Source organism: Streptopelia decaocto, assembly GCF_964273445.1.
Source record: "Streptopelia decaocto genome assembly, chromosome: 20".
NCBI classification, from domain to species: Eukaryota; Metazoa; Chordata; class Aves; order Columbiformes; family Columbidae; genus Streptopelia; species Streptopelia decaocto.
In genome coordinates, this window is record NC_138675.1 from 4725642 (window position 1) to 5004324 (window position 278683).

The window sequence follows — 278683 nt, forward strand, 5'->3', positions numbered from 1 at the left end:
ACTTGCAGTGGTAAATTGTTTCTGTTCTGAGCATTCCTGTGTAACACACAAGTTGAATGCATCATGCCTGAATGTGTTTCTGTTGGTAGGTAGCATTCACAATATTAACATTTAGCTGATGTTTGGTTTTAGACCCTCTGTTTTAGGAAACTGACTCAGATTTACATGTGATGAGTGTTTCTGGTGATAAAGCTGTTAACTCAAAGCCACGTTACTGACTATTTGGGTGTGTTTAGTCGTACAAACAACTTGCCTGGCACAATATTTAAAAACAGACACTTGAACTGTGAACATGGAATGGCATTTGTGTGCATGTGCAGCTTGATTTAAAGTTGGGCGGGAGTTTGGAGAAGGATGGGTTAGGAAAAGTGTATCTTTCTGTGGTGGTCATTTCAAGAGGAATTCAGGGGTTGCAGCGGCGGTAGAGTGAGCATGGCCAGGCTAACAGAGCTGTCGCTTTGCCGCTGCCCTTGCATTGCTCCTTGGGTGCAAGGGTGGACGCTTGCTGCCTCGTTGGCTTCCCTCCCCATGCATGCAAGACAGCTGAACTCGACCCCTTTTCTTGCTGAGAACTCTGACAGCAAAAAGCCCAGTTTTCTTAAACTGCTTGACCAAAACGACACTTTCTCTCCATCTACGAACAGGTGGGGAAAATGTGGCGAGCTTCTCCCAGGTGGCCTGATGGAGACTCTTCCACCTGCAGCCCTTGCTGCAGCACCGTGACCTTGGGCAGAGCCCCTCGGTGGGGGGTTCTCTCCACTGGGACTCCAGGTTGGAGGAGGAGAGGGTCCCCTGTTCCCAGAACAAGGTGTCCCTTGCGCTGGGTCCCGGCAGAGGGAAGCAGCAGCACGCCGAGCTGCAGCTGCGCAGCCCTCAGCTGCGCGGGGCTTTCAGCTTCGGTGTCATTAAAAACAAACAAAAAACCTTCCCCGCAACGCCTTGCCAAGAAAAGAGGCATTGCTCTTGCTGCTTAATGATAAAGCCTTTGAGTAGCGGGGATTTGCTACCTGTAATTGCACCAGCTAATCCTACTAGCAAGCTTTGTCCTTCACCTTAGGTACTATTCTTAGTACAGTCCCTACTGGATTCTTGACAGAGCAAATGCTAAGGGTTGGTCTGTGCATTTGTAGAGATTAGTTAAATGAGTGAATTGGGAAGCATTTTCCCTCTCTTAAAGAGGCAAAACCATGCAAGAGATTGATGGAAACCCTGCTTTTCTGAGGGAGGTAAGTCAAATACTGATGGAAGTGCTGAGAAAGCGGTGAAAGTGCTGATGGCTGAAGCCGGTGAGCTGCCTGCCCGAGGGAGCGGGCTGAATGACTGAAGTTTCTTGTGACTCTTGGCTCTTGTGACCTTAGTACAAATTTCTGTCTTTTGTCTTCTTGCCTTTTCTATGTGAAGCTGGCTCTCCAGCTCGCTGCTCTTTGTTTGTTCCATCAACTAATACACGATCCTTGTGCCACCCAGATCCTGCTCTGGTGTATGTGACATCAGGGAGGAGTGACGCGGTCTGGGAGGGGATTAACGGCTGTTGGAAGAGGTGTCTGCTTCTTAGGGGGGGTAATGTTACTGCTGTGTGCACTGTAGCATTATTTGCCCCAAGGCTCCAGGGACAGGTTTTGCAGAAGAGAAGCAGAATATGGCAAAGTGCCTCAACTTTGGGCTTTTGGAGCCTCGTGTACTTCAGTGTGTCTCAGTCTGGTGGTGGTACAGGTCCTTTTCCAGTTGCAAACCGTGTCGATGTATGTGCACCTGGCAGTTATTGCTGGATTGCTCAGCACAGAGGTCTGGGGGGGTGTGTGTGTCCTTGCTTCAGGTTCTATCTGATCAGGAGGGAGAGAGAGTCTTACTAAGACAAAAATCCTGATCTTGCAACCGGTACATGTCTGAGCAAGGCCAGAGAGACTGTCAGAGTGGAAAAGGCACTTCAGTCCGAGCAGTCAGATGTTTCAGTCGTCACTGGAAACAGACTCAGTTGCCTGGAACGCCATCCCTTGCTCTGTGCTTGAACTAGTACGGTTCCTTACAATAATCACTCCGCTTCTGTTTCCTGTTTCTGCAAAAAGGGGAAATTTCACAGGCTGTTGTACCCACAAAATAGTTCAGGAGGAATCTGTCAGCGTTCTTGGAGCTCGGGGGCTTCTGGGAGATGATGCTTTTGGGCTGTTCAGACAGAGGCAGTGCAGGAAATTAAACGGGACCTGGGTTGCTGTGCGCTGGTGGGGAGGCTAATTAGCACGTGATGGGCAGGGGTAGGTTGTATATTAGACCATTACCTGTGAGGTGGTCTTTCCTTATATCTTAAGATATTTTGCCCCTCTTGCCTTGACAAATCCTCAGAAGTGTTTATTGATACAGAGTGAAGGAATGATACGCTTAGACTGATCATGTCATCGTGAGTTGCGTTGGTAGATGTCTTCATACTCGCAGGCTGTGGCACATGAGAAGTGGCTGATTCAGGCTTACGCTCCCTTGGCATGAGCCGATATTTGTTGCTTTGACTCCCGTTAACACGGGCTGTGCACTTTTACATACAGATGGTTAATCCAGCCCTGCCGAAGCGCAGCATTCCCTTTGCTAAGCTAAGGGAGCTTGTTCAAGCCCATGGCGCTGTGGTTCGGTGCCTTTCACATCCACTTGCTGCTGAGGTTTCCCGACGTAGATGCGACCCGAGGTATTTCCGCAGTGGAAGGTGTAGAACAGGTTATTGAGGTTTGTCAGGTTCGCATGAAGACCTTGGGCTGCGTCTCAGCCGTGTTTTACTTTGCCTCTGAGAAACGCTCATGGCACGAGGTAAAGGGACCTTTGAGTAGGACAGGCTATTTATACAATAAATACAGCCATGAACACAGTAACTTGTGTTGTATGTGCAATATTTCTGTTTCTCGTTAACAGGCCACTTTGCTGCAACTAAGGTAGCTGGATCCTCTGCTCGTTACAGGTAGATGGCTATAAAGTCCTCTACTTATCTGCCCTTGCAGATGTACATGTACTTTGGGGAAAGCCTGAATTTTTGTCCTGTTTACCAAGAATTTTGCCATCTAAATGTTAAAGTGATGGTTTTGAGGGGAGAGAAGTCCCACATTAGTGACTTGTGACTGACAGTTTGCATAAGTGTTCATTAATTTGCCTCCATAGTGCTACCGTTCAGGGTAAAGGGTTGGAATAGATAGGATGTAGTTTGGAACTTAAAGGAGATACTGAGATGTATCTGTACACAATACAAGTTTTTAACTGTGCATGGTGCTGTGGTTAAGGATAACTGTGAGGGTAAAATGTAAGTTAAAGGAAATTCACATTCAGATCATAGTTCCCTGGAGTGATAGTTCAGTTAGTGTACTTGATTGCTGGGCTGAAGCAGAATGTCAGAAAGGTGATTCACCTTGATTTGAAGATAAAATCATCTGCCATTTACGTAGGTACTGAGTTTCAGTCCCTAATGCAGTTTCTCTGCTTAGTTTAAGCTGAACCTCTGGAGTTGGCTTTTAGCCACCGGCTCCTCTGCCGCTGTGAAGAACAAGCAGCAGCATCCAGCATTTCTCCCTGCGAAGAGCCTCCTGTCCTGTGACCGGGTTGTGTCTGAAGGCAGTTTGGTTTAGCAGCAAGGGCACTATCAGTGAGACCAGCTCAAGTGCTCCCCAAGAGCCAGCAGAGCCCTAAACGCTCAGCGAGAGAACCAGCTGAGCTGAAACTGCAGCAGGAGCCGCTCAGCTGCTGTTCCTGCGCTCTGGAGAGCTCTCATCAGCCAGACCCGTCCTTAGCGAACCCGGGTGGACGGGATCGGGGGTTGGAAGTGGTGACAGCTCACGCAGGTTCGAGGCAGCTGTTTCCCGTTGTATGGCGGGGTGCCAGTCCTTCTGCCAAAAAACTGTTTAGTCATGGTGCCAGCGTGCCGGTGGGAAGCCTCGCATTGCCGGCTTCCAAATGCGCGCACTCAACAAGGTCATTCAGCTTAATCTTTCTCTTCAACTGTAAAGTGTCTCAGTTGTCTGAGAAATGACAAAAATCCCCTTTTTCCTGTTGTGGTCCTGCCCAACAATGAGTAGGAGCCATTAAATCTGCTTGGGGTCTGTCAGAATAATACCCACCCCTGCTTGGCACATCTCAAACATTTAGTTTCAACCCTGCTTTTCAAGGGAGCTTCCACGCAAACCCTAAGCTGTGGTGGTGCCATAAAGCCAACCCAAAGAACCCACAGAGCTGCCCGTGGTGCTGCAGAGCATCCCTAACCCAGCGGGCAGCAATGCGGCGTGTTGCAAGGATGCAGATCCGCTCTGGGCTGAACAGGCTGGGGGATCGCAAAGCCCAGAATGAATGAGGGAAGGAAGTGATTTCATGCACGCAAGAGCAGAAATTCATCCAAGCTGTCCTTATGCAGCCTGGTTCCTCCAGGCCACCTTTAATCTTTCTAGTTATTGTTCCCTTTTATATCATGTTGGGGGACACGTTCGTTTTATTCTGGCTTTTTCTGTTCGTCAGGGCCAGAGCTGCTGCTTTGTCTGCATGGCTTATCAAAACCAGCCCTGACCAACAGTGATGCTTTTACTGGGTGGGGGGCACTGACCTTTTGTGAAAACTTATGTGTTTGTAGCACTTCCTAAGTTAGGGATACATCAATTGCCATTTGTGGCCACCTCAGCAAGTAATCTCTTGTTATTTCTTATATAAACCATAGAAACTATTATTATTACTTGATTTAATTTTGTGCAGGTTTTTCTTATCATGGATGGATTTAATGGGTGAAATATTTGACTTTCTCAGGTTGGTAACAGCAGAGTCATCCAGCAAGGCAGCAGGGCTGCTCTGAGCTGGTGCTGCACTGAGTTGGAATCTGTCCCTGCAGCTTTATTAAGAAAAGTAAGTGTGAACACTCGCTGATACAAAAGGCGGGGAAAAATATCTGCATTGTGTGAGTGGCGAGGAGGCTGCTGCAGTTCTGTCTCTGTAGGGCTCGTTATTAATTAGCTGTGTGCACAGTAAGTGCTTCTCTGGAGAATGAATGAGGTGCCTCAGCCTCCCTCTGCAATCTTACCATTTGTCACAAAATTGGGGGGGAATGCATTTGGGATGGGTGGACTTAAGCCGCATGGGCTGGCATGAAGAAAGCCTCAGACCCTGCCGGATGGGTTTGATTGTGTGATTCCAACCTGGGGTCCTGCACCGATGGGTTTCTGATGTCCTTGCTGCAGTACGTGTCTGTTGCCAGTTCGCTTTTTTCCAATTACTGCACCCTCGGATGTGACTGCAAAGTTGTGGGTTACATTCCTCTGCCAGGAAAGAATCCTGCAGAAATCTTGTATTCTTCCTAAAGTGGGCTTCTTGCAGTGAAACAGATTAAATTCAGCCCTGGCACGAGGCTGCTGAAGTTGAAGTGCTCCCGTTCAGTGTATTTCAGCTTCGCTAAAATCAATGACGTTGCACAGGAAGGAATCAGGTCCTGTACTGTCACAAATTGCTGTGTCTCATCTCCCTGCAGTCTGACCAGGGGTGATGGTCGGTGGTGCCAAGCGCTGACATCCTGAGGGCTGGAATGGTCAGTGGTACCCACACTGACACCCGAGGGCTGGTGATGCTCAGTGGTACCCACACTGACACCCCAGGGCTGGTGATGGTCAGTGGTACCCACACTGACACCCCAGGGCTGGTGATGGTCGGTGGTACCCACTGACACCCGAGGGCTGGAATGGTCAGTGGTACCCACACTGACACCCCAGGGCTGGTGATGCTCAGTGGTACCCACACTGACACCCGAGGGCTGGTGATGGTCAGTGGTACCCACCAACACCCGAGGGCTGGAATGGTCAGTGGTTCCCAGCGCTGACATCCGAGGGCTGCAATGGTCAGTGGTACCCACACTGACACCCCAGGGCTGCAATGGTCAGTGGTACCCACACTGACACCCGAGGGCTGGAATGGTCAGTGGTACCCACACTGACACCCCAGGGCTGGTGATGGTCAGTGGTACCCACACTGACACCCCAGGGCTGGTGATGGTCGGTGGTACCCACTGACACCCGAGGGCTGGAATGGTCAGTGGTACCCACACTGACACCCCAGGGCTGCAATGGTCAGTGGTACCCACACTGACACCCCAGGGCTGCAATGGTCAGTGGTACCCACACTGACACCCCAGGGCTGGAATGGTCGGTTCCCAGCGCTGACATCCGAGGGCTGGCTTCCCCTGTTGCCGGGCAGGCACAGGAAGAGGCGTTATTTGGGCTTGTCTGGGCTTGTTCAGGCCTGAGCCTGCCTTTGTCTTTGCGATCACAGGGATCCCAGTGGATCAAAGAGGATCTGCCTCTGCAACCTGCAGCTGTTTTGCTCTCCCTGAGAGACCCCAGCAGTGAATCTACTAAACCAGAGCCTTTCTGACCACCTCTGTCTCTTCAGGTAAGTGCAGGCTGTGTGTTGTACTTGTGCTGTCTGTATCTGCCCATGTCACACTCCCTGCCAGCTTTTCTGCAGAGCTTTTCTTTCTTTTCTCTCTGTAGCCCCCTTTCTTCAAGCCCTTCATACACAAATGCACATTGAAGTTGGGGATACTGGTGAGTGCCTGGTTTTTGAGGGATCCAAGAAAGTAATAGCACCCAAAGCCGCAGCTCTGCGTGTGCTCATAGTGTCTGAATGTGCTCAGCTGCACCCGGGGAGCTGAGAATGCTGCTGAGCAGCTTGAGTGTAGTGAGCAGTAAGTGATTCGGTGAGTTAATTGTTTGGTTTCTACATCCAGGAGCCAAGGTAACTGAGTTAGTGTGGTATTAGGCACTCTGTGGTTCACTGCCATGCTCAGCATGACATAGGGGAACACAGAAGCTGGATGCTTAATCCTTTGCCAGGAGCCCGCAGCTGTCCCCCCCTCCTGCTCCACTCAGCACAAACTGTCCTCTCCATCCTATTTTCCATCCTACCTCCAGTGTTGTTACCTGGTTCAACGTGTTTCCTCCACGTTCCTTTTGTAACAGAAAGGATAAATAATACAGCTCTAATGCCGGTATCACCACACGGGGGACAGAGAGTCTGTTATGCTGTGTTTGGCTTTGTGTCCCCGCTGCTCCTGTTCAGCCGAACCCTCTGTACGTGCCCCAAGGATGCTGGGTACAGGCAGCTCTGGTGACAGTTGTCACCTTGTCACCTCACACTGAGTTTTGTCCCGCAAAGGAAAGTTAACTGACCTATTTTTGAGTAGCTTCAGAAAGCTGAGGCATGAAAAAATATTTGAGGAGCGATGTTGTCACAGTAACATGAGGCTGAAGTCACTGCTTGGGCAACTCCACTGGTTTTGGTGGAGCAGTGCGGGGGATGCTTGTTGCCCATCTAGGCTATAAAACCACAGGTTTTTGGACTGGCATGCTAAAGCAGACGTGGGGCTACTGATGTCTCTGACTCTGGGTTTGTGATCTGTGGCTGATGTTTGCGCGTTGCTTGGTTAATGAGTCACGGGTGCTGAGGTGCGGCGTACAGTCCTCGGCAATCTGCAGCGCAGGACTCTGCCCAGGCCTCTCCCAGGGCACTGAATCAGCAGAACCTGCAAATAGCCGGGTGTTCTTAGGTTGTACTGGGGAGTCAGGTCAGGAAAGGGGCAGCCTTGGCTGGGGCTGCACACCATGCTTCACTGCTTTGCAAATGCGCCGCTGGAAAGTACTTCTGTCTGTGGCATTCCTACCCAAAAACTGATGGCACTTATGTAGATGTAGCTCAACTGCTGCTCAGCTGCTCACAACTGTCAGCTGGTTGTGTAAGCTCCAAAAGTACAACTCCTTTAAGACCTTCTCTAAGATGCTGTATGGGGAGAACCAATGTTTATGGTATTTGACAACCCCACAACAGGTTGAATAAAACATTTTTTCTTCTCTTTAAACCTTTGGGTGATGAAGTTCACTCTGTGTTTTCTTTACATTAGATAAGATATGGGGAGGGAATTGTGTAAAGGGAAGGGAAGAGGTAATATGCAGTAAGGTCAATGTGTGATACATGACGGTGCGTATGCTTTGTTGGTGACAGTGAGACTGGACTACCTTGGAGAGCTTGCAGTCCAAATTAAGATGCTGCTGCCGGACGTCTCTGATCCCATCTGGGGGAGAAGAGCTGGCAAAAAGGTAATGAAAGCTCTGTTAAATATTTTAATTGCAAGGAGAAGAACAGAATTTACTAGAATGGAGTGAGCAGAGGGCTTTTTTTTCTTAATGTAAAAGGAAAAGTGCAATATGAAAGAAAGGAAGAAGTTGCACTGAATCTGGCAAAGAATGAATTGTTGAAGTCTTTGGAAGAAGGCGCAGGTCTGGTGTACTCTTGTGTGTGGGCATGTTTCTCACCGCACAGTATGGGGAGAAGTTCAATAAGTGATGTGTATATTAATTCCATGGCTTTATCTTGTTTTGATGTGGGGATTTAATATTGCTTAAGCCAGTCATATTAGCCAGGCCCAGGGAGATCCCAAAGAAGATTCACTTGGGTGAGATGTGGTAGATTTTAAATATGATGCCTTGTAAGGAATGGGAGGAGATGGTCGCTCTAGATTTTCTTCACAGTATCCTTAACTGTACCATGTTTTATGGAGTTTTTGTGTCAGTATTTCTTGGAGTAGCTGACTGAGTGACAGACACAGCTGTCCTGCAGATCTCAGTAACGTGACAACGTGAACTCCTTCCTGAATTTTCCCTGTTAGATCTGAGAGCTTTTGTGCTTCCTGCAGCGCAGGAAAGCTGGTGGAAAGAAGCTACTGAGAGCAGATCTGGCTTCCAGCTGCAACATGATCCCAGGGCTACAAAACTGCTGCTGCTTTTTCACTTGTCACCTGCAATAAGCCGAAAATAGCCCGTTACCCGAATGGCTGCGTCCCTCTGAGCTGGGTGACTAGCTGAAAATCAGTCGGGTTAGGAACACGGCTGTCCTACAGTTCAAAATGCTAACTGATCTCAAACTAGGACTCTAACTTTTTCCCTGTCATTGTCAACAAGTGGAGTTTTAAGCACGATTTTTACCTGTCTCATGGTGTTTTACAGAAACAAATTGCTTGCGCTATCTATTCTCTGGGTTGTGCTCATGACTCACTGCAGAGGTATTGTCCCGTTTCCTTATTAGCTGTGGGGCTGGCGGGACGTGGGGTGGAGTCGTAGCTGTATCGAGCAAGCCGGAACTGTCTGGGTTTGCAGCGAGTCTGAATCACCAAACAGGTGTCTGCACCGCTCCGGAGCCTCCGCTCACCGCGCTTGGGGTGCATCGGGTCCAGCAGCGAGAACTGGGGTCACCTGGGAGCCGAGGTGGACGCGGGTACCACTGCCAGCTGCATCATCTGCTACCACAGACCTGTAAGAAATGGCTAAATATCTTTCCTATCTGGGGTCATGGCAGTACATTTCATACGGAGAGTTTCTGACTAATAATAAAAGGTGAAGAGGAGCTGTTAAGCAGCTTGTCCTGTGTTTGGGGAATGAGGATGCTCTAGGGAAGAGAAGAAAGTGACGGGAGAAACATGATGATAACAATAAGCATTGCTAAGAGTCACAGCCTAGAGCCATTTTCTGGTTGACTTGGTAGCATATCGCAGGAGGTACAGTAGAAGATGGGATAATACAGCACAAGTCTGAACATTTTTGGAGAGACTAACCCAAACCCCAGGGTCCACAAATCATAGGAACTGTATCAAATCCAAGTCAGAATTTATGAAATGTATTCTTATCTTAAAAAGGGAAACCTGTCTGTAAGGTTATGAGTCAGGAAAACTGACTGTATTTGGAGAGGCAAGATGCTTTCTCTCCTACCTGAAGGTTCATAATAGGAAAGACTGACACCTTTGAGAGAAAGGAGAGGATTTGTTCTTGCTCTGCCACCACCACTGGAGCTTTGGTACAGCTTTAAGATGATTTTTCTCTAGGCCACCAGTTCGTCCTAGCAAGCATACTAGACTCAGCTAGACATTCCTTCTAATTCTGGGGTTTAGAAATAGGATTGACTAAAACAGCCTGTATAAAAGACATGGAGCGTCTCGATTTAGTTTTGAAGTTGAACTAGCTGATATCCAGGAGTCTCTTTGAACCTAAATCTTTCTGAAGTGTGAAAACTGTCATTTCATCTTTTTTTTTGGTCAAACTTTCTGCTGTTGCTGAGCTTCACCCACCAGTTTCACTATAATTCTTCAGGTACCAGCTCAAGGCTTGTGACTAAGTCGGCTTAAAACTCCACTTGTTGACAATAGGAGGATGACACAGTGCTGGCAATGAACTTGAAACCAATGTGCTTAATTAAACGAGGCTCATGGTATCACATATTTCAGCGATGACAAAATGATTGCTGCAGATCTTGCCTGGCAGGGCTTTTGACCGTTCTTGGAATGCCGTATTTCCGTAACAGGAGAGGATTCCCACCTTTCACACCCACCAGCTGGTTTTAGAGAAGAGATTTCTTTATCGGCTGATTCCTTGTGGACAATTCCCTGGAGCGGGATGTTTTCCCTGGATGCAGGTGAGCGGTGCTGATGTGGCATGTGGCACTCCCTCTTTTCTACTCTGGGTGTTGGGCATGGATTTTTTGGGGCTGCCCTTCCTGTGAGGCCTGAATACAAGGCTGGTTTTGCTGCTCCATGTTCCCCCGGAGTGTTTAACAGTTACCTCCTTTCCTAAAGCACTAGGTAGCAAACAGCAGAGCGGAGCTAAAATGATTTGAAATATTAAAAGTAGGATCACCATCCTGCTGCATAGATACGAGGTTGTTCCCCAAAACATCTTTTCCCTGGCCTTATCATGCTTAATTTTTAATGACTCAAAGGAGGGTTTTGCAGTTCCCAAAACAGCAATTCTGCAGTCCCGTGTGTCCCCAGAAGAGGATGAAAGATGAAGTATTATAGTATCTCCCTCTTCTGTACCAGATTGTTTTGCTCTCCTATAGTTGTGCTTGTCCCTGACCTGTTAATTGCCTTTGAGATAGTCTGGTTTGTTCTGATCCTGATGGGAAATGCTGGAGGGATGATTAGGTCATTGTTTAAACAAGACGGCTGGTTCCAGATTGGGTCACATTTTCAGGGCAAGAAGGTGGGTGCTGTTGTCAAGTCTTGACTTTTGATGTGTTGGAATTGTTTGCTTTTTTTTCCTCAGGTGAGAAGGTTACGGTCAAGAAGTGATTTGTTAATTAATTGGTGCTGTCTCCTGGGATGCAGGAATGGAACCTTGTTCTGTTATCGCTGTGCCTGGTGCGTATTGTTGTTCTCTGCTGTGCTGGTTTGGTCGATGTGCAGTTACAGCTCTTCACCTCCGTCAGTCTCCTTTGATATTATATAGAGGGCACGAGCTTTTCCCATCACCTGCACTGTCATCCTCTACAATAGAAACCACTGAACTTTATCTCATGGCTCCTGCAATAAACCAAACAGGTTTGTCTCGGGTTACTGTACGTCCTTTGAAAAAACATACGCACCCAATTTCTGGCCATTCTGGAGACTCTGTGATAGCCAGGAGGTTGGAATTTTAACCTCTGCTTTTCAGTTCAAAGTGTTTCAATTCTTTCATTTGGTGCTTGTGCCTTTCTTTGCAGAATGGCAGGTTTCTGATACTTATTGGATGATCAAAAATATAGTTTTAATGTGACCGAAACAGAGTGAGAGCAAGAAAAATGAGTCTTGGCTCTCTCTGTCTTGCTATCCAAACACTGAGTTTTCGAACTTGTAACCTGGTGCAATAGGAGGGGGGACAGAATATACAGATATAGTGTTACTAGGGGATCACTGAAAGAAGTTAGAGGCTGAAGAAAGCCAGTGAGCTTCTAGCCATGCAGCACGTTTTACCTTTACACACGTATGTTGCACAAGAGGCCACCTGAGTGATAAACCTGCTTGTGAGGCTGCGATGCAAGGGTTAAGGAATTGCTTTGCCCTGAAGGTTGTGTCTTACATGTTCATGTGTTTCCAGGAGCTGAGGATTGCAGGAGTGCCAGATAACACCCTGTCTTGTGTATCTCAGGCTATTCCCCCTGTAAAACTCAAATGGCTTTATTATAAGTAAGTATTGCTCCCTTTTTCATTTATTTTGCAGATGATTGTATTCCAAGTGAGTTCTCTTTCTAACATATCATATGTGTGACCTGAGAGCAGAGCTGTGCAGTCAAGTGAAACCCCCAGGAGCTGAAAGTTTTGTGTCTTAAACTGTTAAGCATCTGGAAACACTTTATTGTTCCACTGTCTTGCTTGAGTGCTGTTGTGTGAAACGTGGGAACTCACTGCGATAAATACGATTGCAGACAAGTAAGCTGGGTTTATCTTGTTAATATTTGTAATTCCTAGAGGCCTTAACTAAGACTGGGGGTAAGGGGCAATTTATGGTTTTGAGCCTTCTCTTGCTTGAAAGCTGTTTTCTTTAGAACTGCTGCTGTTGCTTCATGGAGTCTTTGTTTGTCCCCAGACTCTTGCCTTCAGTGAATGAGAAGAAAGGATGAGCTCGAACAACCTGTCCTAACCTCCCTCCTTGCGCGATGCCAGCTGTGAGTGTTTCTTTGGCAGTGTCTTAGCTGGTTGTTGTGAGCAATAGTCAAGGAAGCAATCAGCAAGTATACTGCCCTAGAAGTGCTGCACATTGTTGGGCCTGCCGCAGATCCCTGTGGCTCGAGAGGTGGATGGGGATGCAGGCGGGGATGCTGCCCAGCTGTGCGGTGCTGCCCTGGGGTGTCTGGTGGAGCACAGGGGTAACGTGAGAAACGCCACAGGACGCTTGATCGCTGCATCAGGGACGAGAGACCAAGGAAAGAGAAGATAAACATGTTGCAAGTTACTTTTTCTTTGTCCTTCCCACACACATCTTCCCGAGAGTAAGATATTGTTAGTAACGCTGCAATATTGCAACACTCGATATTGGGAGAAGGGGCTGTTTTTAGGAAGGATTCATCTGAGCTTCAACCTCAGGCTGATAATGACAAGTGAACTTGGCTTTGGGCCTAGTATGGGAGCAACTCGCCTGTAGTCACTATTTCTCACATATAGCCCATGTTAAACTCCTAATTTAAATTTGAAATGGAAAACTACCACAACACTTGGAGCACACTTTAATACATTGATTGTGCTGGCTTGATTCCAGTGGTGTAACTACATTCTGCCTGCAAAAAATTCTCATTGCTTGTGGCTTTTTTGAGAGCTCCTGGCTTGAGTTCTTGTGTGATCTATGCAGCCCGACTAGACATTTTTGGTGCTACTGGAAAACTGCCTAAAATGACGAGGCATCTCTCCTTGAAGAAAGCAAAGCTAAATGGATCCGGTACAGTGCTCTGGGGTGGGTGATGAGTGTTTTCTCTTTCAGCGGTTGTGTACACGTGCTCTGTGGTTCTGGTGCACTGGTGATGGGACACGGAAGGCTGCATAAATCCAGCAGGTTTTACACTGTCACACTTGCCTCAGGGCCGTTCTATCCCAATGCCAAGCCTGCCAACAGCTGGAAATTTGTTACTCTTAGTGGTTGCCTGTCATGTTGGTCTGGTTGAAGAAGATAAGGGGACCGCATATTTCAGTCTCCTAAGAATCATGAGGAGCCAGGTCGGAGGAGCAGCTCACATGCCAGGATTAGTCGTCAGATGCTGAAAGGAGCCCTGTCTGCATGGGGGGGGGCGTATTTCTGTGGGATGCTGAACAACAGAGGCAGGGGAAGCAGAACAAGGGTGCGTATTAATCTGGACGTGGCAGCAGCAGAGAAAGTCACAGTACTTGGTCTTGCATAATCAAAATAAAATAGGAATTCAGACAGCATTTGTTAATTCCAGAGGGCCTAGAATAGTCATAAAACTATGAAATTTTGCTTTGTACATATTCTTTATAGCTTCAAATTACTGTATTGGCTACTTCAATATATTTCAATTCTGCTTCTAGAAAGTCTGTTCTCCATGTGTAAAATGGTCCCACTGCACCAGACTTGCAGTGTGACCCTCACGTGTCAATGCCAGATTCCTCCTAGTTGACATGGCAGTACCTCGTTGTTCTCGTCACGCAGCTGTCTTGACCCCTGTGTTTGCCAAATAAACCCTTTCAAATCTCCGAAAAGTATTTTTCTGAGAAGAAAAGCCATGAGACTCAGCTACAGTGTCTGCACATATTTAACTGTCTTGTTGCCTAGTGTTCTTAGTAGACGCATAAGGAGTGTATTTTCTTGTGGATTTTTGCTCAGTTCTTCTAAATCTATTTGAAGAAGTTGTCGTCTGGAAGGGGCAGCTACCGAGAAATTGTTGTGAAGGTGATGATTTTGGATTTCTTGAGCAGCCCGAGATGTCTTTCATTAATGCTATATGGAAAGCTGTCTGTACTAGTGTCTATCCAAACCAGAATAGATGGGGTTAATGAAGTCAAGGATAAGGTCCTTAATCTGCACCAGGGCTGCTAGAAATGTAGATTTCTGTCACATGCTAGAAAAGGCAACAAAGGACAAACAGGATTTTTGCCTCTCTCAGGAGCCTCTGAACCGCGCTCCCCCGGCTGCCTTTCGGTGAACCCCGGGATCAGCTGCTGGCTTAGGAAATGGTCTGGTTCTCCTGGAAATGAAGAGCTGGGGTGCTGGTAAAGCTGCTCTCTGGCTTCTTCTATCGTGTTACAATTCCAGAGTTAGGTTTATGCTTCCAGAGAATCAGGTCTGTTACCTTTCGGCTGGATGTTCTCTTATACACGGTGTTTTGTATGGGAATAGCCAGGCTACGCAGATCTGCACCAGTGAAACGTTTTGCGCGATGTGTTTTAATTTTACATTCCTAGAGAAGGGGGTGGGAGTTGGGGTCTTATTGCCCCCAGGCTGAGCCCTGAGAAGCCAATGAGTTCAAGAAACAGTTGGACCGACTTTCTCGCAAGGAAATGTATGGTGATTTGAAAACTGAACCATTAAAGGGGTTTTGCCTAAGCTGAGACTCTAAAGGCTGATTTTTTTTTTTTTCTGGTTATTTAGTATTTCTGTACACATCTACTTTTTTTAAATGGGTTTGATGAAACTGGACTCTTAATTTTTTCCCAGGCTCCTACTTGAAACTGCCTCTATGTCAGCTGTGGGCATGAGGCAGGGGGGGCAAAAGGTGACCAAGGTCCGTCTGTGGGTGTCAGAACTATCTGCCTTCATCAGAGATGGAGATATGGTGGAGAAGCACCTGTTAGATCAGGACAAACATCACTGCCTGGAACAGCAGTGACCTCTTGTGAGGATGGCTGGTTATGCCAGCAGTGGAGCGAGATGATTCTGTTGTAATTATGTCTGTGGCCTCAAAGTGAATGCGGTAAAGGGAGCTCGGGTTCTCTTGGCTGGGTACCGGGAACAAGCAGCTATAAATGGTGCTGAGTCTTCTTTGCACGTATGTGCTCTGAAGCTGTGATGTGAAATAGGGCCCTGTGCTTTAAGAGCATCCAAAGGTGAAATTCTCAAAGGAGAATTTTAAGCTTGTATGTTGCTTTATGGTAAGCTAGTGGCTTAGATTTTTCCTTCTCTCTCCTCCGAGCTACACACACCTTTGAGTTGTCATGTATCTCTGCGCAGTTTTCACATATTTCTATTCTCCAGACAACTGCAGATTCCATAGGATCGAAGGTAGGAATGTGTGTCTGGGCAGAGACAGCTGCACCGTACCCTGCAGTTGGAAGGTAACTATATCAGGGTGACAGGAATGTCACTGGGATGCTGGGTGGGGGGTGTCTTGCACATGCAGATGTCAAGAAAATGAAAAGCAGTAAGAATTTTTAGTTACGGAGTGGCAATAGTGTAAAACTAGAGTTCATTCGAATACTAGTTACAACTGTACATAGTTGTAAAATTGTTTGTTCTAAATACAAGACTGATCAAAAGAAGTGATGTAAAATGTTGAGAAGAACCGCTTCTCGGTGTGGGAGGTGGGAGTGTGAAACTGAAAGGGCGCCATGCCTGGAAGTGATACGCAAACACTGAACAGTATGGGCTTTGAAAGATGTTTGTCAGGTGTGTTTTGTAGGGTGCGTTAAGACGGCTTCAGGGTGCTGAGAGCAGCTTGGATGGGGGATAAGGCACCTGGATGTACAGGGCAGAATAAACCTTGTTAACAACTGGGTTCAGCGGGGATCCCTCATGGCCAGGGAGCTGGGAAATGGTTAAACAGTGTAAAAGAACAAGACACTGAAACAGTAACAGTGTCCTTAGGAAACCCAGCACATCTCAATCCACGTCAAAGGTACAAGGAACCAGTTGTCTGTGCGGAAGCCGCTGAAGTATCGGGCAAGTTGGAGGCAAAGGAGGATAAGCTTTTGACTTGTAAATTCTTTGGAGGGAGAGGGGAAAGCACTTTCCTACCACATGATAGCAAATACTGGATTGTGTCTGCTCATCGTCTTCTGCTTCACAGGGACGCTGCAAGAGTTGATGCTGGCGTGTTTCAAAGTAAAGCACGTGGAAGGTAAAGATAGCGTGGGTGTCACCTGGGGAGGGTTTGCTGGCCGGGTAATCTGTGCTCCTGGGTGTCTGAGCCGCTCTGTGTCCTGGGAGCTCTGCGAACGGCGGTACACGCAGTTCTGGCCGGGGCAGGCTGGGAGCTGTGCCCTCTCCTCGGGGAAGGTGTCAGCTGTGCCTTTTGGGAGACAACAGTTAAAATAAACCAGCTTTTATTGCTGAATCGGCTCCTTCTGTCACGTTGCACCAGGTGATCACGGCGGGTTGGTTGGTTTGTTTCTAATGCACAGAAGTTGTTTCGGGGCGGTGGGGGACGCCGCAGGTTCCCTCCGAGCGCCCCGGCGGGAGCGGCTCCCAGCCCGGGCAGCCGCAGGGATCTCCTCCGGGGACCCGAGCCGGGGGGGCCGGGCTCACATGACGGGGCGGGCCGGGCCGGGCTCCCGTAGCCCCGCATTGCTCCGCCGGCTCCCGGGCTGTGCCCCGCCTCGCTCCTGCCCTGTCATCCCTTCCCTTCCCCGCAGCGGGTGTCTGTCTGTCCGCCCCCCGCCTGGCTCTCCCTCCCTCGCCGCTTCGCTGCCGGGACGGCCGCCGTGTCCTTGTCCCCGTCCGGCGGCATGCCGGGGCCTCTGCCCCCCACCCAGCTGTACGCCTCGGAGCGGGTGGTGGTGCTGGTGTCCTGCGTGCTTTCCTTCCTGGGTTCCAGCCTCCTGGTCTGCACCCATGCCCTGTGGCCGGAGCTGCGGACGCGTCCCCGCCAGCTCCTGCTCTACCTGTCGCTGGCGGATCTCCTCTCGGCCCTCTCTTACTTCTACGGGGTGCTGCAGGACTTCGACAGGACCTCGTGGGACTGCGTGCTGCAAGGCGCCCTGTCCACCTTCTCCAACACCAGCTCCTTCTTCTGGACCATGGCCATCGCCCTCTACCTCTACATCACCATTGTGAGGGGCTCGCCCACGGGCACAGGCTTGCTCTGGTGCTTCCACGCCGTGAGGTGGGTGCTGTCCCGTGTCCCCGCGAGAGCAGGAGGTCTGGACCCCATGGGTGCCCACCCTGCGCCAGGGGCCACCGTGTCCCGCTCCGTGGTGAAGCGCTTGGATGGTTGCTCGAGTCACCTGCTCTGTTCTTGAGGATAGCGTGTCCTTCTCAAGTTCCTTTTAAACGGGGATTTTGCTGTCGTTTAACTAACTAGCCCTGCTTGTGTTTCTCCCTCCTAAGAGAAGAAATGGAGACGTAGAAAACTTAAATTTTGCTTAAGGTCACATAGAAAAATCTCTGGCAAGAGATAGTGACTCTGAAAATCCTGGCTTCTGCTTTCCCTTCCCTCCTACAAATAACATCATGAAACTTGTGTTTGCAATACCTGTCTGCTGCTAAAACTCCTGTGTTTGGGATCTGCTTCCATGGGTTCCTGTTTTCCCCGTGTCAGCCTGCTCTGCAGATCCTTCCCCTCTGCCCAGGCAGGTTGCTGTAATTCAATACTCATAGAAGAATGTAGCCGACAAGTGAGGAGGCTGCTAGAAAAGCACTCTGAAGGTTGTTTTGGTGTGTTTGATTGAAAGCAAGACAAAACAGACCACAGTGTAGCTTTGTGCCTCAGTTCTGCTATTTAGCAAGCTGATTTTCCACATCATGTTTAGTAAAAGCTTTAATTATGCAATTTGAGCTTGTGGAATCATGTGCTGAGCAAAACAGTGATCCTTCAGTCCTCTGTGCTGCCAAGCTTTTGCAATAAATTATAAGAGGAATGATCTGCTTAAAACCAAGAAAAGTCAGGGCAAGTAGTGAGTTTTCTTTGGTTGCTTAATCAAATATTTGTCAATATTATTTGTCAATACATTTTCAAACAGCATAATCTGGGAGATGATTGAGCCAGAGTTGAGTCCAGGGAAAGGTGGGCCAGCAAAAGACATCAAGGCCAGGTGTGAATCAGAGGAACCTCAATTCCTGCCCTGCCTCTTCTAATTATTGCCTGACAGCCTGAGGAAGCCCCAGGTGCTGGTACAGTTAAAATAAGATGCAGTGAGACAGTGAAGTTTGGGTTATTTGGCTTCAAGTGGATAGAATTGCACTATAAGAATGATGGAGAGGATGGAGTGCCAGTGAACTACCACATGTTGCTTAAAGAACAGGAAAAAGGAGTCTGACTTCTTCATGGGCGTGCTGTCTGCATCAGGCTGCATCAACGACCTGATGCAAATCTGGCCTATTCTTCATGTTCCTGTCTGCTAATCACTGTTGTGTGATCTTTATCTGTAACTTCTCCATCTGGTTTCATGCTTCTCAGCCTCATCGGCTATGAAGTGTGGAAAGAAAGAGGCAGATTCACTGAAATAATGTTGGCTGTAATCTGTGCAGTCTTAAAACTGTAAAAATCCTTGAAGATTGCTCTGACCTTGCAGCAGAGGAAGAGGGTGTTCAGGCAGCTTCCTCTGGGTGGGTTTGCTGGGTTTATTGTCATCTCTTCATAGTCAAAATAAATGCCATGTACGGATACGGATTGGCTGCACTTGCTGTGTTTAAGGGCTAATATAGATGGCTTTCATCGAAGATCTATTGCCAGTTCCTGCGTTGTAAGTGACTCCTGTTCTGTGTTCAAACCTTCCTCCTGCTTTATGATCCGTATGAGAAGCCAGAAAACAAGAGAGGACCTGTTCTCTGCCCATCCCCTTGTGACACATCCTCTCCTTTCCTTCCCTGCGCTTTTATTGTTACCTGAGCACTCAATCATAAAATCACACCCAGGACATGGTGCTTGCAGATGGCTCCACCTCACGCTTCTCAGTGCTTTTCTGCAGCGCTCTTAGCCCGAAAATCCCTTCGTGCCATGTGGAGAGGAGCTGCTGCAACCCTTACCAAAAGATAAGAGTACAGAAGGCAGGTGGGGGAGGAGAGGGCAAAAGGAAAAATGGCAAAGGGTGGGTGATGCTTTAAGGATTTAAAGATAAGTTTCCAGCATTTTTCTCTAGGCAAGAACCTGGGATGTGTAGATATATATATTTTTTAATTTTTTAATTTTTTCCCCCCTCCTCGCTTTATATGTTGCTAATGCAGTCATTGAGTGACCATTCTGTGAAGTCATCCTGAGAGACACTTTTGGAAGGGATTCAAGGCAGGATGGAGTTTTTAATGCATGTTTCCTCTTCACAAGCAGTTACTCATGAGGGGCAAGTGTGGGTATAGATGAATGAATACTCCTTTAATGCTGAGTATTACCAGAGGCTGTTTGTTCTTTAGCTGAGTGGAGCTGTCTAAATATATGTTGGAAGTCAGTACCTGAAATTACTCTTTAGGGAAATGAGGATGTCACGCTGGATGTGAAACCTGTCAAACAGGCTCGTTCCTTGTTCATTCATGTGGTAACACATCCACCTCTTCTACTGCTCCACTAGAGAACTACAGGCTCTGGGTTTGGTTTGAACTTGTGTTGAGCTCAGACCAGCTTTGCAAGCAAGCTCACAGTTAGCTCTGAAAATATTTATGTAGTTGTAAGGTGCAAGTTCTGGCATCCAGAGTGTGAATTTCCAGGTTACCTCACTTGTTCTGGATTTCCAAATATCAAGTATCATTTACCGGGGTAATATCATCTTTGCTGTGAGAGTACTGGGTCCAAACTCAGGGTGAGGAATGGACCAGAACCCACCTTGGGATTGTTTCTTGCTTTGCTTTTGACAGCAATTGCTGTCAGCCTCTGAAGTATTCGCATTTCATGGTCAGGATATGCAGATGGTTAGAAGCATATATACACTTCAAAAAATATATATAAATATATATATATATATCTTATATATTGTGTTCATAACTATGCATATACATGTATATATGCACACATGTCCATGGAGTACTTGAGCACTTTGGCACTGCAAACTGTTTGCAAACTCTTCATTAGCTTGGATCCTTTTCTTTCTGGTCTTTACATATGCCTTGGTTGTATAATATTCTGATTCTTCTGTTCCTCCGTTCTTCTAGACGGATATGAAACATTTATATTTTCTAGTCCTTAGGAATCTGTTATTTTGGGGTTTCTTTAGAAAAACCAAATCACTGGTCTCAGTTCTCCTTTCCAGTTTACTGAACTGGAGATGAAGAAGTTCGCTGAAATGTCTGTTGACTATCCAGATTCTAACTTCATGCTGAGTTTGTAATCCTTTGTCCTTGGTGTTGGTTGTAATCAATCCAATACACTATTTCAGTGCAAATTCCTGCCTGATGTGTGGCAGTTTTCTTCCACATTCTTCCTTTTACTAGTTAGATATATGAAGATTTTTTTGAAGTCCCTTACCTACTCATCCGTTATTTCCTACTGTGGGCTCTCTCAGCGTGTCTGTACGTACTTACACTGTTCTATTTGATGTCTATACCTAGGAGTTTGATCTGGCTTTATCTTCTCATACAGATCTTTCAGTTTCAGGTCACTCTGGAGATCATTATTTAGGCAAATTAGTTTTTAATACAGTTCCTTTTTCTCGGTGCAGGACTCACTGGTGCTTGCGTCCCTCAACACGGTTTCGTTAAGGAAGTGCCAGTTCTCTTGAATTCTTCACCCTCGCATGGTCCGTTCTTCAAGTGTACAGAAACTCCAATCTCTTTGAATCCTCACCCTTGTTTCCACGCAAATCACCGTCTTTGCCACAATGAGCCTTGAGTTGTGTAGAAAATGTTATGGCAGTGGCAATGTTCGGAATGTTTTTAGAAAGCCTGCTCTGATAATAGCACGGGGAGGGCTTCCCAAAGCAGGACTGTCCTCAAATAACAGCACCGGCTTGGATTAGCACTGGCTGTTCTGAACCGAACATTGAAACATAATGTTTTGAACATGCTAAAAGGTTGACACTGATTTTTTTTTTTTTTTTTACAGCATTATATTGACTTTTGTGAGTAGGTGAACCCAGACATTAAGAGTAGAAAATGGAGTATTTTTGAGATCTCATATCATGGGATTATCTCCGATTTTTTTCAGCTGGGCTGTGGAATGTGGGATGATCTGGTCTGGGCAGCTGCTGGCTGCCCACAGAGACTGTTTTTAGGAGGAAGATCCTTCTCATGTTCCCTGCTCCAGGCTGTGGGTGACAGAGAAGCGTGAACCAGGGAGGTAACGAGAGCGATGTGGAGATGGTTTTGGTTTCTTTGCATCTGGAGGGACCAGCGGGGTTACGCTGGAAGCTCAGTCCGAGCTGTTTGTGCCATTTACTCAGTGTCCCTTGTCCCTGTTAAGGACCCACAGAACCCTTCTCTGAGGATGAATATGGGAAGGGCGGGTGATGCATTGGGTTGGATGCAGGGAGTGTTTCCATTGAGGAGTAACGAGTGAGTTGTACATCACAGGCTGGGCAGGCCTGTAAAGTCCTGGGTATTAACAGCTCCCGAGAAAGCACTGAGTATTTTTACATTTGGGCTCGTGGAATTTTTCAGTTCTTGCTCATGGCTTTTTTGTGGGCAGCCCAAGGTGCTGAGCGACTTAAGTCATGTGTGTCACCACAGTTATTTTTCTTCTAAATGCTTCCCTATATTTGTCTCTACTGCTGAGAGAGAAGCCAAAGCCAAAACACAGCTCCGAATTATGTGAATATGGCTCCAGTTTGCTCTCTTAGTTTTGTTGCTGTTACTGCCAGTGCTTTTCCTCAGGAAGAAACTTGCCTTTTGTCCTTCAGAAACTATCCTTTTGCTCCCAAAATATTGACTGCACCTCCATTTAAAAACAAAACCACTGATGGAACGAAATCGTGGATCCTTATGTGCCAAGTGCAACACAGGAATCAGACCGTGGGCTTCGGTTGCTCGTGTTCTGAAAGCTGGACTTAAACTGAGAATGTTCCTGGCTTAACCTTGCTCTTCGTGTTCTCCCCTCAGCTGGGGGGTCCCCCTTGGCATTACGGTGGCGGCGGTGGCCCTGAGGAAGATCGGCTACGACGCCTCCAACGTCTCCGTGGGCTGGTGTTGGGTCAACCTGGATGCAGAGGATCGGGTCTTGTGGATGTTGTTAGCGGGGAAGGTTTGGGAGATACTGGCCTATGTGACTCTGCCGGTGCTCTACATTCTCATCAAGAAGCACATTAATAGAGCGGTGAGTATTTTGCAGCTTTCAGCTCAGGTTGCAGAGTTCCTCTGTCCTTATACCCTCCTGTGCTCTGAGTTTTGCATGTTTAAGAGCGACACAGGCAGGAATTGCTTCATATCCCGCTGAAATGCACCCAGCCCTGGGAGAGGTGGGTACACCCGACTGAGCCGCCCGCGGCATCGGGACACGGTGACTTGGCATAAGGAGATTGTAAAAGCCTTTTGAAAACTTAAGGGGTTATGGGATGTACATGAGCGAAATGTAAACACTACAGTACAAATTTAAACAAGATGTGAAGGACAAAATTCAGCTTTTATCAGTCTTCCACAGTTCCGCTTGTACCAAGCCTGAGATTGGCATCTGGATTTATCTAACCTCAGTCACTTTATGATCTCTAATGATAGTTTGCTTATGAATACCTATTTTGCACTAGCAGCATGGAGCCCCATTTGGGAGTCTGGGCACTGCAGCATTAGGCACCAGACGCATACTGATGTTCAGCATCGTGTCCCAGCAGCTGCTCTGTGCTGTGTTGACCTGCTCCTCCCCATCCAGAAATCACAGTGCACCCAGTAGCTTCTGCCATAGGATGTCTCCAACCACCCTGATCCAGGGCACAGATCCCTGTTTTTGTCTATATGTGCTGGTACAGGGAGGTTTGCTGGCTTGTCTAAATCGATGGAAGCCGTTTGCTGACAGGATGTGGTAGAAATCAGGCAGCATTCTGCACAAACATACTGAAGAACTGGTTCATGTGGCTGTGAATTCCATGTGGAACTTGGTGGCTGTGGCCATGGTAGAAGCCAAAAGTTTGAATAGCTTGAGAACAATGAACCAGACTGCTCCAAACATGTATACATATATATATATATACATATATATATATAGGCCTTCCCAAGGCCAAACCCTTAGCTGCGTATTTACGAAGTGTTTTCCAGCAGCAATGGGGGCCAGGCCACGGGACCAGCAAAACTATTTACTGGAGCACCGTGGTTTTTTATATTGTTGCCACCTGGTTTCTCAGCAACTACGATGTTTGTTAATATAAAGCTTTAGTGGGACTCTGATAAGGCCCAGATATCTTTTATTTGCTATTCCTTGGCTTCAGGAATGTTTGCGTTAGCAAGGGCAGAATGGGGCTGAAGACTGGTGCTCATAACCGTGTCACTTTTAACTTCCCAGAAGATGCAAAAATGTAGTTTGCTTTGGAAAGAATCCCTGGAGCTCAATGTCCCGTGTGTGCAGTTTTTGTTCATGTTTTTGTCTCCCGCCATCCACGCAAGCACGCAGATCTCTCCGAGTATCGCCCCATCCTCTCAAGAGCACCTGCGTTGCAGCCCCGGACTTCGGTAGCAGATAAGAAGTTGATCCTCATCCCAATCATCTTTATCATCCTCCGCATCTGGAGCACCGTGCGGTTCGTTCTGACCCTCTGTAACTCCCCTGCAGTGCAAAACTCAGTCCTGGTTGTCCTGCATGTAAGTATTTGCCAGGAAATACATTAGAAGGAGGATGTGGGAGGGACATAAGGCTTTGTTACTCTTAATATCGCTTTTTTGTTGTAGGATAGAGCACGTACAGTTAAAAATGTGTGTTGCAAAACATCTGCTCCCTGTCTGGGATGCTCAGCAAGAGCTATTAATATTTCAGCAGCATCTAGCGGCTACAGAGAATAACTGCAATAAAAGTGATGGGCAATGCCGGCTGCTGGCAGGAAAAGCAGGCTCGGCCCAGCAGTGCTGGCTGGCTGTCCTTCTGCAGGCTCAGCCTGCTCCCCTACACCAGGCTACAGAAACAGCAACACACAACAGCCGTCTGGGCTGCTATTGGGTGCAAGGCTGATATTGCTGGAGCTATTTTTCTCGCTTAGGTGGACGCTGCTGGCTGTCGGGCAGTATTATAGCTGGTCTGACGCTGTTTGCTCTCCTCTGGGGGTGCCTGTAGGAACAGCACTGGTTAATTCTTCTTCTTGCCCTTGCAGGGAATCGGTAACACGTTCCAAGGAGGTGCCAACTGCATCATGTTCGTCCTCTGTACGCGGGTGGTCCGGACTCGGCTGTTTTCCTCCGTTTGCTGTTGCTGCTACGATGAGCTGGATTGGCCTTTGCAAAGATCAAACAGCTCCTGGCAGCGCCCAGAACCCCACAAAGACAAGGACGTGCCAGGTCCCGAACGGACGAAACCTCTGCTTGCCAGCACCTGAGCCGGGCTGTCGCATCTCGGTGTGGATTCCGTTCTCGGTAAAGGTGTAGCATGAGTTTTCCCTCCCGCCCTGCCTGTGCACAGTGGGTGGGAACAGCCGTCAGCAGCTCTCTCCATCATGCTCCTTTGGGTGAAACCGTTTATAGAACCATCCGCTCGCCTTCCCTGCGTGTCTGTTACTCAAACCTGTAAAATGAGGAAACAGACCCCGGTGCTGTCTGACCCACAAGGACAGGACCCCGGCGAAAGCTGAAGAAGAGGAATTAGTGGCTCCTTCTGATGTAAAACCCCATGCACACGTACATTTCCTCAGTATTGCACAGTTCAGATGTACTTAGCGCTCCAATTATTCCTCTGCCTTTGGAGCCAAAAAGAGGAAACAAAATTGTCACTGACTTGGCTTAAGGGGAAGCAAAACACCAAAAACACAGAAAAAACAACCACCCCCTCAAAAAAACATTATCAAAACACATCCTGTTCTCTGTGAAGATGACTCTGAATTCTTTCCTGCCAGGCATGGGCTGCAGGATTTTAGCTCAGATGTTTCGGAAGGTGGCTGAGGTTGGGGTACCTCGCTGTGCTTTAAGGAATGGGTCCATCGGGGCTGTTTGCAGCTGCCGCAAAGTGATGATGTCCCTGCCTGGAGCTGCACCAGCCTGTTCTCCTGGCTCAGGACCAAGCTGGCCGTGGGAAGATGGGCCAGTCCTGGATTTGAACTCTGCTTTGTTTTTAGCAGGTCCGGGATCATCCCAGAGGGACTCAGCCTGGGGAGAAGCACCACTGGAGTGGCTGAGCCAACAGAAGAGGTGCATGCAGATACCAGCTGCTTTGGTCTTGAACTTTGCCCGGGATCCTCTGGAAGACACTGTTTGGCTGTACTCAGACATTCTGGTCTTCCCTCCTTCCCCTCTCCCTCCACTCTACATCTTAATTGTTTGGGGTGTTGCTTTTCTGTCTGACAAGGCCAAATGTGTTGTGAGTTCTGGGATGATCAAATATCACGGTGACAGGAAAACTTTAGTAGCTGCTGAATAGGACTGTCCTGGGCATGGATTTCAGTCCTGGTGTGTGAGGCCTTCCAGGGAGCTCCAGACCGGCTCCTGTTCTTCACTTGAATGCGGAAAATAGTGTCCAAACACGCTGCTTTTGTGGTGCTGACGGAGGGTTCCTCTTGATGGTTTATTCCTCCTCCTTGGTGGTCAGGGGTCATCATCATCAGGGTTTGTGGTGCCGCATGTTTGTTGCCTCCTGGGGAAATCTGAACTCTGCAGACTCCAATGGTGCTCGGGGTCCCTGGATGTGCCACCCGGCGTCCCGCAAGGACATCCCGCCCCCGCAGCAGGAGGTGCCCGCACGTGTCTGAACGCCGCGAGTCCTCCGCTCAAGCACAGGCTGCACTCGGTTCTTGCTTTGGGCACATTGTATTGGAGCTGGGGAAGGGGTGGTTTTTTGTTTGCTCTTTGGAGGTTGTGTGTTACCTTATTTATAGCTCCTTATTTGCTTGGTTTTTAGACATTTTCTCCAACTTTTACCAAATAAAGTTTTATTCTTTACCAAGATGTTGTGCTGGCATGTCGTGGTGGGTCTCAGCACCTTGGAGAATTTGGATGAGAAACGGTTGCAAGATCTTCCTTCAGGTTTCTTTTGTGTCTACCTTAAAGACTAAGGCATGTACAGAGAGACAAATCCCTCCTACCTATTTGTAGATACGATCCTCTTCCTATCTTTTTTTATATGTATAGAAATGTAAACCTTCCATGAGTCTGAGCAACCTGTTCACCCATGTGCGTTGTTGTAGTTCACTTTTATTGGCCTATTGCTATGAACTGTGCACAGGGCTCTGAGAATTGCGTACACGGGTCTTGTTTCCCTCAGGCTCAGCTGACCTTGCGGGCTGTGGCTCTTGGCTATGTGAGATTACAGATGTTGTGTAATCATGAGATTACAAATTGCACTTTCTCCAGACAAGGCCAGGCTGTAAGGTAGGTGGGACTAATGTTGAGGAGAGCTGGTGCCATCCCAGGACTTGCCCATATAAAGAAAATCAAGTCATTGTGGGGGAAAAAGCCCTGCGGTGTGGGCAGGCTGAGCATTGCTCTGTAAGTTGTTGTGTGAATGGATTAACTTTCCTCAGAATAGATTGAAATGTTGGCTGTCTCACAGGGCTGGATGCAGCCAAGACCCCCTGTGCAATAAGTGGTGCTGGACTGTGGCTGTATTCCCAACTGAATAAGGGACAGGAGGGCTGCACGCTGCTTCCCATCTGGGATATCTGCTTTTATTCGCTGCAAACTTAACTAGCTGATGTGGGCAGGTGCTTTCCCCAGGCAGGAGTTGGTGAGAACTTGGTGAGTTCACCTCTAACGTACACACACTATCACCACTGCTACACTACTTACCAGTACTGCTGATTACTTACCAGTTACTTACCAGTACTGCTGGTTCTGATGTTGGTCATTGCAAAATCCTGTTCTCCTTCTTTCCTTTTTTGTCTTCTTGCCAAGCCTCGAGTCTGATTGTGCCAGATGATCCCTGGCTTCAGGAGTGACCCAAGGTTCTGCAGTACAGGAGTTGGACAATGTCTGTTTTACTTAAAACCTACAAAATTTGTGTTTTGTGAACCATCTATTTGCAAGAAAAGGATAAATCTTCTTGTTGCTAAAGCAGAGGAGCATCGTAAGTGATTTCTGGTTGTGCCACTACTATCTCATCATGAAGAACAGTTACAGAGATGACACCAAGAGTATGTACATACAGGCAAATAATTCATTACTTAAATTATTATTTCACCTCGAAGGCCCAGTTGTAGTTCAGGACTGTGTATGGTATTGAATTAGCCTTGACTGAACATGCAGTTCCTTCCCAAAATTGCAGGCAAAAAGGCTGCTAATGTCACTCTTTCAGATATATATATGCACATATATATGCTGTGGGATGTGTCCTGATAAACCTCCTTACGGCAAGCATTGCAATCAGCATTCTGCAGTGTGGCCGATTGCCAGCTCCTCGTCTGACCAGCGCTTTTCTATAGCTCACTGCTGATGTTCTCCAGCAGATTTATTTTCCTGGAAACTAAGCTTCTCCTCTTAATTATTTTTGCCGAAGATAGCGGGATTTCATAGGATCCAGCTTTGGGCTGGGTGGAGATAGTTCCCTGCACACGTGTGGGAGCTCTTACCATGGGGTGGACAAGTTTAATGTCCTCAGGCAAATGTCTCTGGGGTGAAGAGCAGATGTAAGAAGCTTAATATGTGCTGTAGCTAAAATTGAAAATGTGCTTGTAAAATTGTCTCTTTTTACTTGTTACTGGCTCAGTTCTTTGCCCAATTCCAGCAGGATTTCGACTGTTGAAGTTGTACCCCCACAGTTGCTTTGAAAGCCCAAGGAGAAGTTAATTCATCACACTCTCTCCTTTCATGGATTTTTTTCCAGTCCCAATTTCTACCTTACGAATGTTGTTACCAGGTTCTTGCTGTGACGGGCAAATATTCAAGCCGTTCAGCTGCCGTAAGCAAATATTTAATCTGATAAAGGATTTCTGATGGCAAACATACACGTCCTGTTTGATTTCTGTATGTGTCAAGATTATTTCTTCAAGTTCAGGGAAGAAGTTTAAAGACCACGGTAGAGAATTCCCCTTTCTTACCATTCCCGATTATCAGAGTGGCTGTCACTCTGCAAACAGCTCCCGGCAGAATTAGACCATCTTTAAAGAAAAATAACATATTGAGAGCTCCTTGTAGTTTCTCTACCCCTGGGGCAGGATGGCTTACTGTTTATTTTCCTTCTTCTGGCCAAAGATCTGTGAAAACGTGAACTAAACGAGTGGCTGAGCGAGCTGTGACCTGTTTGTTTTGGGGTGCTTTGAGCAATGTTTAAGGGCAGCACTGGAAAATCTGAGCTAGCTCGGTGTCTGCATTCTCTGAATGGGAATGCAGAGGAAGGGAGAGAAGGCGAAAACCATACTGTGGTTTGCACCTCTGGTCAGCTAAGACACCACATAACACGTGAGACCATGAGCAGGAGCAGCTCCTGAAAGCCACACGAGTGTCCTTGAGCCCTGATCCACTAAGATATCCTATAAAATTGCGTCCTTGAGGGTGTTAACTTATAACAAAAGGAATAAATCACAAATGACAAATCTAGGGGCTAAGTTCCAGTACCCTGGGAGCAACAGGGCTCTGTTCCCAGTCCTATTTTTAGAGCAGGATGCTTTCACTTGGAGGAAGGGACGCTGCGGCCACTCAAGGAATGCGTGCGAGACTCGTGAACAGCTCCTGTTGCTCAAGAGAAGGCTCTTTTTTTAAAGCTGACTGTTAAACTTAGATGGACTAATAACAGCACAGTCTGGTTCCAACTTCTCCAGCTGCTGGAGGTTATCTGTGAACTTTGCATTTTTGTAGAAATTATAGTCGACGATTAACCAAGTCTCGTACTGTTCAAAGTCTCAGCGTAAGAAGTTAATGCTAAGCCAGCAACGCGTGGTTTACCGTGTGCATAGAGGGAAAGGAACTTTGGTAAAACGGTGTGTTCCGTGCACTTTCAAAACCACAAATCTGAGAGGATAAACCTGTTCTCTGCGAATGACAAAAGCGCCCTGAGCAAAGTGGTCTGTGCAAGGTGGGACAAGGAGCGGTATTTCAGCCCAAGGGCAGATAGGCAGTTTGTGGCTGCGGGAGGGTTGATGCAGTGCAGTTTTATCGCTGTGGTCCATGGCAAAAGCCTTTTCACACAGGCTGCTCCCGCAGAATGCCTCATTTTCCCTGGAACCAGCAGTTGCCAGGCAGCCTCTCCAGCTGCCTGTGAAATGCAGGGTGAAGCAGCAGCAGCTCTATTGCTACAGACTCATCTTTCCCATGTACATATTGCTAGGGAAAAACAGCTCATTTAGCAACTTATGACAAGTCTGCCCCTTGTAGCTGGACATACGAGCCGGTTTCCCTTGCAGCTAAGCAACAATTCTGTTTGGAGCCAGGATCTGGCAAAAGAACATCTGACTTAGCGGCGACAGACTCGAGCAAGGAAAAGAAAGAGAAGCCACGAGGGAGGCACGCAGAGGAAGGGAATGATCAGATAACAACAACTCGCTTCAGCTGATAGAGTTTGGCATTGGTTGGGTGTTTGCTGGAAAGTCACAGAGAGGGATTTTCTGCGTAGGGCGTTTCCATCCCCTGCATCGTCTGTTTTGGCTATAAAAGCCTGTGCTCGGCGGCGGTGACTCAAATGCCAAAATGAAGCGTAAAGCAAAGAAGCAGGAGAGCTCTGGCTGCAATGAAGGTCCAAAGGGGGTGAGTATGCCAGACTATGCTTCCAATTTCAGCCTCCGCAGGGATGCACGCAAAGCTATTGGAGATCTGCAGACACTTTCAGAGCAAGGGGAAGACCAAGATCATTGGGGCTAACACATCCACAGCTGATCTCACGGGGAGAGCAGAGAAGTGCATGTTCTTGAGCCCAGTTTGTTTGCCTGCAGCGTAGCATTGGACTGATTTTTCTTTATCTGCAGCTGATGTATTATGTGACTTTCCCCTTCTGTGTGTGAGTTTTCAGCCCTGCTTCGTGATCGGTTTTAGGCTGCAGGTTCTTCTAGCAGGCGCCGCCTTTCGCGGCAGCAGCTTTTGGAATCTCGATGCTCACGTTATGCCAGAGTGCTGAATGCAGGCAGTTAACACCAGTGGCTCTTTCGAGCTCCTGGGATTTGTTTAACGAGAGCAAGGCAGCCTGCTTTTCATCACCAATGAGGGAATGTCAACAGTCTACTCCTAGAAAATGCAGCTGGAAGCCTCCTGATCCTTTCTCTGAGATTGACTTGAATTTTAAACTCCTGCAGTGCCTTAAAATCCGCAGATCTCTGCAGCTGAGCTGCTCGAGCTTCTGAGGAATACAAGGAATACAAGGAGTGCCAGGAGCTATTTGGACAAACGTTTGATTAGGGAAATGACAGGTCCTTCATGTGGGACCTGAGTGTTGCAACATAAAACCTTGTAGATATTAATGTTAACGGTGGTGACAGAGAACGATATGCATCCGAACGAAAAATACTGGTGTGGCAGCAATGAGAAATATTACTAAACTATTTAAAAAAGAAGCCCAAACCTCAGCTCAATCAACACAGTGGAGCCAGCCCAAGGACTGAATTGCAACTAAATTATTGCAAGTGAGTTGCTTGTGACACTGGGGACTGTGTACCACAAACACGCTTGGTGTTTGGTGCTGCTCCAGATGGCAATTCCACCCTTCTGTTTAACTGCAAAGTGCTGCTTTTATACCCCACAACCAAGCCCTCGCTGAGCTACTTGGATAAGTTCTAATTGGCTTCAGTGACAATCGGATTAGACCCATAAACAGCTTGATCCCGAAATGCAGGAGGCAGAACAAGCCACACGGGAAGCCAGAACAAATGAACAGGAAATGGATTTTGTCATTTCATGCAAAATCTCTTCTTTTTAAAGTTTTCCTGTGCCAATATCCTGTGTTATTTCACTATCCAATTTGCACATTGGAGAAAGAATAATTACATGCAACTTTTTTTGCCTTGCAGAGTGGTATTTTGAGCACGATAAAAATTATTCATCATCCAAATGATCCATCAATACCGGGAAAGAGTAGAGTTAACTACTGTAATGACTGTGTGCAGTAAATGCCATTTATGCCCAGAAGCCGAACCTGCTTCTAAGGTGTTGTTTGCGTGTTTTCTCTCCCCTCTGCAGAAAATGACGCTTTTGCTTGCGCTGGTAGCGCTGATATCTGCGTTTGGATCCTCTTTCCAGTACGGCTACAACGTGTCCGTCATAAACTCTCCAGCCCCGGTAGGTTGGACTGTGGAGTTGGACCATGACCTGGACGTGGGTTTCCAAAGAAAACAAGGCAGGAGCGTCACAGCAGATTGCGGGGGGTGTGGGCAGGTGGTTGCACTTCTGCACGCTTTGGAGCACCAGGGAACTGGGGAGAAGTGGTTTCCCTGGGAAGCAAATGGGTTGTTAAGGACTTTGTGCCCAGCAGCGGCACGAGGAATAGTGCCTTCCCTTCTGGGAAGCACGCACATCCTATAAGGCAGGATAACTTGTAATAAGTTATCTACCCCAGGCTTCTCCATCCCTCTCTTGCATTCATTTCCCAACTCAGCCATTCTGTTTCTTATCAAGAAAGCTGTGTAAAGCTTTATGGCATTTGTTGTTAACTGGCTTTTACAGCATGAAAATTTTGCTTGCTGTGCTAAACATGCTCTGTGTTTTGCTCCAGTTCATGCAAGAATTTTACAACAGAACCTACTTGGACAGGAATGGGGTGCCTATGGACAGCAGCTTCCAGACGCTGCTCTGGTCGCTCACAGTGTCCATGTTCCCTCTGGGTGGCTTCTTCGGGTCCCTCATGGTGTGGCCGATGGTCAACAGGTGTGGCCGGTAGGTGACAGAGCTGTTTGACATCCCCCACTTGCCTCACCGGTCTCTCCAGCTTGCCCAGCCCATGGGGACCATGGCTGTGTCACACAACGTGATTGCAATGCAAACGGGCTGACTCAGCAATACGTGTTGTCTCCCACACATACGAGCATTGATATGGTTTCAGAACGTTGAGATCCAGGCTGTGTGCTGGGCGCTGATCCACACACAGAGCAATGGTGAGAGTCCTGGGCTGGGCTCTGCGGTCAGGCCCAGCTTCTGCTGCTCCGCGTTCCTGAGAAACGTCGCTCTTGAATCCTTCATTCCCTGCAGGAAGAATGGGACAACTGCCATTTGTCTCTGATTAGTCTTTGGGATGGTGACTCATTCGAGTTTTGGACAGTATAACACCGAGGGGATCTATCTGCTATTGGAGCCTTAGGAGAAATGAACTGAACCCGTTTCCTTATCTATTACTTTGCAGAAAGGGCACTTTGCTGATAAATAACCTCTTCTCCATTGTTGCTGCAATCCTTATGGGAACCTCAGAGGTAGCAAAAACCTTTGAAGTCATCATCCTTTCTCGTATTATCATGGGAATATACGCTGGTAAGTGAGAGATTGGATGGTAAAGGGAGAACAATAAGTATTTTCTTGGCTATGTAAATGGGTTTTTTGTTCTGACAACAGATGGTGTCACAAGTAGCACATTTTAGCCATACATTTGCTTAACAGTGCTGTACTTGAAAAACAATCATCTGCATGTTGCAGAAGCACTAAAGATCTCTAGTAAACAATGGCAGCGAGACTGGCATTTGAGTGTACAGAGATGTGTGTATGTAGATGCAGTTATCCTCTGTAATAAGCACCTGCTGGGGACTGGAGCTCCAACAGCCAGGAAACCTGATGATAATAATCTGTTTTCTATAGCAGATAAGCTAGCTGTTTGTGTGGGGATTTGTTTGTTGTTTTTTAACTTAATCAGACACAGAACAACCCTTCTAATTCAAAGTCATTGGAGGCAATGCCATATTCAATAATCCAGTCCTGGAACTGACTGTTCTTCCTGCAAGAGAAAATAAATGTTGAAGGGAGAGTAAAGGTTCAGAGCCACCAGATTTACTGCAAAGAGAGTGGAAGCCAAGGAGAAGGGTGTATGTGAGTTTCTCCTGTAAGTGGCTGCATTAGAGCTACAGGAATAGGGGACAAACAGCAACCCAGACGGCTGCACCCGTGCAGTGCTGTGCTGAGCTTGTGCACAGCCACGTTGATAAGGGTCCTAATGGCATTTAGGCTCAATTAATTGGCTTTGGGCTGGTGAGACCGACATGCTCCATGGTTTATTAGTGAGTTGGAATATCCTGTAAAGATAAAACAAGAAAACAAGCAACTGGCATAGAAGAACAACTTGATCTGTAACATGCAGCAACTGCACTTGGTGAGCTAAGGTAGGAAATTTGTCTCATTGATTTGTTTTGACTTTTAACTCTCCCAAGCCTGGTTGCTGCTCTTAGCATTGCCCCAATTGTGTAGCATTGGTTCTCTGAATAAAAACGAAAGGACCTGTTAAGTGTGATCCCACTTTCCACTTATAACTGTCAAAAGAATCTGGACTGGCTGTCCCGACTCACCCGTCCCAGCCTGACCTCCCTTGAGCTGAGGAACAGTGCCTGGGGACACTGGGCGCTGGTGGGCCCCGGGTGTCCCTGTGACAGCCCCGTTGTGCCAGGGCTTGATCAGCACAGGGCTGAACACTTTGGCAGCGGCAGCGTGCTGTGACTTAAATGCAGTGGTCCAGGAGTCACTGCCAGCATGTTTTAATCCGTGCAATTAAAAGGCTGGTTATAGTGACTTAAACCACTACACCTCAGAAGTTTAGTTTTATAAAGTTTCCTAGCTGTTTTAATACTTGTTTTCAGGCCTTTTGGATAACAGCTGGGGCATCTTTGTAACTCCAAGTTCCTGAAGGCTGGGAACTTTACAAATGTAAGATAAGAGTCTCATGTGGTCATTTGACTCCAGGAGTTTGGGATTTAGAGCGTGAGCACGGGAGCTGGCAGCCTTCTGGGGTTACTGTGGGTAACCATGCAACGTTCCTCAAAATAACCCGTGTTCTTAGTGTCCTGTTAGAGTTGAAATATCTATTCCAGCAAGCTGCCTGTCAGAGATCTCGAAGCAGCAAAACCCTCTGAAATCTGAGCCATTAAAGGAGTAGTGAATTTTTAAAAGCCATCTCACATAGATATGGACTTCTTGTTTTAAAGGAGTAGAAATTCCTCCCTTATATTTTGAGTTTGTTTCCAAGCCTGAAGTAGTTCACAGTTCTTTGTGTGTATTGTGTTGAAATACTTGGTAGACCTTGCTGGAAGAAAGCTACTTTTAGGAAGATAGTGATAGATTTTGTATCCTTCTACCTATTGAGTGGAGCAATGCCATGGGTTTTTTTGCTTTTTGTCTTATGCTCCACTGAACAGTCAGGAAAACATACGCAGCATTCACTGGCCAGAAGATAACATTAAATCTAAAGCTGGACCTGATGAATTTGAGCATGAGGTTTCTTTATGTCCTGTGGTCCAGCTGGGATCACTTTGGTCTTACAGGGGAAAAAGGCATTTATTGAAGATGGTGAGTGGGCTGACATCAGGCAGCTGCATATCTAACATTGTTCTCTAACTACTAGGTCTGGCCTCCAATGTGGTTCCCATGTTCCTCGGAGAACTGTCCCCCAAAAACCTGAGAGGTGCGATTGGGGTCGTACCCCAGCTCTTCATCACCGTTGGGATCCTCGTAGCTCAGATCCTTGGTCTCAACAGCATCCTTGGGAATGCCACAGGTAAAGCCTTGGCTCAGGACTTTTCCATGGGCTCTGTTGGGGAAAGACTTGTCACAGTTGTCACCCTGTCTCGCCTGTTGCAGGCTGGCCCATCCTGCTGGGGATCACTGGGATCCCATCACTAATTCAGCTCGTCACATTGCCCTTTTTCCCTGAGAGCCCCAGATATCTGCTGCTACAAAAGGGCAATGAAGAGCAAGCACGACGAGGTCAGTATCATCTTTTAATGAAAGGGGAGGTGGAATAGGACATGGCTGACAGCAACCCACAGTGAAGCACATGAGGGTGAAATTCTTCACTGACACGTTGCTGGTGGATGGAATTCCTGCAGTATTGCTTATTTCTCTGCACATGTGAACCCCTGACTTCCCACCATGGAAGTGCTGCTGCCTGTGGTTTGCATGTCGTTCTGTCTTGATTTAAAGCAGGAGAGCTCACTGTAGACCTGCTCTTTGGGGTCCATAACTCACCTTTCTTCTCCCAACCAGCTCTGCAGAGGCTGAGAGGCTGGGATGATGTGGATGATGAGATAAAAGAAATGCTCCAAGAAGACCGTTCAGAAAAGGAAGAAGGACAGTTCACTGTTTTCAGCCTGTGCACTTTCAGAGGCTTGCGATGGCAGCTCATCTCTATCATCGTCATGATGATGGGCCAGCAGCTCTCTGGGATTAATGCGGTGAGTGGGAAGGATGTGGGAAAGGCCAGTGGGGTGACTGCTGAAGGACTTTGGAGGATGATGTGGGGCAGTGCATGACACAGGAGCTGGAACGTGGGACCCAGGAGTACCCCTTCACCAGGGACACTGCTGCTGTGTCACAATGTGGTGGGTCAACCCTGGCCAGTACCAAATAGACTACACACATGTACCAGATACAGAGTCAAGCCGTCCTGTTAGGGATAGTCTGAAGTTTTTAGAGGAAGGTACTTATGCCTGGATCCGAACACACAACATCTCCAGAAATGAAATAACCCAGTTCTCTGGCTTCTGTGCACCAGTTGGGGATGTAAAAGCAGATAAAATGGGATTCCTGTGTTCTGCCTCTGGCCACGTATACATACAGCTGTGCTTTTGCTGCAGGTCTTCTACTACGCAGACAGAATCTTCCAGTCGGCAGGTGTGGACAACAACAGTGTTCAGTATGTCACCGTGTCGATCGGTGCCATCAACGTCGTCATGACCCTGGTTGCTGTAAGTCTCTGTCAGGGCTCTTTGAGTTCCAGCTTGTCCAGTCTGTCCATCGCTGTTTAAATGGGGTTTTGTTGTCTACAGCTACTGTGAGCTGCTTTGCACAACAGATGCACGGTGTTATTGACACACCCAACTTTTTGCAGTTCCTGGATGATTTCATGCCCACAATCCATCAGCAAACGGTGGAAATTTCACTGAATTTCTTAAAAGATAAAGACTACCTTAGTAAATTTTGCTGGAATATGTGCTGCGCCCCAGGTGTCTAATGTCTCACCCTCTTATGTCTCTTCCAGGTTTTCATTGTGGAATCCCTGGGGAGGAGAATCCTTCTCCTTGCTGGCTTTGGGTTCTGCTGTGTGTCCTGTGCAGTGTTAACTTTGGCTCTCAATCTCCAGGTGTGTAGCTGAATGGCTCAGATGATCCTACACGTGCATTTCAGCCCTCTGGTTTATTTTTAAGTTGGTTCTACACCCTGGGAGGGTGGGGACAGTATGGAAGGTCTCAGAACATGTACATCTACCCAAAGTAAGCCCAGGAGAAGCTATGATCCTGCTTTTCTGAATGCTGCTTCCAGTATGTCATGTTCATAATACCTGTTATATCAATTTGCTGGAAGCAAGGATTATACCCAAGCCGTGACTTTTGTGGTGAGTTATGGGTATGGAGGCAATGGAGGGTGACACTGGCTTTAGAATGTCTTCAAATCTTGCTACTAATAGTGCCTTGAATGTTGAGACAGGCACCACATCTAACCTGTGATCGAATTCTTCACAGAACACGGTCCACTGGATGTCTTACCTCAGCATCGTGTGTGTCATCGTGTACATCATTGGACATGCTATTGGGGCCAGTAAGTACACATGGTTTAGTCCAGTCTCCTCCACAAGCCAAGTGCTATGCTGAACATTGCAAATCCAAAGCTTTGTGGGGCTAATCCAAGGAGATCTAATTTCTGCTCTGTGTGTCCATGCACCTTGTTAATTATCAGCTGGGTTATTTTACAGTTCACGTATATCAACCTTATTTTAGAAATTGTACAGGAGATGGGTTCATGGCTAAGGTGCAGCCATAGGACAGAACGGGTTGATTGCTGTGTGTGAGCTTAGGAAAGTCATTTAGTTGCTCTAGTCTTTTTATTCAATCCCTTATTTGATTTATTGGGTGTTAATAAACACTGGTAGTTTAGAATCTGTTCCCTGCCCACTGAAATGAACAGTGCAATCTAGGAATCCAGGGTGGGGAAATTGCCTTTGGGATTTCCAAATACGCAACTACCTTCCAGGTCCGATTCCCTTTGTGATGATCACCGAGATGTTCCTGCAGTCGTCCCGGCCCGCAGCGTTCATGGTGGGGGGGTCTGTGCACTGGCTGTCCAACTTCACCGTGGGGCTCGTGTTCCTCTACATGGAGGTAAGACGCGACCACACGAAGGGCAAGACTTAGCTTAAAATCAGCATCTGCACCCCTGTGTTCTCACAGGCAGCCTTTTTCATCCTGAGAGCAGTAAATGCCCGAGTTAGTTCGCAGTACCTGTATGCAGGATTATATATTAAAGGCTAGAAAGTGATTTAACATCAGCATTTTTAAATCACATCTGTCTGTCTGCACATGCTTTAAAAGAAAGCAGTTATTTTTCCAGGTGAATGTCTGATCCTGAATTCAGGAGCATGGAAAAGGTTGCAAATTCCCCATCTTACATTTTAGCCCATTTTAGCTTTACCCCATCTCTAGCTCACCAGTTCAAACTGATGATCCCAGCAGTAGAGACCCATAAATAGCTATATTTGCTGATTTTTAGCATGTGCAAAGGAAGCTGATGAGTTTAGTTTGATTTATGTAACAGGCCCTCACCCTCCTTTTCCAGTAAATCCATGGTGGCTTCCAGTACATCCATGGTGGTGGTATGAGAAGACAATCTAGAACCACCCCTAACTTCTAGACATTCAACTTAAACTATGTACACATCACTGTGGCTGCTTTTTTATAGCTATTACAGGGTTCGATGTGTCCAAATGATGTCATGTACACAACTAGAGTGTTCCTCTGATCCCTGCTCTGTCTTCTTTCATTGCCCAGGCTGGACTGGGGCCCTACAGCTTCCTCATCTTCTGTGCCATCTGCCTGGCCACGATGGTTTACATCTTCTTTATCGTTCCGGAGACGAAGAACAAAACCTTTATGGAAATCAACAGGATCATGGCCAAGAGGAACAAGGTGGAGATCCAGGAAGAGAAAGAAGAACTTGAGGATTTCCACACTGTCCCAGGCGGGCAGGTGGAGAAGAAAGAAATCTTCAGCAGTGGACTGTGACCCAGCCCAGTGTTTGGCCTGGCCCAGACATTTTTCAGGATCTGTTCAGCAGGAGAACAAATATATCGATTTATCATTTCACACCAATCTTCATTAGGACCTTCTACAAGCTTCCAACAGCTGGAGTTTCCAGTTAAGCCGTTGTTTCTTGAGAGTGTTGTCACTATGATTAGCAGGACCATTCTGTTCCATGGCATAGCCACTGCCAAGGCAAATTACCCATTCTTGGTATTTGTCACAGGGAAAGGGTAACATCCTCAGCCAAGCTCAGTAACATATGTTATCCTGTATGTCCCTGTATGTCCTGACTGAGACATCTCGGGTGACAGGAGCCACCACTTGGGCTGGTTTTGGTCAGCTGAGTGCCCTATATTCCTCTGAGGAACTGCCACTTATGTGTTCGAGGGTCCAGTGTGAGTGATGCCAGGACTTCAGTGATCTGGGCTGGAGAGAGTGTCAGTTGTTCTGAGATACTTCGTTAGATGGGCTGATAATGGCATTTATCCTGTCAGCCCTTGTCCTTCCTTTGTGTGCTTCAAAGAACAGCAAAACTGGAAATGCACATCACTACAATCTCACCCCCATGCAGCTCTCCCAACTCTCTCCTTCAAATCAAACCTGATCCTCAGCTGTTGCCGGTGAGTCCTTCCAAAGCCGTATTCTTGAGGTTAGGAGTCATCCATCTGGCTGATGCTGCTTCACAGCCAATTTGTTCCAGTGACACTTTAGTCTTTGAGCTCTTCAGCTCATTTCACTCCCTAGTGTTTACACTTCAGTTGCCAAAGACCAACAGTCCCTCTCTTAATCCTTCAATGACCCCCATAACCCTGCTCTGTACACGAGTCAGTTGAAGCTCATTCATCCCCTAGACATACGTGGTGTTGGACTTGGGAAGAACCTCCTTGCTGCTTTGCTGGAGTCAAATTCAGGTTGATTCCTGTGCAGGTGGCTGCAGGTTGGAGCCTGTGTTTGCAAACATATCCAAACTTGTCTTCAGCCTCTCACATTGAACTGCTTAAATTTATTTTTTGAAATAACTCAGCTCTCAGGTACTTGAAAACCCTTGAAAAAGTCTTCAAATGGTTTAGAGCTTGGTCTTTCTACTGGTTTCTGGCTGTGTCCCCCAAGGGCTAAATTGGTTGGAAAAGCCCTTTGTCTGAAGGACTCTCAGATAAAGTAAAGTGCACACTGATAAAAAAATGGAGGATTTTTGGAAGTATTTATTAGTTGAAGGGGCTTGGGGGTTAATTACAGCATAATTTAACATGGGGAAATTCAATTTAGTTAGCTGTTATGCAGGGCTGCTGCCCTCTGTTTTGAGAAGTGCAGAATTGTTGAAAAGCCTGGAATGGATTTTGTTGGTTTTGGAGATTATAGCCCTTCACGTAATTTACTTTAACCTTAGAAGATGAGTTTTATACCTGCCCTCAAACTTGCGATGTATATATGTTGAAAAAGAAGCTGTTTCCATGCTTGGTCTTTACATCCATTTACAGAAAAGAAGGTATGTCACTGATCGAAGCACAGGACCACGTTCTGTCCTGCGAGGGCTTTATGTCCCTTTTCCTATGCCAAACATCTGCGGGGCAAGGGGTGGTGGTTTGATGGTGAGAAATGGGAAGGGAGGACACATGATGGTGAGAAACTGAGACTGGGTGAAGGATGTGAGAGATTTGACTTGAGAAGTGGCTCCTTTGACCAAAGAGAGTAGCTCTTTGGCACGTAGAGAGATCTATGTATAGGAAGCCAAGTCACACTCCTGGGAGGGATGTGACATAAAAGGTGTTGGCCTGGGCTAAGTTCTGCTCTACTCTTTGCCTCTGTCCCACTGATGGAGCCTTTGCTCCTATGTACCTACTTGGAAAAATGACCTGGATCACCAGCAGGTGCATAGCATGCCTATACAAAGCATAAGGAGAAACAAGCAAATAATCTAAGTTTTCCTCAGTTTCCCCAGCCAAGCGGTTTTGATTCTTCTACTGCCTTAAAAAAACAAGTTGGGGTTACTGGCAGCTGGCGTCAGACTCCAGAACCACCCCCCCAAAGAGGGTCATGGGGGTTTCTCCCCATGCGATGATATCGCCCTTCAGTTGCCCTGGTTTGCACAGCACAAGTGCCCGAACATCTGCAGGACTGAGAACTTGGCTCCACAGGTTCACATGCGTCATCCACCCTGCAAAACCATTGGAGAAAGTCCCAAGAAGAGTGTCCCTGTCTTTCCCAAGGACAAGTGTCCCTCCAGCCTGGCTCACATACCCCTTCTGGATGCTCTTTGCTTCACCAGCTGCTCCATTGAGCCATAAATTTGCCATTCCAGACTGGGAGGCCCACGCCATGCAGTAATGCAGCCAAACTTGTGCCCCGTGGTACAGGGGGAAGCTGGTGAAATGTCCTCCTATCCACAGCCCCACCTCGGCGCCCACGGTCACCACCAGCTCGTTGTCCCTCTCCTGTGTGGAGTAGGACAGCACAGTCTGGCTGCCGGTGGGCTGCGCTTTGCTCCAGAAACACAAGGTGAAGGCCTGGAGAGACATGTCGTGGAGGGGATGAATGGCCACAAAACTCTCAATGTTTTCCGCAGGGAAGTAGAAAGCTGGAAAAGTGCTGGATTTGATACCTGAAATAACCAAAGAAACAGCTGTTACGTTTCCTGCCATGCTTATAAATCAGCCCAAATCATGAAGAATACACCCTCAGAAAGTGGCAGGGCTGTGGTGGTCAGGCTGTTGTGAGCTACCGGTGTGTGTTGTACCAGCAGTGAGGGGGCCTGAAATGATTAAAAGCTTCGCTACCTCACCCAACTGTTTGGGAAAATCACTTTATTTTTCCTTCCCCGTTCCTCTTTTCTCATCTTGTGTAAAATAGAGATTATAGTTATTTATCCTAGGGGAACTATGAGCTTAAATTCCTCACTGTTTACTCTTCATCCTTGGAAGGTAAACTGGACTCAGGAACAGGTGCGTGTTTCTTACCGATGTGGCTCATTCCTTTCAGCAGCTCACTCTTCACGTCTTGGAGCTGCGTCTGGATTTGTTCCAGTCTGAGGCCGAATTCTTCTGGATGGCATTGTTCTAGAGCAACCAGACAGCTGCATTTACAGAAGGGCAGGACCTGCACATGGTAGATTTTTTCTGCTTTCTCATTTGTAGAAGGTCTAGGGAACATTATTTGTTTTCATGTGGAGGTGAGACACCGCATTTTGTGCCTGGCTAACCCGCTGTTCCTACAATGGTTCATGTCCAGTATTGTGTGTGGTGCCACATAGCACCACTTGGGACACCTGTGCAACACCATTGTGGCCAAAACAAGCGGCTGGCACACACCCTGCAGCCACCGCCGCACCATGGAAGTGCTGGCAGGCAAAGAGGCACCTGGACCATCTCCACCAGCTGGGCATGGACGCTGCCCCTCTGAGAAAAGGGATCTCCAGCGTGCCTAAATAAAGTGATTTGCAACTTATCTCCTTCCACAGAGGTTTCTCGCCCTTCCTGGGGGAAAGCTGAGCCCTGCGTGCTGACTCGGTTACCTGGGCTGGGTTTGGCTGGGAAGGAGGACTCCACCGCCCGCCCGTTGAGGGGCTGAGCGCGCCGGTAGTCGTTGCGCAGCGTCCTGTTCTGCCAGTCCAGCAGGGTGTTCTCCAGGAGGCTGATCTGTGAGCAACGCAGGGTTACCGCGGAGCGCAAGGGGAACAGCAGCTCTGCCCAGAAGTGCAGGGCAGGTCCTGCAACTCAGGATTAAACCCAGCAACTTGTTGCAAAGGAACCCCCCGGGTCTCTTGTTGCATATTAGTAAGGGAAAGGAGCAGAACATGAGGGATCTTATCAGCTAATTCATCATAAAGATATTTTGCCTGAAGGAAGTTTTTAACACCTGTATGGATGGAGATTTTGATGCTATTCTGTAGCATACTGCTTTCTCCCCAGTGCCTACTGCCAAATGAGAACACACTGTGATCCTCCACTGTATCTTGTATTTCTCCTAGAAGAAAATGTTTCTGATGCTTCTTTTTCATCAAAGATGAAGCACTCTGTAAGACTCAGCAGTAAGCTTATCGGGAGCTGCCACTTGCCTGTGTATGGGACAGGACAATCGGAGAATGAAAGATGGTCCAGATGACACTCTCGGAGCAAGGTGGGGTTGTTAGTGAGCCCTGGTACCTGTAGAAGTGTGAGAGGTTTTCTGGCAGCATGGCTTGGACATCCAGAGAAATGAGCTTTGTGGATTGACCTCAAAAGGAAAGAGAAAGTTATTTTTTGGTGCTGCAGGGTGTTCTGGAGACCAACCAGGACTACGGTTATTGCTGCCTTGAGCATCTGCCTCGCCACCCTCCTGCGTGGGCAGGGATGCTGTGAAGCTGTGCATGGCTGACAATGCTCAGCAATGCAATTGCAAGCAAAGCAGCAGCAAAATGTCTGTCCCCAGACCAGTACATAGATACAGGTTTTGAGAATATCAACGATAGAGGAAGGCATTCCCAGCTCTTACCTGCAAACCTGATTTTTGCCAGTTTAGAAATGAATTCACTGTAGTAAGTATTCTCAAAGTGTCCATCCTAAACAAAGCATAGAAACTTGAACAAAGTGTTAGTGACCTGCCTGTTCTTCTACACCGCTAATCAGCTTGGGGGACTAACTGATGGATTTGGTGACAGATCTCTCAACAGGCTGGACAATCCTGGGCATGATAAGGTATGTACACATAGATCTTGGGTAGAACGGTGAACTATAAGGATCCTTTAAAGCCACACAAAATCAAGCGTTCCCATTTGCAAATCAGAGCAAGGCCTTGAGGAACATCAGGGAAAACCCAGCTGCCACACCTGAGAATCCAGCTTTACTTCTTATGGGGCAAATTCTTCTGGGGCTCCCATGTTCTGTTGGCTGATATTGTGTGAACCCAGATGGAATAAGGGAAGAATAGTCCTAGTATAGCTTGGCTTCCCCAAACTTGGGGCAGATATCGTCTCTTAGGATAGACCTGCAAACCTAGTACAGGCTGCTCCTGGCTAGGCTGTGGTTGGAGTATAAACCATGATCACAGCCCGGCCTTGCTCAGCAGCCTGGGCATCGAACCTACCGCGTACAGGAAGGCAAGCACAGCCAATCCATTTGGTTTGTCTTTGGCTTCTTCAAAGCTTGAGTAGGCAGCTGAGTTGTAATGGACAATGTGCAGCTGTCAGAAGAGAGACAGGGTTATTCAGCAAGAAGTGATAAATGGCTTCCTCGGTGCTTTAAATGACCCAATACAGACTGAAGGGAGAGTCACCGTCCCAATTCCTGCTGCTTGTGCCTCACAGCACAGCCAAACAGACCTTTAGTTCAATAGGTTTGTGGCAAATGTGGAGGAACAACTTCATCTTTGAGGGATATATGCTGTTGCAGTAGGGCTTTTTGTTTTAGAGCCTTCTGTGCCAGCACCATCAGGCTCAGCCCTTGCGTCGCACCCACCACCCCACATGGCTCTGCGGTTCTTCCACTGCCCAGTTCCCAGCCGTGCGGCGCTCCCTCCAGCCTGGCCCGTTCACACGTACCTCGGCAAAGTATCTCATCCCGTCTATGGTGTGTTCGGAGCCGCTGGTCTCCAGGTCCAGGCCACCCCAGTGCAGGTGCATCTGTACAGCTGTGTAGAGGCCCGGGAGCCCTCTGGAGATGTACATGGTGGGTGGCAAATCAATCTGAACTGAAACAAATAAAAGCCAGGATTGGAGACAGCAATAGGTGCAGCCAAGCCCATTCCTGTAGTTAAACTTAGAGCATCCAGAGCATTCTGCCAGTAACACCGTCTCTAACTCCAGTATGGAAGGAAAACCAGTGAAACTTAAACCTGTATGTACTTTAAATCTTTCCTGACCTCAGGCTCCTCATGCACCACACAGACCACACCATGTTAATACACAAACTTAGGAGTGAAAATGGAGAAATAAGTAAAAGGGTTGGGTTTTCAGGGCAGAGCTACTATAAAATGCATCTGCGTATCAAAAGCATAAGGCCTGTGTCACTGCTGGTGCCCTGTTCCTGCACTCTTGGCTGCCAGCATCACCCGTTGCCATGGAAACGGGGCAGGGATCCCTGCAGGTACCAGCCCTGGTTTGGGGGACAAACCGGGACTGAAGGGGACAGCACTTGCCTCCTTGTGCCTTAGGGCTTCTTTTGCTCACAGAAAGGTGACTGACAGCTTTAGAGCTGCTGCAGGATTAAACAAACCCATTGACCTGCATCCTCTGATCTCTGAGGCTGCTCCTTTGTCAGCTATGGTTCCTCTTTTTAGGCAGGTGATGAGAAGGATCCCCCTGGTCTTACCAGAATGACCATTGTTGGTCATTGTGAAATCCCCTTGCAAAGGCCCATCGTAACCACTCAGCTCCAGCTGCAGTAACTGGGGGTTATACGTCACTTTTTTCCTCTGGATGTCAATGGGAGATTGGTGCTTGCCAGCGCAGTCTGCAAAGTGCTTTCCCCAGTGCTCTTCATCCAGCTCTCCCTCTGTGGGCAGGAGAAGCAAAGCGGGTTATTAGGACATGGCAAGAGCTGCTGTTAGCTCAGGAGTCAGAAAACTCTCCTCGTTTGCCAGCAGGGCATGCCAATCTCGTTATTATAGCACCGGGAGCTACGGCAATAAAAGGTTTCTCTGCCCTCCCTAGAGTGAAAATACACATTATTCTGTCTGCAGGACAACTGTGCTGCAAAATAAGAAACCTGCATTGCAGTAATGGCTTATTGATCACTAGAGGCTGAAAGAGGAGCAGTGTTTATATAGAAATGGGGATTTCAATGTGTCTCCACTGCCAAAAATGTGGAATCGGGTTCTCCAGCAATGTGAGGGTGAATAGGAGCAGGGCAATAGGGGGAAAGTCTCTGCTTAGGATCAGGAACTGGCAGTAATTTTGCAATTTTTAACCTAGGGAGAGAGCTAACAAAAGAAGAATAGGGGTGAAATGGTTTAAATAAGCTGAACCTATTGTATACTTTCTGGGATAGGACTGGTCTGGGGTGGCTTTGATGTCCTGGGGGGTGTTTTTTTTCTTAACAAAACCCAACCCTCTGCTGAGCACAGTCCTGTGATCACCTATGGAGGAAAACAAATGCGTAGAGACCTGGCGTGCTGGGTTCTGTCCTTTTCCGATGGCTCTGAGCCTCTCAGCCCTAATTTTAATCTTCCCTGTGGAGGTCTGGGTGCTGCTGAGCTGTTAACAAATGCTTGAACCCTTCAGGGCTATTTGTCCTCTCTACAGTGCTATATTTAGGATTTTAAGGATGAGTAGAAATGTTGATTCTATCTCTGTCATGGTTGTGGCTGATAATCAGTACGGAAACCTTTTCTTCTTCACCCCAGAACCGCAATGTATTGATCGATGTCAGAGTCACGTCTGTCTGAGAGAAACGGAGCCAGAGCCAAGGAGTGATCACCGTGGGATTCCTGAACTCGCTGGCTCCAAATCCTGCAGAGGGGCTTTGGGGGAGAGTTCAGCCACACCTGGTGATTTGTTACTATTTGCCACTTCTTTTTATTTAATTTAAGCAATGTCAGTTTGCAGATATTTGTTTCTTGGCATGGATTAAATGTGGGGGGTTTAGGAGATGCAGACAGCCTGTCCAAAAGAAAATCCAGAGAGAACTGCTAAAAGCTCAGTGTCCTAATTGCAATATTGCATCTATTCAACAATATCCTTTGTTTTAGCTTGATTCCCAGATGGGTGAAGATCATTAAAAGACTGCCATTGACTTCAATGAGGTCTGCAAACACCACCATAAAACAAATTAAAATCAGATAAAATTTCACAAAATATACATAAGTAAGCACTTCTTAGCAGTCTGTACTACATGGGATTTGACAATAAAAGAATGAGCGGGCACTATTTAAAGCTTTTCCTTCCAGGATCATCCAAAGGGCAGCTTTTATTCTAACACATCGTAAAGATTTTCCCCATTGTTTGAACCTCATTGGTCTGCCAGCTCTGACAATGTGTCCTAACCACACAAAGGAGGAAAAAGGGGTGACATTGAAAAGAATCACTTTGAAGACACACAGGCATCAATAAAGTGGAATAAATTAGCCGCTCTTTGGAGATCTTTCACTAATGGAAAGAGAGTCAAGCTGGGTGTTGCTTCTGCAGTACAGAATGATGAGAGCATCTTTAGCAAGCCGGCAGGCAGCAGCAATCCCAAAACAGCCTTGTTTTTCATTACCTTTATTTTTCATTACCTTTGTACGTCCAATGCGGTAGGTGAGAGCAGCTCAGGTGCCCCAGGAGCAGCTGGAACCAGGCAGCTCTGATCCACATCCCTCTGTATCTGCAGCTGGAACCAAGGCGGGGAGTGCACGTCTTTAAAAATCCGCAGGAAGCGTAAACACCAATTTACTCCAGCGTCCATCCCACCCTTCTCACCCAGTCATGACAATAACAGCAAATGCCACAGAGATATTTCTTTCGGACAGTCAGCGTTAAATGGGAATGGAATCTTCACCTGGTATTGAGTTACAGCTTCCACCAGCTGTAATAGAACTTTGCTGCTGATCTTAGGTGATGGGCAGAAACATGAAACATTTGGCAAGAGGCTCCCATCAGTGAAATCTCAGTGCTTCTGTTTGCAACTGCCCTGCCACTTGCAATAATATTTGCGTTTATTATTTTCAGTAATAAGGTATGTAATAACAGCAATTCAGCAATAAGAGCCATAGGGGACTTACAGATTTCATGTGAACTTGGGTTTCTAGGATTAGACTGTGCTGAAGAACAGAAGTAGTTTTTTTATTCGAAGTCTTTTTCTTTGCAAGTGAATTGTTAATATTAAAAGGCCTTTCTGGTTTGTTGTTTTGTGCTGTGCATATTTAACCTTTGGGAACTGCTGCAATATCGACTCAATTAACCCAATGTGCATTTTTCCCTCTGTCTCCTAAAGAAGTCATTTATTCTGACAGTTGCACTGAGCTGTGCAAGGACTAAACTAATCAAACATGCCCTGCAATGCGCTTCGTAATCCTTGTGTATCCAGTTGGGTAAATAAGCTTTGAAATTAGCTGAGGGAAAAATGTGGGGGGTTTATAGCTGTTTACACTCCAGGATTCCACCCAGCAGCACATGAGGGTGTGAAGAAGAGTGAAGAACAGGAGGTCACCTCTGCAGCAACGCGTCCCTCCCGCCACCCTGCCCGCGCCAAGGGTGTTTAAATGGGTGTCACTTCGGGACAACCTGCTGCTCTTGCCGGTGCTTTATCGACCGGCTATCGGTCTGCACAAAGGGTTTAAAATGAAGCCCATTTGAGAATGTACTAGTGCCAGGAAACTGGAGATGACAGCAAATTAATTTTTAATGGAGCTTTTGCAATGTGCTAAAATTGTGACATTTCACTCGACAGTAGCAGGAGCTGTGGGTGCTCGGCACATCCAAACCCCACATCTGTTAGCTCAAGTCAGCTTCGTCCACACTAGTGGCTGTTTTGGAGTTATGACAGAACAATAATTTTAATTAAACTCTTTAAATGTATGTAGCTTCTAACTACATGCTGAATAGTATGAAATGAGTCTTTCTCCTCTATAGACTGCTGCACACACCAACAGTTGCTTATTGGTTCTTGGAGGTATCTCTTTTGTTAGTGTATATGGTATTAAAACTGGCTGGTTTGAGGTTTGTCTATCTTAGCCATCTGGTTTGCTACCTCAATATAATTGCTGGAGAGACGTATGGACATAGTGCCTGGGAACTCCAGATATCAGAGCAGGACTATGCTTGAAGTAAACCAGTGCTTTACAGGTGAAGAAGGTTGTGGTTCTAAAAGGAATCATCTCTGCACCTAAATTTAGCCAGGGGGGGAAATCTAATGTTGGGTATCTCTGCCATGATTTCTTGGCATGATTTCTCCCCAAGGCAGCTGCTTTCGCACAGATGTGGTTCCACAGACCTCAGCCCCCGCTTCCACCCTGCAGTAGGAAATAAGCCTTTTATCCCACATCGTTGGCTTCTGTGCACTTCGCTTTTATCTCCACGGTTTCCCCTGACTCTTTGCCATCTTTTAAATCCTGCTGCTCCCAGGCTATTTCCTCCGCCCTCGTTGGCCTAAAGCTCAGCTCAAGCCTGATTTCAGATCCATCTGAGCACTAGGTAGCCACATTAAAACCTCGCCATCACATTGAAGCCGCTGGCTCAAGACCTCAGTGCTCCTTTGACCCAGGGCTCGGAAGGGTTAACTCAGCAGGAATTCCATGGGTTATAGCTGCACCACTCCCGAGTCCAGCAAACTTTTGACCAGGAACAGGCTGTTTGATGCAAGACGGACAGATCGCCTTCAATCAGGGGATCGAAGGCTTTCCAAGCGAGTCTCAAACCTCTCCAAACAGAGCTCTCCCTGCTGAAGTCATGCTGGATGAATAAAAGTAGCCTGCGATACACAAGTTCAGATGCATTTGTTGATTCTACTGAAGCTTTGTGATAGAAACAGACTTTGAGGCAGTCAGAGAGGTTTACACCAGTGTTCCAACAAGCAGGATTTGCCCACTTTAAGGCAGAGAGGTTTCCTCTGCAAATTCCATTTCACGGTCTAACAGATCCCAGCATTAGCTACCTGCAGTTCATTGTCAACCTAAATGTTCTTTTGCTCAGTTTCAGCCAATTACTCTTAGTTACAGCTATAGCCCTTGGATTATCTTAAAACACTTTTCCGTCTTTAATGTTCCCATCACTTCTGGGGTGTTATCACCTCACCGCACCACGAGCAGCCTTTCCCTCGCCATTTCCCCAAGGTGGAGAAAAGGACAATGTGATGCTATAAAAAGAAGAGAACGCGGTCAAATAATCCCTCTTCATTTTCATGTCCAGGAAATGTAATTACAGTTTTAGTGATGTCTATATACGTCTGCTCCGCAGACTTTGCTGAAAGCGACTTCATGTTCTGCATGTCAAGACTTTAAAAAACATGAAGTGTGAAGGGAGGGTTGGCAAGGGGGAGGTCAATCTTCCCTCTGCATTTAGTGCAAAGTACACAGGAATGCGTGAGGATTGAAGAAGTACTGGCAAGAATTGGCCTGGGATAAATATTTCCATCATACTAAGGCTCTGTGCTGTGGACTGGGTGGTGATGCGATAAAGAAGGAGTAATTCGGTGACAAGACAACTTGCCAGCATGTGTAAATACCCGTCTACCTTCTCAGACACTGTTATTAGTATTTTATACAAATCTGCACCTCCTTCCGTATAAATATTCATTTTGCTCCTGATCTGCCAGTGCGATAACATGCAGAGGAAGCACAGTTGCTGCCCATTCTCTCTGAAAATCAATATTAGCAGCGCAGAAACACAGGAGAAGACCCCAAGTCCCTTAACAAAACAACACTCTTCACGGAACAAATAATGGCTCTGCAAATGTGGCTGTTGCCCGCTGCTGGGTAAGCACTTTTCCTTTCTGATTTCAGCTGCATTGTGTGTTGAGCAGCTGTGACATCCAGTGGCCAAACACAATACAGTTGGGTTTGGTACAGAACTCTTCATACCTGGCAACAATAACAGAGCCCTTCCATTGCGCTTCTCGTCTTCAAAGAGCTGAACAAACAGGGATTCATTAACCCCTGCACAGCCCAGGGGGACACATGAGTGTAGTGACCCTAAAAGTGGACGAATCAAAGAAATGTGGCTGCAATGAGACCTCATTTGGTTAACTTGGATTCCTGTTGTAACAGGTAAATTGGAAGATATAGAAGACAAATCAGTGAAAAAGAGGAGCTGGGTCTCACCCATGGAGCAGGGCATACCAGACTGATGCCAGCAAACATTTATTCCATAAAGAAAAAAGGAAAGAATTGGACCAAGAGATGGGTTTTCACAGTCCCATGTTAATGGAGAGAGTAGATATAAATCTCCGACAGAGGTTTAATCATAGTGTGTAGCGCATCTGCTGCATTTCTGACTTTGCTCCACATTTTGCTTGCTCTCGAGGTGCATGCTGGTGGGGCAGAGTATGTTTGCACAGCCCGGGAGAGTTAATTTTCAGTGTTATAGGGGCGATTACTCCATATCCCAGAGAGTGTAAGATCCAGGAAGGCATGTATAGGTATGTGTCTAGGTACAAGTTTGCCACTTTAAGCTTCCTCCCTAGCCCACGCAGAGAAACAGCCTCACACAGACACTGGGTGTTATACGGGTGTCTTTGAGGTCAATCCAGACATGCCCATCTTCTTTTGATCATAAAAGCAGACTTGCATGACTCAGAGATCCAAACTGCGGACAGATGCACCCGGTTTCAGAGATTAAGAACTCAGTCCCTGCTTTCCCCAAGTCGTCTGCGCCCCAGTGTTTTCTTACTCGGATCTGCAGTGTTATTTTTTTAGGGTTTTTGGGGTTGTTTTTCTGCAGGCGAGGTCCACGCAGGGACATTCAGCAAGAACAGCGCCCGCAGCCCCTCGTCACCTCTGTAATCTGCCCGTGCAAGAGGGGGACGGCGGTAGGAGCTAAAAGTGATTCCCATGAGAATGAGGTCGACTTTTAAGGCAGGAAGACAACATGAAGGGAATTTAAATCCTACCGTCTGTGCTGTACCTGTTCTGGGGCAAGAGAATCCTGCTTGATAACCCTTGTGCTTTGCATAAGTATTATGCACTCATTAGGAAAACAAATGAGTTGTTATTGGTTTACTCGTACTGTTTATTTCCAGGTTTCCATTATTAAAAAAACCCCATGAAATACCCAATATAATTTCTTAATGGCTAATCGATTCCTAGCTTGCTTTCCCCTTTATAGCAGAATATATTTCAAAGTGAGAGGGAAAGACCTGCTCAGCAAGGGGCCTCAAACACCCTGTGAAGGCAGAGCAAGACTTGCACAACTGGCCTCTATAAAGGGGATTACTTAATGGTTTCGTCATGGTTTGAATGAGCAGCTACGGCCTTTGGATGCACAATGCCTGGCAATTAATATCCAGCTGGTTTAAAAGCTTTCAGTCTCACCTCAAATCACCGTATCAGATCGTTAGCTGCTGGGAAATGTGCCCTTTGGTATTAGCGCCCTGATTTCTGTGTTGGTTCACTTCCAAATAGCCCTTCACCATCATCTGAAAATGGATGTAGTAGTTTTATATGTAGGATAGCATTTACAGCATTTTAAAAGTAGCATGTATTTTTTCCTATTCCAGCCATCTTACCTGCTTTTTTTGTTGTTGCCATGGTTGTTGTGCAATAATGTTCCATTTTAAGTGACATATGTTCAAAGTATTTTGCCTGTGACATCAGTGTCTAACACACCTCCCATATACTTATGCAGGCTGATGCATATTCATCGCTGAACACAAACCCGTGTCCATAATATCACTCCTCAAAAATGGCCAGTTAGTCTAACGTTACCTGCATCTTCGGCATCCATTAAACCCTCACAGACAATTCTTAGTTTAATTTTTGTCCTGTAATTGCAAGTTTTCTATATGAGGACCTGAAAATATCTAATTCAGCCTAGGTCCTTCCCTTACAGACCACAGTTATTCTACTGAGGTTACCAGACAGGCTATTAAATCAGGAACTGGTGGCTTTTAAGTCATTTTTCAGGATGCTAACCAGTCCATCTCTCAAATCCTGGGAGAAGACAGGAGAATTAAGAGAAGTGGTGGAAGTTACAAGCATTAAGACATCAGATCTGTCATCTCAAGTCATTTCACTATTCACGTGCCTAAAAACTGTGGTGTTTAATCGTGTAGAGTTAGGCTGCAAGACAAAAGCACGACAGAAAAGGGGGATGAGAAGGATGTAAAGTCAGAGGAGGTTTTGAATGCCTGGAAGAAAACATCTTAAACAGTCATTCAATAATATTAACAGATACCCAGCAACAGCATGAGTCAGCCTCTGCCATTACCTTTCCAATGGATGTTCCTTAAAAACACCACGATCCGCGGAGTCAGTGAAGAGAAGAAATGCGAGTGACAGGAGTGCTGACTCCTGCATCCGATGGCTTCATCCGGAGATCTCACCGCGGCCGCCGCGACACTGAACGCACTCAGAAAGCCTCATTCGCAAGGCCACTGGGGTGCTTTTCCAAAAGAAACCAACCCAAACAAACAGGCTGGTGCCTGCGGAGCTGCCGGGTAGAGGAGATGAGGGTGGTGCGTACGCAGCCACCCAGACACATGTTCTGCAGGTGTTTGGTGAGGCGCTGGGGAGAAAGAGAAGTCCCTGGGGATTCAGGAAGCACATTCAAGGTGCTACAAAAGCTCACGCCCTGGAACGCGCCCTACGCCGCATAACTAAGCGTATTAATGCACCGGCAAACAAGTCCTGATCTGTGGTGGTTCTGCTCCTGCCTTGGCATCCTCAGCTGTTTGAACCAGTGATTTCACACTCTGCCAAGTCTGAACCCTCCCGCCCAAACACTTTAAACCGAGGAGGAAAAGCCTGGCCTAATCACCTTCTGTGCTCATGAGCATGTTGCAAGCAATCAAAAAACTCGTGTATATTAAACTTAGAATTTTATCATGGCCCGTAAAGCACAAGGAATGGCTAGACCTTGCAATGGAAGGGGATTTTGATCATGAGAATTGTTTCCCACTGCTGGGTGGTGGGTGCCTGTAAGCCAGCTCTGTGTCGGTGTCTTCTCTCCATCTGCTCCATCAGCATGTTACACCAACGTCTTGGAATACTTTGGTGGGATTACTAGCTACACTGGCTTTATGTTTCCTGAAACTCGCTGTTCCCAGTGTCCACCTCGTTCGCCATACACTCCCCTCCCAAACCATGAAAGAAATACATTATTTTAAAAGAGAGCACTGGGTATTTGGTAACAAGCCCAGATTCCCACAGAAACTCGTGCCAGCTAGATATCTCACAGCCTCAGGGATGCTCAACTTTTTCTTTAAAAGAAGAAAAAAAGACAAATCAGCCAGACTACACGACAGACTGCAAATTTTAAATCTGCTGATCCAGGACAAATTACACCAACACCTGAACGGTGCCAGATCATGGATGCCTGACCAATGGTGCCTCTCGCTACTGCGGTGCCAGCGTCTTCAGCTCCGCGGACACGCGGTTCAGCGGAGCGGACGCGGCTCTTGGCACGGGGTCTGCGGCCAGAACGGCGGGTGAGCCCGTCCTGCTGGGGATGGGACCGTGCGAGCAGGATGGGATGCTGTTCTCAGCACACAGCTCACGCTCCAGCGGAGAAAATGATGTCTTCTGTTCCCAAAGAGCACCCTACCACAGTTCAGCGTCAGTGTTCTGCTCATCTACCACAATGCCGGATTGCCCTCGGCTTTAAGCTTTCTTATTCCTAATCTTTTCTAGCTCATTGTAAGAATCAGCACCTCTATGTGATTTTCCACGCATAGCAATCAAGGGACTTTTACTAAGTGCAAAATTGGTGGAGCATATCTAATCTGATCACTCAGGACATGTTTCTGCAGGGAGTGCTCCCCTCTCATGCCTTCGCACCAGGAAGGATAAGTCAGGAATTACTGCCAAGGGGTAAAACATGCAGTTTTGTGTAGGTTGGCACTGCAAAGAATCATTTACTTATAAAGCGACAGTTTAATTCCAAGGGCTTTTCCTGCCCTATATTGCTTTATCTCAGCTGCGTGCACCCCAGCAGCATTTCGACCTGACCCTTGGCTGTGTAGCCCACATGAATCTGCACCCCCAGCAAAGCAGAAAAAGCACGAAAGCCAGCATGCGGTGCTGCTCTGGGTGTGTGGGCCGTCAAACAGCTTAGGTTTCAGATGGCATCTCTGTGCTCGGAGCCCGGGAGCCACGCGGGGGCCCCTGTGGGGACGGTGTGAGCATGGCGTGTCTGCGGCAGGCGCCCGGTCCAGCTCATTTCCTTTGCTTTTTATTAGACTTAAAGCTTGTCTCGGGGGGATGTTCTCAGGAAGGAAAAAAAAAAAAAACAACAAAAACGTGCCCAGAAGAAATGATCAGTCATGGGCTGGAAGGGTGCGGCAGTTCTGGAGCGAGCACAAACGTCTTTGCAAGCGATGACATGATGTTGTGAAGTGCGGTCAGGATGCACTGGGCACTGCCAGACCCCTGGGGCCCTCAGACCCCAATTCCAAGCTTTGGGAACTTCACAGGTTTGATGTTATGTACTTGAAATGCTGCAGTGTTTGTTCCTGTTGGCACATTGGTATCCAAGGTGTCACCACCGATCAAGTTGTCTGGACAACAAAGTGAGTGCTCCTTCTCCACCCTTGGAAGTGTAATGGCTATTCCCTTCAAAATCAAAGTAAAAATGTATTGTATTTGTAATTAACCCTTTCCTAGAACTTATAAACCCCTCCTCTCTTCCCAGCCTTCCTTTCCTCAGCGTGCCACCTCCTTGCTGGTTTTAATTGCAGTTTCTACACCCACTTAATGCAAAAGCACAGACCTCCCGAGCAAGCGGGGATGGGATTTCAGTGGTGCCGAGTCTTGCAAAATCAAGGCTCAGCTTCCAGTTTTAGAGACAATAAATGTGTTAAATTCCTCCCCTCTCCCCCCCCGAGCGTGCGTGTGTACGTGTATAAAGGGACGTGCACAACCGGTGCACCCCACGTGTAAGTGCACAAAGGAGCTGCTGGTTTTGCACGCACACGCCAGCAGAACGGCCCCGTGGATGTCGCCGGTTCAAGGAGAACAGTGTCCCCAGCGTGGCCCGCGTTGTCCCCACGCACCCCGGTTCCCCCGCCATGAACACGCGTGAGCCGCGCCGGGGGGCGGTGCCTGCGCTCAGCTCCGCCCCCGCCGCACGGGGATTTTCCACGAGGCGAACGGCGCAGCCGGCCGGGCCGCCGCGGCACGTAGCGCACGCACCCGAGAGCCCGCCTCTGGCGCGAGGAAGCGGTAGCCAATGGGAGGGCGGCGAGGGGCGGGGCTGACCAATGAGAGAGCGGAGAGGGGCTGAGCCGACCAATGGGAGGCAGGAGGCGGGCGGCTCATCTGCATGGGGTGGGCTATAGCCCGGCGTCGGCGGAGCTGCTCGGTCCCAGTCAGAGGTGAGGCGGCCGTGGTGCGTGTGTGGAGCTGCTGGGCCGGAGGTGAGTGTGGCGGTGGCGGCACCTTTTGGTCTCTCAGGCCCGCATGGTCTCAGCGGCCCGGCCCTTTGGCTGTTGTCCGCGGGGCGGGAGGTCCTGGTGACGCCGCGGTTTCCCCTCGGGCAGCAGAGCCCCCACCGCCCCCGCGGCGTAGGCCGAGCCTAGGCCGGGCCTAGGCGGGCTCGGGGCGGGATCTGGGCCCTGCGGACGTGCTTCCCGCCGGCCGCATGGCGGGGGGGGGGCATGCGCCGGCCATCAGCCCTCAGTGTGCGCAGCGAGGGGGAGAATCTTCCTGGGAACACGATGGGTCAAGGCTTCTCTCCCAGGCAGGGTTTAAACTCTCTCTCTTAATCATTAACACAGGCTTTCGGCTTGTGTGTCGTGATTTGGACCTTCCCCCCTTTAGTGGCAGCGGATGTCCTTCAGCTTCACCTCTCAAATATTTAATGTTTGATGTTGGTGCTCAAATCTCTGTGCCTCAGGTCTCCCAGTGGGGTTAATTAAGTATTAGTTACTCTCAAGGCAGCAGCAGTGGGGAGTAGCACTAGATGACCTGATGGGCATCTCAAGATGTTAAGGTGTGGAAAAAAAACCTGCTTGTTAACCCATTTGCCTCGTGCAGGGCTGCCGGAGAGGATCGTGGTCGTTCTCCTGTTCCGTTACTTGCCAGCTGAGTCACCGGGCAGGGCTGCGACTCCCTGAGCCTGCCAGGAAGTAGTGAAGTTGGTCATCCAAACCCACAGATTGAGGCAATGCAGTTTCAGGCCTCCATCTCATTAAACAGTGAGAAGGGAAAGTAGTTCAACATGTCTGTGACTTACTGCCTGCCGGGCATTATTTAAAAAAAAATTACATCATGTTGCAGAGCGTTGAGGTGAATTAATACCATTTGGAAAGCAAAGGAATAGGATTGGAAGGAGCCTTTGTTGGTGCACATTTGTCCATTTCTTTAGGAGTGCTTCAGCAGTAGCATTGGGATGTTAGGATCTGATACAGTGAGGTCAAAGGTCTAATGAGCAGTATATTTTTTTCCAGAGTGGTGATGGCATGAAATTTGCCATTTTCTAGGACATTTAACTGTCATATATGACATCCACTGATAACTGAATGGCAGTTCTATAATAAAGCACTAAGATAGGGGTTTTTTTCCATGGCCAAACTTCTCTGTTGTGTTTTTAATCTCCATTGAGATGCTTGCAGGGCTCAGTCTTAACTTAAAAGAAATGTAGCTGCAAAATTGCTCAGAAGTGCATCTTTGGTGATAAAGTAAACCAAATTTTGGGAAATAATTTTAAGCTGCGGTAGTCCATATTGCTGTTAGAGTACTGTGGTCCCTGAGCAGAGCACAGGATTAGGTAGGGAACAGTGGTGATTTTTTGGATTTCAGCAGTTGGACCGGGCTGTGACTGAGCCTTGAAGTAGCTAATATCAGGTGTGCTCCTGGGAAGGCCAGGAAAGCTCATGTGTGTGGTTCCTCTCCCAAAGGGAGGCACTGACCTTGCCAGCAGGTCATAGTACAAAAAAAGGTTTAAGGCAACACATACATTAAATACCACTCTGATATTTGTGTGTTTGCCTGGCTCCATTGCTGAGTACAAAGGTCTGGAGCAGGCAGTGCTACTCATGAAATCTTGTTCAGTTAACGTTTTCACAGCTAGACCTGTGCATGGGCTGACTCACTGTCTCGATGAGTTGACTGAATTGAGGCAGAACACGTAATGCTCAACTTGTGATGAGCTAAACTGCATCAGGTTTTTACCCAGAAATAGCTCAGTGGAAAAATGATTCTCTGAACACAGAAGTGAGGGGGTTGCAAAATGAGCCAAAAAAAAAGAAATGTGAGGAATTTCAGGCATGGCACCATGCTGTGAGATTCCTCTCTCTGAAGAGGAGGGAGGGACCTGCTGCGAAGGTCATTTGTCAAGGACACCTCAATAGTGTCCAACCTGGCAGACATTCCCAGTGGAAGCTCTTGCAGTGTGTGTTCCCAAAACACCACCTGCACCAAGACTTCCAGTGAGCCGGCTGGGTTTTCAAAGGATAAGGCACCTAATATTTTTTTGCAAAGCTTTGGTGTTGAAAATGAAACTAAGGGCCTAGTAGGTGCCGGCATAATAAGCTCTGAAAGCCCTTTCCAGATAAATAGGGATTCTTCCTGTTAGCCATTGCTCAGTGCAAGTGCAGAGATAAGTGTGAGCATGGATGGGTCTGATAACTGGGGAATTGCAGAGATTTATTTCTGCCTTATATATTTACTGATTGAAGTAGTGGCAGCACGAAGGCTAGCTTGAACTTTGTCTTGCTGCTCAGGTTAGTCCTATCATCTGTTGTGAGGGTCTTGCTGTAAAGCAGGCAGTACCTAAAATCTGTGGGCTGCCTTACACAATTTGCTGCTTGGAGGCAGGACAACTGGAAAGGGCACTTTAAAGCCAAGGGGACAAACCAAAGGGCCACCTGTGTTTTGAACATGGGGAGGGAAAATTTGCCGTGGAGTGAGCATATGAAGTTAACCCCCATGCACACTCTGGACAAGCAGCAGTATTTGTAAGGTCATATTTTCTTATCTTTGCAGTAACTGCAGAGATTCATGACCATTTCTGTAAAGAAGGTTACCACCCACACTGGTGTGCCGAAACGCCAGCTTCCAGAGAGTTCTGCTTCTGAGGCTGAGCTTTCTTCCCTGCAGATGAGCTGGGTTTGCTGCCAGTTGATGATTTAGAGGTCTTTGTATGACTTGATTTTTCAGAACGTAGCTGAGCTTACATAAGGCATTCCTTACTGCAGTTTTCTTATGAAAAAACATAGATGTGTGATAAGGGGAGAAAATATTCAAAAGATTGTGGTGCTTTTTCTTCCTTTTAAGAGGAGAAGCTATTCCTGCAAATGCTGGAGATGGGGTTGTAACTATTAATGCAAGCTCTTAATTAGAGCTGTGACTGTTTCTATTTCAAGATGGGCTACATTTGGCTCTGAACAGCTGCTGTGCCTACTAAGAACTGTTGCACTTTGGTCTTTTATTGAAAAGCCCACCCTTGGGCTGCGTGGGTGAGGGGCCAGGCACAGGTTTATTGAGGGTTGGGTGGTGTTGGCTGTGCGGTGGCCAGTTTGAGCTGCTGTAAGCCTGTTGGGAGCACTGGGGAGCAGGGAGCAGCGTCTGGCAGCAGCATCAGCAGTTTGCGTGTCAGCTCTCGTGGGAAGCACGTGCTGGTGACGGGGCTCTGCTCACCTGCAGGCACAGGCTGCAACCCGACAGTCACCCCAGCTCTGCAAGCCTACCCGGAAGCTTGAGGTCTCCAGGGAATTACAAGGGTGACATCTTTCAAAAGAATTAACACTTTATTAGCGGATTCTTTTTCTAAGAACTATAAGGAGACTGTGACCTGCTGAAAAAACGCGGTGTCAACCTGCTGCTGCTGCAAGGCTGTGGCTGAAAGCCAAACAGAAGCACTGCAGTGTGCCTGTGCTGACATCTCCACCCTAACAGCCCTCCCAAGGACTGGAATAGCTGTCCAGACCTTAGGCTGCATGGAGCTTCAGCATCTGGACGGCCCCCTGGCACAGGAAGGCAGAAGTTGATCCAGCCACATACCTGCATTAGAATCTGCATCACTGGAGAAGGGTATAAGGCATTAGGAATTAAAGATTCCTTACTGAGAGGCTCTGAAGGACCCATTTCCTGTTCAATTTCTCTAGGGGAAAAGAAAAAGGTTTCCTAGTGTTCTGTGTAGGGTCTAATAATACTGCAACAATGTAACTTAGACTGCAAAGAAGACTGTGGCCCTTCAGGACTAAGTCAGCATTTTTGCCAACAAGCTTGCCAGACTTGTAACAAGAGCATTAACTAGACTTAACAAAGAGGAGCCATGAACTGCTGTTATGTTAGGGAAACAATTGTGAAATGCCTTGAAGGAATTCATGCTTGTTCTAGAAAGCTGACAGGGTCAGTAGCCCAACTGAGGTGTCTCTGTACTAATGCACACAGCGTGGGTAACAAACACGAGGAGGTGGAAGGACCTGGAAAGCTGTGGTCTAATTGCTGTCACTGAAACTTGGTGGGATGAATCATGTGGCTGCAGTTGAAGGCTATGATTAATGTTAAACTCTTTGTTCCAGGTTTTTGAAGATGTCCATTCTTAAGATTCATGCCCGTGAAATCTTTGACTCCCGTGGGAATCCCACAGTTGAGGTAGACCTCTATACCAACAAAGGTAAGTCCTTAGCTGTAGGTGTGTATTCTTTTCTTGCATCTGATAAACTGAAGAGGCAGTATACGAACTGTGCTGTTCCAGCAGTGGAATTGTGCTTGCTCTTCATATGTGTATCATGTTGCTGAACTTGCTGTGGGACTTGCAGGAAAAACCTACTTCATTCTACTGGGATTAATTTGCTGAGCTCAAGACATTGGCTTGGACAGGGAAGAGTTTCTTTGTAGTGTGCTGCTGCTTACAGACTAAATTGTGCAAGTGTTAATCCAAACCTGCCTTCTTCCCCTTGCCCTGAGCGTAAACTGGGGCAGTGCTTGCAAACTTGGAGTTAACAAGGCCTTTGTTCCTCTCCTTAAGCAGCTGCTAATGGTCTTAGTTTTCAGTGTTCCCTAAACCTTATATGACTGCACTTAAAGTTCAATTCTTGATTTGTCTAGCAGTCACTTTGTGTAATGAAACAGTCTTCTGCTAGGGAGATGAATCTCGGGTAATGGTTTCTTTTCTGCATAAGTATTCAGGCATGACCAAACAACTTGTCTAATTGGGTTTTCACATATAACATCTTATATTTTTAATTATTGTAGAACTTTTCCCTTGGTTTGTTAGTTGTTCATCCCACATCTGATAGGATCTGACAAAGGCATTGTGCAAACACATACCACTGTGGTTTGGTGGATTGAGCAAACACAATAGCTGTAATACACTAACTAAATAGCTGATCTTTTTGCCTCAAAAGATTATTGCAGTCATTTAATGAGATTGCCCCTTGCTAAGCTCTTGGCTGTAGTGGGATAAGGGAGAGACTGGAGCCTGAAGCTGGCACCTTGAACCACAGGCAGACCAGTCTCCAGTGTACTGATTTAGTCCAAGTTCAGCATCCTTGGCTGGAAGAACGGGCTGTCTGGGTGGTTGTCCTGGTGTTGGAAGAACTCAGAACTCGTGTAACAAAAGAGGCCTCCTAATTGTCCCTTGTATGCAATATCTTAGAAGAATTTAAGAGCTTGCCTGCCAAACTGAGCTCAGAAGTGGATTCAGTGGATAAAGCTGGCTTTTTGGAAGGCGAATGGATGACTTTCCTAACTTAAACACTTTAAATGTGCAGTGGAAGAGAATAAGTCAACTTGCAGTTGACTGGTATGAGGGAGACAGTGATGAACTGGTGATGCTGTAAAAGAGCAGAAGCTCTCAGGATTGCTGTATAAGTGAGCAGAGATGTGCTTTAGTTCTGTCCCAGAGATGGGAGAGGTAATCTCTGTGTGGTAGCTTGTGATGGCATGTGGGTGGAGAATGTTTTGTGGGTCTGAATGTGCTAAGACATCTGTTTTCTGTTGTAAACAGGTCTGTTCAGAGCTGCTGTTCCCAGTGGTGCCTCAACTGGAATCTATGAAGCTCTGGAGCTTCGTGACAATGACAAGACACGCTACATGGGGAAAGGTAAAGCTGAGTTCTGGTCCCCAGCTTGACCTGTTACAGTGGCTGTGTTGTTGCGGATGTTTGTGCTCGATTGTAGCAGAGGGCACCCAGGCTCCTTTATTGCTGTCCTAATAGTAATTCTTGGACAGTCAGGACTCCTCTGTAGCTTGCTGCTGTAAAAGCATTGGCGATGCCTTTCAAGTACATGCAATTAACTTTTGGCTGCGAGAGAGAATTACTTCAAACTTTCCTGCCAGTCAGGTGAACGGTAGTTGAAATATTTTGTGCCTATTAAGAAAGAGTGGTTAGAGTTGATAACTACTCAATTGAACTTGGAGAGCCTTGTCTAAAAAGATTAACGGTTATTATCTCTTTAACACAGAATAAACTTGTAGATGACTGAATATCCCAAAGAGCTGCACAGTTTATGCTGTTTACCTAGGACAATTTTCCTCGAGAAGAGTGAACATGTGTTTATCTCAGCGTGCTAAATGTGTGTGCTCTTACACCTTAAATCTGATCCCACAGATAGTTCTTCAAGGGACTTAACTGGACAGTAGTCTGAGCTTCCACAACAAGCTATCACAGATGAAGGTTCTTGTTATGAAAAAGTAGTCACCAAATGGGATGAGTTGCAGCTAGTTCTTGGGTCTCTTGTAATTTAAATCTTCAGGCTTACACCATTTGAAAGGCAATTATTGTGGTTCAGGGTGCAGTAAATTAGAAGTCAGCATTTCTGAAGTTTAGGTCTTTGGAAATCTTTAAACACTATGCAGGGATGACATAATTCCTGAGGCTTATGTTGGTAGCTGGCTCATGATGATCTCTGCTTATGGGGAAGGAGCAGGTTTGTACTGAACTGCTGGTTTACACAGTGGTGAGTCCACATGGATTAGAAGGACGGTGCTGTGTTCATGCTTTATTCCCTGTATGAAGCAAGAGCAGTCAATCAATTTCTGTGCCTGCATCCAACCGCACAGGCAGTGTCATTCAGCATTGCATCAAGTGTAAAGCGTGCTGAGGTGATACTTTAGCAATGTTATGAAACTATAGCAGTGAAACGCCTGAGCTGCTGCATGCTGATCTTGTGGGGAAACCTTTTTCTTTCCTCTTGCTCATCCATGCTATGAATGGGTAGGAATAGCCTATCCTGAACACAATGGTGTTTGCAGCACTATGGAAACCTGGGTGGAAAGACCCGGTACAGCCTCACTGGCTGATGCCATTTCATCTGCTCTCTGAACCCCTTTGTTTCTACTCTGCTGCTCAGTATCAGACACTTGCTGACTTGTAGGTCTGTTTACCTATTTGTGCCCTTGTCTTTTTCTTGCATGACTGGCTTTGGTTTCAGCTGTGAATCTTCATCTCTTCCTTGATTCTCTTGTCTATTTTGCGTCTGTCAGGTGTATCCAGAGCTGTTAAGTATGTTAACGAGTTCCTGGCGACAGCCTTGTGTACACAGGTAATGGATGTGCTTTCAGTGCAACCTTGTCACTTGGATGAATTTCTCCAGTGCATGGTCTTGCAAACTAACATTGCAGCAGGCATTCCTAGATGATGGTTACTTCGTGCGACTTCCATTCAGTTGAAATGGCCTCAGTAAGCATTCAGATTTGGCTGTAAGCTCAGGTTGGATTGGGGTTTGAATAGCACGAGGTGGTATTCTTGTGATTTTCTTGTTACTGAGATCACCTACTAATGCCTGCATAACCAGTGTGGTTGACCGGTGTCTGATTTGCTTGTTCCTTCCAGGTGTCTCAAAAGCTGTTGAGCACATCAATAAAACAATTGCACCTGCACTGATTAGCAAGGTAGGAGCAATCTGTCTTCTGCTAACATCAGTTAATGCCAGTCCAGTGTGTCCTAACTCATGGGGTATTCCTCTAGAGACAGTTGCAGGAGCTGTATTACATGGAGGGGTGTTAGCCTCTGTATCAGAGTGCATGTGAACAAGCTGCCCTACAACAATTGCTTTCCTTAATGACTGCATTATCTAACACTTAAACAATCTCTAGCAGCTAGTGTTGTAGTGTGCAGAAATATTTAAGCACTTGGGAACTTCAGTGGTGTACAGTTAAGATACAAGCTGCTTTATGCTTTAAATGGTGGCTGAATGATGTGGAGGGACTGGGTTTTATCCAAGGTGGCTAATTTGGAAGGGAATCTGAGGGGATCTTAGTGAAGTCCACTTGAGTGAGATTAGTGTGTGCTTTGTGGGCACTAAGCCCCAAGTAGTAATGCATAAAGTGATTGCACATTCCCAGCAACAATTCCAAACATTATGTACTAAGTTACAAATGTGCATGTTGTGAGCAAGCTGGTCGTGTTTGAGCTTGCACTGAAAAGGGCAGGGGACATAAACTGGGGCTTTCTCCTGTGCCATGCTGGGCTGATACCAGTGTAAATGTCAGGAAGTTGAGACATGACAGCCTTACCGCTCCGAATGTGAAGAACAACACAAGCTTTTGATGGGTCTGGCTTACCTGTCAGCCTTGGTGTGCTGGAAGTGACCTGAAGATGCTGCTGTGCGATAGTGACCAGAACTAGTCTCTTAACTGTTGGTGGTTGCCCTTAAGCAAGTCTTGGTGCCTGCCAGGGAAATAAAAATGCAGTGGGTGGGTGAGAGTCAGTAGAGCTGTGTTTGGTGTCAAGCAGTGCTTTGCTTGCTTCTCTCCACAGAATGTCAACGTTTTGGAGCAAGAGAAGATTGACAAACTGATGCTGGAAATGGATGGATCAGAGAACAAATGTAAGTGGGCTTTGTGTTGTAGTGAGGTATGAAAAGACAGGATGGGTTTAGAGAATTCTAGCTTACCTTGTCAGAAACAAGAGACAGTGCATGGCATATGCTGTGCACGTCCCTAACCAAGACCACAGTGCTGGTAATGCTCAGCCTCTTTATGAAGATGTAAAATTTCTGTAAATACTTCTTTCTTATTTCAGCCAAATTTGGTGCCAATGCCATCTTGGGTGTATCTCTGGCTGTATGCAAAGCTGGTGCTGCTGAGAAGGGCGTCCCCTTGTACCGTCACATTGCTGACCTTGCTGGAAATGCAGAAGTCATTCTGCCAGTTCCTGTAAGTCTCCTGATAAGGCCTGATAAAGTCTTGATCTCACCAGGTGCTTTGAGATGTCTTGTGGTCTTGGATCAAGTTTTCTAGAGTCTTAACATAAACATTGTTATCAGTTTACCCTGAAACACTCTAACGTGGCTTTTCTCTTTGGTTACTCCAAGGCTTTCAATGTGATCAATGGTGGCTCCCACGCTGGCAATAAGCTGGCTATGCAGGAGTTCATGATCCTCCCCGTGGGTGCTGACAGTTTCAAGGAGGCAATGCGCATTGGCGCAGAGGTCTATCACAATCTAAAGAATGTCATCAAGGAGAAGTATGGCAAGGATGCAACCAACGTGGGTGATGAGGGTGGCTTTGCCCCCAACATCCTGGAAAACAAAGAAGGTAAGAATGAATCTTACCCCCTACCAGATGAAAAGCGGTGTGGGCATGGCTGTGTGCCCTGCAGGTTTTCCAGAAATCAGTAGTGGAGTTGTTTTTCTGCTGACAAAGGAGGAAAACAGATTGAACTATGCCTGGCAATGTGTAGGAGTGCATTAGGCTCGCCTGGGAAGCTGAGGCATTTGCTGCTTCCACAGCCAAACAGTTCTGTACAAACAGGTCTGTACCCTAGCAGACATCAGTGAAGATGACCTTGGATGGCTGTTACAGTCCAAGAAACTTGTGTTGCTGGCAGCACCTGCTCTTGCAGTTCACATATTAACATGTTAAACAGAAACACTTGATCCAGGCTTCCTACTGTAAATAGCCTGGCTGACCCAGCTGCTTGGCTTGGAGTGAGGGATGATCAGGAGAGCCTTACTGGTTGTGACCATACTGAATTTCCTTGCTTGGACTCTGCCAAATGTAGTAGTGTAGTGGGCAGTATCGAGAGACTCTTCTTGAGTAGTTTTATTCCTTCTTCCGCATAGAAATGTGCGAGTGGAGAACAGGTAGATGCAAAGAGGGTGTGCTGTGTGCGGAGGCAGCTGTGTATCCTGTCAGGGTTTGGATGGTCAACACCTGATCTGGAGCTAAAAGGGATTAAAGTGCAGCCACTGCTTCCTGCCCACATGCAGGAGGCAGAGAGAGGATGTAGTATCACCTTGTATTAAGCTCTCTGGGCTGACTTGTCCTGCCTGAAGAGATTACGAGTCCTGTAATAGCATCTCAAGGTTATTACAAGCTAAAAGAAGTAATATCTTGTTCTAGTCAGTTTGGAAGTGGGAGAGTTTGAGAACTTTTTCTGTGTGACCCTGGGGTTTCCCATAGGGGAGATTCTTTGAGTGAATGTGCTGCTGTTGGTAAATGAAGAGCTTTGAGTTAAGGTGGGAACTCAAATACCTGACCGTGTTTCAGCTCTGGAGCTGCTGAAGACTGCCATCAGCAAGGCTGGCTACTCTGAAAAGGTCGTCATTGGCATGGACGTGGCTGCCTCAGAGTTCTACCGTGATGGGAAGTACGACCTGGACTTCAAATCCCCTGATGATCCCAGCAGATACATTTCTCCTGATCAGCTGGCTGACCTCTACAAGGGCTTTGTCAAGAACTACCCCGGTAAGTTGTTTGTCAACAAGAAACATGGCAGTGGCAAATGGGGGTTGATTGCTGAAAGAAAGAGTTAAGATGCAGCCTCCTGTATGAGAGGGGTCAAGAGCAGAACAAACAGCTGGCCTTTCGGGAGGCTCGAGTGTGTTCTTTGAGGTGGGTAGCACTTGGCTGCAGCACTTTGGTACCACTGCTTTCAAACAAGACCTTTCAGGGTGACGTTATCTTAAAGCCCCTTCTGTCTCCCCACAGTGGTGTCCATTGAAGACCCGTTTGACCAGGATGACTGGGCTGCCTGGAAGAAGTTCACTGGCAGTGTTGGCATCCAGGTGGTTGGTGATGACCTGACTGTGACCAACCCAAAGCGCATTGCCAAGGCTGTGGACGAGAAAGCCTGCAACTGCCTCCTTCTCAAAGTCAACCAGATTGGCTCTGTGACGGAGTCCCTGCAAGCGTAAGTTCTTCCCTCTTGGCCACGCTGGGGCCGGGGGTTGTTTCATTGAGGGAGATGAACATAGAGACTGGAGCTAGTGGGATAGAAATCTGTTGACAGAGTATCTGTGAACAGAGGGAAATTCTTAACTAAGAGAGGATACTGACAAGTAAACCTTGGACCTTCGTGGTCTTGAAGTCACATAGGCACATCAATCAATTTTACTTGGTCTGAGCACGTGTAAGAGCAGCTTTTTCTCACGGCATTATCATGGGATCCTAACGTGTGCCAGAGGGCAGCTCTGCCTTGCCCACGCGAGGATCGCCTGCTGCTTGGTGGCAGCCCTGGAGCGAAGGCCGCTCAGCAGCAGGTTTGGCGTGGGGCTTTATCTGTGTGTCTTTTCCAGCTGCAAGCTTGCCCAGTCCAACGGCTGGGGCGTGATGGTGAGTCACCGCTCTGGAGAAACAGAAGATACCTTCATTGCTGACCTAGTGGTTGGTCTCTGCACTGGCCAGGTTGGTATCCGCAGCTGCTGTGGTTTGCCTTTTTGCTTGATGAGATAATGTGGCAATAAAGCCGTGCTGCACACACAGTAGATGGGGTCTATTCTGACTTAAGGCATGCAGATTTGCTCGTTATATGTACAGGAAGCTGATCTAATGGGATTGTGATGAGGGAATGTTATCTTGTGTAAACTCACCTTTAACCACCAATTCAAAAAAAGAAATCTTAACTCCAGTGGGTATATTGGGATTTGTTGATACTGAAGCTGTTAGCAAATGAATAATCTTTATTGCTCCCAAGCCTTATCCTGTTTGAGTATACAGGTGTTTAGAACCTGATGCTGAAATAAAGCTTCTGATTATGCTTATTACTCTGAACAGAACAGAGTTGTGTTGGCATCTGTGGCCTTACTTTGACTGTAGTTTTTCACTCACTTTCTGATTTCCCTTTCAGATCAAAACCGGTGCCCCGTGCCGATCTGAGCGTCTAGCCAAGTACAACCAGCTGCTCAGGTGAGATTCTCGGTGGGGGAGAAGGGATTGAGAGTGAAGCCTGGTGCAGAATGGATGCTCCACTAATGCACTCAGGGCACAGCTTAGTCTTTTGTGTCTCCAAAACACTCTGCAGCTTAAGACCTTTAACCTGACAGTGGCAGAGGCACCCTTGGGCTGAGCTGGCTGAGTGATGAGTTGGACGGGTGATGTCCATAGCAGACCCGCTAAAGGGGAGCATCATCCAAAGCATCCTGTGATATGGATATGAGACAGTCCTTCTGTCTGCATGATGCTGTTCCCTTGTGCAAGCATTTAAAGTACTTGGGTAAAGTTATGTGAGATACTGAGCAGTGCAGTGAAACCTGTGTAACTGAAGCTGCGTGGTGGGAACTGTCTTGTGACACTGGTAGCATGTCAGTGCCAGGTAGAGGAGGTGATGTAGTGTAATGTCAGCAGCTGTGCTAATGCAGGAGTCTGTGCTGTCTGCTGACACCCAGCACTCTCTTCCCTTCCCTCAGAATTGAAGAGGAGCTTGGCAGCAAGGCCCGTTTTGCTGGAAGGAACTTCAGGAACCCTCGTGTCAACTAAACTGTGTGGATCAGTCAACCCTGTTACGGTTTAAAGCACTAGGCGTCTACTTAGCTCACAATGACCTGTACTAGAAAGATAAGGGCAGCTGAAGGAAAAAGACCAGTTTGCAGGTCCTCTTCCCCCTAGATGATTCCTTCACCTAGTGTTTTCACCAAGCCTGATCTGTTACTTGTAATGCTCTACTGCTTTTGTAGAACAGTCCCTGGGGGGCGTTCTGTGTATTAAACGCCCTCAGGGATCATGACCTTGTGAGTCTGGGCATAAACACTTTATTTCATTTCTCTGCCTGTCTGGTCTTTGATATTTGGAGCTGTGTGACTTGCAGCACAGCAAGAGGTACCTGCAAACAGAAACAGTAGTGTTTTTACATGTGATAAATAAAAAGCATCAAACAACCCAGCAAAGTGTGGCTTTGAGTTACTTTGGGGGAGTCTGAGGAGCCCAGATACCTACCCCACATAATCGTATCCTGCTTTAAAGCTGTTCTGCAGGGAGCCGGAGTTGAGCTGCTGTCGCTGCGGCCATGAGGTGGACTTCAGTTGTTTTGTGACAAATAGACAAAGAATTAGCTGAATTGATGTGCCTGCTGTCAAGAGGTGGCCCTCAAGGATATATTTAGTCATTGGAAGGGGGACTAAGAATACATTTTGAATCAATTGTGGTCCAGCAGGGGAAGACAACAAGCTCAGAGATCTTCCTTAGTTTATTGAAGATGAGGTGTATCCTGACAACAAGTGCTGTGTTGGCCTTTTTCATGGACTGTTGCTGATGTTTGCTTGTCAGTCTTGTCACAGCATTCCTGAGAAAATCCGGTGATAGCCTTGGCTTTTAGCGAGAGGTGGGCACAGTGTTAACTACACTGACAGTGAATTTGTAACCTGTCGTGATCTGTTGCTGCCAGAGAAGATGTGGTTCAGCGGGATGAGAGTTGTGGCACAGAAATGTTCCTCAGCACTCATGCTTGGAAGAGAAAAAAGGAAAAGCCACACAAATCATCAGTGTTCTGAGATGGTGATGTGTTTTATAGATATGTCCATGTAATGCAGTACAAGGGATCCTGGTATGAGTGGGATGCCATATTCAGTTAAAACCAAAACCTTAGTCAATGTTAGCTGCTGCATTTGTTTTATTTCTTAATAGCTCTCTAGTATAAGGTGTAATTGAAAGTTAATTCGATAGCTACACTGTAATTTTACCCTATGAGTATCTAGGTACTGTATTCCACATGGGGGAAGATAAAGACTTCGGGGGATTTCCAGCTGTGTGAGAGCAGATGGCCAGAAACAAAAGGCTCATGAGCAGATGCTTCTGTTTCCAAAGCCCTTTGTGTTGTTGGGTTGCAGCTCTGCCTTGGCTGGGCTACTATTAGTCTTCCCATTCCAGGAAACTCCCTTCCCTGTGGCTGGAAGTTTGTATTCTCCAAGGAGCACGACTGCCCCGCTGTGGGTGTCGCTTGAGTTGCGTTGAGGTGTAAGCTGGTTTTTACATCTCTTCTGGTTTTAAATCAAGATGGAAATGGCACATTTAAAGCCAGTGATGCTGCATGGTACATGTTATTTACCTTAACCCTGGATCTTCAAGAACATCTGCAGTTCCAGTTTTGGAAGAAAACACACAGACTTTATTTCAAAAGCTGCTGTTAGGAATTATGGAGTTATAAAGTGCTGAGGAGTAAGGGCTGTGTGTTATATCCCTGAACAAACCCGCCATCAGAGGACGGGGATATGGGCAGCAAAGCCAGAACAGAGATATTTGAGAACTGCTGGGCCATGTTGTGTGTGCCTGGTATTAGTGTGAGCGATAGCTGGGGAAGGATTTAGCACACAGGGGACTTCAACAGCCTCATTGATGCTTTTTAACTAGAAAGACTCATCTCTTGTTGGCATTTCCAAAATATTTTGTCTTGTGTAAAGCTGCAGCACCCAAAATGCTGAACACCTCGGTAAGTGTGTGTTTGTCCATTCGGAAGGTGCTGGTCTAAGCTGGTTGCACTCTGCAGGTTTGAAACCTGGTGCATTTTTCACACATAGCTGATCTCTGAATTAGACCTGTTAAATGAATAAACCAGCTAATTGCACATAAATCCTATCAAGGGATTTTTCTTCTGTCAGAGAGGCAAGCTTGTAATTTATGCAAAACTGGTTGAGAAAGCTTTTTAGCAGAACCATGTCTGGAAGCAATAGCAGGGCTGTTTCTCACCTGCCAGTTCAGCAAGTGAAGTCTGGATTCTCAGCCCAGCTTACCTGGGCCTCTCTATTTACACCTGGTGATTTAATAAGCATCAGAAAGCAAAAAGAGCTGGGAAATTGGGTACCTGGTTGCCATAAATGGACAAAACTTAGTGGTGTGATGGAACAGCTGAGAGCTGAGCTGTTGTGTTGTGTGTGGCTACACAGACCTTTGGGAAAAGGAAGCTGGAGCCCTGAGCTGGAATCCTCTGCTCAGATGAGTAGTTTGGTCCTGGCTCTGAGTAAAGAGCCTTCTGCTGGTTAACAAGGCTGCAAATGAAGCCCAGGTATTAATTAATTATTGTGCACACCTTGTTGGCAGTGCATGATGGAGACCTGTTACAGGTACAATTACCAGGTGTCTTAAATTAATTGGGAAATGGCTTGTGAAATGGCAGGGTTAGAAGAACATTGCTTAGGTTGTGAAGTCAAAAGCTGAACTCAGATGCTGTTGAACTGTATGTTCCTGCCTACACCAGTGAATCAATCCCACAAGGGCAGATGCTGTGCTCACCTGTCCCATCAAACCAGCTCTATAAAGCTTTCAAGTGAAAGCTCAGGGTATTTGGGCCAGATCAGGGAGGTGCTTCCAGCTGCTGAGGATCCAGGCTCTACCTAATGAGGCTGCAGCACTGAAAGGAGTCACCTGCAAAGGAAGAAAAGAGACCAGAACTGGTAAGCGCTGTAACACCGGGCTGTGGTTTGTAGATAAGAATTTAAAGCGTGTAAGAGAAAAGTGAATGATTGGTAACTGTGTGTGTTTGGAGTGAGGGGGATAAGTGAATAGGGAACAAGATTTGATTGCTGAAAATTGAGACCTAAACCTGCAGTGCAGGGGGAGATGTGTCTGGTCCTCAGTCAGGGCGTCAGTCCCGCCGCACAGCTCCTCACCTTTCCGCAGCGTCCCCGTGGGGCTCCGGCGCGCAGGGCTGTGCTTTGCGACCGGGTGCAAATGTAGCACAGCCGGTGTCTTTATTGCTGCTGTAATTTGCAGGGCCGGCGCTCTTTGGAGCAGAAGGAGGCATCAGCTTAGCAAACACGAACCGGGAGGTGGTTCTGAGAGCAGCAGCCGGCCCGGAAAGCGGATCTGAGGCAAAGGCAGGCGGGGGAGCTGAGTGGTGAGCGGGGAGCAGAGGAGCTGAGTGAGTGGTGAGCAGAGGAGCTGAGCGATGAGCAGGGAGGCAGGTGGCACTTTCGGGAGCTATTCAGGTAACAGGATATATAATGGAGTGATGCAAAGGGCTGGAGTGGGAAAGATCTCCCGTTACCCACAGGCTGTATTTCTGGGTTTGTAGAAATAGCTTTTCTGCTTTGTAGCCTAGCCTGCTCGTAGCAATTATTTCCTAATATCTCTGCTTCTAAGTCTCGTACAGGCCCTGTCTCAAAGAGGTTGTTCTGGACAGAAAGGAATGTTTCCCTCCCTCTGTAATTAATGAGAAACCAAATGATTCAATACTTGGCATTCTCGTTAGACATCCCCCTGGTAGGGAGTAAGCACATCATTGGTAATCATATCATTGGTAATCATTCTTTGGAACTGAAGCCGTTGGTGCAAGGCAGGTTTTCCAACCCTTTGCTGATTCCAAACCACCTATAGCGCCTGCTCTCTGTTTTCTAGTATCGTGGGCGTTAGGAAATTCATTGACTGCGGTGCCTCGTCAGCACCTACTGGCTCATTCACAGCTTGTGCAAAGAGCCTCACGCGCTGCTGGGGGGAGAAGCCCCACAATGGCGCAAGGGACCATGAAGAGTGATGGAGGGAGCGCAGCTGCTGTGTTTTCCGCACTGGAGGAGGATGTTTGACTTTCCTGTCGCTGTGCGGGCCGCAGGAGACACGAGGAGGACGGTGGATCTCTGGGCAGCCAGCCAGCCCTGCCTGCCCTGCAGCAGCGTTGGGGCTGCGGCCTCGCGCTCCCTTCCACAGCAGCGTTTAAAGAGCTGTGCCAGGCACCAGCCTGGCCCCGCCGCTCCCTCGGAAAAGCTTTTATTACTGCTCCCTTTGTATTGCTGCCTGCAATGATTTCCTTGTAGATACGAGCTGTGGGTGGGTGGGAGAATTCAATGCGGGAACCCTGCTCCTCTCCGCACATGGGAACATGGCCTCTGCCTGCTGGGTCACTGTGATAGTGCTCAAACTGTCCCGTTCTAGGGCGTCCAGGTTTGGTCGTTTCTACATTGAGACCATTCGTGGTGCCTCTTTCAGTCCCTGAGGGCTGAAGTGCCCTCAGATCTGACACATTCTATATGTACTTTGTGCTCCATAGACACAGTTGCAGAGACTGAAATACAGGGTGGAGAGGAGGGTAAGAAGAAGAAATAAAGGCACACAACAGCTGCAGCGCTCCGTTCTGCCGAGAAAAGCTGAAGGTAAAAAGGAAGGGGAAAAAAAACTGTGGCAGGGAGGAAGAAAAAAGGTTGAGTGACCAACCCAGATGATAAAAATTAGAGGTATGCAAACAACATAAACTATAAGGAAGAAAGCAATCACAAGGCCCAGCCTTGTGCCACACTTGAAGTGTGCATGTGGTGACATCTCCTGTCTATAACACAATGCGGAGGCTTAGCTCTGTCTAGAAACCCGTACATTTAATCATCCAGGGTGGCGGTTACGGGCTTAAGTTACAGGAGAGAACAGAAACACAAACCAGTTCTGCAAAATAAAAGCCTTGGGCAAAGGCCGGGGACAATGACGCTTTGCTGACACGGGTGTCCGCAGCGGGGGCACCGCGGGTGTCCCCTCCCCGCTGCGCCCGTGGCCGAGTTCAGCTCTGGTTCAGCAGCTCTCCGCGCTGATGCTGCCTGTCAGCAACCTGCAATCCTATCGGTGTAGTGAGCTGTATGAGCTTAACCCAGCCGTCCTGAGAGTAATTTGAGACCGAGGGAGCTCTGTGATGGGCAGAGGGGTGCAGCATTCCCCCAGAAACTGAGCTGGGAAAGCACCTGCACTGGTGCATTCCAGAAGCAGAATCTGTGGTTTCTTTGCAAGGACCAGAACTGCCCCAAGCATCATCTGTGCCGTCCACAAAGGGCTTTTTCCTTTCTTTTTCCAGTAGTGGCTGCTTCCCCATCAGACACTTGAGACACATCAACCTCCTGCCAGCAGTGACGATGGCAAAGATCACTCCTGCCCACCCGGAGCTGCTTGCAAACTGATTTGATCTCAACACATTATTTGCAGGGTGGTATGTTTTGTTTTAGCGTTTTGAGGGGGAAAAAAAATGCTTTCACAAACATTGTTTGAAGGGATATTTGCAATGAACAGTGATTGAAAGGTGCATCTCATGGCTTCCGTGTAGGCTATAAAATCATACGTCTATTACTTTGCAAAAACTAGAATCCTCTTGCCCACTGTTGAGGATGAGGGTGTTAAGAAGAGGTCTGGAGCGGTTCCGAGAGCTCGGTGTGTTGCTCCCTGTCTCTGTTGCTGGCTCGTCTCAGCTCTCCCATGGGGTGGGTGACACTTTCTGGTGAGGTGGAGAGAAAATTCATCAGTGGATTTTGTACAGTGCTTTGAAGATAACAAGTGCTGAGGGGGGAAAAGAGATGGTGCTTGAAATGGAAATTTTGCCATTTCTGTCACTGTATTTTCTTTCCTTTTAAAAAAGTACATTCAAATGTGTCATCAAAGGTACGAGTGTTGTAACACCCGGAAAGGAGCAGCTACAAGGGGGAGGTGGGAGCCAGAAACCTCCTCCTGGAGGAGCAGGTTTGCAGAGGGAAGGACAGAAATGCAAATCTGAAATCCATCCCCGTCTCTCTCCCTTGAGCGCTTTGGCCATTTATAACAGTTTAAAGCGAAGTCAGTCGCTGAGGACGAGAAGCTTGTAAATCCATTTACTACTTTCTGCACTAAAGGCGAGGCAGTGAATTTGTAGTGGAAATGCAAGTGCGCAGACGAGGTGAGGTGTTCCACATTAGCCATAGAGGATGGCTCAGAAATTACCAGAGCAAACCTTTGAACAGACTCAGTTACTACTTGATGTCCAGGGGGTGCTGCTGCTCAGCCCCCGGCTTTGATACTCTCACCTCAAAAGGTACCATTATACACAACAGAAACACAAATATCCCCGGTGCTCAGGGTCCTTTTTACAGTATTCTGCTTAAGAGGGCTACTCTCCGTTTGTGATGTTATTACTACCCAAAAGCTGAAAGTAAGTTTGTTATATTTTCTGGACTTACAAGTTATTATCGCTTATGCAAATCAGAGAATGAATTGCCTTGTGACTTATACAGGGGATCCAGAAATAAGCACCGAGGGGCAATGCGATTAATCCCGCTCATGAGGCAAGACTGTCATCAGTCATTTGAAGCTCCAGCGCCGGTGACTTTCAAGGTGTACAAATCTCTCGTTAGATACGTTCCGTGTTCTGCAGATGGCCGTTTAGTCTCCTCGCTGCATGCGCTGGAACGTGCCCAAGTGCACAGAAATGAGAGGAACGATTGTTAGGGCTGAAATTTTTTGTTCATTTTCAATGGGATTGGGTTTTTTCTTTTCTCTTTGCATGGTGCACATCCTGGGCTTTGATAAATGAGTCTCACTAGACACTGTGGTGAGCCAACCTCTGCTAATATTCATGATGCAGAACCCACTAGGAAATGGTCTGAGTCGGGGAAATGGAAAACCTCTACAAGATAAAAAGATTTTCTTTTCCTGAGGAAACCAGTTTATAACATTTTACATTTCTGGGTTGTTTTAGAATATTAAACACAGAAATTTCAGGGTCATGTATGCTATCAATGTCTTCAGAACTTCAGAGCAAAGACATAATGACTGAACCACGTGCAAGGACACAGACAAGATGCTTTTTTAGATCACAGATGTATCCAGAGCTGCCTTGGGAGCCTGATGTGAAAGAATCTGGAAGATTTGCTGGGTGTGAACACACCGTGAGCCGCTGCCGCTGTCACCTCCACCGCGGACGTGTCTCCATCCAGGAGGAACGACCAGCAGCTTCTTCCCTTTCCGTGGCCCTGCACCAACGTCTGTGCCACGGCCACCCGGGGCAGCTGGCACCCAGAAACTCGTCACTTCAGCCTGTCCCATCGGTGACTTGTCCCTCCAGCTTCTCAGAGTTGCAGCAGATCAACAAATAACATAATTCTTTTGAAAAGATTCTGTTGAGCCACTGATTCCTGTGCACTCGAACGGGTGTGAATACACTCAAATCGATTGAAGTCTTATTTACATTACTTCTCCTTTCACTGTGACCCATGCAGCCAGTTTTAAATAGAAATAACTGTGTCTAGGATGAGTTCACAATCATCCAGCGCCTTGTCCTTCAAGTGGTGTGAGACTCCCCAAAACTTCTCTTCTAATACGTGTGAAACTGAGATTTTAAATTTCTGAGATTTCTACAATAAAACAAACAAACAAAACATACCCCCCCGCCCCCCCAAGCAAATAGTTTTCAACTAAAGTGTTGGTATTCAGATATTACAAAGGGAAAGAAAGAATATAATCCTTTTCTGTGAGTGGAGTTAGGTCATCTGTGAAAGCCTCTCAGAACATTATCTTCCAAGCTAATCGCTGTATTGACATTTGCCTGTTTCATTAGAGCTGAGGTTTTACTGCATTGCTGAGGTTAGGACCTGGCTCATCTGTCATGGCAAGGACTGGTCTGGAATTTCATGACCGTAGAATTAAAAAAAGAAAAACCAACTCCCTTATTTTGACTAGTTGGGTTGAAATGGTGTTCACAGAATTATTGATATTGGTGGTTTTTTTACTTCATAGTTCCTAGTTAGGTTTATTCTCATAGGTTTTTGTTTCATTCAGTTGGCAAAGTGACAGTTATTAAAAGAAGAGATGTGCCGGGGGTTTGTGAGCGCTGGTGTGACCCCGACTCTGGTCGAGCCAGAGGTGTTTCCAACCGCAGAAACAGCATTTCAGACCCAGGATACTCAGCAGAAATGTTGCTGCATCAGATCTGTGGAAGTATCCAGGGGTAAGGAACAGGATTTTGAGGATTAACATTTTGTGTGCAGATACCTTATGTGGCATGTTGGAATTTAAGTCCCTTTGTAGATTCGGCCAATTAGCCTTTCCCTGCATCGGCAATTTTACACCTCCCAGGAGCGCTGGGGACAGATGCAGGAAACGTTGCAAGGATGTCAGAAAGTGCCTTGTTAGAGACCTGCTAGTATCTCTTACAGACAACCTATACGTACATAACATATTTGGTGTGTAGAACGTGCCCAGTCCTTTCACCATTAATCTCTCTCCACTGGGATGTGAACCATGAAATTCTGCAGCCACCGGACAGAGGAGCAACGATCTCTCTGCGGCATTCGGGTCTTCCTTGATCTTTCTGGTGTTAACTAAACCTTGCACTACTTTAGCTGGTAGAAGATTAGAGGACAAGCTCGGTGGTTTTGTTTATTGCTGTCCACAGGGCAGGCCACATTAAAAAAGAAGAAGAAAAAAAGCAGCTTCAAGTGCTATTCCTGCAACAATCCTCTAGTTAAGCAGCAAACTTATAATTGGATCACTTGTGCGTGATACGAAGCTGTGGGTATGCCTGCTATAACCGGCTGTGAGTAATCACCTGCTTTGCAGTTCAACTTGTGTGAATTCCAGGGGGCACACAGATGTTCTGTTGTACAATAAAGGAGGAAATTCCCCCGAACGTGCTTATTTTTGTTTAACAACAGAAGACGACATCGCGATGTTGCGCGTTAGTGCTTATAATCCTCGTGTGGTGACGTGAGCACCAGGAGGTTTGTAGAAGAGGAAAGACGGGGAGAGAGAAGCTGCCGTGGAGAATTTTCCCATCACGGAGAGAGGGACTGCGGAGAGCTGAAGGCAAACCCGCCGTTGTGGCAATTTGTACCGTTTTTAATGCGTACATCCGGAGACCGAGGAACATGAAATTGTAATTAGCAGAGAAAATAGGAGAGATGGAATCAGACTCTATCAAGGGCAGCTTAAACGTAGCCTCCAAAATGGCTGTGTCAGACATTTAACTGATGTGCGTTTTCAGACGCTTATCTAAATTAGTTATTAGAACACAATCAGCTCCGTGTCTCAACCTCTGGCGGTGATGTCCCTGAAGTTATGCTGGGGATAAATTTGTCCTGTACGTTCAGAGCAAAGAACTAAATTCCTCTGATGTACGGACCTCAAATCTCCTTGTGCGTGCCTTTCTCTTCAGTGAAACTGTCCCCACTCCCCTCTGCTGAAGGCAATAACGTTAACAGCCTCAAACTTATCTCCTGCGATACTACTCGAATCAGCCATGGAGACAGTTTACACAGACAGCAAACAGTCGGGGTTACACGAGTGTAATTGAGGGCAAAATCTGTCCTGACGTATCCTAGTGCCTTCTCAAACACAAGATGTAATTCCACGTGAAATTTCTCAGATCCCCGGGAAGAATGTGTGAATTTCTTCACAGCCATGTGATTTATTTTGCTGGCCTGTGTTCTGCGGATGAAAGGTGAGGTTAATGTTAAATAACGTGTTTGCTCTATTTTCAGCACTGGTACCTTCGTGGTCTCTTTTCTAACTGTGTGATAGCTCAGAGATGAAGCAGCTTAAAAATCTCCAAGTGACCGAATATTTTATTAATCACTACTCATTAATTTGGAATTCTGCTGTTATGACAACTTCCTCACCACACGGAACAATAAGAAGCAGCGTCAGCTTTTTACCTGGCAATGCACTTATGTATGTCCTTAACTTTTTGTGCGAGGCTGTGGCTTAATGTGACTAATATGGAGCGTGGACCTGAGAGGTCTAATGGCCTGGAGCCGCGGCGCGGCCAAAAGCTTCTGACAAGAGCCGTACAATGTTGTGCTTTGTCTCCCACTGAATGCACTTCAAACGCATTTATTTGTAACGCTGATAACTGTTTAGTTATTAACGAGGACAGCTCACGGGAAACACTTGTGAGCAGAACGCACGTTGCAGGCGTACGGTGGAAGGGTGCGAGGTGGCGAAGGAGCGAAGCGGAGCAACACCAGGAATGCTCTGCCTTTGCACCAGGGCTTGTGCATCTCCTGCTACCAGGGCCTGGGATGGGCCGTGCTGGGAGAATTAAGGAATCATTTTGGTTGCAAAAGCCCCTCAAGATCGAGTGCATCCACTAACCCACCCCAGCACTGCCCCGTGTCCCCGAGAACCTCATCCAGCCCTCCAGGGATGGTGACTCCAGCACTGCCCTGGGCAGCCTGTTCCAGTGCCCCACAGCCCTTTGGGGAAGAAATTGTTCCTAAATCCAACCTCAACCTCCCCTGGCGCAACTTGAGGCCGTTTCCTCTCATCACGGGGCTCCCGCTCCCTGTTATTTTCTCTCACAGCAGCGGGGGATGGCGCCATAAACCCAATGCCCCCCGATGCTTTTGACATTCAGTCGTTAAACCAGCCCGGGGCGCAGGTGTCTGTGTGTGTCCGGGGTCTCGCCCGCGCACGCCGGGTGGCTGCGGAACACCCGGAGCGGGAACCGGCCGCCTTTGTGCCCCGGGCCCAGCGCCCCTTCCCCGGCGGCGGCCCAGGCCCCCCCTCCGCCTTCCCCCTATTCTTTTAAATCACTTCCATCCACTTCGCCGATTGGTTCCGGCCTCCTGCCGGGTCACGGGGTGCCCTCCCTCTTCCAATAGGGAAGCCGGATACTGGCATGTGGCTCCGGCCTGGCTGCGTTGCTGGGTGCCCGGTCGGTGCGTGCGTGCGTGAGGGAAGGAAGGCAGGAAGGCAGGCGGAGGCAGCGCTCGCTGCCTGGACCCCCAGCCCGCCGCCGCCCCTCCTCTTCCTCCTCCTCCTCCCCCCTCCCCGCGCTCCCCCGCCCCGGTCGCCGCCCCGCTCGTTGTCTCCCCGTTAAGATGCCCCTGAGCTGCCGCTGCTGAGGTACCGCGCGGGGACCCCGCCGCTCGCCGCCGCCGCCCGGCCAAGAGGGGGGAACCGCTCCCGCTCCGCCGCCTCCTCCCGCTCCCCCCGCTCCCGCCGCCGCTTTGTCCCGGCAGCGCGACGGAGCCGCCGTGGATGGTGTAGCGAACGGCGGAGGTAGGTGGGCGCGGGGCGGGGGGGAAACTTGCCGGGGGTTTTGTTGTGGGGGGTGTGTGTGTGTGGGGGGGGTGAGGCCCTTCCCTCCGTGTGTGGGTGGATTTATTGATGTGTTTGTCGGTGTTAATTAGTGCGGGAGACAAGGGGCGGGGGGGGCCCCGGGAAGAATGGCCGGGCTGGGGCGGGGGGGCCGGCGCTGCGGGCGGGGCCGGGAAAGTGGCTCCGGACTTGGTGGTGTTGCTGCCGCGGGGGGGGGCGGGGGGCTGGGGCTGCTTTTTGTCTCTGTCTGTTTGTTTGCCTTTTCTTTATTTTTTTTTTTTTTTTAATTTTTATTCATTTATTTTTTCCTGGAGAGCGTGGTGTCTGTGTAACGCTCCACAGAGGAGGGGGTTCTCGGGGAGAGGGTTTTTTTTTTTTTTAACTTGTTGACCTTTTAAATAAACGTGGGATCGGGGAAATATTTCACTTCAATGGACACACGGAGGAAATCGGCTTTAGGCGTTTGAAAGAAAGACTTATTTTCATTATGTTTCAATTGTGAAATGAAGATTTTATGCAAATGAGTTGAATCATAACGTTTTCAGTAGCATAGGAGGTTTGTGTTGGGTTTTTTTCCCTTTTTCCCCCCTCCCATTTCTCTTTCTAAACCGTGAAGATGACCAGCATCAGAAAAGTAGTAGGAGGTAGACAACGTTAGAGGCTTTATTGCTGAAACTGGCTGTTCAAGAAATTGCTGGGAAGAAAACAATGTGATTCATTGTTGAAGTGTCTCTTCCCTTGGATTTATTTTTACACACTGGTTGCAGTTATTTTGATTTACTGACTTCTTATGCTGAGTTTTTCCTCGAAGCAGTAACGTTGGTGGAGATTAGAGGCTCAGAAGGTTTTTATGCAGTCAGCAGCCTGATGTCTGTTTACTCCTGAGTTACGTTGAACAGTTATTGAAATCAAAGATATTGTTTTGCCTCTGTATCAATGTAAATGAAATAAGGAGCCTCAGACGCTAGTTCTTACTGTTAGTATTTAGTAAAAATGTTTTCTTGGAACAAATGTGAAGCGACATAATTCAAAGAGTATGCCTGTTCTTAAATATGGATTTTAACCAGATAAAAATGAACACAGTGTCAAAATAGATAGCTGTTGGTTGTGAAAGGCACGTGCCAAATTTCCGATTGATGTGCAATGTATAATATTTTCGTTGTAATTCTAGTGTTACGAGCCAAACGTTTTGGTTTTTTTTTTGTACACTGCTGCCTTAGAACTGGGAAATCCATGGTGGCTAAGAGGGGTGGAAGCCTTTCTGTAATAATAAAGGCACTTCTAGTAAATACATGTTATCTTGGTTTTTCTTCCTTGAGTTTGCACCATGAACTATGAACGGGGGGTTGATTTCAGTGACCTGGTTTGGATGAAGAGCGATTTTGGAGGTTTGTTGTGTTGGTTGCTGAGGTCTGGAGGGAAGTGGAGGTGGATGCACACAATGCCCAGGCTGGGAGCTCATTGTTCTTGGCCGTACACTCTGCTGCGTTTGGGACCGTGCTCTCAAACACCGTGTCTGTTTCTTTCCAGAAGTGAAAGGGTAGAGAACAGGCATCATTTTCTGCCTCTTTCCTCCTTCCCCAGAATGGCCTTTTGGTAACCTTGCAGAAAAAAAAAAGCAAAACAGTGAATCGGAAGCTAAAGGGCGCCAAAACATTGTGCGTGTTCTTTCCTCCTCCCCTGCCGGTGCTGCTCTGTCTGGCTGGGAGTGAAGATGTAAAGCGAGAGGGAGCACACGAGGTGAGCCGGGGAAGTTCACTCCGGTGAACCCCTCGCAACTTTGCTTCATGTTCTACCTTCTCCCCCCTGCTGAAACCCCCAGCTGGCTTGAAATCAGAATTACCCCACTTCAAATCTCTGTCTTAGCTTTGGGGTGTTTGGTCTGGAGGGTGTGCGGGGAAAACTGCTGTCTGGGGAGAATTCTTCAGAGAAATGCATTGAGTGACAAAAGTAAAAGGAAGCGTGCAGAGGTTTGAAGTTGATTTTGGTGCATGTGTGGCTTCCTTTCTTGATGATTGTTTAAAGTTTCTGGTCTTTACAGCAGCATCTGTAAAAACAAACAAGCAAACAAAAACCCCCACGGTTGTGGAGTCTTAGCATATCTGGAGTTGGAGGGGACCCATAAGGACCGAGTCCAGCTCCTGCTATGGCTTGTGCTGAAACTGTGCAGGGGCTTGAGCTGCTCTAGTTTGGGTTAGTGGGCGATGGGAACAGCCCAGCTTGCTGATAGTTCCAAAGCTGGTGATCCTGGGGTATACGGGAGGGAGTACAAATAACATGGGGGTGTTGAGGGAAAGATGCCGGTGTGCCAGATCCTTTGGGAAAGAGGCAGCCGGGACTGTCACAGTCAAACCGTGAGGCCTCTTAAGTTTTGTTTTGGAGTCTTTAGCTGATTTCAGTGTATAATGGGGGTAAATGACTTCAGTTTCCTTACCTGCATAAAATGTGGCGATTGCCTCTGGATTGAGGATGCTTTTAAAATATTTTTCTGCCCCTGATATAGCTTTGGTGTGGCTAGTGGTAATTTTGACATTCTTGTAGGCTATTGTCTGCATGAATGCTGCGATTGAGTTCACCGAGGGGTACAGAGCAACACTTCTGCTGCCTCTCTGTGGCTTTGTGATTCCTTTGGCATGTGAATTTGTACTGTGGAGTGATGGTGGGGTGACTCTCCATCTGGACAAAGCTCTCGCTATCCCCGTGCAAAATGGGAAGCATTTCTCAGGCAGAAAGAGCTGGGAGAGCCAGACCTGTCTTCAACTGTAATTACGTAGCTGGATTAACAAACAGTGATTTATTTGCATTCAGGGGTTGGTTTTGCCTTAGCGGGGGTTTTGTATGCGTGCAGAAGTTGTGGGTATAGATTCAGCTCCGCTGCAGCAAAAGGCCAATAATCACCAACATTCTCAAGTGTGAAGAGATAGTGTGTGTAATTTTCAACGCTGATTACAGCTTGGGTGAGAAAAATGACATTCTGATGTTACAGTTTAATAATTGACTTTTTTTTTTTTAAATAACACGGTGTTTGCTAATTTACTCTCTTAGCTACAAAATGCATCTTTCTGTTCCATCCATACTGGGTAGTTGTTTTGCCCATAAAGAAGTTATTTCACTTCGGGGAGTGGGAGGAAAAAAGTGTGCAATGAGCATATAGAATTTTGCAAGTGCGTGTTAGGGGCTGTATAACAGCTCAGCAGAACCCGTGTGATCCTCTCAGCAGAGCTGTTTGTACATTAAGGTTGCCTGAGGGTAGCTTTGATTTCATTACGTGCCATATTTAAGGACACTAAGCCTCAGTAAGGTGTTGGCTCTGTGTCGTTGGCATATGAATACAGTGCTTGAATTATAGTTAATTTCTAGTTTAAAAAATAATGACAATTGCCAGACAGTTAGTACGTAGGCCTGGAATGACATGAGTGAGCAACTATGTAAATTTAAAAGGGGTGGTCGGGGTTGGAGTTAAAGGTTTAAAAAACCCAAACCTCTCGAACTTTCTAATGAGTACAGGTTGTATTTTTTCCAGGATGGGATCCTGGCTAGACTAACTATTTTTAAGGTTCAGCTATTTTTCACTCTGGTTTTGCTATGGAAATATATTGCAGTTGTTTCATTTGTGTGAAGTCTAAACAAATCATCCTGCTTGACTTAAAGGGATGCATGGTATCTGGTTTTAGCTCAGAGCTTCAGTTTAAGTCAATAGGCTTAAAAGATGGCATATTTAAAAAAAAAAAAGACCTGTCTTGGAACTAGAACAGAACAAAACCCCTATTGGTTGGAGACCTGTTTATTTAGTGTGCTTTTTTTAAAGCTGCTTGAAGTGAAGCTTGTACTGATGTAAAGTTGGTTTATTGCAAGAGGGAAATGGGGAGGTGTGGGGGGTTGGCACTGCTGGGGTGGGAGCAATGGGGGGCCGGCGAGTGTGATTAGATGCAGTTTGGAAATGGCTTTTCCAGCAAGTTGTTAGGAAGAAAATCCAGGCACTTTGTGGAGTGATAGGAGGTGTGAGGGAGCAGCTTTGTGCTCTTGGTTCGGTTCACCAGCAGCATTTCACACGAGCTTTTATGGAGTTGGTAGCTGTGCCCAACTGCTCTTTTCAGAGAGGCTGATGTATGAACAAAGGAGCAAACAAGATATGAATACTGCGCTGCCTGCTTTTGATTTAGGAGTCTACTGGGGCAAGGAATCGCTGTTAGTGACTGAACAAAAAACCAAAACAGATCGAAATATTAGCTGACTATTCCTGTCTCAAGAGGTGGTGTTTGTTTGGGGTTTTTTTAATCTTAATGTCTGTTTAGTTCTCTGAGCATCCAGAATAGTACACTGACCTAGAGAAAAGTGAAGCTAGCTTGGATACAGACATCAGTTTTCCCTCTATGCCTGATGGGCAGAATGTTCACCTTGTTTTGTGAAGTTCTTAGAAATGTGTGTGGGAAATGCACTGTGTCTGAGCTGATGGTGTTATTGGGGTTCTAGGCGTAAAGGATTGCGTTTGTATTTGGCATCTCTGAAAAGGTGATCAGCTTGGGTATTGCATAAATTTGAGAGATTAAAAGGTAAATTTTGATGATTTATCTTTGAACACGTAGGTTGGCTTTTGTTCTTTGGAACAGGAATGAGAGGCTAGTTCAGTGTTCTAAGATTTGAGGTGAGTGGAAGAAAATGAGTGCTCCTTCATTTTGAGGTCTTAGTTAATCTGTGTATTTCATCTACTTGTCTATATTAAAATGTTATCATGCTGTGAATCCTGAGGTTTGTCCCCTCCATCCCTGTTGTCAGCTACGTTTTCCTTTGACCTTCATAACACTTGGATGTGCCTACGGCCGAGCTGGCTGCCAGCAAAACGTAAAATGCTGGTTCCTGTCCGGCCGTACGCCAGTGGGGCTGTAATTAATTAGGAGTTTTTTCCTGTCCATCTGCTAGTTTGCAGAACTTTCAGGCATGTTGGTTATTGCTGAGATGACTGGCGAGGCAGGTTTGTTTGAAATGATTATGCACCAGCAGTTACTGGCGTGAAATGAGAGGAGAACGGAGTTCGGGAGGGTGGGGGATCTAGAACTGAAGTCTGAACTAAGAGTTTGAAAGAAACTTCTAAGTATGGAAGTAGAAATATGAACGTACATGTAGTTGCTTCAGATGTACCTGGTTAAGGCCCAGTATCTGACAGGATTCTGCAAAGAAAGCTTGGGCTTGCTCCTTGATCTTAGTAAACTTAAAAATGGGAAAGACCGCAGGTTCTTTAGGTGAACAAAATGCACAGTTGAACAATAGTTCTGTGTTCTTCTGGCACCTGCTATCTCTGTGCCAGGATGGTACATCTTGTATAAGAAGGAATGCGATGTTTCCAGTAGAGATCTTCTAATGAGGTCAGTGCGGGACACTTCAACACTTAATCCTCGGTTTTACAAACTGGGAATGAGATGCAGGAAATCTAATTTGTGTCTCCAAGGTCATTCATTTTTGTGAAACTTAATAGACCTGCCTCTAACTGCTCCTTAGGCCACTGAATTATGCTACTTGCCTTCTAACGCAAACCCTTAAGATGAGAAACTTCACTCAATGATAGAATGAACTTAAAGGTATCTGTACATTTACGGATTTCTGTGAGTCAAATGCCTGGCCAGTAAGAGCCATTGACTGGTTTCAGCTGCCTGTTCAATTCCTAATGCATTTTATTTGTAAATATTCTTCTGGTTGGAAAAAGTCATTCATTCGCATTTCCTGCTTCTCTTCATGTTGAATAGACTTGGCCTTTTATTGTTGAATTTTATTCTCTAGCTGCATCCTTCTCTTCCCATGTCTGTAATACATGAAAAATGTAGCTGGCTCCACTCGGATTCTCATTGTCTGTCACTCCCCTCCGCGCAGGCTTGCTTCAATTAACGAGAGCCCCATTCTCTTCTCTGCACTAATTATTCATCAAACAACTCCTTCCATAGCTTTTGTCCCAAAGTACAAGTTTAGTAACATGTGGAAAGTAATTACTTCAGTATATGTTTAGTGAAGTCTTCTGAGTCCTGATAAGTTATATTCACATTTTTCCTTGCTGGGACTTTTCTGAGGCCCAAATGCATGTGTTAGATCTTCTTGAATAGACACAAAGGCTGGGAGGGATTATTAATGTATTAATGTTTATAACATTCTGTTTGAAATTAAACATGTTTCATAGATTGAATGCCAAAGATATTTCAATTAGGTCACATATTTAATTCCTGAAGATGATAAAGAGTCGTGCTACACGCAGACAAGAAGAGAGGCTGGAAAGGTTGCCTGTTGGTAATTCAGAACAAGAATTCAGATGTCATTGGTATCGCAATATTTGGATTGTGTTCCAACTTTGTGTGTGACCTTGAGCTGAACTGCTGGTTGCAGTGGTGTTCTGCTTATGGAGTAGGTGTGATGATACTTGTCACTGCCATCAGGAAGTTTTATAGATGTTAAGCAAGATGAAAATGCTAACTTTTCAAATCTGTTTGCCAATCTGAAAATGTGTGTTATCTTAGTCATACACATCATGTATGTGATACACATCATGATCTACCCTCCAGCCGGGGGCGGCCCTGTCTACCCGCCACCCCGGGGCGGCCCCGTCTACCCACCAGTGCTGTGTGCTTGTGGCTTAAGCTTTGCCTGTGTTGGAGAGACCTGACTTAGTGCTGCCTGGAGAACTGCTCTGGGAAAGGCTCCTTTTAGTCCTCTGCACCCAGTCAGTGCTGTTCCTGGGTTTCTTCTTCTTAAAAGGTACCTTAAAAGCACCACTTCACTGTAGCAGCAGAGCCCCTGTCTTCAATGTTTAACTTCAGACAAATGCCTTAGCAATTAAAAAGTATTTCCAATTCTGAAAGCAGTGGATTTTTATGTGGGAAGAACCTATTTGGGTAGCATCACTTACACATCCCTTTGAGGCTGTTGCCTGCTTAGTTGCTTGATGTTAACAGTTCTCAGGTCATCAGTTCCTACTTGCAGAAATAGGACTTTAGGGGCCAGCCATCCTTAGCACAATCTGACTTTTGTAGCTGTGGAAAAATATCTTGTGTTTCAGAAGACTGCAGACGCTAAGTGTTTGTCAGAAGGAACCAGCAGAGCATGGTACGCGGCTGATACGCTTGCTCTAGTGACTTGATTAGCTATGAATTTGGGCTGTAGATAGATTGGCTGTCGGGGTGGGCTGTAAGTGTTGTCTCTATAGCGCAGTATGATTTTTTTAAATCACTGCTATCAAAGTAAACCTCTACTACTGTGGGGACTGAACACTGAAGGAGCTTGTGTTGGAAATGTTCACATGAGTGAGAGGCTGCCGAAAGGGTGTGCAGAATGTCTGATGTTTGGGGGTGGCACTGAGTAATGAAATGCATCAAACCATTGAAGAGGGGGAGCTGATGGATGCTGGGACAGTGCAACATCCAAAGGAGCTCGTTTCAAAATGTGTAAGAACTTCCTAGGAGCAATAGCACCCTTCTCAATCCCATGAGAAACTGAATTACATTTGTCCATTATGATTGAGTATATTCCTGAAAAGAAAGGCATTGTGTAGTCTTGCTTTTTTGTTGATCTTGAGGAAACCCGTGTTCCTCTGGAGTGGTACCTAATTTAGCTGTGTCTTATATTTGATGCTGTCTTGTAGGAGGCAAAAATATTTGCTATGCATTTAGTTCTCAGTGAAGTGTCATAGCTGAGATGTGTTTAAAGAAATCTGCATTAGATTACAAGGTTTAATTTTGCTTGCTTGTGCACGTGTTTATTTTTTCTCCAGCGTGGGATTTCTTGCTGTTTTCTGGCTGTGAAAAGAGCCCATACCTGCCTTTCATCGTGGCATAATCTAATCCAGAAGGAGATTATATCAAAACCCTACAGGTTTGAGGAATGTGCTTCTCAACGAAAAGAATGTCACAGCTCACCTACACATCACTTTATTCTACGTGTGTCAAGATGGTTCATTATAGATATATTTACTTTTATATGTTAAAGAGAATTCCTTTTGTGACTTTGAATAACTACAAAGCTCAGAGTTACACAGCTGGAGTCTTTGAGGTGAGAAATTGATGCAGGTTTGGGAAACAGGTGCCACTTGGGTATTGGTGACAGGTTTGATGGTGATCACCATGTAAATGGTAGAATAAAAATCAGGACTTTATTCTTGGTCAGAGGAGCTGGACGCGCACCTGGCTACGGGGTGTCTGGGTGGTCAGTGCTGGCCCCGTGGGACTAGTTAGTGCTTGTCCTGGGCAAGTGGTGCAGGTGAGCAAAAATAAAAGCTTTCAGGGGGTTTGAAATATTTCTGCCTAGGTCTGGAAGGGAAAGGAGCTGTGGAGATGACGACTGGGGGCGCTGGGGAGCGCCAAATGTGTTTGTGGAAGCAAGCCAACACTGACACAAAACCCTACAGACCTGTCTTCTGATCAGCTTTTTGAGGTGAAAAGAGCTCCCCAGTTTGGATTACAGGGCTCTGGCGAAGTGATGACATGAGGGATGTTTAAAAATAGCAAATGTATTTTATGTCCAGTCAAATAAGGTTCGTGGCATTCAAAACTCAAATGAAATCGATGTTGACTTATATCTGACACCCAAGTGGCTCAAATTCCATGTTTTTTGAAGGAAAATTGCCTTTAAAAAAAAAAATAGATTGATTCCATTGTAGCCTGTAACAACAAATAATCTCGTATTGGATTTTCTTTAAAAGAGTAGGATCCATAACTGTGCAAGTGTACTTCAATTCAGCTATTTAAAACAGGGTTGTTAATGCTTGTGCTAAGGCAAGTTATAATTTGTGGAAACTGTTTTCTTTCCAGCGTGAAATGGTCTGTTGAATGCCGCTTTACCTTGTTTCTGCGCACTTCAGTTTGCCACGTTAACAGAGCTATTAATAACAGCCACTCTCGATTTTTCGGCATGAAAGAGTTGGTAGGCATGGAGCTATATGTAGTTTGTATTTTTAATTAAACTTGTACTGGGATTATCTTGTATTACCAGTTACCTTCTAGAAGATTATGTTCATAAAAGGTTCATGAGTTGTTAAGTGGAAGAGATTAAAGTGATTGTTGGCATGTTAGTAGAATTATTTGTTGCCTACGCAGCATTTGTTCATAGCTTTAATTTGCTCGTAATGGCAGACAACTAAAATGCAAGCATCTGAATTTTAAAATCTACACTAGCTGACAAAACCAAGATGTATTTTGGAATTATGGTCTCTTTTATTATCATTTTTTTTAATGTGATGTTTAGTTGTTTAGAAATATTGAGTGGAAGAATAGGTTTGTGGTGTGGTTTATTCAGTGTTCTGTACTGTTACTTTCTGATGATACTCTTAACGGTGTGACCTGAAACGTATTTTATTAAAGAATGGAAACCCACTTAAAGCAGGGAGGGCACGAATGAGTATAAAGAACTGATGAGCAGGTTCTGGAGAAAATAGCTTCCATGATAATGGACTTGTAAATCCTTGCAGAATCGGTCAGTTAGTCAATATAGGAAAGGCGTTGAAGGAATCCTGCGTTTAGATAAATAACAGGTTGAAATGCAGGGCTTGGTGGGATTGTATCCATCCAGATCTGCTTGGAGTTAACCGTGAAATACGTTGCAGCAGTAATGAGGAATCGGGGGGGGCTGTGCTCTTACCAGAATCCATCAGCAGGTCCTGCTGTGCTTGAACGCCGTTGATGGAGCTTTCTGCCCCATCCCGGAGCAGGGTGCGGAACCGACATCCGTTCTGTGCGTGGAAACACCTCCTGTGCGCCTTACAAACAATGCTGGTACAGTTTGGGTAAACACCTGTTTAGCTTTAATCATGGATACCAGGCAGGTTGTAGAACTTCCAGCTATAGTTGCCTGTATTTTAGCTATGAGAAGTTAAAACAAATACAGGAGACATATGGCAAACTTTTACATTTTCTGATTATGCGCAGATATACTGTAGAGACGTGACCTGCTATTCCAAAAGGTAATTTGTGGGATTCATTTTTGTGCGTAGAGTAACTTGTTAATGGATAAGGTAAAACCAGCTAGCGGAGCGTTCTGTGATGCCACAGCAATGTATGGCAGTGTTCTGCGATGGATGTCTTCTAAAAAAGATTTTCCCCTCCCATTTTTGACAAGAACTTCCCTTGTAGTTCTTGGAATCTGTGTGGGCTGGAGGAAGAGGAGATCTCTGTGCACAGAGGGATCTGAGTCAGTGCATGGGAGCAGAGTCACGCCAACGTTGTGCAATGCTAATGCTAAGCCTGCTGTTTCAAACTGATGATGGCTGCGAAACTTGACATTACCACTAATTCTTCCCCATGCTAATACACTTATCTCAATTTTGGAGATGTTTGAGATGATTAAGAATTCTAATCTTAATTGCTCTTCGGCTGCCAAAAGTGTATTCTGTTAACAATATGTCCAATTTATCTTCATCCAGCTTTCCTTCTGCCCCATAATGATGGGTGCATTATGTTGTCAGTCTAAACATGTGCCTGGCGTAATGAATTTACAGGAATACTTTTTGTGTTACGTGCCTGTATTTAGAGGTCATGTAATGAGATGTATGTGAGCTTAATTTGAAAACGTAGAAAGCGGTGACCGTTGCTGGTGTTGTGCTTTGAACTGGGAAAACACCATTGCTGTCTGTAGCAACGTGCAGAACCAGACTTATTGCAGAACTTCTGATGAATGCATCACTATGTTTTGAGACATAATTACTTGGGGTTTTTTAATGTTCTTACAGACAGGCAATATGTACACAACAGCTAGTTGCCACATGGTGGCAATTTTCTCAGTAAAGGAATTTGTCTGGCTAGAAAGTCAGAACTGTCTGTGCTCAGACGTGAAGAATGTAGGTTACCCGTATTAGTTACATTGATCCCTCTATTTTCCAGAAGTAGCGAGTTTGAGAAGGGGTATATATCAGAAGGGGCTATCAAGAAATTAGTGTTAGCTCTGCCTTTGAATTTAATATTTCATGCATGTGTAGCCTGTAAAAGGCTAATGCAATTTTTTCAATTATAAAGGCTTAGCAAGGCTTAGAGATTATTTTCTGAGATTCTGAAATATGTACTATTTAATACATAATGCAAAAGGAAAATCTGGTTTCTTAATGTAAGAACATGAAAATGGAACCAGCTGCAATGTTATGCCACCCTGATGCAGCTTTGATGCTACATTTTTAGCAGTAGATTAAATATTGATACCTCGTTCTCCCTGCTCACCTTCCAGTGCACTCTTAAAGCTTTTGCCGTTGTTTTTAAGTTTTTATAGGAGAACTGCTCAAGCCTTCTGTATATTTTTCCTGTATATTTTTATGAAGTATTGAGAGTTGACCTTTGCAATTTAGGGGAAAAACTGTATAAGCAATTTTCTCCTCTATATGGGTGAATCTGTTTGTGAACGGGGAACCTGCAGAACTCTGTAAGCTCAAATGAAGCTCGCTCAGATGGATAAGAAGGAGCATGATGTCCTTTGCAGCAAAATCATACCAGAGATCAAATAAACAGTATATGAAATTAAACTAGTAAAATGGAAAGGAAAGCTGTAATAATATCACAAATGAAAGACAGATGTGAGGAACCCAGAGGTTACAAGGGCTGGTATGAAAACCACGCAACAGTGCGGTGCTTGTTTGAACCAGATGTAAGTGCTCAAGCGCGAGTTACTGCTGAAAATGTTCAGGATGCTGGAAAAAGAGTCCTTATACTGCTGAGGATCAGGCAAGCAGGGAGGTTAAGAGGAGATTTATAAGGCTGTCAGAATATTCTGCTGGGACTGGAAACATTTGAATTCAGCAGGACAAGGAGCTGCCTGCTACAGCAAATCAGTTGGCGGGTGGCAGTGTACAGTGGATGGGTAGCAGCGAGGAAATTAATTCTTGTTTTTGTCACTGTTGGCTTCTGAGACTAAGCAGCTTCACGTAGCTCTTGGAATTAGCTTAGCCAGTCCCTAAATATGTCGCATTTGGAAGCTAACTTGCATTTAGTGAATCCATTTCAAAAATACTCTTTCCTTACTACCAAAGAAGCTGAAATTTCACGATACTTTACAATCTCCTCTTAGTGAGCTGCTACTTTACAGTGGCAGCCAAGCTCCATGCCTGGAGGCTTTCACATTGACACAGTCGCCAGTAGTAAGTCTCCTGACTTTGTTTTTCTGCAGAACCAGAAGCATTTGAGTGATGCGGTGGGTGGTTTCTGTATATCAGGTAGTTCAGCTCCAGCTGGCTCCTACATTTTTGGGTGTTCTTACTGGGTGGTGAAGAGTCCGGGTGTTCCCCCATTGGGGTGTGAATGCCTGCAGGCCTGAGCCCACCCTTGGTTGCTTTTTTGCATTAACCCTCTTGCATAGGAGTGTGTAGAGTGGATTTATCTGCACCTTGGCTGTTGAAAGCTCCATGGTGGGGTGTGAGAAACCGCGACTACAAAGCTGCTGTAAAGAAACAGGAAAGAAAATAAATGTATAGCTCCGTGACAGAATGCTCTGTTCTGCAGCAGCACGAGCAGAAAATAGTCATATTCCGTGACAGCGGAATCAATAGGGCCTCTGTTGAAACGAATGAGAATTTTTATCTCTTGAGGCTATTGTTGAGGGCAGGCTGAGGCAAATGTTTAATGGGTTCATGCTTTTTAAATAATTCTATAAGTGTAAGGGAGAGGAAGATGCTTTTATAAAAACTGAGCGAGCAATTATGAAAAGGTTACTCGTCGCTTCTGTAAATGGTTCCTTTTGTCAGCGTGGAGTATTCAGTGTTTGAACAAGCACGGGGGAGTCAGCGCTCACAGCATCACACAACTCCTGGGTATGTGTTTATTTGGTGACTTCAGACTTGGCGTGTGTTGCTTTGCGTGTCTGTACAATGCGGTTGTCTGTCCTGAAGAAAGCTTGACACATGGATGGAGGTAGAACTTCTGGTTTCAGAGGGAATACCTCTGTGAAGTATAACTTCAGACAATTATTATATACCAGCACCTTTTCCATTCTTGAATGTTGGCATTGAGGTGGTCCCGCAGGATGACTCTGGGAAGGATGCAGTTCTTGAAGTGCTGATCAACACTGCAGGCGTACTGTATTAGAACCATGCAGTCTGCAGCCTGGTATTGGCTGCAAAGGGATTCATAAATGTTTGTGAACGCTGCTGGTGACATTGGGAACAGTGCTGTACTTGGGAAGAACACAATGGTACACGGGAGCAGTGAGAAATGGGCTGTTCTAAGCCTTTCAAGTGCAGAACGTGTTTTTCCTGGTGCAAAGCAGATGAAAGAGTAACGAAAGATTGAAGAGTATAACATTCACATGGATGAAGTGTTACCATAAACCATACTTGAATATTGGAAAACTGATACTTCTGGCAACTCCTGAAGCTCTTGGTTTGATTTTGCGCAAAAACTGCAATGTGTGGATGCTCTGTGTTCGCTCTTGACAAAAGAGTTCTGGTAATGTCGTGTTTTGGCTGGGCTCGGCTCACTTAAATTTCGGAAGGAAGAGTGGGATATTCCAGCTTGAATTTCTTGTTTATAAAACACGTGTGCTCTTGCCTCCTTCATATATGTATATATATGCATATGTGTATATATATATAGCTGCAGTGTTTATTATGCAAACAAGGAAAAATGAGTACTCACTGGATTGCAAGGGGTGCTTGTGCTTCGGCAGTTTATTCTAACCTACTAATTTGGTTTAAGACTGGAAGTGTTTACCTGGGTCACTGGCCAAGTTTGATACTTTCTAGTTTTGTTTTTAAAATGCCTGGAGTACCAAAAGGCTCTGTCGCATCCTCACTGCAATTCCCGTAGTGCAAACGAGGGAAGAAAAATGCCTTTAAAGAACAGAATAGCTGGAGTTTCAGAAGTACGAAGCCGAAGGGTTTTTTTTCTTTCCTTTTACCTTGTCAAATTAACATGATTGCATGTTTCACTTCTTATGCTAAAGAGTTTCTGATCTTCAAAGGCAACTTTCAAAAAGACACGCTGGTTCAGCCAAGGAGACTAATATTTTAGAAGGAATATTACCAGCAATAAAGAAGACAGAGTTATGATAGTTTGCATTAATTTTAATAACTTTTTGTACAGTTCTCGAGTCAAGATGTGAGAAATTAAAGGGAAACACAGCTCCTAGTTGGACTGCAGTGTATTTGTACCTGATGTACGGCGTTATCTCGTGCAGACATGGAGAAAGGCTGCGAGAAGCCTCCTTGTGTGGCTCGCTATAGTCGTGCTGTAATGGGATGAGTTCATTTTTTAGTCTCCGCTTAGCAGTCGCATGCCCCCGTATCCATATTGCGTGCACTTGTGATCTCTGCCCTTCAAATGGGGCACAATTCTGTAAAATTGTCTTGAATTGCAGTAGCATTTGGTTTAGTAGAGGGTGAAAATCAATGCGATCTGTGGTGCTTAAATTCTTATCCTTTCCGTCAGAGGTTGGGAAAGAGAATAACCCTTGGTTTTTCGGACTTTTTCATGGCCGAATTAATATTCCTTTGCCAGTTTTGGTATGCTCGCTTCATGCTGTGAAGTATTGTGGCTGATGTAAAATACTTTCCCTTTAATTTTCCTAGCTTGTAGCAGCAGCTCGATGTTAGTAATTAAGTGTGCAAGTGGATTTGTTTGCAGTATGGGGGCCAGAAGCATCAGCTCAATTTCTTCTGGTAGTCCAGTGCGGTAGTTTATCGTATTTTGCTTCTATTAAGATCAAGCAGAGATTGATATGAAAACTTGTGAGTCTTGATTCCCCATCTTCCCTTCAACCCAAGACGATAACAGGTAAACCCGCTGGGCTCCGAGTGCTCCTGGGACTCTAGTTTGTCTCAAAATAATGTGAGAGATAGAGAATGTAATGGACCTAATCGAATGCATGCAAATACACAGTGAATATTCATGCAAAAATTAAAGAAGACACCACTGTGTTGTTAGAAACTGCATTATATGCCTGACTGAGAAAATGATCTGGCAGTTGTGGGAAATAGTATTATTGAATTTAAAAAAAATTAGGAATGAGAGTTCCTAATACAGGCACCTGCCTTTTCGTGAAGTCTGTTACCCACACAACGCGTTTTCCAAGAAGATGTAAAATCAGAAACAAATGTAGCTCTTCCACTTTCTAAGTAGAATATCTAATGAGTGCCTGTGAAATATCAAATTTCATTTATTATGATAACCATCAATAATGCAGCATTTAGTGTTGTATTAAATCAGCCATAGGCAGGGGTGCACGAAGTTCATCTTTAATGCTGCAGAGCTGGTGCTGTGACAACTACTTTGTGTGCTCTGTGTGTGCTACGTTCATTTTTTGCGTGTGTTGCTTGTGATTGTGTGCATATCACTTAGGTGTTTGTAGGTGTCTTGCTTATACTAAAGAATTATTCTGAAATTAGTTGGCTTCATTCAGATAAGCCTGTACTCTTAAGTTAATGCTGCATTGAACAAATGCTTTTCTTCCATCCTGTCAATCAATTCTTACATTATTAATTTAATAAGTAATTACATTCCCTATCTGAATTTTACTTGCTGAAATGGAGGCAAGGTTATAAAAGCTGATAATTATATATAATACTTGTGCTGTAAGGTAAGCAGACAACTTCAAATGGGTTGTATCCTGTACTTAATGATACCTTTGTCTACAGTGCAACCCCCAGTGACTTGTTAGTGCGTGACACGCGGCCTGGGTAAATGCCAACTAATGCATTTAGAATTTCTCCTGCTAAGAGTTGACGCGGAGTCTCCGCTGGCTGAGGAGCAGGACGTGTCTGCCCTGGGACTGCGAGCGCCGGGCGGCAGCCGTCGGGTAATTAAGATGGCAAACCTTGGAGATCCACCGTCCCTCCTCCTTACAGAATCAGCGACATCACTGAAACAAGACTTGAAAAGCGTGCTCAGAAGCCAGAACAAACACCCTGAAATTTTTATCGTAATGTTGCTTTTAAAAGTCCTAAATGTCCTCTATTTAAAATGAAAATCTTTTGTATTAACCTGCTTTCATATGCTAGCTTTCACCAGACTGCAGAATTGCCTGATTTGACTTTCTAATGTAACTGTAATGAATCTTCTGGGAAATGGAGCGATTGAATGCATACACTGAGCAACTCCATTGTAAAATATTCTGTCAGATCTGCTATATTTCTGATTTTATTTTATTTATTTTATTTTTTTTTTAGGGGAGGGGTGTCCCTGTCAGGTATTAAAGCCCAAACCAAATGTATTCCCTAGGGAACTCCCAGGCGCTCAGCCACTACAGCATATAATATTGCCTTGATGAAATGTATTTTCAGCATCACATCCATAAATAGGCTGGGCGATGCTGGTGCGGTTGAATTCGAAGGCATGCATTTGGAGAGGAGAGAATAAAGATGAAAATCATTGGCAGATAGTGGTGTAATGGGCACAAAGAGACCCGCTGTGTTCTGCAGGCGTGGAGAGCAAGGTGAATTATCCGGGAGCCAGATAAAGGCTGTTTACGCCTGTGTACAATAGCTTATAAGGACACTTCTATAGACATTGTTATAACGTCAGCATTATATTCCACGCTTTAATGTAGCAGCTGGTGAGCTTTTTAAAAAGGGATTTCTGCGATAGGAGTTTTTTATAACTGGTGTATTCACAGTGTTTGTAATTGCTATAATGCTGTTTCGCTTGTGTGAAGGAAATTGAACACTGGAGTTTAATAATTAAGAATTTATTAGTTAAAGCTTCATGTTATAATTAGCCAGATGCTGCTATTTTGAAATGGTTAGCTGCAATTAGTGTTTTTAAATAGAAGGCTCTCACATTTCGTGCTGTATGGGCTTGACTCTGAAGATTTCCATCTTTAGAACCTATTGAAGTCCGATGTTGAAGGTAGATTTTCTCTTCATTCCAATGAAAGGCGGTAATCGTAGTGAAATCTCAGGCTAGGCTAATGGATTTGCATCATTTGGGATGCCCCCCCAGTTGAATGTGTGGTGGTAGTTTGGCGTTTGTTTTGTTTTTCTCTAAGTAAAAGACATTTCTCAAATGCGCTGTGTGTCTATGGGCTTTTTTATGGTGGCGGGTTTGCGTCTCTTTGGGTTTTTCAAAGATGGTAAAAGGAAAACTGTGGCTGGATTGATCCATTTTAGCCACAGATAGGCAACATCTGATAACAGGCGTGTAGGAGATCTATACGTGTGTGAGATGAACAACGTGTGGGACAGGATTTAAAAAAAAATGTTAGCTTTTTGTCATGGGCAAGTATTTTTTAATAATAGCAGCGTGAGTGGTGTGATGAAGCATCCGATGGGCCCTCCTGAGAGAGGATGATTATCCTGGAGAGAGATCCAACGATGAATCATTTACACGAACCTCTTGTGAAGCACAGCTTGCATTTTTAATGAAGGATGATTGCATTTCATAAACAGACCTTTAAAAATTAAAATAATATTGATCCTCTTTGATTTAGCTCTATTAAAACAGTAAGCTATGTATCTCTTTCTAATAGCTGCAGGGCAGATTATTTTTAAAAATATACCGTAGTGCGCACAGAGCTCCCCATAGAGGGTGTATTTTTGTGTTAAAATGCTTTCTGGTTTTGCAGCTGTGCTTGCACAGTGTCTGCCTCGTGAACAAAACGACCATTGGAGGAATATTTCGTATACCATATGTGAAAGGGAGGGGGGAATCCAAGTATCCAATACTCAGCTTGGCACCGAACAACCATTCCTTTCATGCTTTTATTGCAGCTCTGAAATGCCCATTATTTGCGCTCTTTATAATCTATTCCCAGGGAAGGCCGTACCCAAATACTCTTGTGTATTGTCTGGTTGATTCTTTTTAAGGTGGAGAGTGCACTCTTGCTTTTTTGGGTTGCTGTATCTCTGGCCTTCCTGTGCCTCGGCTCTTGCAACAGGTCGAGGTGGCCGCTGTGATTCCTGAGCCGTGTTCCAATTCTGCGAACCGCCGGGAAGCCTTGATTTATAGCCCATTGTTTGTGGGGTTTTCACACCCCTCAGTGTTCGGCGTCTTTTGATTCAGAGGGGCATTCAGGTTACTCGCTTTTTGGTAAACCCTTCCTTGTAAATTAAGTTGAAAATGATACTTGCATAATATTGGCAGCATTGTGACACAACCCAGGTCAGAGAAGTTCAGGTTCTGTCTGCTCTTAGGGAGTAAGTACCATTGGATGAGGCGATGAGCAGGTTTGGTTTTCTGTGTTTGTTGAGATGTGAGCCTTTTGTTTGATAAAATAGTCTCTTGAATTTCCTTTAATTATGTACATGCGTGGGCCAAAGTTATTTTAAGGTCCTGGGTTGACCTGTTGTTCCTCGAATCCATTGTAGGAGATTGACTTGCATCTTCCTGTCTCTAAAATGAGTTATATACAGATCAGCTTTTGTCAGGGCATTTGGAAAAAGCAGTTTACATCTGGAGTCCAAGGCTTCAAAACCCGTGTCACCGCTTCAGCAGCGAGAATTTATTGTGCACGTTGCTATATGAAAAGCGTACGTGCCGCCTTTTATCTAGCAATGAAATTTTTCTACCGGTTGTTGCCATTTTGCGCTCTGGTTTTGTAATCATCTCTTATAAAATGGCTTTATTGTTTGCTGATCAGGTGTATCCTGACACAAAGGAAGCGTTGGCAGTAATTGGCTGTGACAGGTTCCAGCTCTCCCTCCTCTCCGCAGCCGCTGACGGGTCCGCGAGGCGCCTGGAGGAGCCAGCGCAGCAGCTCCCGGGGGGAATTGGCTTTGATGGCTACTGGTTGCAGCAATAATACTGATCCATGAGCTTGTGTGAGCTGCATAATGCCTCGAGGATTTTGTACCCATCAATACATCCTCAGCTTGAATCATTTTTTTCCATACTTTTTTTTTTCTGTGGCAGTTTATTAAAAGAAACGCTTGCTGCATTTACAGGGTATTTGGTATCTACACAACCTCGGCTGTCAGGGTAGATGAAAACACTATCCCGCAATTCTGTGCAAAACGCTCCTGTCTGTCTGCGGCTGATACAAAGAGCTTTTCTCCTGCAATTGGGAGAAGCCACTTGGAGTTCAAGTCTCTTATTTATGTAGGTACATTAATGTTTTACAATTATCCGTGACAATAAAACATGATAGTCTGTTGGCAAGCGCGCAACTGCTTTTGTTTGCAAAACTTAATAAGCTGTGAGACAAACCCGAAAATATGAAAAGGCAGAGAAGTACACGCTAAGTGAGGACCAGCGGTTTGTCAGCTGTAACCATGATAACTTGTTTGCTGCCTTAAGTAATAACTCAGATTTCTTTTGCGGTGTCTGGTGGAAAAAAAAATCTCATAGTCAGTATTATTGATCACACTTGATCTTTTTCGGATATTCTGAGAAATGTAAATTGCAGCAATTCCACCATGGCTGGCTGCTGATCAACGGAAGGACCAAAGTTCTTGAGTTCTGCACCAAAATCGGCACATAGAGCTGAAATGCATTCAAAGTAGTTCCCAAAACTAAATCCTAAAACAAGGATTACTTTTTCTCAGATGGAATTCCTGCTCGCCACTTAAAGCAGAATCTTTGTGGGTGAAGAGTAATTTACTACTTCAACAACAATAGTGATTGTTTTAGAGAAGGAAGTTTGTGTAAATATCCCTGGCGAATCCTGCTTTTTGTACCATTTGCTGCTATTGCACAGACAGTATAAGTAACTCTGTCCCTGATCCACATGCGTTCTGATGCCGGCAAGAAACAAGCAACGAGAAGCTGCTGTGTGTGGGATCTGTATGGGAGCCCATAGATGCGGCAGATCGCTGCGCTGACCATCTCTCCAGCATTAATATGGGTTGGAATAACTGTCAGGAAAGGTCACAGTCTTGCTGATCCAATGTGAAAGCTCCACAATCCTGTTAGCAGATACTGTACCACATGAAAGAGGATTACGTACCAATAATAGTTCATAGTGTATCTTTTTTTATTGCTCTCCAAGGGCGGTTGATTTATTTTCAGGTGTATGAATGATGAAATACAAAACTTGAGTTAACTTATTTTCTATATAAAATTTACACTTCATGTAACGCTTCAGACGTGCTCTCCTAAATAACCTTGTAATGATCCACAAGCCTTGCCCTGACTTAGAGAAGATTAAGGAATTAATGTCAAATTACAGACATAACTGCGAATAGTATTTATGGTGTTTGGCATGCAGAGAGGCAGACTGCTGACAAACACTACATGTCTTTTTAAGATTCTTTTTTTCTTCTTAAGTATCACAACTGTTACAGGAATTGAATGTTAATATGTCACAAATGCGTCTGATGAAAAGGCGGCGCTGATGTTGTTCTGTTTTGGGAAGGGCTGAGGATACAGGCGGATCTCCTCAGTTGGGGTGACTTTACAGCAGACAGTGGGTTTTATGTCAGCAAAGCTCAGAAAGCCGCCAGTTTTACAGTCAAAGTGTAGGTGCTGCAGGTTAGTTTTGGTGTGAGGTAATAATAAAATGCCTAAGAAGATTGTCTGTGTTACATAATACTGATGGAATTATGGTTGGATAAACACATTAATACAAGGGAGGAGAAAATGCCCACACTTCAGCTGTGGGAGGCAGAAACGTTGCTGCTGAAATCACAGAATCCCAGAATGTCAGGGGTTGAAGGGCCCTGGAAAGCTCATCCCGTGCAATCCCCCCATGGAGCAGGAACACCCAGCTGAGGTTACACAGGAAGGTGTCCAGGCGGGTTGGAATGTCTGCAGAGAAGGAGACTCCACAACCCCGTGGGCAGCCTGGGCCAGGCTCTGCCACCCTCACCGGGAACAAGTTTCTTCTCAAATTTAAGCAGAACCTCCTGTGTTCCAGTTTGAACCCATTGCCCCTTGTCCTGTCACTGGTTGTCACTGAGAAGAGCCTGGCTCCATCCTCCTGACACTCCCCCTTTAGATATCTGTGAACATGAATGAGTCCCCCCTCAGGCTCCTCTTGTCCAGCTCCAGAGCCCCAGCTCCCTCAGCCTTTCCTCACACGGGAGATGCTCCACTCCCTGCAGCATCTTGGTGGCTGCGCTGGACTCTCTCCAGCAGTTCCCTGTCCTGCTGGAACTGAGGGGCCACAACTGGACACAATATTCCAGGTGTGGTCTCCCCAGGGCAGAGCAGAGGGGCAGGAGAACCTCTCTGACCTACTGACCACCCCCTTCTAACCCACCCCAGGTCCCATTGGCTTCCTGGCCACAAGGGCCCAGTGCTGGCTCATGGTCACCCTGCTGTCCCCAGGACCCCCAGGTCCCTTTCCCCTACGCTGCTCTCTAATAGGTCATTCCCCAACTTATCGTGGAACCTGGGCTTGTTCCTACCCAGATTCAAGACTCTACACTTGCCCTGTTATATTTCATTAAATCTTTCCCTGCCCAACTCTCCAGCCTGTCCAGGTCTCTGGGTGGCAGCACAGCCTTCTGGTGTGGCATCCATGGCATAATTTCTGAATGTGTTTTAAAATTCAGGGTAGCTAGTTTAAAAATAACACGTGAGAAGTTTTAGTTTAGCTAGCTGTAAATGGCTTACCTTAATCTTGCTATTTTGGGCGAGTGAAAGGGAAATGAGGTCTGAGGAAATGCTCTTTAGCAAAAGACAGGAAAGCTATGGAGATTACTTATCTATCGGTTGAATTGCAGGTCATGTGTTTTTATATGCACAGCAGTTTGTTCGTATTCAGAATGGGAACAGTTGTGCTTCTACAGATGGAATAGGTTATGCTAAAACAGCGGCCAGACTATTGATCCTTTGGCAAAGAAATGTGGATTGAGAGATGGAGTAAAATATGTAACTGTCAAAGGCTCTACATTGGTATTTAAATAGATGCTACTTTTACCCACTATTTTCAATTTTTTTTGTTTTTGTGGTCAAAGGTAAATAAACATATACAAAGTCACATTTTTAAAACTCCAAATTGCTTCTCGCACTGACAACTGCTATAAAACTGCAAACTTTGTGTGTGTCAGAGTGCAGAGCTGCGAGCAGGCAGCCTAGTAGACATGGCAGCTGTACACGACTCTGATTTAGACCTTAAAAGCTGTGATTTGACAGCTTTTGGGCTCAAAACCCAGTCTTGCAAATGATACTATTGATCCAGCAATGTTTAGATAGTTTGGCACTTATTTCCATCAGGTTATTGCTGAAGATTCTGTTCCGTAAGGATTCTGGGTTATCTTCCAAACTTCCTTTAGAGTTTTTACAGTGGCAGCCTGTGCCCAGAAGCAGGGTCCTCGGGAGATCCTTGGGAGTCCCCGTAGATGAAGGATGAATATCCTCTTCAAGAAAGATTAGACGGATAATCATAGGTTTTCCGGACCAAAAGATAGTTCTCCAGTGTGAGACATGCGAGTGAAGCTCAAGAGCATGACCTTCTGTGTTGATTCTTTTTCTGTGATAGGAGACGTGGCGCTGGGACTGGAGAATGAAGGTGGGGTGAGGGAAACACCTTCCTCTTGCTCGGGAGCTTCAGCTGCCTTGTGCAGCTTGTTCGCTATTCTCAGTCATCGTTTTGAGTCTGATTAATTTGGAGGATTAACCCAAAAGACATTAAATCCCGCAGACTGTTTTTTGTGTGGTTTTTGCATGTTCCTGCTTTAAGCAACAAGTTGGAATACTTGATAAAGAGAGAAATTCGAAACTGTACAGCTTGGAGTGCAACATGACTTTCCTTAAATCACGCAAATCATACACACATGCTGTATGTGAATTAAGAATGCATTTATCCCCCATATCTGAGCAATGCTGTTGTTTTCAGTGATATATATAGTGGGTCTGCTGTCAGCTTGTGTGTACAATACAACCTGTTTTTAGGATCCCGTGGATAGTGGCGTGAATTCTTTAAATGATGGAGTAATTGGCGTTCGCTGTCGCTACCGAGGAGCCGACTCCAGAGGGCACTCGGCGCCAGCGCTGCGCTCTCCTCCCCTGCTTCAACAGCACAAGATGATGTTTTGCTGAAGAAAAGCAATAAAAGTCGCTCTATGTTCCTTCTGGCTTTCCCACCAACCTCACAGCCCTCCGTATATTGGAAGCATGAATATTGGTTTGGCCCAGAGAGTTAATCTGGAAGATGCGTCTTAATTATTTAGCTCTGGCGGGGGTTCTCTCACACCGTGAGCTCGAACGTCCTACCTGTCGTTTTCATGCTGGCTGAAATAATTTGGATGTTTGAAGTATCTTTTCAGGCCTTTAGAGAGCATAAATAAAAGGATAAAGTGATGGCATTTTCCTCCTTTCTTGGACAAGAGGTAATATATTGTGGTTTTGCCTCAATATACTCAAAGAGGAAGCAGCAGTGTCTTGACCTGCTGTGATTTTTCATGTTCCTTTGTAGTTAGAGACTGTAAACCTTCAAATTGTGAATGGTTCTTCACTGTTGGGTGTTGAGCTGCAGCATCGGGCAGTAGATTTCCATATCAGATTCCTTTCAGTTCTTCTCTGAAGTGCTTGGGGTGTGCGAGTGTGATTGTTCGGGCTCCCATCTTTTATACTGAATATGCTTTGCCTTTTTCCTCAGGGAAAGAATAACTTTTCCCCCCTCAGTATACAATCAGGTAATACAAAACTCATAATTTTACATCTGACTTGAGTGAATACAAGGATAGTAATTGTTTCAGCCTGATGGAGATTAAAACTTGTCTCGCATGTCAGTTATTAAATGTGGGAATAGCTGCAAGCTGTGGAATAAAAGCTGTGATTTACAGTACGGCTCTGAACGGCTGTAATGCAAGAAGTGTGTAGATTTGTTTGGTATAAAAGCTTCATTGAAGGGGAGAAGCAGCAGCCGCCCGCTAGACCATTTCTGGTTGTGATTTTTATTTTAACAGGCTGAAGCTCAATGTGGTGATTTGTGTGGTATAATGACGGTAATTCCGAGCTGGAAGATGAGTTATCTGTAATTTCGAGCCTTTCTCAGTGTTACAGCTTCTTATCAGCGGAGTTAACAGGAGCTGAACTGTCTGCATTACCCCGCGTTTTCCTCCTTTCTCAAGGTAAAGGTTAAAGTTATTACAAGCGCGTCCGTTCGCTGTTCTTGGCATTGAAGAGCGCTTTGGACACTTGCACATTATTGCTGTGGACATATTTTTCTACTTAACGTGGTGAGCAGTTGTTTAATTGGAAAAGCTGTTACTTCTGTTGATCCTGACTATAGTAAAAATCAATCTCTTCTCTGCAGTCTGAACTAATAAGAATCAAACTCAGTGAAGGATGAAAATGGATTAATCAACAGAGAACCATTTTAAAGGTTATTTAAAAAAGCCAAACCCACAAACAAAACAAACACCCCCACCCAAGCTCTGAAACTAATGAGCAAAACGAGGTTGCAGGTTGGAAGATCTGCCTGTACTCCTTGGGATTTTTGAGCACTTTGCACACTAGTTTTGTTGTTTTTCAGTTCACATTGTAAGTAATGAATCAAATCATGAGCTGGAGTGGGAATCCAACGTATTAAAGAACTTCTGTGATGTTGCTGAAATGGGAGCATTATGTGTTTTATTTTGTTTTTCCTTAATGCTTTCAGTTGGGCTGTTGTCAGCACTTGAGGGGAAAAAGGCGAACTTGTAATTGGCGATTGCAAAGTCAAGTCTCTACCTGGTCTTTGTGGTTTATCTGCAGTGTTTCGGCGGGTCTGTCGCCTTTCCTGGAGGACACTGGCACTAGGTGGCATTCTGCGGCTTGACCGTGTCACCGGATTAAAACGGTCACGATTCCTCTTGAACCCTTTGTGTTCAAAGAGGTTTCTGATGTTTCCCTGCAGTGGCTTTAAAGCTGTTTGTTTAGCGTTACACTGGAAACTTGCTTCACGTAGCCCGAAACCGTGTTCCTGTTACCCAGGAATGTTTGCTTTTGGTGTAGATGGAACGTAGAACATGTCAATATTTTCTCAAATGTTTGTTTTCAGGAGTTGTCCCTTTGTGTGCTTGTTTCAGGCCTTAGTTTGCAGCTGATTTCATCAAAGGTGGAATATCTGGAGCACAATGTACAACAGGAGGGAATTATACTCTGGGTTACAATTTTCTGCAAGTACTTTGGAAAAATTACATAGATTACTCTCACATATCCTTATTAGTTTGTTGCCTTCACATTGTTTGGTTGCCCAATTCTGTTGGGGATTATATATTTTCAGCTTTTCTGTGCGTTTCTATGTTTTTCTATGCCACGAGAAAACTAAATAGGAGACCTAGAATGCCTTTTACATTAATTCTCTTTCCGATAAGCCATTGAAGGAACAGCGTCAGACAAAACCAGTATGTGGCCAGGTTAGCCTTCCTATCAATACCAACTGAATTTGTGTGTCTCTGTAGTAGCTGCATTACATATGGAACCAAGGTGAACGGAGTTGAGACTAGTGTATTTTTACTTGAGAATTTGAGGGAAGTTCAAAGTCAGAATACAGTCACATGAATGGGATTTTTTAAGCCCTCAGCGTGATTTTTATGTTAAATGCTGATAGAAAAACGTGGGTTGTTTTGACAAGTAGCACAGAACTGATTTATGTTAAAATATACAGCAGGATCTATTATTTGGTGAGCGTTTGATAAGCCAGGGTTAACCATGCTTAACTATTTTCACCTCTTCATCTACAGCGAGAGAAATATTATGAAATGACTTGGAAAGGCCTTTTGGACTGTTAATTAGTTGATATGAGCTATCAAAAATCTGCTGCTTCCTTTCAGTTCTGTGTAGGTGGTTGAAGACTCTGTGAAAGATGTTCCTGCATCAGGAAATCCTTATTTGTTTGGAAAACAAATCAAAATCGGTTGAGCCCAGCAAAAGTTGTATTTTAGGGAAGTCATGTTGCACTCTGAGCGGCACCATTTTGAGTTGATCTTTTTATCAAGTCTTCCCAAGCGTAGAGACACCTTCTTCAAAAGGATCAAAGGCTTCTTGAACATGTCAGGCTGTAGCACGGCCAAGGCAGGTACGTGCCTCACACTTGGCTGCAATTCTTAACCCTGCTATATATGTGTTTTTAAGGCTCTTAAGAGATGGATGCATGTGGAAATGGGTCAATTTTTGATGTAAACCACTGTTCCTTCCTCTGAGATGGAAACCGTCTGGTTAACTTGCTCTTAGGAATTCGTGGAGAGGAAAGGAGAAGAGGAATAAACTGAGACCCTCTGCATTATTCCATGGTTTGGGGGTTCTGGAGGGGTGTAGTGGATTAGTTTCATGCCCTGGGTGTCTTCTGCCCTTGTTTAGGGAAATCAAGGGTTTCTGAGCCGTGGATCTGAACTTGGGCTCTTGTGGTTTCAGACTGTTAAACGTTTTTTCAAGATTATAGTAGAAACTTCCTGTTTTGAGAGCGTATTCCCCTGTCTGGAGGGAGCGATGGTTACAGGGACGGTCACATCCTGTGCTTATTGTCACTTTAAAAAAAGCCTATTGAATTTTCTAAGCCTTTGAATGTGAAAGTGATTACTATACTAAAAATCTGAGCTGTAGTTACATTTCCTATCTCTACTGTGATTTCAATAAAGGCCCGTAAATCCATTGCAAATTTTACATATCTGTTAGTTCAATTTCTGCTCTGCTTGGTGGGTTGAGAAAATCTCTTGGTAAAGAATCCGTCTTGTTCTGGGAGGCAGATTGTAAAGGCAGCATTTGGCAGCCGCTTCCTTCAGCTCATGCTTTATATCCCAATAGTTTAAACACTCCACAGGCTGTTGATAGAGGTATCAGATTTTCCGTTCCCAACGTTACTTGTAGTTGAAGCTGGAGGGGAGAACAGACAAACTTCCCGTGTTTTACAATTGCTTTGATAGAGTTGAAAAAGATGCATTTGCTTCTTCCTTCCCTCCTTTTCTTTAGCTTTGCCCTCCCATCCTCCCCCCTACATTTAACTAGTGAGGGTTTTATGATTTCTTGTGTTTCGTGGGTTTTTTCCAAATCACTTATTAAATTTCTCCTTTTAAATATGACTTTTTTCCTTGACAGACGTGGATTTTTCTTGTTTTCTTTAAGAGAATACCTTCTGTAATAAATTGTGTGTGTCACTTTGTCATTGCATTCAATAAGCTACTGAACAGGTTGATGTCTTGCTGTAAGTACCACCAAATCTGGCAGACACTACTGGATCTTGGTTTAATATTCTTGGCTTACAATGCACCATTCTGTAATTTGGAGTTTCCCAGGGCAGGGCTTTTCTAAAAAAACCCAAACCAACCATTTTTGAGTGTAAGTATTAGTCCCTACACAGGAGAGGAAACAAACCAGAGGAGAAATATTGAAGAAAGTGAGACCTGTGATTAGCAGCTATTAACTTTTTTGCTTAAATCTGGGTTGTTTTGCTTTCCAGCTCTGAAAGCCGGAGCTGGGTTTCAAGTTACTCTGCTTGTTCCCTCGTAGCTCGGTCACAATATGCCAAATGAGTTCATTCCGCTTTGTACTTACATACTTACCTATGCACATAAACACTTTTATTTAAACGTCTTGCCAAGTTTCCGCATTCCTCACCTCGTTAATCTTTTTTGGTTTATCTTCATTTCCCTTCCCAAATAAAGCTTATTGTCCTGCTGGGGGAGTTTTATCGTTTTTGAGGTGCAGCTACATTGTTCTTCAAATAAGTTTAAACTGTAAATAGAAAATGCTTTTTGTTGGGTGCACTGAGTCTGGTTTGAGGGGTTTCTGTAGGTGGCAGAATTGGGTCCTGCGCATTTGGAGGGGGGGACTGATCCCCACTATGAACATTCACCTAATTGGGTGGGAACTTGGGATCGAACTCCTCATGGGCTTGGCCATGTCTGTTTGGTTTTTGGGCTTCTTTCGGTTGGTTTGTTCCCCTCCCCAGCACTTAGTAAGCAAAGTGATGCGCTGATTGTAGCTACAGGAATATTTTGGCTGAGTCTGGATGGGCTGAGAAAGCATTTGAGGCAACTTATGGTCTTTTTACCTAATAACAAGCAATTGTATTACTAAGCAGTAGGTACCTCCAGTGCACACATGTTGGAATTTAAGTTGTTTTTCTTTGTTTGTGCTGTGAGACTCGTGCATCTCTTGTCAGGTGGAGTTTGGTCCTAGAGGTGTGACCTTACAGGGGTGGCAAAGGAGTTGGTGGCCGTTGTTGGTGGCAGTTACAGCAAGGGGGGTGGTTGGGGCTCTGGGGCCTGAGAGTGGTTAAAATGAGGTTTGAGACTTCTCCGTATTTGGTCGGATCCTCCTTTCCCAGGGATTTTAACAGTGACCTGTCAGGATTTACAGCTTCTGCAATGCAAGCGTGGACACTGCGTAAGTACAGAAAAGGAGTCGTAGCTCTTGCGCCATAAAATGTGTGATAGTGTTGGTAGTTTGCTTTAGCAGGCTCTAGGTTAGACACTGCACACCTAGAGGCTTGCAGGGGGGTGGAAATCACCCCAAATAAAACCAAACAAAACACTCGAGGCAAAGAGACAAAATCCAACCCAACAAAAAAAGCCGCACCTCTGAAGGCTGGTGGTCTGCACAGGGTACGGGTTCCATTTGGGGATTTGCGAGAGGAAGGAAATGGTTGATCCAAATTGCAGCAGTTACACACTAAATTAAAATCGCTCGTCGTGTGCTGATTTTTTACGAACTGCTGTGTATGTAACCGTGCTGGAGCGGAAGCGGGCAAGACGGATTGTGTTTAACTGTGTGCAGAGTTTACAGTCTCCTTAGGCAGGCTTGGATTACAGAATGAAATGGCCTTTTGATTATGTTGAAGCAATAATAACGTTGCACTGTATTTCCTCTTGGAGATGACGTTCTGGTGGTGTGGAGAAGCGCCCTGTATGCTGTGGAGCGAGCTGCAGCTGAATTAGTGCTGTGGCAAGAAGCTGTTTAAAACTCAATGTGTTTCCTGTTGTGTATTCTCTACAAGTGTAGACAGGACTTGTCCTGCTTCAAGCAGGTTTGAAGACATTTGTGTGTAGACAATACTGTTTTGTAGAAGTTCATATCGTTTATTCTCAGCTGTGTTTATACTAATAAAACATTACCTCTAACCTGACCAAATATTTTGTATTTAGGATAGAATCTAGGCTTGGTATTGCATTGAAAACAAACAGACGGGTAACAAATACTCAATGCTTGTGTTGGGAGCAATGCAGAGGTGACGGACCTTTCCTACTGGTAGCCCAGCCTGCTTTTCCTCTGCTGAGGAAGCTCCAGTTGACCATTGGCCTCAGCAATTCTCTAGTGAACTTCCAGCTTCAATTGTCTCTGCTGCAGGCTTCTTGTTTTACTGGAGGCATCCTTGTGATTTTAGCTGGGAATGTATGGGAAGCTTGTAATGAGGACTGGGATGAAGTGACATGAGTGGCCTGCCCAGTGGAGCCCCAGTGGGCTAACTGGGCTCTTAAATCAGGGATTGTTGCGGTGACCTGTGACTTGTTGATGAATACAGGGGGCAATGGCAGCACGTTGCTGCCCCTCATAGAGGAGGAGGAATGAAACTATAGAGACAAGTGACAAAATCCCTCTCCATCCTCCATCAAAAACAGCTCCTGCAAAGCAAGAAACCAACCAACCAAGGAATTTTGCAAGGGAGTCCTTTCGAAAGGGAGCAGGAGGTTCAGTATGCAGGCCTGATTCTCACTGGGGTCAATGTTAAAGCCATAAAAACCTGGCTGCCTCCAACCATTTAGGGACATGGTTTAGTGCTAGAGCGAGGTTGTGGTTGGACTCAATGATCCTGAGGGTCTCTTCCTAACCCAAATAATTCTATGTGATGTTAAACCAGGAAACAGTGCTGTGGCAATAATATGAAGCTGGTGGCTTGTTCTCCTTGAACCTGCTCTACCCACCGCCAGATCCAAAGGGAGAGCCTGATCCACATGGAGCTCTGAAGACATTGTTAAGTCCCCTTTTAAAAATAGGTGCAGCTTAGCAGGGGTTTAATGTGGCACTTGTTGCTTGCCTAAGCTGGGCAGTAGTGTTCTGCTAGCTTTTTTTTAAGAACGCATCTCCATGTGTTCTTAAAAATCGAAGGCTTATTTTTGTAATAATTAGTGCAAGCCAGACAGAGTACTTGAACCTGCTTTAAAAAAGAAAAGTTAATGGGGTGAGTTAATTGCATGAGTTCAGAGTGAGCTGCTTTTAAGTGTTTGTGGGACCTCTTTGTCTTGGATGTCTCTTAAAAGAAGGCAACCCAAACTTAATTTACCGACTGAATCTGTATAATCTCATTAAACCTGTTTATGGTCAGTGTTTCAAGTGTGTACATATCTGGGAGACCTGAAATTGCTCCTTTGGAGCATTTTTTTTAGTGGGTGCATTGTCGATTTATACTTTGGCAAATTCTGTTGGAAGCAGCAGAGAATGCTGCTGATCAATAGGTCTTGTGGCTTGGAGGGAGTGTGCCTGTATTAAATATTCTTTGAATTTGTATATCTGCATTTAATGTTCTTCAAATACGGTAGGACTTGTGCAAAGTTATGAATTATTCCTGTTTGTTATGAGTAGTATGTCTAGAAAGCCGCCCATTTTGCAGCCCTTTGAAGACACGCTGTCTGTCACTTCTCGGAGCTCAGTCTTCGAGCCGCAGTGCGTAGGTACCGTGTACAAAGTGTTACGGTATTCACGGAAAGCGCTCAAAATGAAAAGTGCAAATTGATGGGTGCTTTCCAGTCCTGAGCTGCAAGGAGCGACGGTTTATGTGAACATGTACAACGCCTTTAAGCAATATCAGGAATTACTGACAGCAAGTCAAAGCCTTTTTTTTTTTTTTTCAGATTTCCAGCTTCTGTTGTTTATTGTCACGACCTTAACTTTTTTCAACTAGGTGTTCTATTTAATTATAATGTTTATAATAAATATCAGCTCCCTTGGCTGCGTGCTTAGGCCTGTAGCATGCGGAGTGCTTTGCTTGTAACCGCATCCCTTGTCTGTGTTCATTATCTGTTAATGGTACTCAACATGACAGGCTTGTTTTGATAAATGAAGGCTGCCAGGAAAGCTGGGCTGGATTTCGCTGCGCTGGATTTGCGCTTGATTTCCTTGTGTGACACCAGATAACTAACGCACGCTGGACCAAACACAGCGCCGTGTTGTGCGAGGTCTGTAGCAATTGTTCCAAAGCTGTTGTAATTCAGGGAATCTCTGCTCGAGCCTGTCCTGGGTCTCATTCTCGCCAATATATTTGCCTAACCCTTGTGGCAGCTTTTGCTTAAGCGGTCTCGATGTATTTTCTGTATGTGTAACTCAGTTTTTTCCCCCTTTTTCAGCCATGTGCTTTTAGTGACGGTGTTAAATGCTACTGTAAGGTGATAGTGTTGTGACTACTAAAGGTGCATCGCATGATCAGGAAAAGATTTTCATCTTTTATTACCGATTTCCAAATGACAAGATAAGTCCCTATTGCAAACTGGAGCTGGAGGCTGTACCCTGTGCATGTGTTTTATTTTAGTCTGTGAAATGGGGGCAGATCTCCATATCTCATAGGAAAGCCAATTAGTGAAAGCCGAGTTGTTTCTGGTGTCAGTGATTGAATGCTGTAGCCGTTCTCTTCATTCAAGAGTCTCCAACATGCTGTAGGAAAACAGATGGGACTTCACATGATTTCGCTGCCAAATTCTGAAGCTGGATTTGTAAGACGGTGTCTGAGACTCCAGAATACTCTCCAGTTCTATTGCTGCGTTCAAACTGCTGGATGCTGCTCTGCACTGCTTGAACAACTTTTGTCCTAATGAAGTAGAGAAAGGTCTACAGATACAATTAAAAAAAAAATTAAGTGCATTTTTCTGCTTTCAAGATTTGTGGTCCAAGCGGGCGGGGTCGTCTGTCCTAAAGGGATAAGGTGGTTTAGAACAAATACCATCCAATTCTATTTTTCCAATAAATGGAACTTGGCCTGAATGAATGTACCGCTGGAAAGCTCGTTTGGAAGTCATTAGAAGGAAACACTCATTTAAATACACACTGGAGCAGTAAGTTCCTTGTATGATTTGCCAGGTGTCAGGTCACATTTGATGAGAAAATTGAAGTGAGGATAAGTGCAATGTGGTTGCTTTGTACTGACTTGGGCATTGAATTGCAGCTCTGGCAGGTTTGGAGCTATCACACGGCTCCTTGATTACAAAGCTTATTTCAAACCAGCTCTTTGGCAGACGGGCTCCAGGTCAGGAGCTGTTGTACGATGAATATTGCAGGAGCGAAGCTTGTGCTGGGCACCCTCTTCAATGTGTATCGATCATCGCAGCCTTGCGATGTGGCAAGGGCGTTAGAATTAATCAGCTGCTTCAGCTCTCTTAGTGGTTTTAGGCAGCTCTTTCTAGAAAGTACAGAATAACTGTTTGAAGTTGGACCTTTGTCTCCCGTGCTGTGGCACAAAACATGGTAGGAATATCTGTGGATAAACAGAGGGCAAATATCCAAGTACAAACAATTAACAGCATCTGGAAAGAATAAGCTGGCAGACAGTACTTGAGGGTGTTGCTCTAATTAACTGGGTCGGTGACCCTTGATAATTATTTTTTCAAAAATTATTATTTTTAAAATTTTGTAAAACCAGCCCTGAGAAGGTGCACGTACACCCATATTTATTTTATAGGTAAAATACTACTGCATGGCTAGGAACTAGATTTTCTTGGCAGGGAAGAGTATACGCTGCCCTCAGGTAATGGATTACATAGATGACTTGTTTTGCATTTTATTCTGCAAGGGAAATGGCAAAGCTTGGCTCTAAAATTAAGTTGGTCCTCGCAGCTGAAAGGTCATGGTTGTGCTTTTAAAGAACAGTGCAAGACATTCTGAGATTCAGACAAGTTACAGGTTTGCATGAAGACACGTAGTAAAGGATCAATATTATTTTTGAAAATCGCCAATTAAATGCAATTATGAGGAACATATTTTGCTGAGCAGTTGAATTTCTGTTTCTAATGTGGGGGGAGGGAAGATGATGTAGAAAGGATTTTAAACAAAATGGCTTACTAATTGAATTCATTGCCAGCAAAAATCCTCGTGTAGAAGTGTCTTTTAATGTGACACCGGACAGGCATCTCCTTCTTATCCATCTTAGGGCTGAGCGCCGTGTGTGGATGTGTTCCCTCCACCCCTCTGTTTTATCTGCATTTTCCCCACCCCCTGTGTGTTTTGATCAGCGTTTGGAGCGGCGAGGAGCTCAGCTCGCATTAATATTCCTGGCTGCAGCTCCGGGATGTTGAGCCGCTGATCACTCCCGGCGATGCTTCGCCTCCTCAATATCTTGCTTGCAGATGCATTTTCTAGCTGACCACGCTATTAAAGAGCTGCCATCAATCACGGGGCTCCCGGTTCCGGCGGGGCCGAGCGGGGCGGAGGCAGAGGCGGCGGCCGGGGGAAGGAGCGGGGCTCTCCGGTGCGTCCCCGCCGCCTGCACCGGGGAAGCGGCGCCGGGCCGGGCCGGTGCGTGAGAGCGGAGCCGGGCGGGGCGCGGGGGAACGGGGGAGCGGGCGGGTTCCGCGCCGGGTTTTCCGCCGCCTCCCGGTGCCGGGCGGGGAGCGGCGGCCGCGCTGCTGACCGGGGGTGGGGGGAGCGGCGGAAAACCCGGCGGGCCCGGGCGAGGCGGCTCGTTCCGCACCCCGGCCCGGCTGCGAGGCGGAGGGGCCTCCTTTTGTTCGCCAACTGCGCCTTCTCGGCGGCCCCGGGCCCCGGTTCCTCCCGCTTCCCGGTTCCTCTCGGTCCCCGCGGCCGCCCCCGACACCCCGTGGGCTGCGGGGGCGAAACGGGGTTCGCCGGGGTCAGGCGGGAGCAGCGACTGTGGGCGAGTTGTGTTCACTCCGAGAGCTGCGGAGCCCGAGCCCCGGGCTGGCGGGTGAGTGTCCCCCCAAACCCGGGTCAGTGTCCCCTGTGGGGCTCAGAGCGGTGGGACCTTCTCTTGGAGCAGGACCCGGGGTCTGCTGGTGAAGTCGCAGCTGGGGGTCAGTGCAGTGGGGGCTCCGGACCACGCTGATGGGGTAACTTTGGTGCCTTCTTGTGTACACGTTGTATTTCCAAGGGGAAAATGAAGGTTGGTCTTAAAGTTGGCTAATTGTTACTTAGCCAATGATAACACAAAAACACCTGGGCGGAGAAAACGCCTGGCTTAATTCTCTTCTCCCCTTTTGGCTACTCCATTTTTTTCAGACAAAGTTGGATGCAGTCGGTAGGTGAGGCCACAGTTGTTATTGGCCTGAGGAGGTCAGAATGCTTTCAGACTGCTGGAGTTTGTTTCCATAACAAACGCTTTACCTCTGTGTTCTAAATATAAACAGTTGAGCCAAACAGAGTGCTGTGTTCAATTATTTTTTCTAAGCAGATGAGATAAGGAGCTGCATTTTCCTCATCCTGGAAGAAAGTGCTTTTCCCCTACACTTGATAAAATGGAATGCCTTTGAAGTACTAATTGGTACGATGTGTGGTGTAACTTTTTGAGCGTTGTTTAATGGTGTTTTAAGATAGCGACAGGAGACCTGCTTGGCCACTTTGTTTCCTGAGGAAGAAACCAGCTCTGCTTTGTTTTGCGGTTGGTTTTAAGCTGCGCTTAAGCCCATGTGGCTGTGCCTGCGTGGGGCATTGTGTGCCTGGATGGCCTCGCAGCCAGATGGGGCTGCTCTAATTGCATGGGATTGGAAATAGCAGTTGACAAGGTGACTTTTTTTTCCCCTTAAACGTTAGGCACGAAGCGGAGGATGGAAATCTAGCGGAGTGTGCTTTCAGATGCTCCACCAATATGTTTCTTCTGGGAACTCAGTTTAAAGTAAACTGGATTTGAAACCCTACAGGCGAGCACTGTTCCAATGTAAAGCCGTTAATCTGCAGGCAATTAGTTCCAGACGTGCAACCAACTCTGCATTTTTGTCAGTTTTTGTTCTTACAGGCAATCGCATTTCTGAACGCTTATGCCTAGTGACTATCACAAGACAGACGTTTTAGCTGCCTGACAGCAAGTCGAGAACTGTGTGGGAGCAGCATTTAAAAGCTGCTGTTTGTTTTTTCCAAGCCTGTAATTTCGTAGTGTTTAAAGTATTTTCTAAAGATCTCTGGGAGCGCTGGAAGGTGGTTTTGAGGCCAGAGCGCTCGGGCGCTCATTGTGCTCCGGCTGGCGCTTGGCAGCGGCTCTTGCCCTGGTATTTGATCTGGCACCGGGACCCGCCGGGATTACAGCCCTGCTCCCCTCCCCGGCTGGTTCAAAGTGATGCGTCAGCGAGTGTCGGTCGGTAACGGGTTTTAAGCCATAAAGTGCATGTGTTCACTGTAACCCTGTTTCCAGAGAAAGGCAGTTAAGAATTTGTCTTGTTTTGCGGTTCGGATTTATGAATTGAGGCGAGGGCTGACGTAATCCATCCTACACTTCCTTTGTGTGTGTTTTAGAGCTGATAGTGCTTTGTTTTACTTAAAATAGCCAGAGCTGCTTCTTAAATACTTTTCCATCTCCTTTACGCCGTGGCCTTCAGCGTAAGCGGAGAACTTGTTAAGCTGGACCTGATGGTGCCTCTGAGGAAATGGTTCCTTCCTTTTGTCACTAAGGTTCAGTGAATTGCTTGTATGCTAAGTAGATGAGACTTTAATTTTAATTAACATAATGATGTGTACAGCTGTTCTGTCAGAACAGTTCGACTGTCTTTGCGATTTTACTGCAGGTTGTAGAGAATCCCTTGATGTGTCTCTCAACCCCTCTTTTGCTTTTATTTATGTAAAGGTGACAAGACGGGGCTTTTGTTTAGTGATGTGAGTGCTTAGCAGCTCATCGAGAGAGCTTTGTTTGGGTCTGTGTGCTGGGGAAGCCAGCGAGCTATTCATTAGGAGTCTGATCCCAAACCTCCTTGTTTTTTGGGGTTCAGGGGGGTTATGCTACATGTTGTGCTTAAGAGTAGCCAGAAGGAACCTCAAACTTCCTAATTGTACAGTGTGTTTTTTTAATGTATTTTCTGCTGTACTGTGGATGAGTTCCTGCTGTAGTGATTGACCTATATGTAGATAAAGGACTTAAAGGGTGTCTGAAAGCGTAGAAGCAATGCCATTCCTTTTGGGCACCTGAGGGTTTTAGGCAGATTGCGTTGTGTTCTTTAATGGATGTACAGTTTATGGAGCCAGCTCTGAGTGTTGGGTCAGTTGTACGTATGTTATTCTTGCCTTGTTCTGGGAATTTTTCAAGTGCTAGAGAGATTGTGGTGGTACTGTGTGTATGCTGGATTAGGGGTAAAAACAGTTTGTAAAACGCTGAGAACCAGCATTTCTGTAATTTGGTGGTATATACTGATAACATGATAATTCACCTGAGATCTGGTTACTGGTAAAAACAAACAGCACAGTTATGAAGGCAGAGTGTGGAAATAGATACATGTTGAGATTATAATGAAACGCTGTTTTGGCCAAGTGATTTTCAGATGAAGGCTGTTTCACTGCAGCATTGGGCCGGGCTCTGGCAGATGAATGATTAAAAGGTGCTGACTGGAGTTGTTACAGGTCCCAGCTGTTGGCCTTGTGCCCCATGGTCACCCTGGTCCCCAAAGCAGGGGATCAAAACCATGAGTGAAGCTCGTTTTGAACTGCCAGCATTTGCAGCCAGACTCATTTACTTAATCAATTTCTAATTCTACTTCAGCTGAATGCAGCGGGCAGAAAACAAAAGCAGTTTGGGAGCGGAGCTACAAGTGCACCCCAGAGTTCGTTCTCAGGGGTGCGATAATTGTTGGGCACTTGGCTCCACAGACAAGAGATGCAGAAAACTGGACAGAAGTAGCAGCGTTTTGTAGGCATTAGGAAGCAGGAATTCCGTGTAGCCTGTGGTGTTTGATGCAGGCGCTCAGCACTTTGATCTCTGTAAAGGGTACAGAGCAGCTTTGGCTGCTTCAGTACAGTGGTGGCGCTCAGACGGGATCAGGTCGGTCAACAAGCTTGTCTGGTAGTTTTATTAATTGTTGTGAGCTGTGATGTCTTTGCCAAGATGTCTGCTGCTTTGAACCTTTGTTTTTAAAGTGAGAGACTCAGATCAGTAAATGACTTACACCCAGTAGCTCTATTTTGCATTTCAAGGGTAAATAAGATAAATGGTATCTCAATCAGCGTAGTCCTGGAATAGGAAACTACCTGGTGCTCTGATGTGAATGTCTAATATTGATAGTCGATTGCATGGATTTTTAAACAGAGTTTTTCATCTTTGTGTGAAGAACACTCAGCGTTGCCTTAGAAATACAACTGTCCAAGTGGCTCCGGTGCGAGGGGGGAGGTTCTGCCAGCTTGCTAAAACTCAGCAGTGATGTTGCTTTAGGAGCTGTCAGCCCGTTAATGTAATCAGTCTACAAAATGAGCTCACTTAGCCACACCAGGATCAATACGTTCCTTCCTCTGCCTGGGAAGTTCACAGCCTTTCTGCTTCCCCTCCCCGTATATTGCTTGGAAAACCGTAGGAACCCAGCAGAGAGTAATGTTAATAGGTATTTTAACCCAAGCACCTGGGAACTTAGTTATTGGTATTTTTTCATGTTGTGAAGTTTCTTGGATTTAGTCCGTGATGACTAAAAGTTGCCTCAGCAGGTAGTGAAATTACAAGACAAGGTGAAAATGACCGAACCATAATATGATAGTCAATATGCTTCAAGCACTTACGGTTGGGGACTTTATTTTTTAAAGTTTGATGTAGGAACAGATCCCTGTACAATTTACTCTTCCAAACAGTCAAAACATGCTGTATTTGCTCCATTTCCTATTGAAATCTAACAAAGGAGCCAGAAATCAGTTTTCCCTTTCCTCATAATAAAGCTATTCCTGTGAGATTAGAGCTGGGAATGGATATTGGTTATATATAGCAGTTCCTGCGTATTAATTTAATGCTCTTAGGTGATCTTTTATGTTGGTTTGTGGGAGAGTGTGTGAGGAAGGACACATCTAACCTGCACGTTTAATATTAGACTATTGTAATTGGCTTAAAGTTGGAGACCCGGCCTGTGCTCGTGGTTACGGCCAGTATAGAGAGTTAAGAGCAGCCCAAGGTTATTAGATCATTTGGAAACAGATTACCCTTTCACAGCGTAATAAAGTAATTATGAATAGTGTATGAAAATTGGTTGCAGTCTGTTTCAACATTTTGACTGCCTGTCTTTAAAAGAAACGGCATTGTCCTCTTTTGTGTTGATCTTCTAATTTGCATGTTAGATTTTTGCCACTTCCAGCTGTAAATGCTAAGTAGCATTAAAAAAACCTCCAAATTATGCCATCTGTTTATATAGGTTTTCTGTGAGGTTTTTCAGTTCTTGATAATATCATTTCACCTTGGGTCTGTAGTTGGTGTAAAGCGTGGAGTCAGTAATAGAAATGAGAATGAAGCTAAACATGTGCGTGCTGGACTTGAGGGGTTGGCATTTTGCACAAGTGCTGCTGTATACGGTTATATTTGGGTATAAAATGTTTTTAAACCTGTGCCTTTAGCCGAGAGCTTTACTTGTGAGGATACACTTTGGTGCCAAAGGTAAATGAACTATCTTGTTCTGTTATATTCAGCTGACGCTGCTCAAATACCCACTGAAAATACTGAACTAAGCAGCGTGTTCCGCGTCGCTGTTCCAGGTATCTCTGGGTTCCAGGGAACTCCGAGCGGGTCAGAAACATGGGTGTTTTCTTCAAAATTGGCTTTTTAGTGCAGTTTGAACACTGGAAATGTCCCAGTAGCTTAAGTTTGTTTAGACTTGGCTTTCATGGGAGTTCTAGAGTAAATATAAACTATTGTTAAGCAGATAAGCAAGTGGTGGAGTCCCATAGATAATGATGGGGATAGAGGATGAATAATAGAAACTTTCCCCATGATTATCTTCAGGAAACTTTTCCTGCCTCTTATAGTCTAAATTGTGCATGTGGCGACTTCAGTTTATTTTTGTTTTGGAGCACAGGTGAAAATTCATGAGCAAGTTTTCACTTTGCTGTTGGGCTGGGAGCTTGATGGGTACCTTTTAGGTGAGTTTATCTTGCTCTTTCTTGGCCTTGTGATGTTTGATACTAAAAAGCTATACATAAAAAAATTATTCCATATTCTGTATTAAAAAAAAAAAAGTTACATCATTGTTTTGATGTGCACTTAGACCAGAGTTCAGGCTGATTCACAGGCCAGGTCATAATTCAGCGTACGTGTAGAACCAGTCAGCACGTCATAAATCTCCCGCTGGTTGTGTCTGTCCCATGGGAGAGGCTGGGGAGAAAACAGGCTGGTCCCTCAAGGCTTGGATGGGTTTAATTAGGTCCCAGTTGCTCGGGTTGCTTGGTGGATTTTCTGCTGTAGTATTTTGAAAGCAGCTCCTGGTTAGGTTGGTGTTTCAGGGAAAAGCGTTGACTTGATGTCCTTCTGAACTCCCGCGTGTTCTGTTGTTGAATGCTCGTGTGCAGCGAATGATGGAAACTCTGTAGATAAGAACCTTCAAAGGTATGTTTGTACAAGTAGAACTTCATTGCGTCACATTTATAATAAATAGTCTAATTGGTTTTGCTGCCTTTTGGTTGCTAAATGATCACCTGGGGTCTTTATTTGAAAGAACAAGCAAAATACGGTAATCCTAGTTTGTTATAAAGAGTAAAGACTGTCCGAAACAGTGATTTGAACAACGAGCGGTGCTCCGCTCAGCCTGGAGTCCTGTCCACTGCAGACTGCAAACCGGTTTACCCATCTTTTAATGTCATTTCAGGGCTGTTACTGGTGTCTAAGCTGAAAATTCTACCTTGAAAAGAAAGTTAGGAATTTCATACTGCTTCGTTTAGGAAAAATAACCTCCTGTTTTGAAGGTATTTCCAGTATAATATTTGGCTTGTGTGGTCTTAATTTGCATGTCATGAAGTATTAGCATGTCATTAGGAAAGCTAAGGAGATTTTGCTTTCTTTTTGTTTCTTGTGCTCATTCCTCTCTTTAGATGTTTCAGGTCTCCTGTTCTTGTCAGAATGTCAGTGCACTAAGGATGAACAGTCCTGGGTTTAAGGAGGATAAGGCACAAGTACCATGGCCAGTTTGTTTTCTGTGGCCCTTTGCCATTCCCAGCCACTGTTGGTGGCAAATGATGCGACGTGGTGCTGTTGTGAGGCCACCAGGTTCCATTTGTGGCTTAATAATTGTTTGCATGGATTATTCCACGCGTATGGTCTAATTTTGCAACATTGTTCTCAGCTTATAAGATCAGCCCTAAACACATTAATTCAACTATATTGCCTCATTCTGCTACGCGAGATTCCATTACTTTAGTCATACAGTAGTTTGAGTATCTGCCGAGACTGTTGGAAGTGGAAATTATATTAATGTCTAAAGCGTGACCGGAGTCAGAAGTTATTTCATGCAGTGTTAAAATACTTCTTCTTGGTTTAGATTAGGAGCAGACTAATCACTTGGAGCATTTCTTAATGTTTCCTTCCTCCTCTCATGAAAGACGCAGCCAGTCGTGAAGTCTCTTTCAAACGGGTTCGTTAGCGGCGGATTACTGATCCAGTTGTTCTTGTAGCAGAGACGGGCAGAAATGTCATGTATAGCGTTGAAACACCTAATACACGAGACTGTGAACTGCTCCTCCTTCACAAATAGTCCCATGACGGCTCTTGTGTCCTCGCTGTGGTTTGGTTGGGTGAAATGCACTCTGGTGGTTGTTGTATTAAAATAAACGCAGATGAGAATGGATGCTGCTTTGTAGAAATAGTTTCTGCTGGGCAGGAAAATACATGATAAAGAATCGGAAGGTCTTTAAAATTCTGAGTAGAAGCCCATGGTGGGTTTTAGTGCAGTCTGTGGTTCTGCTGCCCCCCGCGTATCAGTGCACTGAATTTAGGGGTCGAACCTTAAGGCTTTGAAACACTGCAAAAGCAGTTTTGGAAGTCAGGCAGCCTTTAGAATAGCCCGCTTGCGTAAATGTTGATGTTTTATGAATGTGATGAAAATAAGCTTATGGTGGTCTGTCTTGAATTCGAAAATCAAGGCTAATCTTGGTGTCGGTGGTGAATCTGACCTGTTCTCTCACTCCCGTGGGTGCACCTGGTGTCCAGTGCTTTGGCTGTAGCTGTTGAGTTGTGCTACAAGAGCTGTAGTAGGAGTTATTTGGTGCTGGAGCGAATGTTACTGCTTTCCTGACTCATCTAAAAGCGACTATAGACAATTTGTTGTGTTCATTCATCTGTTCTACTCCATGATCCTACATGTTAAGATAACCTAATAGTTCTTGCTATTTGTCAAGAAAAACAAATCTATGCGATTTGTGTGATTCCTCTCTTGTGTTTAAAAACTGGTGACATCAAGAGAGGGAATATTTCCTAATTACCTGCTTGCTGCCATTTCACGTGCTCTCTTGAAACACAGACCCTTTTTGCCGCATACCTTTTAACGTGTGTTTTGAAATCTTTAGCGAGAATATAGCAGGATAATGAACTGTTGTGCAGGGTCACTGCAGATAAAATTGTGTCGAAACAGTGCAGCTGACTCACAACTTTCTGTGCTTGCGCCTGTTTGTGTACAGAGCACTGTGTATATTTGCTTTTGGAATAATATTCCTGCCGCCTCGTAGCAGAACCTGCTTGTGTAGCTGAGGAGTGAAGAGCAAAGGTTGAACTTCCACTAGTCAGGTTTTACTACTTTAAATGCTCAAGTATTTGTTCCTGTTTTCTGTCGGTGCAATAAAGGGAGCGAGATGTAGTTTAATGCATTTCGGTTGTTAAGTGTTGTGAAATTATGAAGAATATGCTGACCGTTTGCTGTAGAGCGTCTGTAATACGAGACGGAGATCAAGCTGCATTTCACGCATGAATAAGCCCCCTTAATCTCCCGATTACAACAGCGCTTGTGTCGGGGAGGAGAGGCTGTGCGGGGAAAGTCTGACGTTGGCTCCGTCATTAACCAAAATAAGCTGCTCCTCGGAGAAAATGAGACCAGTGGCTGAAATTAGACTGTTTCACTAGGCAGAAATATCATTTGTATCGATGTTTATGTCAAAATGGTGGACAACAGAAATTATGTCCTGTTAATACCCATTGCTTGTTCTGATGATGTTGTGCTGGTTTTCCCCCCTTTGTCACAGGACTGAAAGAGCAGAATTTCTTTGTTTCCGCTGTTGTGGAATTTTACGGAGTGCTTGAGCTTTCCTCAGTCTTGGCCATGGTGTCTGTAACTCTGAGGACGCTGCTTTCTTTAGAGAGAAATTGCTTTAATTACAGCCACATTTCAGTGGAAATGTCTGGTCCGCCAGCTCATCCGAGGAGCCCACCCTGCAGTTATTCTGCCATTTCGAGTACTTCAAATGCACAGGCAGTTGCTTGGAGTTAAATAAAACAGTTCATGTGGCTGAAGACCAGTTTTTTTGCCTTTGCTCCTTAAAAGGGTTTTCCAAAAATAACCTGATCTAGTTTTCGTTTGGGTGATTTTAATGAACTATAACAAGGGCAAGTGTAGAGTCTTGAATCTGGGCAGGAACAGCCCCAGGTTCCAGTGTAAGTTGGGGAATGACCTATTAGAGAGCAGCGTAGGGGAAAGGGAGCTGGGGGTCCTGGGGACAGCAGGGTGACCATGAGCCAGCACTGGGCCCTTGTGGCCAGGAAGCCAATGGGACCTGGGGTGGGTTAGAAGGGGGTGGTCAGTAGGTCAGAGAGGTTCTCCTGCCCCTCTGCTCTGCCCTGGGGAGACCACACCTGGAATATTGTGTCCAGTTGTGGCCCCTCAGTTCCAGCAGGACAGGGAACTGCTGGAGAGAGTCCAGCGCAGGGCAACAAAGATGCTGCAGGGAGTGGAGCATCTCCCGTGTGAGGAAAGGCTGAGGGAGCTGGGGCTCTGGAGCTGGACAAGAGGAGACTGAGGGGGGACTCATTCATGTTTACAGATATCTAAAGGGTGAGTGTCAGGAGGATGGAGCCAGGCTCTTCTGGGTGACAACCAGTGACAGGACAAGGGGCAACGGGTCTCCTTCTCCGCAGACATTCCAACCCGCCTGGACACCTTCCTGTGTAACCTCAGCTGGGTGTTCCTGCTCCATGCGGGGATTGCACTGGATGAGCTTTCCAGGGCCCTTCCAATCCCTCACATTCTGGGATTCTGTGGAATGGTTTCCACTGCCTTTGTTTTAGGTTCCTCCACCCTAATCTCACGTTTTGTCTCTAATCTGGGTTTTGTTGGCTGAATAGTTATCCTGGGAATCCAGATCTGGTTTGATACGGTTGCTGGAAGGAAAGCAAAGTGAATCTGCCAGATAAAAGTAGAATCTGTTCAGCATGATCTGCTGTATATCACGACAAGTTTTTTGTTTAACTTTTTTTTCCTGTTTTAAATGTTGTTAAGCAACCTTATAATACAGATGTTTTCTTGGCTCCAAATGACATTAAATTCCCCAGATAATGGTTCTTGTTACAATAGCAGCTCTTTACAGGTCCCTTGGGCCTTTTCTCCCCTAACAACCTTTTAAATCGAAGGAGCTGTGTTGCATTACATGGACATATTAAAAAGTCCTATTTTTTAATGGTGTTACGGGATGGCTACTTTACGTTACTCCAGACCTATAGTGCAGTAATCATTTACATTAGCCTGAATGACTTCAGAGGAAAAGAAATAAATACGTGGCTTCGTATTTACTGTCTGTGGCTCGCTGTTCCCAGATGTTATGGCTATAGAGGCTGTTAAAGCACCTTCTAAAATGACTCGAGCAGTTCCGAGTGTCACGTCTGAATGGAGCGGATCAATCCGGTGGGCTGGGATCTGGGTTTCTGCGCCGCAGTCCTAGTTCTGTATCTCGGCTGCTCTCTGGTTTTGAAGTGGCCCTTGAGCTGCTCGGAATGTGCGCGAGGTGAAGAGGGCAGAGGGTTTGGAGGGGTTTGCTTCGGTGTTTTATGTGTCCCAGCGTGATAAATGAGTGTCGGGCTGGTGGCTGAACTAACAGCCTCATAGCGCAGTGGGGTGCAGACGGCTCCGCTGCCGGCCCCGCTGGTTTATACATCCCCCACCACACAGGAACACAGACAACGGAACGTCTGGCTAATTCATCTGTTAATATTAAGAGTACAGAAACTTTCTAAGACTCTATTGATTTTTTTATGCTGCTGCTCTTGAGTTAAAGCGGAGGGAAATTGTGACTTATTTGGAATTACATGACTTTTATGGAAGCCTATGTGTAAAACTGGCTAAAAGCAGCTGTCCTCAAAGCTTTTCTCAGGTCACTGTGAATATTGTACCTAAATTGCGTGACTGTTTTTGGAGAAGGTAGGAGCTGATAAGACCTCAAATATTACACCTGGTCTTTCAGTGTATTCTGTGCGCAAAGCTGAAGGTCTTGTGAAATGTTGTTATTAGTACTTACTGGATTTACAGTCCCTCGTGGGTAGATAGGTGTTCTACCTGTGCCGACTGGAATAGGACAAAGTGAAGTGTTACTTTCCTCTCTTAGATCCGATCTTTACAAGTCCTCACAATTGCTGGGTAAACCCGGCTGCTTTCTGGGGGAGGATTTAAAGATGCTTGAAACATTCTTGAGTAAAATGCAATGAAATGTTTCTCCTTTGGAAGCGTAACTGTGAAGCTGCACAGAACAGCCTGTCGTTTTCTGCTGACAAATGCAGAATTTATTTTTTGCCTTGTGAAATGCTGCTTTGATTTTTGGGAGGAATCTCCTTTGCTCTCTTGTTTCTTCCTGTTCCTTTAAGTTTTTCTAGCACCACCATTGTGTTGAAGAGTGGGAATTACCATCTTATCAAGCTGTCATCCTGCATAGCTCACCTGTCAAACCGCCGCTGGATCTGGATTTCAGAACGATGCCCCAATATCCCAACTCAGAGCGTGTTGATGTGAGGGCGGAACGTGCGGATCGCTGGTCCAGCGTTACAGCCTGTGATTTAAAAGCTGACAGCCGGGAGCGGAGCGCGGCCCAGAAACAGGACAGCTCTTGTTTTGCTCTTCTCGGGTCAAGTTGGGTAAATAGCAGGGAGAAAAAAAAAAGGTGGTTGTCAGGAGAAACAGCTCCTGATGTGAGAGATGCTGCTGGAGCCGGCGCGGGGTTGTTTCTGGGCACGCCGGCTGCTTCAGCCATTTGGGGATGATTAGTAGAGAGCAGTTCAAAGTGAACAAAACACGCTTTTAATTGCGTGCGCTTCCAGGGCTTACAAGAGCTACGGGCTGTAAATGTGTAACTCCTAATGGCCATCCCTGGCCGAGTATTCCAGTGCTATATTTGTGTTACAAACTCAAAATGCCAGGGAAGGAGATAAGGAAGACAACTGATAAGCGGCATATTATTCATTGGAGGGAGCTTTTTAAAAGGCTTTTCAGCAAACTTGCTTCCAGGGGGTCACAGGCTGGTCCCATTGAAGAACAGGCAGCTGTTCTTGAACAGCTGGAAAGCTGCTGAGATACCAGCCAGAGCAGCACAGTCCTCAGAGGGGACTCATATGGTGCATGAGAACAGAGGAAGAAAATTATGAGTGTATAAGGGAATCGTTATGGGCCATTTTCTTTTTATATATATATTAATTCCTTGCGCTAAAACCAAGTTAAAATTCTTCCTTGACATCAAAACCAGGAAAAATTCCATGGAACTCAAGTGGTCGCGGCACATAGTTCTTTAATCTGACATTTGCTGAAAACTGCCCTTTTATCTTGCAATAGGAGACTTAAAGCTTACAGAAGAACGGTCCTGTTGTGTTTATTGAGAGTGGTAACACATGATCAAATGAATCTTGTTAAAAGATTTATCTGTCTGGCTTAAATAAGAAAAAGGAGCTCTTGTCTGTATTTTTAGTTACCCTGTGTACTTTCTGTTTGTCTCGTAGCGTTTCTGTGGGACCTGGTCTCATATTTCTTTACAATCTGACTCTTTAGTACTAGTTAAGAGGTTTAAGTACTTAATGTGCGGAAAGGTGGTATTTGTGCCTTTTGCTCTGATAATGATATCCAGGTGTATAGATCAAATATCTCTGAGCCGTGTCTAATGGGTAACTGGGGTTTAACCATCTTAGAATAACTCCCAGTGCCCAGATCTGACTAGAACTCATTGCTCGTACAAGGAGGATCCTGCTTTCCTGACTCAGAGTCTTTTAAATCTAATTCAAATTTAAAATGCTGAAAAAAACCCCAAACCTTGACCAGGTGAGTGTGGGGTAAGGAGCAGTTGAAAAGAATGATTATGAACTTCTGCACTTCAGTTTTTAAATGAAGTTTAAAGTTAAATTGTGTCTGCTTGGTTGGTTTGAAGTCGTAGGTATCTGCGTTTTCTGCTAGAGAGCAGAGAACAGAGGATTTCAGCGAGTAGTTCTGCAGACGTGGTTTTTGGCTTCTGTCTGATTTGTAAGCAGTGGAGGATAACAAGGACCTGCAGTGTGTGCGGAATACCGGCTGGAGATAAGTTATCCCATCCTGGATGTAAGAAACTTGGATAAATGGGTGTATCCTGTGGCTCTACTTAAATAACAACAAATAAAAGAGATCTTTGAGTGTGGTTGCACCGAAGCTAAAATTTTCCCTCAGGATTTTCAAATTGCGTTGAGCTAATAATGGACGGGGCTATTCTTGCGCTCCTTTGTGTTGAGTCTCAGCCCTTGTTAAGTTAATGTTCCCTTTTTAGCTTAAACGACTTCTTTCCAAGATTAAGCTCTAAAAATTCCCCGTGGAAGAAGCAGTAAACCAGGATCAAAGGCAGTTAATGCTCCTCAACCTGGGGTGCTGGAACCTGAATTTCTCTTCTCTGGGATGATGACAGAAGCAGCTGCTTTGGTGGTGGTTTGTTAGAATGAGAATGAGAAGCTGCCAGTGAGTAAAATTACTGGAAACCCAAGCGATAGAGCCTGCCAAAAACCACTTAAGATTTTCAATGTATTTGCTTCTACCGTCCTAATCCAGATTTAAACATCTGTGTGATTACTGTGTTTGGCAATATACTTGATCGTTATCCCCGTTTACTTTAGAGAACAAAAAAGAAGGTTCACAATATTGTTGTGATTTTTTGTGATGATGTCAGTGTGATGGGTTCCATATTCATGCATAATTCCATATAGAATGAGAAAAGTGCTTAACCCACTAAAACATCTGTAACTGATAAATTACATTGAGTCAGCAGATTGTATTTTAAATATTTACATGTTGGTCAAGAGTGATTAGGGGACATTGAAGCTTTTGGACACGGAGCGGGTGGTGCGGTTGGTGGGCGAATAAAGAGCATGTCAGACCAAATAGAGATGCTTAATTTATAGATGACGTACTGTTTCACTTGCAGGATATTTTGTGCTCTTGTGGTTGAAGAGATCCTTCCAAACATGGGGTGTATGCTTTGATTTATAAATCACTGTTTGCTTTTGGTTTCTGGTGTTAGTAACAAGGGGAAATACCACAAAGATCTCTTGTGCGTAGGCTGAGATGCAACTACTTGTAATTTTTAGATTGCCCTGGGAGAGTAAAGAGCTTTAATTCAAAACAAATAGATTATTTAGCCTCTGAAGTGAGTTTTGTATCAACAACAACAGGAAGAAACCCCTCAAGCTTGCTCCTGGGGTGTTTCCAGCCTCTAGAAACTCAAAGCGTTCCTTAGAATCCCTGTAGGCCGTTGCTGTTGCTATGATCTGAGGTTCTGTGACAACTGACAGGTTCATTGCAGTCTGCTCTCCTGGAGTTCCGTGGATTCCCCGGAGTGTTATCAGAGCCATGGCAGCTGCTGCAAACAGGGGAGAAAATAGAATCATTTCCTACCTGCATGATGGGTTCATTGAGGAAACACCCGAGAGGTTGGAGCCACAGCCTGAGCTGGATCAGCAAAGCAATTTGTGTCTCTGGCTGTTTCCAGTGCTGAAGTAGCAGCCAACAGGGACGAGAGTATTGTAGTTTGAGATTGGTGTAAGGGAAGGAATTTCAAATACACGGCACTGCTGGCTTCTCAGCCGAATTCTTAACGATCAGAATAGTCTTTTTCCTTCTCAGGTGCTTAATGCATGAACATTCAGTCTTCTTAGGGCCGTGACTTTGCTATGGGGTTCTAGCCAGTGGACTCAGTTGGAGTTGTTCCCGACCCAGCAGAACAGGCGGCTCTCGTGTGCACCCCGTTTTGCTCAGGGGATCCAGGCCCATAGTTCTGGGCTTGCAAATACTTGTCACAATTGTGTTTTTAAATCCAAACTTGTGTTGGAGGAACAACTAATGGAGTTGATATGAACTGTTTTGATTGAATGGTCAGGGAAGTAAAACACATGGGATTATCTCTTCCTTTTCTACTCCCCGGCAGCAATCTGAGTGTGTGAAGGTAACGAGTTACAAAATCCATTTCCTTGTGTTCTGTTACAGGTAAAGCAAGCGTGAAAGGTCGTGGTTTTGATATAGGGAGGAGGAGATTTGTTAGTGCGCTTGTAACTACTGTGGTTTGATTCACAGCCGCTCGCTAAACTTTTACATTTGCTTGGAGGAAAAGAAGTTGTAGACTCTTCATTTCTTGCAATTGGCTTTTCCCCCACTATTCGCATGCTGCTTATTCAGCCCCAGGTATAGAACGATGTGTCTGTTCAGTGAGCGCTTCCCACCCAAGAACTTATGATATTTCTGCACTAAATTAAATAATTTAAGGAGTTGTGAGATCTTTTTGAGGATGGTGATAACTTCAGACATTTTATAGATGCTTCATAAGTTATCATCTCTACAAATGCTTCAAAAGGGCGATATTTTCCCGTCCTGTGTTTGCTGTACTGAATCGCTTTAAGGTGTGGGGGTTTGTTTTTACTTTTTATTTTCGGAAATTGAAAGAATTTTGAAAATTAACGTGAGTTTTTCCCTTCTTTCTCCCCCTCTTCGCTTTCAAGAACCCTTTTAAAACGCTGGGGTTGTTGGAGTGGTTGAATTTTTCCTGGATTTGAGTGAGAAATTCAGAAGACTGAAGCCCAGGCTCACTGTCTACCTTTCACGGAGGCCCAGCCGTGAGAGGACAGAAGAAGGCACGTGGCGAATCATGACAGCGGACAAAGAGAAAGACAAAGACAAAGAGAAGGACAGGGACAGAGACCGGGATAAGGAGCGAGACAAGAGGGACAAGGCGAGGGAGAGCGAGAACTCGCGGCCTCGGCGGAGCTGTACGCTGGAGGGGGGCGCCAAGAACTACGCGGAGAGCGACCACAGCGAAGACGAGGACAATGACAACAACAGCGCCACCACGGAGGAGTCCACGAAGAAGAGCAAGAAGAAACCACCCAAGAAGAAGTCGCGGTACGAGAGAACAGACAACGGAGAAATCACGTCCTTCATCACGGAGGATGATGTTGTATACCGGCCCGGAGGTAAGAAATTCTTGTTTCCTTTGAAAGAAATTGGGCACCAGAGCTACCAGTTAGTTGGCTGCAGCTGACAGCACAATGTGCTGTCTGGTTATTTAAATTGTGCTTGTCCTAGGGGCAGGTTGCCACATTTCCACTGGAGACAAACATGGATACACATGCAAAAGTTTTTTTAACTATATCTTGTAACATCTGATTTGTTGGAATGCGCTTAGCTCCCCTTTGAAAAAAAGCCACCCTTTTTTCTTACTACTACATCAGTTATCTGTGTATCGTATGGAATCTGTGTCCCTGGGAATATTGAGATTAAATTGGATGAAGCACTTTGCTCCAACGCTGTTCTGAGCGGGTGGTTGGGCTGGGCAGCCTGGAGAGGTGTCAGCTCTCACAGGGGCTTCTGACAAGCTGTGGTTTTGTTGTTGGGCTCCTGTCCTGGCTTCTGTTTGTGAAATGGAAACCCGGTGAGTGAAGGTCTCGTAGCCACGGGGCCGTTGATTCCGGCCCCACATTCCCAGCTAATGCCCGTGCACAGCAGTGTCAGCAAATAGCTGGGGTGTTCTGGGGACAGCAGCAGGAACTTGCAGCGTGCTCTGGGTGTCTTGGATGTGCCGCTTAATTCACATTTAGGGCCTCATGTCAGGTTTCAAGATCCAACCTGTGGTTGTTGCCAGATAACTTTTTCCTCCAAATGAAATTGTACTTGGAAACGAGGTTATTCTGCCAGCTCGACTCGTCAGTTTTGAGTAGAAATGCCTGTGTTTATCTACACAGCGTTTAAAAAGTGGTGATTGCAGTTGTTTGTTCCACCACGAGGAATTGGTTATGTTTGACTTTACTCTTCAAAGCCCTGGCTTAAGGGCCCTGGTAGTTCTATATTACTCCTCTGTAAAATGATCAGTATGCTGTAATAACTGCTGGAGCAAAATAGAGATGGATTCGAACTAAAAAGCGTGGAAATGAATGAGGTAAAACCTCGTGGCATTTTTCCATGAGGTGCTGTATATCTCAACTAGTAAAATCTCATTGTGTAAGTACAGATGGGAATGTTTTAAATGCTCCATCCAGTTGCAGTTGCTGTAAATACTCTGAAATCCTCATTGTATGTGTGAGCAGCATCAGATGGGTGGAAATGCTGCTGGTTGGAGGCGTTGAATTCCATACGTGTTCTTCCGTGTGAATGTTGTAGAGTCTCTTTTCGCTTAAATCTACCAGGATTTGTCACAATCGCTTATCTATTGAAGTGCTTTAGTTATCATTTCAAACCGTTCAGAGATGTTTTTCTCTTGGCCGGGGTTTGTAGCTGAGTCATATTGTATTTTTGTGCCCGAGCAGTAGCAATAGGGAGCCTGGAAAAGCTTTGGTGACAATCTTATTTTCAGTATCAGAGGATGAAAAATAATTGAGAATCTGTTAAGAACAGCTGTTGTGTGGGCCCAGCAGAACAATGCGCTACGCCGGCGTTATTGCAAGAAGACTTGGCTGGAAATTAAGGTGGAAAATGGATTTGTGATCTCAATTTTACCATGTAGTAGGATGGAGAAGCATTAGCACTGTTTATCCAGTGGCTGCAGCGCCCGGAGTACTTCTATACTAATTTAAAAATTGTATTTAAAAGATAATTTCTTAACAGGAGTGAGATCTTGAATGCACGTTCTGGTGCATTAATACATTCTAAAGCAATTTTAGCATCTGTCTTATGGCTGGTTACGTATAGGGAGGTGTATTTTTAACTAAGGCTACAAATGACATGAAATTTAGGAGGGATTAAGAGAGTTTAAATGAATGAGCCTTGCGCAGCAAGGATTAGGAGGATGGGAATGAAAGGTGCAGAACGGAGAGCGGCCTTCAGCTTAGGGCTCTGGGGCTGTACGGCAAGGAAATCCTTTCCCTTTGTTTTATTCTTTCTCTTAAATGCTCTTATCAGATAGGGGTGAATGTTCAAGGTTTGCATTTTTTTACTAAGTTGTCCTTGGTTAAAATCTCGTTTATTTACACCATTGCTGTAAACTACTGAATCCAACACTTATTAGTTTTTTCTTTACTGAGCTCAACAGCCATAATTGAGTAATAGCAAATAAACTGTAAATCAATAGGTAATTGGAATTTTTTCAAATGAAAGGTTACACTATGTTGTGACTGTATAAATACTGTCCACATTAATTTGCATAGATACAATAAATGTATGTGAAGCTTTAAACTAGGTATTAAAATTTATGGAGTAGAGCTTAGAAACACTCTGTGACTGGTCTTTGGAGATCACACAGACCTGTCCTAAAAGCTGGGTGGCCCCTTTCCCCATCTGTTCTCTCAGCCCCCACAACCTCCCCCTGTTTCCTTACCAGTCTAATAGTTTTTTTCTTACGTTGCTTTTGTCAAAATGACTCTCATGGTACCCAATTAATATTTCTCATGCAATGTATATTGAGATTTGCTTATAGGCTTCCTCTGCAGAAGGAAATGATGGTTATAAGACAGTTGCATCAAGATTGAGATTATTTTTTCCTCCTCTTAGATTCAATTAGATTTGTTATAAATGCTGAATTTCCTTCCATTTCCAGTGCAGATTTATTCCCTTCTATCCTCCTGGCTTTTGCCAAAATACAGCGCAGTGTGCAAGGCTTGATCTTCCCATACGGTTTCTACGCACATGAGGTGTCGTTAACACCCGGCTCCTAAATGGGTGTCCTCTGAAGCTGGTGCTCTTGTTCTGTAGCACTTTTTTTGCAGTTCTACTTTTTTGATTGTCAGACTGTATGTGAATTTAAACACTTGGATACTCTGCTGTGCAAACCAGACTTCAGAACTACACCTGTTGTTTGGGTTAGACAGTCGGGCCTGTGTATGATTTTTGGTATAGAAGGTACCGAAGTGACGTCAGTGTATCGTACTGGACTTGGGTGGCTCTAAGGTGCTTTTGGAACGGCTGTCCGGGCTTTTTCCAACTGTTCCAAACCCCATGGGGAATTCAGCAGCTTCGCTATAGGAACTGGACGCAATATTCCAGGTGTGGTCTCCCCAGGGCAGAGCAGAGGGGCAGGAGAACCTCTCTGACCTACTGACCACCCCCTTCTAACCCACCCCAGGTACCATTGGCTTCCAAGGGCCCAGTGCTGGCTCATGGTCACCCTGCTGTCCCCAGGACCCCCAGGTCCCTTTCCCCTACGCTGCTCTCTAATAGGTCATTCCCCAACTTATCCTGGAACCTGGGGTTGTTCCTGCCCAGATTCAAGACTCTACACTTGCCCTTGTTCTATTTCATTACATTTTTCCCCACCCCTCCTGCTGGAGGAAGCTGTTTGGGCCCTGTCCCATTTCAATTCCGTGTGTTCAACACGTCAGGAAGGGATATTACTGTATTAGAGCCCAGAATGTAATACCACAGATATTGTTGCTACGGAGCAGACTGATGTAATGGCATCACGGTGACACCTTGAACGCTGGGCTGGCAAAACTCTGGATGAAAGCCTAAGTTGATTTGGAGCCTCAGGAAAACAGATGACTCGATGTCACCTGAAGATGAGGACAGTGTTGTTTGCCTACGTAGAAACATTTAAATGGATCTGCGGGAATTAAAAGGACTTAGGAGGATCTGTTTCTACAGTGACATCAGTAGCTTTATGAGCAGCTCATCAGCAAGTGGAACCAGCACGAGGTGGCACAAGATGAAACGCTCCCGCGGGGCGAGCAGCGCGGCTGGGCCTTCCCGGCGTCCCAAACAGCGCTGGAGCCGCTGACACGAGAGCCTCTTTGTCCAACGTGTTTTCAGATGCGTATGAGGCTGGAAGGAGAGGTGTAGAGTGTTAGATAGGGAAAATGCAGTTTGATATTGTGCAGGGAAAGAGGCAGAATGAGCTTTATGTGGATCCTGCAACCTCTGGCCTGGTGTAAGAAAAAGTAGGAATGTGTCGCTTTGCCGCTTTGAGGTGTTTTGGGCAATCGCTGTTTGGGACAGCTGTTGCACTTTTTGGTTTAGTGGCCTTGTTTTAAGGCGTGGAAAATCACAGTCACTAGTATGAAGTGGGATATTGCTACTGCAAAATATAAATTGAGTAGTAACTTTTCTGGATGTATAGGTTGATGTCAGTGTTGTTAGATTTCTGTCCCTGAGTGCAGTTTAGGAGGCACCATAACCCCATAAACTATTGTCTGGACAAGCATCAGAGAAGGAGAGAGACAGAATTTACAGATTGGATACTCTGCTGTGAAATATTGCTGCTCAGTTGTCACCGGATGTACCAAAGTGAGATCTTACATGCTTTTCACTTTGATACATTCTGCGATTACAGTGTACGTGGCCGTTCCTCCAAGGGAGCACTTCATAAGCTATGAAGTAGTTTGCAGCCTTTGGTGGCTGAGATTTGAAGCCTTCAGGTGTTGGGATATTGCGCTATCGCAATGAGAAGATCACAGAAGGTGGTGGGTCCTCTTCTCTGTGAACCTGCAGACCCGTCCATCAGTGTCTGTCCCGCGGAACGTGGCCAATGCAGGTCCAGTCCCAGCCGAACCAGAGTTGCATTTACCTAAGATGTAGTTGGGCTGAGATTTCTTCTCGCCTGGTTTAGTAGGTGAGTCTTTAAACATGTCAGGAGGGTTAACAAAACGCACAAAAGCATCGCAGAAGGATTTTCTTTGAAGTTGCTTGAGGTCTGTAGAGAACTGTTTCCATGTGCAGCTGAGACGTGTGTTGTTATTGCTCTGTACTGTTGCTTATAATAGTTGTCATTAGTTTTTATTCTCAGCATTTTAGATTTGTATAAGAAGCGTGGTTTGTAAAGATCAGGTGAGTAGGTGAACAATTTGAAGCGTAGAAAAAGGAGGTTACATAACTGCATCCATCAACTGCTTAACGGCATGTTAGTGATTGTCTGTGTCTGTGCTGTTAGCGTAAGCAGAAAGCATAAGCCAAACTGCGCGGGGGGGAAGATGCATTTCCAGAGTTGGTATTTACTCCTGAGTGCTGCCCAGCTGCTGGCCTGGACAGATGGAGCCCTAAGTGCAGATCAAGGGTGATCTGGCAAATGGATCCTCTGGCTTTGTTCGGCTTTTGTGTCTAAATCATGAAGAGCAGCGGGGAGGTGACTGTCCCCCGGGGCTGGGGGTACCTGGCGCTGGGGACAGGGCTCTGACGGGGAGGTTTTCTTGTCCTCTTTGTCAGTGTGTGAATTGCGATAGCGTTTTCATAGCAGATGAACTGTGCGAGTGGAGAATTGTAGAGAAGACTTTCTAAGATTATCGTTAATACTTGATCCGTGAGTCACCCCCCTGTGCTCATCAGAACACAGTCACTAACGAAAGGGGATGTGTTAATACTACCATGGGCTGCCATAATCAAGAGTTCCTAAAAGGAACATGCATTACGTGAACTTTGTGAGCATATGCTGTGTACTAAATGAACTTTATAACATCTTGTAATGCAAAGTGAAAATACCTTATAAAGCCGTGGTGCTTTGGAGCTGTTACAGGGTGGATGTGAAATATTGCATGAACCTTTATTGACGGGATTTTTTTGTGTGTGTGTGTGACTACAACAGCTATAGGTGAAAACTTGTAATTTTATCTGTGCAACACAGATATGAGCAGATTTGCAGACTGTGTTATAGGGAGTTGTTTTTGCAGAGGGTGAATATAAGATTGTGACCAAAGCAAAAAGTGATATTTATGGGGATGTACCATGCCATTACGAAACTAGACAAATGGAAGTTTTGAACTAAAACCACAGTGAGTGGGAAGCAGCTGCAGCAAACCCGGACCAAGGGGAAGGAATTCCTTGAAATAGTGGTTTTCAAGGAGGGAAAGTGAAGTTTGTGGCCGCAGTAACTGTTCACGACCTGTCCTCAGTTTACTTCAATTAAAATAGTTCGAACTTCTAATGTCATTTAGAGCTGTTGAAATGCATCCAGCTGAGGTTTGAGGGACAGGTGGCTATGTAGGCATTTGTCAAATACCCGTGAGAAGTGTTGGGAGCAAACGTTGCACCTCCAGCAGGAGTTTGTGACCTTAAAGGATCAGAATAGTCTGTTTGAAATGGCGTGTGTGCAGTAAAGCCGATCTCTTGCTACAGAGGGAACTCTTAGATAAACTGGTTGTTTAATTAGTTTTTAGTGGCCTGCACTCTTATTCCTACCCGTCCTCCCTTTTCATGTATTTAATTGAGAAGGAAAAACAATTCTAAGACAGGAAGATACCCCAATTTGAGTTAGAGGCTGAGCATCTACAGATCTTCATTGTGGCATTTTTGGGGAATGCTACTTCCTGTAAGAAAATATTTGCTTTGTATCCAAATCATTAACAGATTATGTCTGAAGGCGTCTTGGAAGAACAACCGTATAGTGTTGTGGACATGCATGAAAAGTGCAGGAGAATAATTGGTGTGGGAAATGATGTCGCTGGGTGCCCGAACTGCAGTTGCTTTTATAAAATTGGGACCTGCAGACTACAATTAGCTGCCATTAATTTTGTTGAACAGAAATATGTTCCATTTATTGTACAATCAGGAGCCCAGGCTTGAATGAGTTTAAATAGATGAAATCTAAATTACACTGACAGTCCATTAAACAGCAGCAAAACCCCTTAAAGAAAATGGATTCGCTATGATACCAGTTTATAATAAAATCATTTGCCAGAGAAGAGCTGTAGCCCGGGCAGCGGGAACGCTCCTGCGAGTCTCCGCTGCGGATGGTAAATTGGTTGAAGCATTTATTGCAGAACAGGGCGATGTTTTCTGACGTGGCGCCAGCAGCGGGGCTGGAATGTGCCCAGCGGGGAGCGGGGCTGGAAGATCAGACCAGCAATTTGTTTGTTGTCAACCGTACTGTTGGGGAGAGGCGGCTGCGGAGCTCCCTACCTGTCACCGGGCATCTTTTCCCACTTACAACCGTGTGGTTGTCATTCCCCGTGCGTCCCTCCCCGCGCTTCTGCATTCGTTTCTAAACCATCATGCCAAATGCTGCTGTAGTTAGAGCCGTTTCCGTTACTGACCTTTGTTTTCAAGGGTCTGGGGATATTCTTGTATTCGGAATACAGGCAAATTTAGATTTCAGCATTTAGGATTCATGGAATGTTGCAGATACTTTTCTTTGAAAGGTACCATTTGGTTATTAATGATGTGTAACTGCTAATATCGTGTTCCTAATTGTATTTAAGTGTGTTCTGAGTGGTGGTGGTGAGGGATTGTGGCATTTAAGTACCTGAGGCACTGCAATGAAGAGCCTGCTGGTCCCGCTAGTTTGGCTCCATCAGAGTTCCGAGTGGCCTGATGATGCTTCTTCACTGCTTGGCAGAGGGTACTTTTAATTATAAGACACCAGAATGGAGGGATGGAAATATCCTTTAATTCTGGGATGTAAACATCCTTTATTCCCACAACTTGTTTTCAGGGTTTTTGGTTTTTTTTTTACAGTTTCTTACATCCTACAAATTTCTCTGATGGACTGAGAGTGGTGGGATCAGCGCTGTCTCTGGGTTAGAAGCGGTGGATGTGGAACAGAACGTCCACGTGTGCTGCGGGGATAAGTGTATCTGCAGTGTGCGTTTTAGCACACGGATGGTTGAACGTAGAGCTCGTGTTACTGCTGGTTCCATGAGCCTGATGGTTCACGTGGGTGGGTGTAACAAGGTTGATGCACGAGCTATTCAAACTTGGGGTCCAATGAACTCCCCCAGGTTGTACCCGAGTTGTTAAGAATGGTTTTTATTTACACATCTAGCATATAATTTTTAAGGACCTCTAACTCCAACACAGACTATCTAAAGGAAAGCAAAACGAGGGAAAGAACTCACAATCCAGTAAGGCCCTGGGATGTCAGATCCGGGCAATGTGTGTCTATAGGGATTCTAATTACAGCTCCTGCGGACTCCGAGCTTGTGAGTGCTGAGATGTGATGGCAGCGGGATGGAGACAATTCCTTGACAAGGGCTTTCGAGGACCATGGTTCCTGTGGAGCTGTGCAGAGCCTCAGGCTTTGGCTCTTGCGTGATGCAAGTGTAGACTCATTAGCTTAGACATAAAAGGATTCTAATTGTGGAGACGGTTACTACCCAAAACGCAGCATTCAGGCTGGGAAAGGTTCGTGTGTTCAGGGAAGTGAAGTGGTTGGGTTTTTTTTTTCTTCCAAAAGATCTATAAGTCCACGTATTGAAGCTCCATTTTTAAAAGCAGCTTTCAGTGTGCGAATATTAATGTAACCCTTCAGAACTAGGACACATCTGGTGAATATCACAAGCCCAAAGGCATAATGACTCTGTACCATGTGTCGTAGAAATACTTCATCTCCAGTGGGACGTTTTACACGAAATAGGAAAGGAAGCGAATGTGCTCGTGGTTGAGAACAGGCGGTGGGTCCCGCTGGCTGTGCAGGGAGCTTCAAACTGGCTTTATTTTTGTTGTGGGCATAAGTTTTATCTACACAGGTGTGTTGCATTGGAAAAACGGCACACGGTTTCTCTTTGCTCGGGTCCACATCAAAGCTGTTCTTCAAAATACTGTATTTGTGGCTTGGATTTCTGGTAAATCAAAGTAATGGTTCTTCATGGTGAGCTTTGAGTGGCGGATGTGAATGCATCCATAAAGCTTCTCCTTTTGGCATATTTTTTCTGCTTCTAGCATTGGTGCCATTGCTTTACACCTGAATTAACTTGTTTTTTTTTAATCTGTATGGCCTGTATGGCTTTGGAGGCACCTGAACTGGATGGCATGGTTGGTTTGGCTTGGCCGGCAGCCAGCAGGGCCTCCCTTGGTGCAATAGAGCGGGGAGGCAACGTTTGCTCTACCCGACTGGACGCCGGATTCTTTTGTGTCCCCCGTTTCAGAGGGACGCTGAGGTGTTCGTTCCGTGCGCTGACAGCACTCGGAAAATGACACTTGTGAGACGGAGATATTAAGAAAAGATGTTGGAAGTTGTGGCGTTGCCTGTATCTGAAATCTGGTGCCTTTTGATACAAATTCCCCAGTGAATCCACTGCAAGTGAGCAATGGAACGGTGTGTGAATGGGTGGTACCGAGCAGCTGCTTTGAGTGAGCCGAGGGCTCTTAAAATTAGATTAGCCAAGGAAGCCTGGAATACAAAATGGTGCAGCAATGCCTTGATACGCTTAAATTGCTGTAGCTTCTGAATAAAGTGGAGTAAATCCTACTGCATCAGTGCAGGGAGGATGCGTTTGCAAGGCAGGTGAGATGCTTTCCCCCTGGCTTTAGCGTTTCTGTGGGATTTTCAGGATTTTGGATGCCATTGCGCTATAAGTGTGAGTTACAAGTCAAACAGATCCCCGTTCTGCTGGTGTTGGTGGTTGATGACACACACGCTGTTGCTGTTTTTACAATGTCCGTGTGCTGCTGCCGCTGCCCTGGCTGGGACATGCACAACTGAAACTGGCTCTTTGGAAAAGGCAAGTTGTACTTGACATGAACGGACGTAATTCTTGATTTCACAGATACTGGAGGTTGTTATATAAAACTGTTGATTGTTATTTTCTTACTAAAAAAAGAAAAACCCCCAACATTTTAGTGCATTTTACATACATGAAACATACGTAGCCTTGCTACTTAGTTTCCTGTGATACCACCATCATTAAGATAAATCACTACATTTAGTAAATAACTCATCGAGCACTGGAATTTTTGCAAGTTTGTCCTCCTGACCATGTCTCCTCTGCTCTGATGCTTTTTGGTGGGAAGGATTAATAATAAATCCAATATGTGAGTTAACTTGTTCTTTTAAATGACTCTTGGAGTTACCTCTCAGTGGTGAGAGGGTTCCCGAGTACAGGTTGGGTTCCCGAGTACAGGTTGGGTTTCCTTGTTTCTTTGGGTAAGATGATGTTTTATTGTGAAGAGCAGTGACAACGCATCCTCAGGAACGTTCTCTGTGCTCTTTGTGCAGCAAAAGAACTAGAAAATGTCTTGAAAGACATTCAGATTTTACAAGACACGAAACAGGGTATTAGTTGTGTTTTGAAAAGATGTCTTATGAAACTCTAAGACTTTTCTCTAGAAATATAAATAGGTTCACGGAAAATGATTAATAGAATAGCTGGTGTTCTTTGTCTTGTATGGAAGTTGGCAACTGCCACTTAAAAAAGGAGAACACAAGGGCCTTGAAATAGTTGTTTGGCTTTGGGAGCAGCATCTTTACCTTGGAGCAAACCGTGTGCCAGTTTTCTCATTGCTAAGGTCGTTATCGTTAATCAGGCACTCCTTTCCCATCCTTGCTGTAATTTTGCGGTGCTGCTTCTGTTGTGGTTCTTGCCAAGACTGTTTTTAAACCAAGGGATCTTCTTTACCACCCGCCTTGTGGAGTCCGGTTGTCAAAGGCGAACAGCAGCAACGTGTCGGTTCTGTCATGGCCAATGGAACCTGAGAAAGCCCAGCCCTTCCCCGAGCTAAATCTGGTATAGTTTGCTGCATTCCATCTATGATTGGTCGCCTTGGTTTTCTTCACAATTAGAAGAGAAAATACGTTAGTGCGGGTACGTAATAGCAAAAGATCTGATTAGTTTCCTGTTTGATTTTGAGCTGGTTCATAGATTGTGACCTGGTCATTTTTATGAACTGAATTCAGAACGGTCTTACGACTTCCTTTTGTTTTTCTAGCAAAATGTCTATTTGAATCGCAGGTAATTTTTATGCAGTGAATTCCCTTATTTATCATAAAACATCTAGTTTCTATTTTTAGGTAAGACTCTGAATGAATTACATGTTATGCAAATGAAATGGTGGCTCTTTCTAAGCTTAAGCTGTTTTTTTAATTTATCCTGGTTTTATGTTCTTTCTTGGCGGTACTGAAGTTAATTTCCATTATTTTAAAATCTTGTTTTTTTTAAAGATTGCGTATATATTGAAAGTCGCCGGCCGAATACCCCGTATTTCATCTGCAGCATTCAAGACTTCAAACTGGTAAGGAAAACTTTCACATCTCCTCCTTTTCCCTGCCCCGTTCTCCAGAGCGCTGATAACATTTCTGAGCCTGTATCTCTTCCCATCAGATTTAAACTCCTGCAATAGCTGTTTTGCCATAAGGCAGCGTTGTCTCCTTGGTTTAGAGCGAGTTAGCTGGGCTGTACAGTTCAAATTGTGGTCCGTGTCATTATATGGTTTGGTAATCCACAGAAATAGTAACGTGGAGTTGAGTTTTTTTGGGAAATTGTGGCTCAGTAAGTCCAGTTTTTTCCTGGGAAGTGAAATTCGGCTGTGCCTTTACTTATAGCTTTCTATAGCACAGCTGTGGAAATGGCAACCCGGGGCTGCTTTGTGTGGCCTCTTATCTCTGCTCATCATTGGACTGAGGATGCCAAGAGAGACTAGACCCTATATTGATGTGGAAAACCAGAAAATAACATGAAAAATGGACAGTTGGGGGCCCGGGCAAGAACAAATGAGTTGGAATTGTGCTTTGCCCCTTTGTATCTGAATTTTTGAGAGTAAAAGGTTAAACTTTACGGTGCTTTGGGTGCTGCCAGCAGGTGTTTGGCAAAGGGGAGCGTTGCTGCTGATCATCTTGCTCTCACAGAATCCCAGAATGTCAGGGGTCGGAACGGACCTGGAAAGCTCATCCAGTGCAATCCCCCATGGAGCAGGAACACCCAGATGAGGTTACACAGGAAGGTGTCCAGGCGGGTTGGAATGTCTGCAGAGAAGGAGACTCCACAACCCCCTGGGCAGCCTGGGCCAGGCTCTGCCACCCTCACCAGGAAGAAGTTTCTTCTCAAATTTAAGTGGAGCCTTTTGTGTTCCAGTTTGAACCCATTACCCCTTGTCCTATCATTGGTATCACCCTTGCCCCTTAACTTTCACCCATAGACTCTCAGCTCTTGTTGGTTTATGGAAGTTCTGAATATGTAATAAACTGTCCTGCTTATCAATGTATCACCTACAGACAAAGATCTTTTGCTATCGGAATGTATTTTCCTTTTCTAAGCTTTCTTACTCAAGTCTTCCATTTTACTCCTTACAAGTTTATGTTTTTGAGACCGCGGTGGAGAACGTGTGGTTTGTTCAGTGCTGGTGTCTGTGGTGCTTGGCACTTGTGCCTGTTCTCTCCCTCCTTTCCTTCCTTTTCTTTCCTTTAAGGAGTTGTTGGATTTGGAGTGAACAGATTCTAGTGATGGGTTAAGCCACATTATCAGGTGCTTTTGTGTCTGACTGGAATTACAATGGGATAGTTGCCATTCTGGACAATAAATTCCTGCTGAGTTGCATTAATTGCTTCCCTTGTCAGCACTGGTCTTGTACAACACATTAAAGCTGTTTGCTAAACTGTCCTCCTTTGTCTTTACCGTTTCTGTGGGACTGGATTCCTTCAGGCTTTCTGGGGTTCACGTAAATAACTTTGTGGATTGAGAGGTAAAGTACGATTAACCATGTTGTGCCTTAGAGAAGCTGTCAGCAAGAAGTGGCTCTGTCTGTAATTGCCGTGCCCTTTCTGGTCTGCTGTGGCTTCAGTATCTACATAACGTGGGTTTTGCTGGAACATTAATGTCTTTGAAAGTAATTTCCACTAACGTGTTGATAGTTTGATATGTTATTTGGGACAGAATTAAATAGCACCAGCACCAGAGGTGGGACAGGAGTCCTGCTCTGCCGAGCATCGCGCTGCTTGTTCCTGCGGCTGAGAAACCGCTTTGAAATAGCATCAACTGGGGACCTGCGGGAGCCTGGTGGAGCTCGCTGGGGATAACGGTGATGGCAGGAGGGACGTCACCTGTTTGTCATTGCTCGTCCTGTTCCGCTCTGTATCGCCAGGAAAGCCAGACTTGCTGTGGAGCGTGGACTTGGTGTAACGCGCTTTGGACTCGGAGCAGGAAACGCACCCTGGGCTCCCGGGCAGACCTCGCGGGCTTTGTTGTGCCTAATTCTCTATGATACTTAGAGGGAGCTGTGTTAATCTAACTAATCTGATGATCCCGCTCCAGCCCATATGTCTGAATGTTTGTTAGCTGGTGTTTGTTTGATTTTTTTTTTTTTTTTTTAAAGTTTCAATACACAACGACACCCAGGAAGGTTTGGAGATGATGGAACAAGCTGGCTGTTAGTCTTAAATATGAATGTTTCTCACCTTTCCTTTCTGTAGGAACTCCAGCAATCTCCAGGCATTCAGCAAAATTCACCATAAAGGTCATTTTGTTGATGGTTCTTTAAAGGCAAAAAAACCCACTGCCAAGCCCACTGCAGCTTGATCTGAACCAGATCTGGTTGGCAAAGCTTCCTCTGTACAGAGATCTGTTACATTCCACGGAGATCTATTAAACTCCAGATCTAATACAGCACAATAATAGAGCTGCCTGGTAGAAAAAATTCCAGGTTTCTAAATAGTGTCATTATGCTAACATTTGTACTATACCAGATGTCTTTACTAAGAGATTTTTTTTTTGTTAATTTAGCTTTTATTAAGATAGCAGTGATTGCCATATAATTAAAGTTTCTCCCTGGAAATATTCAGCTATACATTTAGTGCAGATATTGTCCACTGATGGCAACAGAACTCTCAAGTGCTAAGGCTGTGTGCGTTTGGATTTACCTTTTCTTTTACTAGAAAGCTTGATTTCTGCAACAGTAGATAGTAACCTAGTAGTTAACCCATTGTTGTTGAAGGGAAGGGCAGGAATTTGTGCAGAAGATTGATCGAAAGGTAGGAATGGGAAATATTTCCCATGAATCTTGCTTAGAAAAGGCTTTATATTTCCAGCTGCCTACAGAGCCGAGTTGCTTGAATAGCAGTGTCACGGCGCTGGAGCAGACGTGTTCTCCAGGGCAGGAAGGTGGGGATGCTTGCAGTGCTTATTTTTCGTCCCCTTATCGAAAAGGGTGGCGTGGTGGGTCATGCAAAAGGGTGGAATATGCCATGAATGTTTCCCTTGTTCGCTTCACCAGTTTTGAATTATCGAACTTAATACATGTTAAAAGGGACCTTGCTGTGCTCTGTCAGTGTAATATAGTTGTCTGTGCTTAAGGAAAAGAAACAAACCACCCAAGCGAGCAAATTTACTAGATTTTTTTTGTTTTCCTCTACCGATTGGGTTATTTTGTTCTGTTTGTGACCTGGATCATCTTTTTAACCTCTCTGCGGTGCTAATTCATTTTGCTCTGGATTAATACTATCCTCTTCCAGGACTCAAGGCCAGATTATCCTTAAGGACTTTGATTAGGAGCGAACTGTGGTGCAGCCGTGCGTCAATCTGGCCCTGCTTTATTGCTCCCCGTGTTTTTGTTGGTCGTCACTTCTTCCTCTTTCCCTGGGGTACTAAATATCAGTCACTCCGGTCAGTGTTCTCCCTCCTTCCAAACAGGGCAGTGAACAAGTGGTTGGGTTTAAGTGGGAAATCTGGATTATTCAAGGTTGTGATGAGCTTCAGAGCAACTTTTCTGACCTTGTTTTGGAAACACTTCTTCACCTGTTTGCTTTAAGCCTGTGTTATCCACCTTATTACGCCAGCTACTTTATATATTTTTTAATAAGAAACAGCAAAATACTATTGGGAAGCTGGAATATGTGGATAAAACTTATACAAGGGCATCATAATGTGGCTTTAATATTTCATTGACGTAACTTGACTGAACTATAAGAAGGGAGAAAACGGTGTTTGGTAGAGTAGTAAAACCGGGATCCATGAGCATTTAATTCAGGGTTGATTTCCTGTTGATTTCTTTCTTTTGGAACAGTCTCACAGCTCGGGGTTTAAATTACATGGACAAGTCAATAAACTGGGAGCAGTTAATGCCGAGGTGCATGTTTTTCTCTTTCCTAGATAAGTTTTTCTGACTAGTTGTTCTTTCTGTGCGAAACCATCCGGGTTTCATTGCAGCCAGTCCTCCGTCCCCAAAAAAACACAGCAAGGCCTTTTTCTCTTGTGTTTTCATGGAAGAACGCTGCGTTTTGAAAGCACAAGCTCTCACTTTATTTCTGATTTGGATCCACCATTTGAAGGAACAGATTTGGATTCTCAGCAGACTGAGGATACAGCTTCATAGCTATAGGTTTTTATTAAATAATAATATTTTGTGTTTTTTTATTGTAGTTTAAAGCTTCTCAGATTCTTTGCATTATAATCAGTGTATTATAAACAGTGTTTTTCTTTGTTTATGGTTAAGTCCTAAAATTCAGTCCTTTATCTTAATTAAAATGTTGATTGTGATTACTTCCAGATGATGAAAATACACGATTAAAACTTAGGTGACTGATTTGTATGAGGAAAATCTAATTAATGTGCAGAAATTTGGTTACTACGCATCTGAAACCAAGGCAGTTCCAGCTGGTGAGATGAGAGGGGGGAAAAGCCGCGTCCAAAACGCGAGAGGAAGTGGAACCGTTGGCTGGGAAGTTTATGGGTTTTTCCTCCGCAATAACAAGTGGAGGTGAAGTGACGGGTCAAGTAAACAAGAACAGCAACAGCAAAACCAAAGGGCGATAACTGCCAGGGAAAAGAAACACAGAGCTGCTGGTAAGAACAGGAGATCTCTGACTGTGCCACAAGCTAATTTATACAAATACAAAACATCCTGCAAACCTGCCCTCTAATCCTGTCATTTAAACCTTTCTTGGTATGAATTTCCAGTGTCTAAGTCCAAATTTCCCTTTAGGTTTCTTCTTTTTTTCCGGAGACACAACCCACCAGCAAACAGATTTCTGCTTTGCTGATTGATCCTATTTTGCCTCAATTGGATGTCGCGTTTAAAATGGTAACAGGCCCCGCTTTGATGCGCAGATCCCGACTTCCAGCCACGAGAGCGGCGGGTTTGCCGTGTGGAAGCAAACGCGGATATTGCCCTTTGTGTGTTTACGGGCCCCGGCGCGTTCTCCTTGAAGCCTGAGCGGAATGGAGCTCGCAGCTGGATTGCCCCAGGGCCTTGTAACAATTTACAGTCTGGACGGAGAGGCAGAAGTGCATAAAAAGACAGTTGTGAAATGCCGCCAGTGCCCTGTAACAGCGGATCCGCGCGGTGACCTTGGCTGCGTGGGCCTGGGGGAGCGTTTTGCTTTGATCCGGGAGATTAAAAATCGAAAGGGAAAATATTGCATCTCACCTGGAGTAAAGAGGGAAAACGAAAAGGGATCTGTTCTAAATGGTGCAGTGTGCGCTCCCTCTCCAGCGCGTTCTTCCTGTGGACAGCCTCGCGTTTTAGCAGACGCGCTAAAATTCTATTTACTGCGCTTTTACAGGAGCGGGTGTTTTCGAATGCAAATATCTAGGTGAGCCACAAGCATTTCTGTCTTTAAAAGCCTCTTTCTGTTTGCAGATGAATTGCTGTTCTGTTCCCGAACTGCAGCTGAATTAATTTGTGGATCATTTTTCCTGGCCGGCTGTGGAGGCAGCGTGACCTTTCCTTTTTGGTGTGGAAAAATGCTGATTAATAGAGATTCTCACTTCTCCAGATTCAGCTCCCTTTTTAAAAGGCCAAAAGGTTTTCTTTCTACTCCAAACCTTCACTAGAACTGCCCCACGATGGCTCAGTCCAGTTTGCTCTTAAGGTGCGGAACAGACATGCCAACGAGAGCGAAACCAATGAGACATTTGAAGGAGCGCTGAATTATTTAATATAAAACATTTAGCCTGCAAATGAGGTTGGCTTTTCTGTCTGATGTGGAGCAGATTGCAAACCGCTGTGCTGGCGGTGGGGCACGTGTGGGGCGGGAATGGGGATGGAAACGCGGATCCAGGGGCTTTGACGGCAGCGGCCACGAGTGACGGGGAATGGGAGGTGACAGTTTGAGGATTGCATGGCAGGAGCTGCACAGTGATTAAATTCAGCGGCGCTGTCATTGAGCCGTAAGGCTGAAGATAACATTCCCTCCCTGTGCTGGAAACAAGAATCAATACAAACTCCTTGACAGGGGCTAAATTATTAAATAGAGCCTTTCTTACAATGTTTCATTATCTGGGATTTACCTCAGCTGGTGATTTGTCGGCAGCGCAGGGAGATACGCTGGGCATTTTGTATTAAAATCACTCCAGATGCCTATGAATCCATTTTGATAATTCCCTTCTTTTTTATGGTGTTTCTCCATAGATTTTTTTCTTCTTTTGCCCAGATGATGCTTTGCATTGTCACACAAATACTAAGCTATGGTACACTGTAGGGTTGGGTATTGCCACACACATCCTTTCTGTAGGAACAACCTGTTCTTGAAGTGCCGAGTTGATTCTTTGTGTGTTAAACGAGCGAGGTGTTTGCGATGGTGAGTGCTCAGAGCTGAAGAGGTAGGAGGCTGCGCTGTGAATTTACGGGTATTGGAATTTCACTGGACTCGATTGAAAAATACAGCAACATTCTTTTTATTTAGTCGTGTGTCTTGTGAGCACAGGAGCAGAAGCCATCCATTCTGGAGCAGCGAAACCAGCGTGTTTTGTATTCCCAAAGAGCACAGGCTTGTGTGAAGACATATTTAGACCTGGTTGATGTCGTCAGAGGAGGGAAGTGAAGAGTGTTCAGCATTTTTATGGCTGTTTCTGGTTCTGTTTTTTCTGAGTAGCACCGGTGCAATTAAACCAATTCATACAGAGCTACGACGTTATCACAGTTGTCACAATTATGTCACAATTACATCACTGTTCTCTGGAAAGGGAGAGAACGTTCATATTTGGGGGTTTAAAACAGATAGTAGCACTGTTAAGAATAAGGATTAAACAGCTGGAAGTTGAGATTATATGTATTTTAGGGCTCAACTCCAGCTCTTCTTCCCTATGGCCTGGATCTTTACAGTTGAAATCCAGGCCTTACAACTTGTGTGTGTGGGGGGAAGAAAGAAATAGAAAGCGCACATAATTCACAGGTTATTTCCATGCGATTACCCTGTTTGGTTTGACACCGCCGGGCATTCGGAAGCGCTGGCGAGATGCTCAGCGTGTGCGTGACCGCGGTCCATAGCGCTCCAACCAGAACACGGCCGGCAGCGCCTTAACGGCAGCTCATGGTGCTTGTCAGGCTGTTTTAAATCAGAATATCGCTCTGGTTCGTTGTAAAGCTGTTCTGTTTTGGAAGCTCACTTCCATATGAAGGGAATTCTAAGAGCTGAAGGGAGGCAAAAATAGGACTGGATGTGAAATCCCGTGCTATTGTTATTTTTTTCTAATTCTATAAAAATGAAAGCTGGAAGCACAATTGATATAAATACCATTAATATCACTGCCACTGCCCATCTGACTGTGAGCCGAGGATGAAAACAGGTATTGAGCAAACAGGGAGAAACAGGAATATAGTGCTCATGGTTGTGGAGTGTAATTGGGATCGCGGTTCCCAGGCTGTGTTATCAAGAGGGACATGTGTAGTCATTTGTGCATGAGAACACATTTAATAGCAAGGGCTTGATTTTAGATACAGGAACCACAGAGTTTAACTTCCCTCTCTATATTTGACCTGCCCGTATTTGTAGGGTTTTTTAGGCACTTAGCAGTGTAATCTTCAGCACCTTTTGCCTTTATTTTTTCCTTTTCTGTTGTCTTGTTTCCTCCGAATTATGGAAAGCAAACCAGCTACACCTGGTGTTGAGATAATTGGCTGCTAAATAAATCAGGAGTTGAAAATATGGAGGAAAAAGATTGTTATTTCTGGCTTTCAGGGGAGGGGCAAAGTATTGGATGGTACATTAGCTGCTTTAAATGTAGCAAGAGCAAATGGAGTTAGAACAAATTTAGCCATGTCCTCTAGTGTTGAATAGTGTGAGCATCTGTCATGTTTAATAATGCTCCTGACCTTTAGGATTATTGAAGTTGAAATTTTCTCTCTGGTCATTTGGGGGTACTTGAGCTCTGTCAGATCCTTCGTGTCTGCACTAAGTCTCCAAAGACACGTTGTTATACTTTGTAAGCTGGTGACAATAATTCATTTAAGAAATTTGTTTTCCTGCTTGCAAAATGATTTTCCTTAAGGAATGTGAAATGTCACTGTGGTCACGGAATTTTAGCGTGTCCCAACCCTCACCATTTGCTTGCTGGGAAAGGGCAACCCCACCAATGGGCTTCATGTGGCTCCTCGAGGTCTGCTAAAGCGCTTGTGAAAACCAAATGTTTGGTGTAGCATGTGGAGGTGTGGGACACAATAAACATCCCGCCCCTGGCACAACGGGACACCTGTGCCAAGTGTGTAAGTCCCGTCTGGGTGCTTAGAAACAAAACGTGGGCAGAAAAGAATAATGCGTCTGTAAAATAGACGCCTTTGGTTTTTGTAGTTGGTGTGGTGGAGCTGAGCTCTGGAGAACATCGCTGAGACTCCGCAGGCGCCGTTTCCAGCCCGAGCGCTGTGGAGTCGCTGTGGTTAAAGGTGGAAATGTCTGCGGTGCTGATGGAGAAATCTCCACACCCGAGTCTGTGGAGAGATGGAGTGGGTTCGGAAACGCTGTTCCTCCTGCCCTGAGTCGCTTGGGCTCTTCTTGTCTCCTGGTTTCCGTATTATTTCAGGATGCTTATAGTTATTGACACATTCATCTTCAGTTACAAGAGCTTCCCTTGCAACTATTTCTTACCTTTCTATCCTGCTCAAGCACGTAGCAATAGTTTTAATCCATAACCATCAGCCATTGTTCCTCTTTAAGCTGAAGCACTGGATAACGTGACAGGCATTGGGACGCTGGTGCGTGCTCCGCAAGGTCAGGTTTTTGTCACTGCGGTGGGCTCGGGGTGTAGAGCGAGTGTGTTCGGGAGGGCAGGGGATGGTTTGGTGCCCGAACACCGCGCTGGGTGAGGAGCTGTTGATTCCGCATGGATTAAAAAACACCAGGAAAGGTCTGTTGGAGCGGCTGCTGGGGAGAGCTACGAAACCACCGGCGTGTGGAAGGGAAAACAGGACAGATGTTCCCTAAATACCTGGGATGCGTTTGGTGTTTGAGTGGCAGGAGAAGCAACGTCTCCCTTTTATATATCAGACTGATGGAGCCGCTTCAGAAAACGCTCCGAGTCGGCTCCACCTTGTCTACTGGAGCCTCAGATCTTTTGTCAGTTCTGTTTGCTGCTCCATAGAAGGCAGGTGGGGGGTCTGGCTGCCACCGAGGGCCTGGGTTGGGACCAGAAATGGGGTTTGGGGGCTGTTTGCGTAGCCTGAGGTTCCCATGTGCTGTTGGGAGGAGATAACAGCTCTGTTCCTGCCTTGGGACTTGGAGCAAGGGAGAGTCGGGATGCCACGGATGTGCCGTTTTGACTCTGTAGTCACTGAACGCGAATCCATGGAGAATTTGAACTTGTAATTTTGATTAAAGTGATTGATTTTAAATCAGCTTGAGTTCGTTTTGGGCCATTAGAGGGTATTTAAAAGGAAAATAACTCTTTAATTAAATTAGTAGTGCATCAGTATCCTGCTCTGCTTTCTAAGCAGAACTTTTTTTTCTGTTTTTAATCTTACTCCTTTCAGTGTCTTGTTTCTTGGAACACTTGGAGATTAAAAGCAATGCAAAGTTATTAAAACAAACCTGTGCTAAGCAAGCTTCAGTTGAACTCTTTCCTTTTGGGAAATACACAAGGTGTGTTGTTACGTAAAGCAATTCTTGTTCCATCTACCTGTATGTGCTGTTAATATACCTCATGTAAGGAATGCCGTATCAAACAACAAACGCTGTTTCCCTTTTATTTGTAAAACATCCTGGGAAGCCTGCGATCCTAGTTTGTGACTCAGTGTCATATCCATCCTCAGGAACTGCGGTAAGTAGCTGAGAAATGCTGGAGTAGCCGCGGTGTAAAATACACACAGCTCCATCTACACAACAGCGTTTTCCTAGGTGGAAATATTCTTGATCAGAGTTGAGGCTGCTTGACAACTTCACCAATTTGTATCAAGTATCTGTGCAGTAGAAAGAGGAATAAATGTGGCATCTGTGTGTTTGTATAGAGAGAAAAAAAGTGGGAGGGAATGGTTAAGATGAGATTTCAACATAACTTTGCAGAAAAGAAAGGAGATGGACCATGAATTCTGAGAATATTACTTTAGAAAAAGGAGTTGCAAGCTGTTTACACCCTACTGGCCACAAACATGCCTGGAATATTTGATTTATAGAAAGAATTGAGCGGTTAAGATAAAAGAATATACACGATTCACTTGTGTGGAATAGAAGGATGTAATTTATGCTCTGTATCCACTGTGGTTATGAGCGGTGACCTGAGGCTCTTGAACCTCCTTTTCATGGATTGCGAAAATGCGGTGACAGTTTTCAAGGGAACTGCTCGCTTGGAGTTGAAAGAGATGAAAATGGGCCCGCTAACAAGGACCAGCTTCAGCGCCGGCTTTCAGATCCTTCATGTCTCAAAAGAAGGGCGAAAAACCAGACAATTGGGGGCTTTGATGTGTCTGAACCTGAGGACCTGGCGAGGCAGAAGGTACGTCATATATAATATCACACAATGCACGTAATTTATGTCAAGAAATGTGCAGAAGGGTGTTCCCTGGGATGCTTCTCAGAGCGTCTGTTGCTGAAAAGACTGAGCGGTGTGTTTGCCGAACAGGAAGCTGTTATTTGGTGTTGGTTCCCTGCTTCTCATGTGTTGTAGCCGTTTTGCGTATTTGTATTGCGAAATTGTTCATAAACCCAGGGATTCTTACTCCCTGTGCTGTGCTCACGATCACAGGGTATTATTATGGGCTGTGATTGAGGGCTGCCCTGCGTGAGCTGAGGCAAATCTGTAAGGAGATATCTGAAAATTGTATACTGACTGTGTACACGGTTTCTGTGTGCTTTTATAAACCTTCACAACATTCTTTCCATATCAGCTGTTTGAGTTTTCAGGTAGTTTGGGCCTTTAAGCTGAAAACTTGATGCCCCGAAGTCCAAAATTCTGTGAACTGTGGTAAAATAGTCATAAATTTTTCGTCTTTTTTCGAGGCCGAGTGCTGTAGTTCACATTGGTTTAAGTGTGAAAATGGATTTGTCAGTGTCACTTGTGCCAGTGTATAAATATTGTATTTCACCTTTTTAAGCTAATAAATACTGAGGTGGCTCCACACGTTTTAGGGTCAGGCTCCCCGGGAGCTTGGGCTTTTGGGTTTGGTTTTCCTTTTGCTTTTTTCCCCTTTCAGTTCCAAGTAACACAAGAGGCCCCAACTGAAGACAATCGCACAAGCTTCTCTAATATGGGTTACAATACAGATTTAAGTAGGTGTCTCTCTTGGGTGTGTGCATCAGAGATAGGGGGAGAGCCTCGTTTTACCATATAACCTCTATAGGAACAGCATTTGATTATGTGAAATAACCACGTCACAGGATCTGGCTGATCAGCCTTTTATTTCTTTTCTGTTGATAATTTTAAACCCCAGCTTATTAGCAAAACAGAGCAGTTTGCAGAGGTGCTTTAATTTTTCCTGTCACCAAATTCCCGTTGCTATCCGGCGGTGTGTTAAGAGCCAGATGACCGTTCTCTGTGCTGGGTTTGCAGAGCAAACTGTCTCCTCATTGTTTTATCCTTTCAGCTCTGGGTATCTCTTTGTTAAAAGGTAAAGCCCTTGGTGAGATGGTAAAGCAAACGTGGCCCCTTGATATTTAAAAGGTGAGGAATCTATTTGAACTGTGTATGATGGCTTCAAATAGTCCCACCGCTGCGTGCCTCTTGTTTTAATAGAAGTGATAAATACTGCAGCTGGTGGTGCTCAGCAATTAGATTTGAGCTATATACCATCAATGACATTTAATGGCAAATGTCAGGCATAATCTGAGTGGTGTCTTCATTTCAGTGTTGCTTTTCTTTAGGATAACGCTTAAAAACCTTAATGGAATTTAATTACCAGAGCATGTATTCAATGATTAGTTAAATGCATTTGTGACACCATTAGTTGTTAGGTAACTGTTTGCTTATTATGCTTGACAGAGTGTATTTGTACAATGTGTATCAAATGCAGTGCAGCAACAGGAATGCTAATAACGACAATAAACCATGTGCAAGGAGGGTCGTTAGCAATACTGTGGCTGCATTTGCTTCTGTGCGCAAGTCATAATCTGTAATGTAGGTGGAGGTTGCAGATAGAAGCACCAAACATGAACAGAGATGCTGTGATCCACAGTAGTGCTTATTGATTTCTCTAGTAGTGGCTTTAATTACAGCCTGTTAATAAATTCTCACCCCCGTGCGTGTCTTTTGTGTAGGACTTTTGTGATAATTGCGGACGTAATACCTGAGATGTGGCATCTCCATTGCTTCACCTGTGTTGGTGCGATCGAGCTGTGTGTGCCCTATATATGTACATCTAGAATTGCGGCATTTTTGTGTTGTGTGGCAAATCTTCAGCGTGAGGGCAATGCAGCGTTTCCTGGGTGCTGCATGGAGATGTGAGGCTCGCTGGAACAAAACCAGCCAGTCTGGATGGACCCAAGTGCTCGTCCCCAGGTACGATGGGCAGCTCTGCTTTCCTCTGGGGCCTTGGTTGCAGTTTGTCTGCACAGGTTTCTTCAGATATATCTGATATTCATATATATATATATGTCTCATATCTATGAATATCAGGTATATCCACTTAGCTGATCTCTTGTGTAAACAGCTGCTTATTTTCCCCAAGAAGCGAACAGTGATTTGGGGAAAACTTTTTGTGCCTCAGCAGCTTTCCTGGGGATAAAACGGGTGGACACGGTGCCTTCAAACCCCAACAGCTGTAATTAAACAGGCTTGTTCGTGAGGAGTTGGGCACTGTGGTTACTTTCTGCTTTAGCTCAGCATAACTGACACCATGAACCACAGATGGGATTCAAAGAACATAAAAGGGAAACGGAGCAGAAAGATACCACAGAGGGATTAAATGAGGTAGTAAGCAATGACCCGTAACCTTCCTGAAGGATCTTATGATGTTTTATTTTAAGCCAGCCAGTTTTTAAGCATAACTGCTATTTTTACAGGATGAAATTATCTTTGGTCATTTAGAATTGCACTGAAATTTTAAGGGTATTGTCATACTTAAGTGTATTTTGGTGATAGGAAAACAGGTGACTTGCTAGATCTTGGCACAATAAGCAGCTTGTTTCTAGTAAAGCTGAAAAGTTTATAGAATAAATATTATCGTTTGTTTTAAATACAGAAATCTTCTGTGGTCATTTCCTGAAGCGAGGAATGTTCTTTTTCTCCTTGAAAACTTGAGTGAGGCCGTGTGCAGTTCTGGATTGTTCACAAGTGTCTGATGAAAGCCATTGTTCCATATGGGCACAGGTCCTGGAAAGGAATGACTCTTTGCCTAATGGCATTTTCATTCGTTCCTTGTGTTTCCTTTTGCTTTCATCTGGTGCCTCCTTCACACATTGATATTCTATTGTCGGCGTTCAGCTTAATCCACGTCAGCCTCTCCGTGTCAAGGAACTGCTGACTTGCACCCTGTGGCGGTTCCTTTGGAAGCAAATAAGTAGAGGACGTTGTTTGGAAAACAGTGAGAAAATCGTAGCAGAAGAAGGGCCTAAAAGTGTCTGAGTTTGTCACCCAAATCTGATTCTAGGAGCTCTTTGAGGATGAAGCTGTTATCAGTATGTCGGAGAGGATTATTTTATCTCTAAAGTGCAGTTTTAGGAGCGCAGAGCTCTCCTCCTCATTGATGCCATCTCTATGGAGCAACATTTGGCTGGTGTGTGACCCCTCCTGCCTAAAGACCAGAGCGGAGTTTAACCCCTAAACCTGCAAGTGCTTCCCTGCTTTGGTGGGTGAGTAACTGGGGTGTCTGCCAAAGACAAATGAACTGTTCCAGCACACTGGTTTTACTGGGAAGGCCTGGTGATTAAGCTGGGTCTAGATACTGGTTCCATCTTTGCTTGAATTCTGGCATATTGGCTCTTGGGCGACTGGGGCTGAGTTTTGGCTTAATTATTTCAGGATGTTTTGGACATCTGGAAAGCACAATCTGAGGGGAGGGGAGGGTTTATGAGTGACACGAGATAAAATTAAGAGCTGGTAGGTAACATTTATTCCATATTAGTTGATTTTTGTAAAAGCTGGGAGGGAAGACAAGGCTGTGAGAAGCAGAGTGAAGAGAGAAAGATGCATTTCAGACAGCAGAGCTGGAGCTTTGTCTGAGAAGCTCCCAGCGCCAACCTGGATCCTCACGCGGCAGACTTTACTGTTGAATTAACTAAAGTTCACGCCGTCTTTTAGCGCGATTTGTTGCAGTTTCTAATGAATCTTCGCCTAGTCCTCAGTTACCATAATTACTCTTTGTCTGTTGTATATGCTGTAGAGTATAAAGTATATGCTGTAGACGATAATAGTTATCACACCAGAACATAAGATGCTCATAAAGTGGCAGCGTAGCAAGTTTTGATCGTGCGGTTCTTCTGGTGATCTGAAGACTGTATTTTAAGACAGTCTAGCAACTATAATGCCAAACCACCCACACTAGGAGACAACATATGGCAGCTCCTGTGAATTAACATGCGGATAAGTAGCATATCACCTCGTGTTTTTAAAAAGACTTGAGACTCGATAGCTGGATTCAGAGGTTTTGGCTCTCTGGCCGTCACCCCACGACACACAAAACACAGCCTTGCAGATGAGTCATGATTTAAGACTTAATTTTGGCCATATTTTGCAATAGCTTAAAGGTGTAGGCAGATTGTTTCATACTTTCATAGGTGTGGTATATGTGTAGGCTGAGATTTAAGTAGCTGTCTACAAATAAGCTGTTTATCCTCACAGAATCCCAGAATGTCAGGGGTCGGAACGGACCTGGAAAGCTCATCCAGGTCAGTCCCCCCATGGAGCAGGAACACCCAGCTGAGGTTACACAGGAAGGTGTCCAGGCGGGTTGGAATGTCTGCACAGAAGGAGACTCCACAACCCCCTGGGCAGCCTGGGCCAGGCTCTGCCACCCTCACTGAGAAGAATTTCTTCTCAGATTTAAGTGGAACCTCTTGTGTTCCAGTTTGAACCCATTGCCCCTTGTCCTATCACTGGCTGTCACCCAGAAGAGCCTGGCTCCATCCTCCTGACACTCCCCCTTTAGATATCTGTAAACATTAATGAGTCCCCCCTCAGTCTCCTCTTGTCCAGCTCCAGAGCCCCAGCTCCCTCAGCCTTTCCTCACACGGGAGATGCTCCACTCAGGGCAGGGTGAGTGTGATGCTGTTTTACATCTCTTGAGTTATTTGTACATAGGACTGAATGAATTTCCAGCACGCTCAGGTGACTTCATGAATTCCAAAAGGAGTTTCATTTGTTAAACTTGTGAATAAAAGGGACACAAGAGAAATTCTTGTTGCAAACAGTCGCAAAATGTCAAGAGCAAGGCGTAAAAAAATTCTGTGTTGTTTTGTCAATAAATTATGTGTTCTCCTACACAGACTTTACCTTGGCAACAGCAATATTTGATACCGCAGGCAGCTTATTCCCAGCTCAGCTCACACTTGGCTGAATACACCGATCGATTATCCGCAGCTTAACCAAACCTTCTCATTTCCTGCTGCCGTTATTGCGCTCCCTCAGCCCTGCGGCCTTTGCGGGCTGCCCTGTGTGCCCAGACAAGCCGGGAGACACGGTTCTGGGAGAAAAGCTCTTGTCGATGGAAGAGTCGTTAGATAACGCTAACGAGTTGAAAGGCTGTGGGTTTTGTGTTGGTCGGGGTGAAGAGGGCAGGAACCCAAAGGGCTCCCGGCCTTCTCAGGGTGTTGTGTTTGAGCATTGAACTGCACGTTACCATCTTCACTCATCTTATTTTCTTACTGAACACTGATGACTCCCACTCTTGACAATGCTCCTGTGTTGGCAAGAAGTAATTATATGTTAACATACATGCAGCTGAATTAAATAATCAAGCTGCAAAAATAACGTTCATTTGTAATAATAATAACAACCTCTGTATTTCCAGGCTGGGTTTTCTTGGCTTGCGAACAGCTGGTCAGGTTTCTTATTTAATTAGAAAGCAGCCTACAAAGAAGATATCCCGAGATGTTGCGGAGTAGGGAGAAAAATGACGCTTGTTGTATCTGTTGAGCTCCTGACTTGCAGATGGGTTCGTGTGTGTCTCTTGGTGTGGTTGGAGTAAGTGGCGACAGGGAAGGGCACAACAGTGGGACAATCAACCCTACGGCTGGTGGTGGAGCCCAGAGCGGAATTAGAACAGAACGGGCTGTGTGGAGCAAGATCATCATTTTTGGGTGGCGAAGAATGAGCCCAAGAGGTGGGTGAATTTGTAGCGTTAAAAATAACGTCCACTTGACAACCGGCTTTGTAAAGCCAGAGCTTCCGTGCTGCAGCGCACAAAGTGTCGATTTTAAATGGCACGGTGACTTAAATATCTAACGCGTTATTAAAATAACACAAAGAATTGGGTAGCTTAGACTTAATCACATGATTTATTTTTTAAATAGAAAAATGTCCTCGTTGAAGTGGTTTGAAAGGAAAGGTGTTCTTTTCCTTGTTGTCTTTTGCTGTTTGTTTCTTTGCAATAGCTCCTATTCACCGAGCCCGCGTGCCCATCTGTCATCTCCAGCATTTGGTAGATTGTTTCCAAAGCTCGTTGTGATTTCACGTGGTATCTAAATAGGGCAAGTCATGAAGGATATGGCTTAAATCCCTCGGGGAGAATCTGCAGGACATCTGTGATCGTTTGCACCGTTTGGTTGGTCAGAGCCCTGGGAAGAGAATGTGGCATCTCTTAAGATGTGAATTGTAACGTGCGGTAACTGTTTGAGTGTGTTGAAAAATCAAATTGGCACCTTGGAGTTGTCCCAAATGCTGTGGAAATCACTACGTTCATACTTGCAAAGAGAACCTGTGGGGTTATTTTTTCCCCTTTTAATGGCGAAGCTCATTTTAAGTAGAGGTTGAGCAGATGTTTGCGAACCGGGATGCTTTAATCCATTTACGGATTTTATCTAATTCTCGTTGAATGTCCAAAGCGGATTCATGGAAAAAGGAACAAAAACCCAAACAGCAGCAACAGCAGAAGCCCAAACGATTACTTGGCGAGCACCGCAGCAATAGGCGGGATTGTCATTTAAGGGAAGAATGGGAGTTTTGCAGCACAGGGAATATTTTTGAGCTGACAGAGACACTTTAAAGCACTTGCAATTCCTGTGATTTCTGCAAGTCTGGATTTGGCGTGTGGCCGTCTGCAGCTTTCATACGGAACGGTGCTAAATAATCCTAAAGTGATGTTTTCTGAACTAGGGGACACTTCTGTGTGCACGTGGTTCTAAATCCATGGTCTGGCCCAGGAGCTGGCGCCTCGGCTCCTGTGGGTACGTTCTGCGATGGGAATGACACGCAGAGTTAAAAGTTGGCTGACAAAATAGCATGTCTAGGAATTCTTGTGCGGTGCAGGATATAAATGTGACAGACGCTTGATATTTTTAGGGAGGTGGAGACTTCAGGTTAAACCCAACAGGATTGTGCGTGTTGGAGAGCAGATACGGAACGTGCCTTTGCAAGATGAAGCCTTTAAATTAATTGGACAAAAAGCAGCAATCATGGTAGAAGGGGGTGTTTAGGAAGGAGATCAAAGATATGTACGTTGGCCGTGTTTGGCTTTTCCTATCATTTAGAATTCATTTTCATAAAATGTAGTTTTTAGCAGTTAAAAGCATAGGAAGTTAATGTATGCCGTGGCTTCAGATCTACGCTTATGCACACACCATTGGGATTGATTGTTTTTATCATCAGTTTGAGTTCTAATTCGAACTTCACCTTTTTCCTCTGTAGTTTTTAAAGATACGTTATTTTTATTTCTGAAGTATAATGAAAGAAAAGCCACTTTGCTTTGTTATGAAAACCCCTGTCATTTCTTCTCCAATTCGTCATTGCCCTGAAAACTCCTCGTGATCCGGTCCCGTCCCCCCTCGTGATCCGGTCCCGTCCCCCCTGTGTTCTTATTGTGAACCTGATTCAGGGCAGGAAATGTCGTTCTCCCACATGCACAGGGAACCTCTGGAATAAAACACAGTGAAGGGAACAACCGGGAGATCCCGGGAGTCTGAGAGCAAAGTTTCAAAATGGGCAATGAGTATTTTCCTGTCAAATTGATGTGCTTGAACAAGCAAGAAGCTCCAGGCTGTGTGTAGACGTTCTGCTTTCCTAAAGTACGTCATTTTTGTGTGATTGAAATACCGCAAAACGTCGTAAATGCGTTAGGAAACTGGGGCGTTTGCGGTGAAAAAGCAGAAATCGGTGTTGCCTCTTAGTCGCTGTCCTCTCTTTTTTTCATGCATTAGACAAGCTCGTTGTCTTTGCAAATGTTTTATTAAAAAGTAGGTTTCACATGTACTCTTGGGATGCTCCCGGCTGGTTTTTGGGGTGTTTCACACTGAGGACATGTGCTGTTCACAACCTTTTTTCTGGCACAATGCTGCCACTAGCAGCTTTTTTGTGGTATTACATGTGTTTTCCATCAAAGGCTTCAAGAATTTAATGGAAATATTTTGGCGTTTATTAAGCAGAAAGGGTGGAAATTGCTGTAACAACAGAGCCGATGTGAAGCCAAGAGACAATAACATTTTCTGGTCCAGTAACCTACGATTTAACTTTAAAATGTAAATGTTACTCGGGCAGTCATAGGAGGGTCTAGAGAAGTGTAGGCCGGGAAAAACAAAGGGCACTTGCAGTTGCCTCATTCCAAAGGAATGTTGGTTTCCCTTCAGGCTTTCCTCTGTTGCTTCAAGTGTTTTGAAGCGGGATTTGGAGGAATCGACTACCCAGGCTTTCAAAGATAAACTGAAGCAGACAGTCTGTAATAACTTGATCTGGGAATTCTCTTTTCAAGTGGTGTTTATGCTCGTTTCCTTCCGAGAAGGAACAAAGTGGTAGCTGGGTTCTCCAATGCAAAAGGAGCTTGAGGCAGGTACTTCAGTGTCAATTGTGCTGTTGGCTCTGTGGGGTACGTGAGCAGCCGGAGCCGGTAATTATTGGATTGAAGTGCAGCATCCCGTGCTTTTGTGTAGAGGAGTCTCATAAAGAACATCTGTGATTATATATGAATCCATCCGTCCTTGCGGGGGGGCGGAAATCTGTTTTCTGTAAGAATGGTTGCATTGAATTACGTTGCCATTGGTATTCTTTTCTGTGTTTGGCCATAAATACTGTTTTGTAGAAACAGGCAGACTCAGACGGGGCTGTGTGAGGCCTCTTCTAATCCCTGTCTCTTCTTGGGTGTAGTTTTAAGTGACTTGTATTTTCTGTTCAGATACCCAGAGGTACAACTGCATGTTGATGCAGGTTCTCGTTGCTTTTGTCTAGTTTGAAAGTCAGTCATTAGCACATTGCCCTCATTTCTTTGCCATACAAATGTCTTCCTCCCTTTCGGGTTTTGCTGCAGGTTTCCTTCAGCGTGCAGACAAATCGTATACTGTACAATGTGTCAGATGTGGTCCGATTTCCTTTTTAGTAATGCCTTTAGACCTTCTTTTTCAGAGCAAACGGGACCACCTCCTGATGAACGTCAAATGGTACTATCGCCAGTCTGAAGTCCCAGATTCAGTCTATCAGCATCTGGTTCAGGACAGGCACAACGAGAACGGTAAGTCAGGCTCTGCGGAGTAAGGCCTGCTTTACTTGTACTCCGAATTTTATGTTTCAACAGCCCAGGATCAAGAACACTTTTGTACAGGGATACGAAGCTGTTGCTGAAGACAGATGATAGTGTTGCTTACCTGCCTTGTTTGTTCTAATGAGTGTATGTCCTGTAACCAGAGCTATGATCGGATGCGTTCCAGGTATGGTTTAAATACCGTGTTATATTATATTCATGCCTTAAGAGAGCAGAAAAGAAAACTAGCATTGGATCCCTCGTAGGCCTTCTGGACAGTCTGCTAATACCAGACTGGCTGAAGAAATTGTCAATCTCTTCTATTTTTGGTGATTCTGCTGTAGTGTCAGGAGAACTACATTTTTACATTCATACTACCCTGCGAGCATGAATATTCAATGTAATTAACATTGCGGTAAGTGATGTAACTGAGGGACTCGTAGCCGAGTCCCCCCCTTTTCTCCTTGCAAAACCCACGTGTGATCGGGGGTTTAACAGAAACACAAGAATCTTTAGTACATATTCCAGTGCCATTTATCTCTTACCTCTAGGGGAGACAGAACATTTGCTTGTATTCTAACCAGGAAATTTCCTTGAGGCAACTGTTAAAATTCTGAAGATACTCCAAGGTGAATTGTGATGAGAAAAGCTAATGCTTCAAATATGGAACACAGCAGCTTTTTGGTGCGTGACAGTACCAGGTTGAGCAGACATCCTCCTTTTTGCAGGCACTACCAACGTTCTGTGTGTGTAACATTTCTTACTAAGTTATTTGAAACTTCTAATAATGGGATTATAAGGAGTGAACATTTTAATAACCTCACGGCATTTTACGTCGCACACTTGTGCACATGGAGAAATGTTCTTGTGCGCCATTCCAAGGTATTATAGCGAAGTCATGGGAAAGGTTGTCTTCCAGTTTTTTCTTAACACTGAGAATTTTCTGAGTTTGAACATGAATATCCATATTTATGTCAAAGCCAGAGCAGGAAGCAGTTAGCACTGTCAAGATTTTACTGAAGATTTGCGATTAAATGTGTGAAACAACCAAAACTTTAGCCTGGAAAGCAGAAGTCAGTGCTAAATTAATTAGCAACATCGCTTCACATAGCAGAGACCACTTCTGGTGGTCGGTAGGTGAGATGTGTCAGCTAGTACCCCTAAAGTTTGTTTCCATTCAGCAGTTCTTTAGATACAGCGAGGGTGAATTCACGTGTAAATAGGGGTATGATGTTATTTCTTCCTGTGCTTTGCATCCCGCAGACTCGGGGCGAGAGCTGGTGATCACGGACCCGGTCATCAAGAACCGCGAGCTCTTCATTTCGGATTACGTTGACACGTACCACGCCGCCGCCCTCAGGTGAGCGAGGGGACGTGGGGACGGGGCTGGGAGGTGCATGAGAAAAGCCTTTTTCTGGTTTTCTATGGGCATCATGAGCATACTGCTCGGCTTTCTCCTCATCTCCCGCAGTAATTAACTCGTGTTATCTGTTCTCATTCAAAAAGAAGCTGTAATTCTACAATATCGTTTTAATCTCAGTTAATCAGTGTTGTTTCCCATCCTTTCCAACTGAGGCTATTGCTGGTTCCCTCAGAAATATCCTACCCTTCCCTCCTCCGTGTTTGATTTCACTGTTAACAATAGCGTCTCCCAGCAAAGCCAGGGTTAGTGCACTGCCCTGATTAAACTGCGCTAAAGGCTTTTGCTCTGAGGCACTTGCCATTGTTGCAGCTCCGCTCAGAGCTCCATTAAAAGCCGCTGTGCAGACAGGAGGTGATGGACCCGCTGTGGTGCCCTCCGTTCTGTGTGCCCTTCCCTGGGGGGTGCTGCTCCCTGTACACTGAGTCTGGGCTGGGCTGAGGGGCCACACTGTTCCTCGCAAACCTCTTCAAATAGAAACAGCGAGGCATTATTTTTCGGCGGATTTTCAATGTGCCCAACACGCATGGATATTGTCAAAATGCAAATTGAATAATCTCCCTGATAATAATGCTCAGATGGTATTTCACTAGAACCATCTGGAGACATTTTTTGTTCAGAGCCACTTTGCCGAAGCCACTTACTTCAAGACAAACTGTTGCAAGGGAGGGAAGAGGTCTTTGATTTATGTATTAGACTCTACAAACATGGAAAATTCTGGTGGCAGCTTCAGCCACCAGGATAAAATAAATATTAGTGAACAAGTTCGTCTTTGGGTTTTGCTGTGTGACATCTCCATTGGGGACCTTGCTCATGTTCTCCTACAACCTGGTGTGACCTGTGCACAATCCAGTGGCGCTTTGTCCTTTACCAGAAGGCAATTGAGTGAGAGTTAGACAGTCATGGGACAGTTACCCGACCTTGCTCACAGGAGAGCCCTATTGATTTTGTCTTAGACCAGTGGGCACTTTTCTCCATCCTTCATCCCCCTGCTGTGTTTTTCCTCACCTGTAGCTGTTGATGTTGTGTATCACCTCAGCTCATCTGCCAAGGCCAAGTTCGCGGTGGCTGTTGATTTTTAAGCCCTTTTTGAAGTGCTTTTGCCACAAAAAGGGCGACGAGCTTAACATTTCACCTTTCTCGTGCAGTTGATTTCAAGTCCGTGATGTTTTTAAGCCAACAAATCCGGTATTCTTACAGTCAAAATAATTATCCATCTTGGTGTACTGCTGGCAATAGCGCTTTTCATTCAATTTTAACCAAGACTGTCAAACCTTTCTATAATGTTAAACAAGCCCCATAGCAGCTTTTTATAATAGCAAATGCTGTTCAGTAAATACAAGCAAAAAGAGACGTTATCTATATTAATCCTAGAAAGCTTGACGCGCTGGAAAAGAGCAAAATCTAATGCTTTGTTTATTGCGTTGGATCCGGTTTGAGATAAAAGCAGCAGCTCTCTGGATGTGTGGCCGCTCCTGATGTGATTTAGTTGTTGGCAGCAACCTGTGATGCCTCGGATGGGAACACGAGCAGATGCTGAACATTAACAGCCCAACAAACCCTTGAGGAAATGAGATGCAGCTTCTTCCAGCCAGTCCTCGTGCTCGTCCTTAAGGATAATGACTTCATCAACAAATTATATTAAAAGTTATTAACAGTCTGTTGTAGAACAAGCTAATAAATCCTCTCTTTTTTTCCTCTTTTTAACGTCGCTGTCTTACTCTCATGTATGAAAGTAGGAGGAGGAAACTCGTGCGTGTTTGGGCTCCGCGTTGTTTGGGTTGCAGCGTTGCTAAAAACAGCAAAGCTTTTTGTTAAACTGAAGTTTTATTTACTTCCTAAACAAAAAGCTGAATAGTAGAATCTTGGAAGCTCCCTTAAAGATGTAAGTGGTATAGGGCTGTCAAAACTTGGGAAAAGAAGGCGTTTTTGGGGTTGAATTTCTAGGCCTCCTGGGGACAGAATGAATGAATGTTTGCAGAGCACCATCGGAGACTTTGGAACTCAATTTTCTTCTCTTTGCACAATGGAAAAGAATCTGCGTGGTTCCATTACAACGGGCTTTTATTTATGAGGTTTTAGATGTTTATGAGAACACAAGGATGTGTGTGGCTTACGCACACGTTGCAGTGGCACTTCATTAAAATAGCTGTTATTCAAGATGGAATCCTAATACCGTTTTCCCCTCTTTCTTTCAGGGGGAAGTGTAACATCTCCCATTTCTCTGACATATTTGCTGCTAGAGAGTTTAAAGCCCGAGTGGATTCGTTTTTCTACATCCTGGGGTATAATCCAGAGACGAGGTAAGTGAAGTGATTTTAAAGGGAAGCTTGAGCTGAGTGTTTGTGCAGGAGAAAAAGGAACAGATAACAGAATTGCGCAGTGAGTCGTATGCGGTTGCGTCTCTGGGTAGATGATATACTGCTTCAAAACGGGCTTTTAGAATGGTGAAATGTTTTAAAGGTTGCAGACATTAGCAGGCACTCTTACCTGTCTCATTGGCTAAATGCGCACCCCTGAAAACACTTTAAAAAATACACCTGCATCTCCTAGTAAGCAGTGTTGTAGCATCGTGATTTTTCACGACCAAACCCTAACTCTTATTTTTTCTTTTATTTATGTAGTTTTGTAAATATGGAGAATGCCTTACAAACACCAGCCGTAAAGATTTTGCAGTTGAGGGGTGTATTTCTACAAGCCCTTGAGTAACAGGTTACTAGTGCGGAGGAAGGCTCAGCCAGGTCTGCGCCCACGGAGAGTTGCGTTGTTTCTTTCAATGAGGAAAACATCGTTAGCTTCAGGACCTTGATTTCTAGAGATATTGTTGAGAAAAGTGTTATTTTAAGTGGGAATTAGATAGGCATATAAATAATAAATACTTGAATTGTTAGATTGTAGATTTACTGTTTTTAATGGAGATAGGAATCTTTATGCTTCAGGGCATAGCCAACCACTAACTGCTTGCAGTTAGGAAGAAACTACCTGTGTGGGCATATTATAATGTAATTGCCTATTTATGAGGCTTCCTGTGCCTTAGTCTGAAGTGTCTTAAACCGTCTATATGTCTGAGACAGAGTATTGGATGAGGTAAACTCAATTAATTCAGTTTTCATTCATAGCAAGTGTTGCCAGTGTAAGTCCTGGAGGCAATCTTGCTAGTGTATGGGTGCTGAGCTCTTGCAAAAGGGCACGAAATCCTATAATATTTTAAAATATATGTTAAATGTTGTAGTAACATCATTTGTGTATGTTTTTGGAGCAGTCCAACAAGGAAAGTTATTTATCAAGTGTTGTGATCCGGCTCTGATACGCTCTCAGCCTCACCATGTATTTGATTTTGTCGCTTTTTTCAGTGCATTTTAGTTTTGAGGGTGTGGATATTAAATGAACTATTCGTTGTTCGAGCTCTGTGTTTAATGGTTCTCTTATGAAATGCCGTTTATGAGAGTTGTCAGTGTGGTTTTATACCCTCTTTCTGTGTAGAAGTAGCTGTTAATTCCTCCAGCCATTAGAAAACGACTGAGCCTGAAAAGATCAATGGAATGACAAAGCATAGCACTTAGTGATCAGCTAATTACTCAGACTGCCAGCTCTCAAAGGGGAGGGTTTTCTTCACTTGGTTGCGGTTTGTTTTATTTTAATCCAACTCTTCAAGTCTGTGTTTTGTCTTGGAATGAGGGGAAGTTTAGAACAAGGAGCTGGGTTGCCTCATTATTTTTGACCCGTGTGTTTGCTGCTGCTTTAAATACCTAATTCTACTTCGATTTTGCTTTTGGAAGGAAAAGTATTGTAACGTGTATTCCAGGATGACTGACCTGTTAGTGGTTTGTCTGTAAAACCAAAACTGTGTTGAAGTTGAGTTGCTTTTCTGATGTAGGTTGTTGGGAGCTTGTTGGTGTTGGGCTGGTGTTGTGGTGCAGAGATTTAGATGCTACTGAATTTTTACTTGGAACTAGAAATAATCAGATATTATTCTACAAGCAGCTTTCTTGGTCATGAATCAAAATTACTCTTTCACGACCTTGTTTTGCATTGTAGAACAAAATAATAGCAAACATTCAAGGCATGGGTGAATCTACTGAATAGTTGTTTTGGGAGGACCAGCATCTTGTCTGTGTTTTTATTCCACCCTGTTTGCTTTCCCTTTATTTTGAATCTTCTGGAGATGAGAGCTAAATGAGTGGTGCGGTGTCTCAGAGGAGCGTTCCCAAAAGTCAAATTAAAGGTGACTTGCCCTCTGTAGTTGAATGATAAGTTGATGTCTACAACCAGAATGTGAACAGAGGCTGAAGAGGACCGCAGAGCTCTGGTTTTACTGTTTTCATCCATTATTTGGCGAGTTTTTAGCAGTTGGAACATTTTGATTCTGTGCATATTGTAATGCCTAAGGCAGGGATAGAGGATGGAACAATCATAAAGGTTTTTAAATGTATTCATCCGTATGTCTTGAATCAGAGTTCTTACTAAGTGGAACACTGACAGTTTATGGTGTAATTTGTTTAAATAAGACAATTCCTACGGTAAATTGTAAGTTTTGGGCTTGGTTGGTTGGGGGGTGGTTGTTTTCTTTTCAAAATGGGTTTAGCAGTTTAAACTGCATTGGGGAATCCTCCCGATGGGGGGAACCAGGGGCTGTTGGTGGTGCCCCCGTGTGATGTGGAACAGATGGCTTCTGTCTGGCTTACTAAATTACAGCCAAGTCGGTTTGTGTCACTCCTGTCTAATATTCCTGGGAAGGAATTACGGAGGTGCTGAGACCCTCGCTGTGTGTCGGTGGGAACTGTCTTGTGCTGAAGCGCCTTGCAGTTCATTCCTTTTAAATAAACAGTAAACCCTCCCAAAAACTACATTTAGATAAACGTCTGTTTACCTTCTTGGGTTGTTCTTTCGGGCTGATATTATTAATGTGATTTGGAATATATTATTTCTATGTGTCCATATAATTTTCTCTCTGATCTGGAGGCTAGCATTACAAACTGAGAACTTTTGCTCAAGTTCATGTTGTGAACTTAAGGGCCAAAATAACCCAGAATGGCAACAAAAAAATCCAGACACCCATTTCAGCTGTATTGACGTGAAGACTCGATACGTTTGACTTTGGAATTGTTCTTAATTAGAAGCGATGGGCTGGTCAGGACTGAGCAGCATATTTGGAGTAGTTATCTTTTTCTAGACTAGTCTGGAGAAATCTGGTCAGTCTTGTTCTGAATTTGTTGTTATAATAGAAATGAGCTGATAAAATGATATGGTGGGTTTGCCCCCTCCCCCCCCCCCCCTTGTTTTTTTATCACTTAATAAAACTTATTTGTGTGTTTGGAAGTTTTAAATACATAGCTTGGTATTTTATAGCATAGTTGGTTGTGTTTTTCAGCTTTTTGAGTGGAGTGTTGTAAAGGACTGAAAATGCGGGATTGTTCTGTGGCCCGATCTGTTTTGCCTAATCTGTTTCTGCCTTTTAAAATTCAAAATTTGAGAAACTTTTTATCCTCCTCTGGGCTCACAGTAAATTGGGGCGTCTCAGGTGCTCTAAAATGGAGGCAAGAATGCTAATTAAAGCATTATGTGCTGTAGGGGCAGGGATTACCTTCATACAAATGGGTAGCCGAGAATTGTGTTAATGAACCGGGAGGCCAATAACCATGAGTGATGAAGTTCAGACTGAGTCAAGTCTTGTGTTCACACGTGCTCGTAAAGGGCAGTGGTGTTGCTGAGAACTTCTGTACATTGATCTATTGCATTATTGACAGGTGGAATAGAAGTATTTTGTGAGTCAGCGTGCCGCCGCGTTTCCCTAAGGAGCAAATCATACATTGAAACGCAAAGCTTTTGTCGTTTGCATCCGTGAAAACCCGTCAGCCTTTTAATGCCGCTTATTTAAAAGCTAATCACCAACTAGGAAGAAAAGCTTTTAGAAGCCTTTTTATGGAATCGCAGCGTGTTTCGCTGGTGTGGAAAGCGCTGTGTGCGTTGGCCGTGCGGGATCCCCCAGTGAAGGCCCCGCTCCCGGCCGCGGAGGCTGGAGCTGCGCAGGCCGCTCCTCCGCTGCATTTTATTGACGGAAACAGCCGAAAGGGGCGAGCTGAGCTGAGCTGAGATGGATGGCGATGGATGGCGCTGGGAGCCGGCGTGCGGATGAGGGAGGGTCACAGCACATGCTCAGTCCTCCCCGTCCGAGGGCGAAGTTTCTGCGTTCTGCGTGCAGGCTTAGGTCATAGCACAAGCTCAGTGGAAGCTCTCCGAGGTCTCTCAGGCTGCATGTGCCTCCATTTTGAGTTGGTAGAGTGGAAAAGGCAGAGTTTTAGCTGTTAGGTAGAGGGTTCAGGAATCCATCTAAACCCACAAGAGCCTGTCATAGTCATGGATGATCCATTCAGCCCCTGCAGGTAGGCTACATCACTCCGGCCTCCCCTAAACCATGGGGATTTTTTGCTGTTATTTGTGACTTCTGCAATGTTTATGAAATCATTTCATTACTGTTGCATGCTCCTCAGAACCTTGTAATCACCTCAGCGTTGCCGTGCAGCTGTTGGGATGGTGCATGAGGGCACTGAGCAGGGAATCTGCTGCCTGCGGGGTGCATGGAGCAAAACACTGGAGCTGCGTGGGCTTATATTTGTATTTATCCCCCCCCCGTGGTGCAGTTTTGCTTTCAGTTGCGCTGTGTGCATGCCAACCTGACGGCAGCTCCGTCGGGAGCCGCGGAGGCGATTCTGCAGGATGCAGCGTTGCCAGAGGGGCTGTCAGGAGATGTTCTGGGCCTGTGACCCACTGTTGAGGTGATGCTGCAGGGAGGGTCGTGGACCAGCAGCCATTGGTTGCTCTGAGGATACGTGGTTTTGTTTTGATGGAGGGGCAGTGATCCTGCCGATACTTCCTCAAGTATTAAGGGAAAATAAAGTAGCCAGCATAGTTCTGCTTGCTTGTCACTCACATGCAAGTAACACACGTCCAAAATGCAGCAATATTGTGCTGTGCGTTAGAAGCTCGTCACACGACAGCTACCTAAGCCGTCCGCACATTGCTTCCTTAGATTTTAAACTGATCTGAATAAAATAGAAGACTTGAGCTCCTTTTGGTGATAGCGCAGTTAGAGCTCTGACATCCCTGTGGGACGGCCAGCCGTGACTTGTGACTGCGAACATAGGCGGGTCTGAGAGGATTCGGGTGTGTTGAATGGGAGTCAAGCTGATCCTGTTGTCACTCACGGTGACGTCTGGACTTGTGCAGGACCGGCTGCTGTTTGCTGTGACCCTGCGGAGCGGATCTCGGCACCGCAGGCCTGTCGCTGGGGGACAGTCCTGCAGTCAGGGCAGCCGCAGTTTGGAGGGGACAGGCTGGTTTGTGCTGCTCAGTGACGTCTCTGAAACTTCCCAGCAGCAGGTTGGCTTGTGGCCTTGCACACGCAGTCGCTCACCCGTGCAGCGAGTGTTACTGGGCTGCCTTCCTCATCAGAACCTGAGGAGTGAACGGTGAATAAGGCTGCATGATATTGCCCACGTTAGCGCCATGTCTGTATCTATATGCAATCTGAATTCCCTTTCCTATAGAGCATAAAAGTCACAAATGACAGAATGGCCGGGGTTGGAAAGGACCTTTGGAGATCATCTAGTCCAGGTTCACCTGGAGCAGGTCGCACAGGGTCGCGTCCAGGCGGGTTTTGGGTGTTTCCAGAGAAGATATAGAACATACAGAAGACACCAGCTTAGTGTGGGTCACTGGTCACTTTTGCCACTGGCTGAAGCAAAATCATGCTGATGGTTATAGGGCACAATCCCCTCGAACTTCAGGCTCGCCGAGTCACCTCGTAGGTGAAAGAGTTGTGTCCCTAGGCCTGGGCTTTAAAAACATTCCTATTCCTAATAAAGGAGCTACTCGAATACGTGCAGGAATGTGACACTGCTCTGCAGGAGTACAGGGATGGGACACCTCACGTCCTTAACGTTTGTTGGAAATGTTGACTTAGGAGCAGAAGAGAATGCGCTAAGGGGCAGGAGGTACCAAGCAGTCGCTTTGTGCTGCTTTCCAGTCATAACTTGATGAAGCTTTATGGGAAAAATTAACTGCCTGACTCCACTGTCCTGCAGATCAGCTGTGATGGTGCTGAAGAAATGGTGCAAATAGTGACATTTGCTCTGGGAAATGTAAAGGTACTGCCTGCCCAGTTTAGAAACTCTGCAGGATAAGCACCTAAAGCAGCGTAATTCCATGTTGAATTCACAGGATCACAGAATGTCAGGGGTTGGAAGGGACCTCGAAAGCTCATCCAGTCCAATCCCCCCATGGAGCAGGAACACCTAAATATCCCTATAAATGTTGCTTGTAAATAAGTAATGTTCAGGTTCTATTAAAATCACATGTAAATCAGATAAAAAAACGTCATCTCACGCAAAGGTTTCCACTATTTTTTTTTTAACTTAGGATCAAAATAGTGGTGCCTTCCCTATGTGAAGGTCATCGAATATTGGAAAACTGATATTAGAGAGGTGATCAGTGAGACCTACAAGAAAACCATTACACACGCAGGTAATTCCTATGCGGAGGGAGCGCTCCTTTGCAAGAACTTGTGTCTCGGAATGGCTGTATTATAATCCTGCGTTTTGAGTAGGGGACAATACTTCTAAGGACTGTATAGTCTCTTTTTTTTTTAAGATATAAACATGACGAAAAGTAACGTTGTGTTGACAAAGCTTTCCCGTCTGACTCAAACTTCCTTCTGCAAACAGCACGAGGGCCCGGAACACGGCGTCCTGCGCTCCCAGCAGGTCTGAGCTCGCGCTGAACACGCACACGTTCTACGTGTTTATTCATTCCTGCTGCAGATTGAGCAACCGCTAAAAACATTCCCATATTAGTCCATTTGCCTGAAATACAGGTTTGATTGTTTTTTCCACTCAGAACACAGAATTGTTTGTATATTTTTGCACTGTTACAACGGGTTTCAAACAAAACTGAACTTACTGGAGGCTGGCCGGTAGCAAGAATATTTTCTGAGCGTTAAGGTACTTCCAGAAAAGGGATTTCAAGATCTTGCTTTAAAAAAGAAGATTTAAGGCACAAGTGCAAACTGGACACACAAAATTGGGCAACTGGGAGTAAAATTTTTTAATGTAGAAAATAATTGTTGGAAATAGCCAAGAAGCCATTGTTTAATCTGTAAATCGATATCGATCCCTATATAATGAAAACAAAATGATGTGACTCAGTGTCTTCAAGCAGGAATTGCTGCTGGTTTAGAAGGGGGAGGCGGTTCTGAGTTTTGTTTTACGGCGCATGGAATAAAAGGAAACGGAATGTCCTAGCGAATGAGTCTCTTGAATGTCGTGCCAGGCCCTTTCAGGCCCTGATAAACTACTTTTTAAGCGGCTGAAGTTGGAGTGGAGTCATTTTGTTCTCTCCAGTTCTGTCCTTGTAGAGGTGGAACAAAGTGAACCTTGCCAGATGTTTTCAGAGCCGCCTATGAGGAGCTGCTTTTTTCATCTTGGTTATTGGACCATTTGCAAAACCAATTTCTTTTCAAAACTTTCTTTCTGAACGACTTCAAATTTGTGTTAACTTTGCAGGAATTCCAAATATCTCGGAATTGCCTCGCTGTGTCACGCTTTCAATTGGTGTAACTGATTCTCTTGCCAATAATAGGGACTGTTTGGCCACATCAGTGTTAAAGTGTATGATTGCAATTTATAATCTGTTCTGCCTATAATATATATACATCTAATCTGGCTTTGGTTTTATTTAGGAAGCCATTGATTTTCTTGTAAATAACCCCAAATCTCGTAAGATTAGTTTAGTGCTTGTTATTGCTAATTAAAAGATCAGCCCCACCAAACCCCTGCGTGCCCCAGCTTTAAGCTGTGTTTGCACTCTTTCATCATATAAAAATGACGACATCTCATGTTTTTGCACACTTCTTAGCCAACAGTCTGTCCTCGCATGGCTCGTAAATGCAGAATAATGGCTTCTGCCTTAGTTGTTGAAACTTCTCCTGCACTGCACAGTTTGCCTTGGTGTTATTCATACACTGTACAGATCACCAATGTACAGAATCAGGAATGATTATGCCATGAGTGGCTAAACGAATCGCGCGGAATATCATCTTACATGTGACGTTTGAGTTGTGATTTGTTTTTTTAAATTTAGTGGTCGCACTAAGTTATTTTCCTGTTTTCTGAGCCGTTGACCCGCCGTACCCAGCGTGTGCGTGTTCAGAAGCCGGTTTCCTAGCGGAGATGTGCTGGGAAAGACAGATGTGAGCTGGGTTGATGGTGAGGATGGGACAAAGACAGGACGGTGCTCCCAGAGATCTGCAAACACCTTTGGAGAGTTTTGCTGATGTCCTGAGTTACCGTCCCGGTGACCTGGGGACTTCACTGCGGGGCACACTCTGTCTTGTGACACTTGTTACTGCATTCCAGGCCATGATGGCATCGCAATGCTACCGTATTTCCGTGGGTAAAGGCTGCCAGTTGGGCCGCCTTTTGCATCAGTGGTACAAGGCTGGGGTGCAGCGTAGACAAGGATGTATGTGGTAAACAGAGGGGTTCAGCTTGTTCCTGCATTGGAAATCAGGCAGGAACTGTTGGTGGCACCTCTCCCTCTCCCTCTCCCTCTCCCTCTCCCTCTCCCTCTCCCTCTCCCTCTCCCTCTCCCTCTCCCTCTCCCTCTCCCTCTCCCTCTCCCTCTCCCTCTCCCTCTCCCTCTCCCTCTCCCTCTCCCTCTCCCTCTCCCTCTCCCTCTCCCTCTCCCTCTCCCTCTCCCTCTCCCTCTCCCTCTCCCTCTCCCTCTCCCTCTCCCTCTCCCTCTCCCTCTCATTAAAGCTCAGCACCACCCTGTGCTGTCTGCGATTCCTTTCTCATCCTCACCCCTGAACTGGTTTCTCCCAACCGTGCTGCTTTTGGCCTCGAACCCCCAAGCTCCCCTGTTGCTTTAGAATGGAAAGGACAGAGCTGGGTTGCACTGAACACCCTCCCTGTCCTCTCCGTGGTGTTCAGAACAAGCCCCTCTCGGATTAGCGCCGCTTGTTTCGCCCTCCCCTCTGCAGAAGCTTCTTGCCTTTTTGATATTCATTCGCAGGCTTCCAGCTCCTTTCTGACCAGCCCCTGTTTACTTTGCAGAACACAACGTTGTCATGGCAACAGGTTACTTTTCAAAGGGAACATCTTGTCATTATATTTAATCCACTGCAGCTGAAGAGGACTGAAATATTAAGTTGTTGTTGCTATGGATACTGCTTTGTTACATCAGTTTCTTTTGTGTCAGATTTCATATCCAGTGTTGGGTCCTCTTTTCTCTTTCCCATAGAATAAACACAGAGTGCCGTTCCATTATTATTGTAATTGCTCTCCACCAATGTAATTTAGCTTAAAATCTACAGTGCATTTCAGTTTCCATAGCAAGAATTTTCTTTCCATTTGCAAACCCATTCCTGGCGATGTGGAAACAGCCAAAATTATTTAACATCTTGTATGCCCTTGCAGAGTGATCAGCTTTGTGCCCTTTAAAAAGAATAAAGCCAAGATGTAGTGCAGAATGGAAGAGCTGCCTGCACCGCGGCTTCGCTCAGTCCAGCCCTCACCTTTTGGGGCAGGGGACGGAGCGCTTTGGGGCGCGACTATAATCCAGAAATGGTAAATAAGTGCTGAAAAGGCACACGAATATTCCTCTCCACACTTCATTTCCCTGTGAGGAACCACGGCTGGGTAACCACATTGAGTTTCCCCAGCTCATGAATAGTGAGGAGCGCAAGTCCCATCCCAAACTCTGCTTTTGTTTGTGCAATTCCAGGATGCTCCAGCATCCCGTGCTCAGTCAATTGTTCAGGCTGTAGCTGCATTCAGTATCCCAGATACTGATGCTGAGGCACAAATGCCTTTCTAGGCTGCAGTGATGTGGCTCTGGAAGAGCTGGATGGGTGAGATCAGAGCAGAGCTCCCACGGAGTCAGCTGCAGCCTTTGAGAAATTAGTATTTCCAGTAATTAGTTCTGTGTGCCTTCTCGTTGTGATGTCCTTAGTAAAGGAAAGCATGGAAAGGCACTCTTCAGTGCTAGTGTTATTTATGCTGTTAGTCTGCTCCAAATTTAGGAAGGAGAATAAATTCTGCCATGTCAGATGTGTTGGTCTGGTTTGTACTTGGGTACCTGTCACTCATGTCACCAGGGTCATTCCGCTGCTACGTGATGAAGTAGTTTTTGCTTTTGCTGTATAATGTGATGTTTCAGTAACTGCAGCCAATGGTGTGAGCAGCACGGAGCCCTTCAGGGTATGATGATCGCTACGTGCAGGACAGTTCATTTGGAACTTGAAGCTTTTTGTAGAAATATATATTCAGAATAGTGGAAAAACGTAAGGGCCAAGTGCATTACACAGAAGGGAAGCCCATTTTGGATGAATTGAAGGACATTCACTTCTACAAGCGTTACAGGGCATGTTTTTATTGCTCTTTAGGTTTTCCATGTGTCCGTGCCGTGCCGCCTGATGTGATCTTAGCAAATGAATTAACAGCAGCAATAATAATTTAACTTCTCAAAGCAGGAGCGAGATAATTTTGCGTGTGAGATCCACAGCGACTTGAATGGTTTCCTGTGGAATCTGCTGGGAAAAGAGGCATCAGTTTGGCCAGTTCTGGCAATGTAACGCTCTGCTCTTCAAAGATTAATACCCTACATATTTTTATTTAAGATATTTTCTCTTTCAAAATGAAAATGACCACAAAGAGGTTTGTTTTGTTTCCCTCTTAGGAGGCTAAACAGTACCCAAGGTGAGATCAGAGTTGGACCCAGCCATCAGGTAAGGGATTTTGTTCCTGTTTTGATACCCAGGATGTGCTTTTGCCACCTGATCTGTTCAGAAGACACTTATTTAAAATTGTATGCCTTCAAATACAATTAGTTTTTTCGATTCATCCTGAGTTCTTTAGAATTCCTTAGCTCAGTTAATGAGATTTTTCTGTTTCGAATGTTGATATGTGAATGATTTTTATTAGTAGCATTGCTATCGGGTTAGTGCCAGAATAAGGTTGAAGGAATACGGGTAACTACTGGAAATGAAGGAAACAATCTCAGCTCTCACCGGGCACGTTCTAGAGGTAAAATGAGTGTACGCTCAGCTGGCTTTTACCAAACAGGGTCTTTAATAAACCATAAAAATTAATCTGGTGTTTTCCACTGATATTGAAGGTAGATATTTTAATTTGCGTGGTAAAGTTGTCAAGTTGCTAGTATGCTGCCTATAACAAAGTCCTTTTTTTGTGAATCTATGTATTTAAGCAAAGCGGAGTTCTATTAGAAGTGATGGAAAAAACACTTTCCTAGATATTACAATATTACAAAACCAGAAGGATGGGGAAACTCAACCCGACACAGGTTTCTGTCCTGTTTCTTGTTCACCAGGTAGTGCAAATAAACGTTTATGGAACCTGTGGGACATTCTGAAGGATGTTCTGCATTTAGAGGGAAAACAAAGTCCTTAGCAATTAAACACGTAGTATTCTTCTCACCAGTCATAGTAAGAGTGCTGTAAATGATCCCTTCCGAACAACTTTCATCTCCAATTGTCATTTGACGTATTAGTCACCTGTGCTGTAAGGTATCATTTCCAGATGCATTTATAGATGGAAAAAAAAGTGGGAAGAAGGTGCACTGCTTTAGAATAGTGTGAATTTTTGCTTGCTTAATATTTGAAACTTCCATTGTCCTTTCATTCATTCACTGACACCTGTGTTTGACAGATGTCATTGCTGAGAGGTTATAGTCTCATCCTGTTAATTAGTATGAGGCGTAATCTTAAGGTGCATGAATGCGTATTGCAGGCCGTGGTAGGAACTCAGATTGAAGATATTTGCCGTTTTCAGTTCTGTAGTCCAATTCATCTTGTGGAAAGGGTAAAAGCAATTTCCTCTGAACTCTGGGCTTTGTTAATGCTGGAGGACTGTTGGTTTGTGGTCTGGTTTGCTTTTATGTTGGGTGCACAGGCACCTCAAACTGCTGCTGTATCACAGTAGCAAGTGGGGACACAAGAGAAATGTGTTATAGAATTGCAGTTGTTCCCAAAATTCCCATGCACGTGAAGGGGAGAGCAGCTCAACGTTCTCGATTGAAAACTTCTGTCTCCCAAATTAATGACCAGAGGTGTCGAAGAGGAAGTTGCTCTTAGGGGTAACTCCACTAATTAAGCACGTTCCGAGGGTACGTAAGGACAAATATTAATTTGCGAAGGCACTGTGGTTGCCAGAACGCACAGAAATCATTGAAATCTCATCTCAGCACAATGCTTGCTTGTCCTTTTCCAGAAGAGAAGTTCAATGACATACCCATTTTCCCAGGGAAGAAGTAAAATAAAGTACAGATTAAAGAGCAGAACATGAAAGGCATCTGAACCTGTGACTTGTAATTACTGCTTATGTATAAATGTTGCCTCTCAAATATGTTTAGCGTAAGTATAGGAGGTAATTATAGGGCTTAAAAGCTGGTTCTGAAGAGGCTCTCAGCTATCTCATCCCATGGCAGTCTGACTGAAGATGCTAATTGGGTCTGTGGATGCAGCGTGATCCTCGCGCAGTGGCAGAGTTCATTTTGCTGGGCTGTCGCTCTTTCAGGAGATTCCTTTGTTTCCCTTTAGAGTTTTAAGGGTTTGCTGAGAACTTAATTTTAAACTTACTGTCAAACGTGCAGGGTTTTTTGCTGATTTCAAGTGGTACCCGTATGGTCGCCACATTCTTGCTTTGTTTCGTATGGGCGTGTTTTAGCCTGGCAAGGCCCAGTTGGAGCAGCAGCTTTTAGAGAAACAAAAACTGTCCCTTTGAGGGTAAATTGTCCAGCAGCGTTTGACTTCTCTGTAACCAAGGACTACATATTGGCTACAGGATGCCTTATTTTTGAGCTGTGCTGTTCTGCAGGCATTTTTTGCACTTGGTTTTTCTACAGAAGCGCTCCACTGGTGGTGGTCTGAGAGGTGGCGTTAACCCCGCGTCATTGTCACAAAGCGAGCGGCCCCTCTAGAAGAAGGAATGCTGGGTGAAGTGCCAGATTGGGGCTTGATGACCCAGTTTCCTCAGACTTCTGAAACTTGGATCAAATAGCTTCACCACCTGGTGGCTGAATATCTTCCATCTATAAGATCATATTATTCCAGAGAATTTATGACATTTGCTATGAGTAACACTTGTGCATCCTCGTTACTGTTAGCAACTCTAATGTCTGTCTGAAAGATATATATATATATACATACATATATATTTTTTTTTCCCTAGGCTAAGCTCCCTGATCTGCAGCCATTTCCTTCCCCAGACGGTGACACGGTGACACAGCATGAGGAACTCGTGTGGATGCCTGGAGTCAATGACTGTGACTTGCTTATGTACCTTAGGGCAGCCAGGTAATCCCAGCCCCGATACTCCCCGTGCCTCTCAAAGCCACGTACGCAGAGCTGGCGGCGGCTGCTCCTTTCTGTCCTGTTCTGATGTAGCGTGGGTGTCAACTAGATAAGCTGAACTGGTTAGTTCGAGCCTAGAACACTCTGATTTTACATTGGGCCAGCGCACAATCTTTCAGTTCGCTGTGGCTTTTGGATTTAAAAGGCAAAGCCAGCAGTATGTTAGTTTGCTTTTCAGTTTCATACAGATCTCTGGTATACCTGGTAGGTTAATTGGATGCGCTGGTGGGCCTCAGTAAATTCATAGTGTGAGTAAATGACTTGTGCTTTGCAAGGATTCAGAGAATCTGCACTTTAAGTCAGTTTTCTAACATGATGGATCTAAGATGACAACAACAGGTTTGCTGAGACTGTCCTTGTGTCTGGAGGTTCTATCTTCCATAACCCTGACGAGGCTTTGGTACTGTTGCAGTGGAGATTTTTAGTTGATGAAATCCACATAGACTGGATTTTAATTTTGAATTAATTACTGCATATGCTGCGGTGACTCAGGTTTGCGTAACACAGAGCGGTGTTTGCGGTGCCCCATTTTACTCATTTCCACAGTATTCAAGGCCCTGAAATTTGCGATTTAAGGTGTAAATATCCTATTTGTGTACTGCATGATGTGTGCACCACGTGGCAGCTGAGGAATCGCAACTCTTCTCTCCTCAATCTCTATAGGAGCATGGCAGCTTTTGCAGGCATGTGTGATGGAGGGTCCACAGAAGACGGTTGCGTTGCAGCCTCCCGTGACGACACTACGCTTAACGCGCTCAATACAGTGAGTATATAGAACTATTGTATGGATGAACAGTTATTCCATTGATTTCCGAACTACTTAAAACATATAGCGCATGAAGTATTTGGCAGGTAAAATTGATTTGGGGATCGCGATATGAGTATGGTAGTAGCCTAGGATATCATGACTTGTTTTCATACAGCAACTCGTTTTCAAAAACGCAACCTACGGAATGTCGGTGATGAACTTGTGGGTGGTTTAAGATGACAGGGTTCTGCTTGACCCATTGTTCTGATTCAAGAGTAAGAGTGAGCGTAGGTTATCAAACAGCAAACCCTAGGAGGGACACTGGAAATGCCAGCGTGCAAACTCAGCCTCTAAGGGAGAATCTCCGAGCTTTTCCACATTTGGGTATTTTTGCTGGGAAAATCAGAGCCAGCAACTCTGTCCTCGCATGGTAAGAAAACACATTCCCCACTTCAGGCTGCTGACTGCTGCGTGGCAGAAAGACAAAACAACCCTATGCTAATATTGTATAAATCTCTCTTTACTAATAGCATTGTTCTGACTTCTCATAACGCACTCACATGGGAACATGTCATTATGAGTGACAAACATGACAGCGTAATATCAGTTTAAGGAAATTCAGTTCTAACTAAGATGTCACCCAGACAAATTACTCCCTGTTTTAACTTGCCCTTAGACCAGATTTTCCTGTTCATTAACTACAGACAAGGTTGAAAGCATAGAGAATTATTTAAATATATGTTAGCATTTCTTATTATTACTAGTTTTCGTTTTGGATGAGTCTTAATTAACAGGCGCTCTGGTTGAAGTGAGGCAGCAGCACTGCAGGGGCATCGCTCCCTGCCTGGGCATGTTGGGAAATGAAGCCACTTCTAGTGCACAAGACAATTTTGCCACATTTTCATTCATCCTTATCCTTGCTCTTAGGGGAAAAACTTCAGTACTGTGTTTGTTGGATGAGTCAGGAAATTTTTCTGTAGAAACTCTTGCAACGGGCAGATAAAAAGGGCCAAATTGACTGCCATGATTAGTTTTTGTAAGTTTTGGGGAATATTGCAGCTGGATTTTGAGCTGTGGGGCAGATGCCTGGCACTACCGGTGTGTGAAAAGGGGATCTAACACAAGCATCCTGCTTTTTCATCTCCATCATTAGCATCTTGCATCACTTTGTAGCAATTAGAGTTATGTAGAAGCTTAAAATAAATTAGAACTGGGGGAAACAAATGGCAGTTGCTCCCCCCCCCCTTTTTTTTTTAATAATGGGACTGATTTCTCTATTTTCAAGCTATCAGATACTGCAAATCAGATATTAAAAAACACAAACTAGTAGTAATCTTCTTTTGAAATACCGTACTGATTCGTCACCTTCTGGTTTTAGTCTGAATTCTGGTGGAGGCCGAGCTGTGTCAGCCGGATCACAATGTGGGGTCACTGTGGCAGCACTTGGGCAGAACAAGCTCGTTGGGCAGAGTCTTTGTGTTGGGTGGTTGAGGTTCTGGGTCGGTTCAAGGTGCCGTTGTCCTCGGGCACCAGAGGGAGCTCAACAAAGTAGTTTTGATGACTGAGAGGTCAGCGAATGGTCGTGTTGCAGCAGGTGGGAGGAGGTAGAATTTCAAAGAGGAGCAGGGAAGGAAATTCCTGGAATTAAAGAGCATTTGGGGCTGGTGTCTCCTTGAGTATCAGACATGGTTGATAAAGATCAAATCTTGCCATTCTGGAGGATAAGCGCTTTAAAGAGCGCTGCACGTTTGCAAAGAGGTTTTGCTATTTCACCTAATGAGATACAGAATCATAGAATCATTTTGGTTGGAAAAGACCTATAAGATCGAGTTGCACCGTTAATAGATTTGCTATGGAGCATATTCCATTTGATGGCAGGATGTGCGCAGCTATAGAGTATCTGCATCAAACTGAAATTTGTCAGCTCCGCTACTGAAAAAAGTGACGTGAATTACTCTTTGTATTAAATTAGGTGCTTGGATTAGAGTAATTATACCAAAAGACCTAGCTACTCAAGCTATGTGGCAGTAAGTCTCATTCAGCTTTAGGTTTTCCATCTCTATTTTCTACCTTCTCAAACGCGCTGGTTTTATAGAGCTCCAGGGTGTCTTGAGCATTGTCTTCTTCAGCGAGAGCAGTAAATCCCTCATTAATAATTACAATTTTCTTAAGACTGCGTAGATGACAATAACTGGTGCTTAAATAGGGATAATATGTAAATAGGGTTGGTGTGGTACCAAGCAAATACCATCTCCCTTTACCCTTCCACCGAAGCATCTTGCTTGGCTGTGACAAATTTCCTTTGACTCATCTGTATTACTTGAGCCTTACAATGCTCCTGCACTACTGGCAGTTTCCCTTGCCTTGGGCAGCTCAGGTTTTAGATCTTTGTGCCCCGACGCGGGATGTGACTTGTCCATGACCACTGGTCATCCAGGGAAGAACCAGCACCAGAACCTGGAGAACTCCTGAATTCCAGGACGCTCCTGCATCCCCACAACCCCTCTGTCCTACTGGAGTTCAGTGCTACTTCATTGCTGTGAGAAAAAGATTCTGGGATCTAACAGTGTTCTTAATGGGCTGCGATTATTTAATAGTGGAGTCTGAATGCAGCCGAACTCAGACGGGCTTTTCAGCGGAGATCGTAATGACTGTAATTGCGAAAAGATGCCTTGGCGGAGTGGAAGCTGCCAGCTGCAATGCCATCCTGATCTAAAAAGGTCACGGTAAAAGGGACATTTAAATTAAGTTATAAATTACAATTGAAGAACAATATTTTGATGAGGAAGAGCAGAGATGTCAGAGCTGCGAGATGTAATTCATGGCTCCATTACGGGCAGGGGGCCCTGACAGCTGAGCCGTGCCAAAGGAGGATTTATTTGCAGCATCACGCAGACAGAAAATGGCAGCGCCGAGAGAAGCTGGAGCAGAAACTTGAAACCTTGTGGTAACATGCAGGCTTTATGGTAATAAGGCTTTGCCTGTGATCCAGCCTGCTCTAATGACTCTTGTAACATCAGTGAGGTTTTGGGCACGTGCATAATCAGAATTTTTCTGTAATCTCAAATCCTGTCCAGTGATGCAGGAGTTGCTGTATTTTCTGGTTTGAAGTGTAAGTACGTTTGTCTCGATTCCTTCTGTTGCAGTTGCACACGTACATCACGTCACAGGGGTTCAAGGTTTACGTAGCTAAAAGTGGCGGTTCTGTAGATGGCAGGGTAGTCATCTGGTGTTTATACCTTGAAAAGCTCAAACCCCAAGTTAATGAAACCATAGACAATGCCAATAAGGTGTTTATATATATTAAATGACCGAAAGTAACGAGCAGAGAACAAAACAGAGTGAAACAACTAAATTCAACTCTGGCACTTTTTTTTTTTTTTGGCTTTTTGCTCCATTATCCTGTTCCTGGCACTTACAAAAGCCTGTTTTTTCCCCACTTGCTAAAGGTAACATTTTTCAGGATCCTCTAAACCTCTACCAGTTTCTCTTGTTTTCACATCTGTGTCTTTTCTGTTGTATGAGGATTCTCTTTCATGTCTGTGCTTATGAGTTTTGTGATTGTTATAATTACTTTGTCAAAGTTAATGCTCCTGTTTTCCGTTGTTAATTTGGGACAGCTCTGCCCTGTAAACTCCTCTGTGTTTCAGTAACCAGCGGAGCCGCCTGGCAGCCCAGCCCGTCCTTCCTGGGCTTGTCAGGTTGTTTTGCAGATTGAACTGCTTGGGCAATGGGGCTGCCAGGGAAAACACGTGTTGTCCTTGAGGCAAAATAAAGATGCCCTCCAAGTTACAAAGAGGCTTTGGCATTGCCGCGTGTTTCGGGAGGGAGCAAAGAGGGCAAAGAAACAGAGGCCCTATTCTCTCCACCGCTGTCGGATTTCCTAAGTGAAAAGTCTTTCGGGTAGTGGCACGCACAGAAAAGAGCGTTTGCAAGGTGAGCTGGCAAAACAAACAATCCTTCTTTCTTCACGATGGATCTGCCCCCAGTGCTGCAGTGCGAACAAGGAGGAAAATCAGTGTGTGCTCAGTAGAAAAGACAGCGTCTTATTTTTGTGGCTTTAAGTAGGCACCGCATACCACAGGAGTCTTAAAGGAACGAGTTGAAGAGTTAAAGAGAAGTTTGATGTGTTGGCTCTGAGCACGACGCCCATCATTTAACCTGCGGCTCGTGTAAGATGGACCGAGATCGTTGTTCCACTTGCATGGAGGTGCAGTCGGAGCTGATTCCAGGGTGGATTCACCGGCTGTTGTTCTGTTGTATATCAGGAAATCTCGCCCAGGTTTGATCGGTGGTACGTACGGTTACTGCTGTTGCATCGGCCACTTCCCTGTAGGTGCTGTGCAGGAAGCTGAAAAAGAATAGAAAACCACTCTGGCTTAGTTTTCTTTCTTGTTCCCGTTATATTAGCCAAGCGCTTGTGTCACTGCAGTAACACCCTGCAGGCTATTGTTATTTTAGTTGTTGGTAAGAAAAAAACAAACACATTCGGGCCACCTATTAAGGGAATGTTACTGTTTGTTCTAAAAACTTTATGCTAATAGTAACAAAGCACAGAATCCCAGAATGTCAGGGGTTGAAGGGCCCTGGAAAGCTCATCCAGTGCAATCCCCCCATGGAGCAGGAACACCCAGATGAGGTGACACAGGAAGGTGTCCAGGCGGGTTGGAATGTCTGCAGAGGAGGAGACTCCACAACCTCCGTGGGCAGAGTAGAGGGGCAGGAGAACCTCTCTGACCTACTGACCACCCCCTTCTAACCCACCCCAGGTCCCATTGGCTTCCTGGCCACAAGGGCCCAGTGCTGGCTCATGGTCACCCTGCTGTCCCCAGGACCCCCAGGTCCCTTTCCCCTACGCTGCTCTCTAATAGCTCATTCCCCAACTTATCCTGGAACCTGGGCAGTTAACATCTCATCGCTGTTCAGTAATTGTATCTTGATCCCTGTTCAGTTCATCATTCTTGGGAGAAGTTCATGAATTCTAGAACTCACCGCAGTGTTTTCTGAGGTCTGGCAGCACAGATGCTTCTGGAGGGTGGGATATGGATGGCTCAGGATAAAATCCAGGTAGGAAGGAAAAGCAGGAGATAATCGATGCACAGAATCATTTTTTTGGTTGTCCCCATCGTAAAGAAACTTTTGAGGGTCCGTAAAATTCTTTTCCGCTAATCAGCATCTTGGAAGCTTTGGTTTGCTTAGAACCTTGTTTAGAAAAATTGCCTCTGTGTAGAGAAGTTCGTATGCAAATCGTTCTCCCTTTTGAGTGTAGGAAGATAATGTGGTTTTTGTCAGCCAGGCAATATTTCTTGTTCTTTGAGATCATTTTCAGAAGACATAGAGCAGGCTCCTGACTCCCCTGCAGTTCTCGAAATCCCGCTGTACTTTGAAGACAGGACAGGCTGTAAATCTACAGCGCTCTAAATGCTTTCTGTCCAGCGTTAAGAGCTCCATGTTCTCATGGGTTCATCGGGGGATGTTTTTCTTTCGGTGTAGTTGTTTTTCTGCCTCACCCTGATTTAAATGTCTGTCTATTTCAGACAGCTTTTGATCATGCAGATACCGAATTTCTGGTGGAAAATAAGGTGCGCTGTGGGCTATGACCAGCTGAAACAGTCACGTCAACTTCAACATCCCCAGTTGCTTTTGTGTGCTCCCGGAGATATCTGTAGAGGTTTCGTTTCTTTTCCATAGTTGTTCTCCAACAACACGGAGATCTTTGCAGTGCAATAGAGAATTTTGCGGATGGGTAAACTTGGCATCCCATGGCCTACAATCCCTCCTGTGCGTTAGTTTTTCTAGTTGGTGTCACTCATCTAAACAAAATATGTTGCATAAAATGCAACTCCTTTTGAAAAACGTTTTGTTGGAGCTTTTTAAAATTTCCCCTTTTAATTTGTAATGTTAAAAGTGGGTTTTTTGAAGTTAACAAAAAAATCTCCAGTGCTTCATGGACTGACACGTTATCTGGGAGAAGCTCAGGAAGGCGGCAGAAAATGCGCTTGTTTTAATGCTGTTTCTTTTACTAGTGAAACCCCAGTTGCCCTTCAGGTTGTTTAAATTTCACTTCATATATCAACAGGAAAAATAATTAGGCATAGAGCATCTCATGTGGCTTCCTTTAGTGGTTTTTCTCCAATATCAGATCACTGCTAATTCCATTGAATGATCTATTTGTCTTGTTTTTCAGCTACATGAAAGTAACTATGATGCTGGAAAAGCCCTGCAGCGCTTGGTGAAGAAACCTGTGCCAAAGCTGATTGAGAAGTGTTGGACCGAAGATGAAGTGGTAGGAAATGAATTATTCCCTTGAGCCTTATAGTTCATCTTGTTTCTCTTGCTCTTTTTTATTTTATTTGTTTTAAGAGGTTACATTTATGGGGAAGAAGAGGGGCAAATAATTGCAATGCAATTGTTGCAACTGCAATGCAGCAAATCCTTGCCGCACAGGATGAATGTTTGCAGAATTGTGAGTTAGCAGGCCCTTGTTTGACATACAGAACCTGATTAGATTGGGGAAAATACCCTTCTAATAGCAGAATAAGCAAGGAGAAGATCAAGTGACGGGTTTTGAGAGGATGCTGTAGGGTAAATTAATGGCAAAAAAATAGATGCAAAACTTCTGGACTCCAGATTTCCCTTTTGTTTTCATGTCCAGGAAGGCTTGGCCACCGGCATTAACTGGGGTAGGACAAGATGTAAAAGGCAAAGCGTTGTCCGTGTTTTTTTTTCCTGCTGGTATTGGAGGAGGTTTATGGTGTCAGCTCAAGTTGGCTGATGGGAGGTTGGATATCAGCGTTTCTCATAAACGGAGCTTGAGATTAAGTCCCTTCTTCCCCTCATACGGAATATTAGGAAGTGTTTAGTGGCGTAGTTCTCGATGGATGAATCTTTGACAAAGAGCAGACCCACACCAGCTTATCTGAAAGCCGGGATTTAGCCGTGCTGGCCACATTCAAAGTATGTGGGAATGGTCCGGCCCCACAACTGGGCTGGAAACAGGCCCTGCGTCCTGTCTGCGGCTCCCACAGTGATGTATGGCGGTGATGGATTAGAGACCCGCGGTGGACGTTCAGCGCGGTTGTGTCTCCCGGCTGCGGACCCGGCGTCGCTGCGCTGGTCAGACCTCGTGCTGCAGGGGTTGGGCACACAAGTGCTCAACTGCATTTAAAATAAAAGGTGAAACTCGTGCGTTTTCACTTGGGTTACATTACATTACATGCCGATGTTAATTGTGCTTAATAGAAAAGATTTATGTGAAATGTAACCTATAAGGAGATGGTATGTCTTTAGCGAGCTGGCTAGGCATGTGTAGTTCTGTGAAAATGGAAAAACATTCTATCTTGTAGCTCAATAATCAGGCTGCAGTGTGCACTAAAATAGCAAATCAGATGATTGGAAGTTGGTTATGATAAAATATTTATCACAGAACCTCAGACTCGCTTATAGTTTTTACCTTTGGCTGTTGGAAAAGCTTCTCTGGTACATACTGTGCCGTATTGGAGTAAACCAGGTAGAAATTCAACTTATTGTGTGTACTTACCAGGTATACAAATGAAGAAAATGTGTTACAGCACAAGACAGCATCGCTCATGGAAAAATGGCACGAGAGAAGATATTGCTTTGCTTTAAATCAATTGTTGAAGCTCGTTAGTTGATCAAGTCTGTAAGGAAGTGAATAAAAATAAACATTTTGTGGTTTTGTTAAGCTGCTAATGGCATTGGTGCAACAAACAGAACCAGTTAATAATGGGGGAAACTTTCATGGTCTTTTAGCACTTTTTAATTATTTAGATAATGTCTGGGCAGACTTTGAAAACTGTTGTTTCTCGGAAAGTCTTTCAGGGAGTTATTCCCATGAATTCCGTGTGCTTACCCTCTCCTTATGTAAACCCTTTTACAAGAGCTGGACTGGGGCTGGGGCGGGCATCTAAACCCGGATTAAAACAGGCTGATTCCACAGCCCAACAAAGAGCCTTTGTGCTGAGGAGCTGCCTGGAGCCGTGGAGTGAAACAGCATCATGTGCCAGCACCGACAGCGAAGGACGGGATGAGTAAAAGCCTTAGAACACAGTTTCCTGATAAGTTTTACAGCTATCTTGTCACCAAAGGGAGTTTTGTTTAGGGAACAGGCTGTCGGAACGGATCCTTCAAGTGCTGTGCCTGTGTTCAGTAAGTTTGTGATCGTGTTGTTTTAACCTCTGTTTTGTCTGCGTACGCTCTTTCCCATGTTCGTGGGTGAATCGTACAGCGCCAACACCTCTTTTTCGGTGTAGATTTTGTTTCCCTCTCCTTGTTTCCCATCAGAAGCATTATGCTGTGAAGGCCGTGGCGGCTGCAGCTCGGGGTGTCTGACGAGTTCATGTTAAAGTTTATTGAAAAGCGCAACATGACTCCAAAAGTGCAGACTGTGAGTACAGAGTAATGATCACTGACTCCATAAATCATTGTCAGTGTCAGCTCGTTTTATCAGATTTGTTCTTGTTCTGTTCCATCCAAGTTTCCAGAAACTCTTGGCAGCCCTCCAGCCTCGGCAGAGCCAGAGATCAAACTCTGCTCTTATTTATAGAGCGCTAAGCTCCACCTGCACAACCTCATCGCGTGTTTGGCCCCGGCGGTTTGGAGACAACTCCAGATTAAAGCAGCTCGACTGCACTTCTGAGCGTTTCTGCTTGGGGAAGTTTCCTTAATCATCGGTCCCGTGTAACTGAGCAGAACGTTCTGCGTGATATCCAGGGCGCTGGAGCCGCGTAGGAACTGCACAGCAACGTATCTTTCAGAAAACACTCATTTGTCAAACCCCAAATCTGGCCAAAACAATTAAATTTTCTTGAGAATGTTGAGTTTCTCCCCCCATCTGATGATGGGAGGTGACAAGCAGCAGGAGCCTCTAGTGATGTGGTCCAAACCGTCCTATTTGTTCTGGACTTAGAATTAGTCTGTTCTTGCATCCTAGCAAGTATCTACTTAATTTTCAGACTTGCGTAAATAAGCTGATGCCGGGTACAACGCTCTGGTTCATTAACCTCCTTACCTGAGAAAGTCAGAGCTGCTTTGCACTGATCAGAATTGATTAAAATAGAGGATGGAAGTTACATTATCTTTACTCCTGATGATATGGTTACAGAGGTTTAGATCAAATTAAACAGAGGATAAAATTTGCCAGTGATTGAATTAAATGGAAGGCTCTGTAAATACCAAGACAGAGGTTTGTTGTCTCCCTTGTGTTTCTAAACCTACGTCTATTTTTAAGCCTTTTTTACTCCAGTATGTAAATGCAGAGGCGCATTGTGAAAACACAGCCTAACAAAAGGGACCAAAGGAGCCTCTGTGCTCTGTGTCTGCCCGCAGCTCGGTCAGCAGCTGTTTCCTGTTTATAGAGGTTGTGCTACACCTGACAACATCGGTTTCCAGCCAAGACGTGGTGAGGAGGGGGGCGGTTTCTCTTGTAATGCTCACAAATTCACTTCTGTGGAGGAATTTGAGCAAGGTCCATGTTCCTGGTTTAGCCATGGGGTGTGTTTCATGCGCTATCTTTTGCTAACGTGAGATTGCGGCGTAACCACTTTTCTCCTCATTTTCTTGAGCCGTCTTTTCCTGCCCTGGTGTGCTCTAGAATGCTGGTGTTGTCACCCTGTGCCCAATACGTTGTAGTACAGGCAAGTTTTAGTTTGTATTTGTCTTATTTCGATGCACCAGGGAAACAAAGAGGCTTCACTCGAACCCAGCAAGGGATGGTTGGAGGGAAAGAGCAGCGAGCTCTATTCTGCATCTCCTGGGCACCTCTAAAAACATCTCTTAATCTTGGACCGAGTGCAGGCATTTTTCATGCAAGCAATCAGAAACCTTTAAAAAGAATGGAATGACACTGGTCAATTCTTTTCCAGTTTGAAAGATTTCAAAACTGACATAGAAATTGAGAGTTTGTCTATGGGGAGTAGGTAACAACAAACCCGAAACCGAGTCCCTGCATTCGCACCCCAGCGCTTGCCCTGACGGTCACGCTGCTTCACCCTCAGTCTCCCAATCTGGAGCCGTGATCATGAGCTGTTTCAGTGTAGGCTGAACTGAACACCCAGATTTCCTGGCATGGTTTCAGTGGAAATATTTCACAAGAACAACTGTCCTTACAGAATCTCTGGCCATTCTGGGACAGAATCTTCTCTGCAAAATGGCTTTTCGACTTTGTGATGTTCAGTACATTCTGACCCTCCGCATCCAAAAACGAGCCCTCTTCCATTTCAGATGAATACCTATCAAATACTGTCATTTACAAAAGGATACAATGTTCATTTAAGTTGTGTTAATTTAATGAGATGGTTCTCAATTCTGGTATTCTCATGTGTTGGAGATGCTGAAGGCACTAGACTAGTTCTGACAGTCCTGCTGATCTGATCTCACACTTTTGTCTCGTTATTCAAACTGTGCGTTTTCTGCCTTTTTATCAAAAGCACTAAAAAAATCAATACGGCGGTCAGAAGAGAGAAATACAAATCCGAACTAAAAGAACCTTTAGTTTATTAGGTTTTTAATTAAACATGATGAACACATTTTAAATGACACAAAGGCCTCAGGCTGAGCTGCATCTAATCGAAACAGATTAAGTCACCCGTCCACACTTGGGTGGTTATTAATTCTGTTTACTTATGCATGCTCGCTAAGGGCAGAGTTTGCTGCGGTGCAGTTTATTGCACAGGGATGTGTTTGCTGCATGGAATTGTGCTCCCAATTAGCATTCACAGAACCCCAGAGTGTCAGGGGTTGAAGGGCCCTGGAAAGCTCATCCAGTGCAATCCCCCCATGGAGCAGGAACACCCAGATGAGGTTACACAGGAAGGTGTCCAGGCGGGTTGGAATGTCTGCAGAGAAGGAGACCCATTGCCCCTTGTCCTGTCACTGGTTGTCACCGAGAAGAGCCTGGCTCCATCCTCCTGACACTCCCCCTTTAGATATCTGTAACCATTAATGAGGTCCCCCCTCAGTCTCCTCTTGTCCAGCTCCAGAGCCCCAGCTCCCTCAGCCTTTCCTCACACGGGAGATGCTCCACTCCCTTCAGCATCTTGGTGGCTGCGCTGGACTCTCTCCAGCAGTTCCCTGTCCTGCTGGAACTGAGGGGCCACAGCTGGACACAAGATTCCAGGTGTGGTCTCCCCAGGGCAGAGCAGAGGGGCAGGAGAACCTCTCTGACCTACTGACCACCCCCTTCTAACCCACCCCAGGTCCCATTGGCTTCCTGGCCACAAGGGCCCAGTGCTGGCTCATGGTCACCCTGCTGTCCCCAGGACCCCCAGGTCCCTTTCCCCTACGCTGCTCTCTAATAGGTCATTCCCCAACTTATCCTGGAACCTGGGGTTGTTCCTGCCCAGATTCAAGACTCTACACTTGCCCTTGTTATAGTTCATTAAATTTCTCCCTGCCCAACTCTCCAGCCTGTCCAGATCTCTGGATGTAGATTGTGGAGAACACTGGCGAGGCTCATTGAACCACCTTTGAAATCCAGCATTGGGTTTTCCAAACTTAAAGAGAATTTGGGTGGAACGGTTTCGCGTTATTTCTTGGACGCTGCTTCCTTTTTCTTCCCTTGGTCCCGTCTTTTCAGAGATGTTAAATTCTCATAAAGCAAATGCAAACTGTTCCTTAGGAATAGGTGGGTTTTTTGACTCGTGCATCTCCGCGCGGAGCTGTCGGTGACATGCCGTGGCGTCCTTGATAAGTAGCTTTTATCATGAAATATGCTGCCCTTTAAATATTTTACGTTGCTTTTGATGTGGAGTAGTGGAGGTAAACAACCTAGATTCCAACAATCCCCCGAATTTGTGTGCAGGGATTGTTCATCCTTGCTGGTGATAAACCTTAATTGGCCAGGTACATGGATTTACATGTTCATAAATGTGAAAATATCCACACCTGGTGTCAGCTTTAAGCTTATTTATCATGCAATCCGAATGGAGATCCTTCTGCCAAAAATGACAAGATACAGCAAAGTGATTTCCTAACATGCTCGCAAGTATTTGTAATCCAGCGTAGCCAGTCAAGAAGTTACTTATGCAAAACACACAGGCTTGTTTGCTTGGCTTCTTCGCCCAGAATCATCTTCAAATGTCTCTCGTCTGCCCTTTCTGGAGTATCTGAGAACGTTGTTGGCGTTGCTCGGGTCTCTGAATCCAGGCTTTGCAGATGGGGCAAAAATACCATGGATTTTATGTACTGTTTGTATGGCAGCTGTAGGGAATGTAATTCATGGCAAAATTGAAACGGAGCTTCTGGAATAGTCCGGGGGAGGAAATCAAGGGGTATTTGCGGAGGAGGCTGGAATTCAGGGCTGCGATCCGCTGCTCGCACAGGCTTGGGAGGTTAGGATGCTTCGTTTTAATGTTTTATCCACAAAAAGTAAGTATTAGAGCTTCATAGGAGAGAGACAGTTCCTACTACATTAACGTTTTGTGGACTTTAGGAATCAAGCCATTTGGTGCCATTTGCGCTCATCAGTAACAGTTTGAAAATTAAGATAAAACCCCCACCAAACGCTAATTGCTGTGGCCTGGTAGGACCTTTATTTTAAGAAGAATAAATAGGATTTTAGGCAATGTACAGTTTGTCTGTAGCTCAGAACATCAGTCCTCACAGTCAAAAGTAGCTGATGAAGGATGAAATTATTCTCCTTGGGGAATAAAGTTATTATTTAGGGGTTGCATAAAGTTACGCTTATTTAGCATTTGACAGCTTTGCAAAATTAAAGGGTGCAATATAAAACATATCAAGTGTAATATGGCTGGAAAAGGCGAATTTAGTTTAAACGCAGGTTTCCAGACAAAAGATAATGATCTTTTTGGTTGTGATTAACTCGCATCAGTCTCTGATCTGAGCCCTTGTTTAAAGGGATCAATATTGCACATGCAGCCCAGAGTTTATTGTCAAGTCCTTTCGGAAATAAGACAACGAATTAAAAATCAATTATATGTGCGGAAAAGTTTGTGTAGGGCAATCAATTTTGTCCTTTTAGTTTGCAGAAAGATTCCATTGTATAACCAGCTGTAAAAAGGAATGAATTTTAAAAGCCTCCAGCAAATGAGCCCAAATGGGGTGGGGGAAGTAGATTTAAAGACACAAGTAGAATTATTTGGGCATTTCATGTTGAGCACAGGCTGCCTTGGGGGTAAATCTATAGATCCCATCAGTGACCTCGCCTTCAAAATGGGCCATTTCCCTGCTTTCGCTAATCTTGATCCGTCCACAGCTGCCAGATAAGTTAGTCTTTTCTTAACAATACCCATTTTTTAAAATTTGCTTTGTTTAAGCGCCATATGTTTCTTGATTCATCGTCTTTCTGCCTTCGTCAGGAATATTTTTATCTATTAAGCACTGACCATGTTGCTGATCCCCCAAAATCCTAGCGGTGTTTACACTGGCTGGGCGCCTGTTTGTGAGCGGGGACGGGAGCTGAGCTCCAAACTCCAACTTTAACTCTGCTCTGGACTAAATAACTAATTTGTAGGTGCTTTCAGAAGCTGGTGTTGTGGTTTGTTTTCTAGAAGGTTTGTAACAGAGAGGCAGACGCACACACACGTAGTTCACTGTTGCCAAGGGAAAGAATCTGCTGCTTGAAAGATTAATAAATATGACAGCAGCTGATTGTTAAAAGCATGTTTTTCATCTCGTTTTCAAGGGCATCTTAAAAATGGAGATCGCTTGCACTTCGTGGCGTTCCCCATCATCTTTCTGTGTTCGTTTAAAAATGAGAACAAGGCACTGGGGGACCGGAGAGCTCGCGTTCGTTCTCCCATAGGGCAGAGTGGTTATTTTATAAATGAAGAGGGCCAAAAAAGCGCTCCTGCCTGGTTTCTTAGCAACAGAGCCGGAGTCGGTTTTAATGTTCGCGTGTGTCTTACAAGTTCTATGTATAGAAGCAGGAGCCGTGCAGCTCGGCAGCATTGCAACCGAAACAAAGACCGTTCACCCTCGTGCGGGGAAGAAAATAAACCAGCCGTGCACGTCCGCCGCACGGACGCGTCTGGTTTGCTCCCTTCTCCCCATCAGACGATATTCTGGTCAGTGACACAGGTACTGTCTTCAATACGCTGACCTTTTATTCAGATTTTATCTGTCAAGAGATCCGGAACCTGGTTTAAATATAACATCATGCGATGTCCTGTTCTTCTCCAAAAGGAAACTGAGTCATGGCGTGAGAACAGTTCGAGCATCTGGGCAGCGCAGGGTCCGCTTACCTGAGGATTAGTCAGTGTGGCCGTTGCAGCCGAATATGACAAAATGCTTCATTGAATTGGGGTAGTGACATGATTCTTATCTAAAACTCCGGTGACTGTCACGCTATGGATGCTCTGTGTGCTTTAGTGCTCAGGACTTATCTTCCTTGCACAAGCGTAAGCGGCATGAATGCCAAAACACACCTCACTTCCAACTTCTGTTTGCATGAGAAGTTTTATTTTTATAATCTTCCCTATCAGCAGCAACTTTTTTTTTTAATTAATCATTCAGATGACATAATAATGCATTTTAATGAAGCAAATGATACAGCTTTGTCTCTTTTTGTGTATAAGCGGGGCGGCCATATTCAATTAGACTGAAAAATGATCATTTGTTCTATTCCAGGCTGTAACAGAGCGAGTGAAAACCCTGTGATCCATCACCAGTTGTTCAGCTTTATGTTACTTGAATCACTCGCCATTCTGACAGTGGCTCCGAATCCTCTCCGGGAGCCATTATTTGAGTTACGTTTGTGGGGGTGTCACCTGTTTGATAATAGGCTGCTTCTGCAGTATTAATCATTTATCTGCATCCATCCAAGAGTCCTAATTAGTTACAAGGGTAACAGTGCCAGTAAAGCTAATGATTATACTGCCATTAAAAGGATTTGACGGCAAATACGGCCTTGGTCCAGGGAGGTACCGAGTACCTGCTGGAAGAGCTGAGATGCTTTAATTTCCGAGTCCGGCTGCGTGTGAGGGGCTTCAAATGTACAGGAGGGAACTTCGATTTGAGTGTGGAAATGCCACCTTAGACGAGTAACGTTCTCCCCATCGTAGGAGCTGAGTAACTTCCCTTTGAACCCCTTTCCAAGCTGATGAGGCCCCATGGAGCTGGTGCTTGTGCGGAGGTTCTGACAACTAACGCGTGGTCGGGTTTTCTCTTCCTTCCTCTTCAAGCGTTGTGTAAAAGATGAGTCGCCTTGATTAGCGCTCGTGAGGGCGCATTTAGAACCTGCTGCTCAGTGCTCCTTGGCCCATGTTTTTGTGCTTTGTGGGTTTGAATAGATTGCGGTGAAGGCTCAAGGTACACAGAGCTGCAGGGTTTGTGGGTTTGCTCTTGATCTCTCACTTGCTCCCTTACCCACTTGTGCACGATCCACCATGGTTTTTCTTTTGTTCCTTTCCTCCCCACCCCCTTTCACAGTATCTGCTCAGGTTTATACAGCTTTTAGGCTACATGGGGAGATTGATCAGACGTGGGCTTAGGCGTTCGGAGGAGCTAATAAATAAGCATCGCAGCCTATTACCCTCCACTGCATTGGAATCACTTCAAACACTCCAATCAAACATTCAATTTGGTACAAATTGGGGAAGGCAAAAGAGGGCACCTGTGTTTTATTAGGGCGCATATTTCATTTATCTGATATGGAAGATATTGTCCAGCTCTCCGTGTCTGGGGAGGCAGTTCCATGGTCTCAGCCCCGCTTCCCCCTCGCCTCCCTCCCCAAATATCTCCCGGTTGTGCTTTGATTTTGTTTTAGATGCATTTCTGGCCCTTCACTTTCAAACCTGTTTTCTTTCCCCTCTCATTCGTGGGGCCCTTGTTGAGATCTGGCACTGCTTTTTTAGAAAATGCATTTTACCAAGTTTGGGTGGGCACGGGTTTGAGACATGAAAAGCAAATAGCTTCTTTCTTTTTTAGTTTGAAGTTTGCAGTTTAAGTGCTGAATTTCTGCTACTTACCTGTATTAAACGGTTTATGTTTCAGATGCCATATGGGGAAGGAAGTATGTCTGTGAAAAGGAACACATTGTCCGACCTTTTCTTTTTGCTTGCTCTTTAGTTTTGTTATGTGAGAAAGCTTTTTGTATATTAACAATTTAAAAGCAGTTTAAAGTAATGATCAGAAATGAATGTTTTCGTGTACAGAAAAACACAATGTGAAGTATAACCAAACGCTTTGTGTTGTCTCTTGGCAACAGCGTATTGTTTTGCTTCTCTGGGTCACAATGTGCCAGACCTTTGTTCTCTTTAACGCTTAAATGACTTTTTTAAAGATGCATTTTAGGTAAAAAGACACTCAATCATTTTAGCTTGGTTTGCAGCACTGAGTAACTGTTGATTACAGGAGACAACAACCTCCAGATAATGTTTCATAAATAGAAAGCTCTTCTTTTGCCAGCGAAGACAGTCTCCAGTTTGGGCTTTAAGGTTTGTGCCCATGGAGGGGACAGTGTCAGACTCGCTGTGTGAGACCCGGTTTCTGGACATGTGCAGCGTGATTGTTTTCTGAAGATCAGGAGAAGGAAACGTGGAGGTTCCATGAGCACCGGGAACGCTGCACGGATCTGTCCTGCAGAGCTCAACCCTCCCGAATGGCGGCATTTCAATATACACCTGGGCAAGCTGGCCACCCCGCTTTCTTGCTGGTGGAAGTGATGTAAGTTTAGTGGCATAAGGAGCTGCTGGCCTGTGTGTGTTTAATATCCCTGCCCTTCCGCACGCTGTTGGGAGCGGTGTGAGCAGCCCTGGGTTCTGCATCTCATGGAGGTTCAGCACTTGCTGCTCTCCTTGGAACATCATCCTGCCCCTCGACCCTCTGCTGTGGGGCCACGTGGGCCGTGTACTCCAGGCCTCTATGTCTCCTCTTCCCACCCTTCTTTTATTAAAGTAAATCCCAAACGGAGCAGTTCTTGAACAGGAGAGCTCGTCTGCCCCTGCCTGTTTGTCTTCCCGTTGAAACGCGGGGCCAGGCAGCTGCAGGAGCGTTAGGATGGATTAGAACGCTTGTAATAATCCACGAATTGTTTTTCCAAGGACCCAAGGTTGTTTAGCAGAACACCCCTTCTGGAGCTCAGGAAAAGCAGAGTCAGGTTTTCTTTCTTCTTCCTGCTGCTGCTTTAATATCCAGCGTTATTTCTGATCTGTGCCTCAGCTTCTGATGTGCCACTGCAGGCTGCTCTTAGATCAAGTTTCTTGGCGTGCTGTTGACTTTATCTCGTTTACCGGATCACATTTCTGTTGCCATACGCCGTGTGATCGCAGCCTCCCCGCAGCTTTTCAACAATTAGTAATTGAGCAGGAAGAGTGTGTTCATTACAATAGCCTTTTGATTTTGATTTTACCATCGCGCAGCGCCGGGCGCGGGGGAGGCGCTTCACCCCGACACGGTTTTGACAGAGAGGAGCCTGTTGTTGCAGCCACTTGGCCGTTTGTCAGCGGTGCTCAGCCATCCCTCTGGCGCGGGTTGCCTGGCAACCCGGGATGGAGCCGTCGCTGGGCGGCCAGCGCGTTGCCAGGAGCAGGTTGGGAGATGATTTATCGGCGGGTTGCGAGCGCGGTGAACCCAGGAGGCAGGACTGGACCTTTGAACAGGAACCGACGCCAGACGTGCAGGAGCTTTAGCTGGGGACGTGCAGTGAAAGCGCCCAGGGCCCGTAATCAGAGGGGCACAATTAGAGCAAAAATCAAGGCTCCTCATTTCAACGTAGTTGATTTTTATTTTCTCTGTCTCATCCAGGCTCTCACGCAGAAACAGGTAGAATGCAGAAAGGGAAGCGAAGCTTCGCGTACTGCTTTGGGTGAACCTGAAATCTGTCTCTTTATAAAAATACCATCAGTACTTCAACAGGGCTAAAATCAAGCGGAGCTTAGCGCAGGAGGTTTGCAGCACCCCGACAGCTCCGAGCCCGGGGTGGAGGAACAGCTGAATTCTCCCCCGGCTTTGGAAGTGTCTGGGAGCTGTTGTGTCACCTTCGATATCGCGTTGCCTTTCAGACAGACTTTGCATTGATCCCTGGCATTAAACAGAGCGGGGAATGAAGAGTTTTATAAACTGGCATTTGGGTGGTAGCTCATGCCGTGGTCAAATGTAGAACTCGTACCCCCCCCCTTCAAATGTCACCTTCAATAAACTAAACTGGAGGGAATGTGGATAACCTTTGGGTAATCACCCTGGTTTGGTTTTTCCTGCCAGCTTGTGAGTCCTTTTTCCAATATGTGGCAAACACGTTGACGAGAGCATTTTTGCTTCTGTCTGAGAAGGTGAAGAGGGGAGAAAGGCTGATGAATCCACTCTGACCTCTCCAACGGCAGCATAAATACTTTATTGAAAATTCTAAATAAATGTGTTTGTAACTAGTAATCCTGCTCTGCATGCAATCTCATTTAGCCAACTGTGTATGCAAATGTGCTATTAATGTGTTTGCACCCAGTATAAATATACAAATCTAATCTGTTTATATATGTAATTTACACACAGCTGTGCTCATGCTCACTTAATACCAATATTTTCAGCAAGTGAGAGGTATCATGGGAGATCCATTGTTGAAAACAAAAGCTCGCAGTGCAGCACCATGGAAGGGAGATCATTATCATTGCAGGATCTCTTGGCATTCCCTTGGGGGACGCTGCTTAATGACTTTGTCTGTGTTCGGACAGACAAACAGACCCGGGTGGCCGGCGTGTCCCTCTGTGTCTGTACGATGATGTTTTGGTGTCAAATCCCTTACAGTTAGTTTAATTTTTCACTATGATTTTTCAGGAAGGCAAAGCCATTGGGAGGGAAGGGTGGTTGTTCAGCACCTTTAAGCCTTTCTGCTGATATATTTTGTAGTTTGATGGAGGATGCTTGATCCTACAGGCGCATGGCCCAAGGAATACAAGATTTTAATCACATGTAGGTGCCCAGCAGTGCACTCTGAAGAGGTGCTTTGACTAGCCAATGAGAACATTAATGGCCTTTAATATGGATTGGTATCTAACAAATAGCAACGAAATCTTTTTGTAATATCTTTGAGTGAGAGCACTTGGTGAGAAAGAATTGGATTTTCAAAATACCGCAAAGATTAGACAACAGTTTTGTCTCGATGCGATAGAATTACTTCATTAAAACGAATTGATGAGAAAAATAGACATGTATCTTTTAAAAGAAAGCTGAATTTCCATTGTGTTACGTGTTTTGAGCTAAAGTCACAATCTGCTGAATGAAGAAGCAGATGGAGTGTCCTTCAGAGCCAAGGGATGCTTTCAGCCACAAAAGGGGTCTGTGCACACACCCACATACATGTCTATGGGTATTCTCTTCCAGTCTTGCTCACCAGCCTGTGTGATGTGTGCCGTCTCGGGCTGGAAACATGTCTGTGGCACAGAAAATAGAAGAGGAACCGAATGCCTCAAAACCGGTTCCTTAAAATGGCGTAGTTTGCGATGGAGCAGCCGAGCTGGCCCTGCGGGGGCCACCGTCCCCGCGAGCTGCTCCGCACGGCTCCAGGGACAGCCAAGGGTCTCTCCTTGCCGTTATTCCACTGAATCTCTTCGGGAGCCTCTGAATTGTGAGCTGGTGACAAGCGCAGGAGACAAGCGCTGCGGTTAGAGGTGGACAGAGCACTGAACTGGACCTGGGAGCATCCGAGGTGTTTGAGGCTAAAGGCAGAACAGAGGTTTCTGCACCGGGCTCCATGGAACAACACGCAGTGAGTTTGGAGAAGGTTCGCGGTGTCTTTCCATTAGGCAAGTGTGCAGCTCGGTGATTCTTGCAAGCTGGCTGTTAGCGGGGTGACACACACCAGCACAAGGGTCTAACGCCAGGGGTAAAATTGCTTGCTACTTCAAAATTAAATTAAAGAACGTTAAGCAGAGTTACGGTAGTGACAGGAAACAATAAAATGAGGTTCAGATGAGGTTGAAGCATATTGTGTTCTCCCGGCAGCAGGACGTGTTAAAGGAACCTATTGCTTTAATGACAGCAAAATCTTCCAGTTTTATATGCTCATAATTGAAGGTTGAGAGAAGAACTTGCTGTTCTTGGACATAGTCTAAAGAGGATTTTTTTTTTAGAAAGATTGAGGGGGAAAAAAGTCCTTATTTCCTGGATTAAGAAGGAACAGAGAAGGCTCTGTGTTTGTAAATATATTGCATTACACCATGCTCTTCAGTAATTAACCAGGTGGAAGTCATGGGAAGGGAATGAAACAGCACATGGATTTTCTTAGAGAAAATACATTGGATCTACACCTGATTGAAGCAGCACCTCAGAAGAGACAAACTGGTCACACTTATGAATTTACAGTTTTATTGGAGTCATCCTGCCTTTCTGAAGCCCATGTGGTTTCAGTCTGACATTCTTAAATGGATCAAACAGTTTAATTTGTCCTAGATGTTATTCTCGCGTGCTTTTAGAGACAGATTTGTGTTAGATTCCTGCGGTACAGAAGGAACCGGAGCCGGGAGCCTCAGTTCCCGGTGAAAACACGGGGGGCTGAATTTCAGCAGCAAATTCCCGCTGCCAAGCCGTCATCTCTTGCTAATAGAAACCCTGACGTATAACCCCAACTCCAGCTTCGCGACGGCGTTATCGCCGCGTTGATAAACGCGCCATCTGAGCGCTGCTAGAACATAATGGCTTTGTGTATCTTGTCACGGTATTTGTTTCTTGGGATAAAATATGGGACCTGCAAGTAACACATATGCAAACATTAACATGCTTGTTCCGTGTTCTTCCTGGGTTATTTATAGCTCCCTGTTTACACATTGTGGGAGGACACTGCAGAGTCGAATCCATTTCATTGGGGAAGCTCAAGTTATCAAATGGTATTAGGAGATCTTATGTTGTGGCTGCTCAATAGCCATGGTAACCACTTCATAAAATATAACCCGCGTCTGACAACATCGCCTGACCTTGCAAGCCATGGGAGCTCCTAATGCAGCCTCACAGCAATCATTATCCACGGCATTTCTTTAAATTGTGTTACAATTTGTCTTCAGTGAGCAGTACAGACAATGCTGACAGAATTCTGCCGTAAATCATGTTTTAAAGTTAAGTAGTAAAATTGAAATGTTTGTCTTAATTTGTAAAAGCGTAGAAACACGTGTTTTTAAACCATTGTGCTCTAGAGCCGCTGCCGCTCTTTATCAAAACTTGTTGTGCGTCCATAGGTTTAATCCTCATGGTTCTTGGAGCCCTGTGTTGTGAGACCATTTGAGTTCAGCAGCTGTCGTTTCAGATGCCGTGTGTGAGTGGCGCAGATCTGCACCGTGCAAATGCAGACAGCAAATCTGTTGCATGGCGTTTGTGCAGAGAGGAAACTTAAACTGTGTTACACGCTCTGCTGTATGAGATGCTGGAAAGCAACAGGTCACTTCTGGTTTGATGTGCAGGTATTTAGTTCTTTCATACCTAAAAACACTTAGAGGTCTCTATTGTGCTTGACTTGAAGGAGACTGTTCTTGCTGCAGGCTGAGGGAGAGCTCAACGTGAATTAACGGAAGAAGAAGAATAACTAGAATAAGAAGGAAAATCTGAAAAAGAAAACGTTTTTCAAAAACCTTGGTCGTTTTGTTAAGCTTTAGAATTTCCATCTGAGTTTCTGAAGGTGATTTTTGTGTGCTTTGTTCTTTATGCGTTAAGTGGCTTTCTCTTGCCTTTCAGTAGAGGCACACAACTATTTTATAGTTTATCTTGTGCTGCCTTAATGGCCCAGTGATAATTCTGTATGACACTGATATAGGCGACGGCATAATTGGCCAAAATTTCAGAAAGGCAGGAGGATTGACTCAATTAGCATTTGGAAGTTCGGAACAGCATTCCAAGCCCCTGTTCCTCAGCACGGCTGCATGTTGGCCTTCCATTCCCAGCAGGGATTTTCGACATCTCAGAGTTCAAAGCAAAACAGTTTATCATAGGATTTTTTAATACAGAGTTGAATCGCAACACAAAACAAATGTAAAATAGTTAAAGGGAATCTTAAAAAAAGAAATAAAACAGTCCCCTGAGAATCGAGATACACCATAAGGCTTTGGCAAAATGAGGAATGGGGAATCAGGGCATTTCATTTCATGCGGTGGACTGGGTTGCTCTCTTGTATTTCCCTGTGTGTTTTTCATCTATGGTTGAAGTGTTCCAGCCCTGGTTTCTTCTTATTCCCCTGCAGCTTTTTATGTCACATTTTCCTGTCTATGCTCTGCTAACTGACGCTGCACAAGCATCCTCGTACCTCTGATCCATCCTCGTACCTCTGATCCATCCTCGTACCTCTGATCCATCCTCGTACCTCGCTCTGTAGACGTCTGTGGTTTCTGGCGGTGAATGGGGGGCTGGTACCTGGTTAGTGGGAACCTTCTCCTTGTTCAGGAACCCAAGGCACAGAACTTAAACTCCCGAGTGCTCTGTTCGCTGGTTTAAAAGGAGCAGGTGGGATCATATACTGGAAGGGACTGTAATCTCAAAGCAGATACAACTGGTGGTTCATTCTCGTCTCTGTGCCCCCAGGCGCGTTGCTGGCGAAGCGGAGCAGTCGTGCTGGTTTTGGGGGTCAGGGTTAGGTAAGGACAGATCCTTGTGGGAGCGTATCTGCAAAATAATATGCATGAGGTTCCAAAGAGACTGCTCCCTCCTATTCAGCATCGTGGCAGCCGTTTATGAGGCTTACAGAACACTGTTCCAGTAGCGAATTACCTTTTGTGGGATTCCTTATCCCCTAAACAATATAGAAGCCTTTAATCACCAGCCCACCTCTTTCAAGTAGATGTTTGCAAGACCTGGTCCAAAATGCATTAAGCCAACCTGAGGTATGTTTCTTTTGAGGGAATTATTTTGATTCTCATCTTCCCCTAGAATGTCGGGGCCCATATACTCAACATCCCTCTTTTTTTGCAGGCAGAATTTGCTATTTGCTGGTGTTTATTACAGGAAAAATAGTAAGGACTGGCCTTTCCAAAAAGAGGCACTGGGTGTGTTTAGTGTTCTGATTCGGTGCTGATCGGCGGTGGTGAGATGGCTCAGATTGACCGGGAGGAGGACGGTGTTCCCGAGGGGACGAATGGGCGCAAGGGGCAGCTGCGGGGGCCCCAGCGAGCCCCGCCGGGCAGCGCGGGGTGCGGCACAGGAGCCGCGGCAACTACCGGGGGGGTGGGATGGAAAAAGTCGCCGCCCCGTTGCAGAGCCCCCGGGGACCGGCGGGCGTTAATCCGGCGGCTGCTTCCGCGGGGCTTTCCCGGGGCCTGGGGCCCCGAGCGGGGGGGCGGCCGCGGATCCAGGCCGCCTTTTGCGACGCGCCCCGCGGGTGCCGCCCGCCCAGCCCCGCCGCGATCACATGCTGGGCGGCCGCCGCCTCCCGCCCGCTCCGCTCCGCTCGGCTCCGCTCGGCTCGGCCGCTCCGCCCGGCTCCTCCGCAGCGCCGGCCCCGCCATCGCCGCCGGGCGGCCCCGCTCGCTGCTCCCGCCGCGTCCCGCCGGGCGGAGGAGCGCGGAGGATCGCGGGGGTCGGCGGCTCCGAGAGGCCCGTTCGCTGGGATCGCTCCGAAAATCAGGAAGGGTGAATCCGGAGGGTTCGCGGCGGCGAGGACTCGTTAACCCCTGCGGCGCCTTCTCCGGAGAGTCACTTTGCTCCCCTGAAATCAGCGTTGCGTATTTTTATTTTCTTTCCTTCTCCTGCTTCTTAGTTGGAAAATAGACTCGGAAGAGACGTGCAGCAGAATACCCGGGTCGCGTTGGAAAAGAACTGACTGTGGTACTGACTTTTTTTAAGCTTCGAATGTTGGAAGTTTGACATAGAAGGGGAATGTGGTTTGGATTTTTCGGTTTCTTTTCAAAGCCTTTTTCCCGTCTGTTTTCATTGCTGTGTCGATGTACGTTTTCTATCGGCAGTCCTGAGCCTGAGAACACTGTTTGGCTGTTGTGCTGCTGAACAAGGTTTTTTTCCTTTTGCTGACATACTATTTTTGTTATCTTTTATCGCAGAAACGGTTTATTAAGGGGTTGAGGCAGTACGGCAAGAACTTCTTCAGGATCCGAAAGGAGTTGCTTCCGAATAAGGAGACTGTGAGTACATTTGGACTTTATGTAATTTGCTTTTTCTCGTGCTGCTTCAGTGTTTTGATCTTACGAAACTATTTCCTTTTCACCCTGAACTAAATTGTCTTCAGGTAAACGGCAGAGGAATCCACAGCCAGAAAAGGCAGCCGTAATTTTTGTAGTTCAGTTTTTAGGTCTTGCTGTGTGAAAGATGTTACATAAAATAGTCGTCATTGCTGGCCGGAGTCACTAAGGTTGCACAAAGTGTATTTATGGAGACTGAATCTAATTTTAAATTCTGACATTATGATGGGATAATACATTTATGTCACCCGGTTGGGCTCAAATGGCAGCGGGTGATTAAAGAAAGCCTAAACCAAACCGAAATCGAACAGGGTCTGGAAGGCTGAGGTCTGTGCCCGCTGCCTCTGCGACCTGCACTATTCGGTTGTTCTATTTAACCCTTTGCATTCTTGAGATATGTGGACGGCAAGCGCGTAACTTCAGCGTCTGAATTGATTCGTGGCTCATTACTGTGCTGAACTTCATAAAGCTGACGTAGCTGTCATTCCATCGAAAACCCTGGCAAGTGCTTAGAGGGAAGATGGATGGGGAGGAGTGGTTGAGTTCTTCAAAGGAAAGGAGGCTTTGGGAAGCCTTGGGAATCTAGTTACTTTGCCATTAGTTCTAATTGCCCGGCTGCTCTAGAAGCTTCGGTTCCTATTCTGCAGGTGTCACTGAGCTGCTGGGAGGGCGGTTTTGGAAAGCGGTTTTCATATTTGTGCTGAATTTAGAAGGGAGGTAACTCAGTGAAATTGAGTTAGACTATTTCCTAGCAGTTATCCAGAAGATATTTATTTAAAGCCTCAGTGGTGGTTTAGACTTTTGTGTCTGTGGAATTGGGATATTCAGTGCGGAAGAACATTACTGTAAAAACATTTTAGAACCTGGCACCGACTGTAGGATGTTTCCATTCTCCTCTGAGATGCTCTTGTGAGATAATGCTGCAATATCGCAGTGTTTTGTTGGTGAATAGTAACACCGCGTAAGTCAAACAGAAAGGGGGTGGTGAAAGGATTCCTGGAGTGCCTCGGTGTGCGTGTTCACCGGTTCTGTGGAGTATGATGAGAAAACTTAATTACCAATCAAGTGCAGGTAGACTTTGCTTTAGTGTTGTGTTGGATTTTGAGACGTGAAGGCCCAGTGCTGGAGGGATGGCAGCCTGGAAGGAATGCAGCGTCGAACAAATGCAGGACACGCTCAGCATCAGCAATCCTTTCCTCTTTTCTTTAGAATATTTCCTAGCAATATATTTAGAGCAAATTGGTATTCACTGTAGAAATTATTTCCGCTGGCAGTAAAGTTACCAAGAGGCAAAAGTACTAATTTAAAGTTTCAATTAGCAGCAACTATGAAATACGCTTTTAAATATGAAGCGTCTCTTTGATAGAGAAAAATAGTTTGCAGGAGAAAGAAAAGCTACAGAACTGGGAGTGGGGGGCAGGTGTGTGACCCCATTGTGTGACCTGACTTCTCCGTTTGAACCCGCGTATCAGGCCTAAGGCTTTTTGAAAAAGTTTTGCCAGTGGTGTGAAACTTTGTATAAGCTCTTGTTTTTCAAGTATTACACTTTTGCTTCGTTAGTTCTAGATTTATAGTATAGCAAGGACTAAATATGAAGTTTGAGCAAGCGGGACGTGATGTGTTGATGCCTTGGAGCTTTGGGTTTAGCTACAAATAACCTCTGACCTACAGCAGATTGTTTCATCTCCCTTTCCTATTCTTGCCCACAGGTCTTAGTTCTGCTTGCTTTTCACTCCCAATCTTTTCCAGCCAAAATTTACAGCAGTTTTGCTACATGAGACATGCAGAATAAAGGTTGCAGTAAATGATATTTGACTACCCGGTTTTGCTTTTCCTCCTGAAAGTGGAATAATGAATGTAAATTATAAGGCTGTGGAATTAATTTGTCTGCATTTTTTCATCAGCAGAATGATTTCAGCTACTTTGCCTGACATTTTTGTACTGCAGGGTGAAGTAGCCCTCTAGCAACTCCAGAAATGCCAGGAAAAGGCCTTATTTCCCTGTGTAGCCCCCATACCAACACGAGGTGAAACTCTAACAATTATTATATGTGCGCAAACGCGCTGCAGCGACTCAAAGTTCTGCAAAAACCACTTGAAAAGGAGTCGGGGCGTTCTTAAAGTGACGTGCTCTAAATAGAAACCAGGCTACAGGTCAATATACCCCGCGCGTTTGTAATTTATTAGCGTTACCTCGCCAGTCCCTGAAGCCTGCGGGGAGGGGAGCAAAACCCACTTAAAGTTAAATCTCCTTATTGTAATGCTGCTTGTATAATATGGGCCTTTTCTAGACATTTATGCAGCTTTCACTGGGGGGAAACTCTCCCTCATGTCGCCTTAAGCGATGGGAGCGTTGCAATAGCGGAAGATAAGTAATACAACAGAAATACAGAATTATTGCAGAGACTGGGCCTGTTTTATATTAAATGAAGCTGAGGCTACCGTACAGTAAGAATATAGAGGTGAATGTGACACTGTGTTTCTTTTATACCATTGGAAGGTGTGTTGGCCGTGGTGAGAGGTGAGAATTGGGCCGTTCTGTACTGAGTTTGCACAAGCACGTTAAGGGGTGTCCTATTTGAGTTGCTTTTTTTCCTCTCCGTAGTTAACTTACCTCATCTTTTCAGAAACCCCTGTATTGCTCAACGTGTGTTTTAACTAGTTTAACGTAGTTTTTCAGCATTATGTTTTGTTTCTTCTACTAAGAAAATATTTGCTGTATATCAAAGCTCTATGTTTTAGGTCTTCACTCCTCCAGTTTATTTCAAAGTTAATGTCCCAGAGGTCTTCCTGGTGGGCATGAGTGTCAATGGCTGGAGCATTTGCTTCCAGCTTTTGCGAGCAAGAGCCACAGGAACTAAAATCACCTCTAATCTGAGCAAGTTCTCTGAAATGGCAACGCCGAGAGGGCTCAAGGAGCCAATAGTCCTAAGGCTGGATCAGCGAGCGTCCGCCTGCGATACCCTGGAAAAAAGCACCTCCTTGGGTTTTCATTCAAACTGTCTTAAATACATCATCTCCTCTGTCTTAAATACACCATCTCCTCTGTTACAAATGCATCATCTCCTGTGTTCCCGTGTATCTTTTCCTTCAGTCTTCCCCCAGAACAGTTTTCCCGTAGCCACTTGGAGCTGTGCTTGGCTGGCACAGTCGGTGACCTGTCCCGCTCCCATTTGGTTCATGCTTAGCAGCACTTCTGATTCTCCCCCATGATAAGCTGAACAGTTTTCATTAATAGCTTTCATGTCGATGTGTGTGTAGTGAAGGAACACAGCTGGCAGTAAGTTTTCTGGGTTGGCTTTAAATGTGATCAAATGTGTTTGTTTGGTGTTTTTTTTTTCCGTTTCGGTTTAATTTGCTAAAACTTTGTCACAACACGGGATTGTCAAAGTATTTAAAATTCTTCTGCTGTAAATTCTTGGGGTGATTACACTGAGCTACTCGAACTTGAGGGTTTTCAAAGCGCCAGCACTGTGCTAGGCCTGGGATAAATGTGCTTAAGTGCCCACAAGGCTGGGGATGGCCTTACTGTGATCTTGTCAATAGCTTCACTCTGTGTTAGGGACATGCAGAAGGTGAATAGAAATGTGGAGTGAGCTTGTGCAGAGCAACAGTGTCCAGGCCAAGTGGCCGTGTCACTTTGCTCAGATTTAGAGCTGGGTCCTGGTGGCTCAGCAGCTCTTGTGCAAACTTGGCTTGGGCACAGATGCCTTTTGCCTGAACTATTTCAGGCCGTGGTCCCAGAAGAAACAGGTTTGTTTGCCTCTGGCTGGGGCTTCTGCAACCTCCTTGCTGTCCAATCTGTTATCTGACCAGCAGAACCATGGCCGCTCGAATGGAGGGCGACGTGCGTGATCGTCCCTTTGGTAGCCGTACAAGGTTTAAGAAATTAATATCCTGGTATATCATTAGATAGCCATGGCATGGGCTGCCGTTGAATTGAGGTTTTGGAAACCTTCATGGGAACAGGCCCAAGTACTTTCAATCTCTTCTCCCTGTTCTCAGAGCTGGGGTGACACCTCTGGGAACGTTCTGAGGTTCTCGAGTGACTCCAGCTGTGTTCTCCAGGGCAGGTTTGTGGCACAGCCGTTCTGACCGAGGCCTTACTGTCCACTTGTCCTTTTTCCGAAGCTCCTCAGTGAGCTTTGTAGAGCTGCTCACTTGGTGCCGAGTCTAAAAAGAGGACGGTGAGTCTTTGTGGAGGAATGCAGACTCCGCTCTGATTTGGTTTGAATTTCCCCATTGAGCACACAGGTATCTTTGGGGCGTGTGATGATGTTTTTGGTTTGGCTGCTTAGCCAGAGGCGTCAGTGCAGTGAAAGGCCTCGCCTCTGGGTGGATGCTTCTGTATTTAGCTTTAAAACACAGTGTAAATAGAAGTAATGGATATCAACTGTTTTCCTTAGATCAGAATACCTGCAATGTGCTGTATTTATGTGCGTAAGAACTAAATATGCGTCACTTTCTTCTTGAGGAAAAATAGTTGCTCTTCTGATAGTAAAATCTTTCTCTCCAAATTAAACGCCGTTGGGACTTCTCTCGGAGACTAAATAAGCTGCGCTCTGTTAATGTTAGGAGACAAAATGAGTGCAGTGTGAGCTCCCAGCGTAAACTTCTGTTTAATTTTAGATTGGGGTTTAGATAAACAATTTTATTCTTGCCTCATTAATGCTTAATCTTGTGTTACATAATATACAATATTGGCTTCCTGAGTAGCTCTTAAGCAGAGTGCAAACGTGTAGTAGCTGAAAGGTCACTGCGGTTCCCATATGTGCGGCTGGCAAGGTGTCTGTCCCTCGGAGGACAGACCACGGACTGCTCATGGCCACAAGCAGCCTAAGGAGTATTTGTGCAAAATTCTCATGAGCAAATGAAAGGTAAAGATTCTCCCTCGACGTAGTTGTTCAAATAGCAGTTTTCCTTTGATTAAAAGAGAGGGATAATTAGGCAAATATATTTTGGTCTGTTAGTATAAAGTGATTAGTTAGCCCTACACTGGCTTTTTGATATTTGCATTGAGTGGCATAAGTTGTTTGTACCAATAGCTGGGTTTGCGGCATGGGCATTATCACTGTTCGCTTTTCCCAAAGGAAATACATTTTATTTGATGGTATATTCCCCTAATGATAAGCTATTAATACGTTACATATTCAAGGCGTATTATTTCCTGCCTGTTCAGAGAGGGACAAGCTCAGTAAAGCCTTTTCTGTTTGAAAGCTGAACCTTTTTCCTTAATAACTTGTTCTTGCCTCGATGCAGCCAGAGCTGAAATTTTCCATTAGAGTTTGAAGCGGCTGCCAACACAAACAGCCGCTGCTGCTTTCCATCTCATCGCTGCTCGCGCTCCCGGCGCACGGGTATTACAGTCGCAGGGTTTTGTTCTTGTTAAAAGAGACAGCAGATATCCTACCGGGCTCAGTGGGTTTTGGAGAACGGGCAGAGGCATCAGTTGGTGCTTTTCCTCTGCAAATGAAACCATCGATCCATTTGCATAGCAAACTTCTGCGGGGAACATGTTGCCTTATTTCTTTTCTTTCCTATTTTTGTTTGAGTGTGGCTATCTTAGCTGATTGAGGGCGAGCGCTAAATTAATATGTTTGGCTTTAATTTAAAGCATACAGTAATTCAGTTCATGCTTCTCACCAGGAGCAGAATAACTAAGCCAAGGAATTTAATGAAATGCTGAGCTCATCGGAGCTGAGCTCAGATGGAGAGATTCCGAAATATAAGTGGCCCTGAGCTGAAAGCTGTTTACAAAGACCAGATCATCTGTAAGGGACGCTCGGGGTGTGTGTTCACTGCGATTTGGCTTGTTTTGAACACGTTTCGCTGTTAAACCCATTGCAAATGTCATCGCTTTATTGCATAATAATGAAAGAGGAGGTTTGGAGAGGTCTTTAAAGAGACCCCGGGGTTGAGCTCTGGGGGACCCGGCGTTGCGTTCAGCCCTCACGGGTGGGCAGAGCTGCTGCTGGTCCGTGTTTCGGACACGCTTGGCCCACAGTCCGGCTTGGTGCGTTATATACCCCGCGTGTTCCTTTAGTTGCGCTTTCCCCTCCCATCCTTGCTCCATGAACGGCCTTTGCACCTGGACTATTCGCTCTCGGGGCCAGCGAGTGTGGGGTCACCCCATTAATGGCCATGGTGACACTGTCCAAAGACCAAAATACCCTTCCACATATCTCTGCATCTCCATTTCAGCTGACGCGAGTAAAACTAAAGAAAGAAGGTACTTAAAGTGCTGTGCTTTTATTTACTTTCAATCTCTCTAAGCTTTCTCTTAAGATTGTTTTCAGTTGTATTGCCTTCTGTTTCCTAAAGGTAATTTACAGTGTCATCAGCTCAAAAACTGGGCTGCTTATTTGAATTTCTTACTAAGAAACCTTTGTAGATGAAAAGCATAAAACCAGAAGGTGCATTCACTGTGCCAACTGGACTCTAGAATTGCATTTAGCACAGGTAGTAAATCAACTCTGCACTCTGGTGGGGTTTTTTAATGATTAGTTTACATTACAAGATTGAAACTAATTGTTTATATCTATTTTTTTAAGGTCTAGAGGTAGGTAGGGGTAAAATATTGTTGGAAATGAGAGAGGGCCATTAGGGAATTGCTTTGATTTCTGTCAGGGAGCCAAAAAGGACAGTTTCTGCTTTATAGGGAGAGCTGAGGGTCTGAGCCAAGATTATTGGGGAAATGGACACAATATTGTCTGAGTCTTCCTCCAAACCAGGGAGAACAACGCTGGGACTCCTCATTCTGTGCCACTGCACTTCTCTTTTATAATTCACCCTCATAAGGCATTTTGTTGTGTTGATTTTCTTATTGTGAATTCTGAAGGGGTTTGTGTGACTCCGGTTAAAATGTTTTCGTTCATCAACAGCCGTATACTTTTTATTCTGTGTTTTTCTTTCCTTATGAGAAAATATATTACCAGCCCTCCTTTGGTAGCAGTTGTCAGATCGTATCAAATACTCAGCCATCAATCCTAAGGCCCTATGAATCTCAGATACAGAAAATAGGTGTCTGTTTGAGATTTGTGCAGTTGATTTCCATGGTCGAGTCCCTAATCCTGGGAGGATTCGTTTCCCTGGCTGCCGTGCACCAGACCCCTCGTGGTGTTTGTTTCCCATCCAGTTACCCACTGAAGATGCTTCAGAACTTGAAGGCGGCTTTCAGAAAGGCGGAATATGAAAGTCATATAAGCAGCAGGCGATGTTTGTGGCACATCTGTCCTAGAACAGTGCTAATGTTGTGAAAATCGGGTAACTCCTTGAATAGATTAATCTGTATAATCCTGCCTGGCGTCTGATTTTTGAAGTGGCCTAATAGAGGAATATTCTGCACATAATCCTCTCTGTGTTCCTGCTCGCGGGCAGTTTGTGCCAGACTGGTGACTTGCTGACATTTGAGTAGCAACTATTCTGTCTTGCTGCTGTTTTCTCCTCCTCAGCACCCACATCGTTTTCTTATCCTAATCAGAGATAACGAAGATGAATTACAAATGTACCATTAAGGGGAAAAAAAATGGAAGAGAGGCAGCTAGATGATCGCAAATATAACTGGGGATGTCATCGCAGCGTTGTCCCAAGTGGTGCCATTTGATGTGTGTATTTACAGTGTGGGAGCGATCACCATTTCAAAAGGTGTTGCAGCGGTTTTCTTTGGATTTTTGAGTTCAAGAAATAAATATAACCAGCTTGGATGGGTGAGAGTCACATTATGGATGGGTTGGGGGGACCTGGGGTGCTCAGCACACAGAACACTTTTCAGTTCCTCAACGCAGACGTTGATGGAATTGTTGTCCAGGTTGTGTGGGGTTTAACAGAGCAAACCATTTAGGGGCAAAAGGTATCACACCAGAAAAAAATACATAAATAGTCAATTGGCAGAGTGTTCTATACTTTTAATGCATCTTCCCCGCCACGCTGAGCATGAAATTAACTTTCTTCTTATACAACAGATCATTGGCCTCAATCGCTGCTTCCCGCCCCAGATGGCACCGCGAGGACGCGCTCGACACGTTCCTCTGGCACACAGTCAGCCCCCAAATACATTATTCAGCCCTGAATATCCCGTAATGTGCTGCTATAACTGTACAGCGAGAACAAGGCAATAACGGCTTCAGGAGACAGATGCACTCATTTTGTCATCTTTGTTTCGAAGCAGCTGTAAAAATGAAGCAGTGCCTGATGGCTGGTGTGCTTGGGGTTAGTTAGTTAGTTATTCCTGCCAAGGAGAACTCCTGGGGGTCCCACAGATTGTGGGATAAACTGAGCATGGGGAGTTAAGAGTTGTGGCTTTTGTCTAAAGGGGAAACTGAGGCAGTTTGTGCGTATTGCGGGTGCTTGAGCCCCAGACTTTGAGAAACGTTGAACATCACAAGCTGAAATACGCCGCTTGCTTTTGTTTAGTTTCCCTGTTCTGTATCTGAAAGAAAAATGTGTAGGAGTAGTACGGTAGAATGCAAACTCTCAGGAGGTAAGAACGCTCCTGATTTCTTACGGGTGGTGATGGGGTTATTTTGGGTAAATCTCTGCTTTTAGCCCAGCAGCACCCAAGGGAAGAGGCCGGTTCTGCAGGGGGTGCGGTTGGGAGCGGAAAGGCTGCAAATCCCAACCGCAGCCCTTTGTGTGTGTGTATGGTGGGGGGTTCCTTTCCCTGCCGGAATGTGTTTTCAGGCACCTTAATATCATCCGATGTGTGGAAAGCAAAGGCGGTGAGGCTGTGTGACGGCTGTGGGTGGTTCCTGTTCTGCTGTCGTCGTGTCTCGCGGGGCTGGGTGCGTGTTGGTGCGTTTTGCTGGGAGGAGAAGGGCCCCCTGTGCGGGGTGTCCCGGGTGGAAACCACGTTCATGCCGCGGCAGCTCAGGTTCTGCAGGACAGAAAGGGAACACGCTGCTCCACTTGTTGCCTTCAGTCTGGTTAAAAAGGTAGAGGTGGTGTTGCAACAAACACCAAGTTACACGGAAAACCTTTTGCTTTTTACATCCCTTCTTTTTTAAAAAGCCTTCGAATGTTGATGGGTGTGTTTCCTTCTGATTTAGGTCTTGCAAGATTTAGGTTTTCAATTCCCCTTTTCTTTGTAAACCCGAACTTAGAAACTTTCTCTTGAGGGGAGTTGTCAATGGAAGGGATGGTTTCCTGAGCAATCGCTGTATTTAAGAACCCAGAGTTTTAAGAAATAGGCAAAGTATGATGAGGTTAATGACAAAATCAAATATGCTGACAGTACTGATGGTTGGGAAACCCTTACTGGTTCTGGTCATCTGGGATATAAAAAACTGGCAGGGAATATTGTTTCTTTTAATGCTACCAAACTCCCGTAGAGCACTAAGAAATGTGGCATTAAAGAGGTGCTGATAGACGCTTCTATTTCCCTCCCCCAAACGTATTTGTTGAGCTCCCTTTTCCCATCCTCCCAGTGTCCCTGACAAACTGGATGGTTTTGTACGATGCCTGCAGACCCGGCCTTTGAAGGGAGTACATTCCGGGTTATAAAGCAGCTCTTTGCTGGTGCAATTTGAGCAGCTGTCCCTGTTGTTTCATCCCGTGCCCGGTGCCTCTCGTGTAAAGCACCAGGACGTCCCTCAGGAACTCGTGATTTATTTTGCTAACTCTGCCCTTCCCTGCGGTTCACAAACCTCTCGTGATCTGCGAAGCTCCGAGGTTTTTGGAGTCGAACAGTAGCGGTTTTAAGAGCCTCCTTTACTACGTGGAAGTCTTAACGCTTTCCACACGCCGGGATTTTTGGCCTCGTGAGCCGACCTCCTACAAGTCGAGTTTGTAACTCGGGGGTGCTGGGCCAGGTTGGTGATGCTGTTGTGAAATAGGGGGGAAGAGAGAAAAATGTAATGAAACCCCGGGCTCTCGGCCAGCGGGGAAGATGTGATACAGCGAACACGTTCTCTTGCCCTTTGTTCCTGTTCGGGGTTGATTAGATTTGTTTCCGGTAAGCTTAATTATGGTTCTTCTAGTTTTTTTATTATTATTATTTTTTCCATGCCTAAGGACGGGATCTTTGCCAAAGCTGGAGCTTTCATTACCTGAATTACAGTGGAGGGAGCTGGAGAAATAAATCATGCCATCTCCCCAGCAAACCAACACAAAAGAAACCCTATTAAACTATAAAAACAGCCCTTTCCTTTCTGCTTTTGCTGGTCCTGCAGCCGCTGTTACTGTCTCTCCATTACTTGCCCTTCCCTGAAGTTCATTGTAGGTTTAAGAGTGAATTTAGACAAATGTGCAACTCTACTTGCATTACTTGGATTTGTTGTTTCTATTTAGTAGCACAAGATAAGGACAAGAGGGATTTTGCCGTTTGCTTATTCCTAAAAGCCCAAAATACACATTTATTGCTTGTGCGTAGGAGCGGGTGGGTGATATAAGACAGAATGTGCATTTGCTACTTTGTACAGGGGTTTTTAAACTCTTCTTTGCCTGGGCCATGTTCCTTTGGTGGTTGTGCGTCCCCAGGGCTCGACCGGCTCCTGCAGTTCTGATGTGGCACAGCGGTTTCCTTTTGGTGCATTCGGGTGACACAGTTGCAGTGTATAATGGTTTAGATCCTGGAAGAACATGATTTACAGAAATAGGCATTTCATACCTCGCAGATTCAGGTGTGATTAAAAATACGTGCAAAAATGCATTTATCCTTCTTTCCACTGCTAAATTAGGTCCGGTATTTAGAATCACTCTGTGGGCTGTATGACTGGACTTTCCCCTTGCTCTGATGAAGGGACATGGACAAAGGGCCTTCCCCCTTCAATGCTGGGTTAAAGGTGTATTGATTGAACAATTCCAGCTCCTGTTCTTACTCTGGGCCATTGGATTTGATGGATTTTTGTTGTTGTTGCTTTAGAACATTCTGCGTTGTGAGCAGAAGAGTTTCTGAAAAGACTTCATGTGCTCACTGTGGGCACAAAGCTCCCCTCCCCATCTCTTTTGAATGACTGAAGCTTCGCTTTGACCTTTTCCAGTGGATTTCGGTAGAAAAGACACGTGAAGTTTCTAAAACTGCGTTTCACAGTGTGGTTGATTGTTTGAGTTGTCATCTCAGAGCTGAAAATGTGGATGGATCCAGATAAACAGCCTCTCTGGTGACTGTTCACTCTTGGTTTGTTGTTCCAGAAAGGTCACGTTAAAATGAGGAAAAAAATCCAAAACAACAAAACCCCCCCAGACCAGCAGGGACTTTTTGTCTTAGAAATAAGGTGTTTTTTGGGCTACTGTGTTCTTCAGATGTTCTTGCTTCAGTCTCTCTCTGGGAATATATCATCTCTCTTTAGGTGACGATGAGTCTGTGGTCCCAAATACTCCGTTAATCACCCTTCAGTTTTTGCATCTTCATTGTAGCCGTAAGACTCTGCTGGCACAAGGAGGGTTAATAAGAAGAGAGGTAGTTTCTTTAGTGGGGTTAATGCCTGGAGCTGAAGTCTCTGCAGGTTGAGAAACAGGGGACAGACACGGGATAGACACCAGTTTCCTAAAACCATCCATCTGCTTTATTCCTCTTCTCCCCCCCTTCCCAAGGTCGCCTTCATCTGCAGGGTATGGTGGGGATTTCCACTTTATTTCATTCCAAGTGTTCTTGCAGGGGAGTAAGTTGGATGCTGCCAAAGCTTTGTTGCCTCTGTATTATTTTGCCTTGTCTCCGTAATGAGGAACGTTCTGGTGGCTGGGCCTGGCAGCCCCGCTGCCCTGCTCCCGCGGGATCCGCTGGCCCTGGGGTACAGACGCCGCAAAAAGAAGTTGCAGGTACCTGCATCTTTTCTGAACAGAAACAATGCGTGCCCATTAATTAAATCCTTTAATAGGTCAAAAGCCATTTTGGAGGAGGCTTGTGCTTCCTCTCTTAGCTTTGAAAAGTTTCTGAGGAGTTGTGTGAAGCTTCCTTCGGAACCCCAAGAGCTTTGGGCACATCAGGGGTGCAGCCCTACACCTGCTCGGGGCCCCCCTGGGTGTCTGCGTCACGTTGTCACACATTTTTAAGCTTAGCGAAAAGCGGCGGGTGAAGCACAGAAGCGGCTTTGTTCGCGTGGTTGACAATTGGAATGGTTTCAATTACGAGGCTGCTCCGCGGTAGCGCGTGTGTGATGGGCGAGGGGCGCGAGGAGCGGCGAACCCGCCCCGCCGCGTTCTGCAGGGACCAGACCTGCGCGCTGGTGGGGCTGGAGACAGCTGCTGAGCAGGGAAATGCGAGTTAAGGAGGTTTTCATGGGTTTAAATATAAAAAATAACTAAAGTAAATGGAATTTGTGCCTAGTTGATTGAGCTCTCGTTGTTGGGTGTTGCTCTGCTCAAGGTCGTTGTCTGCTGGGGTTGACTGTAAGATCATTTGTATCAGTGATGGGTTTGTTAGGGGTTTGTTGTTGGGTGTTTTTGTTTTGAGTTGCCAGAGCAGTGGGTGTAGAACAGGTACCTTTCTGACATAGGGACCAGCAAAGGACACGGGGAAATGGCTGTGGGACACGGGGAAATGGCTGTGGGACACGGGGAAGTGGTGTGGGACACGGGGAAATGGCTGTGGGACACGGGGAAATGGCTGTGGGACACGGGGAAGTGGTGTGGGACACGGGGAAATGGCTGTGGGACACGGGGAAATGGTGTGGGACACGGGGAAATGGCTGTGGGACACGGGAAGTGGCTGTGGGACATGGGGAAATGGTGTGGGACACGGGGAAATGGCTGTGGGACACGGGGAAATGGTGTGGGACACGGGGAAATGGCTGTGGGACACAGGGAAATGGCTGTGTCTTGTCTGTATATCTGTTCGGTAAATAACTGGTCTTTTTCTGACGTTAGTACCTCTGTCTAAGGCCAAAAAGGAAATTTGAGTTTTCCTACGTTGTTGGATGTAATTCTTTGGGGTGTTAAACATATTTTCCTTCAGAGTAAATCAAAACATGCACAAATCCATAACTGCAGAATGTCCTCGTTGAGGAAGAACCCGTATGTCATCCCCTGCACAGTTCCATTCGTCTCGGCTCAATTTTTCCTCTTGGTAAGAATCACAAGACAATTTAGTAGGAAAGTTGGCAGCTTGGTGGTCACACCGTGTAGATTTTCCATGCGGTGCAATGATACCGTGCTCTGCTGACCTTCTGTACTGCAGTTTGTGGTTAATTATTCTTTCTGGTTGACTGTCTTTTGAACTCTTCCTCTAGGGAGAATTATCAAGCGTTGGAAGCTGAGCACAATGATTTTTAACTTGCAATCTTACCTGGACTTGTTAAACTTTTATTTGAATTTATTCTAAGGAACGCAGCATGTGTGGCAGACAAAATGACTGAGTAACAGGCTCGTTACTGATCAACGTCATCCCAAAAACTTGAGTACTGTGTGTGTACAGAAACAGTGTGATTTTATTGGGAAAAGTGAAGCCATTTCTAGGGTAACATGGCTGTACTTTGCTATGATCCATTATCTTATTGGTCCCATAATTATTTGGTTCCCTTCCCTTGGGTGGCGATTGGAAGGAGCAAGAACGAGAGGAGAATGTAGTTTGGTTTTGGTGTTTTTTGTTTTAAAACCCAAACAAACTAAAAGAAAAAACACAACCAAGAAAAGCCCCAAACCAAACCAAACCAAACCCCAAACCAAACTCCACCAGCCAAACACCCACACAAACCCTAAATCGATGAAACCACAGGCTCGTGTTGGGCTTTGAGGCGCAAAGGGCCCGGCGGCCTCGCGACGCTCCCGAAGGTGGGTTCACGTCGGCCCTTTGGAGATTATCCAGCAGCGTTCCCCGGGCAGCCCGGGGCCTTTTATCTCGGAACGGGCTGGTTTTAATGCTGGAAGTATGGAGCCAATTACCGCAGGGTTACACGGCAGTTGTTTGCTGTTCTCCGGCGTGTTCCGTGAGTCTTATGCTGTGTTTGTCTCATCCTTTGCTTTTAAGCAATTCCACCTTGTTTTGGATATTTACTTGGGGTGTTGCTATTGAGGATAAAAATGTCTTTAAGGAAAAATATTGCTTAGTGAAATAAGCTTGGTGTTCTGTAAAAAAACAAACAGCCTTTCATGAGGAGGGGGGAAAGGGTTGATTAATGATGTGCAGGGACAGATATGGTCAGACTGGGGCAACGTCTTGAAAACTCCCTTGGAATGTGGAGCACAATGGTGACGTGTGTAACCAGCAGTGCCAACCAGAGGAGAAACACACAGCATCGTAAAAATACACCCGCTCTTTTTGTGTAATTATTCTGTATTTAACAAAAAAGTCAGACCTACCGAACGATCTCCACTTGACATGGAGAAATTACTCCGTTCTTTTTTTATTCACGGGTTGATGTTGCTTTTTTATTTTACATTGTGTGCGCTTCAGAATGTATCAAAGCTTGTATAATGCGGACTTTCATACCATGCCAGTTGGAAATTGTTGTGTGGGTCCTCGTGAAATAGAAATCCTTGAGAACAACTGTTAAAATGTGACATTATATTCATAACAGCGGCATTATTCTGTGTCACTTGCATTAGTCAGAAAGCTGCTTTGTGGCTGGTTGAGGCTTTAACAGCAAACATCCCTCCAGGGTTTCTGATTTTCCAGACAAGATGCCTGAGTTGATGGAGCCGTTTCCACCAGCGCAGCCTGGCAGCAGATGTTGGACATAATTCATTTCTGCCTCGTCCTTCTCCAGCGGCCTCCTTAGCTGGTGCCCTTTCTAAACATTTTGTTTCAGGTGGTGATTAAAGCTACTGGAGGGGAGTGTTTGTGGTCTGTCTTTCGTATGTCACAGGGTTTCTTTTGCAGGGTTGTGTAATGTCTCAGATCCCTGTGACTGCAAGATTTCTGCCATGGTTGTGTCAGCGGGTTGGGTAACCGAGCGTGTTTGTAACCAGAGCTTGTGGCTGTGCTCCGTGGCTTTTATTCCTTTGAATTTTCCAAAGCCTGCAAGATACGGGGTTTGTGGTGGGTAGAACAGGACACGCCAGCTCCGAAACTGGACCAACAGATAGGGAAGAGTTAAGCAGAGCAGAAAGGCGGCTGGGAGGTAATAACGTGGCTGTTGAATAACTTGAGGTGATGAATTGTTTGAAGCAGCAGATGCCTGTAAGAGCCGAGGTGGCTGTCACCGCTGTGTTTTGCTCCTAATTGATGGAGAACGGCACATAAAGCTGAGAGCATTCTGAGGTTATTGAATATTTCATATGGAAAACACAGGGATTCTGCATTTCGAGGCTGCAAAGATGTCAACCACAACCTTTTTCTAGCATGTAGGTTTAGAAGGAACTTCTCTTTCTTGCCTGTTGGGTGGGACTGAATCAAATCCATCATGACTCTGACTGGACTAAATTGCTGCTTTTACGAGGCCTGGAAGTAACATCATGAAGTTCAAGGCCAAGTCCAAGGTCCCGCGCTGGGTCAGGGCAGTCCCAGAGGTGGATGCCATGGGAGATAAATGGATTGAGAAGAGCTTGGGGCTGCGGGTGGATAAACCCGAGGATGCGGTGGGGACTCTGCAGGACGCTGCTGTGAGTAGTTCCGTTTGCAAACAGCGCAATGTACAGGTCACCATCTGCTAAACTTGCCAAGATTCATATTCCAACAGTCTCAAACTGCGGCTGCAGTCGATCAGTTCAAAGCGGAGTATCCTTTTAGGAGACACACAAGTCTAAATGTACACTAGTTGGCTTCTCTTTCTCTCAAAGGAGGCCGGCAAGCATTGATACAACCTCTTTTTTCTTGTTGTTTTGAAGTTCTCAATTATAAGCAGTTCTCTTTTAGCTTCTGACGCCTTGGCGCTGTGTTGAATGCAAACCACTAATTAAAATGATCACTCCCGCTGCCCGGTGGTAGATATCAACCTGCTGGGACTGTTAGACGTGGTGGGAGGGAATAAATGGTGTAACAGTGCGTTTGGAACGCCCGATCAGTCCGTCTTTGTGTTTCCAAGGCCCGTTGGCGTAGTCAAACTGTAATATTAATAGTAAAGGATTTGTGAGCTCTTACTGGTGCAACTGGGATGAGACTGCTCGGTGTTTCTAAGCTGGTAATGAGAAGCAGGTCTATGCGATGGAGGGTTGGGGGTGAGAATGTGAGGCTGGGCCACGTGTGGCGTGGCAGGAGCGGTCAGGCATCCTTTGGAGGAATCAGTTACATAGTTTTGCGTATCTAATAAAGCAGTACAGTGAAGCAGGTGTCATCTTAATCTTCAGAAGGTTGTTGACCGGGTAAAAATGGCATTATCAGACAGAGTCTCATTCTGTACTTGGAGAAGAACTGAGGCAGGTAAAGCCAAGACAAGCCTAATACCTATGGAAAGGGAAACAAGCCAAGCTTCGTTTCCATGAGGGAATTGAGCTTTTCTTGGGTGGGAAAGTGAAAAGTAGAGACAAATGCTCCAGGAAGGCAGGAAGGCCGCTCTAGAGCAAGCTTGTCAGATGGTTGTAAGGAACATGCTCCGTAAGCGTCAGGCTGGCTGTACAGCAATAGGTCAGCGCCCTTGCTCGACAGCTGTCCTGGGTCCGTGCTGTCCTGGGTCCGTGCTGCTCCTTCCTCTGGCAGAGGAATGCAGGGCCAGGGTGGGATTGCTGAATCCAAAGTTCTGTTGTTACAAGCGACCAGATCCCTTTTATGAACGGATTAAACTTCATATTAAAGCTCATAAGGTTTAGAACCATTTGTGCTTTCGCTGCGCTGGCTCTGCTGTCTCCCCCGTCATCGCTGCACCAGGAGCTGCGGTTCGGTGTGATTGAGCAGAGCTGGATACCTGAAGGTGCCTTTTCTAATGCTGCGGCTGCTTTGTGTCGTCCAGTGGGTCAGAATCCGAGATTCGCTCAACTTGTGCGAAACCGCTGTTAAAGGTTGGCTTGGGAATCGACGTGCTCGCATTTTACTCCTCTCCGAGATCTCTGGTTCTGACTGGCAGTTGATTTTTGGGTTGACGAAAACACTGTTGCCTTAACTCCCTTGTTCCATCATACTACTTTTCCCTCCTGCTTACGTGGTGGTTCTGCCAGCAATTATCATCCGTGTAGTGGATGTGACAGCAGGTTAACAGCGAGCCCGCTGGCTCATCGCGGTGGGCAGCGTAAACTGGAACCGGGGCCGGTTTAAGTTCACACACTCGGTAAATCGAGTTGTGGCCGCGTTGCCTGTCCCGACCCTGCTGAGCGTGCGGCCGCGCGCAGGGACAGCATTGGGGCAGCAGACGCGGCTCATCTCCGAAATCATCACGGTACCGTTTGCAGTTCCTCATGACTCAGAGCCCCGAGTTGTGCCCAAGTTACTGGCACTTTTATTTTCTTATCCCTAATTGTGAAGCGGGGATCCAATTCATTCCAGGGGAGCAGCTGGCGTTCGTGCTTGCTGCAGGCAGCGGGGCAAACACAACTGTGAAGAATTAGCATTTCTATTTCCATTTTTGAGTTCACCGTGTAGGTATTATAGTAAGCTACAATGAATTGCTCTTCCTAATACTGCTTTACAACTCTTACCATTGTCTTTTAGTTCAATTTTGCTTGCTCAGGATTTTTTCCTGTCAGAAAGAATTTGAGTCTGGAGGGAAGCAACAATAACTGAGGGATAAGCAGCTTACGTGGCAGTTCCTTTGTGGTTTCGGGGGGTGGGGACGCTGCTTGGTGTCCTGCTCCAATATTCCCCTTTCATGTATTGCTCTGATAAACAGGAAAACACTTGAGTGCCCCTCAGCCCTCCACACTTCATCTAGAAAATCTACTGGTTTAGAGGAACGTTCTTGGAGAGCAGTAAAAGGAAAACAGCTGTTCGGGGATCAGATCTGAGAGCAAAGAATCTGTTTAAAATCCAGGCTTAGCGACGGGGATGTCGGAGATTTTTCTGTTTGCAAGTTCGTTGCTTTGTCCATAACTCAGTGGGGCGGGAACCTGGCCTCCCTAAACCCAGCCTCCCTAAGCCCGTGCCTGTGCAGCCTGTGGGTAAAGCTTTCCTTGATAGTCCCGGTTTGTGGGAGTTCAGCTGATCCTTTCCAGGTGTAAATGGATGGGTTGCTGCCTCCGTCTGGCTTCTTCAGCTCTTGGACATCGGAGATCTTTATTAAGAGGTCAACCCGTAGCTGTCTTCAGCATGGAACCAGGGCTTTGATATTTCCATCATGAAATAAGCAGTGGTGAGGACTTTGAGATGGGCTGCAGTAAAAAAGGGATGGCAAGTTTTTGTTTCCAGGTGATTGCATCTCCGCTTTCCTCATTAGCAGTCCGAGCTATTTTATGGAATTTGCCTCCTTGTGTAATTTTTAACGTTTCCTGAATGCTGCCAGTTTTAACATCAGTTTTATGCCAAACTACTAAAACTCGACAGCTCCCCTATAGGTCGTGGGCTGCAGAGGGAGGAAGCTGCGTGTCGGGGAAGATAATACAGACATTTGACAAGCCAGGCTTTGCGTGATCCATCCCAGATGTGCTTGGAAAAGCGAAACCATGTGTTGGTGGGTGCGGAACGCGGGTGAGCGCGCACGGCTCGGGCGCTGCCGCAGCCGCGCTGCTGCGATCGTCTCAGAACTGACCGACCTTCAGTTCTTGTTTCTGTATTTCAATAAAGAAGTTGCGGGGTCTGACAGTCGAGAAACAAATGGCTTGTGCAGCTTTTAGCTGCTCTTTCACTGTTAAAACAGGGAAATCTGATCAAACGGTGAGAATTTCCACTGGTTTATTTAGTTGAGTGGTTTATTTCCTTGTTTTTGTGGTATGTCTCAGAAACAGGATGGCAGAGCAGAGGCTAAAACACACTCACCAAAGGGATAAGGGGAAAATCCCCCTTACCTGACATCATGGGAACAAACTCCTACTGAGGATAATGTCAGACGCCAATAACAGAATATGGCAAGAATCACATTTGATTTGGAACCTGGTAATGTAATAATATTCTAACTTAACTGAGGGAAAGCACGAGAGAGTTTGATACAACGTGCTGGTGAGGACAAACCTTTCTGCTTCTGCTGAGCTTCAACTGGGTATTGTGGATCATCCCTTTGGTTCTGGTCGGTGTGACTCCAGATCAGTGATGCAGGGATTGATTCCGAGTGACAAGGTGTTTGTGTTAAATACCGACCTGCATTATTGCTGCGAACTAGTCAGCTAACGGAACAAACAAAGGTGACAATTATAACGCGGGAAATGGTAATTACAGTTTGATTGTGTTTGTAAAATTTTCATCATGCAATAATAAGACTATTTCTAAGGAAGTAAAACATGTTTAATAATTGCCAGCCTAATTTCAGTTGTGCAGCATTAGACAAATGAGCACGTGTGCACCTCACCGAAACGTGGGATTGAGTTCCCTGCGAATAGTAGAATTAAATTTTTAATACTTTGCTTCAATGGAAATGATGAAAGTAGAAAATGCTGCTGTCCTTGTGTTTGGAATGTCACTGTCTACGCACACATGCACATACACGAATTAGCCTTTCATTACAATTAATTAAAGTTGCCATGCAAACCACAACAGAAAGTAGTTTAGTTGGGGATGACATTACCAAAGTCTGTCAGTTTTTTTGCTTGGTTTGAATTGTACTTGATACAATTTCCAGCCCCTGCGTAAAATCCATAAAATAGAGGAGCCGGTGGGGCTGAAAGGACCTTTTTCATTTTCCGGCAGCCATTCCGCGCTGCCAGTACAAAAACAGCTTTTCCTTAACAGTCCTTTTCCAGGCTCAAAAATGGATTTTCCCCCAGCCACTGTCATTCAATTATCACCTCAGGAAGCGCATCGGTGTAACTGATGATCCCCTAAACCATCCTGCGGTATCCGCTCCTCCCATCTTTCATTTTCCTTCTCGCTCCAGTCATTAAATGTAACATTGCCGATGTATATTTTATAGGGTGACCCTGACGGCTGTCGCTTTGAGGACGTGCAGAGATAATAAGATTGTGCATGTAATGAAGGGCAGATAAATAGAAAAATGTTTACGGGATGGAGTGCGGTGGTTTTAACCGCCTTATGGCTTCTCGCTCAAATACACACCCGCGTGAACTGCCACCCATACCTTTGCTTTAAATAGTGAAAATGTGATGTATTATATTGTGATGTAGCCGGTGAAATGGGTTTTTGTCCCACACCTGAACTCCAGCAGTATGCCACCGAGAAATGTCATTATTGAGCTGGTACAAAGAGAAAGTGCAGTTAAAGGGATGATGTATCAGCGCTTGGCACCTTCATTGAGAAAATCCTATTCCTTGCATTGTGCTGCTAAATTTTGGCTGTCAACAGAGCTGATGGAAAAGCGTACATGAAGGGGAAAAGACATGATCCAGTGCACGATACAGTGGGTCTGCTCTGAAGGCTTTTCTGAATACCACGCATTAATTTATCTGGGTATTTATCCCCCTCTCCTTTTTGCCCCGATGGGTGAACGCCAAGGTTAGAACTCGTAGTTACCAAGAGGCTGGCAGGGAAAGATGCTGCGTGGAACAGCTGCGAACCCGAACCCACGGGCTTTGGTGTGGGTTGTAAACCGGAATGAAAGTGTCGCTGGCTCAAGAAAATCGGAATTTCTTCCATCTTGACAAAAGCATTTCACCTCTGCTCATCGGAGCCGCCCTGGCTCTGATCCACCTGCCCACGCGCCTTCGGTTCCGGGCAGCGCCGTGGGCATCGAGGTGCAAGGGGAAGGGGAAAAAAGGGGGAAAGGCGGAATATTTGCGTCTGCCAGGGAGAACAAATGGATGTGGAACAGCGGGTTGGACGGAACCTGCGATCTGTGCCTCGACAGGGAGAGAGGATTTCCAGCCTCAGAAATGGAGATGTCGTGAGTGGCAAAGGGGAGAATAAACGCTTGACAAATGCGTATAGGGCAAGCAGGCTCTTCACTCTTCCACTGTTTCGATAACCTGTGGATGGCTCGGTCCCCGTGGGGTGTACCTGGTGGCACTGGGGGCGGTTCCGCAGTCCTGGGGAACTGGAACTGACACTATTAAAGATCAGCTCTCATAATTAATAACGGATGCAGCCAACAGTCTGGGAGTTCCTCTGGGGATTAGGAACTGTTGATTAACAAAGAGGAATCTCTGGAGGAGGAAGCCTTAATTACAAAAGCTTTCTTTTCGCTCTGGCGTGACGTGCAGCTGGAGAGAGGAGAGGGTCAGCAGCTCTGAGCATGGCTGAGGCTTAAGACCACGCGCTGGCTTACCCTGCGTTCGGGTTTGCAGAGCTGTTGGAGCTGCTACTTACATCCCTACAAATGGAAAAAAACAGTGTTCTCATAGAGCAGATAGCAAGGGTAAGCTCTATAATATTTATCTTATTTCCTAGCAGTATATGCAGCCTTAATGACAAGCACTCAGAGAAGTGAGCAAAGGAACATGAAAATAGTGAGTTAGATGTGGCACCGAGACATGTTACTCGTGTTTTTTCTGGCTCTGGACAATAACATTTAGATTCCCTTGTGGTTTGCCAAGGACGTAGAATCAAGTGGTAGGAGTGAAACAAGAATATCCAGCTGAAAAGCAAAAGGGTTTTTTCTTGAGGGCAGAAGAGAAGCGGAATCGTTGGGGAACAGTCAGGCAGTGCGTGCTTAACAAGGCCGGATCAGCCTGTCCCGTAGGCCTGGCTTTGAGTGATGACGGGATTTTAGAGCCCGGCTGTCACTGTTCACATGGTTTGAGGTTAATCAGTACAATTGTACTTCTCGCGCAGGATTGATCTTGGCCAATTTATAAATCTTCTGTCTCTTTGTTTCTATAACCCATGAAACTTAAAAAGGGATGTGCTGAGACTTAATTGGTAAATACTTTATTGATTTTGTCATCAAAGGGAAGATGCTGAAGGATGGTTGAGTGTTACTGTGTTCCTGCAGATAAATGTTTGTTTCAAATGGGACATAACTCACGTCCTGGTATCGTTCTTTCTTTACGGAAGTGATCTACGTGTTTGGGGAACGTGAAAAATGAGAATATTTTAGTCACTTCACAGCTTGAGGGACTTTGAAGTGAAATCTTGGGGTTCCAGACTTGCCTGAGCGCTGTGGGGTGACACAGTTCTCTGGGGGATCGTGGGTCTGTGTCGTCTGTCTGAACAAAAGCGCAGCTGGTAGGAGGTGGGAGCTCGGTCTCCCTGGTCTGTGCAGGACCGAGCAGCGCTCATTTAGCAGAAACAATCACAAGACATCAAGTTGTACCCGATTGCAGGTTTTTTCCGCAACAGAACTGCAGAAGATACAGATGGAGCCTCAGCTGGGTTCCCAGGCAATTCGGTGGCTGTTCTGTGCGTGGGGTGAAGTGACAGCGTAAAAAGCCGAGGAGTTAGGCTGGGGTTTAACATACCAGCCTCCTCTTCTGCTTCCCGCTTGGGCAGCCTGTTTGCCAGGAGTTTCAAATGAAAAACCGACCGCTTGACCGTGCTGTTTGCAGAACAAGGAAGCAGAGGGTTAGGACAGCAAATCTTCTCCTAACATTGTAGGTAGAGCTCTTAGCAGAGACCAGGCAGGGAAGGCTGTGTTGCCATCCAAAAGGTGATAAATGGCGAGAGGAACTGTGAGATAAAACGCCGATACTTTTAAAGTATGCTAGAGAACTGAGGGACCTGCAGGGTGTTCCGTAGAGAGCATCCCACAGTTTTTAATGTGCTGTTTTTGTAGCGTTAGTAAAATATTGCTTGGTTTATAAAAGCCTCTCTTAAAATTTCAGTAATGTTTTAGGTTGTGCAGTGTTCCCGTGCACCCAAGGTGGACGTTAATCAGTGCTGCTGAACGAGCTGCTGAGACTTATTGCTTAATTAGAGCATATGCAAACCTCTTTGTCAGAGTTGGCAGAGGCACATAGACCAAGCTTAAAATTGTGAGAATGCCTGAGCTCAGCTCTGGGGAGCTGCTCACAGCTGGTCTTTCTCTTCCCTGCTGCAGTTCTTCAATACTTTACCTTGTTTAGAGCAAGACGAGAGTTGTGCCTTTTCCGTCTCGTAATAAGCAGTACCAACTCCGTCCCCGTCCCATCGGGAGGGCAGCGGGTTTGCTGCCCGTTTGCACACACCTGCACCTCTTGTGTTGGCAGCTCCTGGGTTTGCGGATGTTCGTGACGGGCGGGACCAAAACCTGCATTTTTTCTCCCAATCTTAGCAGCGTATGCCAATATTCTGGGTTACGTAGCATCAGCCTGGCGGTGACAGCCGGCGATCCGCCGGCCTGTACTGGAGGTGCGTACCGTAAACCTGTGACACAAAACTCCGCCTGTATAGTCCACTTTCTTGATGAGCCCTCGGCGCTTGGGCAGGTGTTGTAACCAGGTGAACCCGGGGGATTCAGGGAGATGCTGGGCACAGCGTTTTTACCACAGGACTTGAGCTAAATTGAGTTGACTTAATAAAATCTTGATGCATTCCAGAGAGATTGTGAATTCATTAGGACCACGGCTGGACAATCTGTTCCCCTCCGCTCTGCCACGGCTGCTTTACAGCCATTGAAGAGAGTTGTCATTTACCTTTTCTGTTTAATTACTGTAAAGCTATTCCTCCTCCCCCATGATTTTATATTTTTCCCTGGCAGAGCGAGGCTCTGGGGAAATTAAACAGCAATTATTATGTTTGCTCACTCTGTTATACCATAACAGATACTTGAGGGTGAGCTGATGTGTTTGTGTGATTGGCTTCCATGGGAGCGGCAGGGCTGTCAGAACCTCTCAAATCCAGAAACGCAGCGTTAATCCTTTGTTTACCTAAGGCAAGACTAAGCACAAACACGGGGCACAGCTTGTATTGTGTATTTTACATTTGAAAACTGCTGATAAGGAGCGAGAAACCAGGGCACGCAGCGCTTCCTGGCGCTGGAGTTAGTTTGGTAAGGGTATGGAGGAGTTAGTGAGGCTTGTCCTGGTGTTTCGGGGAAGAAATATGGGTGAGGGCAGTGGGTGAAAACGGTGGGAGAAGGAAGAGAAAGATGCCACATGCCGAGGACATAATCTAATAAATGCAGGTGGCTGCGCTGGGTGAGGGAGGATGGGGCTGGTGGGCACCTGGAGACTGAGCTGAGCTGCAGAGGATGTCTCAGGGCTGCGTCCTCCTGCAGGACGGGATCTGAACCATTTCCTTCTCTGTACAAATAATCGCCGCAACAGGGCTCGGAGGAGATGAAGCGTGACTCATTTCTCTGTACCTACACTGCGGGGTGAAATGGCCTTGGCAGGAGAAGGCGAGAGATTGGAGGAGTTGTGAGCTCTGGATGTATTTTAGAACTGATGAAAGCTGAACCGCGGTTTTTAGCGGAGAACACGTCCCCCCCGTCTTGCAGAAACTCCAGTAGCGGCAGAGCAGGTGTTGTCGAGGAAAGGTGGCGCTGGGTTAGAGAGCGACCAGCAGGGTCAGTGTTGGAGCAGCAGGTTCAGCCCTCCCTGGGCTCGGCTTGTGAGCCCTGAGTTTCATTTCTACTGGCCAGAGGCCTCCGTGCTCTCACCCCTTCCCTGATTTACCTCTGGAAATGAGGGGGATGTCACTCTTAAGTTGAGTGAGTATAGTGACGCAATGAGGGATGGTTCAGTCTGCTTTATCTGGTGTGATTTTAGCGCGCACGTCACTAGCAATACCCAGTTCCTGGCATGAACAGTTTGACCGGAGACACACAGTGTGTTTCAGGTTGTGAGGTCAGGGCTGTTCCCCGCTGCCCTGTAGACACCAGGGCTGTAGAGCCGCTGCCCAGACAGCCAGATGAGAGCAGCGGCTCCACCGCCGGCTCGCGGTCGGCGCGGAGATGTGGGACGTGTTGACTGCGAGACCTTGCGCTGAGCTGAGATCACCGGGGACAAAATGATCATTACAGGCCATTCATGTCAGCAGCGTTCATGCTTTTCTGTTTGCTTGCAAGCAAAACCAGCGGCTAATTTGCAAGGCTGCCTTTTGTAAAAGGGCCTTTTGATCAATGCGTGCCTGTGTTAATGTTTCAGTAGGCTATTGATTTCTGCAGCGGCTTTTGTTCCCTGAATTTATGTGCGATGGGTTTTGGCAGCGCACACTGTGCATGTTTGATTAAAGTTCATTTGACTTTGCTCGCAGTGAAGCTGGAAGCTGCTTTTACTCCCTGTTTGTAGAAGCAGAGCTTTTCTGAGTTACTGCTTTGTGCTGCAGCTCCTGCCCCCCGCGCAGGCACCACCGCGCTGCTCTAATCCTTCCACTCACCCTCTCCAGCCTTTAATCCCTTAGGTAGACAATATAATATTAGATAGCCAGGCAGCTAACAAGACCTGGCATGGAATTTTCCCGGTGTGGTATGTGCCCAACCTGCGTGCACGTATAAAACATCAACGTTCTCTGTGGATACTCCTCTCTGAGTTTTACTTCTCCGTTTTTATCAGAAGGCTACGTCATTTACCAAGTCACAACCCTGTGCAGTCTCACCATGAATTTATCTTCTGTATTTCACAGAATATTCTCCAGTCCTTTTAATACATCCAGATTTGATAGGTGGGGTAAGACTAGTTGTTGAATAACTTGGTTTCATCTTGACCTGCATGCAGTTGAGACTCAAGTTTCCAGAGGGTCTCAGGGGAAAAAGAACATTATGATCATGAGCTTATTATTTATAAATATGCACCATTTATTTTTTAGAAGTCTGGTAGCGCATGTATAAGTTGTTAAACTTCCCTTGGGACCTTGCGATGTGTAAACAGAGCTCAGAGATGTTCCCGGCTGCTGTTTTATGATGGGAGGAGGACAGAGCGGCGTGTGCTCTGTCGCCACGTGTCAGAGGACCCATCAATTCACTGCCATAGAGACATGGGATTTACCGACACCTCAGATTGGATATAAATGAATTTATAAGTAAGAAGTGGTGTTAGTTTCATTTGCAGGACACTTCCCACCTCTGGGCAGCGCTGCCAAGCCTCTCTGCAGAGCTCTGGTGCCTCTGGGCACCGGCCAGATCCGCAGCTTGACAAACAGTCGCGCTGGATGGACTTTGAACCCGCTTAATGGACTCCAAGTCGAATGTTATTTCTAAAGCAAACACGTGCAGTTGAACAGGCGGCACAGAGCAGGGTGCTGGGGGCACAACTCCGTGTTCCTCCCAGCTCTGACATGGCTTAAATGCTCATCGCCAGGCTGCACCCGTTTTATGTTTAGATTATCCTCAGGAAAGAGTTTTGTATATATATAATTTTTCCTTTAATAGGGCTTTTGTCCTTCAGAATCAACAGTTACACGTAACGATTAATTTTGCCCACGTCTCCTCCTCCTCACCAAGTATCGCTCCAAATACAGTTTGGTGTGAACATGGTTGGGGCCTGTGCTGCAGATCAGTCCCATCAATCCCAGTCTATAGCAGCGCCGATTAAAAATGCATTTATTCTGTCTATCGCCAGGAATCAAAGTTGTGGTTGTGTTCTCTTCCTGCTGTTTCTGTTTTTAAATCAGGCATTGGTAAAATTCACGTCTTAAATGTCAGCAGTTAATGTCTAGAACAACATCCTCCTTTTGTCTTTCAAGTGTTGCAGTGGTACAGATGTTAGTCAGGGCTGTAATTGCTTGTTCCAGGCCCTTGGGAGAGTTTGGATTAAGGGTGTGTCTTTATTAGACCCGACTTGAGTGATGTGCCCCGAGCGCAGGCTGCGGGATTTCCCTGCGGAGGGAGCTGGGGCTGTGCTGTTTGATCACACCAAACGCAGTTCAAAGGAGCCTTTTTGTGGGTAATTCAGGTATGTTTGTTCTCATGTTGATTTTTCAAGGGGCTGGTTAGAACTTCTCCATTATTTTCCTCTTGCGACTTGAAAGCGGCAACACCTTTTACCTTAGAGGCAGACAAGTCGCCAGGAAATGATGGGGTTTCAAAGTCAGAGAAAAGAGATTAAAACCACATGCTGTTCTTGGGTTCGGCGTTACATCCGCTACTTCCAATGGCGGCTGCTCCGCTTTTTGACTGTAAGCCAGATTCATTATGCTGTGAAATTATCACTCATTTCTCTAGGTGTACTCTTTTAACTGCTTAATTAATTTAGATGTGGGCATATATATTCAAATTAAAGCACAATTCACCGTAATAGGGTTGAGTTATGGTTATAGACTTCTTGTTGAACATGTTTTTATTCTAACTTTCGGCTTCTTAAACAGGAATGCTAACAAATGTCTGTCTGCGGAATGTAGGTTGTCGACATGGCAGTGTCGGTTTGAATTGATCCTCGTTCTTTCTGTAAACACCCGAGAATCCTGAGCAGTTCTACCCAACCTCTGGTCTTTTCCATGGGAGGAGTGACAAGGCATTTATGTGCTTCAGTTCCTCCCCTGCAAAAGCAAACAAAAAATAACCAGGATTATTTTTCCTGCCTTATCTAAAGAATTCTTTTGTCTGCCTGAAATACATCACGAAGCTTCCTGCAAAGATACACGTACGGAGAGCAAAAGGGAGGAAAACAGCTGACGAGTCAGGTTTGCACGCCCCTCTAACATACTCCTTCTGTATTCGCAGGGAGAACTAATCACCTTCTATTACTATTGGAAGAAAACCCCTGAAGCAGCAAGTTCTCGAGCCCACCGTCGGCATCGGAGACAGGCTGTGTTTCGGAGGATTAAAACTCGAACGGCTTCCACTCCGGTCAACACTCCCTCCAGACCCCCCTCCAGTGAATTCTGTAAGTGGGAGCTGCAGGCAGCGCGGTTATCGCTGTTTAGACGCAGGGAGCAACGGTGGCGGTGCTGAACCTCCACGTGGACGGAGCGAGGACACGGAGTTCAGGCCGTTGCCCCCTCGTGTTCTGCCCCGTTATGCTGGAATGTGGTAGATGTCTTTGATCACCAAGCGCTTTCTGTGGTTCTTAAACATAAAAGCATCCTGTCAGGGTGGAAATGCAGCCCTGGCACTGAACCTCCCTGCGCTTTTTTTGGGTTTGTGTTGTATTTTCTCCAGGCCTATTGCAGTAATGAGAAAAAGAACAAGACCCTCATCCCTTTGGGGGAAGGTCTTTGCATCCTAACTTGACCAGCACCTTCTGCTTGATCTCAGGCTGAGCTGCAGCCAGCGCTGGGATCTTAATGCTGCTTGGAAGAACTTTGACCGCGACTGAAGCAGAAGCATCTAAACAAAGAATAATTACCCAAAGCAGTGAGACGTGCTGCAGTGCAATGGTTATCATCAGTAACGTCCACACGGACACGCTAAACCCAGCACGTTTCACCTGCCTTCTGAAGCAGAGGAGCTGTCAGAATCTTATTCATGTGGTGGGCAGGCAGGGCAGGATTCTGGAGAGGGAGTGAGGTAGTAAGAAAGGACTATTAGCTTTTCCGTGCTGAAATCGGTAGGATTTATTGCTGATTTCTGTGTGCACAAGAAGTACGGAGCTCAGCTCAATCCAAGACACTCAGCGCTTTGAGAGCGCGAGGCTGGAAGGACCCGTCTGTCTGGATCAGGATGAGAATAAAGATCAGTTTAGTAAAAGAAAGCCAGTTCTAGGCTGGTGTCAGTTTTAAACACCTGCAAGCATTAATGTAGAAATTATGGTAGCGCTAGCAGCTACTGTTATTAAATGGGAGCCTGTGTTAATTTGAGGGGTAATGGGTTGCGGACAAACGCTAATGGCAAGTACAGCGGAATCCTTCCCTCTCTAAAATCTGCATGTATTACAAAATACTCTCTTGGAACCTTCAGAAAACCAGCATGCTTGCATCAAGGACTTCGCTTCTAATTGAAGATGTGAACAAAAGAAGCCACAGAGCTTTCTGCTTGTGGCAATTTATAGACCTGTTATGTTGTGAATTTATAGCGGTGGTGCTGGAAGAATGCAGTGCTCACAACAAGAAAGGATTTACTCCCGAGTTGTTTTTAGAAGATAAGATACCGTTTTTGCAATGTCTGCAGGTTTTCAGTGGTTCAGATGGTGCTTTTTAGCTCACAGCCTCGTAATCGGTGAATTTGCTGTATACTGCTTGCCCCAAAGGGAAAGTGACCCTCTCCATATTCTCTTAGTGAAATGTAAGTTTGCCACAGGTTAAACTTCTTACAGAGGCTTGCACCAAGGAACAGAAAGCTGGTAGTATCCTTGTAGTATCTCTCATCCAAAGGAATCACAACATGTTTTTCAAAGACGTAAGTTATATGCAAGCATTGTTTCTTCCACGCACAAACCACATGGAGCTCCTGGGCTAAATAAAGCTACTGTCTACCAGAGCGTAGCAGCCGGCGCCATCTGCTTCAGGGGACAGTCTGGAAACAAGTGGAAACCAGAAGAGCCACCACAGGATCTGTCTGTGGGATCCAGTAAAGTGGTATTTAGGTGTAGAGGATTTAAGCTTCACCAGGTTCTAGAGATAAACCTCATTTCTCTTGAAAATTGTGCATGAACAGTGTTTGAACAACAACTTAATTGGAAAAGTACCATGTAGTGAATGAGAAGTTCTGCTGATTGTATGGGTGCGTTCCTGGAATGCTCCGTTAGTCAGAACAGCGATCAGGCCTGGCCTCGCTTGGTCTGCAGAATGGGAAATAACAGCCGTCCAAGGGAAGGTGGTTGTAGGAAGTCACAAAATGTATGGAAGAACTGTTATTAATGGTTATTTTAGCGAAGTAAGAGGAAAGATGAAATCCTGCTGAGTTTATTTCTCATTTTTGTCTTGTTCCCTTGTTCTGTCCGTGTGCAGTGGACCTGAGCTCGGCCAGCGAAGATGACTTTGACAGCGAGGACAGCGAGCAGGAGCTGAAGGGCTACGCCTGTCGTCACTGCTTCACCACCAGTACGTGCCCCATCCCTCCTGCATTTCTCTCCTGTTCAGTGCTGGTTCATTCAAGCAAGAGCAGTTCGTGTACACGCACAGCTGCTCAAAAATATGTGCGGTTGAATCAGCTAAAATGCAGCGTTCCCAGTGGAGTTAATCATGCTTTGCCATCGCAAATTAACGTTGCAGTGACAAAGGAGAATCCTGAGAGGTTAGACATTTATATGGGAAAAAAAAATCTGTGTAATCTATATAATCCATTTGTGATATAACAAATCGATATTGGACTGTGACTGTCACATGTAAAACTTGTTTACGCTGCACCAAATCTCTTCTGCCTCGTTCCTGAAGCTTGGCTGAGATTTGGGCAACGCATGGAAGCGCAAGCCCAAAAATAGGGAAGGAAATGAGAAATATATAGCTCAGTTCACTTAAGAAACCCCAGCTCTGGGGAATAATGGCTGTTGCTTTTTCTGCCCGCAGCCTCCAAGGACTGGCACCACGGCGGGCGGGAGAACATTCTGTTGTGCACCGATTGTCGCATTCACTTCAAAAAGTACGGAGAGCTGCCGCCCATCGAGAAGCCCGTGGACCCTCCACCCTTTATGTTTAAGCCCGTCAAAGAGGAAGATGATGGACTCAGTGGAAAGCATAGCATGAGGACAAGGCGGAGTCGAGGCTCGGTAGGCGTAACCCTTGCAATGCTGCTTCTCCTGTAAAGAAGCGTTGTCTAGAAGTGTCAAAAGTCTAGAATGACGCTTTCTCCATCGTGCTTGTTTGCTGTGGTGCGTTCCTGCTGCTGCTTGTGCGTGTGAGATTCGCAGAGCTTGGGCTTGCTGCTGAAAAAGGAGCTGAAGTGTCTCTTCTGCAAGTCAAACGTGTTATTTCTGTGTGTTTACTGATGGGCAGTGGACCGTCATCATAAGGGGGCGCTTGGCCAGTGTGTTGTTCCAGGTTTTGTGCTCGTCTGTGTCGTTCCAGGTGGATCCCGTCAGAGACAAGCCCTTCAGCTTGTTTTAAAGGAAGGCTTTTAAAAAATTAAACGCTATTCATGTGCTCTCCTCATATTACAGGAGTGAAAATCTCCTTACAGATGTGCATGCGTGCGTTTTACAAAGAAAATGTAGCATGCAAGCAGCAGCAGCCTTGGAACGTCTTTTTAACGTCATTCCTAGCAGACACTACTAAATAAAATAGTTGGCACTTCACGTTTTTGAGTAGGCAAGGAAAAAATGTAGCAATGTTGAATGCTCTTGGTTTTCCACTTCTCAAGCTTTTAGGGGGAGTGCTCCATGCGCACCCCGCGGTAAGGCAGGAAAACCAAGAGGCTGGACGGACTGTGACCCCCTTTTCTTTCTGTTGAACAAACAGATGTCTACGCTACGCAGTGGTCGGAAAAAGCAGCCAGCCAGCCCCGATGGTAGAACCTCGCCGATCAACGAAGACATCCGTTCCAGCGGCCGCAACTCCCCCAGCGCGGCCAGCACCTCCAGCAATGACAGCAAAGCGGATTCGGTGAAGAAATCCACCAAGGTAAAACTGTCCCGTTCTTCTGTTGTGTTAGGACTGGACACCTGAGGCTTTTCAGTCACCTAAATTAGGTTCTGGGGGGTCAGGGAGTCTCTAGGTGACGTAGAAATTCCTACTTGTGTGGATAAGCAAAAAACAATATAATGGTGCATCTGACTGATGCTTTGTTCCTGTACATAAGGATGTGCGGTGATAAAAACCATTCAAGCATCCCCACATAACCTTACTGCTCTCACAGTAAAGTAATCCTTTGATTTTTGGATGCAAATGCAAGCATTAGGCTCATGGAAGTAATGCAGATCAGAAATGCTGGATATATCAGACAAGTAGACAGTTTGGGGGATTTTTTTTGTTAAGTGATACTTAATCTTTGTTTACAAAGGAATATGAATATGTAATAATTGAACTTACATACAGAAAGCCAGTAAGAGAAGTATATTTGTTTGATTTTTCAGAGCAAGCTGACAGTTCAGTCTGTTTAAGGCTGCACTTGATGTCCCTTTTTCCTTCTGGCTTGTGTCAGAAACGCGTGCAGGGTGGCTGCACAAACCACCCTTGGGTTTCTGTCCGCAGAAGTCAGATTGCTCCATAGGACCTCTTTGTGTTTATTTGTATTAAATATGGTGCCACTGGCATGTGCTCAGTTTACTTTTGCGTTTACATCACTGGTAACTTGCGTTCTCCTTCCTTTGTGGCAGAAGATAAAAGAAGAGGTTTCTTCTCCTCTCAAGAACTCCAAGAGGCAGCGGGAGAAGGCGGCGTCTGACACCGAGGAGCCCGACAGGGCCAACGCCAAAAAATCCAAAACCCAAGTGAGTCCCACGGAGGGATATTTTCACTTAGGAGGTTGGTTTGAGAGTGGGAGGGCGTGCACACCCAGTAACAAACCAAAAACATGAGATCAATTTAAGCCACAGCAAATTGTAACTTAATCTGTGGTTGGAAAGCGACCCATATTATAATATGTTCTTTATATTGCAAAACAGTGGAATGATGCAGGGTAAGTCCAGAAGTCCTTTTTGTTTTAATATCAATATCAACTATACAGGAGTGCACTTGGATTCTTTTCTGCTGCCTCCCTGTTTTTTTTAATGGAAATTTCCTTCTTGTGTGGCAAGTTGGAAGCCCAGCTCTGGAGTTGTCTTAGTGCAGTGATCCCAGAGCTCGTTTGGAGTACTTTCAGGATGTCTTTTAGCTCTGTGTGATTGAGCAGGTTCACTCTGCGCACAGGGTTTGGGAATTCTGGCACTGAGCTTTCTGTATGACACAAGCACAGAATGGTTGAGGTTGGAAGGGACATGGACGTCATCTAGCCCACCCCCCTGCTCAGGCAGGGCCACCTGTTGTCTTTGCTCCCTCCCTTTGGATATTGATGTTGCCCGTGCAGTTTTAAGACCTCTGAGGTTCAAAAGGTGATAGTTGCTCTTGTGTGTGCACAGCACGTGTGATAGATTCCATCCTTCGGCGTGCTGTGGTGTTCTCTGTGCGGTTTCCTCATGCACGCTGGTGGTTGTTCCCCCTCTCCCTGCAGGAGATCAGCCGGCCGAACTCTCCCTCGGAGGGCGAGGGCGAAGGCGAGAGCTCCGACAGCCGCAGCGTCAACGACGAAGGGAGCAGCGATCCCAAGGACATCGACCAGGACAACCGGAGCACGTCCCCCAGCATCCCCAGCCCCCAAGACAATGAGAGCGACTCAGATTCATCCGCTCAACAGCAAGTGCTGCAGGCACAGCCCCAAGTGCTGCAGGCACAGAGCGCTTCTGGCCAGGCTCCCCCTCCCACGCCCCCCATATCAGCCCAGTTACCAGCATCGCTGCCGGCGGCGTCGAGCGCCACTGCAGCCCCGCCGCAGGTCTCGCCGTCAGCGTCCCAGCCCCCCGGGCAGCCCCAGGCCCCCGCGCCGCCGCCTCCGCACTCCCACATCCAGCAGGGCCCCGCTCTGCACCCCCAGAGACTCCCCTCGCCGCACCCGCCGCTGCAGCCCCTGAGCGTCCCGCAGAGCCAGCCCGCCCCGGCCGCCTCGCAGCCGCACTCGCAGCCCGCGCTGCACAGCCAGGCCCAGCCGGCCCCTCACGGCCTGCAGGCCCAGCCCCTCCTGCCTCATCCTGTTCCTTCCCAGCCCTTCTCCCTCCCCACTCAGTCATCTCAGTCTCAGGTTCCCCTTCAGACACAAGCCCCGTCCCATTCTCACTCGGCTCTCCAGGTCGCGCAGCCCGTCCTGCCGAGCGCCGGCTCCCTGCAGCAGGCGCAGCCCCCGCGGGAGCAGCCGCTGCCCCCCGCGCCCATGGCCATGCCGCACATCAAACCTCCCCCTACCACCCCCATCCCGCAGCTCCCCACTGCTCCGTCCCACAAGCACCCTCCTCATCTCTCCGGCCCTTCTCCGTTCTCGATGAACTCCAACTTGCCTCCGCCACCCGCTTTAAAACCTCTGAGCTCCCTCTCGACTCATCACCCTCCATCTGCGCACCCTCCTCCGCTGCAGCTGATGCCCCAAAGCCAGCCGCTGCAGTCTTCGCCAGCCCAGCCTCCCGTGCTGACGCAGAGCCAGAGCCTTCCCCCCCCTGCTAACCACCCCCCGTCTGGACTCCATCAGGTATCCTCCCAGCCCCCGTTTTCCCAGCACCCCTTTGTCCCAGGAGGGCCACCTTCCATCACCCCTCCGTCCTGCCCCTCCACGTCCACGCCGCCCGCCGTGCCCGGCATCCCGCTGCAGACCTCGGTCTCCACGTCGGCGGCTTCTGGTGGAAACGTGCCGGTGGTGACGGCCTGCACGCTACCGCCCATTCAAATCAAAGAAGAAGTCCCGGATGAAGCCGAGGAACCAGAAAGCCCTCCCCCTCCACCCAGAAGTCCTTCCCCAGAACCTACCGTGGTGGATACGCCGAGTCACGCCAGTCAGTCAGCCAGGTACGAGGTGCTGCTTTGATGTGCTCCGTTTTTCGGTGTAGCAGGACGCTCCCAAAGGCTGGGAAATGAGCTCCTGTGCGAGCTGGGTGTATTTTACACGTGCACCTCGGCAGCCTTTCTTTCTAGGATGATTTTGCTCTGTTTTTTTTTGCTGGAATGGGGCTGTTTCAGCCAGGGCATTGCAGTTTGTAATTTTAAGAGGGGTTTATGCTCTGCTTGTCTGTGGAGTAATACGGTACAATTAATTTTCTCATGGCTTTCAGGGCAGCTGGTGGTGCTATTGTGTAAGTGTAGAGTGACACTTCATTTTTTTGAATCCCAGGTTCTTGCATCTTTCCCAGGACTAAGCTCTTTGTGTGTTGTTTCTTTCAGGTTCTATAAGCACCTGGACCGTGGCTATAATTCATGCTCAAGAGCAGACTTATACTTCATGCCTCTGGCAGGATCAAAACTGGCCAAGAAGAGAGAAGAGGCCATTGAAAAGGCCAAAAGGGAAGCGGAGCAGAAAGCCAGAGAAGAGAGGGAGAGAGAAAAAGAAAAAGAGAAGGAAAGAGAGAGGGAGCGGGAGCGTGAAAGAGAAGCAGAAAGAGCCGCGGTACGTGTATTTGTAGCGAAGAGCCTGCCTGCGACTTTCTCCTCTTTGAAGGAAGTGGAAAATTGCTACTCGTGGTTTGTTTCTGATGTGTGGGAAGCCAGCACAGCTGCGGATAACTAAGCCAAGTATTTATGTTTCCTTGCAGTAGAAAAACACTCTGTGCAGATTTAGTTAATGCCTTTGTGTATCTCGTACTACTGTGCAGGCACAAGAGTGCTGTCTGCTGGAAAAGGGGCATCTGAAGACTTTGTAAATTCAAAGTAAACTTAGTTAAAGGCACGTAACTTTATTTTTATGGGGAGACCCAAACTTCAGTCTTTGTATAAAGAGCCAGTACAACTAATCCCTTTTTCTGTGGCCTGTCAGAAAGAATGATTGCTTTTGGGCCCACAGAATTGTTAGGTTGGTAATGACATTATTGATGCTGAAAAAGAAGGTGCTGAAGTCTTCCTAGTCTGTGGCGCATTTCAGAGATCTGAATCATAGCGACGTGTTTCTGTAGGATTATAAAAATCAGGTTATGGCATCTGTCCATTAAGAGATGTGTCATGTATGGGAACTTTGTTTTGGGGATAGGGATCCTTGGGTGATTGCTTGGGTGAACTGTGCTTGTTGCCCTCCTCAGAAGTGCTGTGCTGCTCTGGTACACAAAGGGGGAGCAGGATGCGAAGTCCTGATGTGACAGGAGTGGGATTTGTTGTGTTGCACGTCATAGAGATGAGTTTCCTTGGGCTTAGTAAGTTTTAGGATACAAGTGAGGAGAACACACCGCAGACAGGACCGTCAGTCTGTGGTGATGTGTGGCAGCTGTTGCCCGTAGCTGTGACGTGTTGACCAGTTGGACTAACCTCGGTTCCCCCGTTCTGTGCAGCAGAAGGTATCCAGCTCCTCCCATGAAGGTCGTCTCGGAGAGTCCCAGCTCAGCGGGCCAGCGCATATGAGACCTTCATTCGAACCTCCCCCGACGACCATTGCTGCCGTACCACCGTACATCGGCCCAGATACACCCGCTTTACGAACACTGAGTGAATACGCCCGTCCTCATGTCATGTCACCAACAAACCGCAATCATCCCTTCTTCGTCCCCCTGAACCCCACCGATCCGCTCCTGGCCTACCACATGCCTGGCCTCTACAACGTGGATCCCACCATTCGGGAGCGAGAGCTGCGAGAACGGGAAATCCGGGAGCGAGAAATCCGGGAAAGGGAGCTGAGAGAGAGGATGAAACCCGGCTTTGAGGTGAAGCCCCCAGAGCTCGATGCACTGCACCCAGCTACGAACCCCATGGAGCATTTTGCCAGGCACGGCGCTCTGACTATTCCCCCAACAGCAGGACCTCACCCGTTCGCTTCCTTCCACCCGGGTTTGAACCCCCTGGAAAGAGAGAGACTCGCGCTGGCAGGCCCCCAGTTACGGCCTGAAATGAGCTACCCTGACAGACTGGCGGCAGAGAGAATACACGCCGAGCGGATGGCGTCACTGACAAACGACCCCTTGGCGCGGCTCCAGATGTTCAACGTGACACCTCACCATCACCAACACTCGCACATACACTCACATTTACACCTACACCAGCAGGATCCCTTACATCAAGGTGAGCCCAGGGAAAGGGGCCAGGATCCCAGGGATCCTCTCTCGTGAGCTGTTAGCAGAAATCTACCCAAAACGGGCAGCCTGTGACTCTGGAATTCAAGTAGCGAAATCCCTGTTGCCTTTTATGTGATGTGACTTGTACTGTATAAGGTTGTGTGATAACTGAAATGCAAACTATTTTGGGGGGAGAGTGGACCAATAACGGTGATAAATGATGGTGACAGTACAGCAATCACTGTCACTGTAAAAGGTTTGCTGTTTTCTTATGGTTTGGGTTTTTTCGGTACTGGTGTCCTAGAGCACCAGCTTACGGCGATGTCTGGCACACAGTGGGTGAAGGGAATTTGTCAGGAGAGATGTCACGGAACTGCTAACACTGCTAATGGCTCTTACGTATGAGTTATAGCTGGTAAGGAGCTGAAACTGGTGTTTCCATATAGGAGCTGGAAAAAATAGGAGAGAAACACTTCATCTCTTTAGCCATTTGACGTGCCAACCATCTGGCCTTAGTTGAGCTGAAATTCTCTATCGCAATTCTCACAAGAGCCATGTACATTGAGGGGTTGTCATCTTTTTAGCTACAGTGTATTTTTATGTGTGGAAATCTTTTTCCCAAACTATGTAGTAGTCTCAAAACTGGCTTGATGCCTTGCTCATTTCTAAAGCAAGCTGCATGGTTGTTCTTCTGGAAGCGGTTACTCGTCTGGAAGCAGTATTGCTCTGATTTTCTGGTGGCAGACTGGAGAGCGCGCAGCAAGCGAGGCATCAGGTGCGGTAGCTGCTGAGGAAGGAAGGAAGAAGTCCAAGTAGTTGGAAGTGCAGCTTCTGGTGCAGCTGGCCGCAAATGTGGTGTTTGTGTGAGCAAATATAGCATGCTTCACCTCGGAGCAGTGCGCGGTAAACGGAGCTGGGTGTCTGTGTTTTGGAGTTTGGAGGAGTTGGAGTGCTGCTGCAGAGCCAGATGGTGTAGCAAGGAACGAGCAGGGGCTTGTGAGACTGTTAAGGATGGGGTTACAGGGAGGAGATGATAGCGCTGAGTATCAGCATTAAACCTGCCGTCTGAGACTGCACAAATCACAGTTTGAGGCAGGTTTGCACACCCCGTTTATAGCAGAAGGAATTTGTCATAGATCATGTCTATACAAGGACTCTGTTGGCAGGTAAGTCAGCACCTCTGTGCAGGTAAGTCCAGGTGCTCCCCAGTTATTTATTCTGACAAAAATCTGGCAAGTGCATTGTCACTCAGTCTAGCGAGAGACAAAGCCAGGTCAATTCATTGTCAAGGCTCTTAACTGTATTTGAAAAGTAATGTGGCTTTAATCTTGGCCGCCAGGTTACAATACAGTGAGGGGCTCCTGGATGTTTCAGGTGGTTCTGAACAGAGTGTAACGTGACCACACGTTTCAGAGAGCAGCTGAGGGAGAGTTGTGTTACCGGAGCCGTATTCCTCTCGCTTGTGGTTCCTCTGCAGTCTGCTAACAGCTTAATGTGCTGAGATTGCAGAGAGGCTGAGAAATAAGTATTTTTCAGGTTTGCCGGTGTCGTTTTTCGTCATATTGGTAAAGTGGCATCAGATATCTGCAGGGTGGTGACAATGTCATCTTTTGCAAACAAAGGGTTTCGTTTTGGCCATCAGGTAGTATTGGTAAAGTCAGGAGGATGCTTAAATGCTTTTGTACTAAATGCCACTAGGGATCCTTCAATTTTCTTTGTGTAAAGGGGAAATAGGAGAGAGTTTTGGTGAAATTTTTCTAAATGTTGACCATCTTTGCTGTTTTTCCCTATTGCTTTGTGAATTTCTTTTTTCTGTAGAAACTGAAAGCCCCTGGGTTGTTGCTTGAACAATTAAGACTGTTTGATAAGCAGATGTCACTTGAAGACAGAAAAGTGGGTTTCAGATTGGATTGGATCCTGGTAATTACATGCCAGTTAGGCCAGTGCCGATCCAGCTCAAGACTAACAGGGCGTTTGATCTCCCAACAGTGAGCGGTGCTTCCCAAAGCAGTTGATTGCTTGCTTTCTTTCCTTCTTTTAAAGGTTCAGCAGGACCTGTTCACCCGCTGGTGGATCCTTTAGCAGCTGGACCCCATTTGGCACGTTTTCCCTACCCACCTGGGACCATCCCCAACCCATTGCTAGGGCAGCCACCTCACGAGCATGAAATGCTCCGACATCCAGTCTTTGGTGAGAGCATTTTATGGTCCTTTATGAAGGTTGGCTCTTGATCTCAACTGTCATCTTTTATCTTTTCTTCTGGGTCTTAGCGTTTCTTGGGAGAGGAGTTGAGCTGTAACTTGGGTTACAGCCAGAGGTTGGTTGGTTTAGGAAAAAGAAAGATTCATGGGACAACTCCCTTATGAGGAAAGGCTGAGGGAGCTGGGGCTCTGGAGCTGGACAAGAGGAGACTGAGGGGTGACCTCATTCATGTTTACAGATATCTAAAGGCTGAGTGTCAGGAGGATGGAGCCAGGCTCTTCTCGGTGACAACCAGTGATAGGACAAGGGGCAATGGGTTCAAACTGGAACACAAGAGGTTCCACTTAAATATGAGAAGAAACTTCTTCCTGGTGAGGGTGGCAGAAACTGGCCCAGGCTGCCCAGGGGGTTGTGGAGTCTCCTTCTCTGCAGACATTCCAACCCGCCTGGACACCTTCCTGTGTAACCTCAGCTGGGTGTTCCTGCTCCATGGGGGGGTTGCACTGGATGAGCTTTCCAGGGCCCTTCCAACCCCTGACATTCTGGGATTCTGTGAACTGTCTGCAGGCCTCATAAGTGTTTAAAAGCGAACAACTCTCTCCTAGGTACTCCGTATCCGCGAGACCTACCCGGTGCCATTCCACCGCCCATGTCCGCGGCCCACCAGCTGCAGGCCATGCACGCCCAGTCAGCAGAGCTGCAGAGACTGGCCATGGAGCAGCAGTGGTTGCACGGCCATCCTCACATGCACGGCGGGCATCTACCGAGTCAGGAAGATTATTACAGGTGAGAGGCGCGGTGAAGGCGTTGGGGGGCTCAGGGGTGCTGCAACTCCCTTTGTCTTTCTCCACATTCTGTCTTTTTTCTGGTGAATTACTGCCTTTCTTACTGGGGGTTGGGTTACTGGCCTCACGCAGTTATGGAGGATGGTAAAGCTCTACTAAGACGTATTTGAGCATAGGTGACAGGGCAGATTGGAACCTACATCTAAATTACTGGCACAGGATGTAAACTAGTTGAGTCTTACATTGCAGAATTACCTCTGATTGGTGTTTATAGTATGATACTACGATTGCTGTTTCTACAACTCTCTTGAGATCAGTGGAGGAGGGTGGATAAAAGCTTTATGAATGAGAAGAGGGGAAGAGTTCACTAAATCTTAAGAAATTACTAAAGACAGTAGGAAGATGAAGTGTATGAATAATACAGATCCTGCATTCTCAGCTGAGAATGCCTGGATGAATCATGTGAGTTCTTTCTCCAGAGTATATGGTGTGGATAATAGGGTGGTTCTGTGCTTGGCCACCACCTCAGCTCCTGTTTGCAGTGACCGCTGGCAATATGTCAAGAAGGAGAAACAAAAGCCACCGTGTCTGTGGGGAGCGAGGATGTTTAGGAAGCGGCACATTAAACAGCCACGGGTTTGGCAGGAAGGCGAGTTCTCTCCGAAGCGTCACGACGCCTCCTTCGCTTTTTTAATATGAGTTTTTCTTTCTCTTTCAGTCGACTGAAGAAAGAAGGCGACAAACAGTTGTAATAAATTATTTATTTGTAATGCTGGCTGTGGAAACCCTAGTCCTTGGGAAGGAGCAGAACATTTTTACATACAATAAGAGCTACAAAAGAAAAAGAATATCTTATAAAGATTTCTTTATATATTTAAAACAACCACCCGACAAGTAGAGACTTATCAGCATAGTGTTCATTTGTAGAGAAGATTTCTCAAGACTGGTGTGGGTCTCCCTGCATGACAACGTATTCAGAAGCCTATTGAAAATACAGGACTGTGTGGAATATTCAGAGAACTTCCTGCAATCTTGTTTTTTTTTTTGTTCTTCTTTGTTTCTTTTTTGTTTTCCTGTTTTCTTTCCTTTTTCTTACTAGTTTGGTTTGAGTAGGTGCTAGAGTCAGGTTCACAACACGAGTCACTGTGCGTAAAGAGACACTCAATGCATCTATACTATTAAAAAAAAAACAAGGATTGCAAGTAGGTGACATAACAAGCTCTGAATGCAAGTGCTATAATAATTAAAATCTACTTTTATTTTAATACATTGTAGGAAATCTTCATGATTTTAAAGAGAGCTCAGTTCTGCAGCATGGCTTTTTAAGTCTGTAAATAACTTTTTTGGGTAGAGGGGAGAAACAAAGCAAAACAAAACTCCAGAAATGTTTATCTTGATTTTCAGTACCATCACAAATTGTGAATTCCTACCTGGTATTGACAGAATACAGAGTTGATTTTTTAATAAAATATATATATATAATTATCCCTTTAATTAAAGGGGACGCTGGGTATCAATAATTTCAAATGGATAAAAGCTTGAAATTTGGTTTGTTACCAACAATAAGCATTAAAGGGAGTTGCAGGGATAACGTTGCAAATGACTGTTTCTGTTCCTGTTTCTTGGCTCGTTTGGGTTCATGGGGTTTTCCGTTAGTGTTACATCTCTCTGTTCTGCAGACGCTTTCTGTGGAGTTGGGTTTCTCAGCAGTCCAGGTGTCCCTTGGAACCAGCTTCCCCTTTTGATGCCTCCATCAAGGGTTCGTTGTCAATGTGGCCATAATACGTCTCTTTCCTATTACCTTTTGAAACTTAATCTAACTCCATTGGTTTTAGACTTTAGGCAAAAGTTCAAAGAAATAATCTGTTCTAAAATCTCTTTTTTAAGCTTTTCCATGGCTCAAACTAGCACAGCCAGAATTTTGTACGCACGCAGATATTTTTGGAGGACGTGCTCTTTCTGGCCTCTTAGGTTTGATATGTTCTTAAGAAACGTGGATAGGCAGCTGAGTATTCTTGAAGTTCTTTTGCAAAGACCAGTCTGTATTTTCTCTTTGACTGTTTTAGTTTTATAAGCAAACAGTTTTTAACTGCCACCAGTGTTCTGTATCTCAGGAACTTAACGCTTCGGAATTAACCAGATATATGGACAGTAACATTTACTGACTCCCAACACACCAGGTCCTTGCGGAATAACTCCTGTTGGCTGATTCCCATGTGGAGGGTTAAAGGAGAGGAATACACAGGCCAGTGAGCATTGTTTAGGAGACAACTCCGCTTACTGTCTAGGCAGATTTTTAATTTGTTTTCACTGTTTTGCCATGGATTTTCTTTGCCAGAGCAGCGGGCGATGCAGCCGATGGACATCTGATCTGCTGGCTGTTTTTATTCTGCTGGTGCATAAGTTCCCCCCATTCTCTCTCTCAACTCACGAGTGCTCTCTCTGCTGTTGTAGACTGTTCCGTGTGATGGTTGTGTCATAGGACTGTACCGAGCCACGCCTGATAAGCTTGTAGTTAATCATAGTCTGATGGAAGGCAGGGCACAGCGCTTCATCCACCTCACGGTCTCAAACCACTCTCAGCGCCCAAAGATCGCTGGCGGACGGTCAGTAACATGAAGTTACCATTTAAAAATACGCATCGGGGTACTCTAGCTCTGCTTAAGGCAATAGGAGAGGAAGGAGACCTATTTCACCTGATGTTGATCTTCCTTTTTTTCTGTCCTCCATTCCACATTTCTCAGTGCAAAAGACCTGCAGTAGCGTTTAATCAGTTGCACCCGCTCTATTTGAACTCTGTTAGGAGGAGCAGCTAGTGAGTATTACTGAGATTTGGAAAGCGTGAGGTCAGTCTAGAATCGAGGATGGTAAAGCCGTCAGTTGCTGTCTGCAGTGATCAGGTGAAATGGTTTTCTTCTGAGTAATAAATGGGTTTTGCATCTGCTAACAGTGGGCAGGGAGTGAGAGCAGTCTGCGCAGCAGAGAGAGTGCCTCGCTTCACTTTAAAGGTCGAATCAGGCACGTTTCAGTTAAGCTTCCCCTCCTTGTTTTTACCGTCTGGAATTGGGGAGCTTGGGGGAGTTCAGCCACTTCAGCCATTTCTTCCGATCCTTCTCTTTTGCTGTTATTTTTAGCTATAGTTCTTATTAAAAAAAAGAAAAGCTAATTACCTCCGAGGGTCCTCTCTTTTTTTTTTTCCAGCTGAAGTTTGCAGTCTGTTCAAAAGCAGTTCATTCAGCTTTTTCTTTATTATTTTTAAATTTAGAAAAGCATTCTGATAATTTGTGGGAGTTTTTTGTTCACGTTATTCAGCAAATAAGCACTGAATTTCTTCCATGTTAGAGCAATGATTAACTACAACTTTACATGCAGTGGTTTCTGAAGCCATCTTGGTGTTTGATGCCCTGTTAAAACAACCCAGACCTGTTGGTTTTCTTTAAGAAATCTCTCTTATTTTTTCCTCTGTTTTCAAAGTTTCTTTTTAAATTTTACTTTAGTGTTTTTGAAACGTCTCTCTTGTTCTATGTTGTCATGGTTGAGCTTGTTTCACTGCACCGTTAAAGCAGAGTGTACATTCTGACTGCTACATTTATATATATCTTGAAGCTTAATGTATATATGAGTAGTTTGCCATGGGATAACACAGTGTAAACAGAGTAGAAACCCAGAAAATCGTGACTTCTGTGTTCTCTCCATTTGAGTATTTTGTAATTTTTTCGAACTATTTGTGGACATAAATAAAACCAAGCTACACTACAGCAGCCAGGTCCTGCCTGCGAGCGAAATGTGTCTGTTGATTGTTGTTAGTGGGAAAAGAGTTTTTACCTGGGATAATCCGGGATGCCGGCGTGGCCATCTTGTCTGTCTCGAAGCTGTCTTGTCTGTCTCTATTTTTTCCTTGAGGTCATTTCTTTTTTAATTTACAGTACACAAAACACCAACATCACGTCCAGTTCCAGAGTATATTCTGCATCCACGAGGTACATTTGTGCTCTAGGCCCGTACTGCATAACTTTGGTGTGTTTTTCCATAAGTTAAGCAATCAAATGGGTAAGAATGAGTGTGTAAGGATGTTTTGGCTGTCCTGACCTCAGGGATTTCTGTTTACAGTGGTCATATATTGTAGCCATTGATCAGCCTGAGCACAAACCAGCAGTTCAGTGTATGCATAAGCCTTCCTTGCATCAGCCAAAGAAGAGCAGAAAGGTCAGGACTCATGAACTGTAAGCTTGAAATTAGATATAGTATGCTATATATACACCAGTAGCTGAGTTTTTAACGCATCTTATTTTCAAAGAGATGTTACTTTGTGCTGTTAGAGTCGTCCTACACACAACTGATAGAGAGCTGGCAAGAGATGCATTCCAAAGGGAAGATAATTGCAGAGAGGAAGACACACAATAACTCATTGTCTGTTCACTGCCTGCTGAAAAGCTAAAATTTGCTGTTTGTGTACATTTGTAGTGGCTCCCTGTCCTCCATCTATGAGGGATTGTAATGTGTTTGTGTGAGCTGGCTGTCTTGAGTGTTCCATATTTGCAGGTCATTATAATCAGCATCCCCAAAACACAGGGAAATGCTGCGATGTCACAGCGAGAGGTGGCGAATATTTTACAGAATAAACGTCTGGTCAAAAGGGAGATGGGAAGGCTGCATTCTTGATCTGGTTCTGCTTTGTTTTCTTCATCTATGGTTTTTCAGAAATAGCGAGGTACTCTGACTGCAGTTCAAGCTAATTAGTGCTGAGTACAGTGAGAGGAGCTGTGTTTGTGCTCGAAGCAGACAGAGAAGTATTGATGACAAATTGCACAGGAGTTTGGAGCTGCATATTTGAAGAGGCTGCTCTATTTATACCCTGTGGCATTTTGTAGGGTCAGTTCTTGTCTACTGGAAATAGCTTCTGAAAGTGCTTTTTACTGGGACTGGCTTGAACATGTGCTGTGGTATTTATTCTGACACTTCTTTTGGTTTTTTAATTCCTCGTACTTAACGTACAACTTGGATGGGTGAGGCCACCCTCCCTTTCTTGCTACAGGTTCTAAATTTCCACACTGAAAATGCTGAACCCTACAGGGACAAGGCCAAACAGGATTTTATTACTGCGTGAATTGAACAATATAGTTCCTATTGCATTAGTGGTCTTGTGTTAATGGTGCTTTGCCATTGCGAGGGTAAAGGCTGAAAACGGCTTTGTTTTATGGGCATTACCAGACTTCACTTTAACATGTCAGCTGTACAAAGTAACATAGGCGACAGCTTTCAATCCTGGGTAGGTTTTTTTACAACGTACATTCACTCAGGTACAAGGAGCAAAGCTGACGTGTGGTGTTTTCTTCAGGAATTTGATTTTTCTGTTCTCTGACCATGAAAAAGACGGAGCTCTTGTGTCGCTTGTTGTGACAGTTGTGCTGGGGGAAGCTCCTGTGCGGGGCCAGGGGGTTTGTGCCTCTGAGGGAACAGCGGCCATGGGCGGGAGCGCCGGCTCCGCCCATTGGGCGTTGGTGTCTCACGGGCCCAGCCAATCAAGGGAGGTGCCTCACAGGCCCCGCCCATTACGGGGGGCTCCTCACAGACCGGGAAGGTTCTGGAAGGTTCTGTGAGCGTGTCTCTCAGGCCGGGCGCCATGGCGGCGTGCGGGTAAGAGCCTTTCCCTGATGCGTATTAGAAGGGGGGTTTTCAGTAGGTCAGAGAGGTTCTCCTGACCCTTTGCCCTGGTGAGACCACATCTGGAATATTGTGTCCAGTCGTGGCCCCTCAGTTCAGAAGGACAGGGAACTGCTGGAGAGAGTCCAGCGCAGGGCAACAAAGATGCTGAAGGGATTGCACTGGATGAGCTTTCCAGGTCCCTTCCAATCCCTGACATTCTGTGGTTCTGTGACAGGGAAAAGGGTGACAGGTGAGTAGTGGTGCCTGTGGTCGGACGCCCAGGCCGTGGGGTGTTCTCTCCCCAGCCCTTCCTGGCAGCGTTCCTTGATCCCCAAGGGAACCATCTTTCTCTCTGCCCCCCGTACTGTCCCCGGGTCTCTCTGTGCTCCTCACGGCAATTATCCTTCAGTCTGTGAGGCAGCTGAGACCCTCACAACCCAGGGCTTTGTTCTGTTTGCTCAGTGCGGTCCGTGTTGTTGTCACAGGTGCTCCTCCATGTCTTGCAGTGACAGGCCCAGAGGTTGTTCCTCCCTTGCTCTCCTGAGAGACAGGTGAGCTTCAGAAGGCCTTGCTGGTGTTTGTATTGGGACTTCTTTTGTCACTGGGAGAGTGCTTGTGGCAATTTATTGGAAGTAGGGAGAGAGGATTAACGGGGAATTATTCAACAGTCAGCGTCCAGTTTGAAATACATTAATTCTCTGCGTGCTCTTATTTTTTTTTTTTTTCTGTGGAAGGGTCCACTCAACCCTGAATCTTGTAGTGAACAAAATTGCGTGATGTCCAGTGTATCTGCCAGCAAGGCCTTTTTGTGTTGCAAACGTTTCTGTAGCCGTTGTTTGAGGCAGGGAAATGTGAAGGTGAATGAGGATTATAGCTGGGACTTAATAACGCTCAATAGATCCATGGCCACTAAAGATACGTAACAGGAGATAGGGAGTTAATGCATTTGTAGCTGGTGGGGCAGGAAGGTTGATGAGCATGTCAGAAGGAAGGCTGGAGAGTGTCAAGTGTTTTCAGCGATTTCTGGAGCTATATTTTTTGGGAATTTTGAAGGGTTTATCTTCTATACATATGCAGATCCCTTGTGTCAGTGCATTTTTCACTGGACCCCTGGTACCACCGTGTTGCTTCTCAGGAACAGAAAAATGAGTATGATGCTGATTTTGCAGAGTGAACAGATGTATGTTTGCAACTGGTGCCACAGTTCGCACAACGTGCAAGTGTCTCATGGTGCAGAACTGAAATGGTTTGCAAAATGCTGGAGTTGACAGAGGGCCACTGTGAAGTGTCTCACTGCTTGTAATAAAACTGTTTAATGAAACATTCCATCATGTGCATGCTCTGCTGACATACAGGGACCCTCCAGCTGAAGGCAGAACGTCAGGAGAGCAGCCGGGATGTTTTCTGCAGCTTCCTCAGCATATGGGGAAGCTTTGTCTGCGTTTGTGTAGGTTGTAACTTGTTCTGAATTGACCTTGGACTTGGAATATGAGCAGAGACTTCAGCCCCTAGGGCTGCACCAAGCTGCAAGTACTAATTAATTCAGGCAGCAATACTTAAATAACCCCCTGACTATATCCTGTCTCAGAATCTGTGGCACGTTTTTTCTTTACTTTGAAACTCTTAATGAGGGGTTTTTGGTGTCTTGACCCCTTTTGATCTGCTTTTTTGACTCAATGGGTGAATGTGCTGGACCTGGAAGGTTTGTACTCTGTCTTTCATCCATGAAGCTGCTGCATTAGAACCTGGTCTGTGCTGAGTTTTATTGCAGGTGTTATTGATTAGGGAGTTTGAAATACTTACTTTTCTTCCCCAGCTGACAGATTGCAAGATATTTATTCTTTTGTAAAAAAAGATAAGACAGTAAAACATAGTTTTGTTATACTTGAATCTGTTGCTTTTACTCTTGTGACTGTTGCATAGCACTGAAACAGGGCACATTTCTAGCACAGACAAGCCTTTCAACGATGGCAGCAAGAAACACAGGTCAGTTATTGTTCACTTGCATTTCAGTGCTGGCTGGGGACACGGATGCCAGGGACACTGAAAATCCTGGTCAGGTCTGTGCTCGCTGTGGAAAAAAACATTAAAATAGGTACCTTTGCAAAGCACTTGCAGTCTATCAGTACTGAAGCAATGTACCATGCATTTCATTTCTCAGGTGTCTTGAAGACTTACAGAGTAATGAACTGAGTAAAGGCTGGAGGTAAAACCTAGGTGGTGTAAATTTGTGGTGGTGCTACAGTGTTTCACAGCAGCAGTGAATCTAGTCTGTTGTCACTGCGTAAGGGAGCGTAACCTGGTGATAGAAACCTCTGTGACTGTTTACTATACACAAAGCAGGACATGTTAAGAGAGTTTGTGCTGGAAAAATCAGTTTCCAGACATAGGCTCTTTGCTATTTCTTCCCGATGTGATGATACTACTCTCCTTTCACCTGTTGGCATTTCTTTGCTACAGATTATGTGATTCCAGACCACAATAATCTTGCAGTGGGACTACAGAAGTATTTTTTCCCTTTTCCTTCTGTGTTTTTTAAAGGAAAATGCCTTGATTTTACTAATTTCTTCTGGAGACAATACCAGGGGCCAGAAACTGTTGGGAGGTAGTGTGACAGAAACACCTTCATCTAAATGTAAATGTTGCTTCCCAGCCTCAGGCTGTCTTCAAGAGGCTTCAAGAGGGAAGTAGCTACAAAGTAATGGTCCCAATCAATTTATTCATGTCAATAAAAGGTCTTTTATATGCTTATTTGAGATGTATTGTTCTGGGGTGATCAGACCACATGTGCCTCAGATTAAATGTGAAAAACAGGGAACATAGAGGGAAAATGTGTAAGGCTTGTTGTGGTTGGCAGAGGTACAACTTGGGCTCTTGAGTGTAAAGGGTGGAAAAGAACTAAAGTGCCTTAATAGTGGGATGCAAGACAGTGTGTGCTGGCTGGAAGTGGGACAGAACCGCCCTGGGGCTCCACTTTGTACTGAACTCCTTCACTCAACTCCCAACCCGAGTCAGAAGGGATTGTCCACGTGCAGTCTCTGACAGAGATAGAAGGAAAGATTCTCTGAGTCACTTTGGTGAAGTAACACCTGTTTGTAGGTGACCATCTTGGGGAAAGTCAGCTTGAAATTTTTTTATCGCACCCCATCCTGTCTGGTTGAAAGGGAAAGCTGGTAAAGAGATGCCACAAGATGCAAAATGTAACCATTTATGTATTTCATATTCCACACCAAAGCGTGAATTCTGTACGTGTGTCTCCTGCCAGCACGATCTATGAGTTGGTTCCTTGTATGTGTGGTATTTAATTTTGTTTAGACTTTGACTGCAGTTCGAGGTAACCTCACGGTACTGTTGTGGCAGCGAGAGACTAATAGGCACAGGCAGGTGTTGATGGCGATTTAACTTAACTCCATTGATGGATCTCAGTTGCTGTGATCCTCCCTGCAACTCCAGGGTTTTATTTCTCTCAAACAGCATTTTGGCATTCAGGACAAATTACTTAATGACCCATTGGAACATACATCCAACCCACAGGGCCTTGGCTGATGGTTTTACCAATCTATACAGGTGCTGTTTGGCTCTGCAACACATCCCGTTGCTGATGTGCTGTGCCTTCATTTCCCTGTGTATAGATGGGAGGTAAAGGTACTGACTTGCTCTAAATTCTGGTTTTGTTCTTTCAATACAGCTTTGAACAGATTTGTACAATTTGTGCGATATAAATGGAAGAAAACTTAGTGGTTTATGTTATTACTTCTTGTGTCTAAGCCTTTCCAATGGATAAGGTCTCTCTCTTAAGAAGATGGCTGGCGTTTTCTTACTGGCTGAGGAATACTAAGTTTCAGGCATGACAGCTCTGTCCCCTCGGAGTGTCTGGGTTTGTGGCTGCTGCTTTTTTAATTACCAGCTGAAGGTACTGCCAGTGTTCTGCAAGCTGCAGTGCCCTGTGTGTGTTTGCATGTGCCAGACCGAGTTCTGAGTCACGTAGAGCAGACGCTCTCAGATGGTGGGGGACTGGACTGTTTCTGGCTGAGCCCCCAGGCCTCTTGTCTGACTGATTTTTATTTACAAGATTGCAAATAAGAAAACAGGAACAGTTGGCTGATGTCCCTGGCATGTGTTCCTGTGCCCAGCTGGACTGCAGGGGACTTGGCAAAGCTGCTGTGAGGATGCCTCTTGGCTACTGGGGTGCTGGCCATGCAGCAGGGAAACTCCCTCTTCCACCTTGCAGGGGGGTGTGGGATAGAAAGGACAGTGACCTGAGAGGGGATGACATCCAGGGGATATGAGGGGTGTACGTTTGCACTAAACTATTGTCCCAACTTCAGCCCTCAGTGTGATTTGGTATTTTCCTGCAGCAGTTGATTTCTGTCTGTGATTCACCCAGGTCTTTCCCTGTCCAGATAAGTGTGAGACAGCTCCCTCCCTCCTTGCAGGATCGACTGGGCTCCCTAGTGACTCTGGCCAGGCTGCAGCTTGTCACCAGGGCCCAGGCTGTCCCCCTGCCAAGGGTGGCCTGGGAGGCCCTGGCTGCCATTGCAGCGTTTGCCACCGGATGGCAGCAGATGCTCGGGAAAAAAAGGAATTCAACCTTCACCCTTGAGCATCTGTTTCCTGGAAAACTTGCGGAACTCGCAGTAATTACTGTGCTGAAGTCATTGTCAAAAAGCAAGAATTCCACAAACATTGCGTCGTGGGCTTCCTCCTAGCAGGGGAGGAGAGGGCTGGGAGATCCGGGACCACCTGCTCCCACACAACACTGCAAGTCTATGGCTTTCCTTGGGTTTCATTTGTTTTGCGAAAACAAGTTTCTGTTGCCAAAACTTCCCAGCTGCTTCCTCTTCTTTTACCCTCACGGCTGTGCATCATGAACCTTTTGACTTTATCTGGCACTGCAGCAATTCTCTTTTGCTTTGCTTGTTCCACATTAGGGGCTGGGAGATACAGACCCTTTAAGTGAGTTGCTCTCTGTGTGTGTGTGCCCGTTTATATACTGGGCGAATGCAGCCTAGGAGTTGTTGTCTGGACTCTTGACGGGCTCTGTGGCCCTGTCTCAGTTGCACTGTGTCCTGGTGCCTTGGTTTTCTTCCCTGCATGTAATGCTTTTGATGCCCTTGTATGGAAGCAGGGATATAAACACAAGGCAGCTGCCCTGAGAATATTTGTTTCTTTTAGATGGCCTCAACTCCAGGCTTACTTTTGAACTTGAAAAATACACAAGCCATGCAGTAGTATTTAAGATAGCAACCCTAGCTAACAACAGCCCTCTTCTTCCACACCATTCAGCAGTTGGATGGTGGCACAAGGGGCTTTATTCTAGGGTTTTTGGCTTGTTTCGTTTGACTGTCGCGGCCTCTTGAGAGCAAGCATTTGTCTGGAGGGCATGCCAGAGTGCCTGTCAGGCACTGCTGAAGATAAATGTCATTTATCAAGCAGATGTACTGTGGTGATCAATGGCGACTGTCAAATAGCATTGCTCTGGTAAGGACTGGTCTCTGTTATATTGGTAGAGGATGCCCTACATAAAATCCTTCTGACCTTATTGATTAGTCATCTCTTTTCTGCACGTGACACCCGTGTATCTAGAGGGCACCTGTCTCAAGATGTTTTGCAAGGAGTTTGGCTTCCTGAAAGTTTTCCTGTCCCAGAGTGGGTGTCCAGCTACTGGTGTCAGAGCACTAAAGGGCTTATGGAGTGTGTCCAAAACTGGTGCACAGGGACTGTGCTTGGGCACTGGATGAGAAATGGCTGCTGTTCTGTTTAGTGACTGAATTCACTAGGTGAAATACAGCTCTCTATTCACCTAAGAGCTGCTGTATTGCAAATACCTTTTTCAGTATGAAAGTCAGTATGAAAACTTCTTGTCAGTATCAAAGGCAGAGAGATGACTTTGAGATCAACAAGGTTCAACCCTGAGCCAATAACCAGCTTTTGGAAAGAGACCAGAGAGAGGGGAAGAGAAATAGTTCCCTTTAGGGGTCTTCCTTTGGATTGCTTTGGCCACATCAATATATAGGCTTGCCCAGTCTTTTGTTATCTTCTGCTTGTAGTGAAATGAAATATTTATTCTGCTTGCTGGTACCTGGACTTGTGAGTAAAATATATCCAAGTGCCGTGGTCTTTGGACAGTCTATATGGACACTGAATACTTGTGTGAATTGCAGAGCACACCCCTGCTCTGTCTAGATCTGTGTGCTCTGGAGAGACACCCAGTCTAACTAGCAGTGATTGGGGAAGAAGCTCACTTGTTAGGATCAGGATGCAATAAATAAAATATTAGCAAGAGGAGGGTGGGTGAGCCAGGAGATATAAGCAGGGCTGTGCAAAAGCTTTTTTAAAAAGAAACACTGTGGGGAGCCCACAGTAAAAGGAAAGACTGTCAGAAATGCACACAATATTCTGTTTGCTGCCTGCCCCTGGGGAATCCTGCTATTATGCAGCCTCGGACTTCTGGGAAATCAATCCCATGCACATGACCGTGCTTCTCTCTTCCCAAAAGCAAGGGAGGATTTCAGTACATGCTAGGGAAAAGACCTGAGAAGCTTCTCCAACTGGCTTGCATTTCAGCATTTGCTCCATTCATTAAGTTAGCCCTTTAAAGATAGTAGTGTAGGTTGTTAATGGTTCAGTGCACAGCATGTTTTTTATGAGAATGTTTATCTGCCATTGCTGGCTCAGTCTTAGTGCTCCAGCTTCCTGTTCTGTACACATAGGAGTGCTATGAAGCTTGTGTTAAGGATTGTATATATATGTATATACAAATGTACCTATGCATAGACAAATACTCAAATATTTGTATGTATCCGTGTTCACAAATATAAATATATAGAAGAAAGAAAAAGTAGGACTCGGACAAGGGAGTGAGGATCCAGTTGTGTAGCACAGAGGTGAGAGAAGCTTTTCCAGGCCTGCCTGGGCAAACATATAAGACAAACTGTCAACTTCAGAGCACGAAAAGGCAGCGAGCACTGGCACATCTAAGCTCCCAGCCAGCGCTCTGATCGTGGCATGACGGAAATGGGACAGAAGTTCAGTATTACCACTGGCTGAGCACAGGATAATGAGGGCACAGACAACCACAGCTAGGCTCATTAGCCATTCTGCTGCCCAATTAGGCTAGGAGCTAATTGCTCATTAATGAGACCATACCTGCTGAGGCAGCTGGGCTTCCCTAGAATTCACGGCTGGAGCCGCAGCAGAGACTGGGGAGAACAGAAGCGAGATTTGAAACCAAGCAAATGGAAAAACTCGTCTGCCACTGAGGAGGGTTTTTGCTGCCTCTGCCGCCACTCCCTGGGGACAGTAGTTGGATTCCTGGCACCGCCGCTGCCTGTAAGGCATGGATGGCAATTAGCCCCGAGCTCCCACCGAACCTTCCTCTTCCTGGCATCCCACAGTCCCATCACTAATGACATGGAAAAGGAGCGGCTGAGGAGAAGGCGCTGGGGAGTTTAAGGTGGAGGGTTATTCTGACCTGTATTTCTCTCCTGAGCATCCTCTGGAGAGAAACCAAGTTTCTGACTAAGGGGTAGGGGTGTGGTGATTTGAAACACAACAGTCATAGAGAAGGGTCAGCAATGGGATGCTGGAGAAAGCAAATTGCTCAAGTCTGTCTCTGCAGGATATAGGCCACAGCACCAGCAACATCTTCTGCAGAATGAAAGCTGGAAGCAATAATGTGCTTAACACCACACATATCAGCTGTCTTTTGACACAAACTTGTTTTATTTAGCAGTGAAAGCACAGGGACTGCATTGAGAATGAACTCTTCCGTATGTCCAAAGGTTATATACAACCCAGATAATATGACAGTCCATTGCCCGCACAGCGGGCAGAGGCACATGAGGTGAGGATTTCGTACCTGACACTGGAGAAAGGACGTTTATTAACACTGAGGAGTTTTCTGTTTGTGCCCTGACATCCCGAGAGGGAGGTCTGGCTTGGGTTTAGTTATGCGATGTTACTTCCTTTCCCTTTATTCTTTTTCCCACTGTTGAGAGGTGCAGGGTAGGAAGCTCCTAAATGCATGATAGTTGTGTGCAACCCTGAATGTGAATGAACGAGCGGAAATGAGACCGAGTGATTTTTCAGGTGGCTAAATTCCACTTTTGGAAGATTTTTTTCCTTAAAAATCATCAAAAGTCAGTGCTGTTTGGTCCCTCAAGTGCCATGTTTCTCTGAGAAATGGGATTTCAGTCCCACAAATGCTTTGCCTCTGTTAAATTATTACTTTAGCTCTATGAGGTGAGTGGACTGGAAAACCTGTGGCATGGTTTTGCAAACCCCAAGTGCAGTAATTGGGCTGAGGAGCCAACACTGCTGTTCAGGCATCAGGAGGGGATGGGTGCCCAGCCTTTTCTTGTGGCATTATATATCTTTTGTCCACTCAGCATAACTCTGTATTTTCCATTTGCCCCAAGCTCTGCTTGTTGGGGGCTGGAGGCCATCTGAGAGCAGCAATGGGATTAATGCACAAACATCCTATTTTAGTTTGCAGACTCTTTGTCTTGAAGGGAAGCAGAGAACCACTGGCTTGCACTTTACACCCCATGTCTTTTGGAACAGGCCCATATGCTTTGTCTGTGAAGAGGTGGCTGCAGGAGAGGGAACAGGGAGGAAAAGAATGCATTTCTCATTATGTGCTGCAGCCTCTCTGCTCTGGCAGCCCGAGAAGAGAAAATTTCTCTCTCTCGCCAGGCCCTCTACCCCCTGCAGCCTGCTGATTATTTTTGGCTGAGGTGGAAAGCACAGCCCTAGCATATTTCCCATAGGGGAGTGACCCAAGCGAGAGGGGAGTGAAGCCTGGGCTGTTTGTTCTCTTAGCTTTTTCAGTTAATAGCCACACTTACGCACGTTTTAGGAGCTATTAGGTCCTCCCAGGCCACTGTGGTCACCTTCACCTCTGCTTAGCAGAAGTGGTGAAACTGAGGCACAGGGACTTACTGGAAGTCACACAGGGAGGCTGTGACTTTCCATCCACTCTGAGGCTCTTTTCCTCAGGCTCTTCTCATGCTCTTTAAGGCCCTTGCTCCCTGCTCTCAGTGTTGCGCCGTGGTTTCCTCCAGGCTGCACCATGCTGTCCATAATGCCTGCAGCACGTTGTCACAGTTTTCGAATGGAAAGATTTCTCTGGGTTGTCCCTTCAGTGCTCTCTTAAAATAATTCTTTCTGGCTTTTGAGGAATAGTGGCATGTATGTGGGAGTCAATTTGACTACAGAACATCCATGGACGTTGCGTTTAGAAAGCTGAGTGGAGACGTTGTGCAGAGGTGGGGTGAAGGACATCCCAAAGACCCTGTGAGTAGTGTCTACTCTCTCTCAGAAACTGGTGCCTTGTGTGCAGGGTTAAAGCACAGTTGGATTTCCCAGGTTCTCCGCTCCCCCCGCTGTTACAAGGCGAACTCCCCAGGCTCGGGAGCAGCCTGGCTTGTTTGCTCAGCTAATAGAAAGCACATGAGGAGCACGGTCAGGCACGGCGACTGCTATTGGGAATGATTCATTCAGGACACAAACAGGAATCGAATGCTGGCTGATCCCTGGGCAGAGCCTGTCCGCCGCTCCAGCCCTTTCCAGGGGGTGACTCTGAGCTCCGGAGCCCCCACCAGCCCCAGCAGTGACTCACTTCCCAGGCCTTGGCAGCAGCTCTGCGTGGGGGGACTGACTTAGATGCTTTGGAGCATTAAACCTCCCAGATCTCTTCTTTCCTCTCCCCTGCCCCTTGTGAATCTGGCTGCTTGTACTCTGAGGGCAGAGTCCATCCGTGTTTGATCTGTGGGGCTGGCAGGGAAAGGTCTGCAGCCAAGTAAACAGCATGTTGTAATGCATTCAAGCCAGGAACAATCCAAACTGCACTGGAAAAAGTAGAGTATTTGTGCTGTTGTCTGTGTGCAGCTAAAGGGCTGGTAGGGAGATGGCTGCTGATCATATATCCCTGTTTCTGGGATTTATTTACTATTTGTTCACATCCCTTCCTGGTCCCTGGTAATTTCCTGTTGTCTTCTAGGACTGATGCACAGTCCTTGGATGGTAAATGCTATTTGCAAGATGGCCTGGTTTGGGCTTTAGTTTTTCTTACTGCTGTCTAACAGATTTAGTGCTTGTTTCAAAGTCTGATGTGGTTTGAAGCAGCAAAGTTCAGAATGGCAAGGCTGGAGCATGTCGGGGCATAGAAAGCCAGGACTCTCAGTGAAGGGCATCCCGTTTCTTTTTGCCCTGGCGCACTAGATTCCAAATTCCCAGGGTTTGGTTTGTGTGGCATGCAAGCTGCCTGTACCCTGCACTTATAGATCTGTTTGCTGGTCTGTGACCCAGCCAGGCCTCTGCTGCTGCTGCTGTTCTGTCTCTGTGTGCCAGCAGGCTGGTAATTACTGGAGCAGAAAAGACAGGTGGAGGTGCCACAGCTCTGGCAATAGCAGGCAGAGCAAGCAAGCAAGGAGCTTAGGAGTGAGAGAGCATGTTCCTCCTTGACCTCTTGGAAGGCTTGGCAATAAAACAAATATTTGGAAAGACCCCTAGATCCAGGCGCCGTCTCTTTTTAAAGCAGGAGAGCTCTGTTTTAGGAAGCCTGGCTGTGTATGCAGAAAACCAAGGGAGGGTGGGGGAGGATGGTGACACCTGCTCCCCTCTTGGGCTGCGCTCCAGAGCGATGTGTCACCCAGAGGAATCCGAACTGCGGGACATGAAGCCCGAATGGCGCCTTTGCGGCCCCATCCTGGGGACAAACTCTGAAATTGGACCCTCCGCTCCCTTGCTCCAGCAGACGGTGCTGGCTGTCCCAGCAGACAGAGCTGGCTGCGCCCCGGGCACAGTCGCTGGGCTGGTCACAGAGGTCTCTTCCCCCACTCCCAGCACCCCTGTAGCTGCCACCCGTCCTCCTCCCCTTTTCCCTTACCCTTGCCCTTTTGCACTGACGCTGCCCTTGGAATCGGGACTGGCAGGTGGGGTGTTGTCACTGGGGTTGGTGCAATATGGCATGGCTGAAAAGCGCTTGTATCTTTCTTCCTTCCTTAAAACCCTCACATTCCTTTTGTGGCCTCCGGGCTGCCTGGATACCACACTCAGCTGTCATGGGATAATAGCTGTCGAGTCCTAATTACAAATCTCCCCAGCTTGATCAGAGGGCGGCTGGGCTGTTCCATCTGGATTGTCTCTCTGGGACTGAAGTGGGGGGGACTGAAAGGGGAGGGAGTGTAGGAGAAATGCTGCAAAAATGTCGTGATACTCAGAAGCATCCGGGCCCTCCAGCCTGAGCCAAAAATAATCCGCCAGCTCCAGGGGGCACAGGGCCACAGGGAGGTTTGCTGGAGCAGAGGCTCTGCAGTGGAACATAATGAGATGTTCCTACCTCACCCAGCCTAGCACAGCCCTGCATACGCTGAGTTGGAAAGGGCAGATGGACTTGATCCCGAAGTATCTCCAGGGGTCCATCCATCAATTCCGCTTGAGCTCCCCTTGGACTTACTACAGTCAGGGGGGATGCTAAAGAGGTTTCGTTAGCTGTAGGATCTCTGGTGGAGACTTTGCAAGACCTGCCAAATCTCCATGACAAAGCACTGACTCTGCACAAAGGCATCTGCAGCACGGCGTCCCTGGTCACCTCTCTCCAGCCAGCTGACTCCCCAAGGAACAGAACGGGGAGCCCCCAAGCTCCCAGAACACATGCTCTTTGCCTTCCCCAGTGACTGGAGCTGTCTGGACTATAATGGCGCTGCTCAGGAAAGAAAGCACATGAAAGAGGGTGCCTCCCAAGTGCATTATTGTTAAATGATAAGGCTTGTTTTAGAACTTTCCATCCTGAGAGAAAAGACCTCTTGTCCTAGAGGGATTTGAAGTGGCAAAGGACTGGACCTCCTGGTATTTCACCTGGATCAGGAGTTAAAAGTGGACAGGGGAAGAAGCCAGCTTAGAATGGACTGGGGAGGTACACCCTGAGGGCTGGGACAAAGAGAGGAGGTGTAGTTTTGTGTTCCAGTCCATGCCATGTTGGTGAAGTGGACCATTGCTCTCCACAAGCTCATATTTAATTGCTGTGTACACTGGGAACAATGGTGGGAGGGATGCTTTGGCACTTACTCATATGATGCTGTTTTCTTGATACTAAGAGGCATGGTTCATTTAAAACCTGTGCAAGAATAATACATGTGAGACTCACAAGGCATCAAAGGATCTGGAGCAAAAAAGGAATGTGTGGCAGGGCCTGATCAGTCCTCTGGGGGCTAATGCAGAATGGCAGTTCCCCTGCTTGGCTTCCCACTTGTGCGCCGCCTCTTTCCCCCAACCTCCCCTCACCCCGACTCCCCGCAGGGCTCTTCTTCCCGGGAGTTATCTGAGGCCAGTAATGTGGCAGCGGCTGCTGCCGCCACCGCTTCTGCTCTTCTTCCGCTGAGTTTAACCCAAGGTCAAGCAACATCATGGCATTTGCAGCCTTGTGAGTTCTTCAGAGATTTAATTTTCAAAGTGCTCCCAGCGTCCCCTGGGATAGACCTTGGCTGAGGTCCAAGGCTTGTGACTGCCAAAAGGAACGGTACCAGGCCAGACGGACAATAATAGCTTATTCCTGCAAAGAAAAGCAGTGGGGAAGAAGGGGAGGGGACCCAAGGCCCTTTTGGCCTTAAGCAGGCTTAGTGATGCCTGCAGCAAAGTGTAACCTACAGTTGACACAATAATAAAACACACAAGGATGAGATGCGTGTGTATAGAGTCGCGTCCCCTCAAAAACAGCTGCTGAAAATCTGCTGCCCAGCACAGAGAGGTTTGTGTGTGTGTAGGATGAAAGATGTAGGATGCTGGATGTGTTTTTTGGGATTGTAGGGTTAGCGAGGAGGACATGCAAGATGAGTAATGTTCTAGGATTCAGGAGTTCTTGCATAGGTCATAATCCTTTCTAGAACCAAACCCTGCTCTGAAATGTCCTGGTATTTACATTGTGATCCAGGTACTGATACTCGCTGCCTGACCACTTTCATTCTGCTATACTTTGGAGTGCAGTTTTGTGTTCTCTGGCTGTTGTCTTAACTGCACACTCACTCCCTGTTGCTCCGGTCTGTCTGGGTTGAGCTGGACTGAATGGTGTTTGCCTTTCTCGTTGCAATATTCCTTGGCTGGACTATGCTCGGACTGCACCCAGCAGTGGCTGGGCTGCGCTGAGAATGGCCTGTCTGTTTTTACTTTATTCTCTTTACAGTCCTAGAAGCAAGATAGGAATTAGGGAAGGAGGAGGTAGTTTAGATGTTGCTGGTCACAAGCCAGCAAGCTAGGACGGCAGGGGATGTAGGGGGTGAGCGTGTGGGGAAATGGGGGTTTACTAACCCTGAAATCCTCTTGTGTTTCTGTAGACATGAATGCAACACCCAAACCAGAGGTGGTTTTGGTTTTGACCTTGTAAAATGAAAACATGACGACTGAGCTATTGCCAAAGCCCGTCCCCAGCCGGCTGTGCTCCAGCCCAGCTCTGGTCCGTGGCGCTGCCATCCCTCCCGGCTGTCCTGGCAGGCAGCGGCAGCAGGATGCGGGAGGCCGGGTTCTTCCCAGATGGACTGTAACGCTTGCCTGCAGCAGCCAGCCAGCTACGGGGGGAACTTAAACCTCCGCTCTGTAATCACAGCTTCCTTTGTAACTTTATTGTGCAGACCTACACTGGAATAGTCCCTGGAACCATGTTTTGATGGAGTTAAAAACAGGAGCTTCCTCAGGCAGGGAGTAGCGCTGCTGGATTTGTTGGAAGGCAGAGCAATCAGATGGTGACAGAGAAGGGGAGAGGAGAAGAGAGAGAGTTTGTGAGCGGCTCTGTATTCCAGTTTTCCATTTGGGACTCTGCTACCATGAGAATGCTGTGATAGAGGCTGCCTGTGGCAAGCTGCAAAGGCCTGGAGCTCCAGGAAGAAGTGGGGAGGGACAAATGGAGTGGAGTGGGCAAATCAAGCCCTGCATGTGATGCTGGAAATTAAGCTGGTTTGGGTTTTTGTTGTCTGCATATAATGCCCCTTTTAAAAAGGAGTTGCAAGTATGGAGAGGTCTTAGCTCTGAACATGGGGAAGATCAGCTATAAACACAGCTACTGTATGTAGCCAGAATGGCTACTAAGTTTCCTGAAGACTGCAGCAAGTGGTAGTTAAAAAAATCAGGGGAAGGGGTAATAGTCTTCCAAAATATGGAACACCTCATAAAGCTGGGGAGGTAGGAAACAAGTCAAGCAATCCCAGCCATGGTTTAAACTCACAGGAGGCCTACTGTACAGTACATAAACCCAGGGAATCAGCTCAGGATGCCAACTAATGAGCTTTTTAATTACTTGCAATTGCAAGCAAGGTTTAAAACCCAAATAAGTAAGTAAATTAAAGATTTAAAAGGCTGAACAGAATCAATGAGGGGTCAGCACTTAAAATACTAGAAGGCCAAAGCAGTTAACTTTACAGTAAGTTTAGAGTGCTGAAGTGGAGCTGCACCTTTAAGGAAGCAGAAGGCTCTCGGTTTTCTGGTCTGAAGTCCTCTGGTTGGAATATGCCATCTGCAGAGATCCATAAATCATCCTGCACTCAGCAGCCTGGAGTCCAGCAGGGTCTCCATGTGTCCGGGCCCTCGCCTGGAACCTGCAGGGTGTTTTCTGCAGGCGGGGGGTCCCAGCCAGGTGTCCTTTTGGCTGCAGTCTGGGTGTTTCTCCCCAGCCGCATCCCGCGAGGCGATGGGAACCACGGCCAGGAAACTTGCGGTCAGCTCGGAGGCCTCCCCTCTGCGGCTCTGCAGCGCTGGATGGGCTGTGCACATTGCACCACTACTCTCTCACTTAGAACACTCAAAGTCTGCTCACGTTATGGTGAATTGTGACAGAATGGGTGGATTGTCCCCACTGCCCAAACCTGTTGTCTCTGACACAGTTGGGTGCAGTGGTGTGGTGTTGGGGTTCAGGGGAAATCGGTCATCGCCAGCAACAAACTGTCACCTTTTTCACATTCTGTGTATAAGGTACATGTCAGAAGCAATTCAAAATCACCAGGATGTCCCCTTGTGTCTTTGTGAGCAGGCGGAGCAAAAGTAGAAACTGCTCTTCATTCAGCGGATGCTCCTGGCTGCCCTCAGGGATGGGGAATGCTCAACAACCTTTTCCCCCAGGTGTGAGGTGCTTGGAGAGCCAGGCAAGCCCTGTGAGGTGGGGCTGCCTCTGCCTCTAAGTCATACTGTCACATAGGCAATAATCGTACCTTACAGTGTTTGGAACAGAAGGAAATGAATTTGTCTGTAATCATGGTTCTTTGTCAGTGTCTTTTGTCTGAAGATCTAAACCAGCTCTGTACATATCCATTGATAAAGCCTTACTTTGCTCTTCCAGGAAGATAAATATTATTGTCCTAAGGGAAGGCTGAGGCAGACACGGGTCAAGTGAGTGGCCTAGCAGAGGTCCAGGCATTGGCACAGCTGGGGACAGCATCCAGAATTTCTGGCATCCTCTGCCCAGATGTCAGCTGGTAGAGTGCTGCTGCCTTTCACCCAGGAGTCTAATATTTCAGAGGCTGAGCAAGGTGGTTGCTGTGGAGTAAGTACGGAATGGAGAAACATTTTGCTCTGTTTCTATGGGCTGTAGTTCCGTTTACCAGTGTCCTGCCTTATTGCATCCTCTGCATTTCCGTTCTTGAGACTAGCCTGATTATAAGGTGCCATTTGGACCAGCGTTCCCCTCTGGGTCAAACAATGCTATCATGCTTGGTAAAGCCATGGGGACACAAGTAGAATTTGAATCCAGGCTTTGGAAGTAACAAAAGGGCCAGATATGAATATCTAATAATGAGCTATTCCTGTGGGAAAACACCCCCCCCCTTTTTTTTTAAGCAGGACAATAGCGCACAAATTCAAAGCTGTTCAAATTTGGATATGCAATAGGGGCCAAATGGGTTTGTTCAAATGATGGTTTACTGAGTCTTGTGTAAGAGGGGGAGAGAGAAATCGGAGAGGTGGGAGGCAAAGAAGAATCCAGCCCCCAGTGGCCTTGAAAGCAATCGGCAAGCGACTGCTGTCTCCATGCTGATGGATTTGCTGTCACCTTTCCCTGGCATGAGGTGACAGATTTCTTTGTCGGATGAAGCCAGAACCAATAGCCATCCATCACTGGGAGGACAGACAGGAGGCAGAGGGAGGCAGAGAGGGGGAGAAAGCGAGCTCCGGCAAAATGTTCCTCTGCCCTCCTTCTTGTCACTGCTGGGTCGTGTGGAAATGGGTCTTCTACACACAGATATTGAGGATGGGAATGTTGGAATATGGAATATCTGAGTCTGGGGACAGGAGTGGAGGTCCATGCACTTGTAGGGAAAGCTGTCTTCAGATGATAGCTCTACTTGGGAGACTTTTCTTGGGATTTTTATTACCCATAGTATATCATATTGCGTTGAATTATCCAGTCACGGGGGAAAGGCTCCTGGAACGGCTGGTATTTTTGGCCTGTCTGTTGAAATTATAGTTCTTAACAGATGGAAGGGGAGGTCACTGCTGTGTTGCAGCTGGGTCACGGCTCTGCGAAAGGCTTTTCCAGGTCCTCTGCATGAGCAGCAGAGCCACAGCGCCCTGTGTCCAAGAGACTTTTGGCTCCTTCTGTCTCTTTTTGAATTGCAGAGATGCCGTTTTACAGTTAGAGCTCCCTGTTACGCCTTTTTGCTCCTTCAGTGCAGTTTGAGAGGTAAGCACAAGATAAAGGCAGCGTTCTGTCCACTCAGACCTGTGTTCTTGGGCAGAAAAAAAATGTACTAATCAGTGCCCTCTGATGGCCTGCAGTGAAAGGGAACGATGTTAGTTCTCAGAGCAAGACTGGAAGAGCGGGTCTAAGGAAATGACCTATGGAGGCTGCATTCTTTTAATATATGCTTGAAGAAAGTATTTTTCGTGCAACAGAAAGAATGTCTGACAAACAAGCCAGATATGTGGAAATATTTCTATATGCCTGACCATCCCATAAAGCCAATAGGAGTTAGCCACTTCATTCATTTAGATGTTCTAAATCCTGCAAAGCATGTTTCTCAGCCCTTTGTCATCTAAATAGCTTTGTAAAACTGGCCCAAAAATCTCTACATGGGGGGATTTGTTTCTAAATTGTTCTTACAAAGAGTTAAAAGGATAAAAAACCAAACCATAGTTGTTTGCTGAAAAGCGAAGAGCACAGGAGTGTCCCTTTAAACTGAATTAGCATGTGTAAACCTTAGGCTGCTGTCGAAGTTTCGTTGCTTTCAGGGCTCAGACTTTGCATCTGTGTTTTCATCTGCGATAGGCTGATGTGCTTTGACACTGCACCCCTTTGGGAAGGTGCCGACAGGCGGTGTCAGTATTTCCTTCCGGGGGAGGGGGGAATAAAGCACAACCAAACCCCCCCCCTCCGCCAGCCTCTAAAGTGTTACTTTACAATATGCTTTGCTTTTCAGAGTTAAATTATGGAACGTGCAGGCTGGAAGCCTGCACCTGGAGAAAATGTTCCCAGTTCAACCCATGCATTTCCTGCAGCCCATTTTTTGTTGTCTTTTCCTTCTCCTCTTTAGCGAAGAAAGGGAATGTGAATATTCGCTGTCATTTTTGGCAGCGTCTGGCCTTGGTTCTAGCGGCATCTCAGCCAGGCTGTTGTGCTGTCAGCTGGAAGCGCTCCAGTTTGCAGGAGTCAGGCACCCAGAACCTGGGGATTGGCACAAAGATCAGGAAAATTAAATGCAGGCATTAGGAGAACTGTTTCTTTTTAGTTTGCTTATTTTGTTCTGTTGTTTTACTTTTTCATTTTGACATTCTAACAGTTACACTGCCAAATTTTTCAAGAAACTCACAGAGGCTGGGAATTCCGCTTTTAAAGTGAGAAAGAGATGGGTCTCAGACATAAGCACTTGATCCAGGAGCGAAGGCTTTGTGAAAACCACTGAATATCAGAAGACTTTTGTGATTAAATCACAAGTGTTGTCAGCAGCTCAGGTGAAGGCGAAGTTCACACCGTTGTTTTCCTTTCCATCTGGACAGTTCTGTCTGTTGAAAGACAATGAGAAAGCATATAAAGGATTCATCCTGACTCCCACCAGTAAGTGAACTGAAAACACAACTTAGGAGCCTCGCTTTTATTTTGATTATGTGTGCAAGAGTTGAGTTCACTGTTTTGTAAAGGGCCGAAGTGAATTTCTTGCACTTACATGGTGTATATAGAATTTTACATAGTTCATTGTTTAACAGTGAACTCTTTTACCTTAGAGCAGTTTTGCTGAATTAGCAGCGCTGGATTATCCAGCTATTGTGGTGTTTTACCCTTAAGCAGACTTTCAATAAGTTGACCAAAGTCAGCCTTGTGAAGCTTTAATGGCTGGTATTTGGGGGCTGTTCAGTGGGATTTTAAAGCCCAGCATCATCTTCCTGATGTTATACTGTTCAGAAGCAGTTACTGTGAAGCTCTGTAGGCTGGTCCGTCACTGGAGACTTTAATCCCCTCTGAACTTGCAGTTGAACACCATCTGGCCCTGGTGATTTACTGCCCATGAGTTCTTCTGCTCCGCCATAACTTCCTCCTTGGAGATTTTGGTGTCTGCCAAGGCCACATTCTGATTTCCCGTGAAAAGGGCTTACAGAATAGGAATCTCTGCATTGTCCTCAAAGGAAGGGACAAGATAACACAATTAACTTTCCGACTGCTTTCTTTTAAAGGCACTGAGTGCTTATAATCATGCATACGTTGTTCTTGCTTCTTATTTATGTATTCTTCTGGCTTAAGAGAGTTTTTATTGTGGAATATATCTCTTATGTTTTCTACTCTACTTTGTCTACTCCAGTTTCCTACTTGAAACTCTTATGACGTAGATTACATTCTAAATGGCTGTATACTAAAGGGGCAGTTGTCTTTCTCAAGGGTGCTGATAAAATTTTGTACCTGTTTTCTGAACCCTCCAGATTTCATTCTGCCTCCCTTGAATCCCATGCACAGAAGCTCCTCTTGCAGCGTCCAGAGTGGCTCAGTTAATAGGATGGCTCGGGATTTTTTCTTTTCCCCCCTATTCCTTCATTCCCTTCTCTGTAGTAGGTGACTGATTTCTCTTTGTGAAGAGCAACCAAGCACGTTTTTGCCAGATCCAGCGGGGTTATTTCAAAGGAGCCAGGTCTGGGTGTGCTCTGGGTATGTCTAGTCTGCATTGCCAGGCAGAGAAGTTCTGCCTACCTCTGAATGAGCTAATGGTGACCTGGGAAAGAGAGAGAGCCTGTTAGATACTCCACCCAAGATAATTACCTGAGAAGCAGGGTTAATTAACCGGGGCGGTGGCCACTGTCATGACTGTGCTGCTTCTGTGAACAGCGCTGGTCTCTTTCTGATGTGTGGATGGACAAGCTGTGATATTTCTATTCAAATATTCTCTGCGATCCCCTTAACGTATCAGGACCTCATGAATGCTGAATTAATTAACTTTCACTGTGATTTCATGGCTATTTAATGATCTCTTTGTCATGGGTGCAGAACTGAGCGACAGCAATTAGGAACTCTCTCAAGGTCACCCAGGAGTTCGCTGGAAAGGCTGGAGAGTGAAGCCAGCGTTTCCTATCAGCGATTTAACCACAGCGCTTCCTTTTCTCTTTTGAAGAGTTACTGACAGGTGCACGGGCTTGAAAGCTGTATCCCAAGGATGGGTGGCTGCAAGTTGTTGGTGCGGGGTGTGTGGGATGATGAACTCTAAAGAGCTGTGGGTTCATTCAGAGGCTTGTACATAAACCCTCTCTGTGGCACCACAGCTCTTTTCAAATGCAGGAATGAGATGAAAGGTGAAGTTTCAGCCCAGAGCTCATCCTGAGGCAGGACAGAAAATAGAACCAAGTGAGTTCTCTGGGTTTTTCCCCTGCCTGGAGATGCTCCCTTGGCCGAATGTCATTTCTGATTTTATCTGTGCTGTTGTCTCGTCCTTTCTCATTAACCCCTTCTCCTGTGTGAGTCCTGCAGACTGCGCAGAACTGTGCCCTGCAGCCGACACGGCTGCTCGGGGAATCATTCTGCCTCTCTGAACAGGAATCCCCAATGTGTGGATTTCCTGCTCTTCTCTCCAGGCTCTCCTCTAGTCTTCCCCACTTGGTTCTTTAGATTTTAACTATTTTATGGCTTTCCTTTCTCCCCCACAATGTCCAAGTCTATGTCACCTCTCCTCCTGCTAACATAAAGTATTAATCTTCCCTACTATACCTCCTTAACACCCAACTTTAAAGATGGTTGTAGGAATGGAGCCAGGAGCTGGCAGACCCGTATATTAGCCCAGTAGATCTTGCTGTGTGTTTTGACAAGATGAGTTTTATCTTCCTACCTGTCTCTTGCAAAGTGGCCTCTTGAGGTTTCAAGGTCTAGTGTCTCACCACTGCTCACTGATTCTTCTTTCCCAGGGCTGCTCCATAGTAGTGCCTGCCATGCTGTGCAGTCTTGTCACATTTTTGGTAATGCTTTTCTCTGCCTCTCAGTAGGTTTTGGGTAAATCTTCCATTTGATCTTCATGTAAACGATGAGTGAATAAGCTCTGGAATACTCCCAAATAATGGTGTAGGCCAGTCCTATATTCACTGAAGGAGAAGGAATCACATCACCCAGGAAAGGGGAGGCAGGAAACCTGCTGATACCGGGATTTCGTTTAAATGTAAAGGGAGGGAGATTCTTCTGTATTAAATGGATCTTGTAGTTCCTATTTGTGGTGAAAGGATTCGCATTTTGAAAGGTGCTTCACACACAGTAACTAGCCCAGGATTGTTCGTGCAACTGTGACTTGTGACTCCTTCCTAAGGTGGCCATAAGGGGCACTGCAGGGTAAGGAATGGGGACAACCACACTGGTCCCTAAGTGGCAGGACATTACCAATAATCCCCAGTAACACTGAAGGGCTGTCTGAACTAGCAGTTCACACAGTGTAGCAGGAACAGGAATGGTGCTCCCAGCTATGTCTGTAGAGGCTTAAAGTTTGACTGCTAAGGAAGATTGTTGTGTGGGCACTGCTGGATACCTTGTGACTGTGGGACTGAGCTGATGAAACAGTCCCGGGTGGTGTGTCTGCACAGGCGCCCATATTTTTTGGGTAAAGGTTTGAGTGTCTGACTTTGCTTCTGAGAGGCATGTATTGCAACACTGGCCTCCAAAGAGTTAATCTGTGCAAGAGGGGAGACCTGAGGAGAGAAAGGGGGTGCTCTGAGCTGCTCTTCCCTGGGTCTTGGCCATTCTGCTTGGGCTTTGGCTCAGCAAGTCGTCCAGTCTGCCCCGCTGCCCCTTCCACCTTTCCAGCATTTCCTGAGCGATGCAGCCTCTGTTCCCTGGCTCTCTGCGGTGGAAGCTCTGCTTGGGAGCAGCAGTAAATCTCTTCACACAACCTGGCCAACTGCGCTTTCTCAGGAGGGAGAGCAAGGGGGAGAGTCAAGCCTGAGCTATCACCTGCTTGTGGTCTCATCTATCACCTTGAATTGTGTTGCAGGATAAAATTACTCATCCAGACCTAATGTTAAATTAAATCAAGTCTGGAGCAAAGAGGATTAATGGGCTGTGTGTGCACATGCACGCGTTTGGCAAAGTGGCTGTGACCCAGGCAAAGTTTGACGTGCTCGCTGGAAATGATGAGGCCAATCCCAAGGTGGGCTCGGGAATGCTGCAGGAATCCTGCATCTCTTTGGGCTATGGGACCAGCTTCCACCTACTGAAAGTGAAGATGGCTCCTGGTGGAGTCCTCTGTGCTAGGTAAGAATTTCTCCAAAGGGGAGCAGTGTCTCTCCTGTGATAATGGCCCTTGGTAGATGGGGTAAGCCATGGAAGAGTGACTGCAGATGCCAGGTGCCCTGATTATGCCCTCCCCTGGCCTCCCTCCCACTCAAACCGCCAAATCACATTGTCTTATCACCTGACAATGTTTTTCAAAATCAACAGCCTCATAAAGCTTTTCATAATCTACAGCAGATGCTGTGAGGAGCCCATTTATTAGCTTCATGGGGGGAAAATACCAAAAACAAAACAAAACCCGGACCTTCCCCATACCAACCACACAAAACCTCTATAATAAATAAAGTAAATGTGTGTGGGAGGTGGGTAGTTCATCCCCAAAGCAAACAGGGTATTTCTCTCCTTCTCTTGGGTTTGGCTAAAAAAAGCAAATAAACCACAGAGGAAGCACGTCATGGTGCAAACCGTAACCAGATGGCGAGGGTGAGCGCGTGGGAGGGGAGAGGGGGTTTCTCCGAGTGGAATATGCATGTCAAAGAGGAAAACTACAGAGAAAGGCAGTTATCAGAGAGACCTCCTGTTGGTGTGAGGGTTTGGGGTGCCCCCAGCCATGGCTGAGCGCCCTCCCTGGGGGTGCGCTGGGGGAAAGGAGGAAAGTCTGTGACTGAAACTGAGATTGCTGGGGGCTGCGAGTGGAAAATAAAACAGGGCAGGATTCCCCGGAATCAGCAGCGGCCTGCAAAACATCTCGCTCAGCTCCTTTCTTTTTCTGTTCCACTGCCACACGCTGTTGGACTCTGTCAGGTGCTGCTTTCTCTTCTCTCTCACTTGCCGCTTCTTTTCTGAGTTTCCCAGAAATTTCTGGCCCTTCTCTTCCTCCTGCCCCTTTCCCTGTGTCCGTCTGTCTGCCCGCATGGGCATGTGCGGGACAAAGGTCTTGTTCTTGTCCCGTTCCTTTAGTTTGGCTCAGTCTTGTCAATGTGTTGCAGGTGATTTTTTGGCATAAGGGATCAAGCAAAAAGACAAGCATGAAACACACTGGACAATTAGAAACCTGGATCAGCTCAGATATTTTGGGCATGCGTGTGCACACATTCTTGGACTGTTAGCAAACAGTATGTACATCAAGTGTGCCTTAGGACTGCTGGAGAATGTTCAGTTTCCATATATCACTTGGTCACAGTTTTCCCAAAAGGCATCAGGGACAGAAACTGCTAATAATATTTTGAAAAATGTCTTAGAGCACTCTTCAAATATTAACCTTCATTCTGCCTTAGGCAGGAGTGATGATCATTGTCATTTTAGATGCGGAAAGTGGGGCACAAAGAAGGGAAGAGAATTGCCTGAGGCCTTGCAGTGAATTGCTGCGGGTGCTGGAAGAAGTTTGGGGGGGTCTGATTTCCAGTCTGGGACCTGGGCCTCAAGACAATTTTCTGTTTTTCTGTCTTTCCAACATCGCTCTCCCTTCCTTCCCTCCCTTTCCTTTTCCCACCCCCACTGACCTCAGACATCTGGACTGAGGCTTGCTGCAATAGCGATAGGCTTTGGTGAATCTGAAGAAAAACCCAAAATAATAGAAATAAAGGCTTGTTTTGGTTCTGATACAATTTGGCCAGAGTTAAAGGGTGTTGGGAGCATCTTGGGGTATTAACCTGAGGGTGAGTAGAGGGGCTGACGAGGAAAATATAGTGAGGTGGCCTTTTTTAGTAGTTTGGGAGAGGGAAGGTAATCAGCTAGCAGGGGGAGAATTGAGAAGAATGTGTGAGAGAATAGATATATAGGACAATCGAGTGAGCATAGGTAGGGAGGTTTGTAAATAAGGTATGGCAGGGTTGATTGATGGGAACCTGGAGAGGAGAGGGGTGCTTGAAAAATGCGTGGATTGAAAGGCACTGTGTGTAGAAAGGTGTAAAGAAGAGGTTTATGGGGTTTTGGATGTGGAAATACAAGATGAAGAGTTGTGGTGGTGAGGTTGCAAAGTGGGATCTGCTAGAAGTAAAGGTGAATGGAGCTGGGTTTGGAAAGGGTCACAAACTTGCGGATGAAGATGGGGATGGAGTGAGCATGTGCAATGGGGGAGGAAGGTTTTATTGAGGGTTGGAGAGGGAAAGGGGGTGTGTGCAGGATTTGGATGGGTTGGCGCTTGGAGGGTTTGGTTTGCGCGGTGCATTAGCAAGGCAGAGAGCCCGCAGTGCTGTCCTGTCGGCGTGATGGATGTGGCTCCAGATTTCGTGTTGTGAGTGGGGTTTTGCCCCGCGGGCAGAGTGCAGTTCTGCATTTTCCACCCCCGGAGAGTTTCAGGCAGGGGCTGCTGCAGCTCCACCGGCAAGAGGAGCTTTGGGCAGATCTGCTTCACCAGCCAGAATGACAAGGGAAGGGGAGAGGAAAAAACCCGACACACAAATAAAAAGCCGTCTGTTTGTTCCCCCAAAGGAGAGGCGGGTGTTAGCAACCTCCCCACACACACTGCGACTCCCAGATAATTAGCATGTCTATAGAGCAGAGCTTCTGGCTCTAGGCATGCAAGAATATTTTTTTCAACAAAATAAAATGCAGATTTTTGCCAGTAAATGCCTGTGTTAGCTTCTGCCTCCCTTTCCAGTTTCCACCCCAACAATACACAGGCAGCTCCCATCCCCTGAATGTTCAATTATTGCTGCTGCACACCAGTTCTGCACCGTGGAGCAGCTGGGGGGGATGCCAAGAGCTGTGAATGGAGGGGGCACGGGAGGAAATAAGCACCAGCAGCACCAGCAGGATCTAAAAGCAATGTTACTGGAGCAGAGAGAGTCCGCAAAGGCGAAGGAAATTAAGTCTTCCATGGAAAGTGAGGTAGGGAGGAATAGGAATGACACAGGTTCATGAGGGGAAATAGTAATAGAGCCCAAAACTGAGCTTCCCAGAGCAACTCCTGCAGATTGGGGTATCCAGCTTGTACGCAAAATACATTCTTCCCCTTGCAGGTCAGAACTGAACTATGACTAAATACGAAGAGTTCACAGCCAGTGTCAGTGGTGGCAATGTGCTGCTCCACAGGTGAACATGTTATTCCTGAGTTTTACAAGCAGGTAACTCTACAGTGATAGACACAACCGATGGATTTAATGGGTCTGTTTGTGTGGACAACTGCTGCTACGATACGTCTACTGGCTGGTACTAGAATGCACCAAAATGAGGGTAGAATTAGAAATCACATTAGACCTTCCGTCCCTCCCTCTTGGCAAGGGGTGGGGTGGGAGGGAGGATGGGAATTCTAGAAGGCAGTTCTGATGAAATCCGTCTCCTTTTCCCGGCCCTCTGCGTGGAAGCAATCCCAGCAAAACAGAGCTGCAGATGGTCTCACCCCTGGAGCCAATGCCTGTGTCAAGAGCCTTAGAAATGTGAGACCGTACCACCAATGAAGTTCAAACGCCACTGAATATCTGCTGTCAACGCCGCGTAGACTCTCCCACCCTCCTCTTTTCCTTTTTTTTTCTTTTTGCTTTTGTAGTTGCTGATGCCTTTCTTGTTTTGTTTCTTTTTGTTTTGTTTTTGCATGGTTTGTTTTCTGTCTTTAGGCCTTCTTGGGGGCCTAAGGAAAGACTGATGGAAAAGCAGTCAGTCTGACTTGGATGGCTTTGCTGAAGGATAGAGAGAGCCTGTTTTGAGATCACATATGGAAGGGTATTTTCTAGGTATATCTCTGTGTCTCTCTGCCCCTTCCTCTCCTACCTCCGATGTTCTTTCACCTCCCTCCAGCATTAACACTCATCTGAGAGGAAGTTTTGAATAATGGGCACTGTGGGACCCCAGCCAAGCCGTGTGCATCACAGCCCAACACCCGACTTGTACAAACAGCGACAGGGTTCACATCGTGGCCTCCAGCCCTGCTCTGCACACTGTACCGGGGGAGACCAGCTCTCCTGCTCTCTCCATGCTTCTCCCTCCTCTGTGGGCAGCACACCCTGTGTATTTACATCTTCCAGCATCCGCCGTGCTCCTCTGGCACAGCCACTACTCCATCTCTGCTGTGCCTGCAGCACAAGCTCTTGCTGTAGTGATGCCACCCTATGAGTAAGTCTGTGTTTTAGCACTTGCTGAGACTTCTGTTTTGGTAAAGTGAAAGCTAGAGATTCACAAATCAGGCTGTCCTCTCAGGCCACAAGTACAGAGGATGGGCAGAAATCTCAGCATTATATTTTCTAGGCTGCATGTTGTGTGAACTGCTCAGCTGGAAGCAGTGGCTGTTCTCCACTGTAGTGCCACGTGGATTTCTCAGCATCCCAGTGGCACACTGATTGCATTTCAAGCCCTGTTGATTCCTCAGGTACCCTGCTCCACTAGCCGTCGGTCCCTCAGGTGAAGTGGGAAAAGGCCGGGCAGATGGGTCTGGGTGCTTCCCAGGCTGGGGCATCCTGAGCCTGCTGGATTCATCTGCATCAACAGTGTCTGGCAAACTGCTCACACCAAAAAACCTGGGCACGAAATGGCCTTTTGGGCTAAATTATCACGCAGACTCGAAGAGATTACAAACCGGTAATTTGTGGCTGCTGACGTTTTGTGCCACTCTTTCTCATGTTAGATCACAAATCAAGTTTCATCCAGGTCTCAGAGAAAAGCGTGTGTGAGGTGCGATGTGTGTCCGCTGTGGTACACATTGCAGGGGAGTAAATAAACTTTCATTGTTTGAGAACATTGTGAAGAGCTACAAAGGGAAAGACCAGCCCCTGAGCTCGCCTGGAGAGGATCCCCAGCAGTGCATGTACATACTCAACGAAAACATGCAACAGAGGCACAGGAATTGAGAGGCTGCTGGTACTGGCTGTTTCAGAATGAGTTAGTTTGACATTAAGAATTTATTTCCAGGTCTCATTCTTTTGTACCTTTTCCCAACTTTAATTTTTGTCCTAATTTTTTATTTTTTTTTTTTTTAAATTTAATTTTTTGTCCTAATTTTGAAAGGGAACCAATATAGACAACTGACTAGCCCGCTCACTTGGCTTAGTCTTTTCTTTATAGTTTCTGAAGTAATAAATGGCAGGGATCAAAATAAATCAGTGTATGTCTGGAAGAATTCAAAGCACTTGGACATGCAACAATTCACTGAATTTACAGAAAGAAGGATAGAGAATTAATCAGATCAGCAAGCAACTGTGAATCTAAAGGAAATATAACCATGATAAAATTCCTGATGCTGGGGCAGCATGGAGTTTAATCATTGGAGATTTTGAAGAGCTTGTGTATGTTTTGAGACATTTTTATTCTTTCAGTCATGTCTTTTGAGATAAAAAGTAATAAGCTAATTAAAATGTACCCAAGCGTGGCTGTGAGTAATAAGATGAGAGTATGGACATTAAAAAAAGAGATATACAATCCTTTTGTCCAGTTCAGGGTGTACAGTCATGTTTGAACTTTCTGAACATCAGTGATATCAGTGGGAATACAGGCTTATTAAATGCTTGGACAGTCCATTCAGGTCGGACACAACTTAAAACTGGGAAGGTGCTGTGCCTCTGTTATTTATTTCTATTTATTTCTATATCCCTTCAGGTTTCTGAGTCCACCTGGTCGGAGTGTGAATAGTGGTGGCTTCAGAGGAGACTGAGGTGAGTCCAGGCCAGCTGTACATGGTTTGCTAAAGGGAATTGTTACCAGTTATTCTAGCATGGGACCAAACTGTACCCTGCTGTAGAGATGTATAATTAGCACCACTTGCAGGAGCAGCATTAAGAGAATTAGCGGACTCATTTATAGTCAGGCCAAATGTCAGAACCACAAAAACAGCCCTTGCTGTAGCGACACAAGTACTCTGAAGGAGGTGGTGTGAGGTTTTTCACACTTGACGCTGCTGCAGGGCGGGTGCAGCCAGGAGCTCCATCACTCTCACTCTTCCTGCCACCAAAGTGCTGTTTCCATTTCCTGCCACGGTGGTGAGAAAAGCTTTCACATCGCTGCCTCCTCCATTGCCCTTTCAAACTCCCTCTCCCTGGTTGAGTCTGGTTTTTGACATACAGTGCACCCTGAGGAGGATCTGAAAGACAGAGCATGCTGAAGGGGTGCTCCCCTTCCCACGCACATGCTTACTGGGCAGGCAACCCTTGGTAATCTCCTACATCTCATTCGCAGAAGTGCTTGCTCTTGAAAAGAAATGTCTGGTGGTTAAAGTGGTTCCAGTAAAATACCTAGTGAGTAGGTAGCTAATTTCCATAATACGGAGAAGCCTCAAGAAAATCAATCCCTGGGGCTTGGTCTGCAGCAGAGAAATTACCTATCGCTGACAGCAGGCAGGGGCGCTGTGTTCAGTACTGGCTCAGGTTTGCTCGGTGCTGGTTTTGACCCTTGCCTCCTGTAAGGCTGCTGAATGTGGCTTCAACCACATTTGTCTGAACACTTACTGAACCTACTAGAAAAGAAAAGTGCTTTTCCAGTGTGGGATGGGAATGGGGACAAGTGGGCACACAGAGAGCTGGTGTCATTATTGTGCTCTTCCGTCAGGGAACTGCACCCTGCCATTGCTGGTAATTTCTGTCCCTTGGAAAACTCTGCTCCAACTCAACATCTGGTTTTCCAAATGGCTCTGCAATGTTAAGTTTTTTCCAAGTGCTTTTCAAGCTCAAGTTGGCTGATTTGCATCTGGAGGTCAAGTGACTTGCTCCCATAGGTCACGCAGCAAGCGAGCACTTTGATCCTTGTCCGGGCAGATGCTCTGAGGCGCTTCTGCTGCCAGCCTTGAGATCTGAGCTTCAGGCTTTGGAGTCAGGGTGTTCCTGGATTACAGAGCTCTGTTTGCCAGGGACTAAAGGGACTGTGGGGAAAGGTTTAGCTATTTTCTTCAAATTTGACCTGATCCCAGGTCTGAAAGCAGAAAGGCTTATTTTGTAAATGGATTGAAGATGTGAACTGCCTGGTTTATCACTCCGTTCTTTCAGGTCAGGGAAAGTTTAGACCCTGTATCACTCCGGCGTTGCCTTTTAGCTGTAAGGTGTTTGTTTCCTTGGGCCATGTACCCTGATGGGCCTGCTGGCTTTGGCAGGAGTTGCTGAATGCGTGACTCTTGCTGGAATTTGCAACCCTATTGACAAAAGTGTTTGAGCTCAAGCATCATTTTGAGCAGAATCAATCCCAGGGCCTTTGGATAGCAAGGGACAGTTTTGCTGGCTGGTTGCTCCTGCAGTACATACTCAACAGCACACAAGCCTGTAGGGCTAACTGGGCATTTATGTTGTGGGAATGGGTTGGAAGGGTTGGTTGTCTTCACCGAAGCTGATGTCCTCCATCTGCACTGTTACGGAGGAGATACTGTTATATCAGAGCCAGTCCGTGCAGGCGTCCTCTGTAGCATCGCTTGCCGTCATCCTTGGAAACCTCGTCACCTTTATAAGAGCTGTGTGAAAAGAAAGAAGTGCTGCCTGACCACCTGCCAAGAATATCTTAATGCATAAAACCTACTTTTATGGGCAGGCAGGCTTGGATGAAGCCTAAGGCATCCCAGCTATTACTGTTCTTCCTCTTGCAGCCCTTTCTAGCATCCAGCAAGGGGAGCTGAGAACCTGCTGCCTTCCCATTCCCCATCACAGCCGCATCCAGGCTGGCCCCAGTAAAGACGGCAGCATCTCTGTTTACAGCTTGCAAGGGCTGACTCCCGTCCTGCTGCATTTGTCTCGCTGCTCTCGCTGGGCTGGGATTCTGACGGAAGGCTCTTGGACAGGAGCCTGCACACCGACAGGCTAATGTGCGAAACAGCTGGTTTAGGGCCGTTTTTCACATCCACGCTTCACTCGCAGACCACTTGCTCTCTCCCTTGCATCTCAGGAAGGCAACACTTCCCCCCCTTATTGCTTCCCATTTCTTCCAGCATGGGAGGGTTCCCTTTCATGAGATTGGTTTTTTTTTACCCCCAGTTTTCAGAAATCTCTTATATTGTTTCTGGCATTCAGCTTAGCAAGGAGGGATCCGCAGATATTTGCCTCTGATCTTGGCTTTGACATTCATTTTAATAACTTCCCATTTGGATTCTTTGAGATATATATGTGCATGCACACGAGCATTCACATACAAGATCACCCGTCCATGCAAGCAGTGAGGCCGATCTTTGCAAAAATTAGGCTTTAAATTACTTGGACCTCTGTTGCATCGGTCCTTCCTGGCGGTGTAAGGATGGCAGATCTGAGATTTCGCTGTTGTCTCTGGTAGGTGGAGAGTCGTCAGGAAGCTGATAAGCAGAGAAGTGGCTCAAGGTTCACACAAAGATTTAGTGACAGCTGGAGGAACAAACCCAGGCTTCCCAGCTCCCCGCTGCCTGCCCGGTGGCAGGTCGGAGCTGTCAGGAAGGAGCGGTGATGTCCCTGGAGCCCCGCAGCTGGCGGCTCCTGCCCATCATTGTCACCACAGCACAGCCACGTTGTCACCACACACGCGGAGCTCCAAGGCAGCTCAAAGCTGGGGAGAAAAATACCCAAACAACTGGGGGATTTGCACATTTTGTTGCTCCTCCCCTTCCTTTCCTTACCTTAATGCTCTGATTCAAATATATATATAAAAGCTTGCCTCTGTGAGCCTTTGGCCAAGCTGTGTGGCAGTGTGTGCCGGGAGCGCACGTGTGCGAGCAGAAGTGGGCAGAGAGGGGACAGAGCTGCTGCCATGAGGCCTTTTTTTTTTTTTTGCACTTCATGCCAACATAATCAAAATAACTCACTCACACCTAATAAAATAAAACACAGAATCCAAAAGCCTTCCTTCCCTCCAGCGGTTTGTCTGGATCCCATTCGTTGAGCTGAGAGCTTTTTTTGGTTTTGCTGTTGTTGTTAATTTTTCTAGAATGAACAATACTAACAGTGAGGCGGAAGGTGCAGCACGTTTCTGATACAGATGGAAGTCAAGTGTTCCTAAAGCTGCTGGCTTGATGGGGACCAAACTTTACTGATAAGTTAATGTCTGGGGTTTTTTTTCCTTTCATTCTTCCTTTTCCTCTCTCTTTTTCCACCTCGTCTCTGTTTGATTTAGTCTTCACTTAGCACAGATGCATTTGTAAATGGTCACAGTGCTGGACTGCTCCTGTGGTCAGTTAAACACGGCTGGTTCCCCAAAGCTGGATCCTTGGTGTTAGGCAGAGGATGCTGTCACATCTCTGTGTGTCATTGCTGCTGCAAACCCCAATTTTTTTAAAGAGGCAGATGCAAAGTAAGTAGAAAAATGAAGAGCACTGATTCATTCACAAAAGTAATGTATTTTTAGGTGATTACAGTACATAACATCCCTGAGTGAAACGCAGTTATCATCCAAACCTCTAATTTTCAAGTAATCGCTGAGCTTGGAGTGGCGTTGTGCTTTACCAGCAGTGGCCAGCATTTGAAAAGGAGGCAGCAGAGAGTTTCTGTTCATATGCAGTCAAAAATATATTTGTTCAATGGCATGTTTAAAAGCTGAAGCATCAGAGTCATTTCTCGTGGATCCCTGTCTAATCGGTGGCAGCAGAGCAAACATGTAGCAAAGAAGGGAAAAAGTCCAATGGTAAAGAATTGCAGATCCACCATGCAAGAGGAACAATACAGTAATTTGTAGGTTGGGATGAAAAAACATCAGTGCTCAATTCTGCATTCTTACACTATTAAGTGTAAGTTATTATTAACAATATAATTGCTCAGGTCAGGTGCTGTTGGCAAGAGATTTCATGTGATAAATAAACCTCCAGCATAACTCAGTTCTGTTTACTAGTGTTTGACTGAGAACAAATGAGGTTGGTGATGTCTGGGAATGAATTTGTGAAAACAGCCTGTACCAAAGGTCCCGGATTGTTGAAAGGGCAGGGTAAGATGAACATAAATGTTTCACAGTGCAGAATAGCAACATTTTGTTACGGATGCAAAGATGCAGAGTCTGACACTTGTGCAGTAGCACAGATTCCTTTAGCATGTACCATCTTCAGGTAACATTGAAACTACCAGCTCAATTTTCAGTATTGAAAATACAGAGTAATTGTCACTTTAAATTTAACTTAGTGGAGCAGACACAGTTCCCTTGAGACACTTAACAATTCCTTAACCATTACCAACACAGTACAAATCCTCTTCCTTGTTATTTCTAAGCTAGATTGTTAAACATATTAGACAGTTTTGGAGGAATAATAAACCCCAAAAGATATCAACAAATCAACCTTATCTCCTTAAATATCAGGGAGGAATTAATATCTCTTAATGCCTTCCACAATTCTGTTATCAGGAAGGGACAACTATGCTGGCTTGCTAAAAAGAAAAAAAAGGGAGGGAGGAGAATGCAGCCATTGGGGAAGCTCCAGCTCCCTAAATATATCTCCATGTTGAGTTATTTGCAGTCGGTGTCTTGATCAGTGTCGGCACCCTTTGGAGAAGTTTTGCTCCAGATACATTAGTTCAGTTTTGCTGCTGTACCAAAATGCTCTGGCCTTTTCCATATGCCACAGGGAACCCAAAGTGCGTTCCAGGAGCCAAATGCATGACTCAGATGTTTCTTTCTTACTCCAGTGACTCGAACTGTGGACGGCTCATAGTGCTGCAAACCCACACCTGTGATGGACTCGGCAAAAAGCTCTTCTGTTCAGTGGCAGAGAAGCACAAGTGGAAGTAGCTCTGCACATTCACAGAATCCCAGAATGTCAGGGATCGGAAGGGCCCTGGAAAGCTCATCCAGTGCAATCCCCCCATGGAGCAGGAACACCCAGCTGAGGTTACACAGGAAGGTGTCCAGGCGGGTTGGAATGTCTGCAGAGGAGACTCCGCAACCTCCCTGGGTAGCCTTGCGTTCGGCATGGCTGTGCTACAGGTACGACTCTCCAGCGCCTGGCGCGTTGCCCTGGTCTCATTTTGGGTGCACCTGAGCAGCGCAGGTGTCTCTGCTCAGAGCTGCCTTGGGCCACCCCAGTCTGTTACAGGGGCCTGTAAAATGCCCGAGCAGCATGCTCCTGGTGCACAGCACCGTCATCTGCCGGGATTTTGCTGCGGGAGGAACCCAGTTCTCCGTGCAGCGGTGCTGAAGCGCGGCCTCTCCCGCTCACCTTGTGTCCGACCCGCCCGGGCTCCAGCTCCAGCTCCATCGGGGGCGGAGCGCTGGAGGCCGGGGCAGCTCCCGCAGGCGGAGCCTCCCCCGCGCTCCCCCCGGCGCTCGGCGGCGGGTCCCCCCTCCCTCCTTCCCCTGGCCTGCCCGGCGGCGCCCGCCCGCCCCCCGCCGCTTCCAGGAAGCCGCCCCCCCGGGCCGGCCGCGCCGCGCCGTCTGGGGCCGCCGCCGGGCCCGGGGCAGGCGGGGAGCGGCGCGGGGGGGCGGCTGGCACAGCGCCCGCCGCGGTCGTGCCCTCGGCTGCCGGCCACCGCGGGCGGCCCTGCGGTTCTCCCCGCTCCGGAGGGGGGCCGAGGGGTCCCCCCTTCTCCTTCACAGCCCGCTGGGGCGCAGGGAGGCTCAGCCGCTCTGTGTGAGCCGGGGGGAGAACGCAGTTGTACTGGGATAAATAACCCCCCCAGCCCTTGAAGGGCAGGAGTGTAGCCCTAGAGTTGGAGAAGGGCAGACAAGGGCTTGTTCTGCAGTATTTATTAATGTAATTACACAGGATTTAAATGAGCAAGTGTTTCCTACCGAAAAATAATCACTATTGTTACCCCAAGCTGTGCTATTCTGGATCGCCTTGATCTATACGCTTAAAATGTCAAACCCAGTGTAGAAGCAAAGGCTCAAAAATTCTAATTCTCAGTCTAAAAGAAAATCCCTTTAGAGAGAGAATGTGTGTGTGGCTGTCTGGCTCTTTGTGGTGCTGAGAACCTACAGTTCCCATATGAAAATAGGCTCATGTTTCTGCGTTTTACTTCTCCATTCCACAGGATCTGTCCGTTGTTCTTGTCTGGATCCATCGCTAACTCATCTGCGTCCATGGAAAAGTTGTGAATGTGGCCGCCCAAGGTGTTGGGGCCGTATCCTGCTTCGGAGAAAGGGAACTGAAACCTGCCCAAGGTCACCCAAGGAAACCTGCGCTAGATTAGCACCCAAATCATTCATTCTGGTCACAGAAATGCTAATTTCATCAGCCGACATCTGAGCAGAGGCTGCATGAGAGATGTAGGTATTTCTGGTGCTGGTCCTACTCCGTTAAGCTCAGTGGTAAATTTCATTGGCAGTGGAATGAGATCTAACCAAATATTTTCTTTGGGTTTGATTCTCTTTTCATTAATGTTGCATTATGTAAAAGTGATGTAGGTAATTAGACTTTTTATTTAATTATTTTATAACTTTTTTTTTT

The 278683-nt window shown here is 45.9% G+C and overlaps 4 protein-coding genes across 22 annotated transcripts; all 4 read left to right on the forward strand.

Annotated features, from left to right (window-relative positions):
• The first annotated feature begins 10315 nt into the window (after nt 1–10315).
• Nucleotides 10316–28445, forward strand: GPR157 (G protein-coupled receptor 157). Of its 8 annotated transcripts, XM_082069641.1 has the most exons (9): nt 10316–10458; nt 11088–11182; nt 12021–12229; nt 12387–12465; nt 14413–17346; nt 22203–22416; nt 23694–23888; nt 24392–24650; nt 25349–28445. In XM_082069641.1, the coding sequence occupies exons 5-8, from the start codon at nt 16970–16972 to the stop codon at nt 24611–24613; spliced, it is 1008 nt and encodes a 335-aa protein (XP_081925767.1). In that variant the 5' UTR covers nt 10316–10458; nt 11088–11182; nt 12021–12229; nt 12387–12465; nt 14413–16969; the 3' UTR covers nt 24614–24650; nt 25349–28445. The 8 variants fall into 8 exon arrangements, 7 of the variants coding, with proteins under 7 accessions (XP_081925767.1, XP_081925770.1, XP_081925772.1 ...); XM_082069646.1 differs by lacking the exons at nt 10316–10458; nt 11088–11182; nt 12021–12229; nt 12387–12465 and having other exon boundaries at nt 12512–15397; nt 15501–15580; nt 16312–17346; XR_014185766.1 differs by lacking the exons at nt 10316–10458; nt 11088–11182; nt 12021–12229; nt 12387–12465 and having other exon boundaries at nt 12512–17346; nt 25349–26960; nt 27117–28445.
• Nucleotides 28446–29680: 1235 nt separating this feature from the next.
• LOC309448216 (solute carrier family 2, facilitated glucose transporter member 5-like) lies at nt 29681–47132 on the forward strand. 3 transcript variants are annotated; one of them, XR_014185753.1, is made up of 13 exons: nt 29681–29900; nt 31323–31421; nt 31855–32015; nt 32479–32603; nt 34675–34827; nt 34911–35036; nt 35316–35503; nt 35906–36016; nt 36310–36411; nt 36791–36866; nt 37299–37426; nt 45659–45802; nt 46202–47127. XR_014185753.1 is itself a non-coding variant. In XM_082069562.1 (12 exons), the coding sequence occupies exons 1-12, from the start codon at nt 29844–29846 to the stop codon at nt 45698–45700; spliced, it is 1368 nt and encodes a 455-aa protein (XP_081925688.1). In that variant the 5' UTR covers nt 29681–29843; the 3' UTR covers nt 45701–47132. The 3 variants fall into 3 exon arrangements, 2 of the variants coding, with proteins under 2 accessions (XP_081925688.1, XP_081925687.1); XM_082069562.1 differs by having other exon boundaries at nt 45659–47132; XM_082069561.1 differs by lacking the exons at nt 45659–45802; nt 46202–47127 and adding an exon at nt 38093–39786.
• An 8082-nt stretch (nt 47133–55214) lies between these two features.
• Nucleotides 55215–67818, forward strand: ENO1 (enolase 1). Of its 2 annotated transcripts, none has more exons than XM_082069791.1 (12): nt 55215–55299; nt 59410–59504; nt 60840–60935; nt 62318–62376; nt 63594–63663; nt 63858–63991; nt 64150–64372; nt 65327–65524; nt 65768–65969; nt 66355–66463; nt 66906–66964; nt 67465–67818. In XM_082069791.1, the coding sequence occupies exons 2-12, from the start codon at nt 59420–59422 to the stop codon at nt 67532–67534; spliced, it is 1305 nt and encodes a 434-aa protein (XP_081925917.1). In that variant the 5' UTR covers nt 55215–55299; nt 59410–59419; the 3' UTR covers nt 67535–67818. The 2 variants fall into 2 exon arrangements, with proteins under 2 accessions (XP_081925917.1, XP_081925916.1); XM_082069790.1 differs by lacking the exon at nt 62318–62376 and adding an exon at nt 62667–62725 and having other exon boundaries at nt 55219–55299.
• A 10613-nt stretch (nt 67819–78431) lies between these two features.
• On the forward strand, nt 78432–242890 carry RERE (arginine-glutamic acid dipeptide repeats). Of its 9 annotated transcripts, none has more exons than XM_082069793.1 (22): nt 78432–78763; nt 127391–127861; nt 138679–138749; nt 158135–158240; nt 159513–159609; nt 161868–161972; nt 172405–172453; nt 174915–175039; nt 175760–175859; nt 182032–182130; nt 199787–199867; nt 227283–227445; nt 229448–229540; nt 230006–230205; nt 230894–231055; nt 231751–231864; nt 232584–233962; nt 234335–234557; nt 235429–236152; nt 238189–238335; nt 238953–239133; nt 239851–242890. In XM_082069793.1, exons 2-22 carry the CDS (start codon nt 127537–127539, stop codon nt 239882–239884), a joined length of 4578 nt encoding a protein of 1525 aa, XP_081925919.1. In that variant the 5' UTR covers nt 78432–78763; nt 127391–127536; the 3' UTR covers nt 239885–242890. The 9 variants fall into 9 exon arrangements, with proteins under 9 accessions (XP_081925919.1, XP_081925924.1, XP_081925918.1 ...); XM_082069792.1 differs by lacking the exon at nt 78432–78763 and adding an exon at nt 111909–112047; XM_082069795.1 differs by lacking the exon at nt 78432–78763 and adding an exon at nt 111909–112047 and having other exon boundaries at nt 235432–236152.
• The last annotated feature ends 35793 nt before the right edge of the window (nt 242891–278683 follow it).

What these genes read in the sequence shown, in the direction of transcription:
- GPR157 (XM_082069641.1), top strand. Translation starts at nt 16,970, where the DNA reads ATGCCGGGGCCTCTGCCCCCCACCCAGCTGTACGCCTCGGAGCGGGTG. An exon ending in TGGTGCTTCCACGCCGTGAG is followed by an intron (nt 17,347 to 22,202) that starts GTGGGTGCTGTC and finishes TTCTCCCCTCAG; the next exon opens with CTGGGGGGTCCCCCTTGGCA. An exon ending in CAGTCCTGGTTGTCCTGCAT is followed by an intron (nt 23,889 to 24,391) that starts GTAAGTATTTGC and finishes TTGCCCTTGCAG; the next exon opens with GGAATCGGTAACACGTTCCA.
- LOC309448216 (XM_082069561.1), top strand. Translation starts at nt 29,844, where the DNA reads ATGAAGCGTAAAGCAAAGAAGCAGGAGAGCTCTGGCTGCAATGAAGGT. An exon ending in TATCATGGGAATATACGCTG is followed by an intron (nt 32,604 to 34,674) that starts GTAAGTGAGAGA and finishes TCTAACTACTAG; the next exon opens with GTCTGGCCTCCAATGTGGTT. An exon ending in CTTTGGCTCTCAATCTCCAG is followed by an intron (nt 36,412 to 36,790) that starts GTGTGTAGCTGA and finishes AATTCTTCACAG; the next exon opens with AACACGGTCCACTGGATGTC.
- ENO1 (XM_082069791.1), top strand. Translation starts at nt 59,420, where the DNA reads ATGTCCATTCTTAAGATTCATGCCCGTGAAATCTTTGACTCCCGTGGG. An exon ending in AAGTCATTCTGCCAGTTCCT is followed by an intron (nt 63,992 to 64,149) that starts GTAAGTCTCCTG and finishes GGTTACTCCAAG; the next exon opens with GCTTTCAATGTGATCAATGG. An exon ending in CATCCTGGAAAACAAAGAAG is followed by an intron (nt 64,373 to 65,326) that starts GTAAGAATGAAT and finishes ACCGTGTTTCAG; the next exon opens with CTCTGGAGCTGCTGAAGACT.
- RERE (XM_082069793.1), top strand. Translation starts at nt 127,537, where the DNA reads ATGACAGCGGACAAAGAGAAAGACAAAGACAAAGAGAAGGACAGGGAC. An exon ending in TGTTGTATACCGGCCCGGAG is followed by an intron (nt 127,862 to 138,678) that starts GTAAGAAATTCT and finishes TTTTTTTTAAAG; the next exon opens with ATTGCGTATATATTGAAAGT. An exon ending in GTTGGACCGAAGATGAAGTG is followed by an intron (nt 182,131 to 199,786) that starts GTAGGAAATGAA and finishes CTTTTATCGCAG; the next exon opens with AAACGGTTTATTAAGGGGTT.